Here is a 270,723-nt window from a genome sequence, read left to right as displayed (position 1 = left end):
CAGGTGGAAGGCACAAGCTCCAAATGAGAAGGAAACCCTCCTTCAGCAGCAGCACCTGGGGTAGGAGGTCCTGGCAACTGCAGTCTCACTGCACCTGAAGGGGTGTGGAGCTCAGGGAATTCAGGTGTTAACTAATGATAACAATGAGAATGCCTGGGATTATATAATTGCAATAATGGGGGTGATTCTTTCTTTTCAGTGAACAGGAGCTGTTGGATGAGAGAGAGATGGTTTCTAGCCTGGCATCCTTCTTCAGATTTGAAGAATCAGAGAACACAGATTCTTAAGTCTCAAGAGTTCTGCTTTTTTTGGAGGTCAGTCCTTTTCTACATTGCCTAGAGAGAATGCTGAGTCCAAATGCCCAGTGACAAAGCCCTGCAGGTCCCTGCTGGCTCTCTGTCAGTTGGGTGGTGGTGGCTCAGTGGGTTCTATTCAGTCACGTGGGTGGGAGGCAGCAAGGATGGACAGACAGGGCACAGACACATCCAATATCTGTGTCTGTGATAGAAAGATAAAGCTGCCTGGATAAAAATATGCAAGACTGCACAAGATACATAAATTAGACAAATTATTTAAGAGATTGTAATATGCTGGTTAATAGTCTTTCCTTGAGCAAATGTCTTTAGGAGTCCACATTTAGAAATCAGCCTAAAGGAACAAACCCACTTTAATGTGTGTGTTTAATGAGACTTTACCAACTATTACCTAATGAGGTTTGTTTTATTGTAGACACTTAAGGTTAAATTTAATTGTTTTCACATAATTTTGGAATAAAGATAATTTTCTTATAAACTTACTTCTGACACATACTCTACTTGATTTTTCTTCCAAAAGTAAAATTAAAAACCTTCAACTCATTTTAGAGCTGAGGGAAGGTGGAAAAAAAAGAACTTATTTAATATTCAGTGGGTTTTGTTTGTGTACTTTTACACAAGGCTGAAATACAACAAAAGTGGGAGTAGCTTGTTTGCCTCTTACTCAGAGTCACTTAAACCACTTATTACCTGGATGATTTCTTACGTGACCAGAGAATCCATATTTTTCTCTTGGAATCCTATGGTTCCCTGGGTTTTGGGTTGTATGTTACCTAACAAACTAAGTGTTAATTTATTGCAGTAGCTCTGAATAAGATTAATCCGTGTTAGGTCCTGAATGCCTCAAATATATGATTTATTCTACTAAACATATTACTATTTCACTCTGGAGTAACTGTGGAATACATTGATAACCACTGTCATCCCCTCTAGCTCCCACTCCTTGACTGTGATCAGAGGTTGGATTTATGTCACTTCCCTGCAGATACTCACCTAAGCACTTTAGTAAAATTAATTCATCTATATTTGTCTCTGTTTTCTATATTCTCTCAGAAATGGTTGTGTAATAGAAATCCATAATTTAAATGCAGGAGTTCCAAGGCTGTGCTTGTATTTTGATACATTGAGGAATGTGCTGTTAGCTGGTACTTGAACAGTGAGCAGGGGCCTCGTGGAAGTGCTTGGCAGGCACAAGTTAAACCATCTTTTAAATATTGAATGCTGTCGAGCACCATTTATACAAAGTCTGTTAAGATAAATATTTGAAATGAAAATTTTTGATTGTCCCTTTCATTGTGGCAAATAATTTTCATGTAATTATAACCATCAGTGTTTCCCCTGCTTCTTTGCCATCTCAGGGGAAAAAAAAAGGAGTAAATGGATAAGATTTCTCCAAGTATTATTTGTGGATTATTTGGTAATTCATTTCACGATACTGAAATTTCTTTAACCTCCCATGTTGGAGAGTATTTGGCACACTTGCATAAAACACCCCTTCTGACACCTGAATCTTTCCCTCTGCTTAGATAGAGATAAGCCAGTTAAGTGTTCCTTAATTAGGTTCATTCTCAACAGTGGCTTGCTGTTAATAGGAAAGATTAGATGTTTGCCTTATAGAAACCAGCAAGATGCACGTTTAGTGCTCTGTATTTGTAAAAAGATTTAGAAAAATGTTTTAGTCTCAACTTTTCTGACATACTGAAAGCAATACAAATTACATTTATCACAGATTTTACCTGTGGAGTTAGCAGCTTTTTATCTCAACCTTCATATTCACCTAACCTGCATATTAGTCATAATAATATTGAACTATGCTTGTTATTTTACATCACTTGGAACACCACCAAAGGCACGGTGCTGTAAAAGATTAACTTTCCAAACATCTTGGAAAACATAGTCTGTCTTTGTAAATCTCCTTCTGAGGTACTTTATATTCAAATTTTTTCTTACCTGTTTGCAAATATTTCAGACTATCAAATATATGGACTAAACTATTAATTTCTCCTGCTGCAAAAAAATCCCTTTCTTATGTTGCAAATAAATCACTATATATTTATATCCAAGGTGCTGCATTTCTTTTCTAGCAAAAGTTGTTGAGCCTCTCAGAGAACATAAAACTTTCAGTGACTTTGCTGGTTTTACATTTGTAAAGGCTGTTCTTAAACACCTTGCTATAAACAGGAGCTTGCCATCTCAGGCATAAAAATGGACATATGTATTTGAAAGCTTGCAAATAAAGAAACACAGAGCAGGATTATGAAATCTGATCCAGAACATGGGTTCTTATGTACAGGCTCGTGGAAGGAGAGCTGTAACCCCGAGTCCTTGGTTCTCTGAGCAGCACAGAGGGTGGCAGTGAGTCCTGTGTGCACAAAGCCCCAGAGCTCAGCACAGAGGGTGGCAGTGAGTCCTGTGTGCAGGAAGCCCCAGAGCCCACCCAGGGCCTGGGAGAGCTGGGGGGACTCAGAACCTGCAGAGTCCAAGGCAGCACTTGCACTGTGCCTCTGACAGCAACACCAGTACAATGGGTGTGTCTGATATCAACCCCCAGAAGACCCAGCTGTGCTCCTGGGCACAGGCTGGGCACTGTTACCTGGCCCTGGCAGTGTTACCTGGCCCTGGCAGGGTTGTAGCAGGAGCATGGGAGTGTATTTTCCTATCAAGCAAAGCCACAGTTTAGCAGGTTTATCTGAATGTCTGCTATCAAACCTATGGTTTCATGGGATGGTGCCTGTCTCTTCCCAGCACATTCATCTCCTCCTGCTTCACCACTGGTAATTTTACTTTCCATAGCCTCATTCAAACTTGATAACAGTGAAATAACCCATCAAATTAAAGCCATCTGAAAGTATATAATTGGTTCACTGAAACAGCTTCTATTTCCTTCACTATTTCTTATGTTTATTAGTTCTTGTATGTAGTAGGTAATATATTTGTATGGATCCATGTAAACATATAATCTTAATCAGCTGTGCCATCTTTCCATATATATGCCAATACATGTAAAATATAAGAGGCAAAATAGTTTAGGCAATGGACAAAAACCATTATGTTACAGGACAACTGGAAGAAAAATAACAGTTTAATGGCAGCTATTTTTATCCTCTTTATCCTATTTCCCAGTATAATTATTTCTAGAGCAGTGTCCTCCTTTTTGCATGCAGGCTTCTGTGAATATGCTGATTTTTTTTTTCCCCTTTGCTCTAATGTATCCTTTTAATTTGTTTCCTCCAATTTGTATAGCTACCTTTTCTCCATTTCTCACAAAAGCATTCATAGCATTTGAAAATGCTTAAAGCTTATATTCTTTTGTAAGCACATTATTTTCATTTATACATGTCAGCCCTTTCTTCCTGACAGTACTGGTATTTCTAATTGAATCTCACACATGCAAACATTGCAGTTGTAGATAATAAGATACAGATGCTGTTCCTCCCGGTTTTATCAGTGTGTTGGGTCGTAGTGGCCTTAAGTCTCTCCCATAAATTGAGCCTCCTAAAGTGCTTGAGTCCATGGGGAAGGATCCTGGTTCCCTTTGAGATGCCTTGGGATCCACGATGGTCACTGCTGGATCTGCTGTGCATCATTTCTGACCTGGCAGTGCCACTGTTTGCTCTGGGACAGGTGTGGGAGCTGGGCTGGAAACTTCTGCTCAGGAAGTTTTCATCAGAGACTGCAATTCCACTGCCTGCACATTATATTAGTACTGTGCTTATCTTTTGAGTAATTTTCACCCAAAGTTTATGTGAATAGAATTGTCTATCACCAAACTCTAAACTTGTTCCCAGGTAGCATTTGCTTTACCAGTAGTGTTTGAGAAATGCTGCAGCAGTTATTTTAGATGACCTGATGCTGTTGACTTTTGCCACCTTTTGTTGTGTCCAGTCAGTTCCATCCACCTTTATATGCCAGTAAATGTATTGTTGCTCTGCACACTCATCTTTTACATCTTGGAAGCCTTCTGGTTTAGCTTAGCTATGCCAAAATCTGAAATTATCAGTGGCGTCCTTGGGTGCATGTACTACTCTAATTTTAATATTATTAAATATGAACCTACAAACACATATGTTTAAGTTCACATAAATGCAAAAATATTGATTCATGAGAAAGAACCAGCATATATGAATCTTGCCTCATGAGAAAATGACAGCTGACAAGAAAATGAGAGTCTCTTAAAGGTCCAGGTCTTACTAAAATTTGGGTTTGTGTACAACTTTCTATAAAAGTCCACACTTGTTATGAAGGACAAATTACAGCAATAGCCAGATGGAAAATTTCTGCTTAAAAAAACCCCTTCTTTTTCCTATCTTTTTATAAAAGTAAATACTTTGACAGAATTTTTAAGTTTTGTCTCAGTTGCAGAGAACCTCAGGCTTCTTCCCATGAGGAACATCTGGAGGCTTTGGAAGCTTTTTTGAGCCAGGTGCTCAGCAGGCCCACTGTCCCCTGAATAAAGGGGCAGGATCTAAACCTGATCTAAGGCTTCAGTCCTTCCAACAGCAGCTCTGAACAGAGTGGCCACTTGCCATGTCTGATTATCTGGGCTCCCATTCACCACAGAGCAGGAAAACTCTCTTGGAAGCTGCAGAGAATGTCTGTGGTTCTGGATTTTGTTGTCTTTCATAAACTCAGATATCAAAATCCATTGCAAAAAACTCTTTTTCTTTTCTTCGGGGTAGTTATGATCCTGCCTTCCTTGTCCTTCTTTTCTCTTATGTCCTTGCCTTACTGATTTCAGTTATTTAGCTTGCAGATGTCTGTTGATAATCTTCGTTTCTGCAGTGCCTAATACAAGTGGCTCTTGTGGTGCTTCTGCATGACAGCCTTCACTGCCAGGGTAACGTTCATCTAATGAAGCTTTGAAAATTATTAATCAAATACCTCACAGGAATTGCCAGCCTTCCTCGAGGATGGATTTTTTTTAAATCAGTGGCAGATTTACCAGCTAAATTTTAGTCAAAAATTCTTTCCGTGGGAGTATTGTTGAATGTCTGTCAGTTCCAGCAGCCAAAGACTATCAAATAATCCCAGTTATCACTGGCTGACAAGTAGCTTTTGATCAGCAGACAAAAATACTAACATTTCTTCCCTAATAAAATATCTTCGGGCCTTGGTCCTCTTTGTTCTGATTATTTTCTATTATGTCCTAAAAAACTTTAAAAAATACATAATTGCTTTACTTATTCCTTTTGCTAATATGATATTTTTACCTTGTCTTTTGGTATATCTGAGATGAGAAAAGAAGCAACATACTTTCATAGAATCATAAAATAATTCTAGTTAGAAGGAACCTCTGGTGGAAATCTGTTTTAGTCCCCTACTCAAAGGTTGGATTCAGCTTCAACATCACATCAATTTGCTCTAAGCTCAAATCTACCTCAGTTTTGAGTGTTTCCAAGGATGGACTTTTACAGCCTTTTTGGATAGTCTGTTCCAATGTTTGACCAATCTCCCAGTGAAGTTTTATTTTTATTTATCTAGCTCAGATTTCTGTTCTTGCAGTTTTGTATTTGTTCTGTTTTCTTCATGTTTAAAGTAGTGCGTTAATACTGTTTGCCAGAGAGTAAAGAAAGAAATCCAAATATTCTCAATGAGTAACAAAAAACCCCACGTAGAAATGGGAGGAAAGGTGTGATTTGGGTTTAGTCTTCAAGTACCGCATCAAAAGTTCATCCTGACAGAACTCTGTGTGTGGAACTCAGCCTTCCTCCCCCCCGTGCTGTGCCTGGCACACCCGGGCGCTGCCAGTCTGGGGGGTGGCCGCAGTGCCCAAAGCACATCCCTTGGTCAGTGTGGGACACTGTGACCAAGGGGAACAGAGGCTGGGCAATTGCAGAGGAATGGGAGAGCAGGGGGCTGTAGCGATGCCAGAGGAGCAAGGAGCCTTGTTCGGGAGGCAGTGCTCCTCCCGGTGAGTTGCAGAGCAGGCCCATGGAACGTGCTCTGAGGGCCGAGGGACAGACGGTGCCCTCCCAGCCCCTCTGTGCCGGTGTGGCCGCGGTGTAGATGCGGATCCCCGGGACACAGCGCAGGTCTGGGAGCCGGGCAGGGGTTGTGCCGCCTCCCTTTGCCTGGTTTTCCCTTGTTTTCCTGTCTCCATCTGCTGGGAGGAAGGCGGTGGCACTGCCCTGCAGGGCCTGTCCCCAGGGCCGCCCCAGCAGCCGGCAGGACACGGGACACGCTGGTTGTTCTCAGCTCCAGGACCTCGAGCTCACGGACGGCCTCTTCTGAGTTCTTGCAAGTGATTAATTTGTCCGTTTTGTCAGAAAATACAGTCTAGGCACTGAAATTTTATTCTTGAGGGAAACAGGGATTTTAAATTCTAAAAATGCATTAATGGGGCAGAAAGAGACTTGACAATTCAGATGAACTTTTCTTTATTTAAAGAAGACCTCCATTACGTGAGGAGGCTTAGAATTCAGAAGCCTTTGCAACATAGGCAAACTCTCCTGACAAATCTCCCTCTCCTCATTCCTGAAGCAATGGCTATGCAACCAAGAGGGAATTCCTTGGGATAAGTGAGCAAGCTTTGGGTGTTTGCACTGCTTTTATTTTGGAACCAAAAAATATAAGCAGCGGAATTAACAAAATTGTCTTCTGCTTTGAAATGCCCACATGAAAAGCTGAAAGGGTCTAGGCCCAACATCTTTGGAAAGTCAGTGCTGAAGCTGGTGAAGCAAAGTGCTTGAGGAGTGGTGGCACAGGGGCAGCAGTGCTCCATTGTTCCATATAGAGGGGACAGGGACTTCTGGTAAATCCATCTACAGCTTTTCTGCGGGTTTTATAAGAAAACCTATAAACTAAATGTTTTTATAAGCAAATGTATAAACTACTATGAAACATTTCTCAAGAAATGAACCCTTTAATAGAGATTATTTAAGAGAAAGCAAGGAAAAGGGTTTTAAAAAGCTTTTAGAGGTTTTGGCTTTTGCATTTCAGAAAGGGTAATTGGCAAACCAAAATTCCAATAAGAGACTACAATTCTGCCTAATAAATAAGAATTTATGTAGAATCTGATATGTGATTTGATTCTTACTTTCCATTTAGAGGTAATGCACGAGGTGATAAGGTTAATCCTTTTTGTTTACTGTCATACAGAAAGTCTAATCCCAAATTCTTAAGGGGAGGGAGAAAGAAAAGTGGAAATCCAGATAGGTACTTGTAGATTATCTTTAGCTTTTTTTTTTTTATGCCATGTGTATTCAGACTAACAACTTAGCCTGAAAATAAAGAAAACATTTCCATATTGAATCACAATGAAATTAATAATTGGAAAATTAATAATTGTTTAGACCTATTTAAAAAAATTCCTCCTTTTCTCAGTGTTCTCATCTCTAACAGAATGTAGTAGAAGAGCTCATTTGCAAACTTATTAGCACAGTAATACAAATAATTTTCCAGGAAATAAGGTTAGAATTCTCAACTCCATCATCTTATAAAGATTTTGTTCAAGATTTCAATTTGATTCTTCTGATCATTACAAAATCTCCAAATTTGTTGCTTAGAAAAAATAAGGTAAAGCTTCCCCTACTGGTCTGTTTTCTTACTTTCTTAATGCAAAAAGGTTAAGCTACAGCTGTTTGGTGCACATAGTTTTCCTGCCATTATATTTAGGACTTGGAATGTAAAGAAAAAGAAAACTGAAGTTCCAGATTTCCAGAACTACAGTTCTGGTTCTTGTATCCATCACCTGGATTGCTGATGCAGAATTAGTGTGTTAATCACCCCTCACAGCTCAGGGATTCACTCTTGTACGTCCTGCTGGGTAACACACGTGGGTATTTTTTGGCACCGTTTTAGCCTGAAGTGGTGACTGAGTGACCATGTCCAGGCAGAGGCTGTTGGGCAGTTTTGTCCCAGCTTTAGTTCTTGGGCTCTAAAACCAGATCTCTGGCTGGAGACAGAAAGTCCCAGTGGAATTGCTCCCAGGTCAGTGAGAGCACAAGGTGGAGGGGCTGCTGGAAAATCAAGGTTCTGCTGCATCAAATCTGTCTGACAGGAGCACATGCCTGTACTTTGTTCCAATTTACAGTCTCAGTTTATGGCCTGAAAGAGCCTTTGCAGTGGGAAGTAAAGAGGGCAGTGGTGGTTCTGTGGCCCTGGCAGCAGGGAGGGAGGGAGGGATGGAGAAGCCATCCTTGCATGCAGGGAGGGAGGGATGTAAAGCCATCCTTGCTCATGTCCCACCAGCCAGTCACAGCTGCCAGGGCAGAGCCCAGGAGAAAGATGCCCTAAGACATAATCTTCTTTCAAAAAAACCCAAGTCCAATGATAACAAAATAACTTGTTAGTTTTTAAACTGAATCTGAATTAAGAAATCCAGAAGTAAATTGCTCTCAGATATGTGTGTTGTGATAGTGTCACCTCTTCCTTTTTTCTTCTATTTTCCCCCCCGGGGACATCATTTGGTATAACATGATCACAAGAAAGTGATGATGAAATGAATGTAATCAAATCATTGCAAAAGGCATTTTATTTTAAAAGTAGTGAAGCTAAATGAAAAATTCATTTTGTACAGTGAAGGCTCTATAGTAAAATTTGAGAACATTCTGGGTTTGATTTCGAGAGGCTGCAATGGAATATGGCTCCTGGGTTGCAAGACTTTTTAGTCACTTCAAATAATATTTCCAAATAACCCATTGCTTTTTAACATCTCAAAGTTGGTGTGATTTCCAAACAAAAAAACCCAAAAGATCTGTAACCACTGGGCACGTTGTCCAGCAGTGCTGAAGACAAGAGCTGCACCTCCCAAAGAAGGCTCTATTTAGGTGCTTTGACAGTACAGTCAGATGTTTAACAGAATTATTTAAAGGCAATTTAGACAGCAGTATCTACTTCCCACTGAATTTCACTTAGTCACTTCTGTAAATCCCATATGTATCTTCTTCATCTTTAGGCACTTTAAATATCTGGCCCAAAGGCAGTTGAAAATCCTGTTAAAGCTATAGGCAGACTTCTGTTTTCTGCTACTGAAAGAGAGCCACATTTTTAAGGCTAGTCCTCAAATTAGTAGGAATTTCAACCTTGGACACTGTTGTTCAATGGGGATATTAAAATTGTTTGTGACATTTAGTTAGTGTGACCTGTTAGAAACATCTGCGCATATTACTTTTCACTAACATAATTAATTTTGTGAGAAATGTAACCATAACCATAGCACTTTCATCAGCTTTCCTTTTTCTCATTTCTTTTTCTCTCTTTCAGAAATTAAACTATTAAACGTTCCTGGCTGAAGACCAATTCTAATATTTTGTAAAATTAAAAAGTCATAAATCAAAGTTAGTATAGCTATTTCCTTGTCGAAACAGTATTTTTTAAGTAACAAACTCCTGCAGAGTGGAAGACATAAATTAATGCTTTTTTGTTTGTTTGTTTTTGTTTGCTTGTTTTTTATAATATGTATATTAAGCTTTTCTGCTTTTTTAAGCTTCCCCAGTAGTATGGACTAGGGAGGAGTAAAGCCCCCACTGCCATCTTTCTACTCTAAAACAAGTATCTAAACAATCGAGTGGGTTTATTTAACAGATTACTCATAAAACCAAGCCAGTGGGACCCCCTTTCCTGTCCAGTCTGTTCCCCTGATGAGCCAGCACACTGGGGGACAATGGGCAGTGCTTTTCTTTTCTAGTCCCAATGGATGTTACCATGAGTTTTGCTTGATATTATTCAACTGAATGTGTGGAACAGGGTTCCAAATGCATCATGGAACATGTTAAACCTGTGTGCAGTGTATGCCTGGCTTCATCAGAAATACAAACCTTCACTGAGGAAGGGACATGGGGCTGGAGGATGAGATCACTGGGAGTGCTGGGATGGTCTCAGGCCAATGCTACTGCTTCATTTTTTAGGCACCTGTTCTTATAATGAATCAATTCCTATAAACAACAAATTCGTAGCCTTACCGTGAACACTTTAATATTGAGTTTCAGGGTAGAGAGATCTCTTTATTATTAATCTTTAAGGGTGTTTAAGATATAATTTCATATAAAACACAGATCATTATCCATGGCTTGTTGGTACTTGCATTTCAGCAAGGAAATCCTGCTTGCAAGATTATTAATGAAAAGGCAGCACATAAATTTGCAAGCAGGCGAGTATACCCAATATGTACTTGGATTCTTCCCAGTAGGTTTTGGGATAATCTATTCAGAAAAAGAAAGTACTAACAAGTAACTTCAGTGATGTAGCTAAATTAACTGAAAGGTGTAAAGGGTGAACACACAAAGCAACAGCACTGACTAGTTCATAAGTGAGCCAGTAGGGTTTTTTCCTGCATACAAATATACAAACCAGAAGCTGATTATAGAGTCATGACTTGCAAAATGCTTTACTAGAAGAAATAATAATACCTTGATCACTTGCACATAAAAGTTGTAAATGGTTTACCAATTGCAAACTAGGAGTGGAGAGATTCTCTTCTTATTTGTTTGGTTTCTTCCGCTGCTATATTTTTTTTACATGAATTGATTGACCATTTACTGGTTTACCAACTGATTCTGTGGCACTGTGAAACATTCTGGAGATCATTATTAATAAGATGACACTCAACTCTGCAGTAACTTTTTAGCTAATCCAGATCTTGCAGCTCTTGTTTAGCGAATTATGAGAAGACTCTGGATAAGAGAAATAGCTGTAACTTATTGAGACTAAAATAGGCCTTTCTCTCTCCTATGTGCCCTTACAGGGATGCATTTAAACAAAAACCTAGATGGCAAATGGTTAAGACAAATATTCAGGTGGAATACAGCAAGTTGCACATCTTTGTTTAGCAGGTTGCAGCACACTGCAGGTTTAACATCTTCACACTGCAGTGCTCTGGGGTCTCTGGTGCCCAGGGTTTCCTTCTGACATGGGAGATGCAATGGAAGCACTGCAGTGGTTTGCAGGGCAAAAGACTTGTCCTACCCTTTGCAATCTACAGGGCAACTGTACATTGTCCTAAAGGTTCAGAATGAGCTGCTGGACTGTCCCGTCTGGGGGGATCTGACCAGACTCGAGGAGCTCTGCTCTGGTCTGTCAGAGCCTGTCTGCTCATCTGAGTGAGTCATGGCTCAAAAGGACTGTCTGGAACTGCTCAGTTTATTTTGGTGCTCTACAAGAGTGATAAATAAGACTCAGCATTGAAAGAAACTGATTGCAAGGACGGGATTTCTAGGAGAGTTCTATTCTGTGCTCTTAGGACAAAGCTCAGTGTTTCTAATGTACTTATTTTACAGAGTTGAAAAAGAATTTGACTTATCCTGCATCAGAATGTATATATAAGAGTTGACATTTTCATAAGGCTGCTGCTGATTGCATGGAAGCACCACGCTCCATTCTAGCTAATATAATCTATTTTGGTAACAGACATTTGGGTCAATCTGTTCTCATACAAATTCTTAATAAACACATTCTTTCTCCCGCCCCATGCAATCTGAATAGATGGGAAGATGGAAAGCAAATGGGCAGGCTAGAAGCATTGCATCCTTATATTTCCAAGAAATGTTGTTATTGTTTACCACTATATGGTAGGAGGACTATAAAAACAAATCTTACTTTTTATTGTAGTCTATGAAGTTTCAGGGTACAATTTCAAAACTGTATTTTCTGAGTCAAAGAATAAAAGCTGCTATTTCTGCAGACAGATGGCTAAGCATGTAGTTCTCCTGTCTGCATGTGCAAACAAAGATTATTGCAGTCTCATTGCCTGCACCTTGCTTTCAAACTTGGGCCTTCACTTTATTTACAAAGCTGTTTATTAAATAGTGTAGGAAGTTGATTTCACTGTGCCTCTTTTTTCACAAGGGTTGTAGAATATAAATGAATTAGGGTTATGTTCTGAAATCATTTTATCTTACAGCAAGATTTAATAGGAAGTACATGTAATTAAGACTTGATTGCCAACTTCTGATCTACTCTAATGCTCACATATTCGGTTATCTTAGAGAGTCCTAGCATTAAATTTTTCAATAACTGAAAAGTATTATTGCATTTAAAAATATTTAGCAATTACTGCACAGTTGTTACATTTAATAACCTAACCAGTTTGGCTAAAATGATTCAAATCGTTTGAGTCTGTAACACATTTCAAAATGCTCAGGGCAGTCTGTGAGCCTGCAGTCAGTCCTGCAGCACCATGGACAGCTCGTGTCATTCCACACTTCAGAAGAGCCGGTTAAAGGCCTTAGGAGGCCTTGTCTCGGTGAGCAGGGAGATGCACTGAAGGACTGCCCTCCAAACAAGACAGTCCGAGCACAGAGAGAACCCCTGCCAGGGATGGGGCTGCTGGGGCTGTTGGATTGGGGTTTGCTGGGTTTGAGTGTGGGGCTGGTTGGGTGTTTTGGGGAGAAGGCAGCCTTGTAGACAAAGCACCTTTTTACTGATGCAGAAAACATTCCTCTTTTCTGGAGATCAAAGATTTGGGTTCTGATGAATTCACAAGAGAAATCGAGCCTGCTGATCGTAGATTCTGGGGAAAGTGATGTCTGTCCACTCTTTGCACTAAGAAATGTCTCTGACAATCTGATCAGGAGAACTTCACAGTTAGAGAAGCTGTGACAAGATGCCTCTGAGGAAAACATTCCTGTACCAGAGCCCATTATCAATTATAAGTGCTTTATTGTTAATAAAAGCCATTGAAAAAGGTCCCAATGTATGTATGTATGATGCCCAATGCTATTGTCACAGAACCCCTGTGCTCCTACAGCCCAATTTTAAACCTTTAAGTAACAGAAGCTCAGTTTGGCTCTCAGATTCAGTTTGCTATTTTAATTAAAAAAACCTAGGACCTGAAATTCTGGTGTCAGCATGAAGGGGAAAAAACCAAACAAAAATCCCAACATTTTTTCCTGTGTGTACTGATGATGATGATGATGATTCTGCTTTGAATGACAGGCTGGGATGAGAAAAGAGAGGGGAGGGAGAGTTTTTCTAATGAGTAATTTGATGACTCCTCCTTTATTCTGAAGTACTATTGATCTTTTTTTGTCTGGAGGGTTTTTTTTGGCTGACAAGTAAAAGTTCTAGCATAAATCTATTGTAAAAATCAGCGTGTCATACTGCCTCATGATAAGGGCAGTCCACAAAGAAATATAAATTGACTAAAGTGTTTCCAGGGCTGAACCAGAGGAGGTGTCCTCGCTGTGCTAATGAGCTGCAGCTCTCATTTCCCATGGCTGGCCAGGGCAGGGAGGGCTCCCCACGCAGCTCCCAGTCCCCAATCCCTGCAGCCAGAAGTGCTTCATCACCGCCTTTCCATCTGCTTTGCTTTTTGTACAGGTTCTGTCAATACGAATTTAGATTTTTAGCATTTTACAGTCCAGCACCCAAAGCACTGCAAAGGTGGCAGCGCAGCAGCGGTTCTGAGATCTCCCCCGCGGGCAGCCCGTGTCGGCATCTCCGCCGGTTTCCTTGGAAACTGCCGGGGAACGGGAACGGGCTCGGGGCAGCCTGCGCTCGATCGGGACAGCCGGGGCAGGTTCCAGTGCCAGACCCCTCTGCGCTGCACAAAGGAACGAGCACGAACGAGCCACAGCCTAAGGTCCCTTGATTTTTGAGGGAAGCCCCGCGAAGAGGCACATCTGCAGTGCCTTGGAAGTTTGGCTGGAACAAGGAATGGATTGAAAATTTCATCTCTGTAGAAACCATAGTGTTTTGGGGGTTTTCTTTTCTGTTGGTTTTTTTTGGGGGTATTTTTTTCCTCCCTATGGACACTTTTAAGTCTTCATTTCATGTCTGGAGCTATTCCTTGATTTTTGTGGTTTTTTTTTTTTTTTTTTTTTTTTCTGGAGATATCTATTCTAGGACTTGTTTCTGAGAGGAAGGAGCAAAAAAAACCCCACAAAACCCTAAACTAAAAAAAGCCCCCCAAAAATCCAAACCTCATACTGAAAACAGAAGAGATCTATTTAAGAAATTATTTATTCTTATGGAACATAATCTTCCATATTGTCAGAGGAATAGAAGGAATTCACATCCTTTGAGCTGTTTATATTTTTCACCTTTTTTCTGTCTTAAGAGTTTATATCAAAATGACTTAATAGCCTGTCCTGCTGCCACTGATGACTTCAGGAACACTGATGGGCTGCAGAGTGGGGCCTCAATATCCTTCACTGTGCTTTGCCTACGTTTTATTCAACAGTGTAGGAAGACATCTTTTGTTTTCAACCAAAAATCTGTTGGTGACTAAGGCCTCCTTATGTCAAATTGTCTCAGTTACTTTTGAAAAAAGCAAATTATATGGCATAAAGCAAAAATCATTGTCCCAAGAAAATCTTTAGAAAGTCATGGAGATAATGTAGTTCCCCTGTGCATTGGTGTTGCCCATAGAAGTCTCCTCTTGCTTCCTGTTTCAAGGTGGTCAAAAATATTCTGAGCAAAGCTCTGAATAAGAAATATACTCATCAAGGAATTTTCTTTGCAACTTTTTAAATAATTATTTATTGTGTGAAAAATGAATGCAAACTTCCCTCTTATTTCTTACAAGTTTTCTCCCCAGCTGAGCAGTCAGAGGTGAAGCACAGACCCCAGACACTGATACCTGCAGGGCTGCTCCATCCTCACATCCTCACTTGGTTGGAGCCATAGCCCTCTTTAATTCTTTGAAAGCAGGAAACCCCAGGAATTGAAGGGTTGGCCTCCAGAGTAATCAGCTGCCTTTTTCTGCATGGATGGAGTACAACACTAATTGTACTTATGTCTCACAAAAAATTACATTTATTACATATAGGTGATTACCTTCATCAAAAAAATTATAATCTTTTGAAAGAATAAAATCGAGATTTTAGTCCAGACCAATAGTCTCTAAAATCATTTAGCTGGGAATCAAGTGTTCTTCTACACTTTAATTTGTCAGGCTGTTGCAGCAGCTTTGTGTTCTGTTGCCAAGAACTGAAGTTGGGCATCTGGCCTGTGGTTACCTGATTCATCCCTCTTGGCCTTTTTTGTATGGGCACAACATTGCCTCTCCTTTGATCTTCTGGAGTTACTCCAGTTTTCCATGATTTATTAGAAAATGAGCATTAGGAGAGAGGAGATTTCCTCTGCCTCCTCTCCTTTACTACTCTTTGCGGGGTTTTTGTTTGTGGGTTTTGGGGTTTTTTTCTCTTTCTTTTTTTTCCCCAAGGTTTTCTGATTTTTATAATGTTTATCTTTGGTAAGTTTTCCCTTAACATCCTTCCTAATAATTCACTGACAACAGATTATTTTCTCATCTTCCTGAGCAACAACTTATCCTGGGGGGTTTGTTTGTTTGTTTTTCATATAAAGCATTACTGTTTGCACTTTTTAAAATTGTACCTCTAATTACTATGCTATGAATTATATGGTTTGGTATTACATATATGCTATTCTATTTTTTTCTCCTTTCTATGGAGTTTAAACTTTTCATGAAAAAAACCCTCAAAAATTTATTACAAATTAAAAATGACATAATTGATTTAATCTTAGCAGTCCAACTTTCTGAGAGAGGATTCAAAACTTAAACTGAGACAGTGTATTTAGATTATGATATTTCTTATTTCAACATGAAAAATAGAGCTTATTAAAAGTCCTTTGTGCTACTAATCCTAATATCAAACCTGAAAATTAAGACTATGCTTAAATATCTTGAGATTTGCTGGGCTAAAGACACTATCTCTACTTTATCTGATCAATTTTCGATGCCTCATAACTTTTAATTTATATTACTTTCATATTACTTACTATCTCCTTCACTTTTTTTATTAATTCAATCTCCACCTTCACCTGATCACTGAAATGGAGTTGTCTCTTTCTAGTACTGTCATAAATTTGGAACTTCTAATATTCTGCTCTTTAGAAACCCTTGATTCTGCAATCTTCTTAAGCTTTTCTTGCCAGCCAATGGATTCCTTATCTTGAGGGCAGAAGACCCTTCCCAGGCCCTGGAGTACCATTAGAGCTCTCTGTAAGCCCCTCTGAAGCCTGCTTTCAGTTTAGTAGATCTGCATTATACATATTTTTCTGGACAAGAGTATTGTATTTGCAATATAAGAAAAATCGAGCCCTCCAGACTTTCTAGAAGTAGTTTTCTCTCTTTGTTACTCTTTGGTCTAATTACTCCTCCATGCTTCCAGGCAAGCAGTGTTGGCCAGGCTGCTGGCTGGGGAGGTTAGTTGTTGTTGTTTTGTGGTTTTTTATGTCCCTGAAAACACACACACTTGACTGCTAGATTGATGTTCAGAAAATATTTGATTCAACTTGTGCAAGTACTTCTTGAAGATATTATTAAAATCTATTAAAATAAATGCAGAAACTTGCATTTATTTTATTATTATTTGTTATGAGAATGAAAAAAGGATAGCTGCCTTCTCCTGCTTTTCTTTCAAAAGGTATACTCAGACTAGTAACAGTCTACAGTGGCTTAAAATTGATAAAACTACTTGTGCCTTGTAGCGTCATTAGATATTTCAGTTTGAAATTCGTAACTTCCAGTAAGGAGCAGGCATTGTTTTGGAGGATGTAGGAAAGCTCCCCAGGTCAAACTTCCCAAAGGTCTTGCAGCTCTTGTGGCTGCAGTTGGTGTGAGGGGGCTGGGCTGAGCTTTGGGGATGTCTCTGCCTGGCTCAGGCACGGCCAGGCTGGAACCAGGGAGGGAATCCAGCAGCTCCTTCAGCCACTGAGGGAGATTCCTGGAGCCCCTGGAAGAGGCTTCTGCAGATCATTTGTCAGAGCTCGGTCCCTTTCTTCCCTTTTCATCAGGAGACATCAGATAAGAAGGGCAACAATGGTGACTTTTTGCTGGGGTCAACCTAAAGACAAGAAATTCAAAGCCAGTGCTTCCGAATTTGGGGTTTTTGGTCTGCCTGTTGTTTTGGAAATGGTTGTGATTTTGCTGTGTTGAAGAATATAATGTCTTCTCTAAGTTGAACCCAACATTAACCTTGTTTGAAATTTCAGATTGTCACTACTATTGAATCTGTTCATTCTCCTAAGCAGTGGACAGTCTCTGTCAGTAAAAAAAGAAAAAATTAAAGTGCAGAAGCCCAATGGAAGATGGATTTGTTTACTTTTTTTTGTCTTGTGCTTAATAAGAAATTGTTAGCAGATTTAACCTTGGAGGCTGGAGATTAAGCCTGATGTACTGCATTGAATATTCAAAAGCAATTGTCAAATGCACTTTATTTGTGATAGGCTCAGAGCCAAAAGCTAAATGGATGAACTTGGAGGAGATTCTTAACATACAACACTTAGCAGTAAATGTACTTACTGTACTTACCAATATATGGCATCTTTGTACACATCTTTGTTTACATGAAGCGTTGAAATATCATCAAAGAATTTGACAAAAAGGATCTTAATTTAAATTCAAAGGTGTCAGTTGACACAACTGTGCTGCTCATTCTATGAGAGACAGTAGCACAAAGATAATGTGCAGATGAGCCACCACTTCCCTGGGCAGCTCCCTCAGCAATCCCAGGATGCTCCCACCTTGGATTGCTTTTCCAGTGCCTGCAGAAGGCAGGTGATCCAACAGAACAGTTCTGCTTTAAGGGCAGGAGAAGAAACAGATAAAAATAGGTATGCACATGGAAAGTGTTTCACTTTTCCATATGCTAATAGCAAACTACTAGGCCTCCTAATCATCTCTCTCATTAGTGGCTGCATTTTCAAAATGGTCTCAAAAAGATCTTTCAGTGTGAATAGCCAGGGAGAGATCTGCACAGACAAAATTAAACAGAATTTTGAGGAAGAAAAAATTAGACACAAAGGGTTAGTGTTCTCATGGAAGAACTGGAATACAATTCTGAGTGTGCAAACAGCTTGCACATAATACAGCTTTTTTATCTAAAAAAAATCTTTAAATACCAATCTCTTTGAACAGTTTAGTGAGAAATATTTTACATTATTTTCTGCTGTTTTAGGTGACAACATTCTTGAAAAGGTTTGAATGAGAATTTTTGTTACTTTGGAAATTTTGAGTATGAAGAACAGAGCAGTCCTAAGGCCAGGGACCCACTGATGCCAAAGACAGAAGGTAAAACCCAGTGAGTATAGGTAGACACTTACTGAAGGCAGTGTAGTATTCAGCAGATCTATCTATATATGCACAATAAGAGCCTCAGATTGTCTAATTGTGTATTTTTCTGAGGAACAGAAAGCTACTCTTCAAAGATGGAAAAAGTAATTCTCCAGCAACCCCCTATATTGCTGATGCCATCAGTGGTCACTGGATATTTCATTATTACATACTATTTTATAACTAGGGCCTTGTTTGTTTAGAATTTAAGTCAAGATAAATGTGCTGCACCATATGTGAGGCGTTATGAACGTACACTAAGTTCCATTTCTCTGTGATTTGTGACATGGCTGAATTTCTTAACATGGACACGATTCATTTCTAAGAGTTGTGATGTTTTGCAGGAGTCACTATCAAGTTTGAGGTGAAATCCTCCTCAGAGTGCCTTTACCATAACATGCAATGTTTAGCTTTTGCTTTACTTTGCAAAAAGATTTATATTGAGCCTTCTAAGCACTAAAATCTTCTTAACATAGATCACATCTTTTCAGTGTTGTATGTGATAGATTTTGATGGATTCTCTGGAGCACAGTGGAAATCAATCACATCCACCCCACGAATATTCACCACTTCCCTCATTTATCCATCTCATTTGCAGATGGACTTTTCTGCTCATATTTTGAAACAGCCATTTGTAAAAGGGTTCTGTATTAAAAATGAATTGTTTCATGTTGTAAAAGAAATGTTTATTACATCACATAATGTGCAGTCATAGGAGTGTGTCTATTCCAAGCCTGCTTCTTAAATAACAGCAAACATTTGTACACACCCTTTCTTATTTTCCCTTTCTTTCTGCCCTCAATGCCATTTGCCAGTTCACAGAACTGGTTCTAGGAGCACCTTCCAGGACAGTTAGGAAGGAGAATGTGACTGCAAAAGTTGGGATAAAACAAAACAAATAATTCTGGGGTTCATGGCTGGGCAAAGCCAAGCCCCAGGACACTTTAACTTCTCCAAACCCAGGCAGCTCTCAGGATCCAGGGGCTGGGGAGTTGGAAATTCAGGTTCCCCACTTGCTGGGAAAAGGGTTCTGACTCATTTTAGCTCTAGGAAGCAAATAAACAACACACAAGCTGAAAATTGGGTTTCTAAAGCCCACAGTAAAGACCTGCAGAACTTGCAGATGTGTAGCTATTTTAAATAATTTTAAGAAAGCTGAAATAAATCACTGGTTTCCAATCAACTGATACCTCTTCAGTTAGGAAAGAGTTTCTAACAGTAATTGCTAATGTTTCAACTCCTGAATTTCTAATCCTAGTTATCACCTGTAGATGCTAATTTATTACTGTTTTGCCTTCATCCAACCTTACTTCACCTCTGTTCATCTTTATTATTTCTTATAATATTCTTTCCCCCCTTAAAATGTGTTAATGTGCTTTGAATTTTATATAAATCACTTAATTCTTCTTTCCCTATCCTTTATATCCCCATCTCCTCTTTATTAGTGGTTCCTTGTTCTGTGACTATTTAGAAGGCCTTTAAAAGTCTCTTTTTAGGAGCAAAGCTTCCTATCCCATTTGTTGTAAAACTTCATGGCACAGTGTTAAAAAATAACACCATAAATATAAATTTTAGTATATTATTTAAAATCTGTGATTTACCAGCAGGTTATTAATTATTTGAACTCCTTAAGCTTCCTCTAGCCTTACCCCCCCAAAAAAAAACAAAGGAAAAAAAAAAGAAAAGGTGATATATTACAGTTTTCTCTTGAAAATTCACTTTTTTTTTAATCCACATTTAGGCTAACCTCAAAACAGTTTATGGTTTCCCTGAATTTATGTCATGCTTTCTTTACATTTATAATAACTCTTGTCTGTACTGCCTCAACCAAATCAATGCTACTGTTTCATACCCCATAGAGTTTTTTGAGCTTTGTATGTCAGTACTTTGTTGAGGCCATAGTTTGGAAAGATGAAATTTTTCCAGATTTTGAAAGTATATATCTGCTGCCAGAATTTACTTATCACTTTTATAAGGGTGTTTCTCTTTGTTTGTTTGGTTTGGAGGTTTGTTTCTCTTTTTAATGAGCAAACCTATTCTTTAGGAATTGTATGTTTTGAGTGTATCAGAATCAATTTGCCAGGAATCAGCAAGTTGGTTGGTGAGTGCAGTGACACAGAGGAACATATTTAGAAGGCATATGGCAGGGAAAGCAGGGTGTGCTGCACCCTGGGAGAGCTCTTCCTATTTTCCTGCAGCACTTCACTGACTGGAGCACATGCACATGGGGCTCTCTTGAATGTGTATTAATTGAACACGAGACCATTTCCTAATGATAAATTCTATGCTCATTTAGTTTCTTTCTTGTTTACAAAAATAACAGCCTTGAACAGTCAGTATACAGTAATTGCTGGTCTCCACTAAAGGAATTAAATAACATGCCTTTGTTATTCATGATTCAGTTGTTTTGTGCATAACATACAACTTTCAGCTGAAGCAAAGCAAGGGAAAAGCCAGAGGAGATGATACAGGTATATTTTCTGTGTATATACATAAAGAGAGGTGTAATTAGGAGATGGCCCAGCACAGGATCTGTGTATCTGGTCACCCCCAATGCTGGCTGGTGTTCCAGCACATTGACACCTGCACACAGGGGCAAAATGCAGCTTTTGGGGGGCTCTGCAGTGCAGGGCCAAGAGGAAGGAAACCCTTTAGGCTGGGGGGAGCTGCAGATGCCAGGGCTGAGCCTGGCAAGGCCTGCAGGGCTCTCTGGGCTCAGCCTGACTCAGTGCCTGCTGAGCTCGTGCTGCTGGGGCTGAGCTCCCGACACCTGGGCTGAGTATAATCCCACAGGAAGCCCCACCAAGGATACAGGAGAGTTGATGTGTTTTTGAAAGGTACAAATTCAGAGGCAATGCACTCCTTCAGTCTTCTTAATACATCTGCTGCTCAGACTTTTTGATACCTGTATCTTCGGGAATGCCTCAAAAGCTGTTCTACTTCACTGCTCTGAGTTCCTTGTATTCACTGTGTCTGAAGAGCTAAGTAGAAAAGATTGTCTCACTGAAAGGTCTCTGGGGGTACTGACATCCCACATGCATTCTGCTAAGCTTCCAAAGTTTGTTTTGTACTATATTTTGTTCTTATTTTTGGCAGTCATATTGGAATTGTAGCCTCTTAGGCAGCCATGCTTTAGAATTTTACTTGCTGCCATAATTTGAGTTCCATTCAGAAAAAGTGGCTTGAAGGCCTACAAACTTTACACTGAAACCCCTTCAGTACCTGCTCTGTCCATTGCATTTTCACCATTTGATAAAGAGGAGTTTCCAGAGCTCTCCCCTGACTGTCTAACAGCATGGTTTCCAGGCTGCTTCCTATGGATTTTAGTTCTCTGTTCCTTCTACTTCATTGTCTTTCAAACTGCTATAGCCCACTCATTTGAACAGAATCTGGCTCCTGAATTTCACTGTTGCAAACTACTGCTTAGTTTGATCTTACAAAACATGTCAAATTTAATTATATTAAGGGCTTTTTCCTTTACCAGGTCAATCATATTTACAGGAACGATTTCAGAAAATTACTTAAGACAAAGTCAGGAATAGCCTTTTCTCTTGTCTTTCTAATTTCTGTTGTGATGTGACATACAGCTCATTTATACTTGGTTTGATAGTTGTCCTAACAAACTTTGTTTGAGATTGTTCTAATCTCTGCAAAGACCAGCAAACACTCAGCTGTGTGGGTGTTCTCCCCCCTGGGTCACGCTGTCGTGCAGTCTGGGCCTGTCTAGACTCTGACATAGGACCCACAGATAAACTGGCCCCAAAAGACCATCTTATTCTAAGAGTTATCTCTCAGGTGCCCAGGAACAGAACTCCCATGTCCCAGTGCCCATCTAGTGAAGGAAAGAAAGGCAGCAGTGTTGGGGTGGGGAGGGACACGATGCCCTTCTCATGTCACACTGAGCCACAAACTCAGTGTGCTGGGAAAAGGCAACTTCACCTGCTGGGACCTTCCAAACCTTTGCTGCTGGATTGGACACACGAGGGCATTAAGAGAGTCACTGCCATCGAGGTGATGCAGAGAAGGGCTGCAGGTCACATTCATAAACAACCTTGGACTTGAAATTCCAGTGTTTCTTTTCAGGATTCAGGGCACCTGCCCCTCTAACTTCGTATATACCATAAAAACCCACTCCGTGTTCCCAAATGTTTACACAGACCCTGATTTCTGTTTATATATTTGTGTCTTTCGTTATTGGCTGAAAATATTTATCTTGTCATGTTTCAGAAGTGTAAACTTTTCCCTGAACCCTGTGAAGCTCACCTTAAATCTTCTCCTGTTTGCAGATGTTTTTTATTTCTTGTACTAATGCATCTATTTCAGAAGGATTTATTATACTGTTCACCATTTATCTGCTCAGTTACTGGCTGTAGGAATGAGAATTTGAAAATCCTTTTCTTAAAAGAAAGACAGGGTTACTAGTGAGGAGATTCAAAGAATGCCATGTGAGTGCTTTCATTCCATGCAAAAGAGATGTTTGTTGTGGCAAATAAATTTATTATGAGAATGTCTGAAAGTGAGAAAGTAGAAGAAGGAAATGGAAGGTAGTTGTTTGGGCTTTTTTCCTTAAAACCCACTCTGAAGTGTAGAAATGGTGAAAGAACCATGTTGATTGTAGAGGCAGTATAAATTAGATCATCATAAACTTTTACATTGTAATAACCTTAAGGAAAAAAGAGGTCATTCTTGCAGAATTATACGTGGCAGTAATGGACAAATCTCCTGTGCATATGGCATGTTCCCCTGTGGGATATGGGTTCATACAGCAGCATCAGAAAAGTGCTGGTTCAGAAAAGAAAAAAATTGCAAATGAATGAATGAATGACAGCAACATCCATCAGCCTTGTCCTGAAAAGAAAACTCTTACCCATAGCCTCAAAAATAAGTTGTGACAGTGTCAACTGTATTTTTGACTAAGTGTAAGATGTCAGAATAGGGACTAATGCTGGGAAGATGCTGGTCAAACTCAAAGCAGCTCTTCAAAGTGGCTCTGAAGACAATTTTATTGCCTTGTTTAAGATTTCACTGAAATGTCCATGTCTGGAAAAGTGATCAGTAGTAGTTGTTACAGTGACCTTATGCTGGCCTGTGGGGAACAGACATGGTTTGTCCCCAGGCATTAGGGAGAAGGTCACTCAGAACAAATTCAGAATGGCTTCAAACCCTCTCTGAGCTCCCCGACCGCTGCTTGAGGATGGAACGCACCTGTAACAGTCTCTGACCTCCACAGGAAGACACATCCTCTATTTTGAAAGCTGTAGCTTCAAAAAATATAAGAATGTGAGAATGTTTTTATTTCCATCATTAGACAAAAATTCCAAAGTATTTCTTTTTCATCTCCCTGGAAATATGGTAGAGACCAGATTGCTAAGAAGTTATTGAATAATCATGGCTCTTGGGCCTCTTCCAGTTTTCTAACATTTAGTGCTTTGTATGATGGGCCTTGGAGTTGCTGTTCCTGAGCTGAATGTGGATTTTGCCATTAATTTCAGCAGGACCTGGGTGCTCAGCCAGGATGTGCTTCACCCACCTCACCTGGGAACCTGGCACAGCAATACTGCACAAACTGACTGCTTTGCACCAGTGAGTCTCTTCCAGGTCATAGTTGGATGAAAGATCCACAGCAACACTGAAGTATTTGAGAGAGGTCCTTGGATGCAATGGTAAATACTGACAGTATTACGAGTTTGTGTCCTGTATATAGTTTCTTGAGAGGGATTATTCCACAGCTAGTTTTGTTGTTGGTTTGAGTGGTTTTCCTCTTTCTGTGGAGGGTGATGCAGCTCTTTGAAAACATTCTCAACTCAGCAAAACTGCTCCATTCAGACTTGGTAATTGCTGCTGAACAGAAACATCTGTCAGTGAGATTTCTACCTTCTAGCACTGTAAACAGAGGCAAATCACGTGTAAAACAAGGATCAATTCCACTAAACATTTGGCCTGCAGACCAAAGGATCAGTCAGGGGCAAAATGTGCTACAAAACATGTATTTCTTCTTACTGCAGCACTGGGGAACATCTCCTCCTCGCCAGGACTAGCTGAGGTTTTAGGACAGCAAGTAAAGAACAGGATTATTGACACGAGCACTTTTGGGATGGGCATGAAAGAAGGTGAAAGACAATGAAGAGCACTGTGTTTTCTCTGGGCTGGAAGAAGGCTTGAAGTAAAAGAGTTTCATCTTGTAGTCTAGAACACCAACAAAAGGACAATTGGAATCTGTTTTACAGTGAGATACAGACATGTGTGCTCCAGCTCTTACTGAAAACCTCTGCCTGGAGAGCAGTTTGAGTATTGCTTATATCCACTGATAGTACTTCTTAGATTCTTTCTATTGAATTGCCCCCCTGTTGTCCCCTCACTTGTTCAAGGTGGTGGTAATGAGGAGGAAGAGTTCTCTGAAGAAGTGAAGTCCTTCCAGCTAAAGAAAAATCCAGCTCAAACTAGGTAGATTTCCATTTTCATCTTAAAACTTGCAGGCAGTTATACCAGTCCCAGGACTGATGTTTGAAGCTACATGGCTTTAGAATGAAAATATTGTTTTTATCAAAAGCTTCTAACCTAACAGTTTTAGAACCCTCAGATATTTTTTACAGCACTATTTTGGAATGTATTACCCAGTATAAAAAATTTAGGAAACTAACTCTCTGTCCAAGAGAGCTTAGAAAGGAAGATCAAATCCTGCAATCAGCTGATGCAGACAAATGCCACTCCATTAATTTAATAACAGGTTTCTGCAGTCTCTTTCAGGGCTGAATCTTACACAAACAGCATGGAGGAGATTTAGACACAGAGTGACATAATCTTGGTGGACATTTTTTGCTGTCTTTTAAGTGTTTTAGTATCCTTACCCTATGCAATCCCTCACTGTGCCCTGCCTTCCTATCAAAGGGTGTGTACACTGCAGGTATTTCCAGCTATCTAAGTGCCCACGTAGCTAAAACTGAGGAATTAAAAAATTGCTGTCTATATAGCTCTTAAACTAATTTATTCTACCACTTTGAAGGAAACAGGGCTTTTTGTGGAGCTTTCATGATGTGCTAAGAGGACTGTAGATCTCAATCCAGGTGCCAGGCGTTTTGTGTTTCCCCACTGAGCTACTGACAATTGGCTGCAATCAAAGCATTGGGAATGCCTCACACAACCTTGTACTTTTTTTTTTAACCTGTAATTCAACTTCACATTAAAAGACTTTCTTCAATATACATCTAAGATCTGCTGATCTCAAACTACACAAAAGATTTCTGTTCAAAGATATAGCAGGTCTTTGACTCCTAAAGCACAGCCTTGGTCATGAACTGGGAAGTTGTCCCGTGCAGTGCCTGTAACCCTGGGGAGCTGCACACAGTGACAGAAACAGGAGCTCCAGCAAATCAAATCCTATGTAATTATGCAAACCAGTAAGTGATTATTAATTTCCCCTCCCATTTGCTCTTCTCTTACAATTAAGTGAAGCTCATGCTTGTACCAAGTGGTACTTGATTCCTAAGCAACTTATCAGACTCAGTTTCTGCCCAATATTAATAATTTCATAGTTTTTTAAGGGCCAAGAGCAGTATAACTGGCAGGTTATCCCCTATTGCTTTTGTCAATAAATTTGCCAATTTGGATTCTCTCAGATACACGGGAGCTGAAGTTGATGTCAACCTGTAAATCCCAGAAGATTGTCACTATGCAAAAGTGAATTCCACTGCCCATGAAAAGCAGCATCAAGGCACACCTGCATGAATAATTTTTCTGTGTATGTGATGTAACAGGGATCTTTATGCTGACAGACTGATTGCTAATGGGATGCTGTGTGATGCATGGATTGGGACACTCTAGATCTGAAGACCTAAAATGACAAGTGAAACAAGATAAGGTATATTGAAACCTTGTTCAGAAAATTTCTACAAGGGTTGACTATATTTTGTTTTCTTTTACGTGAATTTATGACTTTACAGGAGTTGGAAATTGAAATCATGTATCAAAATATTTTATTATTAACATTCTTCTGTAAATTAGAGAATTATGTCTTATTTGATACCTGGAATCAACTTTCACCTGAGTGTTTCTGTACTACTGCATCTCATCCAAATGCTCAAAAGCTCTGGAAACATCACTTCCATAGAACTGTATTCATACCAGCCTGTTCAGGTGCAGTGAAAAGAATCTTTTTTTACGTGGGATTTTGCACTTGTTAGTCACATTACTTGTGATACAGGGCTACTGTTCTTGGGCTGCCATCAATCAGCATCTCTTCTGTCTCTACTGACTGGAGTGATTGGATCACTTGAGAATCTATCTTGAAATTCTTACTCTACCTGAAAGCTTATTTTTGCATAATCTATACATTTACAGAAAGCCATTTGAAAATCCTCTGGAATTCTTAGTACGTGGCCTGGGATATTACTTGTGACAGGAAAATACTGCCACAGTCAAGGGCTGACGAGTGAAGTACGATGTTCCTTTCCAGCCCATTTCTTTCTCAGGGTCACACGCTGCCCAGCAAGGGCAAGTATAGAGGATTTCAGCTCGGGGGCTGGTTTTTTGCACTCCTCAATCTTGAAAGCTAAGAATCGAAATAATCTACAATTGCTGTTTAAAATATGACCATCTTTGCTGGCTTCTCTGTGAGATTACAGTACTTGTAGTCTAATTGAGATATTTTTAGAGCTACAAGTACCATATCCAGCTGGGAACCAGGTTATTTGCCCATTGTAAGACACCCAAAGTCTCAGCAATCCTTAAACACGTCACATGAAAGGCTCTGCACCTTGCCAATACTGGTGTTCACACCAGTTACTTCCTCTAGTTTTCAATCAAACACACAGACACAAGTGAGAAAAAGAGGGGAATGATTTCTTTGACAAGTTGCTTAAAATAAATGAGAGATTTTGAAGGCGATAAGAAATTTTAAATGGCAGAGACAGACCAGAACCCTGTGGTCAGAGAAAGAGTAGTAATGTCAAAGTGCATAGCAAAGTATGAGAACCTTTGCAGAAGGCAAAGTATTGTATGACTTTGTATTCTGTCAGTACATAACGATGTTGTGTCACAGGCTGGTCTGGGCACACAGAGCCTGCAATGGTGCTAATAGACCCCTTTAGACAGGGGTGCATTTACAGCTATACTGAGTTATGCAGATCATCCCAAACATGATTCAGTTTAAAGTGCCTTTACACTTCCCAAACCCAAGGATATACTTTAATTTTCCACAACAATACACAGTAACATCCACATGTATTGAATTCATTGGAGATATGTTCAGTTCCTTTTTTCTGGAAGATCCAGACTGAGAGTAGGTTTCACTACACATGGCACAGTGGTGCTCTGGGCCCAGAACAAGTGTTCCCTGCATATACCAGAGCAAAGAACAAATGCCAGATATTTTGGCATAGCTTGCATTCTTTTTGTGTACTATTCTAACATTCAGTGAAAATGTGTTACTTTTCTGCCCGAGTTTGAGTTGATATGTAAATCAAAACTTCCTGTCAGTGTAGCACTGAATATTACCAGCCTTCAGCAGCAGGTTCATGTTGGTATCTCGTTCATAATCAGGCGTGGTGAATGACACATTTCTGTGCTGTAACGGCAATTAATAGCAGAGGCTCGGAAACGGCTCAGAAATCAGAAGTGTCAACTGTAGTCCCAAGTTAGCATTTGCAGGTGAATTTCACAGGGCAGGATTAGTGTTTTATCTTGAGACCTCCTGCTCTTATCGTATGATTGCAGGAGAAAAAAAGTGCCTATTATAGATCTAAAGTAAAATGATTCATTGCACAGCGTATCCACCATCTTCCTTTCAGGGCTAAATTTCCAGAGGTTTGGCAGTGAGGCAGCCTGGCCGTGTGAGAACAGACACCTCCGCTGGTGAGCAGGAGCGGCCCTGGAGCACCGGCCGCGGAGCAGAGCTGGAACACGAGGTGGGGCTGGGGGGGCTGCTGTTCTAAAAATCCTTAAACGTTTCTTTAACGTGTTTGGGGTTTTTTCTTGTCAATACACGAATGGGACACATTTATCACACATACACGCTTGGCAATTTCAGCTGGGAAAGTGTATTTTCTCACTTTGTGTAATTCCAATTGTGACAAACAGGAGAAGGCGGTAAAAATACGCCTGAGGAATTGCCCCCAGCCCCCCAGAAGATGGGTTTGGATGCTCGGTGCTGTAAGAAAAGCCCAAGCAGGCGCTCCCTGGAGCTCGAAGGCACAGCGGGGCGGGGCGAGCGCTGCCGGGGCACAGGGGCAGCTCCGGGGCAGAGGGGGCTGAGGGTGCTGAGGGGCTCCCCCGCTGCCGAGCGCTCCAGCCGCGGCTCCGCCGGGCCGTGTTCAATGGCTGCCAGCTCCGCGGGCTGCCGGCTGCGCCAGGCTCTGCCTGTTCGCTCCTTTAGCGGCTCCGCCGTCTCTCGGGGGCAGCGCTCCCCCCTCTCCGCCCCCCAGGTGAGGCTTCACCCCCCGCCTCCCTCAGCCCTTCCGCGGGAGCCGCCGCCCCGCCCGCCCGCGCAGCCCCCCGGCCCTGGGCCCCCCGGCGCTCCCTCAGCCGGGCCGGGTGCGCGGGGTGCGGGCCGGGGCCGGGCCGGGGCCGGGCCGGGCACCCCCGCGCTCAGGGGCGGCCCCGCCGCTGTCCGGGGGTGCGGGAGGGGCAGGGCAGGGCAGGGAGCTCCGGAGCGCCTCAGCCCCGCGCCGGCACCGAGCCCTGCCGGGCTCCCCAGCCCACCTCGCCCGCTGTGCAACACCCTCACCCTTGTCCCTCCCCCACCACCCGCCGTTTTCTCTTGTTTCTCTCCTTCCTTTTTTTTTTTTTTTTTTTTTTTTTTTTTTTTTTCCCCGCTCCTCCACCCTCCTGCAGCGAGTTAAATGTTTCTTTTGTTAATTGCCGCCCCGAGTGTTCCCAATCCCTTGCCCGCGCACCCGGGCCGGCCGCAGCCGGTGCCCGCCCAGCTGGGCTCGGTGGAGCAGCACCGACCGCGGGGCCGGGGCTGTGTGCGTGAGGAGGAGGAGGTGGTGTGAAGAGCGACGAGCACAAAGCACATTTGAGAAGAATAATTTAGCTCCTCTGTTAGTTGTTTTTCGAGAGTCTGGTTTTTCCCTTCTCCTTTCAATCTTTTTTTGTGCTCAGGATTTAAATGTCACTCAAAGCATCCCCAGATCAGCTTCTCGCTCGTCGCCTGTTTCTTCCGAGGCATTAACTGGATCACACGCTGCATTTGAAGAGCTTGGGTGTTTTACCCGCTAAGGTAAGTGGGCTTATGCACCTACACTGGGTCTGGATGGTCACTGAAAGCCTTGCAGGGTGGTGTTTTTCTTCCCCTCGGCTCCCCTCCCTCCCCCAGCTCCGTGGCCAGGTCTCGCTCTCCCTGAAGAACTTGCATCCCCGGGTTAAATATCGGTCGGGATGTGGCAAAGGCGCCGGGGGAGCGGGGCCGGGGGGCTCCGCGCCCGCCCCTCGGGCACCACCAATGACCCCCTCGGTCCCCAGCGCCTCCGCTCCTGGAATAGCGCCTGGCATCGCAGGAACGGAAGAAACAGCCTAATCCTCTCTTACAAGAAACTATTCGTCATCATTTTTTTTCTCCGTGAGAAATACTGTAGGCGCCCATCTCCCCTCCTCCCCCCTGCCCGCCCCCGTTGCCAGCACCGGCTCCTTCACCCGCACCTCTCCTCGCTTCAGGAGGTTCTTTCCAGGGACCAAAAAGTTAAGCTGCCCCCTCTCTCCGCACCTGCCCCCATACGTACGCTGTGCATTCCCCTTTTTAACCTATTCTCCCTCTGCCTAAGCCGAATCCGTCCAGCCCCCACCTCCCCTGAACTAGGTTGCAAAGCCGCCGTACCCTGCAACTCCCTGAAACTTCTCTTCTTGCTGTGATTTATATTCTATACTAACAAAAAGGACAACAAAAATATACTGGATCCTCCTGTGGATGAGTTTTGTTTGGTTGTGTTTTTTTTTTAAATAATGCATTTCCTTCTTCCCCTTTAATTTTTTTTTTCTCTGGCAAGGAAATTTGCTCCATCTCCAGCAGCAACCACTGCTCCTTTTGATGTTGTGGTACGCCGTGCGCATGCGCTTCACATTAGAATTACTGCACTGGCCAGAATAAGTTGGATCTCTTCTTCTCTTCACTGAAACCCTAAATCATATCAAAAGCTAAAGGGATGCTGAGAGTCCGGAGAAAGGGTTACTTTGGGATTTGGTCATTCCCTTTAATAATAGCCGCGGTGTGTGCACAGAGGTAAGCGATGAAGGTATCTCTTTTCCTTTACTTTGAATTGCAGTGCATGCTGCTGCTGAGAGGAATGTACAGCTGGGGGCTGAGAAATCAGGAATAATATGGTATTGTTCTTTTTTTTTTTCTTTAGTGTCAATGACCCTAGTAATATGTCACTGGTAAAAGAGACCGTGGATAGACTGCTGAAGGGCTATGATATTCGCTTGAGGCCAGATTTTGGAGGTAATTTGACTGCTTTTGAATAAGAGAGGTTGCATATCCGGGCTGTGTACCTTTGGTGTGGGGGGGTTCAAACGTGTTGTGGGTGCTGTTGCTTTGGGGGGGGGTTGCCATTTTCTCAAGCTGATCCAAAGTTAAGCCCATTGTTAATTTTCTTAGCACAGGATGCTCTTAATGCGATCACTTAAATCGCTTGCATATTCGTAATCGGTCCCTCATTTTTTGTGTGTGCTGATACTTTATTAACCCGTAATTAAACCCTCGTTTAACTGGTTTTATCGAGATGCAAATCTCTCTTAAGTTTACCCAACCTTTGTTCCTTTCAGCATAATATGCCTGTGATCACAGGTACTGTTTTTGAGTACAAGATGTGCTGTTAACTGACACAAAAATGCCTTTTAACCCCTTGCGTGCTCCTGCTTCGAACTAGTTTGTTTATTTCGGACGTGTTCGCTGGGGGTGGTCCCTTGTCCCCCCCATCCCTCCCTCGGGGCTCGGTGGCTGGGGGCGTCGGGCGGGCGGCGGCCGGGGAGGGAGCGGAGCGGGGCCCCGGTGCCAGCACGTGTGTGCCGGTTACATAAAGCACGGCCGGGCTGTGGGGGCGCGGGGGTGAGCCCGGTGAGCCGGGCACGGCTCGGTCCCGCGGGGGTGAGCCCGGTGAGCCGGGCACGGCTCGGTCCCGCGGGGGTGAGCCCGGTGAGCCGGGCACGGCTCGGTCCCGCGGGGGTGAGCCCGGTGAGCCCGGGCACGGCTCGGTCCCGCGGGACCAGCGGCTCGCCGGGGGGGGCGGGAAGGAGTGGGGAGCACTTCTTGCCTTCCTCCTGAGTTTCTGGTTATGCTTAAACGACGTCTCACGTGTACGCTGCCTTCGCCAGCGAACTCTGGTAAGAACGAGTTAAGTTCATAGAGATCACATTGCGGACCATCTTGTCGGTTTGCAGGTCCCCCAGTGGCTGTGGGCATGAACATAGACATTGCCAGTATAGATATGGTCTCGGAAGTCAATATGGTGAGTATTTGGGGTGGGGGTGGGCGGAGCGGTGCCCGCGGGCCCCGCGCGGCCTCGTGCCCCGCGTGCCGCCGGTCCCGGGGGTCGGGGGTGGAGGGTGCGGGGCGGGGGGAGAAGCGGGGTCCGCGGCAGCGATGGATGCCGGTGTATCCCGGTGGATCGGGAGCGATGGATGCCGGTGGATCGGGAGCGGTGTATCCCGGCGTATCCCGCTGTATCCCGGTGGATCGGGAGCGGTGGATGCCGGTGGATCGGGAGCGGTGGTTCCCGCTATATCCCAGTGGATCGGGAGCGGTGTATCCCGGCGTATCCCGCTGTATCCCGGTGGATCGGGAGCGGTGGTTCCCGCTGTATTCCGGCGTATCCCGCTGTATCCCAGTGGATCTGGAGCGGTGTATCCCGCTGTATCCCGGTGGATCGGGAGCGGTGTATCCCGCTGTATCCCAGTGGATCGGGAGCGGTGAATCCCGGTGTGTCCCGCTGTATCCCGCTGTATCCCGGTGGATCCCGAGGCCGCTCCTGCGGCAGCTCCGGGCCCGCTCGGGGCGCGCCGCCTTCCCGCGAGCAATGGCGCCCCCTGCCGGCCGCGCGCGCTCACCGCACCCCCGGGGCCGAGACAGCGCCTGAAGCGGCTGGGGCTGAACCGGGGCCTGGGGCCGAACCCGGGCCTGGGGCCGAACCGGGGCCTGGGGCCGAACCGGGGCCTGGGGCTGAACCCGGGCCTGGGGCTGAACCGGGGCCTGGGGCTGAACCGGGGCCTGGGGCTGAACCGGGGCCTGGGGCTGAACCCGGGCCTGGGGCTGAACCGGGGCCTGGGGCTGAACCCGGGCCTGGGGCTGAACCGGGGCCTGGGGCTGAACCCGGGCCTGGGGCTGAACCGGGGCCTGGGGCTGAACCCGGGCCTGGGGCTGAACCGGGGCCTGGGGCTTTAGCCCAAGTCTGGGCTTTACCCTGGCTCTGTGCCCATCAGGGTTCAATTTTGCTTGTGTTGTATTAAAAAAAAAAAAAAAAAAAGGGTGCTTTTTTTTGTCCTAACAGTGCCCTGCCTATTAAAAACAAAAAAAGAGGCTTTGACTGTCATTATTTTGGATGGTGATGACTGAGTTGATGATTTTACAGGTTTCATTTTCCCAGGATGTTTGTTTTTCTTATCTAAATACTTGCAACTGACTTGTTCGAATACTGAACTTGTTCAGAACATAATAACTTGACACTTTCTATGTTTCACTTTCATCTCTTGGGACACTCATGAGGTGCGGAAAAAATTGGAGAAATCTCAGATTCATACTTCAGGAGAAGCTGTTCTTGGCTTAGATGAAACTTTTCTAACATTGACTGTTCTTATTTGGAAATGTTTGGGGTCAAGTTTTGAAGTTTTTATCTTAATTTGCATTTTACTTGGTTAAGGATACATAATTTGGCCTAATACTCCTAGGGAACATATTAAAGAAGGCCAAAATAAAGACACTGAAACAAGGTAGCAGCAAGTGACCCAAAATAAATGCTTTTGTGAAATGTTAGTGAATGTAAGTTTGTTCGAAGCAAAATTTCCACTACGTTTTAAGAGATTTCAAGGAAACATCTTTCTAAATAAAAATGTGATTTTAGGCTTATTGCTGTAGTTGTAAGCCTGCATTTGAAAATAATATTTGGAAACTTATCAGTTACTTTAATATCATTCTACTCCTGAAATATTTAATTTCTCAGTGTCGTGTTTGGGTTCTCAGCCATGTTGCACTGAAGGAATTGGCAAACATTTGTTCCCAAGCTGGATGCCTTGTGTGATGTGCAGGAGTTTTTTCATACCGTAAAATACAGCCCTCAGCCTGATTTGAGGATGACATTACAGGTGGTTTTACTGTACAGGAGACAGGGAGGTGCTGGTGACAGAGCTCCAGGGTGCTTTTCTTCAACATACCAGGAAAACTGAGTAACTTTACCTCATGCAACTTGTGAGCTGTTTCTAAGTGGCTAAAAGGAGCTTCCAGACTTTGTATCACTAAACTTGTAATCTAGTATTCTACCTTTGGGAGCTTTAAGTGCAGAGGAAGAAAATTGCATTGTATTTTAAACCACTGCTTTTCATTGAAAGAACTGTGGGTAGGAGAGAGAGGGATGTACAGAGTTATATCTTAGACAGCCATGAGCTGTGAGGGAATGATAAGGGTTTCCTTGATGGAATTGTGATCACTGTTTTATCCTCACATCCCTTTAGAACTGGAAGGTTCTCTTGAAAAGATTGTAAAGGTACTTGGGAGCCTTTTCTTTGTTTCTTTAAATGATTTCTAGAGATTCGGTCTCCTATCAGAATACTGTGATCTGACACAGACTAACTATATAATGGAGTATTATTTTTAGTATTCTGTAGTCAGTTTATTGTGTTTCTATAAAGAAATATTTGACCTTTCTGAGAAAAGTGTTTTCAGGCCACCTACAGAACTCGGGGGGTGGGTGTGGGGAAGTGTATAGACAATTTTGTCCTACTAATTTGCCTAAAACATTTAAGCCCTGAGCTTATTTTACTCTAAGAAGCCACCTATTTCTTAAAACCAGGCAATCATGTTACATATTTTTTTTCACTTGCAGTGTCAGAAGATATTCCAGATCAAGATTATAGTCTTAATCTACTTAATTGTAAAATGTAATGTGTAACACTTGATTTTATGATGGTCTGTATAACATAACAAGTACTAACATGCCCTGAGAGACCTGGCCTGACTGAGGGGAGAGGCACACAAGCAAGCAATAAAATACTTACATACATATATAAGGCCTTGGCTTTTTACTTGCAAAGTCACCAGAATTTGGAGTAGAAACCAGGAGGAGTACTGTGGAATGCTGGCTCATGCAAAGCCTTCTGAGGTAATGAGAGACACAGAAAGAATCTTTTTGATTTATGAACCTCTTTTTTCTGAGCATGGACTTGCTGTAACTTTGTTTGTGGCCATGGCAAACACTACTGACTTTACACAAAGGCAGATCATTGCCTAGAGTCATGTACTAACATTGATGGGGCCAAACTTCTGCCTGGGAGGAAGGCTGAATAATCACAGTTATTTAGCTTGAGCTAATTTCTGCTAATTTTAATGTTAACTTTAGAATTACATTTCTTGTTCAGTCTTGATATATTCCATTTTCCGTGTACATTTGTGCCACTTTGCAGGCTGAAGTCTTGTCTCCAGTGTCATGACATAAATCCTCAAGTTTTCACTTTGTTGAACAGGAGAATTTAGAGTTGCTGTTATAGAAAGGCAATGTGTCTTAAGGATGTTCAAGAATATTATTGTTGACTTTGAATTCTTAAAGAGGTGATAAGTACTTGGCATCATAAAAACCTCAGTGAATCAGGCTTTACAGGTGCCTTACAAAGGTTTCTTGTGTGCAACTGTAAACTGGTTACTTTTACAGTCAGGAACTTGGACTAGCTTATATCTTAGTTTACAGAAATGGTTTCTAAGCACTGGTACTTGTGAACATAATTGGTTCCAGCTCTGGGGAATGCACTGAATGCACATGAGAAAAGGGAGAACTTCAGGACTGTGTGATTGTCAACAAGTATCTAATTGGACTAATTTCTTAGTATTTTGCAAAGAAAATCTAAATCAGGTAATGGTTTTGTGCAGTACAGTGATGATTATGGCTAATTCCCCTCGTGTCTCTGGACCAGGCAATATTGTTGAGTGTATCCTTTATCCTGGTTATACTACAGACTTTCTGAAGGTTTTCTTATTCAGGTAACAGTGGAGAGCAAAGGTGGAGAGGTGTGAAGGCTACTAAAGTGGTCCTCCTGAGCTAATGAATTTGGTGTTATGTAAGATTAGCTGTATTGCAGTGAGCCTAATGCAATGTTCTCAAGGTAGTTTCCAAGTGTTTCTTACTGTACTTCCATTTTCTTCTGAGCTTTCTTTTCCTTAATCCTAAACATCCATTGTCAGAATATTATTTTCAAATAATAATAGCCTTTTTTCTTTTTTTTTTCTTTTTTTAGTAAGCAGTGGTTGCTGGGATGTCACATTTCACTCTTTCATCTCAGTTAATTTTTGGAGTAGACCCCTTGACAATATACAGCAATGAAGACTGTTCTCCATTCTAATTTTCTTCCCTTTATCCCCTATCCCAACAGTTCCCTTGTAAACTGTTTTAAAAAAATTGGTGCAGGTTCATTAAGCAGCACAGAAATAAGTTTTCTTCTCTAGACACCCCTGAAGATTCCGCATAACGTGTTGTGCATTTGATGTATCTAGATAAGACATGAGGATTTCTATGGATAATGTTGGTCATGTGGTGGTTTTCAATGTCTTGGCTTATTCCCTATTAAATAGGTCAACATTTCCTTTTTTCTTTTTTTTTTTTCCTTAGTCTGTAGCTATTCTGGGATTCTAGTACAGGATGTCTTGGAAAGACAGAGAAATACTCTGTGGCTATAGATTTTACACAGGAAATATATGGTTTTTTGTGGCAATGGGTTGTATATTTAGCTAAATATAACTATTCATACCGTCGTTGGGGTCTGCAGAGGGGAATCTGAAGTGTTTATTCCAAGTATTTGCTTATTGGCTTTGGCAGCTGGCTGGGTGTGTGTGGAGTCAGACACCATGGCTGGTTTGTCTAGTGGAGCCATTAGGGTTGATTGAGTGCACAATCCCTCATCAAGTGGGAGTTGGAGACACTTTGAGTTGCTCTTGATAATGGAGACCCACTACTGGGTTTCTTAAAATCTCTTATGTTATCTTGAGGTATTTTTAGTAGGGGACACTAACAAAGCTCAAGATTTAGATTATGAAATAGGTTTAGATTATGAAAACATCAGGAGCTGTGTGGCTGCCTCTCAAGTGGCACCAGTTATCTTTATGTGTGAAAATGGAAGAGATGGCTTGTGATATAAACAGAAAGAGGGGTAAGTAGTAAGGAAATAGTGTGAAGCTGTTCCAAACCAGAAACCTCCAGGGAAAAGTCCTGATAGAGAGAAGTGAAGACATTTGTAAAACAGGAAAGTGTCCTGTATACACTGGTGCAGAAAGAGGTGAGGAAAATGGTTTCTGTCAGCAGCATCTTCTTGGGTTGATCCATTTTAATTATGTGTGTCACTGCACATGATCTACAGAGAGAATAAGGGGAGAACAGGACTGAAAATGCATCGAAAATGAAGTATTAGAACTATTGAGAAGGTGCTGCTTCCCTAATCCTAAATACTTCCTGCTGCTAGAGACTGTTGGGTTCACTCTTTTCCCTGTGTCAGAAATGCATATGCTGCTTCACACAAATCTGCATTTCTCAGCACAGTTTGAATTTGACTCTTGCCAGATTATGGTGCTTGTACACTACTGACTCATCCTGAAGTGTCTGCAGAGACTTCTGTGAGTGCAGAGCAGGTGATGTGTGTCTTAGAAGTGAGAACTTGTTTTTAGTGAAAGCCCCATTTCACCTTTTCCTTCAGTTGCTGTCTGGGATAACATCACAAGACCTTTATTTTTGAACCGGAGTAAATTCCATTAGTATGGTTTTCCATTTCTTGTTACTACATGTCTCTAATTCAGGCATTTTCCTTTCTTAGCCTAAAGGTATGTAAAAATAAATAAGAACTCCTATGTTCAAGTAAAATATTTATTTTTGAGGACAAAAGTGAGTCTTCCCATTGCTGCTCTACATGTGGATTGAAGTTTTCATGCTGGTTCTGCCAGAACATGTGTAGCCAAAGTAGGCAATGATTTATCTGGAACACATGTATGCAGGAATATAGTGAGTTTGTAACTACTTTCATAAGCTAGTTCAGAAGTAATAAATTATTATGTATATTTATAGATATTATGTGTATCTATGTTATACATATCTAAAAGAATGACATAATTCTTGTTGTTTCTTTTTAAGGTCAATATAATGGTTTGTTAATTGGAGTGCACTTTCAGTGTGCTACAGTGTTGCAAGACTGATCAGTAGGAAATCTTGTTTGGTTGGTGGTGGTGATTTTTCAAAGTGATCACTTGATTGGCAGAGCAGGGGATGGTTGGTAGTAATTTAAAGAGGTTGCTTTGGAGCTGATTTGTACAACTGAATAATTTGTGCCTTTTTTTTTTTTAAGAAGGCCTTGTTCTATAAATATTGACATATTTTGGCTCCTGCCACAGAAGAAAAGATAATTTTATCATTATAGGCAGTGTCTTGGTGTTAATGACTGGGAATGAACATGGAAGTGTGATTTGTTAGCTCCTGCTATAGGCTGCTTTATTTCATAACTTCCCTATTCAGAACCACATAAAATCTTTATAGATGAGCCATGTTAGAATAAAAGATTCTTATTTTGTGGTCTACAAGCTTGTTACAAATTTAAGGTGTTCCAATGGTTGTATTTGTGCTCTTTAGTGACTGAAGTCTGCCAGTGCATCATGACTAAATCCTTATTATTCCTCCCTCCCTTTTTTATCCTCATACATCAGGCAGCTCTCTGCAAGGTTTATAGTAGAACCTTTGGTATTCAATCATGTTGAAGTACAGTGTTGTATAGTAATAATTCTTTTTTTTTTCTAGAATAATCCAGATTCCTGGTAGGCTTTTAGTGGTTTATGCTGTAGGTCTGTGCTAGTGCTCCTATGAATTAGGTAAGCACGACTCAGTCCCTTCATTTCAAAGGCAGGTGATCATCCATGAGGTAATTTTTGTAATGCCTCTTTTAAGCCATGGAAGAAAGCATCTTATTCCTCTTTAGAGTTTACTTTGGAAGTAGTCAAATCTCTGGAGTTATTGGCTCCTATGAGTGGATGCAATCTGTAATTCAGAAATACATGACACGTGCATAATTACATATCAATTGTAGGCACTGACAGACGTTGTCAATTGTGGGTGGACAAAAGGAAAGCCAGGACAGAACCAGCCTTTGTAGTTGATTGGACTGACTGTAACTTGCTTCTCCAGGGATTCCCCCCTGCTCCCGTTCCCTGGCAGCGGTGCCATGTACAGTGGAGGGCTGGCAGCTGGCACAGCACCAGCCTGGGAGGCACTGACATGTTTACATAGGCTTGGTGTCTGAAGGCCAGGCTGTGAAGTAGCAGAAACCTGACTTCATAGGTTTTCCCTACAAAAATCTTTGGGTGCATATTGTCTGACTAATTATTTTCAACTTAGTTAACCAGTTAGACCCTCCCAGTTAGATCCAGGAGTTAGATCATCCCAGACTTGGCATCCCACCAACTGCACATGACATTTTTGTATGAGTTTTGCAAATAAGGGTGTAATTACTTCCCAGTCAAAACTAAAATTTCTGTTCTAATTCAGAAGACATTTGACATTGAGGAGCACATATGCAACAGAATATAGAATTTTTAGATTGTATTTATACATGATAATGTAGGTTATCACAGGCCAGATAAAGTATTTAGTGTGAGCTCTTCCTTGTCCCCAGACTTAAAGAATAAGGGAACTGCTATTTCTGTCTGTCTTGAGCTTCTCTTTGCATAGCTTCATCAAAGCTAAAGCCTATTAATTTTTATTCTGTAAATACTGACAGAAGGATTAATTTGTTAGTTTTCAAGTAATAAGGATTTAACTATGTGGGGAAAAAAGCAATCCTTCTGAGACATGTTTTTGCATTTCAAGTGTGTGCTGTTGTAGTAGATGTGGCACTTCCGAGTACTTCCGCTGATTTTCCTGGAGATAAACCACTGATTCTTTGGGATTGTGCCAAAAGACAAACTCAGCTTTATAAATTTTGAACAAACAGAAGAAGAAATTTACAGGGAATTTGGCCTTGGACAGGAGCAGTATATTGAATTACCCTAATGAATGCATTATTCAAAAAATCCAGCTATTTGACATGGAAAGTCCTTGTTCCAGTTCCTGCTCCCTGGACTATGTCTTCTTTCTTTTCTTCTTTAATCAATAGGGATTTCTATTAACCAAGCAAGTCAGTGACAGGGGTTAACCCCCCGAATTTTCCTTTGCAGTGGAGTGCCCTGCTGCTCTGCAGTGTCTCCATGCCTGGGGATGAGATTTGCATCCTTTGCTGCAGAGCAGCCCTGGGGGAACCTCTGCTCTGTGTGGAGTGTCAGCCTGGGGGGTTGTGGGTGGGAGTTTGGATTGCAGAGGAACAGGGGCCTTGCATGTCAGGAATGAACCTCTGAAAGGCTGCCCACACATCCTTCCCCTCCTCTGTCTCTGGGAATGTTTGGAATGACACAGCCTTGCCTGGCTGTGATGTCAGGCATGGCCTGAGCACAGCAGCTCTACCTGCCTCTGCATGAGGTTTAACTATTGTCTGAAGGGGCTTAAGTAGGAACAAAATGCCTGCTCACCTGGAACAGGTCCTTCCTGGAGAGATGTGCAGGAAGGGTCTTGGTGAATTGGGAGACTCAAACTGGTGGAAACTTGTGAATGTAATCTTTTCCAGAGATTAGTTATAACAGTTTCCTTGCAAAGTTGTTTTAGATCGACACAGGGCAAAAGGCCCTAATGTGCAAAATACTCTAATTTTTGTTTTTAGATATAACCCTTGGAGAAAAATTGGTAGAAGGTGTAGAGTTAGGTAAAGGTCATAATAGACGCATTTGAGATGAGAAGAAGGTCCTCCAGAAATGGTTGTGGGTCTTCATGTATGTTTGGGATGTCTGAGAACTGTGACTCATGTGATTTAGATTTTTGGAAGTGTTTCTCATTCAACTTCTTGCATTGTGTGTGACTGTGAAGTAGCTAGAAGTTCCTATTGCTTTCAAGGAACTGGAGGCATCTGTTTCTCAGTGAGAACTACCTATTAAAATATGACAATTAAGTGTCTGGATAAGAAACCGAAGTCTTTTTAAAAACTATTCACTGCTATGGATGCAGAGGCCTTTGGAAAATCTGATCCTAATTTCTATTGTAGATTAATTTTTTTTCATGGAAGTTTGAATTGTTTTTTAATACTTGGAACAGAGATTCTTTCTGCTTGACTGAGTAAAATTAATGCTTAGACTTTTTTATTCTCCATATAGACCTTTAAAAAGGTATATTTAAAAAAATATTAATTCCTTCTGTCCGTAAAGGTGAATGAGTTGTCATTTGCATAAGAGTTATTACCCAATAATCCAGAAGTCTTTATGGTCCATTGTATAATCCCTATTTGTTTCTTTGATAAGTGTATTTTTGAGTTAATAGACCCTGCACCTCCAAAGGACTTGTAGTACCCTGTGGATTTTTGTCTCTCAGGGGCTGCTGGTCCAGCAGACTGTGCTGCTCCCTCAGGGCTCTCAGAGTCACTGGGTTAATCCATGTTTGACAGGATGTGCACCGAAGGAGCCCTAACATTTAAGTGAAAAAAGAGTAGTTTGAAGATCCAGTAGAATGTTTATAAACTAAATAATTTAGGATTGTTACTATTTCATTTTTCCTTATTATGAAATGATTTATTTTTTTAGATAACATACAGGGAAGAAGGAAATAGGATTAAACAATTATGCATGTCATTTACAAATGAAAAGAAGCGTTTTGCAACTAATTCCATCATTGTTTCTCTAATCATGTAAGTCCAGAAACGACCAAAGAAGCCTTTTAATCAGCCTGAAATCTTCCTAAAATTGCTGTGCCTGTTCAGTCTGTGTCACTGTCCTGTGGCTGTGTTTCACTGACCTTTGGCCGTGGGAGATGCTTTAGGAAGTCCCTCCATGGCAGAATTACCAATGTCATGTTCACCTCTTGCTGTTTGTGCTGCCTTGGAGCAAATGCTTCACAACCTCAGGAGACAGGGAAATGAGGTACAATTACTGTCTTTTTTTCAGTTTTGAAAGAAGCCTTTCCAAAGGTGTGGGAAGGTTTACTGAGTTAAGCTGAGACCTTTCATATCAAGTTTCAGCTAAAAATATATTGTTATAGCTGATATGTAAGTCCCTACAAATAGATTTGTAATGGAAATGCCAGGAGACCCCTAACTATAATCATTCTTTTTCGTGTAAATGCCTGCAAATGAATATGATTTTCATTAATCTACTATTATGTGACACAAGTGACCACTTACAGAGAAAGCCATAATAATTCTGGTTAACTGGCTGCATTCAGAAATGCAGTTCAAAGTACCCACCTCTGTGCACAGGCTCTGCAGAATGCTTCTGTGAGCTCAGGTCCCACGTGAGCCTTGTTGTCAAGTCTTAAAATGTGTAAATGTGATGCTGATTTTTCCACTGAGGCTATTTCTGCAGTTTTCACAAGATTTGTGGGGTACTTAACTGCCTTGGAATGCAGTGCAGGATGGCTCCTGGGAGCAGGACAGGGCAGTAGCCTCCGGAATTGTTGCTGTGCAATAGGTGCTCTTTTGAAGGGAGTGGATGTTCCTGGTGGTTTTAAGTGGGCAGAAAGTCATAAGACCTTGCTGGCAGTTTTGATTTAGGGATATTTAAAAACCAATTAGTCCAATCATATGAAAGTATACATTTTACTCTCAGTCTTGGACTTGTGGCATAACCTCAGCAAATGCATTGCTGAGGCAGCACTGAGAGGTTCATGTGGTTCCTAGCAGGGCCAGACTTTGCCTGATGTTAAATGGAATAAAGCACTTTGCATCAAAATCTTTCTGACATCTTTTTCTTTCAGTTAAATGAAAAAAAATGAACTCTTTTTTTGATCATAAAATCATCCTGGGCAAGGTAGATTGTAATGCATAGTCTTAAGTGTAGAATTAAATTCTGATTAACTTTTTAAATGCATTGATTTTTTGAAAACAAAAAGATGTATGAACTTTTGTCATGGCATTTTAGGGACAGTTGTCTATGCCCCAGTTATACACTGGCTGAATGGCAGTTTTGTTTAATTATGAAGGCAGCAATTATTTAGTGAAGATTAGGAATAAGAGATTTCAATCAAAACTGCTGCTCTTTGATATGTAAAGGTTTTGATTTAATCCTTTTTATGGGGAAATAATTGTTTTTGTTAAGGAAGTATTTTGTATTTTATATAACTTAAATTACCTCTTGAGTTAAACTTTTTGAAAACAAAGAATGTGAATATGTGTTTTCTCAATAAGTAATTCATATAAGCTGAAATGCATTAATGGACTTCTTTGTATTGACTATCAGCTGAAGTGCAAACCTTTCCTGGGCACAGCTGATCTGTTTGCCCACTGTTTGCTCTTGTCCTTGCAGTTTGTCATTGGTTATTTGTGCCAGTTTGGCCTGGCCCTGCAGTGCCTGTGTCATCCCCTGGGGTGTGACAGACCCCTTTCCTGCAGCTCCCTGGGTGTGACAGACCCCTTTCCTGCAGCTCCCCTCATGTGTGACAGACCCCTTTCCTGCAGCTCCCTGGGGTGTGACAGACCCCTTTCCTGCAGCTCCCTGGGTGTGACAGACCCCGTTCCTGCAGCTCCCTGGGTGTGACAGACCCCTTTCCTGCAGCTCCCTGGGTGTGACAGACCCCTTTCCTGCAGCTCCCCTCATGTGTGACAGACCCTGTTCCTGCAGCTCCCTGGGGTGTGACAGACCCCTTTCCTGCAGCTCCCTGGGTGTGACAGACCCCTTTCCTGCAGCTCCCCTCATGTGTGACAGACCCTGTTCCTGCAGCTCCCTGGGGTGTGACAGACCCCTTTCCTGCAGCTCCCTGGGTGTGACAGACCCCTTTCCTGCAGCTCCCTGGGGTGTGACAGACCCTGTTCCTGCAGCTCCCTGGGTGTGACAGACCCCTTTCCTGCAGCTCCCTGGGTGTGACAGACCCCTTTCCTGCAGCTCCCCTCATGTGTGACAGACCCCTTTCCTGCAGCTCCCTGGGGTGTGACAGACCCCTTTCCTGCAGCTCCCTGGGTGTGACAGACCCCGTTCCTGCAGCTCCCTGGGGTGTGACAGACCCCTTTCCTGCAGCTCCCTGGGTGTGACAGACCCCTTTCCTGCAGCTCCCCTCATGTGTGACAGACCCCTTTCCTGCAGCTCCCTGGGGTGTGACAGACCCCTTTCCTGCAGCTCCCTGGGTGTGACAGACCCTGTTCCTGCAGCTCCCTGGGGTGTGACAGACCCCTTTCCTGCAGCTCCCCTCATGTGTGACAGACCCCTTTCCTGCAGCTCCCTGGGGTGTGACAGACCCCTTTCCTGCAGCTCCCTGGGTGTGACAGACCCCTTTCCTGCAGCTCCCTGGGTGTGACAGACCCCTTTCCTGCAGCTCCCTGGGTGTGACAGACCCCTTTCCTGCAGCTCCCTGGGTCTCATTTCATTCTGGCTGACTCAGTGCCGTGGTTGGGCATCGATGGCTCAGCAGGGGTGAGCACCTTTGCAGCCAAAGCCAGGGAAGGGGAGTCTGTGGGGTGGCCCTGGCCCGTGGCACTGGCACAGCAGGAAGGACACCCCGAGTGTCCCGAGAGACAAACAGAGTCCTGGGTGCTCTGTCCTCACCTTCCTGTGGAGGACACACCCAGGAGACAGGAGCACGTGTTGGAAGTTGGGGTTGTGGGTGTTTTGCTGCTCTGTGCCCTTGTGACCACCCTGGCTTTGCTCTGCAAACCTGAGTAGAAGATGGAGGTGGTTGTGGGGGGGCTTCTCCCTTGTAGCCAGTGGTGCTGCCATAAGCAGGATTATGTCTGGAATTGGAAGTAGCAAATAGACAACCATCAAGACAGAAAATCTGTTTTCCAGCAAATATTCAGAGTGATAAAGAACCTTAGGAGAAAAAGCTAAAATGTGATATATAGGCAGAATTGTTTCTATGCAGCATATTTTTTCTAAATTTCCCTTGAGGGATCCGCTGTTCTCTGAACATCCAAGAAGTTCCTTGTGCTTCTGATCAGCTTCCCACACGTTCTCACCCACTCTGCTTTGCTGTGTCATCTTAATGTCATTTTTAAATACTAACAAAAGCATTTTGTTTATAATGCAGAAAGAAAAATCTTGAGAAGGGAGAGAATGCCTTTTGTATGTTATTTTAGCACATCAAAGCTGACTCATGAGTAGCAAATATGAAGTAATTAATGTATTTAAAATTCACAATTCTTGAGTTGCGAATTTAAGAAGTGCTTTGGTTATAGTAATCAGACTCTGTACACTTTTGAATATATGATTGGTATCTTGGGCTTCCAAGACTACTTTATATGTTTTGCACAAATGGCTACATTATCAATGAGACTCCAATTTCATTGTTGCAAGCCTATAAGATAACAAATGTGGTTTGTTACTGACTTTAAAAGATTTTCCTTCAGCATCTGAGTTACAAGAATTAAATATAACAAATATTTTCCTTCTAAAGTTATTGATTGTTAATTGACAGTTGGAATTTGCATAGATCTTTATTCATGAAGGTAAGAACAGTTGCCATATTGCTTCTGTCTCAAATAAAGTCTTCACCAGCAGAAAAGAATTGCTACATTGGGCTGTTTGCCCTCATGTTTTCTAAATATAACTCAACAGCAGTCTGGTTCCTGAAGCCATCTGCATTAATGTGGCTGGAGAAAATAAAATATCCTATTAGTCACTTAATTTTTTAAGTGAGCATAACTTGGCAAAAAATGAAAGTAATTTCATAAGGAAATATTCTTCTAAGCAAAGGCAGAGTTATCAACGTGCTACAGCAAAGGGGTTTTTGTAACAGTAGTGGTCGTGTCTGTCTCCTGTTTGTAGCACCCAACTGTGGAAGCACTTCCAAAATGTATTTTTAAGACCTGGTTTTGAGAGAGTAGTAATTATTCACTTCCTCTGTTTTCAGCCTAAAGCACTGGCTGATAGGAAAAGGGTAATGTTCTGTCTAAAGGTGACCCAGTGTAGCAGAAGGGAGGAGGTTTAAAGTGAGCAGGTGGAACTCAGGTAAGCCAGTTGTTCCACCATATCAGCACTATCAGTTTTCCATAATTACTGCTTTCATGAAAATAGTCTTTTAACTGGACACAGGCAAAATAAATTAACCAGTATTTCAGCTTGTAATGATAAATCATAATCAAACTTTTCTCATTGTTCAGACCTGCAGAGGTATTCACAGAAGGGCAAGCATTTGAAAGGAGCATTATTTTGGTTACCATCACTAAGATTTTACAGATATGCTATTCAGGATTCCTCTCCTCTACTGAAAAGGTTCTGCTGTTGTCTGGTTTTGCAAACCCAAACTGTGGGCTGCAGTTCTCCCAGGAATTTGTCTGCCTGACAGTGACACAAAGAATCCTCAGTATGATCTTTGCCTGGTGTTCCACGATTGTTGTTATTACTGTGCATTCCTTTAGTTCTGTGTGATGGTTTTTTCTGTTTGATTTTCTGGTCCATCTTACCTATACTGTTTCTTTTCTGAATTAAGGTTTGGCAATAGCAGGAGGTGCCTTCACATGATTCATTGTTAAACACCGGGAGGAAGTTTTGGTTTTGTTTTGCCTTGGGTGTTTTTAAAATTTTTGTGGGGTTTTGTCTGGGTTGTTTAGGTTGTTTGTTTTGGTTTGGGGTTTTTTTTGTTACTGGTTGTTGGTTTGGTATTTTTTTAACCCAAATATTTTTCTGTAGGTTATGATAGTGTTTATAATGGTAGGAAACATTATCTTATGAACGTGTGTGTTCTTTATAGTCAAGAATGCTGCAGTAGAGGCAGTTTGACTTACAAAATCCCTTCCTCTTTAGGCATCTGCTGGCACTTTGCAGCTTTCTCTCGGGGCTGTTCAGTCTTGCTGCACCCTTTTTTCATTTAAACTTATTTTCATTGAGATATCAATTTGACAGCTATAACAGTCTTCAGATAGAATATAAGACCTTTAGCTTTGTGTGTTATCCATAAACTTTGACTTGATTGCAGTGGCTGCATTTAAAGCCATCACTGACTGGTGCCATGCAAAAAGAGATGGTTGAGCCAGAACTTCTGTATATATGAAAGTAGTCACTCTAAAACATGGTGGAGTGGCAGCTCCAGGTAAATGCTGCCTTTTGCATTTATGACCCTTCTAATGCACACATTTCTATCTCCTCAGTGGAGATAAAGTTTCGCTGCATTTTTATCAACCAGATACTGTTTATGCAATCACTTTTCCTCTTGCATCTTCATAAACTTTCTGTTAGAAGGATGCCAGTGCATGGCCTAGAGAAGAAAATATGGCTAGAATACAGCATGCAATCCTCTGGGCTGGCAAAATAATCTGTGGTTTTAGTGCCTTGTCTGTTGGAGCATCTGGCCACTGTTATGGGGTTCCTCTCAGTTCTGCAAAAAAGCCCTCCTTGGGTTCTAGAAGCTGAACCCAAGTTCCCTTTAGCCATGTTCCTGCTTTCCATCCTGTGGAGTTTCAATGGCAAATTAAATGGGTGGTCTAGTTAGCATGAAATGTCTAATGATGATCTCCTGTCCTGTCTCCAGGCTGGCTGTAGCACAGGGGGAATCAGTAGTGTAACCCATGTTTAGTTAACTCAGAGTGGCAGGGACTGCAGTGAGAGGCTGCTGAGCGTTCCCTGGCAGTGCTCCCAGGAGAAGGGATGGACTCAGTCCCACCAGTACAGAACTGGTTGGTACCAGTTTCTCCAGGTACTGCTAGCCCAGGTTTCTGACACCTTGTTTTAACTTTTCCCTTATGCTTTCCACACCTCTATTGCTGAATGGAAACAGTGGGGGGAAAAAGTAAGATAAGAGCATTATGAAAGACTGTGAAAAACACTTTGGTGTTCCTGTGACTGCCCAGTGCTTTGAGAATGTTAATGGAGTTCCCATTCATGCTGCCTGTACGAAAGCAAATCCAGCATCAGGGAATGTGAGACCATCTGCAGTGCAAGCCAAGTATGTAGGTCAGCAAATGATAGTTATTGCTTCAAAATGGTACAAGTGAAGGATAGTGGCTGAGCCTTAGTTCTGCAGGATTATCTTAATGTTGTACTTTTTTTGTTGTTCAGTGATTTCATTTCTCTTTCAAGTTGCCGGAAGAACATAATTTTCAGCTTCAGCACCTTCCCACATGCCATTATCCTATGGCCAAGGTAACTTTATTGATCTTATTATTAATGTGGATCAGAAAGTATGATCACAACCAACTTTGTCTCTGGAGAGACATTTGCAATAAAGGATAATGTGCCTTTGATGTCTGAGAGCTATTTCTCAAAGAGAGTTTGTATTTACATTTCCATAAAGCTCCAAGTACATTTAAATCCTGTAACATAGACTTTTCCTTTAGTGCAGTCTGGGGTTGATCTCATGTGAGTAGAGGGCAAGTGAGAGGGGCCTGGAAGGCACATGTGTGTCTGCTGGGAGCCCTTTATTATGTGTGGGAGTGTATCAGGTTGTGTGAGAAATGGGGAAGGGAATGAGGAATTCAGGCCAGCGTTAATGGACATGTGAAAGTACTTGGACCAATAGAATATTTTTTGATATCAATATTATGCAGTTGCACAGTTTAGGCAAATGCTGAGTTAATTTTAGCAGATTGTCTTAAGTTGATGTACTTTTAAAAATTGAAATGAATGTGTGTAAAATGAATGTAGTTACCTGCAGTAGAGCATCCAGAAAAGTTCTTGCACTCCAAACCTCTTCTGGCATTTTGAAGTTGTCAGATAATTCCAGATTTGTACTCCTGATGATCTTGTCATTTTTACTGGGAACAGACTTGGTTTTGTCAATCTGTGCTTTTTTTCCTTGTGGCAAACACTGGGCTTCCTGGGCTTTCCAGGAATTCCTTTGTATCTCTCAGGTCTGAACTGCAGACTGAGAGCAGTGAGCAAAGGCAAACGTAGGATGTCAAAATGCTTCACCTGCAAACTCCTCTTTGGGGCACACAATCCAAACCAGGGTTTGCAATGCAATTAAAAATCACTGTCACTTCAGAGAACCTTAATTATATGAAAGAGTGGTTCGAGAAAGCTTCAGTATCTCAGTAAGTGCTTTTGGATTTAAAGTTTTCAAAGATAAATATCTGTCTAATTGAAGTGACTCACATAAGAACAGCAGACTGGTGGTGATGGACAGTTCCTCCAACCACAGCTGCCTGCCCTGATCCCCTTCTCAGCATCTCTGGCACTGGTTCAGTTCATAAACAGTCCTCATGGGAGAAGGGATTGCTTTTATTTCCACTTCATTTTCATAATATCTCGATGGAAATGTTTTCTGTTGGAATAAGAATGAAAACATTGGAGTCCAAAAACTATGAAATACTAATTTTAGAGCAGCAGCCGTTATCTTTTATGTCAATCAATGTTTTTTATCTGATGTTTAGTAGTCAGAAAAGCACTTTGTTTCTTAATTCTGCTTTTACTTTTTATGACAGCAAGTCAAGTGAACCAAGAGCTAAGGAAGTGAATGAAGTTGAATAAAATAAACTAAAATTAGTGCCATCGTTTTCTTACTATAAGCAATGTATAACTGATTCTTGATGTGATGAGAGTAAGGAGAGAGATGGCAGTTCTGTTTGCAATCTCTAGATGTTAATAATTGGGCTTAGTGACCACATCAACTGTGTTACCCTTCTGTCCTCATATCTGATTTTATCTGGACAGTTTGGAGATCAGGATTTTTTTTTGGGGTTGAATGTGGAGCTCTTCCCTGATTGGGAAATTTCACCTTTTCATCTCTGGCCATATGTTTTATTTATAAATTGGGAAATATATGGGAGGAATGAAGTCTTACTTGGTAGAGTAAGAAGAATGTGTCATTTGGGTGTACTCTACAGCAAGGCTCTTGTTCTTCATTTTATCTTTCCTGGATATTCCTTGTTTCTTACTCCTGATTTATTACCTTTGCCTAGAGAGGCTGTTAAGGATTTTCTGCTGGGAAATGAGACTTGTGATTTCATGAGCACATGTGTTTTCACATCTGCAGTGTTCTTGGGGCAGGTGAGTTCTGACACTGCTGTCTGCAGAGCTTGGGGGCTGGGGTTCCTTCTTTTGAAGTGTGTTATTCTCTTGTCTACCTGCCATGCTCTGAACCTGGTTGAATAAGCTGCATGTTGAGACAAAAGACAAAAGATTGATTTTAAAATGTGAAATATCTCTACTTTCTGCTGAGGGGAACAGTCATTTCTGGAGTGCTCTGTTGTGCACTTAATTGCACGTGTTCCTGTCAGCGAGTTTGCATCGAGGACGTTGGTTTAAAAAGTGATTTGAGTGGAGAACTGGAACCTGGTTTATAAGGTACAGATGGATGCTTAACTGAGGATCCGACAGGTGGCATCTGAGGGGTCAGCCAGAGCTGGTGACTGGTGGGTGCAGAAAGGCAGCTGTGAGGGAAAAGTGCAGAATTTGTGGGGTTTGGGGTCAAAGTCTGTGTGAAGATGCAGTTGCATGGTGTAACATTCAACTGAGATTTTTGAGGCATAGACCATTCTTTTGTTACGTGTTTGGCCAGTTCCAGCTCTGTTGGGGCTTTAATTTGGTGGGAGAGCTTTATGGGTGCTGAGCACAGGCAAGAAGGTTTGGGCAGTTACTGCTGTCAGACTGAGAACCTGAGGCAAGTGCACTTTGGGGAAAGGCATGACTGGATAACTATGGATAAAGCAGGTAATTAGAGGCAGATTTATTTTCACAGCTATTATGTATCCCAATTTAACCTGTAATATTGAGGTATTTAAATTGACACTGAAACATTTAGGTGCAGTCATTAGTAAAAGCAGCAGGGATGCAAAGAGGCATTACATTACTAGAAGGTTGGGGGTAATGAGTGCAAGTCACCTTGCTGTAAAATTCCCTGTATGGAAATGAGTGGACCTGTGCAGCGAGCCCCTTCAGCAGGTGTGAAACAAAAGAGAGCTTTAACAGGAAAAAAGAAGGTATTTAATAGAGTCTTCTGGTAAAGGGATGAAAAATTATTATGGAGGAAGAGAATAGTAATAGCAATTTTTCCAGAGTGCCTGAAGTAGAGGAACAAAACAACTATGTCACAGTAATTTTTTGGGTAGTTTATTTGCTTTTTTTTTCCCCCTGCTTTTTTTCCTACCTTTTTTCTACCTTTTTTGTTTTTTTCCTTGGGATGTGTGGAAGTAATTATTTTTGCCAAGCCTGAAGCTGAGTAGTTTAGCAGTGTTAGCTCTGGTCTGTCCCTGTTTGTTGAGAAAGGGATGCATTTGGGCAACTAATTACATTCTTCTCACTGTAATATTTTTTCTTCTCTTATGTCAAATCTTTAGGCAGCCAAAGTTGCTGCTTGTCTGGAGGAACATTTAGATTACAAAATTGAGAGGAATCAGAATGCTTCTTCCATGCTTTCAGGGGTATTAGAATGCATTGAATAGCAGTAGTTACAAATACCAAGCCTCAGATAAAAGTAAACCAATTTTTCACCTCAGTAGCAATACAGATGTTTTTCTTTCCCTCCCTTCTGCATCACCTTCTCTTCCTTACTCATTGAACAAGGTGAGAATCTCATAATTGCTTCTACCTGCATCCCTGAGAATGTTCTAGAAAATAACTGCAGTTGGGAAAACCCATTCCATTCAGGGTTTTGTTTGCTGTTTTTTAAAGCAGAGTAGCTTATGTAATAAATGCCATGAGATGGCTTATGGGAGGTCTTGCTTATAGGGCAGGAAAAGATTCAGGAAGACAAATGTCTTGTCAAGCCAAAGCAGCACCCATTGGCCACACAAGAATGGCCAAGACAGGGATTTTGGACCTCAAGAGCTGCTTGAGCACTGTTTTGGAAGGGTTTGGTTTTCAGTTTTGGGGTGTGTTTTGTTTTTCAGTGGTTCATATGGTGGGCACTTTGACTCATTCCTGAGTTGCAGTTACGTTAACAAGGATAAAAATGAGGTGACTGGCGAGTCTTTCAGCTTCCAGGCTTTGTGTGAGCATCTGGTTTTGGAAGGAACAAGAGCCTGTAATTCAGAGATTTGCATCTTCCCGCAAGGCTGCCATTAGAAGGAGACAGTAACTGAAGGACTGGATTTTTTGACTGCTGTTTTTCTGTAAATACTTGGAGAGCCCACTTGTCTCAGAATTTGGTTTGGTTTTTACTTTGCTCTAGAGATAATTGTCTTTGAAAACAGCGTTTAAAGATGTTACAGAAATAACTCACGTTTTATGAATTACTGGGAATACAACAGAGCACTTCTCTACTCACCTGCACAGATTCTCAGTGGCCAAATTATCATGTATAGGCTGTACATTAATTTCACACCTAATTTGAAGCAGAAGGAATCTGAACAGTTTTATGCACTCTGAAAAACACATCTGTATCATGAGGGAATGATGAGAACAAAGGAGGCAAGTGTCTGGGATTTAAGAGCAATTTTAGCTGAGGGAAGACATTTGGACTGGTGCTACTGCAACATCTCTCTGTTAAGGGTCTATTCTGGTTCATTATCCTGCTCAGTTTTACACTTGTAAATTCACTGGCATTGAGTTTAAGATTAAATGAACCAAATGTGGTCACGATGTGTTTTCATATGTCCTTTTCTGACTTTTTTCCCTTTGGTATGTAGTAATGCACAGGTTTATACACTTGGAGTTTTTGATAATCCCTCATTAATATATATTACCATGTTTTAAAATTAAACACTTGACATTGTCTGTACACCTTTCTTGCCTACTACACACTGCTAATGTGCTGAGATTTCTTTCTGTAGGATACCAGCAATATCACTTCAACATTTCTGCAACAATGACAGGTTTTAAGTTGTTCTTTGTGTAAGTGCTTTGGACCTTCTAAGAGGTGGAAAAATGCAAAAAAGGTGTTGTGTTCCATTTTTAGGAAAATGAGCTGGTTCTGTTCTCATCAATGCTCTGTTCTCATCAATAGAGATGTGAGTAAGAAAATAATTGTGGTAAGCTTTGCCTTAATTGTAGTCATGCAAGTAGTAACATTCTTATGGGTCTCTGAACAAAAGGATTTTCTTTTGCTCTCTCATATTATTCATTTATTTCATGTTAGCAAAGGTTTCTGCCTGGTTTGGTGTTACATGCACAAGGAATTGTTTTTAAAAAAGGCCTGAAAGGGAAAGTTGTATTTTATGGATTGATTATGACCTGAGCCATCTGAGATGGTTTGGTGAGAACCCCAGGAGGGTGCTCTGTGCACTTCTTTAGCATCTATTAAGCTCTGCCACTGTAATGCAGTATTTATCTGAAGATAATCAGGTCAGCTTTTTATGAGGCAGGCAAAAACTACCAGGAAAAATTGTACATAACGTTCTGGAAACAGAAAAGGTATCTAGACAATGGGTTTGCAATTAAAAAGAGATGTTACCAGCTGTTTTATAGATTGGTGGCTGGGGCTTTAATGTGAGCTAATTAACTTTACCTTGCATAAGGTAAATTATGCCTTCACTCTTTGGGTGCTACTACTGGAAGGCCCTTTAGGGAAACACAGACAGACCTGTAGGGTCCATTTTTAAGTCTGTCTGGTGCTGTTTGCTTTGGCTGCCACTTTACCTTAAGGGAGTGTAAGGAGGGAAATACCAAAGCTTTATCGAAACGTGCAAAGCCCAAACATGCAGCACGTGAAATTTGAGTTTATCTGCAGAGCATTAGTGGGTCATAGTGTCTGCTGAGATAAATTTTAAGTATCTAAGATTTCTGGTCAAATTCTAGTAAATCTGGGCATGTCCAGGTCTTCTCATAATATCCTTGGACCCTTCCCCCAGCAGGAAGGTATAGCTGAACTTACAGAATGTCTTGTCTGCTTTGTTCCTGAGTACAAAAGAAGTTTGTAGAAGGCAGAGGAACTTAACTGAGGTTTAATGCCCAGATCACTAGACCTGGAAGGGAGACTGCATAAAGAGAGAGGAGGATAAAAATGCCCTGGGCCTGGCCTGCTCTCCCAGATTAAAAATTAAAGAAAAATTAGAAATGACCAAGGCCGTATGTTTTGGAGGTCCTTGAGAGGACCATTTTAAGCCTTTATGTCATGTTGGCTTTACATTTATTTCCTGGTCTGAACTGGGTGGGTGCAGATGACATTTGATGATTTTACTTGATAGATCCAGTGCTTTCACTTATTGTGTAAGCTCCCTGGGAAATTACTCATAATTCAGCAATAAATTGAAGGAAAAAATAATGCAATAAATAGAGTTTTGTAAGATAAAATAGAGCTTGAAGTTTCCGAAAAGAACAATGTAAGCTATCCAGTAGCATCTAATTTTAAACATTATGGCAGTTAATTGGAGGTAGTTGGATGACAATTGTACTAAACGAAACAAATTATTGGAAGCAAGTGTATAAAAATCAACACTTCCATGAAGTTTTTCATGTATAACTCCCCTATCAGTTGCTGAAATGAACATGATTATCATTAGCAAAGTCATTTCTCCTCCCAGTGATTGTCTGTATATGTGTTTTGCTGTAAATATGCATGTGTTTCAAGCTCCCAAGTTTCAAGATATTTTTAGTTGGTAAATGTGAAACAGATCTTTTGTTATGCCTTTGTTCTCGAGTGCCTGGTGTCTGAGTTACAGGCGAGTTTAATGTTTTACTCTGTTCAGCTGGACCACAGGGGAATCCTCGCTTTAATTAGTGAATTGCTTTTCAGTTATGTTTTTCCATAAACTAATCATGGGTGAGTTTGCATTGCACTGCAGTGCTTACCCTCTCTGTCAAGTTTGTGTTGGGAAACCAGCTCTCCAGCTGTGAAGGAAGAAAACCAGCCAGTTGGCAGTACCTCCTGAAATCTGGAGCTGCTTATCCAGCACTGAAGTACCAGGCTATGAGCTGGTGCACAGACAGTTCAGTGTTCAGCTCAGAGCTCCTGATCTGTGGGACCCTGACAAGCCTGTTGGCCACATCTGCACTGCCAGCTGCAGGTCACTGGGGGAGGCACAGGAGATGCTGCTGCCCCCTGACTTGTGTGGTAGCACTGAGGAACCATCCAGAAGCACTGGGCAGACCTTCAGCAGCACCCGTTTGTGCAGCGAGAGCCAGGAGAGCACTGCTGTCACTGGGACCTCGTCCCAGGTGCCTCTGGACTCCCTGGGGGGTTCCATTTCCAGATGAAGAGTCTTTTGCACTGTCATCAAACCCTTCTTTCTTCAGCAGCATTACCAGCAGTCCCTGTTTGCCCCCGTTTCTCTGTGGGTTTGGGTGGCTGTGGCTGAGCTGCCCTTGGGCTGCAGTGCTTCTGTCACTGCTGGTTTGTGGGCTCAGGAAGGTCTGTGGGCAGGCACCAAGGCACCGACCAGCCCTGCCACCACAGTTCTCTCTTCTTTTACACCAGACTGCCCCACAGGCCATCCCAAAATTACCATCTGCCTAAGGAAAGTGGAGAACATTTCTGTAGATGCAGGCAGTTCCTGGACATGTGGAGTGACCCTCAAATCATCTGCTTTGCCCTTAGACGAGGGAGAATTTACAAGGTTTTTTCAAGGAGTTGCTTGTTCCTCTCGGTGTAGAAATGTGAAACCAAATGTGTTTAAAGTGGTGATAAAGTCATGCTTCTGAGGCTGAACAAATCCGAATTATTACTGCTTTGAGGCCCCTCCTGTGTAGGAGTGATGCAAAAGCAGTCTCCTTTCTTTGGCTACTGGAAATCTTTGAAATATGATGCCCACGTGCCCTCCATGCCCTCTTTCTTCTTGGCATACAGCATATCTCATCCTGAAGGTTGGTAGGACACCAACCCTTCGTGCTGCTGGGGTAAAACACAGCTAGTGAATGGTTGCAAAGGCCAGTAGAACATGTACCCCTCCTTTAAGGGAAATACTGCTCCATTTCTGCCAAGCTGTACTGTAGAGTAGGGCAAGTCTTACTTTCTCTATTTACCAAATGGCCATAAAAATATGTATCTAATATTATTTAAGACTTGGCTGAGGTTTCTGTGCTGGGATTAAAGGTTGCAAATGCTGCAGGGTTCTGTAGGGAGTCAGTTCAAACACCACAAGCTCAGGGCAGCACGTTGGAGTGACTGTTGCTCTGTTGCAATAGCAGGTATCAGATCAAATGATTGAACCAGCAGACCCTATTCAGTATAATAGAAATGTCATTTGTAGTAGAATTTTGTCTTTGGATTTATGTCCCTTGCTTTGCAAATAAATGGCTTAGCTGTGCCTTGGCATTTAATAGCAGCAGGGGACCATTATCCTCTAACAATGCACTATTTCACTGACATTATCTCTTCAGTAACACAGTATTGCAGAAGGAAACTGTCTAGGTGTGTTTCCTCCTATACAGAAAGCAAAATGTAAATATAGAATTTATGGTGGTTCCTGCAGCTCATTTCAGTTAATCTGCTTTTTCCCTTCACTGAGACAGGTTTGGGAGCAGGGACAGTTTTGGTGTTTCATAGACAGGAAACATTTCAGACCTGCTTGTGGTATGAACAAATGAAGAAGGGAACATTTTGGTTTTATTTTTATGATGCTTTTAGAGAGGTGGTGGTGAGGGGAACCTTGGAGCTTTAATTAGAAAACCACACAACTAATCTGGGTTTTTAGAAGATGGATTGTGGTATGTGGTTGTCTGGGTTTGTTGGCACTTTTTTGTTTGGTAGCGTGTTGGGGTTTTTTGGACTTCAGACTTGGTAAGAGCCAGGATTTGGCAGAAATGTCATTCCTCACTGCAGCAGGTCCTGAATTATGCCACGTGTTATATGATACCAACATGCCACTTTCTGCAGACGTTTACTTACCTGTTTATTTCTGTCTTTCACCGAACTCCCAAGTAATCAGTGTAAAATCATCTACTAAAAAAAAAGTCTGAGAATAAACTGCTCAGCCTGTTCCATGGCTGAAACTGTGTTTGTACCTGGAGATCCCTGTAGCGTGACCTGTGTTCTCAACCCCCAGTTTGGGTTGATCTGTTCCTGTACCTGCCTGCAATTGCAAATCTGTTTACTTTGTGGAACAAACCTGGTTCATGTCCTGTTCCTGCCACGTTCTGCCCAATGTGGGGTGTCCTGAGGCAGCTGCAGGACTTCTCTTGGAGTAAGACAGCAGTGCAGGCCATGAGGCAGGTCAGCAGTGGGCACTGAATCCATGGGGAAGGGCTGACTCTGTCCCTTGGAGGCACCAGTGAGTGCTGGCTGAGCTGGGTCTGTGTTGGAGCTGCTTGTTCATGTGTACCAATGGCACCTGTTGCTTTTAGGGCTGGTGTGTGGTTCTGCTTCATCAGACTCCTAACAGGATGGGATTTTTTAGGGTTTTTAAATGCAATTTTGAAACTTGCTCTTTAAGTTGCTTCAGATTATTGCTAGATCTCAGGACTGCTGTGCTCAGATTGACCAGGTGGACATGAAGGAACCATATCAGTGTTTCAAAAAATTACATGAAGATGGAAAAAAAATTATCTAATAAGAAATCAAAAGTAAAAAAGGTCACCTCTTTTTGTCAAGCATTTTATGTGAAGCATTGGTGTGAAGCTGTCAGTTATTTCAGTGCTCAGTTTTTATCTATCAGTGAATGTATTACCAGTACTGGGGGATTTAAGTAGGTATATTTTTCTAGACTTAACACTGTTTGGTGTAAAAAGATGCCAAAAATTTGTTAGTCTTTAAAGAAACAAGAGAACTCTCTTCTGTTACTGTTTCTAAATGTGACATTTTGAGTGTCATCTGCCACAGTTCTACATCACCGTAGGACCAAGGGGTGCTGAAGTTCAATCCTTAGGATAACCAATCTCATACCAAAGTATAATCTAACAGGGATTATCCTTTAGTGACAGTATAAAGTGCCCTTAAAATGACAAATTAATGAAATTATTGTGATCTGTGACATTTCTGATAGTGCCCTCAATTCTTGAGGTAGAAATTTAAGACACAAGTCACCGAAGTTCAGGAGACGTGAGCAAGTTTTACCCTTTTTCTTCCTTCTTAGTTTATTTCCTTTTCTTTTTTTGATTAGGGATCACAATTTGGATAATTGACTGCTGATTGTGTGATGGCACATTGTCCTAAGCAGAACATTTTTCCATAAACATTTGTTTCATAAGTAATTTTAACTAATGTCAAATACTTATGAATCATCCTCTTATCACTTACAAAAAAGAACTTTTAGTCTTCCATCTGCTTCTCCTTAATTTTCAGCTTTATTACACATGCAATTACAATTTTCCTCTTCTAAATAATTCACTACACAGTTCATTTCCCACAGAAGGTAAATGAATAAAAATTTGTTTTCTTTAGCATTGGCCTGTCTGTTTTCTGTGCCTGGCTGGCAGCCAGGAATATTAGATTTCAACATTCAGTTTTTAAAAGTGTGACTTGTGGTGTTAGTAATAGATAAATATGTATGGGGATCGTGTAAATTATCCAGTGGTTGCAATCTGAATCCCCTTTTAACCCCTTTTTTTTCCTGTTCAATTCTGAGCAGAATGGCCAATTGTACTGAACTGAGGGGAATGCTGAACGTTGCTGTTGGGCTACAAATAAGCACTCCCTGATGAGGGAGGAGTTATGTCCTGATCTTAAAATCACTGCTGATGGACAATCTACAGAATATAGAAAGCTCCTGTAAGACTGCATAACAGATTCAGAATTCATTCTGAGTAACACCAGCTCATTGAGTTGGCAGTTGATGAATTGTCATGTTCCAAAGCCATGAAAATCCATTTATTGGGTGCTAAAGTGTCATGATGTCCCTAAGAAAGATAGTTAGTAATTTAGTATTTCTGCCTGGTTTATTGGAACTTCGTTTGGGTAGGAGAAGGAGGTTAAATCCTAATTAAATCAGTGTGATGTGATCATAGAAGTTGAGGTCTGTGGTATGGTGTTATATGTTTCTGATTAAGTCATGCCTGGAGTTTTTTACATTGAAGCCTCATGATACAGCAGAGTGCAGAGAGAAATGTTTTTCTTGTTAAGAAAAGATATATCAAGAAGTTTATGGCAGTGGTTTTTTTTCTTTTTATTACCCTCGTGTTTCTTTGACTCATATTAAAGGAATCACACTCATGTAAGGATTTACAACAAACCTCTACTAGGGAATAAAAAAGATATTTACTGTTTAATTAACTGTTTAATAGTTATTTTTCTTACAAAGTATGACAACAATAAAAATAAAAAGTGAGTGAATAAGTTACTAGAAATGGAATAGGGTACATAAAGGATTTTTTTGCACCCAGATCTAGAGAAAGATGGGTCTAAATAAAATCTAGGAATCAAACAGAATCTTAAGAAGAATCTGTGTGTAAATGGCTCACGTGTATCTCCAGTTGAAGGAAGCTCAGAATTGTCACTGCCTGGATTCATAGTCCATAGAAATAATTGTTTTTCAAAGCCGGATACTGAAGAATAGCCATGATTTCACTGGGGGCAGGATTAGCAGGCTCAGGTGAAGGTTTGTGCCCAGAATCTCTGGGCCTTCATGAAAATGCAAAAATGATCTTGGGTTGGTTGGTTGGTTTGTTTTTAAGGCCTTCTCAGTATTGATTTGGTCAAGTGCTCTTTTGTAAAGCCCTGAAGGACATGCTCAGTTTTAAGCAGTTAATATTTTCCTCAGGAGAGGTCTGTCAGGAAGCACTGACTGTGGATTTGCTTTCTGTTTGTGCAAACTTTGCTGTAATTAATTTTCGATATTTTCTCCCATTTAATTCTCACAGGCTCTGAGCACATCTCCAGTTGTAAATATTCCTTGCTGAATAGCTCAGCCAAGCAGACAGGGATGTTTCAGAAGTTCCTAAATCAGCGTGAGAGCGCAGGCTCTGTGAGTGTGACCCGTTAATTGGGAGCTGCTGCAGTGAATCATGTTGTGCTGCAGGGCACTTGAGGTCTGGCTCCACTTTTTGAATGCTGAGATGAGGAGATAATTTAAGAGGAGGTACTTAATTGTAATATTTGGTGACATTAATAGCAAGTTGTCTGATACAAGAGATGAAATAATTAATTTAGGGCATTCTTGTCTCAGTGTTCACAGAAAAGCCCAGGTTGGAAAGGACCTTAAAAGATCACATGTACTTGCTTATGTCCCCTGTTCTTCTCCCTCCATCCTCACTGAGGAAAAAAACCCTCCAAATGTTGCCCCAGTTTTCCAGACAAGAGCACAAGTTGCAGTGTGAGTCTGTGTGCCTGGGTCAGCAGGCAGGGTTTGCATTCCCAGTGCTGCTGCAGCACCCCCAGACATCCAGCACGTTCTGTAGGACAGAGCAGAGCTCTGCTACAGCTAAGGGAGAAATGTCATGGCAAGTAACAAAGCAAAAAGCAAACAGTAAAGAATTTGCATTAGCATTATAAATCAGAACTTCCAATTGTATGCAAGTGGTAAGGGACAATAAAGAAGCTCCTTTGAGTAGAATCAGGGAAGACATTTTCGGGAGGAGTGTGTGAGTGATGGTTCTGAAATGCTGTTAGGAAGGTTTTTGGTCAGCATGTTAGTGGATTAGCTTAGATACTTGGATAGTAATGCCATGAGAAAATATCTATGTCTGTTTTTAACAGCAAGATCTCCTAAATAGGATTTTCAAAATCCTCTGCATGTTTATTATTCTAAATTGGTCTTTGAAAACAAGGTATATTCTCATAATGATTTTTATATTTTAAGTCAAAACAAAAACCATTTTCTAAAACAGTAGCCATCATGGGGATGTGAGACACATCTGTGTATCCTGTCTGTACTTAAATAGGTTTCTAGACATTTGGAAAGAAGGACTATTGTTATGAGGAAATAATATCAGTACTTTTCACTGGCATAATGTCCTTTTTAAGATCCTCAAACTTTAACTAATGAACTGCATCTGTTATTTATAACTGTTATCCTGGAAAGCACCATAGACGAGAGAGAACTGTGGGTAGAATCCCCATATACCAGTCTCATTTGCCAGTCAAACTTTGAGATAAATTTATACCTGAAGTTTAAATATTTTCACTGTGACTTTCAGGGAAAGATGATGATCAGAATTCAAGAATAGTGTTTAAAAGCAAAGCCCTGGAGGGACAAATCTGTGGTGTGTAATGCTGAGGGTTTGGGGCTTGCTTTCTTGCTCATGTAACGGGTGGGAGGAAAATGAGGAAGAGAGTGAGATCACTGATACTTTGGTGATAAGTGCATTACTTAAGATTTCACTTTTTCAAATTGGACAAAATCATTCCTACAAGGAAGACTTTAGAGAACTTCTACTTCATTTGGTCATGGTGGAGAATCATGACAAAGATGAGTTTCTTTAAAAAAAGATGCTAAATTTTAACTAGTGTGTAGCAACGTAAGAATATATTCTAAAGCACTTTTGTGACTCTTGAGAGAGGAACTGTGCTGTTATTTTTAAAGAATAGATGTGTCATCAATCAGCCCAGTGAGCTGATCCGTGAGTGCGTTTCATGCATGGATTAACCAGCTCCTGGCCAGGAGGTTTCCCATGGCTGGGCTGTGCTGGCCAGCTGTCAGGGAGTGTGCTCAGGCAGAAACACTGCAGCAACTCAGGAGCTCCTGGACATTCTGCTTGTCTAACACCTGCTAAAGCCATGCACTTATTGCTGTGGCTTTGCACTTATTTGCTATGGTCTAATAATGTGAGAGAAAAACCAAACCCCTGCAGCTAATGTCTTTTTGAACCTGTTATTACTAAAATATTTAACAAAATCTGCCCGGTGAAGGTACAAAATGAGTTCAGAAATCCAGTGTTACAAGTTCCTCCAGACCAGTGAAGCTGCCAGGACATGGGTCATTATTTTCAGGACAATCTCAGTGGAGTCATCACAGAGCATTTTGATTATTTGTGTCTTTGTGTGTGTGCTTGAATGGTTCAGAATGGAGATGGTTACTAATGTGTGTGCATTCAAACATACATGTATGTGACTGATGGAGCTGTGGAACTGCCTGAGGACTGGATAAGTGGGTGGAATTCAGGCTGAGGGATGGGGCTGGATTTGTCCAGTGCAGTGGCAGTTCAGCTGGGGGAGAGCAGTGAACGTCCCTGCAAGCAGCAGTGCCAAGAACTGTGAGTCCTTCCAGTCCGGTTTTAGGTTTTGAAAAAGGACAGGACACAAACACAAGTTAAAGAAGGAACTGGTTTTATTGTAGAAATACAAACATTTTGCTGAAAAAATGCACCTTTTTTTTAAATTTTGGGGAAAAAACACAATCAAGAAAAGAGGCAATTTGATATGGTTTTAATTGCAAAGTATCTTATGGACAAGTCTGTGATGATTTTATAAAACTTGCTGTGTGGGGGCTGATTCTCGGTGCTGTCCAGCCCAAACTTGAACTTCTTAAGAATTAGTTTCAAATCACCAATTTTCATTTATGTCCAGCATTGCAGCAGTAGGACTGCAAATACGTTTGACATCTCTGACTACAACAGGGAAAGGGAAGTAACAGCTCTTCCATAAACTTAGGGCTTGAAACCCCTTTGCCAAGTCATCTTATGAATGAAAACATGTTTTGTGTAAGTTTTGAAAAATGTTTGACAGTTCTGTCTCCTGCAACTTTAGTGTTGGGTTTCTGATCCATGGACTGGTTTGTTTTCCACATCTTGATCAAATTTCTGAAAGAGTTCTTAATCTCTAAGAATTGAGAGGGATAAAGTGGGAATGTATTCTTGAGACTTCTTTCTAACAGAGCATATTGACTTGGTTAATTTTGGTTGTTTCCAAAAATATAAAGATATGAGAATAATAATGCAGTTCCACATGTCAAAAAAAGCAGCAGATGCCTTGCATTCTGTTACCTGTGCAAGGGCACTGCTGCTCTTTTAAACTCCTAATCTTCCATCGGGCGTGAGGAAAAAGCAACACCCTGTTCTCATTACTCCTGAAGGTTAATGATGTGTGGGATGGCTCTAAAAATCACACAGTGGTGATTTTATATCAAACTGGAATTAAGTTGCAGTCAGTGCTAGATCAGGGTGACTATCCTGATTTTTCCTTTCTTAAGCATAGGGAGCTTCTTTCTAAATGCAAGTAGCAATTGCATTGCTAATAAAGTGTTGCTCTAAAGCATAGAGAAAGAAAGGGAAATCCTCACTATTCAAGGTCTTCAAGAGCAGGATGGATAAAGGCCTGAGCAACTTGGTCTGACCTCACAGTTCTCTTGCTTTGAGTGTGAGGTTGGACCAGAGATCTTCTAAGGCCTTTTCTAGCCTGAGTTTTTCTGGGGAAATATTGAGACAACATTGTCCCTGCAAATCTCTCCCATATTAACCTCCTATTGATTTCTAGTAGATGAAATATGCGGGTTCAGTGTGGAGGAGGAGAGATACTTTGTTGTTGAGGATATTGCATCTCTTCTTTGCTATCAAGTTTTCTGTATCTGTCAAGGAAAATACACCTTTGTAATAGAGGCACTTGTAATGGAAGTCCTCCCTGTGAGATATTCCACTAGACTTTGACTTAGCTGAACTATGAACAGTTTAAAGTATAAGTAATGCAGGTGCAATAACTATGAAACATGCAATATTTTTCCACCTGATTTTTTTTTTTTTGAAATTTTTTTTCCTGGAACATAATAATATTAATTTTTCTTTCATCTGAGTACATCACTTATTCTCTTGTAAGTGTCTCAACTAAGTATTCAAGTGTCTCAGCTAAGTATTACACTTACACTTGTAAGTGTCTCAACTAAGTAACTTCAACTCTTTGCTGAAGTGTTTGGTTGTCATGCAAATCAGACATTTTTACCATTTTCCACAGGCTTGTCATCACTATGAAAGAAATGATATGTATTTATTTTGAATTGTCCTTTACTTCAGTGCTGACAGTTCTCCACAGTGCCTGACATTTTTGAGAGGAAACAGCCTGTCCCATCCTGGGTTACAGACCATTTAAAATGCAGGGCCAGGCCTGTGTGCCACGACACTGTGGCTTTCTGTCCCCTCACACTCTGCACTGCTCGAGCTTTGTGAACTCTGGCCATGAGGTTCCAGTATTCAAGAGATCATTGGCTGGGAAGGCAGGTAAATGCAGGGGTTCTGTCTGTCCCCACAGGATGTGTGTGTGACCAGTCTGAGCTCAGCTGCAGCCTGGGGGATCACCCCCTGAGCTGGGGACGTGTCTGGGGAGATTTGTGCTCTCCAGAGTACATGGCTGCTCCCAAGGCATCAGCTTGTTACTAACGCTGGATTAATGAACCATTTTAGAGCTGCTTGGAGCTGGCAGGGCAGAGATGAAGTGTTGTGGAATCTGTGGTGACTGTTTAACAGGGGGAGCTGCTGCTGGTGCTTCCCAAGGCGCTGGAGAATGGCCTGGGAAACAACTGGCACAGAGCCTGGCCTGGAGCCCCTTCTCTTTGTGATCACATTGTCTGCACTGGGGGAAAACAAGGAGGGGGTTTGGGCTTTCCACCTACCTTGGTTTCTTTTTTTCTTTTTTTTATTTCTATTTAAAAAAGGAAAAGGAAAAAACCCATAAACAAACAAACAGCAAAAATGCCAAGAAAGCCAGCCCAGAAATGCAGTGTGGTTGGTCGTGATGTGTGAGCAAATGCTTACACAGGGACAAAGGGAAAGGACTCCAAGCTCCTTCAGAAGAAAACTCCTTTACTTTATTCTTATCCTGGAATTCCCACCTCCCTCCCCTCGCCGTTGAAGGTGTTGGACATGCAGGATTCTGGGAGCTCTTTCTGGTTTTTTGCTTTTGAGTCTCTTCTGCAAAATAATACCTTAGGCCACTGTCTGCTCTCCTCAGACTTTTCAGTTGAATCTCCAGTTCTGCATAATCACTGGTTTATTTCCCCTCTGTTTATGATTTTTTTTGTTCTTTAGTGTTTTCAGTAAGTTTTACTCTTTTGCAATGCTATTATATAATACGGGAAGCCTAGTAATAAAAGCAATATAAATATGATTTCTGTTGTAGGTGTTTACTTTTCTGAAGATCTGTAGAATTGTACAGTTGCATAGGAAATGATCTTTGAACTCTGGGAAATGGCTTGAGATACATGAGTAAAGAAGTCTTTGAAATTCAAGTATAAATAAGTGGGTTTGATACTTCTTGTGGCTTGAAATATTTTATTCTACTTCAAAGACATGACTAAAGGATAATAGCACGTAATTTTGTCTAAGGCAGAAAACTAATGTTTCCAAAACTTCTTTCAAGTGAGTATAGCTGCATTTATTCATCTTACTCTGCATTTCTGTGGTCACCTGAGACTCCTGCAGTGCTGTATCGAGGGCCTGATCCTTTCGGAAGAGAACGAGCTGAGATCCCAAGGGATGTGACTCTGGGGCAGTAGCAGGGAGGTAACAGGTTGCAGTGCAGGGTCCCTTCAATCAGTGTGCCCCTTATTGCCAAGGGACAGCACATCAGAGAGGGCTGAGGGACAGGGCAGGGACTGGGGGGACGATGAGCAGTTGGGGGCTGCTAAAAGTGCCGTGGCTCAGTGTGGGTGACTTGGCAGAAGGAAAATCGAGTGTCAGTGTCCTGTAAACCAGCTGAGGTTCCAGGAAACATCAGCTGGAAGTGCTTTATTTCCCTTCAGCGCAAGGAATGTGTTGAAGCCGTGGCATTGTCTGAATCAGTGCACAACCAGTGAATGTTGGCTGCTGGCAGGAGTGCTGAGGAGACACGAATTCACCATCCTGTCTCTGGGATCGGGCAGTTCCTTCCTGCAGCCCTCACAGAACCAGCAGTGGGAAGGTTTCTGCTGCAGTCCAGCTCTGCTGGCAGTCCTTTGGCTTTGGTGCCCAGGTCTCTGGGTTGGTCTGAGAGCTGAGGTGGGACATACACAGCCCAGCTTTGCTCTGCTGTTCAGCTGGCAAATGAGAATTGCTGGTGCCTGATTGTGGTGTAGTTGCAGCAGAATAAATGGTAACTGCTTGTTGGGATCTTTTCTTTTTGGGAAGATGATAGACTTTGGAAGATACAATTCCCATCAAGAAAACCCCCCTTGTAAGTTTTAGGGGACAGAGTTAACTACAAGTGTTCCATGGATTTGAAGCCAGTCTGGGAACAGGGACTTGACAGACTGAGGGAGTTCAGCTTGAACTCTGTGTAAGGTTCCTGATGTACATTTTTTGAAAGGGCACATGACAATTTATTTTGACACTTCTTTGGTATCACCAATTCTTTGAAGAGTTCTTTCTGCTTCTATGTGAGTCACCTTGTGGTGTGTCCAGTGTTAACAGAGTGGAGCTTTTACATTCTTGAGGGGACTGAGAATTAGGAATTGAATCTGTTGTAGTGTTTGGTTTTAAACAAAATGAGGATTGAAAGGATTGTGAATCAGCACTCAGGGAAAGACACTGCTTTTGAAATAAATACTCTGAAGGTCCTTTAGCTTGAAGTGCTTTGTTTTGTATTGTTTTATAGACCACTGACAGTGAAACACCCCGTGTGCTTTCCTTGTAGGAATGGCACATGTCACTGATAACTGCATTTGAGGCTGGGCAGGAAGAGAATTAACATTTGCTCCTTTCTTCTCAAGTATATACTAGCTTTTATAGTATTAAAATACATTTTGCAGTGTAGATGTATGCTCTTAATATTTTACGAAATGGCACTTCTAAATATGTCAGCAACAAACAGCTTCTTAAATGTACATATTAAATAAATGCAGTGTTCAGGCAAAACCTTCAGCTTTGAGCGTCTTCAGAAGGAAATTATTCCACTTTAAAATTGCTGTACTTGGAAATGTAGTAAAATACTTTTACAAGTTGGGAATAACCAGGAGACTTAAACCAAATCACAGATGAGTTCTCCATTCATTACTGATGAACAAAGATAAATAGCTTCTTCAACTCCATGCTGTTATATATTGTATTTATAAAATACAAAATGTATATTATATACTTTGTATATTATATATTCCTCCTGCTTATTTTTTAGGCCCAAGCTGATTGTTGTTTGTTTTGTTGTTTTTTTTGCTTAAGAAAACTTCTTTGAGAGCATCAGTGCAATGTGAGTCTGAATAAGAATGCCAGTGTTCAGATTTGATGCTTTTCTGCACAGTATCTTCCCTTAGGTCATTGAAATCGATGGTCATTCACTGATGCCTTGGCTATCTGCAACAATTCTGTTTATCTAAATTTAAGTTTAAACATCTCAGCTTGTTTGCATTTCCAGCAGCTAAAAGTGTTTGCAGGCAACCACCACACAGTTAACATTCAGGATAGAACTTACTCCTAAATATGGTGATACTAATGAAACTGTTGGATACTTTTTTATTCATATGGGAAATTATGCATTAGATTAACTTGGTCTCATATTTGCTGCCCTTCTGTTTGTTGTGTGAAGTAAAGAAGATGAAAACTGGGGAGATGAATTTTACCTGTTGAGGAGAGATCTTTTCTTGGATCAGGATAGAATAGGAGTAATGATCCATTTTCTGCTGCCTAAAATTTGCTCTAGACAGAATAAAAAAATTTTATTAAATTTAAATCTAGGTGAACAATGGAGTAATAATGAATGAGATAAAATTGATATTATTTGTGTTTTTACAGAAAATATAGTGTTTGCTGATTTAAATTCTAGGTTTGCTTTCAGCTTTGTCAATATTAATACAATTGTGACAGCATTTCAAGCCTCATGTGGTCAGGGCAGCTGAGGGACCTCTTTATTTCTGTGGGTACAATGTGTCTCTGCTGTACTGGAAACAGGCTGTACCTTTGCAGTTCATGTGTGCAATGGTGTACACAGACACATCATCAGGAGGTTTGGGGTTGTATTCCTTTCAGCTCATTAAAATCATCCTTTACTTCTATTTCTCTGCTGCTTTTGTGGTTGTGAGGGTTTTATAAAAATTTAGTTAAGGTGTTCTGTTTTGACCATCAGAAACTCCAGTCACATCTGAAAACTAGGGCCAACAGATGACAGATAATTTTTAGTTGGAACACCAGCTCTTTCTGGAACACAGTGTGTTTGATTTTGAACTCCAGCCTGGTGACTTGGCTTTCCTTTGAGCTATGCCAGTGCTCCAGATTTACACTTTTATGTAATTCCTTTCTATGCACTGAGCCATGCATGTTTAGTTTGCTTCCTCCTCTTCTCTTCCTTTTGCTGAGGTGTAAAGAGGGAAGCATGTTCTATATATATGCTATATATTAATACATGTGGGTTATTCCTTAGCATAGGAATAAAGTACAGCATTCCAAGCATAATGGGGGAACAATTGCTACAGCTCATCTACTTTATGTCGTGACATATTAGCATAATAAAGACTAATATGTTTTCTTAGTGCCAGTATATTTCTGAAGCTTTTCTGATGTCTGGATATGAATCAAATCCTGCAGAACAGTGATGAAGCAGAACAGCAAAACCCTTCAGATGTAGGTGGAATGTTCTTGCAAGCAGAATCTCATCCTGATCCTGGGGAGATGGGAAGGGGAAGGGATTTCAGATTGTTAAAACTGACCAGATTATAGCATAGTTACCAGGTGAATGTATTTGGTAGTACAACAGTTGGGAAGTGTTATTTGGTGTTTAGCTCCTGGTGACAGCCCAGCTTTGTCCCCGTCTGTGCCCCTGGCAGGAGGAGCAGGGGCTGTGCCAGGGGGTACAGGCTCCATCAGCACATGGAGGGGACTGCCCTTCAACCATCGCAGGCAGGAGGACTGGAGGGGCAGCATTGCCACCCAGGCCTTGTGTTGGTAAGGAAAAAAATGCCATCCCAGCAGAACATGGATTTCTCCCTGCTGCAGTGAAAACTGAAGAGGCATTTTGAAGGCTGTGTACGTGGGCTCTTCTGGGGAAAGATGCTTCAAAAACTAGGAGTGTTTCCACCGCTGAAATGCACATTTCTATAAAACCCCCAGTTTATACTGATCCATCTGAGTGCACACTGTTGTGCAGAACAGGGGGGTCAGTTAGTTTCCAGGTGCTGTGTCACTGCTCAGAGAGCTCTGCTGGAACACCAGAGTTCTCCCAGGCCTCCCTCGTGCACGTGTTCAAGGGTGGACTGTGTGCATTTTAAAGTGAATAATTACAGCAATCTCATTTATGCATTAAAAGTTAAATTAGTAAAGAAAGGAAAAATAGTTCTCTGGGTACTCAGACATTGGTATGAAAGTTATTTCTGATTTTGATATTCTTTTTCAAGAAGTTAAGGAGGATGAATCCCACCTCATTTCAGTAGTAGAAGAAAGTCAGTATGTCTGTCCAAGGCAGGGACACCTTCCACTACCCCAGGCTGCTCCAAGCCCCATCCAACCTGGCCTTGGACACTTCCAGGAGAGGGGCAGCCACAGCTTCTCTGAGCAACCTGTGCCAGGGCCTCACAGCCAGGAATTCCTTCTCAATATTCCATCCATCCCTGCCCTCTGGCAGTGGGAAGCCATTCCCTGTGTCCTGTCCCTCCATCCCTTGTCCCCAGTCTCTCCAGCTCTCCTGGAGCCCCTTTAGGCCCTGGAAGGGGCTCTCAGCTCTCCCTGGACCCCTCTCTTCTCCCCCCAGCTGTCCCCAGAGCAGAGGGGCTCCAGCCCTCTCTCTGATCATCCTCATGGCCTCCTCTGGACTCGCTCCAGCAGCTCCACAGCCTGATGTGGGGGATCCCAGCTCTGGATGCAGAACTCCAGGTGGGGTCTCAAGAGGACGGAGCAGAGAGGAAGAATTCCCCCCTGGATTTGCTGGCCACACTTTGGTGTGGGACACAGTTGGCTTTCTGGGCTGTGAGCGCACTTTGCTGGGTCATGGTGAGCTTCTCATCCTCCAACATCCCCAAGTCTTTTCCTCAGGGCTGCTCTTGATATGCTTTGTGCATTATTTGTGGAGTTTTTTTAATATAGGCTAATATATAATGAATATTCTGCCTCTGTATAAGAGTTTCTACAAAGATTACAAGCTTTGTAAGTATATTGATCTTTAAAACACCAAAAGGTCAAAGCAGCTGGGACACAGTGTCCAGCAGTGGCCTGCAGCAACACCATGCCAGTCTTATGATACTGTGAGTATTCACCAACACACTAATTGTGCTCTCAGAATTCTTCAGCCAAGTAAGCAGAGTTACTTCATCTGTAAAATTGAGTGGAAGACTGAGAGTCTTTAGCACAGGAACCTCAGAGGCTTCCCTTGGTTTCAGTGCCCAGGGGAAAGTTAACAGACTTTGAAGAGCTTTTAATTTAGAGAAGTGTTTGGGTGGTAACTGCAGCTTCAGGGACAGAAGGCCTGCTCAAAGCTCCTGAATAGAGACCTTGAGGTGAAATTTGGATCTGTGAATGTTCCTGTTTCCTAGAACTCCCAGGCTTGTAAAGTGCTGCAGAGATTTGCAGACTGTTAAATTCTACATTTTTTTCCATTTTATTTTTAAATATTGAAGTGAGACTTCCAAGTCATTCATAAAACGTGAATGCCTCATCATCTGTGTTCTCCTTGCTGTTATTAAGTATGTACAAGATGGTCAGTATTGTAAAAATAAATAAATCTACTTATGGAAATTGTGAGCAGAAGTGTTTGCCTTTAAGAACAGTTCCAGTGAGTACATGTGTGTTTGCACTGTCAGGTTTGCATATGTGTGCCATGTGTTTCAATGCCATTTTTGTTTGTTTTTGTAATCCCAGGACTATACCTTGACAATGTACTTTCAGCAAGCGTGGAGGGATAAGAGGCTGTCCTACAATGTGATCCCTCTGAACCTGACTCTGGACAACAGAGTAGCTGACCAGCTGTGGGTGCCAGACACCTATTTCCTCAATGACAAGAAGTCCTTTGTCCATGGGGTCACTGTGAAGAACAGAATGATTCGTTTGCATCCAGATGGAACCGTCCTTTATGGACTCAGGTCAGTGTGAACCATTTCTAACTCTTCTGGCTCTTAATTTAAAACCATGATTAAAAGCCTAAAAATAAACCCCATTCCTTGCCTTTCTTAATGCTATTCTTTTTATTGCTGTATTCTGTATAACCGATGATATTCCAGAAAAAAAATTAAATTAAGTATTCTAAGGACAGATAAATTTTTCTTTTTTTTTTTTTCCCAGTACAATTATGGAGATAAAATGCCATTTTTAGTACAGTTCAGACACTTGTATTAAGAACAGATAAGACTGTAAATATCATTTGAAATACTAATTCAGGATTAAAAGCCTGTTTTGGAATTGCTTCCTCAAAGGAATTGAAATAGAAAATACAAAATGAGGATTAGAGGAAAAAATGGAAAATGTATATGCTAGATGAATTGGTAGTTTAACTGATATATTTTATAAGTATTTTTGTTTAAATACTGTATTGGTTTGTATGAACCAGCTTTCTGATTTTCCCTAAGAGGTGTGACTTGAAATGCTCTTCTTGTTGTGTGTGCCTGTTTGGAGACTGGGGACTGGAGAAAGCAGCAAGAGCTTCACTCTTGAGGAGGTCTGAAAACAGGCAGATGTCTGGTTAGCAGTGTTTGTAGGAAAAACAATTACCCAGAAAGTGATTTAAAAATCTTGCTGCCAGAGGGACTGAGAACCTGGCTGGGGAGGTGACAAAACAGGGGGCAGGCACTGTTTGGGTTAACAGTGGCAAATGCAGAGCTGCTGCTTGGATTTGCCATTTGTGTCGTGTCCTGGTGTGGTTCCTGTGGGAGCAGGAGGCTTTGGCACTATGGCTTGGAGCAGGTCTGGAGTTGGTTGTTGTTCAGTGGAGCCTTGAAGCAGAGTTGTAGTTTAAAGTGAAATGTAAACCACCTTCGTACCACACATCTGTGTTACTGCAGTGAGAGAAGAATAACAGTGGATTCAGCCTAACTTTCAATTTAAGACTCTGAAATCATAATCTTTATTTTTCAGAATAAATTAGAAATAGATGAAATATTTCCTCCTTTTCATTAAACATAAATAGCAAATCAGTTTTAATATCTTTTATGAGATGTGATAAAGTGAAATGGTGTCTATTTTTTAGTTAAAGCTGTTTAATGTAATTAGAGGAAACATTATTACTGCTTGGATCCTTTATTACCCAGGGTTATTTTCTTCAATACTTTCAATCACAATATGGTATCCAAAATGGTTTTATAGTAATTCCACGTGTTTGGTTGGTTTGGGTTTTTTTCTGTTGTAGAACTTTTGCACAGCCCAAAGTTAAAGATCTTTAGACAATTTTTTTTTCCGATCAGGAAATAATTTTCTAGTCCTCTGGTATATCTAGCAATGTCATGTTTGGGATTAGTCCTGTAAGACTGCTGGGTACATCTCAAGTGTTGTCTTTGCCCTGAGAGGGATGGGAGCTCTGCCATTGTTGCTTTGCTGTGCTGAAATGAGCTGTGCTCTGAGGGCAGTGGCAGGACGAGCCTCCCCTGGGCCCCCTGCCCAGCCCCAGGGTCAGGGACTGCACTGGCTCCAGCCCTCCTGGAACTGCAGAGCAAGGGGGAACGACCCCTCTTGTTTCTTGGACAGTCAGAGTGTTGTGGTGCAGACTGTGGCACATGGACAGACACCTCAGAGATGAGGACATGGCAAGGAAACCCCTTCTTTTGTGTCCTAATCATTAATGATCCCTGGATGATCCACGGTCACCCTTTTGTGATGGAATGTAGAGGATCCCTTCTCTTCCTCCTCCTCCTCAGCTGAGTAGGTGAGAGAGGCTTTCTGGCTGAAATATCTTTGAAACCCTGGGCTGGATGGGGCAGGATGGTGTGAGGGATCATATTCTGCCTTTGCCTTCACTGGACCATGTAGCAATCAGTGATCTGAGTCTAATAGTAAGGTTTCAGTTTTATAGCATTAAATAGCTTTTTCTATCTATTTCATCTAAATCCAATTGAGAGTTAATGTCATTTCAAGTGTCCACAGTACTGATATATTTAATGCCTGCTTAGTAATAATTTCCACATATCTTAAAAATGCCTGCTTAATTGTGTTTTCCACATATCAGCTAGAGAATCCCAGACATTATTATTGTTCTGAAAATCACTGCTACTCTTGCTTTGTTATTTACCTCTGCTTACACTTGCAGTCACATATTCTTACTTTGAGATGTGTTCTACTAAAGTGAGCTTCCTTTAAGTATCAGCCTTAGATTTTTTTCCCTCCCTGTGCCTCTGTTGATAACCAAGTGTGTCCATATAGCACATGCACACACACACACATGTGTGTTACTGTGAATTTGGCTGCATTTACCCTGATTGCTGTGACCAAATGCATTGAACTGCAGGGGATCTTATTAATAGAAATGTAACCAGCCCATTCTTTTATGTCCCTATAGTTTAATCTCTATTTCATACACAAGCAGTGATCCCTGAACATTGTTCTTTTTGGTTTTGTGAGCCCATACATGGTATTCATGTCACATCTGATCAGATGTGACATTGTGAAGGTGAATTCCAGGAAGGACCAGGAGGCACTTTGGGAAGCACCTGGATTGTGCTGTCACTGAAAGAGGGGAGGGAAGAGAGCAGTGGCTGATAATGGCTGTGGACATCTCTGTGGTTGGCATGTTGTCCTCACAGCTGCCCTGGGCATGCTGCAGGCACTGGGGAAAGGCAGAGCTGAATTCTTGGCCATTTTTTTACAGAGAACATGACAGACTGGCTACTTTTAGGTTAAGAAGGATTTTTGTTTCTGAGGGATATCTGCCAGCTATCTGTGCTTTGGGAAAATGTTTTCTTTCATGTTATTTTCATATTCCATCTGGCAAGAAAATTCTTTGCTGCCAAGATCAGGACATTCAATAGATGATATACTTAAACCACCTAAATGGTAGAAAATTGTAAACATATAGTCTTAAATGAAGAGTCATTACAGGGAAAATTGCTATGTTGGTAGTTAAGATGACTTGCAAGAGGATATTAGTGATCTGACAACATATATAAAACAGTAAATTTAGAGATTTGAATGTAGGATAACATTTTACAGTAGGGTGAGCAAAGCTTGAATAAGATATGCAGTCAGAACTCAAGAAAAAGCGTGGTTTTAATTAAATGTCTGTATGTTAAAATATCTGGTTTATATAATACACTGAGCAGAGATAGGTGCTACAGTAGAGAAGTTTTGTTATTTTTAAAATTTATTTATATATATATATGTAAAAAATTTCCTCTGACTTTTGCCATCAAATCTGTTCTAAAATGCAGATGGAAAGTTCAACTCTCTTCTGCTTTATTCTGTATAATTCTGGGGAAGAATCTCTTTTCTGATTTCTGCATCCTCTGAAAGTACTGGAAGTTTCCTGAGTTTTTTCCAGGGATGGAATACAAGGTTTGAGAAGGGTGACGAGCAAGAGCCTCCTGTCTGCCAGTTCAGAATGCTGGGTTTCAGTCTGGCTGGAGAAGTGGCTGCAGCCAGAGCTGTTCAGGTGGCTCTACCTCTCCCCCACTGGTCCTGTCCCTCCCCAGAGCCCTGTGCTGGGGATGAGCTGACACTGCCAGGGGCACTGGGTGCTGCTGTATCTCTTCAGTGGGATGGGTTTATGCTTTTTGTAACTGCTGTTTGTGGCTGTTTTTCACTGAAAAATAGAATAGGGCCGCCTCCTGGGTGGGGGTGACCACGTTCCCATCCTTTCAGCCAGCAGGAAAACCAAAGGAAGTGGAACAGAGCAGTTCTGTCAGAAAGGAAGGATTTGTCCCATTTGAAAGCCCAACAGTTTTACTTGCCAAGATCCATTTAATACATTGCCAGCTCTAAGTTTCCAAGCCAGCCAGCAACAATTCCTACTTGACTGATGGAACACAGTAATCTCCCATAAATGAGAGAATTATGTGTATGATGGGCTTGCTTTGTCTTCTCTCTGTTTCCTGCTACCAGCATTGAGTCACATGGATCCAAAATAGTCCTGGATGCTTGGATTTTGTGTTGTCTCATCTGTGCCTTCTGCTGTCTGCTCACTCAGTTTCAGCTGCTTAGAAATTTTCACTGTTGCAAGTAAAATAGATTCGCCCACACTTTGTTCTATTAAAATAGCCTTGGGCATTTTTGTTGTATTAATAGACTCGTCGAGCAGTTTAACTTCTCATATTCAGCTTATTAGCTACAAAATCTGATGGACAGTTTGAAAAGGAATTGCCTTTCCAGATGTCTTTAGTTCTCAGACCCTGCTCTTGGACAGGTGAATTGCTCACACCATCTAGCCTTCAGTAAATCATCTGATCTTTATTTTTGCTACTTTTTGCTTTTTTATCTTATTTTCTTTTTTTTTTCTTTTCCTCCTGATAAGTCTTATTTTTTAATTAAATTCCTCAGGATAATTTGGAGGTAAACTTCCATTGCCCAGTTTGAAATCCTTTGTGCTGGCTGGAACCCTGGCAGTGTTCAAAGCCAGGCTGGAGCAGCCTGGTCTGGTGGGAGGTGTCCCTGCCCACGGCGGGGGGATTTGGGAGCAGATGATTTTTAAGGTCCATTCCAATGCCTAAACATTCTGTGATTCTGTGAATTAAAGTTATGTCTTTGGACTGCCTATAATATTTGAGATATCCATGTTATTACAAAATTTCCTCTGCAAGAAAGCAAGAGGTCTCTCCTACCTTTTTGCTACAAAATTATATTTCCAGAAGCTGGACAGAAGTTGTTTAAAGGCTTTTAATGCTATTCATGCCAAGCAAAAAATTTTCTCAAGATCTTTCTAAGTGGGGATTTCAGAAAGGATACAAAGGACCTGGCCTTCTTTTCTGAGGGGAGGGTATAACTTTGGGTGCTCTGTTCTTGACCCTGCTCCTGTCAGGGGGGTGGGTGTTCAGCTCATGGATGTTTCTCTTGGCTTTGCAGCCTCCACTCCAGCTGGGGCTTGTGTAGGCTCAGGGGAGAAAAGGCAATAAACCCTCCAGTGAGGTGCCCTGTAGCACAGAAAGCAGAGGTAGCATCTCAAAGTAGTGTTGTCATTTGTTAAAATAAATAAATAAATATTATGCATATTTTTATGAGGGTGGAGAAAGTGTCAGCAGCTTTCTGTTGCCCCAGTTAAATATACAATTTTTTTTAATGTTGGATATCACTTCTTGCCTCTCCTTTTACCTCCTGTGAACATATAAAACTGAATTTCTTAAATGACAATAAGGCACATACAGGCATTGCAAAGAGGAAGTAAAAAGTAATTTGTTTAAGACTTGTTTGAACATGAGAATCTCAGCCTGTGAACAAGTGTTTCTGTTGTGTTAACTGAGTAATTTTTGTATGCCAGTGCTCACATTTACAGATGCAATTACTGACTTTGCCAACACTTGCCCAAGGTAATTCACAGTCAGACATGCTGTTGTTTCCTTTGGCACAAGAAATGAGGTGAACTGGGTTTCTGTGTCCAGGTTTTCAAGGTTGTTAGCATACATACATGTGTAAGAACCCTTAAATCTTGTGTGCACACGGTCAAAGCAGGAACTTTTTCAAAACTTGTAGAAATAAATGCCAGTTTAGTAAAACTTAATTTCAAATAGAAGTCATGTAACTGTTGTGAACACTTGAAAAAAATGGAATACAGTACAATTCTGTAGGATTTTGAGTACAAAGCATCATCTGCCTTAACAAGAAAGCATTACCAGCCCAGTGTCATCCTTTGGAAATGCTGGGGCAGGACGAGTGGGAGCAGCTCTTGTCCTGTGAGTCAGCACAGATCCAGGCTCGGGAGAGGAACTGGGAGCCCCAGTGGTGCTGAAATGAATCAGGTGTTGTTTTAAACAAAGCAGGGGGCAGCTCCAGCCCAAGGGGTGGGCCAGAGTCTGCTTTTCTGTCTTGTGCAGATAGTTGTGTTGAAGGTCCCAAGGAATAAAGCACAGAATTCAAACTGTTCTTTCTAACAGTGAATAAACTGAAGACCTGGACATGAAACAAGTCCTGCAGCTTCTCTGCTCGGTTCTTGCATTTGTTAAATTGCAAAGCTAAAACGTGCCTTCTCACAGGGGTGTTGTGAAGATTAATTAATTAGTTTGTAAGTGCTTTGATCCCATAAAACACTCCATAAGTGCCAGGCATTATTATGAAGAATTATAAAATGCCAGCCCAACGTGCACCTTGGGAAGGCTGGTTTGGAGATACAAATGTGCTGCATCCTCCACAGGATCACATTGTTCACTCCTCCCACCCAGCAGCCCATTCACAAAACGAGCCAATTTTAGGAAAGATGCAATTTTTGGAATAAAAAGGAGATCACCGGCTGTCATAAATATCTTTTTCAATTAAGGGCTTATAGATGAAATATGCATTTTGCTGTAGGATTTGGAATGGCATCATTTCGCCATCCATCCTCAGCAGCAGGGAGGGTGTTTGTAGTTTGAATATCTCCACTATCTGGAAGAAAACAATGTCTTTCTATTTCAGTTCCTTTAACAGATTTTAAGTATGGGATAAGTATTCAGAAAGGTCTTTTGCTTTTATTTTTTATGAAGTGGCTGTAAAATCATTAGTTTGTGAATAATTAATTCAATTAAGCGTAATAAGAAAAAAGCTTTAAGTCACAGGAATCTTTTCCATTAAAAGCCCTATTATCCAAGATTATTACATTACATTGAAGTGAAAAAAAATCTGAGTTTTATTGCCTAACAGGCAGACTGTGGCATTTGCTCTATATTAGCAAGAAAAACTCTATCAGCTGTAGAACCATGTAATAGTTTAATTTCTCTGAGGGCACTGCATATTCCAAAAACAAATAGAGGTCATCAAACATTTAATCTTAAATTAAAATTTAATAATTTATATAATTTAGAATTACAGCAATCTGTCATTTTCCTGCTGTAATGTTTTTAATCATATCACATTTGAGCTGGTAGTTGGTGATGCTGAGAATGGAAATTTTCACATTGAAAAGTCTCAGGATGCTCTGCCCAAGGCTTAGCTGATGGGATGGATGCTAAATGTATGTATACACACATGAGCTTAAATACATGCTGTATATTTGATATATAACTACAGCATATTTGTGTATGTATACATTCTACTTGCCCGTATTTTTATGGCTAAAACTGGTAAAATCTGAGATGGAGGCCATAAGTAGGGGCAGGGGGCCTTGCATGTGTAAGAAAACTTAAGTTATGACACTGTCTTTATGAGTAAAAATACCTCTTGTGAGTCACACAACACAATTTCTGATTGTTCTTGTGATTGTACAGAGGAAGCTTTTCTTTGACATATTTAATGTAAGACATTGTAGAATACTGTTTATTAAATGAAGGGGTCTTTTTTTGTCCTTACCAAGTGTTATATCTGAAGGTGCAAGTATTTGGGCTTATTTTTCATTCCAGTTAAATACCTTATTTTGGTGACACCCCCCCCCAAAACATTTCCTTTATGTTTTAATGCACCTTCTGGGAAGAGAACAGCTGATTTGTTCTCCCACTGTTTTATCATACTTGTTATTGAACTTTACAAAATAGTAAAATGGTTTCTGAGAAATAAGAATTGCCAAAACTCCTGAAGTCTAGAGGGGTTTTATATATATTTGTTTTCCTCATCTCCTTGGATCTATTTTCTGTTTTTTAATTCTCTGAAAATTGGAAGTTTCTCATGGTCCTCAATGTGCAAATCAACTGAGGAGAGCTTTCCTGGAACAGTGTTCAGTCCTGCTTAGGAGAAAAGAAGCTAGAATAAGATATAAGAAACTCTGCAGCTTTGTGGTTCCAGGTGTTCTCCAGGCTCTGGGAATGTGTGTGAGTCACCACAGGAGAGCACTTTGAGCTTTGTAAGAAGTGAGTTTTAGAATAATAGCCATGTACCTTAAGAAGGCAGTGTAGCTGATACTGCACAGGAACACAGTTCAGAATGCTTCTGCTTGTGTGGGAAAGTGAGAAAACATGAATTTACTGTGATCATAAAGCTTGCTACAATCTGCCTCATAGATATTTTTACCAAAATATTCCAAATTTCAGGCAATGAAAACTGTGTGGAAATCCCCTGAGCTGCAGGGTGTTTGTATGTGGTCAGCTGAGGAGGGAAATTATTTTTAGCCCTTGCTGATAAGCTCTGTCCTTTCAGGGAGATATCATCACCTGTATTTTCATCTTATCAGTCCTCTCTAGAAGATGCTCCTGTCTGCTCCATTTGGTTCTCTTTGTACCAAGCAGAGATGGCCATCAGAGCACGAGATGGAAAACAAGACAGAGGCAAGGAGGCAAATACTGAATATTCATCCCCCCCTTCTGTTTTTAATTATGCACATTAAGAGCTTATTTCACAGTTCTGTCCCAGACTACCTTTTATTCTTGGCAAGCAGCTGAGAGTCCAGCTCTGTGCATCCTTCAGCCTTGGGCTGGGGCTGTTCTGCACGGGGGGCTCAAAGCACACCCAATATTCCATTGTGGTTATCCTGAGTGCCTTTGGATGTTCTCTCACAGTGTCAGTGCTGCTGCAGAAATGGCAAGTAGGACAGAGAGGAGATGACTTTTGTTGCTGTTGGATTTTTAAAGAGGTGATAGAGTAGCCATAAGAAAGAGATGCCATGAGTGATTTTCCTACAACTTTGCTATGCCTTCCAGAAATACCTTTGAGAGCTGCAATATTTATCTGCAAAAGAATTGTGTAAGGACACTGCTGTGTGTTAAAGGAACATCCACCCCTTTTCCCAAACAAATGGAATAGTTTATTGCCTTTTGAAGGAAGAGATACTGAAGATACAGTCAAGATTAATTACTTTTTCATAGCCTTTTGTCTTCAGCTTCTGAGGCAAGGTGGTTTTATGTCATAGAGAAGACACAGTATAATTTCAGGAAAATTATTTGTACATTACTAAAACTGTAGGATGTGGATAAAACGTTGAAGGCTGGTGTTCAGAAAGGTGTTCCTAATTTGCAGTTATATATCTTTTATAATACAAATACAAAATACTCAGCCTCGTTTTGAAGGGTCCTGAGGTAATTTCCAGATACATATAATGCAGGATTCAGAGTTAAGATGTTTTTAAAGTGTTTCTTTAGCTTAAAAAAAATCAGAAAAACAACTGAAAAGTCTGAGGAGGCAAGTTCCAGTTGAGATGAAAATCCAGTTCTTTGAAAGTATGAAGATCTTTGTACCCAAGGATTGGGAGGAACCCTTTCCCTGCCCAGGTGGTTCTGTAGGAGCCCCCTGATGCTGCAGGTGGGGTCCCACTGCAGTGAATCAGCAGCACCTGCAGTTCCCATCTCAGTCAGGCCTCCTTCCATCTCTTTTCTGCTCCTGCTTTGGTACAGACTCAAACTTACCTCGTGGCACCCTTTCTTTTCTTATACTGAACACTTCACATTATTTCCAAAACCATCTGAAGTGTGATGTGTGAGGATGTCTCAGAGTCCAGTCCTGTGCTGGTATGGTTGGTGTTCTGATGGCTTTTTCTTTTTTGTTGTTTTATTTTGTTTTGGGGGTTTTTTTCTGTGTTAATTTTTTTTTCCATAAGTACTGCAGGTATTTTTCATGTATTGAAGGATTGCCTCCTATTCCAGCTGTCTTATCTGGTCACAGCTTGTCTGCTTCACCTCCTTTAATTTTCTTTAAGGTTAATCTTTCCATTTTATTTCAATACAGTCTATATCTGTGATTTATAGGATTGCTGGGAAAATAAGCTGTGTCCTGGTTCTGGAAGCAGTGGTAAGATTGAACAAAGCACTGACATTGTGAGCAGTGGGGACTCTGCCCCACAGAACTGAGGACAAGTAAAAGGGCACGGAGAGTAATATTGTTTAATGTCAAGAATGAAGGTAAATATTAAGTGTTACCTCTACTATTCATTATAGATATTACAGAACCTTATTATGGATATTAGATCAATAGAATAGGCAGTTAGGAAATACATGACTAATAGATGCAGTACCTGAGCTGTATAGCTTCAGAGAGGCAAGATAATTATGACTGAATCTTATGAAAGGAAGAAAATATTGATAAAGCAGATTTTTCACATAGATAACTTTTTTTTTAAGTTGTTTGTCACTGCAATAGGTAGTAAAAAAGGCTGTTGTTTGGATCTGTATATTGGTTTTTGTCTTATGTTAGGTATGCTACTTGTGGCCAAGCTGATAATCCCAGAGGGTTTGCTGGGAATAGCTCTGAATACCACTCCTGTAATCCTGGATGTGGCAATGTGGCAAATTTAGTATTGTGCCCATGGCACAGTCCAAAGGGTATTTCTAGAAATAAAGTATTCTTATACTTTGAGACTTTTAGAATTCCATTTTGGTTGAGAGAAATGGAATTGGTTGTGAGGGTTCGTTCATGTTCATTAGTTTTGACAGGGATGAGCAAGTGAAAAATTTTATTCCTTGCAGTTATTTGTTGTTCAACAGCTCCTACCAGCCCTGGAAAATAAAATGTTCTGAGTGCTTTTTAAAAGAGCCTGATAGTTCTGGCCTAGTGTGACGAATAATCTATTGTCTTCCATTCTGAAAGTGGGATATCAGTTAAGAGTACAGGGTTTCAGCTCTGCATCAGAGGATTTATCTACTAAAAAAGCTTTAGTGAGGACATTCTATACCCAGCAACATGGGAGAGTTTCCACTTGGGTAAGCAAGTCCCTCTCAGTGTTGGCACACAGGGTCAATGGTAGCAAAAACATTCCCCTTCCCTGTTGGAGCATAACTCTGTATTATTTTCAATATTAAGTAGTAATGAAAATACCCTCCCCCCGCTTCCTAACTGCTCCTTCCAGTGCAGGGTTCTCATCCCAACCCAGTGGGCCCATTTTTAGAGCATTGTTTTGGAGCCACTGTGACAGCTTCAGGAACTGGGGAATTTTACTTGGTTTGTCTGATGAAGATTAGGATCTTGGCTAATGACTACACAGTCATAAGTGATGATGCTTTTCCTCCTACTCCCTTGTTGCTTAGAGCATATATTAATGGTGCAGATGGCAGTGGCTGAGCTGTGTGATAGTTGGCTTTCCATCTCCTCCTCTCGTGACATTTACACCATGCAGAGAGGGTGTCTTGCCATCTCCTGAGTTATGGAGATTTGTGATTCATCACCTGCCTTTTAAATCCAACACTGTGATTGCATCTTGTTGCTGAGGCAGAGCTTGGACGGGCACTTTCTGCTTTTAAACACACCTGTGCCAAGCTTTGCCTGAAACCTTCAGGGAGATCCCAGCCAGGAGCACTGAGTGTTCATTCCTGCTGACAACATGTGGAACCTGCAGGGCCTGTTTTGTGTGTGGAACTGTGAGTCCTCCTTTATGCCTTCAGAAGATTCAGTGTTCAGTCTGTGACCTGACCAGAACTTCAGCCAAGATTCACAGGTACTGAGGGGTCACTGAAACCATTCACAGGTGCTGAGGGGTCACTGAAACCATTCACAGGTGCTGAGGGGTCACTGAAACCATTCACAGGTACTAAAGGGTCACTGAAACCATTCACAGGTGCTGAGGGGTCACTGAAACCATTCACAGGTACTGAGGGGTCACTGAAACCATTCAGAGGTGCTGAGGGGTCACTGAAACCATTCACAGGTACTGAGGGGTCACTGAAACCATTCACAGGTACTGAGGGGTCACTGAAACCATTCACAGGTACTGAGGGGTCACTGAAACCATTCTTTCCAGTCATTAGAACCCGAGTGTAATTTGTATGTGACATGTGGAAAGTAAATACTTCTACTGCTTTCTTTGCTGTTTTGCCTTTCTTTCCTACTCATACATTTCTCCATTCTTATGGCCTGCAAGAAACAGAGGGATAATTTAGGCACAACTAATAGAGACAATTCCTTAAAATTTCGTTTCTTCTGTTATTTTGTCTGTCATGGCCAACCTACTCCCCAGATGTTCTATTACTGCTTCTTTCACACAATAATATTGATAATTCTGTGTTCAAACATTTTTGGGGTTTGTTCTTTAGGGAAGTCACAGAGTTTTTGTATTTTACTCATAATTTAAGGGCTTATTTACTTTTAAGTATCACTGCTGGGTTTCTGATCATTTGTTGCAAATACTGGGGCAATTTGGTTTGGTCTATTGAGCTGTTGCTTGTTTAGGAAAGAACCTGTGTTGCAGGTACAGTCAAAGGAAGTTCATTGTTATTTTTGCAAACTGAGAGGATGGTTCTTTTCCTGTCAATGAGTTCTGCCCCTGGTGTCTCCTTATCAATGACATATATGTGTTCCTGGCCATACAGGGATGAAAATCTCTCTGTTTGAAGCTGCTTGCAAGGGGAGGGGGCGAGAGGGTAATGAGCCTTTGGGTTCCAGAGGGGTGATGCTGAGAGAGGGAGAGACTTTGAGGGCTGTTCTGGCACATGTCAAGGTCCATGAGATATAAACAGGGAGAAGTGTGAATGGAGAAGTGACCTAAAAAGATGTGGAAAGGACCTGAAGGGAACTTGGATTTCCTCTGTCCAGAGTTGGGCTGCCCCAGAACGTGGTTCTCGTTACCTAACACAGAAAATACAAAGGCTTTGCAGGATGTGGAGTTTGCCCTCTGAGTAAGGTGCTGGTATTCTGAATTTAGGAGTGTCTCTGCTATTCCAAGAGAGAAGTTATTAATACCTTTTTGAAGTTCTGTTTGAATCAGTTGATTAGAAGGTGACTGAGGAAATGGAAAGCTGCACCACAACCCTCCTTGCATGCTTTCAGTATCCAAAATTTGAGATTCTGACTGTTGAAAATGCTGGCAAGTACAGCCATTTTGAGTGAGCTGGTTATTACCTCATGTTTGTGTCTCTGGGAGATGTGGGTTACAGTAAAAGCAGACTCCACTTAACTCCAAAGAACGGCTTCTGTGGTACAGTGCTGACACTCATATGATTTGTCAGCTTGGAGGGGCATTGGGGAAAAACATTTAACCTTAACAAGAGGGTTATTAAACTGCTGACATTGTTTGCTAAATTTCTGGTCTACGGTTAGAAATGAGATTTGCCACCTATAAGAGAGATTTTGCAGAGGCACTGGCTCTAGCTTTAGGTTAAATCAACATATGTAACACATGACAGTAGTGATGAATTCTGGTCAGTGCTTGAAATATCTGAAAGTAAATTTTTATCTGAAATACTGAAATGTTGTGACAATTAAAATACCCAAACAAACAAAAACCCCCCAAACAGATGGATATTTCTCCTTATGCAGCATTTAACCAGATACTTGAGAACACATATTGTGAGATGAGAATGCTGGACTGGCTCACTCAGAATTATCTTACCCATTCAAGACATGACAGAGATCATTTTCATTAATTGTTCCATATTTCTCTCCTGGGAACCCTGCTTGCCCATGGCAGTGTGGCTGTCTGGTGCCAGTGTCCTCTCCTCCTGACCTCCTGGTGCAGGCAGTGCTCCCCTGCAGTGCCCAGCCCTGCTCAGGCTTTTCTCCCCAGCAGTGATCTTTAAGAAGCTCTTCCAGCATATTTCCCACAAGTGCTGGGGCTCAGGGAGGGAGCGAGGGTGATGTTACTGTGGGGTTGTTATCCCTGTACACTGAACACAGTCAGTGTGTTGTGCCAGCTGGTTCATGGGCACTGTGCTCAGCTCTCTCCTCTGGGTGGATGTGCCCACCGTGCTGCCATTCCAGGGCTTTGCTGAAGGGCTCTGGCTGGATGGCCATTGCTCCATGCCTGGCTCAGGGTGGATGGGGATGTGCAGGAGAGGACACAGAGCCTCAAAGCCCTGCTGTGCCAGTGCTGCTGTGCCAGTGCTGCTGTGCCAGTGCTGCTCCAACCGGCGGGTTCGTGCCAGGGTTTGTTTGCAGTCACCTCAGAGCTCCTGTGCATTTAATCAGGGAAATGCTTCCAGTGCCCTGCATTTGATTTAGTGAGTTTCAGCATGTGTTGTCTGATTGCTAATGTATGAAAGACTTTTAGGTAAAGCATAGGAGTAATTTTAGAGATTGGTTGGAAAAAAAGAAAGGAAAAATACGCACTTTTTACAGCAAAATGATCACATTAAAAATTCCCTGAATTGAGGGAATGGGTCCAGGACAGGTCTGACATATCTGAGAGAAGCATTTAACTTCTCATCAGATGTACCTTTGCTGTGTTGGGTAGGATTGACAGTTTTCAACTGACTCTTCACCTGCCTCAAATGTGAACTACTCTTGTTTCTTGGAGAAGAGAAGGTTCATGGAAAGCCAATGTAACATGGAAAGCAGTGGGGGACACATTTTCTAAATTAAATTGTAAAAATACACAGTACAAAAAATCCTTCCTGTGTAGCTTATGTATTGATTGAACTTGCAGTGCAGTGTGAAGTGTTACAGAATGCCAGGAGTGATACCCCCTGTCTGCATCAGTCTGGAAAGCAGAGACCTGATTAAACTCTGATTAGAATCAGTTGAACTCGGGTTCTCTTTGATACTCAGGTCGTACACTGTTTGCTAATGGTGTTGTGTAGAGAGTCAGCTCAGGCTCTTTGGCAGGTCAGATCCAGTATCTTCCCAATCTAATGGCTTTATTGATCCCCCATGCAAACAGCTGACTGCACAAAGCCATGGATCGTGCTGGCACTGGAATGGAGAAGGGACCTGGGTAAGGTTACTGAAGCTTGGCTTAAGGGAATACAGATTCTATTTATTAAAAAGCATATTTTGCAGCAAAATATGGTAATTAGGATGAGGTTCCTTTTTTTTTTTTTTTAATTCAGTGTATGCATTAAAGTTCTGGCCACTGAGATCCAGTTAACTGAGAAGTTTCAAAGGTTTTATTTCATGAACAGGAAGGGACTGACTGGATATCCCAAAGCAGCCCCTGTGCAGCTTTTCTGTTTAGATTTCCACCGTTCAGAGGGTTACAGCTCTGATCAAGCCTTCAGTGCCTCTTGCTAGTATGGTGCAGCTGGTATGCCAGAAATCTTTGGGCTGGTTTTCCTGTTTCTGTTTGGAACAAAGTTATGAACATTCTGAAATGAAGGTGAGGAAGAGAAAGGTTGTAACTGAACATCTGAACTTGGGCACAGAAAGAGATTTCCCTTTGGAAATGGCTTTCAAGAAGAAAGCTGGAGTTCACTTGGATGCCTGGTAATTTTAGTCATTAGGTTTGACTCATTGTTGTGCTTCTCTCACTCATCCAGTGAACTCTGAGCTAAAGTCAAAGTGATCTGAAATGTTCTGGTTGATCTGAAATGATCTGATTTGGAAACGTTCAAGGAGAACATGGCTTCCCATTTTCAAAATAATATTGCTGCTGCTTTAATAATATATTAAAGCAATAAGTCTATTTGGTGTCTAAAATAGGTCAGATAAGAAATGGGAGGTATAAACCCAACAAAATGAGAAGAGCACTGAGGCCAGGTGTGACACCTGGCATGTGATGGGAGGCAGTTCCAAGTAATTTATTTTTTCATTGTGAAAATAAAAAGGAATTCTACTGGCTCAGGTATCATATCAGTAGAACTATTTGTCAGGGGAAAGAAAAGAGGGAGTATGATCAGAAATCATCTTATTTACTCAGTGTAGGATTTGATGTCTAATCACATTTATTACTTTTTTGTAGTCACATAATGGTAACTTTTTGCAATAAAAACTAAAACCTAAAACCACTTGAGATGTTAGATTTGTTGTTAACAGTTTTATTATTCATTGCATTGGTTACAGGAATTAATAGATCAAATAATATAAAGAAATTAGAGAAAAGCATTGGTAAAAAATTAGATTCTTAGGAATGAAACTGTATAGATCAGTGCTAAGTATTCATTGGGGTATCATGACAATAATATTGTGGGCAGAGTTTGTTCTCTGTTAAATCTAAAAATTGACTTGGGTGATGCAGCAGTGAAGTACAGTTGAGGAATGATCAATAATAAAGATTTGTGTAAAATCAAAGCTAACAGCCTAGGTGATATGTAATACTTCTCAGTCACTGAAACCCAATTCTCACTGGCCTGTCTGGCCAGGACTGAGAATGGGATTTGGCCACAGAAAACAAAGGAAAACAGAGCTGCAGGGCTGAGCCCTCCAAGTCAGAACCAGCTTGTTTCGAGGACAGATGATTAAGGAACAAATATCATTTATGTTGTTATGTAAATATGAGTGTGTGAACATATTTGTGAGGTATATGAACTCCAGATGCTTTGGATCTCTCGGATCATCTGTGGTATTTGTTTGTATTCTCTCCTTATTGACAGTTGGTATTACAGTGATATTTGAAAGGATGTCAGTAGGGCAAAATTACACATTTGGATACGTCTCTTGCTGTGCCCGAAATATCGGAGTGAAGCTGAAATATTTATTTGCAAAGCAAGAGATATTGATCCTCTGACAATAGTCAGTGACACGGATATTTGGGTTATTTTAGGGACTGATCACAGCAGATTTAATCAGCTTGTTCAGCAGTAGTACCAAAGGGGGCACTTTCTCTTTTTGCTTGTGGCTCAGTATTGAGCCTGCAGGATGCAGGAGGGAAGAGGGGACAGCAGAGATTTGAGCTACATCACTCTCTTTCTGAAGTGCTCAGGGACTGCCTGTGCTTCCAGCTCTTACTGGACATTTTTAAAAAATAAAATTATTTTCTACAGTTGTTTTACAGTGACTCTTCTCTCAGGTAGAGAATGAAGGAGGTACCAGAGGTCAGAAGCAGCATTTTGCCAGAGCACTATGAGGCCCTAAAGAGCACATTCCAGGGCAGAGGGAGCTGTGCTGCTGTGGGGGAGCTCAGGATTTGCCTCCACGTGACACAGGAAATCTGGGGCTCTTATTTTGGGGGATTGCTCAGCCTGTTTTCTCAGTCTGAATATCTGGTGAAGGGCAGTTTGGTTTTAGACCTATTCAGGGAATAGGGAAAGGGAGAGCATCCTCTTTGACACGAGGAAAACCAGAACAAACCCTCCTGTCAGTTGGTCCCAGATTTGCTCCTGGTGAGGTGCCCAGTGCAGTGCCCTCTGGAAGGGTCAGAGATGGGCACTGGGCACAGCCAAAGGCAGGAGCTCCAGGGCACCAGTGGCAGCACACGGGGATGGAGCTGCTCATCTCCTGGAGGAGGATGTTCCCCTCACTCATCCTCCTCATGGGGAGGAAACCCCCGGGGTGTTTGTACCACCCACCTTGACATCTGCTGGAACCATTACTGAGGCATTTTGAGGAAGGTCAGGTTGTCTATGGACAGAAAGTAGAAGAAGAAATTAAGAGAAGCTGAGTAAATACTTCGTTCCCAGCCTGGTGAAGTTCTGTTAGAGAGAGTGAAAAGAGGTTACATGTTTGTGAGCTTTTTTTTCTTTTGCTAGATTACAAAGGTTTTTAGTAGATGGTCTAATGGGGAAAAAAGGCATAGAGAGTAAGTGGTCTAATTGAAATCCTGCACAGGGGCAGCCCAGCTCTCCTTGCCTGCCAGGCTGTGCAGATAAGTGTCGAATAAGAATTGAATTATTAAGTAATAACCTGTGTCTGTTATTGTACTGTGCTTTGCACAGGTTGCCTTCATGCTGTCTCCCTGTTTGATTGCTTTTAAAGTGTGACTCTTGCTTTAGGACAGGGAGAGTTCATTTTACTTTTGTCCCAGAGTTTTGGAAGGATTAGAATTTTATGGGTTACTGCTTTGCTGTAAAGGTTCTTGAAAGAAATGTAATAATTTCAGGTCTGTGCTAGAGGGTCTTTTACTGACTTTTTCCACCTTTTTGGATCTGAGAGTGATTCTGCTTACGAAGAATCCACTTAAATTTATTATTTCTATTGACATTTTCCTCTGGGAAATGAGCTGTCTGACTCACAAAAGCCAGAGAGGAAAGGGAGCTTTGGGCTCTAATCTTACTACTTCTGTAAGAATTACTAAATAAGCTGCAATCATAAAACTGAATGTGCCTTTTTTACTGAAGATTGTTTTGACTTCCACATTAATTTTTAACTCAAGCAGAACTTCCTTTCTCCAGAGCAGTGAGAATACTTTGCACTCCGTTTCCCAGAATAGGCAGGTCACTGGTGACGTTCTGGGGGGCATTTTCTGAGAGGGCAGGACTTGGCAGAAATCAAGTGCACCGAAAGTGCAGGTGAAGCACATCCTGGAGCAGGGACTGCAGTCTCTGTGGGAGCTCATCCTGCAGAGCTGGGGCTCCCCAGGGACCGAGGGAGGTGCAGGAGCTCAGGCTGTGTCAGCACTGACACTGGGGTCGAGCACTGCAGGGTTTGGGGGGTCACTGCCCTCAGACCTGACGGAACATCAGACAGCCCTGGGGGCAAAGGAGCCTGTTCTGCAGAGCCAGGGGGGCACTGGGGGCTGGGGCTGCTGGAGCTGGCACTCTGTTAAGGCTGTAAAAGTTCATCCTGTTTTACCTGGGATGATTTGCACTTCTGGGTTTCTGTGTGTGCAGAGGCAGTACCACCTGCACAGTCTGTGCACTGAAGCACTGTGTATTCTTTGGAGAAGAGATTCCTTTTTTCCCCTGGCTTTTCAGTTAATTAATTAAGCATTGTATCTTTATGGTCCTGGAATAAAAACTGTTCATGTAGGGTATGTTTACAGTCCAGGTGCTCATTAGAACTCAGCACTGGTTATTTTTGGCACTGAGAATTGATTAAAAAGCCACCAAATTTATGTGTCTCCTTAGAAAGTTCTAGCTCTCTTCAATAGTTAGAGAGAGTCTGTATTTAATGTGATGTAATATCAGAACAACTGAATTAAAGATATTTTCTAAATATGATTTATTTTATGCAACATAATCTGGGTGGTAACATTATAAAATTTTAAGAGAAAGAAGGGGAAATAATTCACTTTTTACTTCAATGCTGATATTATCTAAGTAAAGTAGACATGCAGTTTTCACAACTAGAATAAGAAATGTGTTTTGCAAAATATTTGAAAATAAAACTTTTGCGTTTCCAGTGATGGTTAATAAAGCAAAAGGACTGTGAACTCTGTGTAAGTGGAGATGTACTAGGTCTTCATACCAAGGATGCTTGTTTCATACTACTCATCGTGCTCATATGGTTTCATTTTCTGTAAGTCCTGCAGTGTTTTAGCATTCTGCCTTTTATTTATTTCTGTAGAAAGGGAGAAGTGAAGTGAATGCTGAAAGACAAGGATACATTTCGCAGCAATAAAATATTAAAACTGTGAAGTGCTCCTCTGAGCTCTTCTGCCATGTTATGTGGGTGTTATTTTCCAGAGGAGAACATATTACTTCAGAGAAAGGTTTTGAATAAATTCAGTCTAAAGCAGAGTTTATTGTAGCAGAAGGTTTTACTGCAGAGTGATGTGTGCTTTTTGCAGGGGTTTAAATTATGAACATGATGTTATGACTGAGTTTTAGACACAGGGATAGGATAGTAGGAAATGCTATCTCACTTAAAGAAAGGTACTTATATGGCAGTACAGCAGGAAATTGGGCACATTGCATGGAAATGTGCAGAAAATTGTGGTTCTTTTGAGTCAGAATTCTTTTCCCAGGAAATAATAGCCAAATTCTCCATTTTTCCATGACTCTTCCCTGCGGGGATGCACATGGCCAAACAGGCTGTCCAGCAGCAGGGAAATGCAGAGCTTCTTCCCCAGGAAGATCAGAGGCACGTGGGGTTTAGTTTCCTCTTAAAAATCTGCTGTGCTGCTTTTCCCAGCAGTACCAGCACAGCTCACTGAGGCTGCAGTTCCTGGGGACTCACTGGGGTTTAGCAGCTACTGGCTTTTCCTGTCTTGTGTTACAACTGGCAAATGCTTTAGTATCACATCCTTCACATTCTTACCTTGTGCTCTGGCTGTACCTTTTGGCTTTAACAAATGCACTGAGTGCTTGCAGAGAGCACCTGGCTGGTCAAGGATTGCACAGCACAGAGACAAGGGGAGATATCTGCCTGTCATTACATAATGAGCTCCTAATGGAGTCAGGAAAATGAGCTCCTGGCACTTGGGTTGGAATACTCCAGAAATGTTGGGAAGTGGTGGTAGGAGAGAGCATGTTACAGGTTCTGGGTAGCATGTGCATATCATTTCATCTCAAACAGAGACATCAGCCTCAATAAAACTGTTCTTCTTTTCCTGTAAAGCTACTTTGAGAAACTCTCTATGCTGTTTACAGTTGAAAGATTATAGTAGTCAATAGCTGAATGTTTAGACTTGATGTTGAACTTGTAGAAATGTCACTATTTTTTATCATTTGTTATAGCTAACTCTCAAACTATGATCACACAAGGGAAGCTTTTCTGTGAATAAGCAGGAGGAGGAAAAGTTCTGGGAACTCTCTAATTAGCAAGAAATCTATTTTAATTTAAAAGTAGATTTGTTGGTATGTCTAACAACCTTGACATGTGTCTAAATGCAGTATTGCCCGGGAGAGAGACTTATCACACTGAAGTTTTGTTCCCAGAATTTCCCTGTGTTTGCAGCTGGTTCTGCTGCTGTCACAGATGGTTTCCAGCTGTCTGCAGAAGGACTTTTTCCAAGAAGCAGAGGTGAACAGTGGGTTGAGCTGCAGTACATGATTTCAGTGAATAATGCAGAGAGTTCTGACTCCCAGTCAGTGTGAGCAGAGGATTCTTATAAAGCCTTGATAAGGAGATCCAGTCTGTGGTTATCTTGGGAGCTCTTTGGGTTGCTCCTGGTGTTGCTTGTGGGGGGTCTCTGCCCTCAGGTACCCAAAGCTGAGGCAGAACCTCAGGCTGCTTTCAACAGGATGTACCTACAAATATTTAAAGAAAGAATCAGTCTGTTTATTTTCCTGGGCTTCAGTTCAGTCTCTGACTCCACAGGCCCCCGATCTGTCAGGGCTGCAGCAAAAGGGGTGTTGGAAGGTTCTCACAGTCCCTCAGAAGAGCCCTCTGAAGTTGTCACCTTCTTGCTCAGCATTTCTGCAGTGTCTGTAATCCTGGAATTACAGGGCAGGGCTGCTGCCTTCCAGGGCACAGAGAAGTTTCTGTTCTGCTTATTCTCCACAGCTGCAGAGCCTCTGCAGCTCCAAGAGGGAGTTGGATCCTGTCCATCTCCACGTGTCATTGGCATTGCTCTCCTGTCCTCCAGTGCTGTTTTTTCTTCACTAGTGATGTCAGAACTGTTTAAGTTGCTATTTTGAATTTCAAATCCCACTTGAACTTGTCAGAAAATCAAAATGTGTAGGATTTTGAAAAACTGTCCCTCCATAGCACTAAAAAATAAGAACTACTAACACTTCTGGGATGGTATTATAATATGGGTATTAATTTCTGCATCACTCTTTAAGTTTGGAAGTGTTTTTTAAAAAAAGTTCTTTATGGCCTTCACATTGGGCCTGTGAAAGGAGCAGTGCCAATTTCCAGTTCTTATTTGAATTGTAGAACCTCCCCGAAGGTTTGGAGATGAGCAGATTTTCAGCTTTCTCAGAAATAATAGTTTATAAGAATTATTTTGAGTTATTGACAGCAAACTTTCCTTGCAAGTCAGTTGTGGTGCAGGTTTCTTTGCCTGTTTGGACACACGAAGTTTTCTTTAGGTCTCCATAATCCTTCATTTAGTCAGTTTAGTGGTGCTTCAGGGTTTGCTTTTTGTGTGCTTTGTAATCAGTCTCCATTCAAAATACAGAGCACGGAAGAGGAAGATGAAGACTCGTTTTCACTGTAGGAATCATAAATATCACAAATATCATAACTGTCTCTTCCTCTAACAGCAGATGGAGATGAGTGTGAGGCAGTGCTGGTGTTTGTTCTCTGGGTGCTGTTCTGTTCATCCCCAGTGCCTGCAGTGCCTCCACTCACAGCGTTGGTTTTTAAAAGCTTTCACTTTTTCAGTGTTTCTTCTCAAGGTTACATTATGCAAAGTACAATATTATATTTTTTACACTAGTCCAGGCTGTATAACAAGTATTTTCAGTCCTTTTATGAAAATTGAAGTATCTCTGCTCTGGGGAAGAGGCTTTAGGCCTGTTTCCAGTGCTCCCAACTGCTGTAATGAACTGTCTGAAAAGGTTTGGGTCAGGTGTCCTGCCTTTAAAAGTCTTCTGAGCTGGCAATTCTTGCATGCTCTTGCTTTAGTAATTTGATTTATTTATTCACCATGAATTGCAAACCACTACGAATTATCAAAAGGTAGTTTTGTTGTTTAAGTAATTATAAAGATGAAAGAGAACTTCTTCTACTTTACCATAACTGTGAGAAGGGTAAAAATATGAGAGATGTACTAGGAGAGGAAATGACAGACATTTTATTTCAATGGATTTGTATTATGGATAAGAATGAACAAGCAAGTTGAATTAAATATATCATTTTGGCTTGATTCAAACTCTGCTTTACCAACCATTTCCATTACCATGCCCCTTTTTTCTCTGCTTTCTGGTGAGGTGAGGCACTGTCTCTTGTAATGATTTCATCATGTTCCCTGCAGAGGTTTTATCCTCCCTGTCTGCAGCCCTCAGCCTCGTTTGTGGCATTTGCTGCCCCAAAACACTTCAGCAGCTGTGTGAGAGCTGGGGGTGCTCTGCTCCCATCAGTCACACAGGCACTGTGCTGGGGGTGGCCAGGACAGGGCCTTGGCTCTGGGGGGAAGCCCCACATCTGGTGCACTCTGGTGGGAAATGTTTAGTGCAGAGACAGCTGTTAGAAGAGTTAGCAGTGAACCAGGTTGGTACTGACCACGATTCTTGTGTGTGTTTAAGTGTTGGGTGTAAATCTGGGCTCCTGCCTTTTCCTCTGTGAACTACTGAAATTCTTCTGAAGTTCCTGACTGTAACATAGACATAGATATAGAAATACTGAGGAAAACAAAATAACAAACCTCCCCCCAAACCCCCATAATCAAACAAAAAACATGAGCTGTAATTTTTTTCTGGTCTCCCTGCGCCTTTCTTGAAGTTTTCCCAAAAATAATCAGTCTTACACTGATACTGGAACTGGGCAATTCCTTAGATTTTCCTCTAAATTTAAAAATAAGGAACCAAGTATGAACTGCCAGAGGTTGTCTTTACATACAGTATATGCTGCTGTTTGCTCCATTTGCTGTCAACAAACATGTATTCCTCTGCAGGCTGCTTTTGGTAAAAGCTGGGAGGCTTTCGCTGAGTGGAGCCAAAGTTCTTTTTCCCTTGCTTTTGTCCAGCCCAGGAAGCTTTCTTTTGAAGCATGTGTGGTGACCCACACCAGTTGAAAACATTGTATTTTCCAAAGCAGTTCTGTGAGTGTCCCTACACTGAATGAAGAAAGAACTCAGTGCCAAAAGGTTCCCTTCTCTTGGAGAGCCTAGTATCTGGGAATGGTCAAAATGTAACATGAAGAGATCTTGTCCAGATTGACAAGAGGCAGGACAGTGTTTGTAGGAATAACTTGCCCCTGCTTTTGTTCTCTTTTATTTGAAGGAATATACAGGGATTTTTTTTCCTGGAGATGACAGTAAAGCATTGTTGGATAGGACAGTAAGGGTACTAATGAAGATTTTTAAGTGCCTCACAAAAACAACTGCTGAAGTAAATTTGGAGTCAATTTTAGCAGGCAGCTGTAGTTTTCTGCCTCTAATGAACATTTCTTAGGTATTTAAGGAGAAAGTATGACGTCCATCAAATGAGAGAGTTCTCTGAAGTTGTTTTGTGAGAACAAAGAATGTACAAGAAGTTTTTTAATCAGTTATTGAATATTCTAAATACTTACTGTGAAAGACCAGTAACCCTCATGAGGGGACAGGATTTTGAGAAGGCAGCTGAGTCCCTCAGTCTCTCAGTCCACCTCACAAAGTCATGTAGACCTGACAAAGACACAGCTGCTGATCCTGTCACTTCTTGGGGTGTTTGCTATGGACACTTCATCCACTCCAGCTTGGGTCCCATTTTGGGGGTGTGTGCCCTCCTCATTTGGGAATTTCTGGTTGGAGCTGATTCATTTGGTCAGCCTTCAGCTCCGAGCCAGCCTGTAAACTGGGCTGTGCAGTGCTCTCCTTTCTGTCCTGCTCTGGCCAGGCTGTGCTGGGCTCCCAGCAGAGCCTCGTGCCAGGGCCAGCTCTGTGCCCAGCCTGGCCCCCCTGGGACAGCCCTGCTTCCAGGTGAGCAGCAGTGGGGTGTTCCAGCAGAGCCAGGCATGAGGGCAGTTGTGGAGAAACACGGTTTGTGCTGTCAGTGAGGGGGATCAAGGGCAGCTTGGAGCAGGACACGTTAACAGGCCCTTGTGTTCCCCCCCAGAATCACCACGACAGCTGCCTGCATGATGGACCTGCGCAGATACCCCCTGGATGAGCAGAACTGCACGCTGGAGATTGAGAGCTGTAAGTACTTCTGCAAATCCTCCTTAGTCGGGGCCGCTGCTTCGAGCCTTTATTTCTGTCGGGTTGGGGTTCTGAGCTTTTGTTGGGGGTTTTTAACATGCTACTAACCCAGTTGTCTTCCTGTCTGATGACATTTAGATCCTTGTAAACACATGAGAAAAAAATAGCTTTCCAGATGGATTAGTAATTTGTGGCACCAGGATTAGCAAAAGTTATTCTGTGTTTTGATGGACAATTTACAGCTTTAAAAGTCTCATTCAAGTGCCTTGTTGGAGTTCATGTGAGGAGCACAAGGATTATTATCAGTTCTTTATCCTCCTTTACTGCTGAACTGTGTGGCAGCTTGTTTCCATTTATAAATGAAGGCAGGAGGTTACAACTGTCCTTGAAATAGGTGGTTTGTGTTTTTTTTTCCCTAACCACTGTGCTGTAGTTAAACTTTGAACACATGTAAGGCAGTTTGTTTATATACACTGGCTTAATGGCTGGCATTTTATTGAGCTTTCTGTGTAGATAAAATTTGTGAATTAAAACCTCTCTTTTCTCCAAAAATCCTTTAGGGAAATCTGTCAGAGCAAACCCAATTCATGATCCCTTTTATAAAGACAGTATTGCAAGTGTGTTTCTTGACACTCTAAGATCATTATCAGCACTCTGAAGATTAATGTCACACTCTAAGATACAGTAGGCAAGTATGTGTATTTTTAAAGTAAATTCTGTGTTATGAACTATTACGTGGGTTTTCTGTGTGCACTGAAGTACAAAATAATAATAATTTGTGCTGCAGTGGGTAAGAACTTGGTACAGCTGAACTTCTTTCTCCTGTTCCAGAGCATGTCTTGTTCATCATCAGTGTTTGGATGTCCTAATGTGGGTTCTGTGACAATTCAGCACTGAGGGTGGGAAGGGACTTAGATTGTTTAGCAAACAGTGGTGAATTCTGGCTCTGTAGCCACACTGTCCATTTTGGCAATGTGAGCTTTTAGTGTGGCTTCTTGGGACAGATCCTTTGTTCTTTATTTGTCCCCAGTAATTTCATCTCAAGTATGTTGAGAAGAGGTATAATTTCAGTGGCATAATGCACAGTGGCAGTGAACAGGAACTCCTTGACTCCTCTTCAGTGTGCAGATAGGATGATTCAGTAAGAGCTGAAATAATCCCAGTGGTAGGTGACTCTGCTGGGTAGTTGAAGAGAGGAGGGAAATTCAGCCCATCAATGCACAGGACCAGGGTGGGTTGTGTACAAGTGAACCAGTGCTGGGAAGGTTTTGGGAACACACACACAGCCCCAGCTGGGGGCTTTGGTCAGGCTTTCAGGCTGGAAATCAAGTCACATCCAGAATGTATCACCCTGCAGGCAGGCAAGAGGGAAGTGTTTGCTGATTTTCATTCTGTCTCAGTACATCCCTGCAGCAGCACGTCCTGGGAGCTCTCAGAGCACAAACAAGGTGATGCACTGTTTGCAAATGAGGAGAGAATTCCACAGGAGCTCTGCAACACACTCAGCCTTTGAAGCAACCTGGAGTTAAATTTAAAAGGGAATCCAATATAGGAATATCTAAGCTCTGCTTACCAGCCCCGGACCATTCGGGCAATATAGACTGAAGTGCCTTTTCTTTCCTTTTTTATCATTCTGCAGTTGAATATGGAGAATATATGGAATCATAAAGATACAGAAACAAAACACGTGGTTTTAAAACTTCTAATGCATTTTGTCTTTTATAGCCAGTCTGAACTAGAGTACATTTGTTCTTATTATGGATGACCCTGCCTTTTATCAAGAGATTATTGGAAACAAAAAGGACCCAGTTCAAAGAGTCCATATTCAGAAAGAACCAAATTCATTTGCTAAGGTTTGAGGAAAAAATGACATGTCCAGGAAGGTTTTCTGATGCTGCAGAAAGATGTCTTCCAAAAGAAAAAGAATATATTTGTAACAAAAACTCTAATAATCTTATATCCAAGAAATCATGTGAACGTGTTGAAGGCTGATGGTTTGGCACTTTACAGGCCTGTTTTGAAAAGGTATGGATTTTACAAGGTAAATTCACTTTTTATTTAGGATCTGTGTTATAACATCTCATACTTGAGGCAAATGTTTTTCTGTAGGTCTGGTATCCTTTTGAATACTTTGTAACTGGTGACTTCTTTAAGAAAAAGAAATATTTGTAAGTGCTGTTTGAAGAGACATCTGAAATATTGTTACATATCTTAGGTCTGTGTAGTGTGTGATGGGAGACTGTAGTTTATTTTTATTATGTTCCTTGCAGTGCACATATGGTTTGGTTCTTCTTTTAAAAATATTTTTTTAGGCCACTGTAAGTGGTGGAGGTGGCACTGAGAGCTCACAATGCCTTCTTCTCCATGGTACCGTGTTCCTTAAGCACTCTATTACCTTTCTCAAAATGAAATAATTTCTTCAACATGCTCCAGCTCTTATGAAATGGTAATATTGATCAGGTGCTGGAATCACTTGACCTCAGGTCTTTTGCTTCAGAAGACAATGTAAACCATGATTATCTTGTAGTGATCACACACCTGTGAAGAGAATTCAAATATGTTCCTACAGTCACTTTATTTCCTAAGATAGGAAATGCTTTTTTAAGATGCTTTTTCCCCCCAGCATCTGTCTCACTGTTTTAAAGGAAATAAATTAGTTTTCCTTTTGAGAATTCAAAACATAGTTGATTCACATTTTACCCACTGATCAGATTATAGTCTGTTCCTGATGTCTTTTGGGTATAAAGAAGCAAAAAGTACTCAGTTGAGAAACCCATGAAGATGTAGCTGATGGCCAAACCCCCTTTATGTTATGGCTCTTCCCCAAGGAAATAGTGTCAAAATGTTGAGCCTTTTATCTTAAAAATTAGTTTATTAACTATTTACCCATAATTTTAAAGCCCAAGACAAGCATCTGTCTGGAAACATTAGCTTTTAGAATTTAAAAAGTAAGCACTCCTATATATGGCTTCAGATGCTCTTTTACTCATCAGGATGTTTCAGCAAGGAGAAATAGATTTCTTGGGTAACTGTAATTGTCCTTTGTTATCAAATTAGAGTACATACATTAAGGAATGACTTTTTTATGATGAGTGTGCCAAACCTGTAGGAACAGGAAGGCAGTTGTTTGAGTCTGTTGTCAGTCTGCTGTGATTTGCACTTGGCCACTGAAAACAGCAGCTCCAGCAGTTCTGCTAATGCTGAATTCATTCAGGAGGAAGGACAAGAAAATGAACTTTTGGGTTGTATAAAACTGTGGATTCAGCTGAGTTTGACCAGCAGTTGGGGCCTGTTCCCAAACCAGCAGTGCCCAGACTGGGCTCAGGGCAGAGCCTCTGGCAGATCCCTCCCAGCAGGGCCTGGGGAGGGGTCACAGTGCCCAGGGGGCTCCTGCTCTGAAGGGAGCTCAGTTGGCAGACTTGCAGGGTGCTCTGGACTTGGCTCACTGTCCCTGACACTGCTCCATTTGGTCCAAGTTTCCAGAATGAGAACTGGAGCTTCATCTCTGAAACGTGAGCTGAACCCTCCTCAGGGGCCTCTGTTCCACAGAGGAATCTTTGTTCTCCATCGGGGTGGGGTTTTTTGTTTGAGTGATTTAGTTTTGTTTTTCCCAAACTGCAAGTTTTCTTTTTCCTACTGGTGCTCAAATACAACATACTGCATTTTCAATCACTGAACAGGAAAACAGTTTCATTGGTTTTGTTTCAGCAAGTAGAAGCCAGAGGGAATCATGAAATAATCTTTTGTTTTGATTATGACATTAGATTTGGGTTAAAGAAGGGTTGGCTTTTCAAGTAGACAAGCTTGGAAAACATTTTACTTTGGTGGAATAACACAGTAGAAATTGAATTAGTGGGAGCATTGGCAAAGTTAAAAATTATAATCTTTTCATTGCTTTGATCAATATATTGTGCATTTCTAATGATGAGAGCTTTGTGAAACACGTTAATTTGATTCAGTTGCTCAGTGATATTTGGTACTGGCAGTTCACACTGATCAAATTCCACCTGTATTTAGAAAATAAAAGCTACTTTCTGTTATTGGATACTGTCCCATTTTGCTATGTCTAAATGTCGATTTCAGAGTTAGTGTTGCTTATGACATAGTAAATAATTTTTAAAGAGTTCAGCCTTAGTGTTATCAAACTGCTGGTAGTGCTGGGGAATTATCCCCTGGCTAATTCTTGTATCAGTCTAACACCACTATAATTGATGTGAGAAAGTGCCATTGCAAATTGGCTGGGACATGGCATTGGTGGGCCAGTCTACACAAGAAAACTGTTCTAGTTTTAGAAATATTCCTGATACATATGCCACTCAAAATATTCAGTATGGATCTGACACACTGTCCAAAATTATTTGGATGGAAATCCAAGAGATCTTTTATGTATGAAAAATTGTCACTCTTAGATAAACTTTCTCATGATGTACATTTGTTCTGAGTAAAAATGAAACACCAGTAATACTGTTACTACCCCTAAGTAGCCTCCAAAAAATGCTTTGTGGATGAACAAAGGAAGGGGATGTCTAAGTGGTTGAGAGAAATCATAAAGATTATAGTCTTTATCATTTATGTTGTATTTATAAAAGAGTTGGGGGTTGGTTTTGCCCCTTTTTTTCTTATATAATAATTTAGGTCTGTTGTTTTCAGTGTTGCTTTTTATGTGGGGAAAGAGAAGTCACTCAGTAGATGAATGTGTGCTTACATTTCAAGGTATATTCAGGAATGATTCAGGATGGAAGAGACCTCAGGAGGTCTGTAATCAGCTCAGAACGTGGCCAGCTCTGGGGTCACACCAAGTCACTCAGAGCTTCGGCCACTCTGGTCTAGAAAACCTCCAAGGATGGAGGGTGTGAAACCTCTGGAGGCTCCAGTGCCTGACCCTCCTGAGGGTGAAGAAGTGGAATTGCACTTGTGGAAAGGGCCACGTTGTGTGTGTGGTTTCTGCTGTCCTGACCTGCTGCCTCTGCCCCAGAAGAAGTATGTGCTGGTACTAATCTGAAACAGTCTGAGTGCTGTGCAGCCTGGGTTGTAAAATGGAAGCTGTGAGTCATGGAACCGAGTGACAGTATCCTGAGAATGCTGTGAATAAATCACTACATTGTGCAAGCAGTGCTGTTTGACAGAGGCAGTTTGGGAGTTAAACTCTCTGGTTTTCCTTGCAGGTGTGATCTCGTGTGGTGTGCTCTGTTCCATCTCTCCTCGTTCATACACAGGTCCTGTTCCCACCACACCCACTGAAGTGTCTCTGAATACTTTGTCATTCTCAGTCACTTATTAAGGTCTAAAAAGTCTCAAAATAAGGGTTCTTTCCCCCTGGATAATGATTTCAGAATTTTCATTGTGATGTTTGGCTCAGTAACATGTTTCTTGTTATACACATTTTAAAGGCAATTCCTTCTATTCTGTGACTGCACAACATACAAGTTGTCTTTCTTGTGTATGGAACACAGATATGAATATCATGTTTACAGGAATATATTGGAAATACATTTGTTTAGGCAACAGCTTTGGAACTTGTGCTGTGTCATATTCCTGCTCTCCAGCTGCAGAGCAACCACTGCTTGCATTTGCCATTGTTCAGGTTGTGTCATCCTGGGACTGATGTGTTCTGCAGCCAGAGTTCCATTTGTTCCCTGAGCCCAGGCAATAATCTCACATGGAGACAGGGGAACAGAACACAGCAAACAAGGAGCTGATGGCAGGCAGTGCTCAGCTCTGTGTCTGGAACAAGCCTTTCCACTCTGACACTGTGTTGGTGCTGTGCTCCAGGGGACTGGGCAGCATTGAAATAACACCTTGGAACAGTGGTGGTCTGGGATGGAACCACTGCTGGGATGGAATCAAGTACTGAATGAATCCAGGCACTTCACTGATGTGTCACAGATGACTATTTGAGTGTGGGTTCTGCATAACCTCACACAACAATTTCCTGGTAAAATCCCCACTTTCAGCTGGTTTTCCTGAACAGTTAATTGACAGTGAATGAGAAGTGAGTATTTGTTCAACAGCAGACACAGCTCTAGTCAAGGCAAACACCTCTTGTGGGCTGCTGTGAGAACCAGTTTCATAGAAGCAAAGCAGGCAGCTGAATGTCCTGAGGGAGCTCAGCTGTGACCTCAGAGCACTGCAAGGGAGCAGGAGTTTGTTGGTGCCCAGAGCCTGCAGCACTCGGGCTCCTCAGCACGTGCTTCTGGAGGGCTGGTGTTACAAGGACCAAGATGTGGCACTGGCAGCCTGAGCCATCCTGAAGTGCTGGTAAGGAACAGTTTTGCTTGTGAATTATGTTTTATTCCTTTGGGGGGGGGGGGTTTGTCTGGACCTTTGTAACCTGTTCCTAACACACAATCTATCACTGTTTTGGGGAGATTCTTCTTTTTCTTTTTACTGTGGTCCCTCTCTATCTTCTTTTCTTGGCAGAGCAAAAATGAGTGATGTAAACAGTGACATTGGTGACTCTGTTGTGTCAGAATTACTGTGCCAGGGATGGGATCCATGGCAAGGACCTTTTCATTCTCCACATGCAGTTACCAGGAATGTGCTGGGGAGCATCAAAGTGCTGCAAGTGCACTGTGTTTATGCTGTAAGTCACTTTTGTTGCTGTAGCAGGTGGTGGTGGCACTGTACACGTGTAGTAACTAGAGGATTATTTTCCTTTCAGGTTTCAACAACAACTTTCTGCAAGTCTTGAAGGATCAACAGTGTTAGAGGTAAATGCACGATATTTTTCTCTGGTAACACCAACATCAGAGTCTGTTCTCTTGCTCTCCAAGAAGAATTATCTTTTCACTATCTCTATTTTTATTCATTTATGGTAAGATGGTGTTAAAGCAGCGGGTTTAACATTTTTCCATGATGGCAGAAAAACTTCTATCTCACTATGTCCAAAATATGCATTTTACTCTGTAGTGTGCTGTGTACATCAGAGCCTTCTCAGTTTTTCCCTTTTCCCATTCTTATTTTCCCCTTCCTTATTTTCCCTTTCCTTATTTTCCCCTTCTTTATTTTCCCCCTTTTCCCTCTATTTCCCTCTTTTCACCCCTTTTTCCTTTTTTTTTTCCTCTTTCAATGACTCCTCATGTACTGGTGATACTACTGTCGAATTTATTATATAGCTGTGGGAAACTTGCTTTCATTGTAAAATTACAAGGTGTCTGCTAAATATGGTAGCATTCTTAAAAAAATAAAATGGTGCTATTAACTGTTGTATCTGTGTGTTTCATTATGAGTGTAAAGGAATTCTGAACACAGCAAAACATGGGAAATTTTAGAATTCTGAGAGAAGATGACTGGGAGATCAAAATGCCTGTCAGTGTTTCAATTTTTCTATTTTTACATACAAAATTATATATTTAAAAATATCATACTTTAAAAAAAGCCCTTTATTTTGAATGGGGATCTTGAAAGTGATGCAAATGTAAGTAGCATTTGTACTGTGCGTGTTTCTGTCGATTTGTGCTGCTGAGTGAGGCATGAACAGACTTCCAGTCACGTTTTTTTGAAGATAAGTCTTTTTGTAACTGAACAGTGAGCTCCTATTTGCACATATTTACATATGTACTAGCTCTTACTTGGCCTTGAAACTGTACTCAGGGAGACTTTGTTCTGTGGCTGGATGCCAACTTGCTTTTGATTTTAAGGAATTTAATAAAAGATATTTGATAAATGAGGTCGATATACCTGTTACAAATGGTATGGCTGTAGTTTTGCAGAACATCAAATTGTAAAAGCAGTGATGTAATTATCATTTAAGGATGGTTTTCGTAGTGTTAATGGCCATATGTGAACAGGCATCTTCACATGTTTTCCTGCTTTCTTAAATTGGTTTGCTTTTACAGGGAGCTCTCCAGGCTGATTAAAACTTGAGCTTGGGTCTTCTGAACAACTCCTGTCTAGTGTGGTGTTGGTGGTCAGATAGAATCAACCATGGTCTTGCTTTTGCTCATTCCTCACTGGATAAACTCACTGGTTTAACAGATAGAATAGTAATGAAGATGATGCAGAAAAGTAGGCAGTTAAACACAGTAAAATGTTCCTTAGCTGATTTTTTAAACAAGTGCTTTCTTGTATTGCTGTACCTGTGAATACTACTCCATAAAGCAATGCTGTATTCTAAGCAGCTTTTCTGGTTTTTCTGCTTCATGAGGAGTGCAGCCCTTTTTTTTCTGGGTATGAAATGTGCAGTTGGAAAATGAGCTTTTCTGCCAGGGCTGGGGCACTTGTGTGCCCTGCTGGAGCATCAGCCAGCACCTGCCCTGAGCCAGGCTCCTCTGGCCACTCCTGTACCTTTGGTTCTTGGCACAGGGAAGTGTTCTTGTGAATGATCCTGTGGTGTTACCGTGGCTCTGGAGATGAGGAGGGTGTCAGGTTCCACAGGAACAAAGCCATTTTGTGGTTTCACTTGCTGTTACTGGAGAAATCCTGCGGTTTGGAATGCAGCATGTTTTCCTTAAACACAGGGATTTAGACAGCCTAGAGCAGCTGCTTGTTCTGTGTGCTTTTGTTTTTGAATTTGTTTTGTTTCTAAATCCTTTTTTCCTTCAGGGATTTGGATGATTGTGGCAAGTATTTTAGCCAGAAGGTAGAACAAAGCTCACTAGGGATGCTCCAGCTGGGACTGAAAATATGCCATCGTTGGTTCCACATGTTCATGAGCCAACACATGAGGCCACTTGACCAGCCAAAAATGAACTCAGTCTGTTAAGAAGGAGGTAATACCTTGTATCGAAGGCCTGTCATTCTGTTGTTACAAATATATCTCCAAATTTCCAAATTTGCTTGTGAATATTGGCTATGCCGAGAGCGTGTGACCTTCGAAGGAGTAAGCTCAGCTCTCAGCTCGAGCACTGTCATCCCTAGCGAGCTGTTCAGAATAGATTACAAACTGCTTCCAAAGGAAGGATGAATGTAAGCCCTAAATAATTATGAGAATGATGACTAGGCAAGCCTTTTAGTTAGATCGTTCCTTATCTAAATTGTTTTTCCAATCACGATAAAAATATCAAAGTGTGCTGTAAAAATATCTGAGCAAAATATCAGAATCAGTTGCACAGAGGAAGATAATTAGCAGATAGTGTACATCTGTTCTTACAAACTCAAAGAAGGGCAGATGAGCTGATGTGGAGCTCTGTGTGCTTTAACCTGGACTATTTTGAGCCCCTTGGTTGTCTCAGGATCTGTCCCTGCACTGCAGCTGTCTGCAGCAGGATGGATCTGTTGGGAAGTTGCTGTTATTTCCTACAGTGCACGTGGAACTTCACGGTTCTGACTTGGCCTGTCGGGGGACAGCTGAAGTCAGTGTGGTGTCCTGGTTGATGCAGCTGAGAGAGGTGCAGAGTCCTCATCTCCCCTGAAAATCTGAGCAAATAAACATAGAGGGAGAGCTGTCACAGGCTACAGAAGTTCGTATCAGACGGGATGTTCTCACCTGAAGACGTCCTTGTTGCGTGGGACACACACTCAGAGGGGGTGTCCCCTCTTTGGGGCTCAGGGTTGCTGCTCTCCCAGTGCCTGGGATGGCTGAGGTGTGGTGATCCAGAGCCTTTGCTGGCTGGATTTGTGTTCCAGAGCCTTGGATGGGAATGGGAAGGTGCCATCAGTGTGAGGGCTGTTCCCACAGAGCTGCTGTCACCCCTGTGGCAGGGGGACTCAATGACCCTTCCTGCCCACAGGGACACTTGGGCACTCCCTGATGGCTGCTCTGGATGGCAGAGGTGTGTGACTGCTCTGCTCCAGTGACCATCTGGACAGGGGGTGTGGGGCTTTGTGTTGTCCTCATGGGAATCCTTCTTCTGTCACTGAGCACTCTCCCCAGTTTGGCACCAGTGCCTCGATGTTCACAGCAGGAAATCCCTCCTGACTGACAGTTCTAAATCCCTCAACACAGCCCAGTTCAACAATACAGCATTAAAACTGAGGGAAGAAATGCAAAAATAAATACTGATTTTTAAAACTGGTTTTATTATATTTCAATTTGTTTTTCAGAATAAATGTAACAATTTAGTTGAACATTTTTAAATATAATTGAAGTTCTCTTTATTTGCAACAGTTTTTGATGAGGAAATTATTGGGTGTTATTTACTGAGTGTCTGCAGCTGAGTTACATCTTGTTGCATTTTAAGTTGCTCAAGCTGGTGCAAAAAGACCTTGGGGATGAGTATGATCAGATAGATATCCCAGAACTTTCTGTTTTGTAAGAACAGATACGCTGGTTTATGGAAGCATGATTGTGCTTCCATAAATCTTGCTAATGGTTGAATATTTCATGTAGGGGACAGGGTTATTTATTCCACATCCATTTTTAACCTGTCTGTATGGTCTGTATGACTTCTCTGAAAATTGATGATAGTAAAGAATGAAAAAAAAAGTTCTGTAACTTCGAGGGTATTTTAGAAGAGAACAGAACAGGTGGAGTATTAGGGTTGATGCCTTAGACAATATTCCCTTTTCTGAACAGGAGGAAAGGCTCCCATCTTCCTAAAATGTAACCCACAGTTCACATTATGTATGGTTGATGTTGATGATGTGAGCTTTCAGGTTTTTAGAGTGAAATATAAGAAGGTAATTTATATATAAAATAAAATATTTAGAAGTGGAGGGGTTTTTCAACCTGGATTGAAAATACAGTTGTTATCCATCCACTGTAAACCCAGTTCTCTACTTTCATGTTCCCATGTTATTCCCAGACATGCTGATTCCTCACATTCCTCGTGGTCTGTGCTAACTCCAGACCTGTCAGATGTCCTGTGAAGTGCATCCATACATTTGACCAAACCAGAAACTTGAGTGTTTTCCTAAAAGGGTGTCAGCCCACAGAAAAATGGCAAGTTTACTTTATGGTCATGAAAGCAGTTCTGGGCTGTTTGGATTTTTGACTGTCACTGCCTTTTTCTACCTTGTTTTCTGTCACCCTTTTCCTTTGTAAGAGTAAATACACATACAAGTGCTTCGCTCTGTGCACTGTTCAGTGGAGTAACATGTGCCTTGCTCAGAAAAGATATTTCTGGGTGTGGTGGTTTGGGCTAGGCCTTCCTTGGTGACCAGTTTGTAACCAAGGAAGGGCCCAGATGTACCCAGTATTCCCTACGATTTTTACCTAAGCCAGGCTATAAGAAGAAAGGAGGAGAGGCCTTCGCTCTCTTTCCTTCAGCGGTTGGAGGTGCAGGTTCCCTGCTGTTGGGTCTGTCCTGTTGGGGAGCGAGGCCTGGTTGGGCCTTGTCGGCCTTGGGAGGCGGAGGTTGCCGGCGATCGTTCCAGAGTGACTCTCGGTTGTCCCAGGAGAGCAGTGAGATATTCTTTGCTAACTATTTTAGTTGCTAGATATTGGGCTACTAATCCGGATATATATATATATTCTGTTTTGGTTTTGTTCCTTTTCCCTTCCCCCTTCCCTTTCCCTTGTGAAATTGTATATATATTTCAATTGTATATAACTGTAACATAAGTGTAAATATATTTATATATATATTGCTTTAGCTCTCTCTCATTTTGGTTTTTCTTGGTTGTTTTTCTCCCTCTTCTCCCTGAGGTTTGGGGACACACACACACACATTTCTTGTGGTAAGGTTTGGAGACTTGGCAGGGAGCCAGCTTCAAACCATATCACTGGGTTTTTCCTGGCTGCCTTTAGTGGTCTGTCCTGCTCAGTGGTGCAGATGGTAGGAGTTAAACAGTGTGAGTGTCTGCCCTGCCCCATCCTGGGCAGTGCCATCTCTCTCACTGCTCATGGTCCCATCTGAACCTATTGTTTGCTTTCTAAGTTCTTGTGTTGGAGTTGTCAATAAGGGATTGCTCTCCTTATTATTGTAAACCTTCTTTAATAAGCCTGCCCTGGAGTGTTTGCAGGGCTGGCAGCACAGTGGGACCTCACACCCTCTGCTGCCAAGGGAGGAGCCCTGGGGGCTGCTGCCAGCTCAGAGCCACTGCCAGGGGCACAGTCTGCAGAGAAAAACCACCTCTGGGCACTCACAGCAGGGGTTGGAATGGTTGTGGTTTTAAATGAGCAACAGAATTATTTGCCCAGTAAGTATTTTTAAACCTCTAGTCTGCAGAGCTGGTCAGCTGTGTGCATCTCCCCTCTGCCAAGGCAAATATCTCCTCTTTGTAGGACTGTTTTTCCATTTGGAACCTAACACTCCTGTTCCTGAGTGGATCCCATGTGGTGGAGCCTGGACCATTTCTGAACAGCAGAGCTAGTTGCTGGAGGCAGTAGATGTCCTACATTTTGACATTAATAAGGTTCCTTATGTTGTATTGAATGACATTCTTATAAAGAAGGTGAGGAAACGCAGATTAGAGAAAACCACATTTGGAAAATAATATGAACATGTTTATTGAGTGTATGGGAAGGAAAGAGCTTTTATCAAGTCCATCCTCAGTGTTTTCATTTCTTGATCTGAAAATTCTGAAACTTTCAAAACATTTGTATATCTTGAAAGGATAGAGTCAGATTTTAGCAGTTTCATCTCATTGGAGAGGTGGTCTGAAAAAATGAAATTCCAAATTTTACACCTAAAATGGCATCTCAGAACTGAGAAATAATGAGGTAAATGGCAACTCAGGGTGGGAGTGTGGGAATCCAAACAAAATAAAAACCCCAGCCTTGGGGAGATATCATGGATTAGGATGTGACACTGATTCCCTGGCAGCAGTGATGGTGCTAACATCAGGGTCTGTCCTCTGTCCTGCTCCTGAGTTAGGAGCTCTCCTGGCTGGGATTGATCGTAGCAGGTTCTGCTGGGACAGGGAAGGGCAGTGGTGGCAGATTTGAAGAGTCAGGGAGCTTCATTAACATGTTCTATTGGAACAGATTGAGATAAAAGTAACAGAACACGTGGAAGCAAAGTCCCACATGTATAAAATAAAGTATTATTCAGCTTAGTACTTTTAAAACAATATGCAGTATCAGTGCAAAATATTTTTCTTGCTAAAACACAGAAATCAAAGAGCAGCCCTTGCTGTGTTGGAGCATATGCTCGTGCTTGGCAAAAGTAGTGGCAGAAAGGATGTCAACCAACAGTGCTTAGAGTATTAAAGTTTTAACAAAATGTCAGAGAAAACTGGAAACTGGTTAATCCACAGAAATCTGTCATAAAGATTGCATTGTAAGGTGGTTTCAGCATGAATTCTAGTGACATATGGGAGCTTAAAATATAATCTAATGATATATCTCTATTGGTGAGATGTTTATGTAACGTGATTGCAACAGAGATGCCTTTTCTTGTTAATTTATTAAGATAATGAAAGTTGCCATGTTTATAGAACAATGAAAAGAATAAGTTTTACTCACAAAATTCTTAGTGTTGGAACCAAAGCTTTCCTTTTTTTTTCCAGTACATTTATGAAAAGAGAAATGGTGCCTCTAGTTTGAAGTTCTTGTGCAGCAGTGTTAGATAGTGCTGAGGACTGGCAGCCTGGGCTCTGGAAATCTCTGTTCTGCTGTTGCTCTGGCCATCAGCACGTGTACCCAGGCAAGGGACTGACAGAAATGCAACATAAACATGGCACTGACTTGCCCAAGTGCAAGAAAAAACTTCATTTGGAGAAGGCTCTGATAGAAATAATTTCATATGGAATAATCAAGTGAAACTATTTTCCAGTGGAACTGGAATTGAAAAAGCTCCCTCTATAATGCTGAAGAAAAATCCTGAATAATTTCAGTGTGCTGCAGTTTATAAACCAGGGCTTCAATTTCTGTGCTGTTGGTTTTATAGAAATGCTGTTATGTGGAAAAAAATTCGGGGTGTGTCCTTCCAAAGGTATCCTTCCAAGGGATCCTTCCTTGCCTCAAGCAAGAGGGTGTTAGTTCAGGCTGGTCCTGATATCCCAAAGGAAGCCAGGATGAAGAATGGTGGGATGTGGTTCCACTTTTCTGTCCAGAGCTGACTCAGCAGGGCAGGGGCTGTCACGCTGCTGCATTCAGAGCCCACAGATCACAGCAAGGCTTTCCAGGATTGTTCAGATGAACATGTGGGAATGAAACTGAAATCCAGTTTTAGGTTCCTCACGCCCCGTGGTTTCTCATGATCTGTAGTTTCAAATCTGGGAGTCATCTTTCTGAACCTAAGAGTTTTCAAGAACAAATGTCAACCTTTGGCAAGACAGCAGACAGCAGAGTTTGTTCCAATGTGGGCATGGCAGGGCTCTCCCCTGCCAGAGCACTTGGGAAATGTGGGATCTGTGCCCAGAGAGGGCACACCCTCTAGATGCTGAGAGAAATAATAAACCAGCCTCAGAGTAACATTAGTCTGATGAGTTAGTGCTTAGCTCACCTAAGGATAGTGATCTCAGAGTCAGGCATCTACTAAAGAAACTCTTGGCTCTGCCTGTATTGCTGGGGAAAGTTGTATATCCCCTGAAATCAGGTCATCACACCTCTCATATGAGGAGATGGATCCTCTTCTGGAGGCTGATCATTTTTCCAGTTTCTGCAGGTGGAGTTCAGGTATCTGATCTGAGTCACAAGGTTAGGATTGTGAAGTTAGGGATGCTAAATCTCTCTCTAGCCCAAATTGCACTGATAATATCCCCAGAATTCACAGCATGTTAATTTTGTCCTTTTGCAGTATCAACATTTAACGTATATTCTGTCTTGTTTATTCTGCTGGTGAAACGGGAAATTTCCTCAAATCCTCCTATTCTGTGTCTATAGAATGTGCATTTTATATCCCAGCAGTAAATCTATAATCTGGACAATTGATCATGGGTCTTAATGCTGCCCATGAATACCTGTCTTTATATAAATATATTTGAATCCTAAGAGGCTTTAATCATGGTAGTTCATTCAAAATGAGAATGGTTTCAGGTTAGACATAATCATGATTTGAAGGACTGTGTGTCTTCATTCATCTTCTTTTATCACAGGAAAAAAACCCTCTTATATGTTATAAGTATTTATATCTCTAGATTCTCTCTGAGAAAATGTCTTAATTCCAAAGTAATCTTTGGAATGATCAGTCATCTGGGTTAGAGGAGCTAATACCACAGCATCGGGAGCCAGGCTTAGAGTCTGACATTGGGTGCACTTTCCCCTTGATTTTTCTGTTTTATTTTTCATTTCCAGGCTGTCTGAGCACAGCCCATCACCCAGCACTGTTTCTTTGGTGTGAGCAGAGCCTGTGCAGCTCATTCCTCTGTGGTTCAGGGCCTGAAAGCCAAGCAGGTGACACCATCCACACTCCTGGGCTGGTATTGCTTTGGCTCCATTTGAGTTTTGCAGGGAAAAGTGGTGACTAAATGCTGATTGATATGTGAGTACAGTTGTTAGGAGGAAACAGAGCAGGAAAAGTCAGATATCCCAGGTGTGTAACCCACCTCCTAGTGGCACACACTGGCACCAGCCCTGGAGACTGCCTGGGGAAAGTGTCCATTCGGTGGCTTCTGCTCTAGGGGGTAGGAGAAGGTGCATTTCTTTTTATGATTCAGATCACTAATGGTTGTTAGTAGGATGACAAAACCTTGTATCTCCTAAAGGAAGCTCATTTCTGAGAGCTGTGTCTCAGGAAGGGTGAGCAGCTGAGGTGGGAAACCAGACTGGGAAATGGGTTTCTGATCCTACATGTACTGCTGATTCGGTCACCTCTGACCTGTGGTGACATTAGCTGGGCTATAGTTTCTTTTTATACTATATTAATGTTTCTCTGGCTAACAAACCCAGGGGATGAGCTGAAGCTGTTGTACCTAGACCAGTTTGTTGTTGGTAGTACAGAGTATTAGGAGAAGCTGCTCACAGTAAGAACGTGAAATGCAGGGTAGGTCCCGGCAGAGAAGGTGCTACTGTGGAGACACTGCTTGGGTCGACTGTGTTTGCAGGTTACCAGCAATAACTGCTATCAGCATTATGCTCTTTACATCTAATTACCTCTTTATTTAAAGCTGGTTTTGCAAAGCTGTTTCTCTTCCCCATGTTTTAGGATTGAGGCATCTCGTGACTCCCCCAGAGAAGGGAGTGCACAGCTTGGCCCCATCAGTGCAAACTGTGTACCAGGATAAGGCTGGAGACTGTTACCCATTCATTCCCCAATTATTATTTTTTGCCTTTCTTACAGATTCCAAGCAGAAACTGATAGCATTAGGCAGTATATGAGAGTACACTAATCTGATTTGTCTCTCCCTGAAGATTACCAGCTCTGTGCCGTCTGGCCTGCTTGCACACAATTAACAGATTATATTATAGTTTGGCTCCATTCACTTTAAAATTATTTTTTTATCCTTACAGTATTCACATATAACATTAGTTAAAAAAAGGAATCCAGTATTATTTATCTATTTTTTTTTTCAAGGGACGTAAATTATTTCAGGTAATCAAGAGATTTTCAGTATCAACAAGATTCGAAAAATAGAGCAGGTATCTTGAAATCCAGGGGATTAAATGCACTTCACCTGATTGCATTTATGTAACATATGCATGAATTCCTGATTTGGTCCCCTTTCTCTATTTCTTTGACTTTATACTTTTTTTTTTCTCTTACAAAACAGAGAAATAGCTGGAATTTAGCTAGTTAAGTGTATAATCTTCAGAAACACTCCAGACAGTTCTCTTTTATCTGAAACCTTCAATTGGTGCATGTTATTTTTTAATGTATAGGAAGTTGGCATTGACTAAAACTTTGAATATTGAGGGCATTAGCACATAAGAATGTGAGTGCAGCGGGGAAAAAAGTTCTTGCTTTTGTGTCACTGCCAATCTTCAACAAGGACATGGAATTTTTTGTCTTTTCTTATGAGGCCGTAGAGTATCAAGTATGAGAAAAAATGTTTGTTGCAGGAAACAGACTCTTCTTTGAAGAACTTTAAAAGAGCCACAAAAAAACCCCCACCAGAGCTGAGAATAAGCCCTGTGCACATGTTATTTATAGCAGCAGAGCTCAAGGAGACGTGAAGATATGGAATATTTCAGTGAGAAACCCTCAGGTCAGAGTTTTTCAGCAAACCTTGAGCAGCAAGGTCACGCTGCTTTGGGTGCTGCAGTTTTCTCATCTTTGCAACCAGCCAGGGCTCTCAGCTGGTTTGTAGGATGGGTTTGAGGGTGCTGGGTTTTTTCCTTCTCCTGTAATGTAAATCCAGAGAGCACAGGTGAGAGGTCAGAACAGTGCAGGACTGAAGATACAGAGAGCTGTGATCCTGGGGGAGGCTTTCTGTTCCACCCAGGGGTACAGATGGAAATGAGGAGGTTGTGCTGTTACAGACTATACAGAGTCAAACCTAAAATCGATGGGGACTGTGTGGAACATGTTTGCTTGACATACTGACACTTCAGGCTGATTTCAGAAAGGGGCTAAATTTGATATAAGTGCCTTCACTGTGGGAGAGCCACAGATGAGAAGTCTCCAAGGTAAAGCCTCAAGTGACAGAGTCCTGATCAGCACAGTTACATCCTGGGTCAGTCCAGCCTCTTATTGATTCCATCTGATGGATTGGAGAAGCGTATGATGAATAAAGGCAAAGTCATGTGTTCAGGCATATTCATTGCAGTTTTTGATTTCCTTACAGCTGCTCTGCCCCATTTCAGTGATAAGCCTCTTCTTATTAAGACAATTCATTATTAGGAGGAAGAAGGAACAATATTATGTGAAAAAATAACGTGTTAAAGTGGCTTCTCAGCATTGCATATTGCTCAGAGCTGTCTAAATGCCAATAAGGTGGGACTTCTCCAGTCACCAGTAACAGCTGATCCAGCTTGGTGGTGGTTATTCCTAGACAGAAAAGAAACAGTTGGAATTAGTACTCTTTTCTTTGAACTGAATTTGTGATTTTTTTCAAGCACATCAGTAGATGGGGGAAGAGGTGTGAGGTTGGGGGACTTGATTTCTCAGTGATTGCAAATTCTTCTGTATGTTCTTATAGTTCACTATATTCTTAAGTAAATGAGAGGAATTTGTAAATACTCAATGGGAAAAACTGTATATATAAGTTGAAATCCTTTAAATTGGTCAATGTTAAAGATATGTAGCATATACATGTCTACATATCTGTGTATAAACTAACATAAGGTAGCATTTTGTTTCTTCTGAAACATCAGCTGCCTGTTTAAAGTATTAGGTGGATGATGTGTGTGCTAATGCAGAAATCTTAGGTTTAGTTATTCAAGTTAATGAACAGAAAATCAATGGAAGAGGTGGAATGCCTCTCTTCAAAGGCTCAATTGTAAAGTAGAGCCTTGTATCTAAATCAAGTCAAGAGTGATCTCTGCATGTAAGTGACTCCAAATGTTTTGTGTTCCCACAGAAACACTAATTTGCTGTTTAAACTATTGAGCAGCCAAAGTGAACTGCTGACAGATTGTTTGATTGTTTTGCTGTTGTTGCTACGTGCAGTTAAAAGCATAAAAAGTTCACTGTCAGGTGTATCAACACCAACCATCTTCAACAAAGACAGAGAGCATGTAAGGAATACACAACTTATTTTAATAAGAAAGATGAACTAGATGAGAGAGAATTTTCCAGGAATTTTCATTTCATATTCATTGAACTTACTTAGATGAAAGGCAAGTTAAGGGTAAGTGTATTCCTTTCCCCTCGAAGTTACTTTTCACTTTAAAAGCCTGTCTGTGCCTCTGGTTCTGCCTGTGTGTGTACCCTTGTGGCCCAGGTGGCTGCAGAGGGGGAGCACAGAGCAGAGGAGAGCAGCAGTGACAGCAGAACATCCCTCATACCTTCTCCTGGGGACACGAGGCAGCAAGGGAAGGTGGAGGTTCAAGCCTATTCTGCAGTTCTTTGTTTGATGTGTCTTTTGTCAGACAGATTTGGTCTCAGAACTGCACCTTGCAAAGAGGGCAGCTGCAGGAGACCAGTGGGAAGTCCGTGCAGAGAGGAGCTGCTGTGGCTCAGGAGTGCCAGTGCCAGTCCCTGTGCCCATCACAGCCTGGCAGTGCTTCCCTCCTCTGCCTTCAGGGCTGGGGCTTTAGGGGGAAGATGCCCCTCATGTGACTGCTGAGAAGGGCCAAGGTTTCAGCTGGGATCATTGGCCTGAGGGTTTTGCTTTACACACACCCCACAGAGCTTTGCAGATCCCATCTCAGACAGCACCTGCTTTTCAGGAGTTCCTCAGCAACCGAGCTTTTAGAACTGAAACTCACTTTAAGGTATCTCAAGTGGTGAGTTGGTCTCTTAAACCTGTTGATTTCCTATAGGGCAGATATTTTAAAGCAGAACTGTTGTGTGCAGAATTAGACTACCTGTTTTTAGAGCTGCAGGTTGCAATTGATGGTAGGTGCACACACAGGAACCGAGGCACTGCTTTAATCAACAGCCCACAGCCACTCCAGAGTGGATAATTAATGGCACTGGCTGCCTGAGAGCTGAGTGAGGGTAACCAAATGCTCGAGGTGAGAAGTGGGTTGGAAGAAAATCCACAGTGCACAAACAAACAGCAATCACACAGCACACATCACACCCTGGAGACTTTCTTGCTGGTATAAAAGCAACTTTACAAAACCAAATGTGTTTACAAAATAAACTGGATTTGTTAGAGCTGTATATATTTAATAAAGCCACTGCAGAAAATATAGTAATTTCTGTTGCTTTGATGGTTTGGTGAGATGGATTTATAAAACATTCTTATTTTCATTCAAAATTACCAGTGATTGTTTCTATTCCATCCGCCCTTAGGTTGTGGCACTTGATTTGGAGAACCAGTAATATATAGACTTAATTCACAATTTCTCAAATCACAAGGTTTTATTTTCCTGTCAATAAAAGTAATTGAAAGAAATACAGAGCATACACCTACATTTTGTGATGAAAAGTTATATTTTCAATATTGAACTAAAATTGTTACGTGAGAACTACAGTAATGGTGTTCTATGTTTCTCTTAGTCAAAGGGCAGCCTCAAGGCAAAAATGGACAGTTTTGGAACACTCTTTGCTTTTCCACTTAGAAAGACATTGCCAGAATTTCTAAGTGAGGTTTTAAAAATTATTTTCTCTCTCATTATTTATGTAATTGTCAAAGCTCAGAGCTTTAATCTTGATGCTTTATTTGTCCTGCACTGCAGCTACGTGTGGATTTACTGACAGTGGGTTCATTAGTGCTGGGTTTCTGGTATGTATTCCTTTCCTTTCATCACTAATAGGGGAGGATTTTAACTCGTAAGTATAATGCTGATGGATATAATGAATGGCTTAATCAGGGGCCTCATCTCTCATCAGGGAGGTAGCCCAGTGACTTGCTGTTAATGCTAATGAAGCTGCTGGGGAATTTAGAGAGAAAACATTAACTGCAGTCATTAAAGATAACAGAATTGAATTTGGATTTTAATTCACAACGTTAGTGAATGTAACAACTTGCCAGATGTAGAAAATGCTTTTATTAGGCTTTGAAAGTTATCACTTGTAGAGTTGTGAATGAAGGATGTGTTTCCATGGATGTTTTGCATGGATATCAAAGCAATTTCCAACTTTCTCCTAAGCAAGTGAAAAATACCAGAGGAACATAACAGAAAATGGTGACGAATCAGTTCATAACTTGTTTTAACTCATTTTTAAGACTTCTGCCGTTGGGAGCACTGAAAAAGTTAGCAATCTGTATTTCAGGAGGTGTTCTAATACCTGCAAATCGATGTTTCATTGTTACTTTGGGCATGCAAAAGATAAATAGTGGGATTTAAGAAAACCTCAGATTGAGTCAACTTTAACAGTACAATAGAACTGAGTCTTCTTGGTTCTGCCTTTGGGGCTGGGAAGGTGCTCTTGCCATCCCCTCCAATGGGGCATTCCAGCTGTATCCCAGTGAGAGAGCCCCTTTCCTTCCCTGCTCATCCTCCCTGCCTGTGTGACCTCTGACAGAGGCAGTGACCCCAGGAGGGCTCCCAGCCCCCCCTGGCCATTGCCATGGGCTGGGGCACAACCTCGGTGTCCCTGGGCCACTCCCAGCTCTGACAGGAGGCACTGCAGCTCCTCACCAGCGGGTAAAAGGTGTTCAGAAGTGGGATTTAACTGTGTGCAGAAAGATGAAAATCCACATATTTCAGTGTTCCAGCAGTATTGCTTGGATTGGATTAGGATTTTGGGATGAGTCAGAGATTTCTGTGGCAGCACTGGGAGCTGAGCAAGCAGTGGAAACAGGGATCCAGGGACAGAGGAACTGCCTGGCAAACAGAACGTAAATTATGACCCAAATGTTTGTTACTACATATTCCTTGTCACTTTGCACTTCAGAACAGGTGTTAGCCACAGTCTCCTGGCAAAATTGTATCTTTGCTAATTAAATTCTACCCGGCTAAATTCCCCCTGTAATTTTAATTGGATTTTGCATTCCTCACTGTATGCCATAAACTGGTGGGTGAGGCTGTTTTGTGCTATTAAATTGGCTGCACTTAATTGATAGGTGACATACTCCTTATCCCCTAATACAGGGTCTTATGATTTGTGAAGTGATTTAAAATTTATTAATGCTGGTCACTACAATCCATGAAATCCTTATCAGACAAAACTCATTCTTCATTTAGTCTTCTAAATGAAGTTCAGTTTTTTGGCTAAAAACTACGTTAGGAGAATTGTCTCTAAGGAATGTACAGGTAGAATTGTAAATTGTTTCCTTCTTCAAAAAACCCAACACCCAACTTCTTCCATGCTGGGAACTGATTTAAAAAGAGAGTACTAAAGGCAGACTGTTACCAGAACTGAGCTGGAACATTGCTCTCTGTTCTCATGAGACTATATTCTGGAAGTATGCTACCAGAAATTGGTGTTGCCTGTGCTTAAGACCATTCACAAGTTAGCAGTTCATAGGACACTAGAATTAATTTGCACATGCCTTAAATCTGTGCTTTCAGTGGAGAGTCTGTAGACAATCAACACCATCTGAGCATCAGGCCTTGTGCTGGTACCTTTGGTCAGAACAAAATGCTTCCTGTGGTTTCTGAGTTAAAATGATTCTGAAATATTGACATATGGTAACTGCAGAACACAGATGATGTAAGTGCAACTTCTGATATGTCTGCTCCCTGGAAAGATTATTCTCAGTAAATTCAGGGAAAACTCTTGTTCAAAGAACGTCTCATTGCTGAACATGCAGTTCTGATAGAAATCCTGGGAATGTTGCCATTATCATGTGCAACAAATAGGAAGGTTTGGTGATTTCCTGGTTTTCCTTTTTCCTGATATTCATTGTTATTCATGTGAGATCTTTCTTTAGATACCTGATATTCAAGTTATGTAGAGCTGTACTTTCAGCTTGTTGCTTCTGCACAGAATCAGTGTGTTCCCTGCAGAGAACAGCTCTGTGATTCATGAAGCCCACAGACACACAGGAGAACACTTCCCAGAGGAGGGACAAGGCAGGAAGTGGGAATTTAAATGCAGATAATGACACGTGTGATGCAAATAAGCCTCAGGTTGTAAGGGTAGGCTCAGAATGGCAGTGTGCAAGGCAAAGGAACACAGGCACAGGTATGGAATGTTGTAGGCTTAGGTGAAAATAGTCAAATTGCTTGATTATACATTTTTTTGTAGTTTGGAAGAGAGTTTGAGTCATAACTCCTTCAAGAATGATTCTGTGCAGTCGTGTCAGGAAAATGCAGTGATTCTGAATACTAATGATAACCTTTTCCATTGCTGCATTGTGTATCTGCACTGTGTGTTGTACATCAGTGTATTATTCATGTGTTTTTCTCTTCAGGTTTTTTTTGAAGAAGGGTATTAATTTCAAAGGCACGAGAGAGGTGCAGTCCACATGGGGCTCTCAGCATAAAGTTGTAGGGCTTTAACTTTCGTATTTGAGGCTGATTCCCTTTTATGTATGTGAAAATACTGTACTGGCTTCTTTTTAATGAACATTTACATGCAGATATCCTGCTTTTCCAGCCCAAGAGGCAACCTTATGTAATACATATTTGCATATTGACACAGTTACCATACTAGAGCTGGGGGAAAACAGAATAAAAGTCAACAGTGTGTTAAAATCTGCTTGAGGGGAAAAGTTCCTTTAAGGGTTGGCATTATCTTGTCTCAGCCACATCTCCTTCATGAGACAGGCACAGCCTGGAGCAGTGCCTGGAGCTGCTGCTCCAGAGAAGGGAAGGGTCCAAAAGTTACAGACCATTTCATTGACTTAAAAACTTCTGAAATGTGAAATGTGGTGATGAGACCTTCCTGGTTTGGTACCTGGGAATATCAGTGTCAATCAGAGGGGAATACAGGAACCAGAGTGGAACAGGGTATTTATTACCTGTAGACCAGGATCTAATGTGGAACAGGGTATTACCTACAGAACAGGATCTAATTGGCTTTGTGGTGCATAAAAGGTGAAACTTTAAACTGGACTAGGGCAAGTGAACTCTTCTAGTGGAACCATGTGGCAGGAGGTTGTTTCTGGCAGAGATTCCACAGAAGTAGCTGCTTCTCAGCGTGTTGGGGGCTCTCAGGGCTGCAGTCCTCTGTGCCAGTTAAAGCAGAAAGCTGCAGGACAGTTCTCTCTCCTCCTTTGGCCTTGTCCCATCTCCTGCTGCCCTGTGCACACCCATCCACAGCATTAAAGTCCTTACCCACCAAAGAACTTCTTTGTATTCCATTGCTAAAAGCTGGAGGGTTGGGTGCCAAAAGAATTTCTTCTCCCCTCTTTCAGCATCCCAGGAAAGGAGTTGGGATCCTGCCAACAAACCTGAACTGTCTTTTCTGGTAGAGGTGTCACAACAGAGTTTCCTGCAGGAAAGTCCTCTGAGCCCTGAGGCAAAAGCTCCCACTAAAATAGTGTGAGGAGGCAGCAGTGTGGTTTGTGATACCAGCCAGGCTGTGTGAAGGACATCTGGGAATGTTAGAGGACTATTGCAATTTTTAGGAAATAATGATGTAGTTCTAACAATATCAGAGTCTATAATTAACATTCCTATAAACTTCAGTCACATGATACTGTATAAATAGTTCTCCCCAGCAAAGGTGCATGTAATTATCCTTGAAAAACTTGCAGAAGACAGAGGACTTCTGCAGATAGGAAACTCTATTAAGAAAAAAGTTCCCAAATCTATCCTCACCTGTGGATGACTTTAGAAAGAATATTCATTATAGGTTACTCGTTATGAAATGAAGATTAATTTTTGCAGGTTCAGGTAAGTGTCCAACCACAGCCTTTATTTTGTAAGAGTAAAATCCTGGGGGTTTTAATGTTCTACTGATGTCTTGCTCTGGCAGTACCAGGTTTTAGCATGTTGCTGTTGGACAGTCAATGAGAGCAAGGCTCCTATTCTTCCATAACCAGATTTTTACCTAAAAGTAAGTGTTTTAGATATTATGATGTCCTGAATACTGCAGGTAAAAATGGAATAATATTCCAGAACTTTGCCTCATACCGTGTTGCAAACTAACATATCCTAATGAATAAATATTTTTCTAAATTGAGCATGTGGCACAGGCACAGACAGAAGGGCTTTCTTCTACAAATTACATTTTTCTCCTTGTGGCCTTGGATTTTTAATACAGCTGTGGAATAATTAAGCAGAGTGGAGTATTAATGCAATTTTATAAATAATGTTAAGGTTGCCAGATGTTGTTCATTTTTCCTCTCTTTTTTGTAATGTACATCGACATTCAAAATGTAGGCTGATAGTGGGTTGTAACTTGGAACATTTGGTCTTACATACCTAAGGTATTAAAAATTGAGCTTATGGAGATGATGTTTTGCTGATTCATTTGTTTGGATATACCCCTCACTTCTATTTCCAGTTTTGAAAAGACCAACTCTTAAATCAGATAAAAGAGCAAAAATCCAACATATATAGTCTTTCCATGAAGTCTTCTCTGAAGTAAGTAAATTGTGGGATTTATTTGCCTGTTAGTAAACAATATTCAATGTCTGAGCTCCTTCAGAATTTCCAGAGCATGTATAATTGTTTTGGACACCAGTTTTCCTCTGCAGAAATTAGTTAATGTAGTCGGATGAGATCAAAGTGTAGGAATCAGCTCAAAGCAGGAGGATGAGTGCAGGCCATGATGCAATCCATGGTAGGGTGCAAATGGGAGTATTTGTTTTCCCCACATGATCCTTGTCCTTAATGGAGGGTGGGAGGAGAAAGCAATTTGTCATTTACACCCCCTCAGTGTGGATGTACGTTTTGCTATAAAAGTTCTGTCTACTCAAGAGTAGAAGGCAGTTGCTAATAATTATTTTCAAACATCAGAATCAACCTTCAGTTTTACACAAGAAGTTGGGGGTTAAGGCATTGCCATTAACCTTCAAAAATATCTTTTCAGACTACAGTTGAAAAATTCAGTGTATATATGCATCAAAGTACAAAAAAATTGTTCCCTCTGCACCCAAGTTGGACCTTTAATATTGTGCCAAAAGAACACAGTACTTTCTGTTTGAATCATCACTTCCACAAATGCCTCATTTAAAAACACAGGAGAGATTTCATGTTTGATTCTTGGGCTGCTGAGACCACCCCTGCAGATTTATAGATTTTCTAAAGCGGTCCAGTTAATATATGAGAGGCATCACTCATTTCCTGAATTGTGCAGTGGGAAATGTTCAGCCCTGTATCTCGTGTGCCCTCCTCTATCATCCTTTCCCAACTGGAGAGTTTGGGTGTGGTAGAAGGTTCCAGCAGGCCTTGAGAAGTCTCTTGGCCTTCTGAGTTGGTCCTTCCCTGTGGTACCCCAGTTCAGCTTCCTGGCAGAAGTGCTTACTTTCTTATTAAGGTTAAATCTGAACTGGGGTAAACAACCTTTGTGTTGCTGTAACCAATTTTTGATGCCAAAGCGTGATATTGAAGATTTTTATCCTTTTTATTTAACTTTCACTTGCTTTCATTGACTTCAGCGTGGAAGAAAACAGATGTAGTAAAGAAAAATGATGTAGTAAAATTTTAAGTCTTGAGACTTAGTAAATAATTTATATTTTCACTTTGTTGATTTCTGTGGGGAAAAAAAGGCCATTGCCTGCTTACACCTGATTGCACTTGTCTTTTCAAAATGGTTGTTTTCACTTGAGTTCTGTTCATTTTGTGATTTAAATAGATCACTCAAGAATTGATGTATTTGTTTTTGTCATATTTACATCAGCCACAGTTCCCATTTAAATAGAAGTTGTTATTCCTGCCTGGATGTTGCTTTCCTCAGCAAGGACTGGTGTTGCCCTCATGGTTCTATATCACAGTTTCCTGTGTGTCTCTGAACATCTACTCTTAGGAGAAGTGAGAATAAATTTCTTGGTCCTTCTTATAGCTGATAAGAACACTGAGCTTTAAGAAAACAGTTCTTCTTCTAGGGCTTCTTAATATTCAGTTTCCCAGTATTCTGCCCTAGTCTAATTTAATTGCAAATGAAACTAAGCATCCCCCTGTCCTTTCTGTATAGGAAAGATTTGCCATGTTTGACTTAGTTACTTGTGTGATCAGGAACTCCTTTTTTTGTGTGATAAGTTTAATAGGGAAATAATAAACTTTTCTGCAGAACTGTGATGGATACTAACCTGATTTTCAAAATTTGCAGATTAAGGGTTTTTTCCTTCATAATTTTAGTAGTAGTGGAAGTGAGAAATAAGTCTGTTTAACTCTATATTGGCAACAGTTGCCCCCCTATGTTTTCTTCACATATTTGCTCAATGTCACCCATGTTACACTGAAATAACCTTCCAAGGTGATCCAGACTGAAAGATCCAGACTCAGTGTGCAAGACTGACATGATGATGTCACCCCCTCCTCCTCAGATGTCCTGTGCTGAGTGGAGTGGGTCAGGGAATACAAACTGGGGCAGAAGTAGGGGGTGGGATGTTTTAGGTGCTGTATAAAATCTGCACTATTGTTTGTGCCTACAGGAACCAGATCTGTCCTTTCAATAGTGATGGAAATCCCTGGACTTCGGCCATTTGAATAAATAAAACTGAGCCAGATGTGGTTCACTGTCTTGTGTCCTGGATGTACTTAATCCATAAACACAGCCCTTGGTCTGCAGGAGACACCAGGGACAGGAGAGTGATGGAGATCAGGAGAAGATGAAGAGCATTCCTGGATGGCCATGGGAAGGAAAAGATCTGCCCTGCAGCCTGCCCAGGCAGAGCTGCTGTAGAGCCCTGCAGAGGCAGCCCTGGCAGTGCTGGGCAGGGTTTGCTGGAGTCTCAGGAACAACTGAGTTCTGATGAGGTGGCACCAGCTTTGTGCCAGCGGGGCCTCGTTACCCTCCTGCCACCAGGCACCCCAGACTCTGCTGTGTGAGGAGCTCTTGGGCCTGCAGGATCTCCAGAGTGTTGAATCCAGTCACTTTTGAAATCATTCCTGCTGGTGGGAGTAACTGAGCTTGTGGAAACAGAAAGGTTGCAAGAAATCACCGAGTTCTGGGAGCTAAAAGGTTTTTGAATATCATTGCATGGGTACAGTTCTCCCCATCTGTTTCTGGTCTCTCTTTCTTTTCCTAGAACAATTGTAACAGAAGCATTTTATTTATGGAAGCATTTAGCAGGAGGTTCCCTGAAGTATGAATGATTTCATTGAAATCACTAGGACAAAAGGCAGGTGTTCCATGGGTTGCACCAGGACACCTATTCTGAGTTAGCAGCTCACTGGGAGTGAGAATCAGCTTGCAGTGCCTACATGAAAATCATAGTTGGTTCTGCTAACACCATGAAAATCTACTCTTGAATCCTGGAATCAGTTTTGGCCTTTCACTTGGCCATCAAAATCCCTTTTCTGTTTTGTTTTTCATGGCTGCATGCAGTAATTACAGTCACAGTTCCATCTCTTCCTTCTCCCCACCCCACTCTCTCCAATAAGGAACCATTTGTACAACTTGAAGGTGATTGTTTTTTGAGAATGTTGCCAATATAATCTAAAAATCCATTGAATTTCACTGCAGTCAGAAAGTTGTGCATCCTCTTTTGTATCCAAATCCTCAGAGCCTTAGGGGAAAAAGCCTTTGAAGTGAAATGTAAAAAGAATGTTAATGGTTTATGCAGAAAGACAGAATTTGGAGGGGATGAGAAAGGAGAGAGAGAAACAAGTATGATGTGCTTTTTGCAATTGCACTGATGGCAAATGTGGCACATAAATTCTGTCTTTCCTGATCACCTTTGTATCACCCCACTGGTTTCAGTGTCTTGGGTTGTCTCCAGGTGCTGCCACAGTGTTGGTGCTGTGGAGCACTTGGATTCCTACCCAGTGTGCACATGGAGATGTGTAGGTGTGAAATCTTGCCCAGCTGTACAAACCAAAGCCTTGTGAGACAGTGAATCCTCCTGATAAATGCTGAGTTTTTCAGAAAAGTCTGCTTCTTTCCTTCCATGGTGGGATGTTTCTGATAACTGCCTTGTGTCTAAATGTTTTCATGCTCAGCTAGTCCAGCTTTCATTTTACCTTGTATGTATTTAAAGAATTTCTGATTTTTTACTTCTCTTAAATAGACTGGTAAAAATTGACATTTCTGTAGTTTCTGTGAGAAAGGGGTTTTATTTTCTGTTCTGCTAGTTGTTGGTTCTGCTCTGCAGTGCTTCATCATCTGTCATTCCTGGAGGGAGAGGGCATGATCAACTCCCTGTCCCTGTTAATGGGAATGGGGAATGCTTTGCTTTCCTGGTAATGTTGGTGCCATATCACCAGGACAGGGTATTGATTTGCTTGACTGCTGGTGTGTGATGCATGACAGAAAGAGAAATGGAACTTTGTGAACGTGGAGTAAGTGGTGCTGCTGCTGATACAGAACTGATTGAGGGAACAGCAATCAATCAGATTCTCTCTGCTGGTACCAGTGCTACCTTCAATTTAATATATAGGAAACCAACAGTTGTTTCACAGTTTAAATCAAAGAGTGTCCTGTGCTTACTCAGATTCTTGGAGAATTTTTGGGTTTAGTATGCTTTCCTTTGTACCTTACCAACATGTGATCTGATAATTTAGAAATATTGAGCTGACATTGACTAAATCTTTTTTTTTTTTCAAAGAGCCACAGGTTATTTTTTCTAGATTGCTTATTACTATTTTAAATTGGTTGGTCTTTAAATAATTTTAACTTGTAAATAAATTTGGTTTTAGTCTCAAATATCTGCAGAAGGAGTTTATCATAACCACAGGTATTTGGACTTCAATATCTGTAAAACATCCACTAGAGACATGAACAGGCCCATTCTCTCTTCTGGCAGATGTTTTGCAGGTATTAGACTTATATCCAGTTATCTTTGGGTACTTTAGCAGTACACAATAGCATTCATGTGTAGATGACTGTAATGTTCTTTTCTCTCCTTCTCCACCTTATGAAATGAATGGGATAATTGATCCTTTTTGGAAAGAGAAAGAAGTGTTTTAGTGAAAGCTTAAAGAGACTTCCTGAAATTCCTGGATTGATCCCTGCTCCCAAGTCCTGTCACTCAGGGTGGTCTCAGCTCAGCCTTTGCCCCGTGGAAGCCCCTGAGCAGCAGGAATTCTGCACAGGAATTCTGCACAGGAATTCTGCACAGCTGCTCCCAAAGCCCCCAGAGCTGCAGTTTGGAATCTTTGGCTGGAGTTTCAAGGGAGTTCATTTCTGCTCAGGAGGTGGTTGGGGATATGTGCTTGGTATTCAGGCTGTGGGAGTGCAGGGAGGAGCTGAGCCACGTCTGCCTGGGAGAGGTTGGTGCTGCAGCCCTTGGCAGTCCTGGAGTCTCCCTGGGAACCCTGGGATGATCAGACCAAGGCCAGACCTTCCCAGGCAGTTGGACAAAATAGTTCTACGAGCAGATGTTCTAAATAATACAGTAAAATAAAGAGCCATTTGGGCTTTTTATAAACATATTTTTTCTTACATAGAAAAATGGCTTTTTCCTTTCTGAAATTTATTTTAGCATTTGTTTTTTCAGAAACAAAAATAAAAGACTGATTTATTAGTTGGGAAGTCTATCAGTTAGATTACCTCAAAAATAAATAAATTACCTTTATTAATCCCACCAAGTTCAGTAAATGGTATTAGAATTTGGAACTTGCTGTTGGAGGGCAGGATAGATTTCAGGTAGAATATCAGCAAAACTTGGCCATATCACAAAGAGTGAACCCTTACAACAGGGTAATATTATTCTCCCTAAACTCTCTAAGGATCTTCTTTTATACTTTTCATAACATTCAGTGCAGTAAGTTGCTTTTACAACTCAAGATCAACCAATTTAATCATTCTCCTTTATTTTCGATTTTATTTTTCTCTCTGAGAGCCCAGAGCGAGACTTGACAAATATAAAGTATTGATTGACAAGGAACCAGGAGTGAGCTGTCTGCCTGTTCTCTGAAGGTAGACCTGGGAGCAGGCAGGTGAGAGGTGCCCCGACAAGCTGAGGGATGTCAGGTCTGCAGACTCTGCACGTCCCTCCCACCACAACACCTGGAGAAATGAGCCCAGAACTGACTGCACTGAGTGCAGCGTTTGTGCTTCACAGTCAGGGCACAAACGTTCTCCCCTCAGCCATCCTGTGAAGTGGGGCTGTGCTGCCACGAGCACAGTCATTAGTGAGCTCCATCTCTGTGCCAGGGATCTGCCTGGAAAAGGGCCTTTTACAGCAAATGAAGGAGCTCTTGCAGTGCTTAAAATCCAGTATCCTGCAGGAACTGCCTGTCTACAGCCAGTGCCCCAGTACTGACAGGAATTCCCCTTCCAACTGCTGCTCCCCTGGGAGAAGGGGCACAGGAGGGGAAATATTCCCATTACAGAAGGTGAGGAGAACCTTCTTTCCCTGCAGATTTGGGAACGTGACAGAAGCTTTTGTTATGGACAGGTTCAGTGTGTTTGCTGGGATGCAGCTTTTCCAGGAGTGCCCTGAGAACCAGGGGGGCCAGGCAGGAGGAGACCCCACCCCTGCAGCCCAGGGAGGGGGGGGGGGGAGTTGCCAGGGTGGGACCTGAACAGAGTCACAACTTGGCAGAAATCTTCACCACGAGAAGCAGCTGGCCTAAAAAAGTTAAATTAAAGATTAGAATTTCTTGTCAAAGATTTTCAAGCTGTGTTTCATAGCTCAAGTCTGTTAGTTCAGAAACTACAGTAATCTCAGTGACAAGTACAAGTATTCCTCTTTTCTTTAAACGTTCAATATTTTCTCAGTATTTCAGGTCATTTTCAAGGAAACAGACTTTTTAAGTGTGGTGCTCTTTTATTGTGTGCCTTTTACTGTCTTTGTATTGGAGGGAAATAGAATGATGTGCAGAAACAGTTTTATAGATTCTGTGCATAGTGCATTATTCCTTGAAACTAAGTGGTATTTGAGCACTCTAAAATGGGGGATTATTTTGGTTGGTGGTTTCTTGTGGGTGTTTTCTATCAGTGATGGGTGTTGCTGCATCTGCTCCAGTTGCTTCTTCCAAGGCCTCTTCCAAGCCTCCCTGAACGTGGCTGTCTTTTATTGCATTCAGGCCATTTTAGAAAAAGGATTATGCTGTTTTTACCAGTAAAAACTAAATGGGTTTGAACTGGAGTTCGTCCTCTTCATTCACAGTCTGGTTACAAACACAGAGCACACAGAGCCAGCTGTATGTTGAATTATCACCTGTGTTACTCTCACTGTCCTCTCTCCTGTACTGACCATGGTCCACCAGGCAGAAAAGCACCTCTTCCAGGGCACCAGGAGGAAATGATTCTGCTGCCAGTGCCCAGGGACAGAAATTGCAGCAAACTCTTGCTGTTTTAGCCAGCCTTGAGATCAGAAGTTACTTTAATCTGAATGTACAGTTGCTATCTAGAGATGGGATGTGTGTAGTCTTAATTTGGTTTTAAAGGTTTGTTTTACTGATATATTCATGTAATAGATCTTTAAAAAAAATACAAACCCAACAAATATTATAATACACTAAGATTACCTTTTGAAATTATATATACAATGACCTGTGTCTGTATGTTTTTTACATATTGTGTTATAAATGGTTTAATTTTTGAAATATATTTGAAGTTATGCTTTGAGTGAATTGTCTGGACTGTTCTCTGTGGTTGTCAGAAGAGCTGTGGATGTTAATTGTCTGCTCCTGTTTCTGTAGATGGCTACACCACAGATGACATTGAGTTTTACTGGCGTGGGGGTGATAATGCTGTCACAGGAGTGACCAAGATCGAGCTGCCCCAGTTCTCCATTGTAGACTACAAGCTTATCACCAAGAATGTTGTTTTCTCTACAGGTTTGTGGAGGGGAAGCTAAAAGGGGAATTGGCTGGGAAGACTTTTATAGAAATGGGTTAATTCACAATGTGCAGTTCAGGATCCAAGCAATAATTTTAGAAACAGGAGTAAATGAGAGCAGCAGCTGTGAATTTTGGAAGGGGAAGGTTTTTACAGCTCTCTGGTGTCCATTCCCCTCTGCAGAGGGACAGTCATCTGTCATGTTGAGGCTCATCAGATGAGCTGTATTTTCTGTTTTCCTGTGACATCTGATTCAGCCACTTACACACCTCAGTGTATCAGTGTGGCCATAAACCCAACCAGTCACAACCCAGCCTGCAGGAAATTAGGAAGCTTTTCCTCCCTGTTTCTGGATGTTCCTTTTACCAAGCTGTGGATGTATTGGATAATTATTTTGTCATCAGTGTAAAACCTCTAAAGTCCTTGTTCCACAGGATTTTCAGTTTAGCCTATTCTAGCAAAGTGTATGAGTTTTTGAAGGCTGAAAAGATGCTGTCTGAGGAGAAGGAGAAAATCTAATTGGACCTTAAATTGTTCAAGAGAGGCAAGAGTTGGGTTGGGCTGTTACTTTGTGATGTTCTCTACCCACTTGGGAAACCTGTAAGTGTGTTTGAAAAATTATCATCAAAACTCAGATATGGGTAGAAATCATCTTTGAAGGGACTGTAGAAAGATGGTGCATCCCAAATTCTTCCAAACCAAGCAGAAATGGGACTTGAATAATGATTTCTAGGCATCCATTTCAACAAATGTTTCATCCAGTAAATTACTTGTGATATCCAGAGACAAAAGACAGGTGTTGAATTTCTGGGAGAGAATGAGGGTTCCCCTGCAGTGGGCACACCCCAGCCTGCCAGGAACCAGGCATTTCTGTGCTCTCCTGCTCTGACATGTGTTTTGGCTGTTGATTGTTGGACATTGTGATACCAGCAGAGATGCACCCAGAGCATCCTTGTACCCTTAGAATAAAAGATACTTTAATCCTAGTTCTTGCTAGAAATTCTGCAGCTGATTATCCTGGATCTTTCAGCTCTGAGTGTACTCTATGTTGCATGAAATAATAAAACCAGAATGACAGGAAGATGATTTCAGGCTTTATACAAGTAAATTACGGCCATGCCAAATATTCTCTTTTAGGTGCCTACCCAAGGCTGTCTCTCAGCTTTAAACTTAAGAGAAACATTGGCTACTTCATTCTGCAGACCTACATGCCTTCTATTCTGATCACTATCCTCTCCTGGGTGTCCTTCTGGATTAATTATGATGCTTCAGCTGCAAGAGTTGCTTTAGGTAGGCCTGTTTACACCTCTCCTGCAGTGTGCATTAGCTGAGTGTTTTCTGGCTTAGTGGATAGTGCATGAGCTGAAAAAAAATTCTGTTAGATATTTTATGTCTGGCTTGTTAAACTTTGTATTGTTTGAATCAGCATTTAAATCATCACCATTTAAATAAAAATGAAAGGGATTTAGTGTCTGAATGAGCTAACTGTGTAATCATTGTAACCAGAATTAGCCTGTTTCCACATTTTCTGTTCTTTTATTGCTTGTTTGTATCCAAAGAGACTGCACCTAGTTTGCTTTTGCCCATGGCAGGCCAGAACACACATTCAGCTCTGTGTTACGGATTATAAATTGCTTTTCCTTTCAGGTATGAATTAAATAAGGTTTTGCTGGGCTTCTGTAGCTCACTTGTCCTTGAGGGATGAAGCTGCACCTCAAATACTGTGTCCAGTTCTGGGCCCCTCAGAATTGACTTCAGGAAGGACATTGAGGGGCTGGAGCAGGTCCAGAGGAGGGAACAGAGCTGGGCTAAAGGTTGGACTCAACGACCTTAAAGGTCTTTTCCAGCCTAAATGATTCTATGATTCTATGGGGTTTTTTTCCTTACTGTTACCTTACATTCCAAATTTGTTCCCCTAATTAATCTCTGGACCACTCTCTTATCTCATCACTACTCCCATGTTTATACTGAGCCCCTCATCAGAGGATCCAAGCATGTTGCAAAAATAAATATCTGTATCTGTTGCCAAATAGATACAGGTAAATCAGGGAAACCAGACTGATTCCTGCCAGTACAGATCTTGTATAGCTAAAACAAGTAAACCCCCATAAAACATACTATTGAGAATCTGACATTTTAACCTTAGAGAATAGTCTGAGCTTTACCAGCCTTTCTGTGTGGCATTTTCCCTTAAGAGTTTGAGACTGCAGATATCCTGAAAATGCCTGAGTAAAGCAAGATAACAGTAACTGCAGCCTGGTAATTTATAGCTGAGACTCGTTCCAGAAGGTTGCTGGAACCCTGTTGCAGAGGCCACCAGATTTGTCAGGCCCAACTGGCCCTTAGTGAAGCCGTTTTGAATTGTTCAGCCTGGAGCAGGGAAGGTTCCAGGGAGATCTTAGAGCACCTTCCAGTGCCTCAGGGGGCTGCAAGAGAGCTGGAGAGGGACTTTTTCCAAGGGCCTGGAGTGACAGGACAAGGGAGAATGGCTTTAAACTGACAGAGGGCAGGGTTAGATCAGATCTTAGGAAGAAATTCTTCTTCCCTGTGAGGGTGGTGAGACACTGGAACACATTGCCTGGAGTTCTGGCTGCCCCATCCCTGGAACTGTTCAAGCCAGGGTGGATGGAGTTAGGAGCAACCTGATCTAGTGGAAGGCTCCCTGCCCATGGCAGGGGGGTTGGAACGAGATGGTTTTTAAGGTCCCTTCCAACCCAAACCTTTCGAGGATTCTGTGAATAAGGACAGAGTTTGGAGATGTCTTTTTTCCACCAGGGAAAAAAAAAAGTAATATTTTTCAACTCTAGCGTTTGACTATTGTGAACTATGCTAGGAAATTAAAATCATTTCACTCACTAGACTTGTCACTTCTTCTCTCCAGGAATCACAACCGTGCTCACAATGACAACCATTAACACCCATCTCCGAGAGACTCTTCCCAAAATTCCCTATGTGAAAGCCATCGACATGTACCTCATGGGCTGTTTTGTGTTTGTGTTCATGGCCCTGCTGGAGTATGCCCTGGTGAACTACATCTTCTTTGGCAGAGGCCCCCAGAGGCAGAAGAAGGCGGCGGAAAAAGCCGCCAGCGCCAACAACGAGAAGCTGCGGATGGACGTCAACAAGGTAACTGAGCTGGGAGGCCTGGGAGCATCTCCAGCAGGGCAGGGGCCACTGCTCAGGCAGCTTAAAGTGTCCTTTCTGGAGAAACCCAGTGCAGTTGTGGGACCTTGGCCTGGCTCTGCAGAGCTGTGGGTTCAGCCACCTCGCAGTGACCTCTGGCCTGGAAGGCTCAGGGACTTGTTTCTGAAGCTTTCCTGGGAGGTGGTTTCTTAGTCAGGATGGAGAGTTAAATACCTATAATCTGTTTCCAAAGGAAAAAAATCCAAAATGATGGCTGTAGCTGATATTTTAGTAAGAGCTGTATGGAACGTTGGAACTAAAACCTAAATTTAACCTGCTTTCATAAATCTTTCAGAGGAGCTGGATAAGAAATATTTGCTGCAGAAGTGTTTAAAGCTTGACAAGTTTGCTTTTTTTCAACATATAATGCCCAGGATACTATTGACTAAATGAGGAACTGCTCAGAAATAAAGCATCAACGTGCTGTGTACTTAATTTTGAATCTAAAAATGGTCCCTCAGGGGGGAGAATTGAGGCAGAAAAGACATTTGCCAAGATACACACTTTGGGAAAAAAATCCATTATGCTTAATGAAAATTGGGCACTTATCATAAAGCATTTGTAATTTGTCACTCTGACCATTTTGGATGAGTTTCACACAGTGGCAAATCTGGGCTGAATGCAAAAATGTACTCAGTGTGAAATGTAGAACCTTTCACACACATGCAAAATTGGAAAGTTAAATAAAGTTAAATCTTTGAGGGGGGTTTTGTTAGATTGGGGGTTTTTTTGGTTTTTTGTTTTGTTGGGGGTTTTTTGTCAAGGGAAGCTTTTTGAATTTGTGATTCAGCATGATACTCCAAGGAGAAAAAAATCAAAGAATTAAAAACCAAAACCAAATTAGAAAAAAACCAAGGGATTATTTGTGAGTTGGAAACATAAGTTTCATACAGCTTTGGAATGGAATTTCTCATGTTTGTTCAGAACTTCTACACTTCTACACACATCGTGTGCCTGCAGACAGAACATCTTGTTCTGTTTGCTGCAGTAACAAAAACCCATCACGTCGATAGAACAAAACAGTTTTGTAGGTTATAGTTTGTAGCCTTTTAAGATGGAGAGTTATGTTGCCATGGCTCAGATCTCACCCATTCATTAGGGGTTTTTTTAATTTTTTATTCGAAAGAAACATGTTTTAACGAATGGAGGTAAATGGATAATGATGAGATTAATTTTGATGTTATGTTAACATAGATCATCTTTTACCTCCGTAAAGTTTGCCTTTTTCTTTCTATTGGTGATTTTTCAGCAATGAAAAAACAAAACTGTGAGGTTTTATTTAATTTGTCAAGTTGTATTGTTTTTTTTATTCAATTTCCCTTTAATTTCAGTTAAACAATCAGTGCTGTGAACTACCCTGTAAGTAATTTCGTAAGACTAGATCTGCATTTAGCTGAAGTCTTTCCTCCAGTGTCAGTGCAAAGTGAAGGTCCATGGGTGTCAGAGTGCCACCACTTGCTGGGTGTATTTTTGTACACGCTTTCACTTGTGTATTTTTGGTTTTCTTATTTATACAATAGATGTTTCTGCTGTAATAGCCCCAGCCTAGTGGCAAATGGCTGACCATGAAGTAGAATATGAAAGCACTAACCAGTGTGGGAACCCAGTGCAGTGAGCAGAGCAATTAATTTCAATAACTGTTGTGGGAATTTGCCTACAGGATTGACACAAAGTACTCTGGGAACAACTTTCTTTAGATTTTCTTTGTACTGAGCCTTTTACTTCATATCCTAGGCCAGCCTGGTTCACAGGGTCTGGCAGTTCTGCCCTGGTACCCAGATCCCCTCTGACCTGAGAATCAGGTTTGCAGCCCTTTGAGCAGTGACAGGAGAGAGGAGAGGCCACATCCTGCTGCTCTGGGAGAGGAGAGGAGCCAACAGCTGCTCTTGTGTCTGACCAACAGCAAGAAATCAGATTCATATCTAATGGACCTGAATATTTTATCTGTTAAGGGGAGCAAAATATTATATAATTATTTTCATGTATAAGAATTAGAAATGGGCCTGAACTGCTGAATTTAGTTCAGATGCAGTTGTCCATAAAAGCCAAAGTCTTTTAGAAAGGGAACCAAATGAACACTCCACCTGTAATTAGGATCCAATAGTGAAGGACTAATTTTGCAAGATATAAGTGTTCTTTTGTGGTTCCACTTGAATAACTATATGCAATATTTCTGCTTGAAGGCCTAGTGTGCCATAAAGGAGGGTGGGTGTACTCTGAGTGTATATTCTAAGCCATTGTTATCCCCTTTTTATTCCCTGGACTTCTGTGTTTTAAGTAAGAATGTTGATGGTCATCAGCAACCTTTTCATCCTTTGTAGGCATATTTCATGCTATCTTTTCTTTAGGCTCAGGGCACTAATCTAATATATTGTCTGTGCTTCCTCAAGATGATTAACAGGTATGTGAAATACAGGGCCAAATTCCAGCCTCTGGCTTCCCAGTATCCTTCAGCTGACTGTCCTCCCGTGGGTGACTGCACTTCCCAGAAGTGGCATTGTGTTTGTCATGTGTAAATACCTCTGGAATGTGGTTTGAGTTGGATGCAGTTGCAGTAACCACTGAATCCTACATGTTTCCAGCCTGGCTCAGAGCACAGGGAGTGCTGCAAGTGCACAGGGATGTACCTGCAGTACCTGGTAACATAAGTTACAGATAAAACTACCTCTGACTTTGCAATCATGCTGCTCTTATTGTGAGCAGTAATAAAGCAACTTTCCTGTGGAAAAGAGGGGAAAAATGTCAGTGTGTTATGCAACAATTCATAAAACTGTTTATACAGATTTATTCAGTCATTTTTTTTAAGAAATGTGAAGTGACATTGCTAACCTCTGCATGTTTAGATAAGGTTTCTTTTCTGGACACAAATACTTTTTTTAAATATACTGAATGTATTTTTAAAACAATGAGTAATTCTTTACTCAGTGGTCTTTGTATTAGGTGAGGTGTTCAGGCAGGAGGCAGTGACAGGGCATTGCTGCTGCACAGTGCAAGTCACAAACGTGGGAAGTTGTCAGACTAATGACATTTTCCTATCCAAAATTTGGATACCAAGTAAAGAACATGGAACTTCAACATGATAATTAGATTAAACAGCATATTAATAGATTTGAATACAATAAAATTGTACTTGAAAAATTAATGTAGGGCTTAGGGAGCTAAGAATGTTTAAACAAATACAGGTATCTTTGCAGTTCATTGCCCTACTGGCCGACTGCTGTTATATCTGGATTAGCACAGAGTTGCTGAAGGACTTGAGATGGCAAGGAAATAGCAAACAGAGCTTAACCCGTCCTTAGCTGCTCTTCACTTGGTATCTTTCTTCTCCTTCAAGTTGTCTCAGCTGCTGAATTTTTTTTCCCTGCAGCTTTTTGACCAAGGAGAAGAGTCTGACCAATTTAGCTGGAAAAGTCGAATAGTTCTCCTCACATCTCTCATTTTTAGGGGACTGCCCTGCATTATCAGAGCTTTGAGGCAAAAAGGGCCATGCAGTGACCTGTTTCAAAGGGATCACAGCAGTTATTTCAGTGTGAGCTGAGGGTGGGCAGTGCCTGCCCATTGTACAGCAGGGAAGGGGCTCCCAGGGCATCCTCCTTGCCCAGGTGCCTGGTCAGAGTCACTGCTGGTGCAGGACACGGGCACTCTGTGTCCTGGGCCAGCCCTGCCCTGCATTCCAGCACTCCTGGCATGGCCCCTCAGCTCAGGGCCTGCCGTGCCTGTCCTGTGACATGGCCCAGCACAGCTGCCAGACTTCTCTGGGCCACTGTGCTGGGGAATAACTGCAAGAGCCTGGGTGGATTTTCCACTGTCACATCCATAGATGTCTCTTTTGGCAGAGAGGGCTGGAACTGGGTGAAGGAGTGTGTTATCCTGAGCCAGAGTGGGTGCACTGCTGTGTAGCTGTGGCCCTTTGCAGGCAGACATGTGGTGCTTTCAGTGCCCTGCAGACAGCCAGGGTCACCCTCCCCAGCTGTCACCCTGGTGTGAAGGTGCATTAGCAGGGCTGCACATAATGGGCCTTGCTCCAAAGCAGTGCTCCAGAACAGTTAGGCCTGGATAATGCCTTTATTTCCCCTCTGATTCACTGCTGGCTTGTCTCTGGTCTTTGCAGTTCACAGCAATATTTGTTCATTTCAATCTGAAGGAATCATATAATGCATCTCCAGGGAGGAGAAACTGTTGCAAAGGTACCTAAAACCAGTCAGTACCTGTTACATAGAACTGCACCTCATACCCTATGGAGTGGAGGTACTTGTAGTGTAAAACATGAATAAGCATAGAAGGCATGTTTGCAATAAGCTGTAAAAGCTTTTGGTAAGAAGAGGATTTTTAAACTGGCTATATGCACAGACTCCCTTAATAAACTGAACAGGATATTAAAACTCTAAGGCAACAGGAAGCTCTTAAAGTTTCAGTCTGAAATCTCAAATCCCCACTGCTCTATATTGCTGGAGCTAATGCTGCCTCTGCCCAGCTGTCAGTGAAAACATTCATCCTCTTTCCCTCTCCTCCAAGCAGAGTTCTCCTTTTGTTTGCAGTGCAGGTAAAGCTGCACGAGGACTGGTTCTTGATCCAGGGTCAGAAGGTGTTCCTTACAGGGAAGTATGTTGAAGGACATGGATAAAGTAGGCATGGATTTAAAAAGTTAGGTCTTTCTCCTCAGTTTGCCTTCCTGCAGTACCAAGGAGCAGTTGCCCATGGAGCAGCCAGCAGTGCACAGGGCTGGAGCAGCCTCTCAGTGCTTTTAAGAACCCAGAGGCTGGGCTGGAGTGAGATGGAGGAAGTTGCAGATTTAGCTCCCAGCACTTTGCAGCAGCAGCAGAGTCAGGAGGTGATTTGTTTCCATACTCTGTAGTGGAATTCCACAATTCCACATGACATCTGAATAAAGGTCAGGTCAGCTGTGGGAGGGTTTTTTCTGCAGCCATGCTCCTGTGAATGCCACGTTTCATCAGTGTAGGACCAGTGTGTGCACACTCTGTTTGTTAAAGCACATTATCCCTTTTGCTTTTGTGCTGCATCTGCAGCCTGAGATGTGCCTGTGACCCTGCACTGAACACACTCCTGGCTCAGGAAGGAATCCTGTAGTGCAGTTCAGGTCATTATATCAAACTGTGAAGAAATAAGACACAGAAAAGACAAATGATGTCCAGTGAAGTAGCTGCAGGCCAGAAGGTGTGTCTGGCTGGGGAGTTTGGGGAATTGATTTCCTGAAACACATCAGCTCCAAAGAGTTTGTCAAAGTTTAATTGAATGGCCATGCCTATATATGAATATATCTTTTTTACTCCTTAGAAACTAGTTTTAACAATACCTCTGTAATGATAAAAAGTTATAATAAAACATGGAAATCTAAAGCTTTTTTTTATTCTTATGTCTCTATTCCTCCTTTTAGGAATATGAGAAACTTCAGTTTAACTTTCTTCCCCGTGCAAAAACTTGTTGAGACTTCTCCCTAAACTTCTTGCATGTTAAAGCCATGTGCAAAAACCACTTCTTGCCTGTCCTTGCTCATGTCCTCCAAACAAACCCAACTTTCTGGTAGTATAGGTGTCAGAAACTTAACACTTGTGAGCTGGCCTGAAGGATGCAGCAGTGAAGGTCACACAGCCTAAACCAATATGATTATTTTCATGTAATATTTTGTTTGGACCATTTTCTGTCCCTGTATTCTGTAAGTTTTCAAAGGTTCCTGCAGGTGACTGGCAAGGAAGGGCTCCAGAAATCCAGGGGTTTAGCACATGTTTTACTTGATGAAATTCTGAGGTTGTTTCCTTTCAAGCTACTGCAGTTTTGGGTGGGAGAAGCACCTTCACATAAGTTTCACTGGTAGCATGGAAGGTTTTTTGTTTATTGAAGTGAATGATAATAAAGCTGGAGGAGAAGGTCAAAAACCCAGTTGCACGTAGGGATTGATGAAGAGAGAGAACTGGTGTGGGGGATGATTCCTCAGCTTTTGTGTCATTCCTTTTTGTAGCAGGAGGCAGATGCAATATATAATCATTTTCAATTAAAAAGAAGCCCGTGTGTGGTCATATCAACTCATCAATAGCTTTCACATTCCAAGTAGATCACCCTTCCTGAAATGCACCTGATGAAAGTTGGGTAACATTGAACATAATCCTGTTTTACACAAACACCTGCCATATTTACATGTTGGTAACTGTTCTTTTCTCTTGTTTCCATAGAATCATGTGTGTGAAGAACAAACTGCACACTATTGCCAAAAATTCAAGTCATTTTTCTCTAATTTTAAATGTGTTCTGAAATTCTCTGACTGTCCATCAGTTTATATTTTGCAGGTGTATCTATATGTATATATATTGCTATAGAACTGTAATATGTTTAACTGATGAAACTCAAATTTGGTTGAAGTTTAAAGGCACAAAAGGCCACCACAATGTCATGGAGAAAACTATAATATGATTTTTATTTTCTCTAGAATTAATGCATACACAAAACCAAGTATAATAGAAAGTTTGCAGTGGTACATAACATTGATATATATTTTGCATACACAGAAATTTACTAAGAAACAAATTTGAAATGACTAACCACGTCTTGGCATCAAAGTTCCTTCAGTCTTGTCACTCATTTTGAAATGAGTGACAAAATGTTAGACTCTCCAGAAAAGCAGACTATCAGTGTACAAGTCAATCATACAGGAATGTTCTAATTCAGTCAACAAATTCAGACTGGTTTTTTTCATAATTTGAAAGCAGAAGATTTTCCATTTTAATATTGTCAGGACTGGTCCTCTGAGCCTTGCAGTGTCTGTAGTTGTGCAGCTGGCTCTGTTTCAGGCTTCTAAATCAGCACTGAACATGACCATAGAACTACTTTTCTGGATCTTTTTTAATTTGGAAATTTGTTGTAAAACATTAGAAATTCATCTTTCTTTTTTCTATAACAGAAACTTCTCAGTGATTTTCCACAGAAAAATCTGAGGACTTCTGATTCATTTTTTTGTTGAATTAGTTGCAGTTTCTCTCCAGAGTTTTATCCTTGGACCTCATGATGCCTCTGGCCATGTTTTATTTTGGGCTGGGCCCAAGAATTATGTCTTCCCCAAAATCACAAGCCTGAATCTGTTGACAAGTGAGTGTGTCGTGGTCAGGTGGATGGAACACTGGTAGACTGTCATCCAGGCCACCCACTCTCACATCAGGGATGTGCTGCAGAGTTCTTGCACATTATATTTGACTTCAAACAAGAAAAATAACATCTTCAGTGTCTTACAGAAGCTGTTTTAGAGGAGCAACTGATAAACCTTATTTTTACTGTCATAACATCAATATGAAGGTTATTCAGATTTGAAAACTTTCCAGTTAGTTCTTAACTAATATTTAAGCCCACCATTGTGATATGTTCTTGCAGGCTGAAAAAGAAGAAAATGGTCTTCTCCATATGTGTATGTGCATTGTTCCTGAGTTTGGATTGAGAGCAAATGTCTCAGGAAATCAGTTGAAAACATGACTGACCTCAGTATTTGTTTGTCCTGTTAAATTAATGGCTCTACTTCAGCAAAGCTGCAGACTCATGTCCTGACTCAGGCACTGTTGGCTGGTTCTGGGCAGTGTGTTGGTGCCAGGCTGGAGATGACATGTCATGGAGGCCTCACTTGCAGAGTTCATTCCTTCCCTTTCCCAGAGATCAGTTTGGGTTGAACGGCCTCGGCCCCAAGGGAAGGGGAGGAAGGTGTTTTTCTCCAGAATCACAGCACTCCCTGTTTCTCCTCCTTGGTTGGCTGAGGTGATTTATCCCCCTGCTCAGCCCCCCAGGGCTGTTTCTGTGGTATTTGGGAAGGAGCTGATGCCCCCAGCTGGGACAGGACACCAGTGTCCCATTGATTGCCCCCTGCTCTCCTGTTGGGGCCGTGTTCCCAACAACAGTCCTCACCTCACCTGGTTCTCTGCTTAGGTTTGGTTTAGAATGTTGGATTCTGGGCAGCACTTTGGACAAGCCCATATTTTGTGGGTTTTATTCAAATGCCACCAAACCAAAGATGCTTCAGCCTCTGTCATTTTATGTGGGAATAGTTGTTCAGTGTCTCCAGTATGGAATCCTATGCTTAAGCCCTGGATGCTGAAGGAAGTGTGTTTTCAACCATTTCTCTGTAATCCCATAATACTTGCAGCTGAGTTATTGATGTGTTACTGAAGACCATGATCAAAGTTACATGTATCAGAAGGTAAAACTGGATGTCTAGAAATTGATTTACAAGTATCTAGAGCAATGTTAAAACTCCATGTTCAGATCTTGCATTTTTTTCTCACTTTTGTTTTTAACTCTTGCAGGTTTCTTAGGAGTTTTTTTTGCTTAGATTTCTAGGCTTTAAAAAGTTCAAGAACCTAAACGAAAATCTTATTTAATTTTCAGAGTTTTTCTGAATTTTCTAACCTGACACCAAGCAAAGTAACCTGAAATTATGAGTCATCCCAATTTTACTGCCCTCTAACCACATGCTGTACAGCCTGACCCAAATCTCAGGGGTATAACACGACCTGAGCCAGTGCATTCTAGCCTAGTTTCATAAACAGTAACTCCAATGCTGGCAGGAAATTCAGTTTTGTACAGGCAGTGGAAATGCTGTGTTTGTTCTACTGCTAAAGCCATTGTTGAATATGACAATATTTTGAAATATTGGGTGTTTGTGTGCTATAAATTTCTGTAGCTTTATCTAGCAGACTGGCTTATCTTGTTAAAAATGTCTGTATAGCTTTAGGCAGGTGCCATTTGGAAATAATTAATTCTTTTTTCTCCCAGAGTGAACCTGAGAGCAGCTCATGCAGAGCTAATGTACCTCCCCCCCAGAGGTCAGGGGTTCCCAGGCAGTCACTCAGACCTTGCTGGGGAGGGGGAACATCCCTGTGACACGAGAAGTGCTTCAGACTTCACTGCAGACTCCACCTGATCCTGCCAGAGGTGCTGACAGGAGCCAGGAATGGGATGTTACTGATTTTCCAAGCAAAGCTCAGATGTCCAGAGGTGGGACACTGTGCTATAGATAACACCAAGGTCTTTATCTAGAACAAATTAAATTAGATGTGTAGGCATGTCATGTAGGTCTTCACTGGGAAAGGGAGCTTTATTTCTGTCTTCAGTTCTTCAGAATGTCTGTTCACAGGACCCAAATGCCACATCTCAGGTGTTAATCTTTGGGATAGACTGGGTACTTCCATTTTAAACTTCATGGTTTAGCTCTCCAGATTTGTCTTTGGCTAATGGCAGCCCTACTTAACAAAAGGGTATTTCTTTTCAATTTACAACTGTTTTGTTTCAGAAGGTTTTTCCATGGGAAATTTCATCCCTGCTGCCTGTTGTGTCCACAGCTTCTGAGCCATTCTGCCACGAAAGGAGCCATCAGTGCCTGCTGTAATTGAAGGTTGTAGGTGAAAATGGACAGTATGTGAGAAAGCAGGAATGTCAGTATTATATCCTTTCAGTTCATCAGTGTTACAAGCTGTGTTTGGTAGAACAGTAGAGCATAATCACCAATGTGCTGCTTTACTGAAAGTCAGTTGTTCCAGAGATCTGGTCATCCTTGGAGGATTCCTGATGTATGTGTGTGGGAGTTGTAATTTTGTTGTATTTTACATTTGCTAATGTATAAGTGAGAGGAATTCCTCGAGAAAGCCATCATTTTGGAGTTTCTAGCTATCAGGGAGAATATATAATGGTAACATTTCTGCACTTTTCTCTGTATTCCCTTTGTTTGAGACCACCAAAAAGGTCGTGGCCTCTTCCAGGGCTCCAGAGTCAGCTTTTCTTCCACTTGACCTGGACCTATACATGAGTATCATTTGCTCCATATATTTTGTCATCTGGTTTTAAGATTGATTTATCCAAACCTCACCCTCTCACTTGGTTGCTGAGCTCTGGTCATTTCTACTCCACTTCTGCTTTCACCTTTTATTTCCATGGTACTTGCTGCTGCTTTTTCATCTTCATCCTCCCTTCCTTTCTCGTCCCTGGGAATTTCTCCATTCAGTTTGAACCCTGCTGTTCACCATAAAGAGTCTGTGTTCTATGGCTGAACAATCCTTCAACACCAAGAGACCTTTTTAACCTTCTTCCACCTCCTTTTGAAATCACTTTTGCACTTACTTTTCCCCCAGAATAATTTTAATAATTGTTTTCATATCATCATACCTTCCTTGGTCAAGTGACCAGTTGGAAAAATTACATTTACATCACAATGTTATGTTACCTTGAGGAGCAGAGCAAGGCAGTAATAGCACCTCTGAAGCCAAAATATACCTGAATATACCTAATTGTTGGCTTAGAGGTCCCTATATATTTTAATTAGTTGTCCTATTATTACCCTAGAGTGCTTTAATTTTAAATGAAAGATAATAGCTGCCTTATCTCTAAGGAAACTGGTCTTGATTTTATTAACTTACAGGACAGAAGAATAATTGGCACATATCATTGTCCAGAAATGTATTCAACAAAGGTATCTTTCATTGTTTTCTAATGTTTTTATCCTCAGACACTTAAAATTCAGGTCTTGGCCGTTTCTGGTCATTAAAGATCCCATGGCACTTTTTTATGGCGTGGTCATCTCAGCCCCAGATCTGGATTTCCGTGACTGTTCTGCTTGCCCAGCATTCCCACCACCCCTCACCCACCCATAGTTCCAATTGGCTACAGCATTCTCCATTCCTCAGTAAAATCTGGTTGTTGTTCTGCACTGTCAGTCACCACATTTCACCTCTGGGTGATGGTGCTTCACTGGGAACTCAAGTGGTTCCTCTCTGTGATGCTCCTAAAGCGCTTTGGGATCCTTTGAACGGGGGCTGCTGTTGGCAAGAGCTGGGATTCCCTGGCATTGTGGCCCAGGGGCACTAGTTCCAGGAGCATGTTTTATTTAGGGTTGGGCGAACCTACTTGGTGGAAATTTCATTCCCAGCTTTCTCTGGGCTGACAGGGAGCCTTCTGTCCAAGGTTGGAGAGTTGGGTTAATTTATTCTGAGTTCTTTGTTGTTTGTTTCTTTCTTTCTTCATTTGTACTTCTGGATTGGAACTTTGGGAGTTCCTTTACATTGGGAATTCAAAGTACCATGAAAAAATGCAGTTGCTCTTATGGTCAGTTCACTGTTTCAGGTGCAGGAGGGTCAACTTAATGCTCAAGAAGCACCTGAACTTTGTGGTGTTTGCCTGGTTATTGTAACACTTGAAGGTTCGCCCATCACTAATATTTACTGTATTTTTCATTATTTCTTCTGAAAAATTCTTGGAATATTGAAAAATGCTGTCCTTCAGCTCTGATATCAGTGTGATACATGGCAGGAGAAGACACTTTGCCCCAGAAGATAGTTTAGAACATTGCTAAATGTTTTTTTCTGCCCAGCATCACTAATCTTACTAACTGCTTCAGGATTAGCAGATATCTGCAGCAGTTTGCTGTATTAAGAAAACAAGTTAACTGAAGGAATGCTCTGTCACTAAAACGTGTCTGTATCTAACTCTAGTAACTAAAATAACTTCCTTGCATGTGTTGCACAGAATGTATGCAAGTATGTAAAGAGAACTCAAATTTCTAATATCATTGCAGATCAAAAGGATAAAATGCTTAAAGTAGATTCACCCTAAGAAGATTTAAGATGTGAACACATTTGTTGGCACTAAAATCTTTCCAGAAATAGTATTTTAGAATGCACAACACTGAGGTGAAAATAAGCAGGCTCTGGGCTAAGGGGTAAAATCACCATGTTAGTGGATGTTGTGTCAAACTTGCCCTGATGTCACTGGAACTGAAACTTAAGGTCCCATGAAACTATGGAAAATGTAGTTTCCAAATGACTTTGCACCCCTCTTGTAAAATACTTACCTCTTTTGGTTTTAGACATTCTTGGGATCAGTGAATGCCAAGTGCCTGTAATTAATGGCTTCTATTTTTAGGATCCTGAAAGTCTTATGATTGGTCTGAGATCTTGTAATAAAAAGGACAGCCTATTTTGTCTTACACCCAAAAATCACATAAGAATTTCTAAATAACTGCACTCATTATAAGAAAATGTTTGAAAGCTCCTTTCAGAGTTTCATAGATCTGTTTGACACCATTTCCACATGGATGCTTTTGTTTGTTTTAGTGGCAGAATACTGTTTTTACCTTAGTTTTGTCTGATGCAGGTGAGAACCAGTTTGATGGCCTTCCTGGCTAGAACACACTGTTTCCTCACCATGCTCAGTATTGTGCTTAAATTAATTTTTCTCAAGTTTCAGCTCAACTTTCCCATTTTTCCAGTGCTTTTGAAAAAAAAAATGGATTTCCCTAACACACTAGAAACTTCAAAGATTTCATCTGGCTTTGATGGAAAGCAAACAAAAATGGAAGATTTTGGCTGTTTCACATTAAGTCACTACATCTAATTTAAAACTCAAATATACTGAAACTAGAGGGGTGCAAACTCACACAGATTGGGTGGGAAAAAAAGTGAGAGAGAGGGAAATGTGGCATCTCAGCAATGGCAGTTTTTGTGCATCACTGGAACAGATGTAATCACTCAAATGACAGTGTTTCAGTAGGTCCAAAGTACTCCTGTGAGCACCTTCCCAGAGCAGAACCTGTGCAGGGGGTGCTGCTGAAAGCAATTGTTGTCACCCCAGTTCTCTCCCAGTGCCATGGGAAGTATTCCAGGGAGGATTAATGATGGCAAATACAGTGTGTTGGGTAGTGCAGGAGGTACTTGCTGCTGAGGGCTGAATTCTAAACATTACAGGTGGAAGAATTCCATATTATTGTTCAGAAATCCCCAGAAGTGGCAGTTTGTGCACTTTGAGCAATAACCATGGAATATATTCTGTACACAGGAATGTGTGCATGAGTCATGTGGCTGAGCTATTCTTAAAGGAGCTCTGGGACAAGGTTGTCTCTTATTTGGCCTGGAGTATATCTGCACTACCATCACTAAGGCAGTGTAATTAATTAGCTTCTCATTAGCTGTTATTTCTTTTTAAAGTATTTTTAGTTAATTATACTCTTTAATCACACAATTCAAAATGTATATTTAGAGGGAAGGCTGAGGAGAATTAGAACTTCCTAAATTTGACTTCATATTTGTTTTCTATAAATGGATTATTTTTAATTTCTCCTGCCATACTTCAGATCTACTCCAGATCGCCTAAGAGTAGAATTTAGTTCCTTATCTTTGAAATCCTCCTGATTGTCTAAGGGGTTTCTTTACAACATTGCATTAATATTTTTTTCACTGAGCTGCCTTTAAAAAAATGCATAGTAGCTAAATCTACCCATTGAAACAATTGTTCAGTGTACATTTGATGTGATTACATTCTGCATCTCTTTTTCCTTGCTTGAAATTGGAGATCTCTGCTGCCCCAGCACGGAGGTCTCCACAGCATGCATTGTATTTATGCAACTCATTAGCACTGGGGAATAGAATTTCCACGTAGGTATAGTTAGCTGGTGCCTTTTCCCAGGTAAACACCAGTGCTGGTTGGAATATTGGGACAGAAAACGTGCATTCACTTGTGCAGTGCCCTGTGCCTTGTTTAGAGACAGAGAGACCTTGGGAGTACTTGAAATTTCTGTCAGAGCAGAAGCTTTCATTTGAAGGAAGAAAGACTGAAACAAAGCAGACTCTTTTCCATTTGATTTCCCTTCAAAACCCCTGGAAATGTCAATATTTTCCCCAGATACCCTTCCCAGAATCCCACCTTCAGGAGCTGAGCGTGGACTTCATTTCCAGCCTGTGCTTGCTGAACGTGGGTCTGGGGCAATGCCCTTTGTTGCCCTGCCCTGGCCCTGTTGCTGTTCCCAAGAGATGACAGTGAGGGCCTGAGGTCCCTCAGAGAGGCTGCCCCCCCAGGGAGCAGGGTTAGGCCTCCCCTCCCAGCATGGCTCGGTCGGCAGCCGCGGGGTCCCTCTGCCCCGCTCACCCCGCTCTCCGTGTTTTGCAGATGGACCCCCACGAGAACATCTTGTTGAGCACCCTGGAGATCAAGAACGAGATGGCAGCCTCGGAGGCCGTGATGGGGCTGGGAGACCCCCGCAGCACCATGCTGGCCTACGACACCTCCAGCATCCAGTACCGCAAGGCCGGGCTGCCCCGGCACAGCTTCGGCCGCAACGCCCTCGAGAGACACGTGGCCCAGAAGAAGAGCCGGCTACGGAGAAGGGCCTCGCAGCTCAAAATCACCATCCCGGACTTGACTGACGTCAACGCCATCGATCGGTGGTCCCGCATCTTCTTCCCCGTGGTTTTTTCCTTCTTCAATATTGTCTATTGGCTTTACTATGTGAACTAAGAGACAAAGCCACGCAGGAAGCAAGAACTGGATTTCTCTTCAAACCGGTTGTACAGCCAAAAGTGGGACTTAGAAAAATTCTATTCAGGACAAAAAGTTACTTTAAAACACCTTAGTTGCTGGCCCACTCTATGGTCTGTTTTTATAATGTTTTGGTTGTCTCTGCTAAACCATATATATGTTAAGTTGCAGTATGGACATATCCCCCTATCAAAATATAAGTGCATTTTCAGTGTGAAGGCAAATTGGATTTTGAAAATAGTTTCTGTCTCATTGTCCTTCACTCCCTTTTTATTTTTTTGGTCCTTTTTTTTGATGGTCATTTGATTTTAGTGCTACAAATGATAGAGCAGCATTTGAGAAACAAGTTTGAATTTCAACAGCAGTACATGCCATTCCCAGGGAAACTGCATATCTGAGGCATGCACCTACACTGCAAAGGGTGTACTGAGTTGTTGTCATGCTTAGGAAACATACACTTTACTTTTCTAATGTGTAAACTTGAAAACAAATAGTGCCTATCATCTTTCCAAGATGATGATGGTCAGAGGTTTCCCAACCATATTCAGGTATTTCCTTTTATTTACTGAAAGAATTAAACCTTTGACTGATAATTTTAGGGTTGGGTGTTTGCACAGAAGCTGAAGCGAGAAGCACTAGATTTGTTTGTCTTTAAAGGGAGAACAAATGCTCACAGCCACAGTGACCACAGCTGGGATCAGTTGAGGAATGTAGCAACGGGGTAAAAATGCCTCAGTGATGAAGGGGTAGGTATTCTGCTGGGCTGGGTTGGGGAAAGGGAATCTGTCCAAAGTGCCAAAATTGGTTGCCCAAATAGTAATTCTGCAGATGGCTGAAGGAAAGCAGGGATGCCCTGCCTTCCTGTAGGGCAGGGAGAGCTGGAGAGCAATCACAGAGTCCAGGGGCAAGGAGAGGAAAGAGAAGTGTGTGTGTGTGTACATATATATATCTGTACACATATATATCTGTACACATATATATCTGTACACATAAATATCTGTACACATACATATCTGTACACATAAATATCTGTACACATAAATATCTGTACACTGTGCAAAGGAGTGTTGTCAGTTGTACCTCAGTCTCAAACAGTCGTGTGATTTCTTCCAGGTTTGCCTCTTTCCAGCATTATTCCTGCTGCTCTTGGATAAAGGTGGTGTAGTTCTTCCAGCAGTAAAGATCCCAGCAGATGAATTTCCATACAGGGTATTTTCTCAGTCTGGATTAGGCAATACCATTTCACTTTTGGTTTTCCTTAATGCACTGTTTTAAGGGAAAGAAATTGGTAGCAATGACTTTAAGAGTTCAATTCACTCTTGAGTGTTTCCTGTTTAGGGTGATTTCTATTGAAAAACTGGCAAATTTCAGTTTTTCTTTAGGAACCCTTTTGAAATAAAAGGTTGGGTTTTCTTTCATGCCATAGAGCTTTACTTTTACAGACAAAATAGAATAAACAAAAAATAATGTAGACAAAAATAATTTTGTCATTTATTCCACTGTGGGACGTTTTCTGTAATGAAAAAAGCAATCACAAGAACTGTAGAAAAAGTATAAATTCTTGATGGCTTTTACTAAATCAGATCCCCCAATATTGTTCAACACACAGTGTTTCAAGAAGCAAAAGCCACATCTTTTGCATCCATACTACCTCTTATCTGTGTACAAATCTTTGAAAGACACTAGATAGTAAAGGGTTTTTTCAGGAGAGAAATATATCTTGAGAATATTTTTCATAAAATATTTTCTTTTATTTTTTTGTTCTTTAAAAGAATAATTTTCTTACAAGTTTCTGTGGATTTTTTTCCCTGATTGTCAGTGAATGACAGCGATAGGAGGAGAATAGTTCTGGGAACTAAGAGGCCAATTTTCTGACTTTGTTTTGAGCATCTCATGTGCTTATTTCTGCTTCCCATGGGAGGGGCTGGTTTCTGAGCCTGAGCTGGGATTTGCCATCCCCCCTCCATGGCAGGAGGTTGTGTGGACGTTCAGGTGCTGCCTCCAGGTTCAGATCTGCACTAGGGACAGACTTTCACTCTCCAGGTCAGAGGGTCCCAGTTTGTTCCCACGCTCAGTCTCTGCTGCATTTCATGCTCCACGCAATAACCTTTGTAGATGCACTTGGGATTTCTCCTGGGAGCTGGGAATCACTCTGGAATCTTTTCCCAGTTCTAAGAAATGGAACCACAGCAAAATTCAGTATTTCTCTTGGAGGTCTGCTCTTTGAAAACGGTCCTAATTACCCTAAATAAAAGCAGTGTCATAGTATCCTTCTGCAAAGGCTTTTCTTTGGCTACCGAAATCGCTGCTGCCTCCTGTGTTCCTGCCCAAAGCAGAGTGGGACTGCAGGGACCTCCCACCTGCCTGGGTTGGGACCAGCAAACCCAAGAGCTTACAGGGAATTGCTGACTCTGCACTGGTTCCCTGCTGCAGCTGTTCCCAAACCCGCAGAGATGGACCCTGGACCTGCACATTCTCTCACTGAAGCTCCAGAACAAGCCATAACACTCTCTGATGATGCTGCTCAGAGAGGGAAAGAAAATGTTTGGTTTCTGCTCAGGTGTCTCTAGGAAAGAGAAATTATCTGGGGGGAAGGAGCACTTTTGCTTTTCCTATGTCCTTCTGGCTATTAATGTGATGTATAAAAGTAGAGAAAGAGAAGGATTCTATCATTTTGTACCAAGGCTTAACACTGTGATCTAAAGGGATGGGGGTGAGGAAGGCTGGTGAGGCACTGCCAGGGAGAAGGAACTCGAGCCCAAGGTGAGCCCTCACTGCTCTGCTGAGGTGCTCGAGTGAAAGGGAGGAATTCTGCCAACATACATGAGATATGGGGTTTGCTATGTGTGCTCCCTCCAGGTAAACTAGAATAAATTCACTTTTAAGTTAGAATTGACCGAAAATTAATGTTCTAGATCTTTTTAATCGTGTCAATTGTTGATAGTTTCAATAAACAAAATATCAAAGTGAATAATTTAGATAAAACTTGTAATATAATTATAGTTGCACATTTTATTGTTCTATTAGACATAATAGCCAGCAATTAAGGTGTTTTTCATCTTTGTGAAATTCATGGATGAATTATGACTATAACATGGCACAGTTTTAATGAAATATTTGAGATCAATCTGTAAATATATTCTGTACATGACTGCTAGTAAGTGATACACATTTTCGAACTGACAATTCATGCAACATGTTTCTGTGTTTGCATAAGGAATGTTACGTTTCTATCCTATCGCAGTTCAAAGACTGGGAAGAAAGACTCAAGCAATGACATCGTGACCATTTCTTTTCTCATTCCCAGGGGAGGAAAACAGTGTTAGATCACAGCATGGCACAGAGTTCTTCAGAGAGTTCTGACATCCTGACAAAAAGGACGTAAAATCTGTAAGGTACAAAAGCACAATGCATAGAAGAGATGAGTGGTGGTCTCACACCTGGGGAAAAGATCCTATTTATTTCAGAAAAATATGCATTAAAATGAAACCTCAATTAATTTTCACTATAATTATTAGACTGTGTTCCAATTCTGTAACACAGTAGTAACCACAAGTGAAGGGATGTGAAACATTCTCCGGCTGTATGTGCATATGGACACAGCCCTGCCTGTGTGTATGGACATATGTGTGTATACCCAGGGCAGTGTGGATATGCACACCCTTTCATCTCTTGGTGTGTTAAAGGAATAAGCCAATACTAGTTTTGTTTCTACCATCAACCGGTGTATGAATATATTTTTGACAAGAAGAGATTAATGTATTTCAGCAAACCAAACAACTTCCTCTACAGGGTAACTGGGCATTCCTGGGTGAGCAGCTCAAGGCTGGGTCTGTCTGGAGTGTTGGTGACAGTCCTGTACCTCCTGCAGCTGGAACCACACCAGTCCTACATTGCTTGCCTATTTCTTCTCTCTTTTTATAACAGCATTGTCCACTAGTAAGTTTTCAAAACCAACCAATTCCTTAGGGAACCAACAAAAAAAAGGCAAAAATAGTAACTATTTCTAGAAAATAATCTAGGGTGGGCTGGCCAGGGTACAATACTATATCAGTAGTGATCATAACATTTTGCTCTGTGTACATAGAACATCCAGTGTGAGCAACCATGACTTAAGCTGAACGTGTGTAAATATTATCAGATTTCTTAAACATTTTTAACTTCTAATTTGTACTTTATGGTAAGGCAAAAAGCTAATTCTACTTATGGTTTAGGTTAATGTGTCCTAAAATTATGTAAATAATTAAATAAGCTGTAAATGAGCAGGCCATAGATACAGTATTTGTTTAGTGACTTTTTTTTACTGAGTACAAGAATTGCAGTGCTCTAGCAGAGTAATTTAAACACCCTTTTGCATAAACAGATTTGGACTCCAGATATCAAATAGTACAGAAGGTGCTGTGGTGTAGAGTGGCCGTGGTGGCAACGTTCCTGCTGGCACAAGTGACTCTTGTGTGTGGTTCCCATGTTCAGGCACCCCGACAGCTTGGGCTCAGAGCTGGAGCAGCAGGAACAAAGGGCCTGGCTTTCACTTGCCATGGGGCACTTTGGTGTTGCTGCAGGGATGGAGAGGTGAACATCAGGGTAAGTGAGAACTGAGCTGGGGATTTCCTTGCAGAAGCTGCATATTGCTCTGTCTGTCTCTGAAATCTCTCTCTCTTATGGTATCTAATAGTAGACTTCTATTTTTCTTTAAAAAAAAAAAAAAAAGGTTTGACTGTCGTTAGATAGCATAGTCCCCCAAAGCCAAAGAACCTTCACTCCAGAAATTCTTTAAAAGGGAAATCTAATAAGTCACTGCTTAACACCAAAGGTAAAGCTTAATAAAATGCACTAGGAACTTTGTCTAAATTTTTAAGAAGCAAAGGAATGTTGATGATCAAAAAGACTGCCCTATTCTACTTTGTAAAAATAGTAATAATTTAAATATCCATTATATAAAATTGAAATAGATCATCTCTACAAGAATATGCAACACTAACATTTCATAAGTATAAAATTATTTTCTTTGTAAGTGCTTTGACAAAAAATGAAACTTAAATGATGAAAAATCTCACCTCTACTTTCATACTAAGGGTTGTATTTTTTTAATGTTTTTCAGACATGAGGTCATCTATTCCAATTTGATAGCATTTTGTATGTTTTCACTGTTGCTGTCGTTTGGCAGATCCTCACCAGGCTGTATTGTTCATGGTCTGTCCTGTTACTTTCAGTTGAAGACAAAAAGAACATTTGAAACATGATTAATTCTGACAAACTGCTTATGATTTGACTTCTATCACGTTTTTATTTGCATGGGTGTTTAAATGGTTCTGTTAGTACTGTCTTTGCACAGTTCTGATTTATCTTTTTTTACTTAGTACTATTTATTTCATAATGTAGTAATCATCAGCCTTACTAATGACCTTGTAGCCTTTCTTATATGCACATAATGCACATTTTCCAATGGCTAGAAAATGCAAAATACTAGTGGATATCATTGCATCAGATCTTCATGTCTTTCTCAAAAGGACTGCTAACCTCTGGGATATATGAGGTAGTAAAATGATGATTGTAAATGAGTAGCACATAAGAGATATTTTCTTGAATTTAAAATTATTGCAGCCAGTTTCAGCATGTAAATATATAATAATGTTGGCTAGTGTGTAATTCTTGAATTAAAAAATATAAATAAAGAAAATCTAAACTCTGTATATGTGGTTGTGTTTGTTGGGCAGGACCTTTCCCAGAGCTGCAGGAGCTGAGGGGCCTCACCCGAGGTGAGTGTGGTGAGTTCGGGGCAGGAGGGTCGGGCAGGGGGGCTCGGAGCCCCTCAGGGCAGGGATCCCACGGGAACGGGCAGCTCAACACGGAGCTCCTGGGCCTGGAGCAGGGCAGTGCCTGGGAACACAATCCCGGGGGATCTGGGGCTGCTCCCTCAGCGCTGGGAGCAGGGGGAGCGGCTGGAAATGTGCTCGGTGAGGCCTGGTCAGAGTGAGCTCCTGTGAGCCCGTCACTGCAGGTCTGGTGTCCTCCTCCCAGAAATGTGGGGGTCTGTTCCTGCTGGGAGGGTATTTCCTGTGCAGGACTAGCAATCAGAATGGGTAAAATTTCAGAAGTGGAAAAGGATGTACAGTGATTGAACGGACTTTATGATGCAGACTTTATAGTTATTATGTACACACACGCTGTATGTTCCCCAGAAGTTGTATCCTCCGGGCATGTCCCGGCCTGTTCCCCTCCCCGCTCCCTGTTTCTCTGCCGATTGGCTGGAGGAGCTGCAGGAGGAGACAGCCTCCATTCGCCCCTTCTCTCCCCGTTCCTCCCTCTTTCCCTGTGCCTCTATCCTGATTTGCTCCCCCGCTTGTCTGTCTCATGCTCCACCCTATGTTCTGGGCCTTTCCCCTCCCGAGCTGATAAAAGATCGCATACACATGAGGATAAAGCATTCCGTCTGCATCCCGGACTCGTGAGGTGCCACGGTCCCATCCTCCCCTTCCGGACCGCGGCAATTTCCTGCTACAGAAAAAGTATTAACATCTGACTATGTGGACTTCAGATATGGAAGTCCCAAGTTCCATTCCTTCCTCTTCTTACTTACCATCAAACAGGAGAGATCCTGGATGAGCAAATGTTTGCTCCTTTGGGCCTGGTGGATTGAGCAGATTTTCCTGTTGGAGTGGTTCTGTTGCATAAAACCCCATTCCAGGTGAGCAGACCAGGGGACAGAGCAGCTGAGGGTGGTCATGAGAGGGGTCTGCACTGCTGGGCTCCTTCTGCTCAGAGCTGTGTGCCAGCACTCACAGGGGTCAGAAACTGGGGTCTTCCTGTGCTCCCCAAAGGGAAAATGTTCACTAACACAGGTCTGTTCTTGCTTCTTTCTATCCTCGTGGACCTTGGGCCCTAAACAGACTTCAGACTTACACCTGTTTGCTGTGCTGAGAGGGCAGTGCATGTCCCCCAGTTCTTGTTCTCTGCCATCCCAGCTCTGATGAAAGGGAACCCCTGGCTGTGTTTCCCGACCCCAGGGATCGTTCCTTGGGTGATACAGCTGCAGTTATTGGCAGCTTTAGCTGTTCATACCCACAGCTGATGCTTTGGTTGATCCAACCAGGGGAGCAGATGGAGACCAGCAAAGGGAACAAATGGCCATCAGACCAAAGGCTGCCAAGGGCTAAAACTGCCAAATCCTGGCTTTGGTTTGGGAATGCAGACAGCAGTTGGTGATTCCTTCTGAAGTTCTCCCCCTGGCTGCTCTCTGTAGCAGCCCCCCAAGAGCTCTGCTCTCCTGGGGGATCTGTTCTGTCCCACTTGGCCGGGATGAAGATCCAGTTCTGCAGAGAGAGAGCAGAGCTGAGTCCCACAGCTGTGCTGAGTGAGGAGTGCTGGGTGCAGGAGACATGGAACATGAGATGTAAAATATTCCAGACTGTTAAAGAAAGCTCTGGTCTAACTTCCTACCTTCCCTCTTTAAAATACCACATCTTCTTCTGAAGCTTCTGAACAGGAGATCCAGGTTCTGAAAAAAGACTCAAATGTCAGCACAGTTGCTTTGTCACAACTCTGTGATTTACTGTTGGCCCTTATTTTGAGAGATTATTACGAGCTAGGCAGCAAATATTTCAACTTTAAGACTGTTTATGATTTTAGACTCTAAAAATATTTATATTAATTTCCAGAATAATTTCCAAAACAAAATTGTCTATCTGCCATTTCATCTGTCTGTATCTATAAATGCATTTAATGTTATCACATCCTAACAGGTGTCATATCAAATTCACTGGCACAAAAATAAGACTAGTATTATAGAGTATTTGAATAATTTATTTCCTTTATTCTGAGCTTTAACACGTCATGACTTGTGTAACGTGACCTCTCCTTCATTCAATTTACTTGATTGCAAATTAGAAACCTTAATAGCAACTTCTTATTGGGAAATTGTACTGTTGAATAAATCTTTATAATCTAAAATTAACAAAACATGACAAAAATTATCTAACATCTCAGTTCTTAACTAATAAAAGGAAAATCAGCATGTTAAAGAATGAAATTATGCATCTGTCAAATATTGAACAGCTGTGAATCAGTGAAATAATGGGCCCTGGCATGGAGCACATTGTAACTGCTGCATATTAAGGGAGTGTAACATTACAACTACATAGCAAGTATGCTCAGTAACCCACATGCTTTGGTTATCAAAATTAATGACCAGCATGACATTATTAATTTGTAAGGCTTGTTATTCTTGAGGGATAGTTGGAGTGACTGATTTATTATGGTGTTCAGATGAGTCCAGGCGAGTGAGAAATTTAAAACAAAAAGCTGGTTCTGTGGAGAAATGGGGGTTGGGTATTGAGGTGATGAGAATTGCTTCTGCAGAAGGAGACACGTTTGCCTTGGCTGAGACTGGCCCAGGCAGGTTTCTGGGGGGAGAAGGAGTGTTTGCTTCAATGTCAGGGCAAAACTTTTGAATACATCTTATTCTTGGAACAAAAATATTTTCCCCCTTTGTGACAGGTTGTCAGAGCTGACAGAGTGCATTGATCTGGGCACTGGGGTGGCCCAGGGCAGCTTCCAGCTGAGAGCACTGCTCTGAACCTGCTCTGCTCTGGAAAGGAGGCAGCCAAGGGAACAGAGGCTGCTTGGGCTCCCTTACAAATGCTTTAAAAACTGAATCCTGCAGACTGTGCACTTTCCAGCTGCGGTGCTCCTCAGTTCCCCAGTGGTCCTTGAGTGGAGATCCCTGTGTGTCCCTGGAATGTGTGCTCACAGGGGCTCACAGGTCTCAGCTGGGTTGGTACATCTGTACTCTGCTGCTTTCTAAGCCATGTGAAACTGGACTGTGACCTTTGAGTTCTCCTTGTTAAACATTTCCAAAGATCTTTTCTGAAGAGTCTGACTGATCATGTCAGACTTTAATCTGCAGCCCTTTGTTGAAATCTTCTGGCACTGATGCTGATGAAGGTATGTGGAGAGACATCCCAGCCAAGCCCAGGGGGGCAATGTCCTGCAGGTGACAGGGAATGGAGTCCTGTCAGATGCTCTGTGACAGCAGCACAAAGGGCAAGATGTGCAGGGGTAAACCCACAGCACAAAAGCTGGTTTGGTCATGGTGGGATGGGTGCAGACCCTTTGGTGAGGATCAGGTCTCCACTTCCATGTCATGCAAGGAAATTGTTTCCTCAGGTGGGAAGACGTTGGCAAGAGAAGGAATGTGGATAATAAACAGATCGAAACCTCCATGTCAGGGCAGCAAGATTTATCTGCAAGATTTGCAGACAAATTGAATTGGTTTTGATGTGCTTCAGTATTTTAGGTTATGAAAGATTGAGGCTTTTTTATTGTTGTTGTTAGTCATCATTCAAAAGATATCTGAGGGAGAGATATGTGTCAAACAGACAGAAAAAAATCACTGGAAAGAAAAAGGGGAAAAAAGAAAAAGAACCCCAGTGAGGGGAAATCCAGCTAATTCCCTCCCATCCTCCCAAGCAGCAAAGAAGTGCAAACTGCATTGCCTAATTTATTTTCTTCTTTTTTCTCCCACTCACAACATACTTTAAAATTAGAAGGGTTTAAGACTGTAGGAAGGACAAATTTTTTCTTCCTCCTCCCTCACTGTTAATTTTAGCATTTTCTTTCTTACACAAGTTTGGAAATATAACAGGAAGACCTTGGCTAATTCCAGTGAATAATACAAGCCTTAATTGGTTTTGGAAGGGTCTCTAGATCTCTCTAAGAAAGATTAAGTGTTATTTATTTGCCTTTATTCCTACCCAAAGCAATGTGATTATTGAACAGGTTTGACATTCAAACTAATTAAGGATGAGAGAAAGAGAGGGGAACAAACCCTTTATATGAGATCCAGACAAAAATATACAAAAGGAAGAAACAAAAAAATGGAAGGGACAGGCAGATGAAAAGCAAGGGTTGTTTTCTCCCTCATGCTGTAAGATTTCAAAGTAAACACCAGTGCTCCTCTGGCATGTCCTTTAACTGCAGCCCAGCCATCCATCAGCTGGTTCCCTGTTTCAGGTTTCTTACAGGAAAGCAGTAGGAGGTAGCAGCAGCAGCTCCTGGGGCCAATGGAATGAAGTCCAACATCCAAATCCATACATTTTCTCCAGGTGTAACAACACAATCCAGGCCTTCAAAAGCAGTGGGTTAACCCAAACTTTCAGTAACTGTGAGGTGTGTAGATCCCTGAATGGACATGCTGGCCATGCCCTTGTGTTGGCAAAGGGCACCTTTAACCTGCTCCCTTCTCCTCCGTGCAGGTCACTGGGTCTGGATGGAGCAAAGAGACCCCTCAGTGTCCCTGCAGGGGCTGCAGGAAGCAGTGAAGGACCAGGGATGTCACAAATAAAGATGCCTTTGCAGGCAGCTGGGGCTGATGAAGGTGCAGCCCAGCTGAGGGAGGCAGAGCCGGGGCCCTGCAGGTACCACTGGGTTCTGTTGTAAAGCTCTGCCAGCACAGACAGCACTGGGCACTCGCTGGGCACTGGCAGGAGAGGGTTGGTCGTTATTACTCTGCTCAAGAAGTGTGTTGTGCTCCTTTCTGCTTGCTTGCTTTTAGGTTCTGACTCTGAAACACCAAGAGATCTTCTGCTTTGGCTTTTTTTTTCCTCACCCAACAGACGAACCTCCCCGTTGTTCCTGTGTGATCTCAGGTGAGTTGGATTTTCAACACAACGTTCCTACAGGACAAACAGACCGACATTCCTTGTTTCATTGGACTCAGCTCCTTTTCTGCCTGCTACAGTTTATTATGATTAGTCCACTATAAATTACATGGTGTCTCCAGGGACCTGTTCTGTACTTGAAATATCACAAGACTGCTGTCATGCATAATGCTGCAGAGAGCTGCTAAATTTATATCCACTAAAAATGTGCTTTACGTTGCAGAGTGACCCACTTTAACTTTGATGCATAAATGGGTGGCTTTTCCTTTTCTTTTAAGTATTATCTGTTATCTTCTGTTTGGCCACAGATTTAACTTACTCAGAAAAGGCCCCTGGAAAATCTGCTGTTTGTGCTTGGTGTATTGTGTGATTATCATTATTTTATAAAACTTGGACATACTTCCAAATTCCCCTGGAGACAAAGCATGCAAAGGGCAGTTTTGTCTGCCAGCCCATGTAAATTCTATCAGGCTGCATAAGCAGACAGCAGTGGCAGATTGGCTCCTGGAGCTCGTGGGTTCTTCTGCTCCTGAGCAGTTTGCACAGCAAGTGGACAGCAAGGACTGTGAAGCACAAGTTGCCCTAACATACAGATAATGGCAGTTTACTTGTGTAGTTTCCAAATGTGCCATTGGAGTTTTAAAAGCTTTTTGCCGTTTCTTTATAAGAATCCTTCAAATATCAGCCTGGTTTTGACAAAATTAAAAAAAAAAAAAAGGGCATAAAAATCTGATTCCCTGTTAAAATTTCTCCTTCTAAGAAGGCAGAAAGGGAGCAGACAGACTTAAAATGCCTTCAAGATACTATATACTATAAATCATTATCTACAAGAAGTACATCCACAGGAATTCTGCCATAAAGCTTTAGTGTACAATAAGAAAAATATATGGTAAGACCATTATGCTATTAATTGATATGGCTTCTTGACAGGGTTAAATAGCCCATAATATATTCCACTGAGTGGACATTTCTAAGTGAATGTGGGGAAGAAGAGAGGCAAGAAAAATTGAAAGGATTTCTGGTTTGATTTTTCTCTAAATCACCATAAAATGATCAAAAATAGTCAGAGGATCTCAAATGTCTCAATGTCTTGGTTTAAAGGACCAGACTCAGAATGGTTCTCCTGAACTTTGTCCAACACTGTGTCCTGTCCCCTGATTTTCTAAGTAGGCTTCAGTCAGTCATGTCTGTAACCAGCAGTGCACAGAAAGAGTTTAATTCAGTTGAATTAAAACCACATTTTTCAAAATGTAAGTTTAATGAAGGTTTGTTCATCTGAAGGCCTGAAGGGCTACTAAAATACATCCTAAACCACAGTCTATAACAAATGCTTTCCTTACTTAGGCAATTTGCTAAACTTGTCTTTTTGTGTTTGCATAAAACCCCTGTTCCTGCAGTGGTGTTGGCAACTTTCTTTGACTTCAGTGTTGAGTGAGAGATGTACCCAAAGGAGAGCCAAAGAAATGCACAATATACACATCACCATTGCAAATGAGCTTAGGGAAAATGTCAAGGGGCTGGGGCAAAAAGTTTTGAGGATGTAAAATTTGAACCTTGTAGGCTGGGTGAAGCCTGGGAGCCAGTAACCTTCTCTGGACCTCAGGAAAGTTCATGCATAACCTGAAGGTTCATAAATAATGAAAGAAGTTTTTGTAAAGCTGGTTTTAGTGAAGAACCAGAGTGTTCATAGGTTAGCTTTTGAATGGTAAAGTTGAATGTAGACTGTAATTACTGCTCTGGGAAGACAACTGGAAATCCAGTACTAGTTTTCTTCCTTGTTTGGGCTACTCCTGCACAGGAAAATAGTTCATCACTTTAATTAAGATCCTTGTCCTATTTAAAAAAATGAAGTGATCTCTTCATAGACTATTGCTCCCAAGTCAAATTGTTCATTTTGCCTCATTTTTCTTTTCCATTTCATTGGTAACAAAATAGAAAATTCAGTGTAACTGTAACTTTGAGTGCAACATGAGCAACATCAAGTCCCTTGTTCATACAGGTACTTCCCACAATTATGGGTATGTTTTGTATTTACAGTGTCACATTACTGTGGTGTAATGAGAGGAGTAACTAAAAGAAAAAACTTTTATTTTTGACCAGACTGTCTCTTTACTCACTTTGGTGGAAATGTGAAATGGATATAAACTCAATGTTAAGAAAATGAAGTATCTGGAACAATTAATATTATTCAAAGAAATAAGCTAGATTTAAGGAAAAAATCTGCTTGAGTTCAAGCATTTAGTTCCATTACATGACACTGGAGCCTATTTGTCTGCAAAAGTGTGAATCAGATTCCTAAGCCCTGTGCATGTCCTGGGATTTAGGTTTGGAATTCCAAGCCAGCTGTTTTCCTACAAGCAACACCTTGGCATGTGATTTGCCAGTGTTTTAGCAGAGGCTGAATGCAAGAATCAATTGGACTTGTTTTGTCAGGAGCTGCTGCCTGAGCCTCTCAGGGCCCCTGGTGGTCAATAATGTCATACAGCTGTCACCTTTTAAGGATAGTAAAGGAAACCCTGTACTCTTGCCAATTTTCGTCCTAAACCCTGTGATTTTAGGATGGAAGGAAAAGGTTCATTTGTATAATAGTGGCCTGTTGTCTCATTTGTGGCTTGCTTAGGACTGTCATGCACGTGTCAATAAATGTGTTGGTAAATGATGTTATCCAAGAACAGAACAGAGTTGTGCTGTCTGGTCACCATAGATACAGACAAGGTGGAGTGAGATGATGGAGCTGGTGTGGGTGGGGAAGAACAGGGAGAAAGAGAGGAAGGGAGTCACTGGCTTAGCTCTGTTCTCAGAGTCCTAAAAACCAATTGGTACAATTGGGGTCTTCATTTGCTGTGGGCTCCCCTAACCCAGGATCTGAGGTGGAGTCTCCAGGAGGGGCTTTAGTACCCAAACCACCATTATTCATTCCATGTTAAAAGAACTCCTTCCTCAGATGAATGGCAAACATACTTTAAAAAATGGACAGAAAATGTGATGTACCTGCAAATGAATTCTTGAAAGGCAAGAATAATGATCTCAATTGAGTCCCATGGACTGTAGACTTAACTGAATCCTCTGAGAAATTGAATATACACACCCTGGCTTTGAAAAAGCAGGATGGTTTTCCTTGAATCAAGCCAGCAATATGCAAGAAGCAGGAATATTTATCCATTTAAAGGCAGAGTGACAGAGAGAGCCTCTGATCTTATGAGATAATGAAAGACTATTTTTTAAAATCAAGCTTCTATTTTTCCCAAAGTTTTCTTTGTCTGAAGCATTTCTAGGACGTCATCCCACCCTGACTAGGTGGGGTCCTCTTGAAGGGAGATGTTACTTGGTGTGCTGGGAGAAATCAAAATGTAGTCCAAGTGAGAGTGACAGTTTCTCATTTAGCTGGTGTTTGGAGACAGAAAGTTAAATGTCAATGTATAGAGACTTCAAAGACACTGGCTTGATTTGGTTCATCTTATATGAATTTTTGCAGTCTGGAGAACATTTTTTCATGCAAGTAGGAGAATGAAAGATATTAGGAACTACACACAGAAGGTATGATGAAATACCTCTCTAAACATAGATTTTTGAATCACTGCAAGTTGACAGATGCAATCACTTCAGTGCAGTCAGCACAGGGCACCACGATGACAAGGATATATATCTGTTGTCTCTCCATTTCATAACCCACAGACTGGGCTGTAATAGTGTTTCTCACCCAGCCACCCTGGGGGACAATGGCTCAGCAGAACCTGGAGCCCTGGTGTTTAAGTAGCCCACAAATATTTAAGTGAGTTAGGAAATGATGGAGTGAAATACTAAAGTCTCCTGGCACTGTGTTGTTTTCCATGGTGCTTCCTGAAAAAGGCCACGTGCAAGGGGAAGCCTGACATCCTCTGGCACCAGAGGCTGCTTTTCACGTGTTTGATATTGGCCTCAGTTCTTTTTGGGTGTGGAGAAATGTTTTTTCAATGGTGAAATATTCAACAAACTCTAGACACAGAAGCAAGTTTTATGCTTAGGAAAGCCTATGCCATGTTTAATTGATATATTTATAAATTATTGTATTAATAATATATAACTATTCTACAAGATGCAAATTTATAGGTGAGATCACAGTGATAGACTTTTACACATAAACTTGATATACTGCAGCATTTTTCTTTCATCCAAGCCAGGGAAGGAGTGTCACTGCAGTGTTTAAATTCAAACTACAGTAGTGCTGACAGAAGAGGAATGGAGACTCTATTACATGTGCATTTCTGGAATATATAACCCTTGAAAACTTCTTAAAAAAATACAGCAGAAAACCAGAGTCATCCCCATTCCCTTTTGTCTTTTTTTCCCATTTGTTTTTGGCTTTTGTTTTTGTTGGGTTGTTTTGCTTTGGTTTTCTTTACAGAACTCCCTGCTTTTCATCAAAGAATAGCTTGGAAACAATAATTATGCACCAGGAGACTGACAAGTTCACGTTCACATCTAGAGCTTTCATGGCCTCAGTACTGAAATAACGTTGATCCCAGTGGCTACTTGGGGCTTTTGGCTGGAGGGACTGGGCTGTGCAGGGAGGGGCAGGAGCTCTGCCAGGACCCTTGGGGTGCTGGCTCAGCCATGGGGACACTTGCATTCCCACGGTCCTTTGTCATTCTCCAAATGCTGAAGAAGTATTTCAGCTGCCTGAGAACAGCAGCACAACACTCCATCAGTCCAACTGCTCTGGGCATTCTCATTTATTTTTATAAATTAAGACATTATACTTGATGAGAAACTACTTCTGACCAAAAGAGATCCTGCCCTTTCCATTGCTGCTGCCCAGACCTGTCACATCCTTCCCTCATCCCTTTTCCAGGATTCAGGAATTCATTCCTGCTCTCTCCCCCAGCCCCACTTTACCCTGCAGGTATCCAGCCTGCTGGATTCCCAGAGAAACAACCAGAAGCTCTGTGTGCCATTCTCACATTTCCTCCTTTGTCCCTGTGTTTGATGCAGGGAGCAGCACCAGGAGAGGGATGAGGTGGTTACTGCAGCTTGGCACCAGTGTTTCCATTGACTCCAGCAGTTCCTGAGTTCCTGGAAGAGCTGTGTTTTACGTACATCCTCTGCCATTTGGAGTGTGGGAGGAAGGCAGGCTTGAACTAAAGGTGTTAAAATGACGCTATTCGTGGTTTTTGCTGATGCTCCTCCTGTGAGAACAAAATAACTTCAGATAGTTAATTTTTTGTCTGAAAAAAGTAAAAAAAGAAGGTATTACTGTCCTTGAAAAGGCAGGAGTGTCTGTGTGTCTATGTACAGACACAAGTCCATATATTTAAACAGACACACAGTTGATTACAGTGAGAGTCAGTTGATTTAAAGCATTTCTGTAGTATCCTTATTTCTTTATTTTTCATGCTTTCTTAGAGGCACTCTGTCCTAAGCCAGTTAATACAAATGAGGCAGGGGAGAGGTCCTGCTGCCCCCTATTTGCCACCCCAACCACTTCCAGCTGTGGAAGAAGAGACCTCCAGTGCCCATTTGTGCACTGCCCAGGCTGTGGAGTCTGCTCTGCCCTGTAAGAGCAGTGCACAGGACACTCAGGGGACATTAATTCTCGGTGCTTCCTCTTCTCTCTTTCTCCCTCTTACTTAATTTGGGCTATTGGAATGATACAGTAATGGTTCTGATGGAAGACCCAGAAAAAGCAAAACTGAAAAAAACAATGACTGGTGCTACAACTAGAATATTTCTTCCATTTGTTTGATATAAAAATTAGATTTCCTTTATGTTGCCCATGAACAAAACCTGTGCTGAACTGCCTGCATGGCCCTGTTAGAGAGAAATTGGAGGATCAGGTAAGCAGAAGAGATTTTGGTATGAAAAGGTGAATAACCCAAGTTTTGCATTCTGTGCAAAGAGCTGGAGTCAGTCCCTGTGGGCAGAGCTCCCTTGTTTGGGAGGAGCACAAACACGGGCTCTGCTTCAGCAGCAGCATCCCCTGCTGGCACCTGCACCCCCTGCCCAGGGCACCCTCTGAGCAGCCTCTGGAAGGGCTTGGGGCTTGGAATAGCTTTTTGGGAATTATGGTTAAAATACTAATGAGTGGTTTGTAACAGATATTTGCGGAAGCTGAATTGTGAAGTGTGGTGTGGATTCAGCAACAAATGTCCTGATAAAGTGGAACAGAGAAAGTCCCAGTGGCAGCCAACTCCCCGTACCAGGCTCAGTGCCAGCTCTCCAGAGCCACACAGGCACCTCTCTCCAGCCTCACACTTAGGATTCAAGACACACTTACTGACATATTTCAACAATTTCTCCTCCAAACAATGTTAAAAACAACTTCCAGATATATTTTCGATTACGTTATTTTTCATTTAGACATATTGGAAACAACAGCAATAACAAATCTTTTGCTCACTCTCTCCTTTTTTCTTTAGGTTGGCTTTGTTGTTATTGGTTTTTTGTTTCCCTTGCTCTCTCCTCACACCACACTGCAGGTTTGTGTGTCTGAGAGCTGCTGAGAAATTGATATTGAGACGTGCTGAGAATGCATTGGAGTTACCAAGGAAGTGGTTTCCCAAGCAACAGTAACCACATGAATTTTGACAGAATTTCTTCCTCTGTGGCTGTATCATGTTTGCAGCTTTGCAGGAGACTGAGTGTGGGTTGCATAAGTGATGTTCTCATTGTCAGCCTTGCTGTTTGAAGCAGATCTAGTCGGATTTCTGTGTTCGTTCAAGCAGGAGTTAACTTCAGCTGGAGCTGGATGTTTGGGTGTGTGTTGGGGGCTGGTTTGTTTCTTTTTTTTAATTTTCCTGCCAGCAGACAGAGTGTGGATGTGCCAGAGAGTCCTGCAGCACGTGGGCAGATGCTGGAGGCAGCACTGAGCTGTTCCAGCAGTGCTGATGTTCTCAGGGCTGATGTTCTCAGTGTTGATGTTCTCTGCTCTGATGTTCTCTGCTCTGATGTTCTCAGGGTGATGTTCTCTGCTCTGATGTTCTCAGTGTTGATGTTCTCTGCTCTGATGTTCTCAGTGCTGATGTTCTCTGCAGGAGTCCCAAGTCCTTTGTGGGGGCAAACAAAATGACTTGTGGGCCTCAGTCAAAGAAGGCAGAATTTATAGGTCTTTTATTTTCAAAAAGAAATTACAATAACACAATAAATGTGGCTCTCTGAAGACAAATTTACTTAATGCTCCTGGAAGGAAGTAGAAAAGAACAGGCTAAACATCTTAACAAGAAGTGCAATTTAGTATCTTTTGTTACCAGAAAATATTAATAAATTCTGTCTGCTTCCATGTCCTGATGTGGGAGGACACTGCAAAGGCCGTGTTAACAAGGGCTCAGTCCTGTATGACAGAGAAACAGAGCACTCATTTTTCAATTCAGCTTTAGGGACTAAGAAAATCTAAATTTATTTCAATAATTTGTCTTCAATTCAACAACGTCTCTTAGTATTCACTTCACATGCTTGGTGAAATCTAAAAAAATAAAAAGGGATGGTATTTACATGAGCAGAATCTCAAAGGAAGGTGTGTATTTGAAGCAGGAGTTACATTACTGTGATACTTGTTTGCATTCATGTTGTGGTAATTTCCTCAAATATTTTCCAAAAAATTGGGTTTCTGCTTTGTCTGGGATAAAAAGATTGGGTTTAACTGTCTGAAAAGACTATCTTTTTTGACTCTCTCATCTCTGGGTTGCAGATCTCTATGGATGGTGAAACATTTGAGGTACAGAAGCTTTTAAAGTGTATGAAGAAACGATTAAGTACATTATGAAAGCATTGAGGCCAAAGGATCTGAGCCAGCTCTTTGCATACCCAGCTCTAATGGACCTACTATTTACCCAGAATTGTAAGTGTCCAAGCAGAGGCACTGGAATGAATGAGCAAGAAGATTATTAGACTTTATTGGCTCTGGGTCTGTATCAGCCCTGCCAGGTACAGGATGGCTCAGAAAAACCCGTATTCTCTTCCATCATTAATTTTTTTCCTACCTTCCTGAACTATTTCATACAAAGAACTGCCTTTTTAACCTGTCTCTCAACCCCTCCTCAAGTTGCAGAACTAACATTCCTCTCAGGTGAGGATGGTGTTGTTCCCAGGGAAAGCTGAGCCAGCCTCTCCCTTCTCCAGGAACACGCAGGGCACAGACCTGAGCAGGTCCTACATTCAGTTCTGACCTGTGACAGTATAGAAGACATCATTTCAGAGTTAGTGGATAAAATATTTGAGATCTAATATTGTTTACTTAAAAAGCTGGGCTTCACTCCCAGCGTGGGATGTTGGGATAACCCCCTGGGGACTGGATGGCAAAGGACACACCAGTGCCAAGGCTTGAGCCCGTTCCTGCCATGGGAGGGATTGAAAAGCTCTTCATCCCAGAAAGAGGAGGAGCTGCTCCTCCTCCTCAGCTCCTGCAATGGCAGTGGCATTCTCAGTGCCTGAGGTGAGAGCTGTTGGAAACTCTGATGTCTGGAGAACGAGAGGAACTTAAAGAAAAGGGACTGGAAAGCTCCAGCTTTGCAGCCAGAAAAGTTTCTTATGAGCTGAACATAAAAGGCTTGTAATTGTGTTTAGGATATTTGCTTCCAGATGTGAATATACACCTATGCATAATAAGGTTTTGTGAAAGGCCAAATGTGAAGGTTAATTTAAAATTTAAAATCCAGAGAGCTTTTAAAACTGGCACTCAATAATTATTTACATAGCCTGTTTAATCTGGGAGCCATCTATCAGTGCACCTTCTCCTCTCCCCTTGACTGGTCCTTTGTACATCACTCATTTACCTCTTTGTATCACCTGTTCTTCCTGTTGTAATCCATCAGTAGACAAGTTGCCTCTTTATTCATCATTTGCACTCCTTTAACTCCACAAATTATGGTTTACATTCCCTCCTCCTCTTTGTCCCTTTCTCCCTCCCTGGAACATTCATGCTACAAATACACTTTAGGCTTTTCTTCCCAGTCCCTTTTCCTTCACTTCACCAACTTGAACTTTATTTGATATTTTTCCTTCTTTCCCTCCTACTTAAAACCATTTGGGGGTTTATGGGAATGAAAAAGCATTTGGATCACAGGGTTGAGACTGCTCCCCCCAAATGCCTGATGTTGAACTAGTATTTTTATGAACTATATAAAGCAGTGCCAAAACCTGCTGATTTGAGGGCATTATGGGAACAGGTGGTCCAGGCATAAGCAGCAGTGGGAAGCCTTTAACTGGGTATTAAAAAATGGACATTGGCTGGAGGACAAAACCCGAGCAGAAAGGCACAATTCATTTTTACCCCCCTTCTTTTTCAAAGTCTTCCCTTCCCCTTAAAGATTGGCACCTTTTGTATGTGATATGTTACAAGAATATTGATTTAGTACTGTTTTGCTTAGAATAGGGAAACTGCTGTCTCCTGGAAGCAGTAAATGTAAACATAAATACAGATTCAAATGTGGTGCTAAAATGCCACACGTTCAAGTGACCCCCTGCAGTGAAAGACTGACAGATTTGATTTGAAGTAATTCATGTTTTCTTTTTTGCTTTAGTTATCTAATGCAACTTTACTTATATAATTAGCCCATAGTTTAATCTGCTTGATTTCCTTCCAGAAGATTCTTTTATTAAAAAAGAAGGGGATTAAAAAACAAACAAACAAAAAAGTAAAGAAGAAAAGCCCCAGCAACAAATAAACCCTCAAATCTGGTAATTTTTTTCAGGGTTCTCTGTTACCTGACAGAGGGAGGAATGGGCCTTACCCATCCTTACCCAGTGCAGGATTCTGGTCTTCCAAAGGGCTGGGCAAGTCTTTTGGGAAGGACACCATTCTGACAGTTTCATAAGATGCAAATACTTTTTGTTTGCTGATTTTCCCCTCGTTTTCCGTAAGCCAGGAAGCTGGAGAGGATTTTGAGTCTGTGCAGATCCTTCACTCAGCCCTGCAGGGAACAGTGTCCTTGACTCCCATGGAGAACAGCCCAGGTCTGAAAAAAACTGGTTTGTCAGTTGTGGAGGTGCTTAAGAGGTATTGGAAAAGAAGAACTTCTACTGCTCTGTGAAAATGGGAGGGAAAATCCTTTATATGTTTCCCATAAATTACAGAAATTCCAAGAGCAGGATTTCACAGTTCTGTTGCATTAACAGGACACCAGGAATTAGGGGGTGGGGGAAGTTGGTGCTGCTGGAGGCAGAATTTGGAAGAAAACGTTGCTGCTCAGCCTTGCTCCTCCTGCATCATCCTATGAACTGTCTTGGAAAAAAGTCCAAAAATGTGCATGAGATTGACCAAAAGCATGTGTGGTCACATCAATGCAATTTTCTTACCCAGTACTTTGTGTTACTTGATTTTCAGGAGCAGTATAAAGCCTTCATTACCAATTGTTGGTTAGCTGGGAACTGCATGTTTTCAAGTGGAGAATGCACAGGTATATTAGTAATAAATTCACACATGTAGGTTTGGAAAGACTCAAATCTCACTCTTTGTTTCCTGCTGTGCTTAATTATTATCCCCATTCTGTAGGTCTTGTCCATCTTCAAAAATCATCTCTTTCTATGTGTACCAGGGCAGCTGCATCTCATTTATTACAACACTCCATTCCTGCTTCTGATCTTCAGCTCTAAAGCACTTGGAGATTCTTTGTGTAAAACACATAAGATAAAACTAAAGAAATGAAGCTAAATTCAGCTGAGTCTATCTGACTGGTCTAACAGCTTTTACACCTGACAAGAGAAGTTAAGACAGCAAGTTAAAGTGATATATTAGACAGGAAGACACTGTCCCAGCCACTGTTTTACCTTTTGTCCAAAGCCTTCAAGGGAGAACAGATCATTGACAAGAATTTCCTGGATTGGCTTTGATTTGTTGCTGATGATATTGCTGCTACTAAAACCTCAGAAAGAGCTTTTGGCATTTGTCATAATGTTCACCTGGAGGCTCAGGAGGGTCTGTAAAGCACGAAGATCTCACTGGAACAGACAATAAAAAAAATTACTCCAGTGAAGATGAAGAAGTTAGAAGGTATTGTAGAGAAAAATGACACTTTATTTAAATCTAAAGGAAGAAAATGGATTTAGAGAGGTGGAAATATAGGAGCAGGTTTTTTTACAGGGATTAACAGTTACCCTATTTATGATTGTACATTGAATTGAGGGATTTATTTTACACTGAGCTATTGTATTACACCAATAACAAAGCATTGGTGCAAAGAAGAGCAATTATCCTGGTAGATAATATATAAATCCTGGTAGATAATATATAAACATACCTTATTTTCTGAAGTTGAGTAGCCTTATGTTTAAATACAGCATGGAACTTGTCCTGTATATGCAGACTGAGCTGAACAGAGCACGACAAAGTGAATTTGGGGATTCTGAATGTTCCCTTGGGGGACCCCATAACTGTACATGATCAAAAACATCCAAAGCCTTTTCAGATCACAAACAGGATCTTTTGTCTGCAGGAATGGAGCTGCTGTGCAAGGCCTGAAGTGCAGAGGGTGGGAGCAGGAGCATCCTGTGACAGCCCCAGGAACCCCCACCCCTCCTGCCCTGCCATCACCCCCTGCACACTCAGGGGGTGACTCCTGGGCAGTTCTGGCTGTAAAAGAGAAGTTTCTGTCAGCCCTGCTGGCTGGGACAGGACCAGGGAGGAGCTGCACGGGTGTGTCCAGGAAGGTAATTTTTGTTTCTGTCATTGACTCACTGCTTTTTGTTTTCCCACAGAGAGCTCTCTCTGACTTAGTTCTAGAATTCTGGATAGCAGAAAACCCAAGAGCATGAGCTATTTGTAATAAATAGGTGTATCACACACAGTTCCTAAAGAAAAATCAGCAAAGGCCACATCTTCAGATGTGTGACAGTGGGGTCTCACATCCTGCAGGCAGATTACACCAATTTACACTCACTGATGTCTTATCTGCTCTTCTTTTTATTTGTATCATAGGACAGAGTGACTTCATTATGATTTGGGTGTTTTTATAAAGAGTTTTTTAAGGCACAGGGTTTGAGTTCAAATGTTAACATAAGACTTAAATGATTATTGACATTTAATTTATATTTGACAACAGGAGTTAATACAAATTATGTTACCACATGACAGCCCATCCCTTTAGATTTGTGTATGACTTGGCATGAAATTCCATTTTTGTAACTGCTTTGATATATTAACTTCAAAATCATGTGAAACCTTTGGCATAGGCAGCTGTACTCTTTTATTTTTTTTAAGTTTATACTTCTTAATGAGATTATTTTTTGTGGTTTATGAAATGTTTTGTCATAAAGTGGTCATTTAATTCTTGTATTTTAATTGTGACAGACCATTATTGCTGCTGATTTATTATCTATTATCCTCTTACAAGCAAATTTAATCACAGGAGCTCTATTTCCCTCTAATCTTTATTAGTATAGTGGAGAGAAAACTCTGCCACATTTAGTATTTAGCAGATAACTGAGTATTCTCAAGAAAGACCACAATGCCTGAAAATCAACAAAACAAAATTAAGTTTTTGTTTAAGTGGAGAGTAAGTTGCAAATAGCTGAATGGCTAAAGAATAAAGTCTAGAAAAAGAATGTAAACCTCATATATCGACATCAGACAGCAGTTTGAAAATCTGGAGCTGTGCTTACCTTGTAAAGATAAATGTAGAAATGTACCTGAAAAACATTATCTCTGCTGTTATGTCTGGGCAATCTCACCTCACTAATATTTCAGCCAGGGTAGCTTGTTTCTCTTCATAACCATTTAGGGATTTTCATAATTTTGGTAAACTTGGAAAGAAAAAAACACATAGCTGTTTATTTTCTTCAGGAAGTATCAATTTACTTTGCCAAAATTAAAGTGGGGATGTCCCCTCCTCTCCTCCCATGTGCTTCAACTTTCTATCATGCTGAATTCTCTGTAGAAAATTGTTCAGAGAGGTATAGAACTTGCTCAGAGCTGTATAGAACTTGCTCAAAGATGTACAGAACTTGCTCAGAGATATTTAGAACTTGTTCAGAGCTGTACAGAACTCATTCAGAGCTGTACAGAACTTGCTCAGAGCTGTACAGAACTCGTTCAGAGCTGTACAGAACTCATTCAGAGCTGTACAGAACTCGTTCAGAGCTGTACAGAACTCATTCAGAGCTGTACAGAACTTGCTCAGAGCTGTACAGAACTCATTCAGAGCTGTACAGAACTCGTTCAGAGCTGTACAGAACTCATTCAGAGCTGTACAGAACTCATTCAGAGCTGTACAGAACTCATTCAGAGCTGTACAGAACTCGTTCAGAGCTGTACAGAACTCGTTCAGAGCTGTACAGAACTCATTCAGAGCTGTACAGAACTCATTCAGAGCTGTATAGAACTCATTCAGAGCTGTACAGAACTGTGCCCCCCTGTCCCTGGTGTCCCATCTGCTGCTCACTCAGCTCAGGGTGGGTGCTGTCAGATGTCACATCAGACCTTGATTGCTTGGGTCTGATCTTGGCCAGTGTGAATTTGGAATTCGTGGTCAGAGGAAGACAAACAGTAAAACATAGGTTACACTTGTAGAAGTTTTGTGTATTTGAAAGAGACAGTTGCAGAAACCTCTTTTTTCAGGATGAGCATTAAAATAAACAGTGTCAGCAGAGAGCAAATTGATTCTGAACACTGAATCAGAGACATGAGCAAATGCTGAACCCTAAATTGAATTGAGAATCTGAGTTTCATTTAATAACCAGACATTTGAATTACTTATTAAGAGTTCTGCAGGTAGCTGTGCAGACTGAATTTTATGCCTTCAAAATAAACAGTAGACAAAAGGAAATGTAATACAAGCACTGTGTTTTCAAGATAACATGCAAACAGAATAATTAGAAATGCAAACACGGTGCTAGTTTCTAGAAGAGCTTTATCTTATGAAACAAGTAATATAATTATGGTGAAAAAGCTTGCAACTGAAACAAAAGTACAATGAAAGATTTTTTTTTTCCTAGAAGTGAGTTGTGCTGATACATTTCTTCATTAAGAAAAACAGTTTTATAAAAACTGGAACATTCTACTGGAGTCCACCTTTTTTTTCTTTTTGCAAAGATCCCTTTTCCTGTTCTGAAGGTAATTTCTGTTCAGCCAAGACACTGATTCTGAGCAAAACAAAGAATGTTCTTCTCACAGCCTTTTTAGCTCCCATGAACAAGGCTAAATGCATGTGTAATTTTTCCTTTCTCCAGATCTGCCCTCAAGGTCTCTGCCACTCACCTGTGCAGATGCAATTCCACCTCCACACCCCGGGCATCCCTGGGGCTGCACTTCCCTGGCCCAGCCAGCCCTGCACAGGTTCCTGCAGCTTTGGGAATTCTTTCCTCTGGGGACCTGTGTTACTTAAGAAGGAAGGGAATCCCCTTTAAAATTCACATCTTTGATTTTAAAAATCAACCTTTGATTTTATTTGGAAATCAACAGTATTTTTCCTGTGTGTAGGGATGTCAGAAAGGCATTTAGATTAATCAGTTTACTGCATGTTTGAGTCCCTGGAGGGATTGCCATCCCCTGATGGACACAGAGCTGCTCGTGGTTTCAGAGCCTCAGGAGTTAAATTGGGCCTCTGCCCCTTCACCAGAACCCCTTGATATTGTTTGAGTGCTTTTACACTTTGCCTTTTGGGAACAGACAAACACAGTCCCTGACACTGTTTCCTTCAGTACCAAACTGCTTCTGCCCACAGCAAGTGATGCTGAACCATGGAAGCCAAAACACAAACAGGCCATGGTTTGCTATGTCCAGAACTTGTTTTAATTTCCTGTAGTTTCATCTTTGTGGTTGCCTTTATAGACCTCCATATATTAAGGCTGTGATTCTGATTCCTCCCCTTGCCCTCCCCCAAGAAAAGTATGGATTGGGCCAGGATATTTTGAAACTTTAGCTATATAAAATAGTTACTTCAAAGACAGTCTGTGCATGTTTGCATGTTTAGTTTATTAAGCAAAACTTAATTTCATTCTGCTATGAATGACAAAATTAATTCTCAGTCTTCTCTTCCCTTATATATCCAAAGAACATGTGATAGCAGTGTATGATGCTGAGCCCAGTCTCAGCTCCCACTCTCCACAGAAGTTTAGGAGCTTCTATCACAGGCAGTAGCTGATAGAATACAATATTTGATAATATTGAATCCCCTGTTGCAATAAACATCTCATTTGAAGCAGTAATAGCAGACTATTATTCTAACCAACCTTAATCTTCCTTAGCTGTAACAAATCATTTAGAATTACTCAGGGTAAAGTATATAGGTGAGATGTTAATAGAGAACCCGTTAGCCCAAACTGCTGTTTTAATCAAGAATTTGAAATGCAGACTAGAGCAGAATTTGATACCATAATAACACCTTTCAGACTGAAGGCATTCTAAAGCAGTGTCAGTAATGAGCTGGATGTGGGGGTGCTCTGACTGTGTGGGGAATACAAATATCAATGGCCACACTTTGTTCCACAGGAGTTTTCTTACCCAGAGATCAGAGCACGGAAATGTCTTTGACTGGAACAGAGAAAATACTGAATAGGCTGCACACCTGCCCAAAAATCCTTGGAAAAGAGTGCCAGTGTTTTTACCTCAGCACAAAGAGGAATTCAAGAGCTCAGTTGGGTTCCTGCATTTTCAGTGCTCATTTCCAGGTTCTGTGTCCCTCAAGCCTCCAAACCAGCACCCACATCCACCCTCCCTGCAACACTCCTGTAGAACCAGCAGAGCTACAGCTAAACCCAACAGCATCAAACAGGGGAAAATCAAAGAGAGAATAAGGGAAGGGTGGTGAATTTTAATGGTCTTTGGTCTCAGTGAATGCTTCACTCCTCAGCCAGAAGCATAAAAGGTTTCCAGGGTCTCACCACATCCAAGTGAAGGGATTGCAGACAAAAATGGCCAGAAAGGGTATAAAAATACTTTTTAAGAAAAGGAGAAAGAAAGAATTGTGTTCTTCACACATGGTAAAGATTTACATCCCAGATGATATTTGGGAATAGGAGAGAGAAACAACAAATTTTTCCTCATTTAATATCCACTGCATTGGAATGCTTTGTATGTTAACACCTTGTAGCAACACTTTGCCCACCAAGTCTCTATACTGTTGATTGATGTATTGATACAAAACATCCTCATAGTTGAGCTAAATGTCTGTAAAATAGAGGGCAATATCTTCATATACTGTAAAATCTGCATTGGCTTCACTAGGAAAAAATAATTAAAGTAACTGAAGAGAAAAAAGTCTCAAATACAACGTGGAAAGCTAAAGAAAATGTGATTTTATTCTCTTTGAAAAGCTGAACTCAGTTTCAAAAGGCAATTTTAATTAAAAAAAAATTCAGAAAATCTGGCATTATTTGAATAATAGAGACAGGGTTATGAAAATGTTTTAAAGTTGTTACTCCTAAGGAAGTAGAAATAAAATTTTTGGCCAATAGAGCAAAGATAAGATCAAAGATTTCATTCTTACTTTCTGAGAAATGCCAGTAACTTAACCATGGATTTGAGCATAGCAGCTCTAGGGATAATATAGGATAAACCAGTCTGACTTCCAAACAGAAGCATGTGGGGACAGCTACAGAAGTATAACTTCTTCTGTACCAGATGCTGAAAAACTGGTTTCTTGCTTTGACAAATACTTCTCTCATCAGTTCAAGCAAAATTCTGGAGCAGTTGTTCTTTAGTGTATTGGAAGAGCAGATCCATAATTGCTTTGTTTTCCTCAGCCTCTTATTTATTAAATGTTCACTTTCAATTCCTTCCTGAGTTTGCAGGGAGAGTGTCATGATTTTCTGACTGATGTGGAGGAGATGTTCACTGTCACTGGGGAAACTGTCACTGACAGACACAGAAATTCAAATACCGGTTTCTTCTGTGACACTTTTATCAGGTGAGTGAAACATTTGACTTCTGATAGAGTTTCTCTGTATGTTTGGCTTTAATGACTCACAGTCTTTGTTCATAACCTACTGAAAGGCATTTTGCTGCATTTTGTTCCTTTTAAATGTCTCTTGTTTCTGGTAGCCAGCTCACTTGAGGAAGTGCCAAAGCACTGTGGTGCCTTCCCATGTCAGTGCTCTGCAGTGACATCCCTCTGCAGCTGAGCAGGGGGAAAAATAACCTTCTACATCTCAAACTTTGAAAGAAGAAGGCACCCCAGGGGAGTTATTTGACAGTCTGCAGATTTTTGTAACAGGGAAACCAATGGAAGCTTCAAGTCTGTTTAGAGAGAATTTCTTCCTTGCATCTCAGAACCTTTTGCAGGGCAGAGAGCAGCAAAGCCCAGAGCAGCCTCAGCTGGGGCACAGGGACACCTCGGGGTGAAGAGATGGAAAATCAATATTGGATTCAGTTTGCTGTGTTAATTCCCACTTGGTTAACAGCACTTTGGATGGACTAGAACCCCTTTGTCCATTAGCTACATGAACATTAGAGATGCCACACTAAAATCTTGGAAGATCTGAAATGCTTTCAGTGGCGCAGGAGCGAAAAAGAGTTATATTCTCTAAGAAAAACCCAGAGCTACTAACAATCATATTTCCCCCTTTTCATTTTATATCTTCATTTAATTTGTGGGGCATTGTTTTCTGAGTGTTTTTGAAGTTACTTACCTTTCCTTATATTGTTCTGATGATTACCCTTCTAATGACTTCATAGATATTTTGTCTCGTTTAAACCTGGGCTGCAGTGATTTGCACCATGCTTTGAGCTGGCAGTCTGACTTCAAATTCATCCCATAAGCATACAGTTTTTAAAATATATAGTTTTTTTTCAATCAATTCTGCATGTTCTTACTAATAATTCTTCCCAATGTGCATGTATGAGTGTATTTCTGTGTTGAGGGAGAGAGGATTGATAAGCAGTGATTCATCTCCAAGAACAGCATTTTGGAGCTCACAGAATATATCAGAAGCTGCCATGCTAGATTTGAAATCATTTCCCCAGAACTTCCCTGTTATATAAGCAGTTCTTAAACATGCAGTGCATTACTGCCTGCCTTATTTGCATTTGTCATGTTCCAGGGCTATTCCCTTATCAACATAATACCCTCTGTGGTTGTACTGCTTACAATAAATTACTTCTGCTTTTCCTTTTGTTCTCAAGGTTATCCTAATCTCCCAAGAACACTTAAGGACAGTAAGGCTGTGAAGAAGCAGAGAACTGAAGTTCCATTACGACCCAGTAAGTTGAGCATTTTGCCATTTGGTACCTGCAGTGGAGAGCACAGAAATGCTGGGGGGATGTTGCACCATCCTGAAGAACCCCCGGCTCTCGTTGCCCTCTCCACTTGCACTGGGAACAAACCAAGGCACTGGTGACATGCAAAATCTAAATCCCTTCCAGGCAATCACGTGGCTAGTGTTCCAGAATAATTCTTTTATTTATAAAGTGTTGGGGTGGGGGGAGAGAGAGAGGTGGGTGTGCAGTTTATCTGGTCAGACTGTGAACGTGTGCAGGTGCCTGTCCTTCAGCTGGCAAAGGGATTGGGCATGACCAGCATTTAGTTGTCCTACACTGTGTCTCTAACTAAGAATTTCTGAGTGCAAAACTTAAATTCCCAGCCCAGATAACAGAGAAATGTAGCTCAAGCCAGCTACAGAGTATTCAACCTTTTGCCATAGTCTATGCAGAGGCAATAAATTCAATCCCACTTGAAAATGTCTTGTTTGCATAGATATAAATAATTTTAAACCCAAAAAACCTTTATAATTGGTAAAGTATGGAACAGAATTAAACTAACATTACTTACATGATGCCTAAAGGACAGATTAAATGTATTTATTCTTAAGAATACAGGAAATCACATGAGGAATTTACAGGAGACAATACTTACGCAATATTTTATATTATCTTTATTTAAATTTCTCTAAATATATCAAACTTTTGACATATTCCTACATATGCTGTAGTTTTCAATATCATATTTGGTCATGACATCTCTGTGAGAATATTCTGAATGTCACTGATGTTAAAATGTCATTATTTCACTTTTTGTACCAAGTATATCCATCATCACTTTACTCCCATTGTTTCATTTCTTTGGCTCTCAGACTAGTGAGCATTAATTTCAAACAGATTCATACCATTTTTGACACTTACTGGATTACACTGCTGGCATAGCTGACTTGTTTAGTCCTTATCTCAAAACTGAAATAATATTAAGGGCTGCTTTAAAACTGTTGTCACTGATGTAACCAGTGTTTTTAAGGTACTTTATAACCAAAAGGATTTTTTTCTTGTACACATGGCATTACAAAATAACTGTCACCCACTCTCCTGAGAAGGAGCCCAAGATGTGGTTTGTTCTTCTGCTTCACACTTTAATCCAGTGTTGCTTAACAATCTACACTGAGAAACCAATCTACATCTTGAAGAAAATATGATTACTTCCTTTGCCTTAAAGGCTAACTAAATATTTAGACAATTTTAATTGATAGAAGGTTGGACAATGTAGTAGCAATTTGGAGTTGGGAGTAAAAGCAAAATTAGTTGCTCTGGCACAAGCCCTTGGCTTGTTATTAAGGAAGATGATTACTATAATTAGTGGCAGAGAAGATGTACAATTCTCTTTATAAAATGGTTGTGGATGATCTCCAAAAAGTTATTATGCTGTCTGTCTGGCCAGAAAAATATCCAAGGGGGACACACCTGTGTTCAGCTGGGAACAGTTGTAAGGCTGCTGTTCCATGGCAGGCACTGCAGGGTCAGGGCTGTCCCTGCTCTGCACAATGGGCTCCTTTGAGCAGAGGGGAAAAGGAGAGACATGGATAACTCTTCCTCAAGGATCCCTTTTCCTTTGGTTGTCTTCCTTCCTGGTTTGGATTTCATTTGTCCTTTCATTCTGTGGGTCAGCCAGGAATCCACCTTCCCCAGTGCCTGCTGCTGTTCCTGGGTCAGGGAGAAGGACTCGACCTTTCTTCTCCCCCAACAAGCAGTGCCTGGATTCTCATATGGACAATGCCACAGCCTCCAGAGGAAGCTGGAAGCACCTCTGGCTTTGCCCCTGATCATTTTTCTTAGGGGATGGTTCCATAGGTTTCAACACCACTTTAAAGACAGAGAGAAAATGGAGCCTGGGCCACTGCTCCAATGGGAGAGTTTTGGTCTAAAAGCAAGGGGAATGAAACTCTCACTCTTTTCCTGGTCATTTTGAGAAAGAAACCAGTTTCTGGGTTTGTTTTTGTTTGGTTGGTTAGTTTGGGGTTTGTTTGTTTGTTTGTTTTGGTGGGGAGAGCTTTGCTTGGTTGGTTGGTTGATTTGTTAAGAGGAAATGAGTTTGCAGTATGCTTTGAAACCTGCAGGACCTGCAGGAGGGTGGGCAGAGAAATGCTTAGGTTGGTCACCTGCAGTGAGGGACGTGACACATAACTCTTTCAGGAATTCATCCTTTGTCATAATTTAGAGAAGCTGAGATTTTTTATCTGAATAACTTTTTATTGAACTCCCCCTTCAGTTTATGTGCTACCTACAGTCCGTGTAATCCAGTGTTGTGTCTCTGCATCTGGGAGTTTAAACTCCATGTAATTTATGTATTAGACATTAAATCCCTCTTCAAGCTGGTATATCTGTTTTGGGGTGATTAAAGCATTTTGTATGTGCTGTATTTATTTGCTCAGTCAAAGCAGACAACTGCGAGGAGAGCTGCTCTGGTGTTTCAGTCAGTGTTAACCATGGTGTGTGTTCTGCTGCTGGGCTGGACAGTAGTGCTCCTCTTATCCTGGAGCTTCCATCTCTAACTTCAGCCATTGCTCATGGCACAGAGATTTTTGTTCTCGCTCAGAGTGCTGCCACCTATGGTGTGGAAAGAATGAGGAAAACTTGTAACAGTAATGCTACATAAATAGTCCTTTCAGACTAGGGAGAGAAATACAGGGAATCCAAATGAAGATTAAAGAGAATTTGTAGAGAAAGAGCTGCCTGATTTGGAATGAAGTCAGGAACCCTGTGGCTGATGAGCTCATCCTCAAAAAAACCCCACCATAAGGCAAATTATGAACTCAGCCCCAAAAGTACAGGCCATCAAAAGTAAATAATTAATTCCATATATTTCATAAAATAGATATAAAAATATTATTCAACAGTAGGTGACATAGTGACAAACGATGATAGGATAACATTTAAATCTAAAATAAATTTTGTGAGAAATTATGCTGTCCTTCTAAGATGAGGAGAAAACTGTTTCAGTAGATGACAGCAGAGTCCTTCTGCTTTTTATCTCTTTAATCAATTTAAAAGGCCAACAGATATTTTATAATGGTGCCTTTCTTTCCCAAAGCAGGCATCTGATAAGGCCTTATGCTTGATGCTCCATTTCCCAAGCTAAAATCCCCTGCCTTGACATTGTTCAAGGTGAGCTTAAATAGGGCAGGACACACGCTGTTCTTACAGCTGTATTTGTTCAGGTGCACAATTCCAACTGCACAGGGCTGCCCATTCCCAGTGCTGACTGCCAGGAGCCAGGGAAAGGGAAAAGGGGAGGGAGGAGAATTTTATTTAAAGGTCCTGCTATTGTTAGAGCAGTTACAGTATCCAAAAGCATTATAATTAATAGCATCAAACATACAATTTTCTCTTCCTTGCTGTAGAAGAAAACAGATGATCTCACTGGCTGTTCCTGGCTCCATGGGGTCACTGTCAGTGGGACAGACACGGGCTGGGTGGCCCGGGCAGTGGGTTCATCCAGGGGGTGGTTGGTCACTGTGGTGCCCCCAGGGCTCGGTGCTGAGGCCAGAACTGTTCAACACCTTTCTGGGGGAGGACCTAAGAGCAGCCACAGGCACTTTGCAGAGGACACCAGGCTGGGCAGGAGTGTTGTCTGCTGAGGGCAGGAGGCTCTGCAGAGGGGCTGGGCAGGCTGGATCTGTGGGGTGACACCATGGTGTGAGGGTCAGCAGGGCCGAGTGCCGGGTCCTGCACTGGGGTCAGGACAACCCCTGCAGTGCCTGGGGCTGGAAAGCTCCTGCAGGGAAAGCCCCTGGGAGTGCTGGGCTGAACCTGAGCCAGCTCTGTGCCCACATGGCCAACAGGGCCAATGGCATCTGTCACACCACTGCACCAGCAGGACCAGGGCAGGGATTTTCCCCTGAACTCTGGGGACCTTCTCACTCTCTCCAACTACCTGGAAGGAGCTTGTAGCGATGGGGGGTGGGTCTCTTCTCATGAGTAACAAGTGATAGCACAAGAAAATAAGAGGAAATGGCCTTATTCTGCCAGAGGAGGTTTTCTAATGGGATAATAAGGGTTCTTCCCCCAGAGGGTGGTTGGGCACTGCCCAGGCTCCCCAGGGCAGTGGGCACAGCCCCAAGGCTGCCAGAGCTCCAGGAGGGTTTGGATGGTCCTCTGGGGCACAGGGGGTGACTCTTGGGGATGGTCCTGTGCAAGGCCAAGACTTGATGATCTTGTGGGTCCTTTACAACTCAAGATATTCTATGATTCTGGGATATTAAGAAAAATTTCTACCCCAAAATACTTGTCAAGCTCTGGCAGAGGATACCCAGGGAAGCTGTTGGCTCCCATCCCTGGAGGTGTTCGGATGTGTGGATGTGGTGCTGAGGGACACGGTTCAGTGTGGAGCTGCCAGTGCTGGGTTAGAGGTTGGGCTTGACCTTTGCCAAGCTGAAAGACTCTGCAGCTGTGTGGTGGTGCTGATGTTCACACTTGGCTGTGTTTGAGAAACAGAGGAGGGGCCCTCCTCTTTCTTTACAGAGAACTGCAGCCTCTACCTTTTCTCTTTTTTTCCTCCCTAATTTCTCATAGTGTCTTTATTAAAGAAAATAAATGTAAATGAGGTGCCTCTAGCAGTATAATTAAAACTTTCTGGCTTGATTAAAGTATGCAGACTGTCAACTGCTACACCCTAAGAGATTCTGCCACTGACATTTTAGAATATTCAATGCATTCAGGGGAAAATATCCCACAGGGGGGTTATTTTCTTCTAAGTAAGCATAATTCATGGCAGAATTTAAAGAAGAAAACCATGAAGTGGACTAAAGTAAACAAGACACTTCGAAGTATGAGTGAATCTTACTAATGTTCTACTGAAAATTGATGCTGTATTCCCAAGGCAAGGCATTATCCATTTATATATAAATAATGAGCTGTTACATAAAAATGTCTGTGCTACAGACAGCACTGATATCTGGGCATCTGCCTGGCTTACTAATGAGGCCAAGAGATGGGAGTGAGTCATGTTGCCAAGGAATGTTCTTGCACACATTGGTGAGAGAGGTTTCAGGATCTGGGTGTTCATTCCAGAGAGGGACACTGGGAGCAGGTGTGTGAAACCTCAGCTAAGAGCTGGGGAGGCCTTGGTCTTGCACAAAATGGTTGTGGGTTTTAATACAAATTATCCTTTCAACAGAGAGTGAAATGAACTCCCTAAACAGGTCAAGGGAGAGTAAAAATTGTTCATTTATAAAAGCTTGCAGAAGCTGAAAATTGTTCACATAGAATGGCAAGAGAACACGATCCTGTTTCTCAGTTCTCTGGAACAGTCCTCCTCTCTTTTTCATCTTTCTTAATTTTTTTCTTTTTTTTTTTTTCCTTTTTTTCTTTCTCTTCTTTTCTGTTTTCACTTTTTGTAAGTGACCCTGGAATGGGTCCAATTTTCTCTGGAAAGAAAGTACACTTTGATTTATTTTAGTTAGTTGTTTTCACTGTACACACATTGAAGCTTGAAATGTGCCGTTGGGGATTTCATAAGAAACAAAGTGTTACTCTATAACATTTTGCTTTTCTTGCATTTCTTCATTCAGCTCAGGTCTGCAGCTTGTTTAGGACTAAGATCCATAGAGCATGACTCTAACTCAGGTGAAGGTGTGACCCTGCCCTAAGGGAGTAAATTCTGGATCATGCTTCCTCTTCCCTCTGGAACTCTCCAGGTAGGTGTGTCTGCTCCGTGTAAGCCACTCCAGCATTTCTGTACAAGTGCTTTGGGATGTTCTACCTGGGACTGAGCTGATACACCAAGATAAGATGGGGTTTAAATCTTCTAACTCCTCCATAAACAATTCCATTCCTGCTGTCAGCCAATCCCTTTGTTATAGTTTTGCACAGCCCATTCTGCAGCTGGATCTCCTGGATGCTGCTTTAGCATTTTTCTCTGTTAGGCAACGCTTGCCCCTGGATGTCTGAGTAAAGGAGGCTTTAAAGGCTTGTCAGGCAAATCTAAAAGAAAAAATTGTTTGCCCTGAGCCACTCTGCAATTACAGGAAAAATCCTTCCTGCTGATGGAGCCTTTCAGTGCAGTGGGTGTGTTGTGGCTGTGCCATGCAGTGGGCACAGAGTCACCTTTCCCTTGTTGGGTGGGACACTCAGAGCAGTTCCCAGGTGCCCCAAGCCCTTCCTTCAGCAGGTGGTGCCTGTTCAGCTGCCTTTGGGCCTCATTTCATCTCCAAATGGCTCGTTTTCCAGCGTGAATCATACCAAGCAGAAATAGCCCTTTGCAGTGCTTAATCTTTCTCTCACTAGTTTTATTTAAAGATATCTCTGGTGATTCAAATTTAACTGTGGTTCAACTCAAATTTTCTCCATGTGGGTTTCCCTGAGTTATGTAATTTCTCACAGGCCGAAGAACCTCAGTTATTAACATCTTTTACTTGAAGTAAATTTTTTAATTAAGTGGGAAAGATAAAAAAACTGGAGGAGATTTAGTGCTGTTTATTTTATATTCTTTGAGAGCCACAGGATTATGTGCTGGCTTGTAAATGGGCTGTGAGTTTATTTTCCCCCAAGAAGAAAAATGTCCCTGGAATACTGCAAAGAAAATGAGTCTCAAGACTCAGTTCTAGATTTAGAATTTTCATTAATTGTTGGCTTCTGTGAGAATCAGTGTTTTTTAATCATTGCTCATCATGAATTCTCTCTAACTTACGTTTCTGCTTTGAAGACATGACTTTTTTGAGCTTTTGGAGACAAAATGATCTTGGGAAAACTGAACTGTTATCTTTGCCCTGTTCTAGGATGAGGATGATATTAAAAACTGCTGCTAATACCATCTGTAACTAAACAAAGCACTGTAACAAATGAAAGAAGGAACAAGTAAGCTTCAGATTTTAATAGACATCAGAAATATGTTCAGGCTTTAAACACCTTTGTGTAATCTGTGGAGTTTGTTATGGATGGAACTCTAAATGTAAACTACCCCTCTGTAGAGGAAGGATAAAAGAAAGTTGACAGTATTTGAACTTGAAAGAATTTAGCAGATAGTATCTGTTACACATTTCAGGTTATCCATTCCAGTTTGCTATTTCATTCACTACAATCTTACAAGAGAAAAAAGTATTGAAAGCGCAAGATGTAGATCAAAAGATGCAAATATTCACCAAAAATAGCAAATTTTATAGAGAAAAACTGAAACCATTTTTTCTTTCTCAGTCACAGAAGTGATCGAATTAACAAAAAAGAGTCAACTCCTTTAAAATAGTTTTGTGACTGAATATATAAACACTTTCTGTATTTGATAAGTTGTTCAGTAGCAGAATTGATACGTTTGAATTAATAGAAGACAATGTCTGAAGAATTCCCTGAGTTGTCCAGAAGGGATTGTCAGGTGATTGTAAACTGCTGCACACCCCTTTCTGAAGAATAAAGTGAAGCATAAGTTTGTTACCTTCAGTTCATGGTTTTTACAAAATTCTGTGAAGGAGCTCAGTTAGGAAATTTTTTTTGCCACCTTTATCTCCCTCCTTGGTTGCTTTTTTCCTGAGGTGAAATGTCTGGTTCCTCTGCTGTTCTGCAGACATTTGAAGGCAGCATTGTCCCTGAGAGGTGGGATCCCAGGATCCTCCCATTCATTGAATCCCTGTTCCCTGTGCCTTCTCACTTGTTTTGGACGAGGGCTGGTATGACCATATGGTGCATCTGATGGTGGAACTGAGTCAATTTATTACTATTGTTTTGATCCAGATTCCTTCCCAAGCACAGGAGTTTCCAGCTCCTTTACTGTTCAGCTGTGTGGTCTCTTGTACAGCTCCTTGTCAGCCTGATCTTTGCACTTTTATTTGTCTACATAACTTTGTAGTTTGGGTGACTGGAAGTTATAAACATTCATTCTGTTTAGCCTCAAAAATTCAAAGTTTTCTTTGCCTGAACAGTTACTGGACCCCATTCCATGAAAGATTGCCTGAGGAACATTCCACTTTAGCATCCAGTGGGTCCAGCAAGGTGCTGAACATGTTCTGTGGGAATGGGATTAACAGCAGCTTTCCCAGCCTCCCTGAGGAAGTGCACAGACCTCTGATGTAGTAAGACCTGTAAAACAAATTGGAAGTAACTCTTATTTTGTACCCATTGGTAAATTACATGACATTTCTACCAAAAAAGCCTCCCAAGCTGCCATACCAGCTGGAAATGCTTCAGTTTAGTATAACAAGTACAACCGTGAAGAGCTTTTATAGATATGACTAATTCAGTGTAGCTTCATTCTAAATTAATGCATTGGGACAGCCAATAGTAAAGCTATTAAAAGAATGAAATGATGGTGGAATTGTCAAAATTTCTCCCTTGGCTTGCATTTAGGAAGCCACTTTTAGCTACATGGGTCTCAAGTCAGCAGCAGAGACAGTCACACTACATTCAGTGTTGCAGGAGGTTTTTGGGGCAAGGACTTGAGGAAAACTGTTACCCACTGAACAGCACTGTGTGCCTGCACATGGAACTTCCTTTAGTTAACTTTCCTGCAGTTAAATCAACTTTAGTTAATTTTCCTTTAGTTAAGACAAAAGGGATAACACTGAAATTAGACAAAAAGGCCCCCTGGCAGGCAAAGCCTGTCCAAACAGATGGGCTTCCAACACACTTGAAGGTCACCAGATTCAGAATGTGCTGGGGGTGTGAGTAATCATGAGTTTGGGATCTGTCTCTGCTGCAGCTACAGGATCTAACCCAGACATGTCTCAGCAGTTCAAAGATAAGGCCCTTAAAGCAGCTGTCCTAGCAAAGTGAAAAAGCAACTAGATCCTCTTAATAAAAGAGAAAAGAAATCTTGCTGGCCCTAATTGGAAGGAAGTTGTAAACATTCCAGTATAAAGGATGCAATGCAGGGTGCAGAAAAATAGTATAGTGAGAGCCAAAGATTAATAAAGTGAACTGTGAGACTGCACAGAAATTGTTATTTCTGTTTGAGGTGTATCCTTCCAAATAATAAATGACAAAATACACCTGCACAACTGATTCATAATCCAGGTGAGCACAGATCTCCCCAGTGAACACTGAAATTAAGGAATATGGTGTCCTGGCAAGTCAGAAGTGACAGAATGCAGGTCCTGCTGTTGTGCTGCCTTGGTTACTCAGGGTTAGTGATGACTACATTACACCCCATATGACTTCCCCAAAAATAGACTGAATTAGTGTAAGGAATAATTTAATTCCTTGACTTGTTTCTGAAGAGTTTTCTTCTCCCTCGAGTGCAGGGTGTGCCTGTGTGTGATCCTGGACACTCAGGTGCTGAGTAGCAGCTGAAGTGCTGGCACCTGAAAATGCATCCAAGGCTGTGTGTTTGGGGTTTTTTCACTCTGCTGTCCTCCCAATTTATGTGCACATAACTTGGACCTGAGGCTAAATCTGCTACTGCTCACAAAGCCATGTGTTATAACCTAATTTCTTAGAGCTCTCAAATATTGAGAAGACTGTACTGCTGGTGCTTATGGTGTTTGACAAGTTAGGAAAAGTAAGGTATAAGCAAAAGTTCATTATAAGGTGTTGCCATTGACTTCCTATCAGTGCTTTCCACTGTCTGGAGGTAGTTTCTGTAGAGCACAAATGTGGTGAGCTGGGACAGAGCCTTGGAGAGCTGTGGTGTGACAGTGAAAAGGGAATTTACTGCCAGCAAATGCCACCCATGACCTGACCTCAGGCTAGTTCAGTGACCACGGCAAAAGAAAGGATCCACTTGGGCAGAGGGAATATTTCTGCAGCTGTGAGATAGTTAGAGCTCTCCTCATGGAGAAGTGTTATTGCATCCAGTGAAAATACTGAACATGGTACTGAACAAAAAGTGAGATTGTTAATCTTCTTTTTCATCCTCCCTAATGGCTTGAAAATCTTTCAAATATTCCCAACATTCAGTGAAAGATAAGAACACGTGGTGCTACCTGCATTCCTGGTTAACATGAAATGAAAATTACACTTGAAGTGCAGCTCATAAGCAAGACCTGCCAGGATTATTCCTATTCTTCCTCAGGAGCTGATAAAATTGTCCTTTTTAGATTTTTTTTCACTGCACTGTTGTCTCTTTTACTTTCATAAGTTTTATTATCTTGCTGTATGTTGTTAAATCTAAGTAGGAATATTAAGTACAGAACTTTTCCCATCAGTAAATGGTTTCTTTCCTATAAAATGTGTTCATAGCCTGAATTTAACATAGCTGCATCTTTCCAAGGTATTCAGGAAGCTTTTATGTCCTTATAACTAATCCAACATTCCATCAGGACTAAATATTTTAGATATTTTTAGGAGTTTGATTTTGAAAGTGTAAGAACAGAGATGAAATCCTCACCTCATTAAATTCCATGGAAGCAGGATTTAATTCTGCTGTTTCAACCCTATTGAACCCTGTTTCTTTCCCATTCATATATTAATCAAGTTACTATCATGAAATCAGACCTACATAAAGAAAGGGCCTTATGACCAGCCAATATTATAACATAATATTGAATTCCTACTCTTTAGTTTCACCAAAACCTCATTTTCCATCAGATGATCTGGAGTGAAAATGGGTCAGTTGGCATAATAAAGATATAATAAGGCACTGTTAAAGGTGCCTGAAAATTTCAGTTCTGAACAGAGCTGTAGGCTTCTTCTTCCACTTTCATAACATAAATCATTTATGTTATCCAGGTGTGATGAATACTAAATGATCTATGGAGGAAATCATATTAACAGACTTCTTTTATTATTAGAATGACTGCAGAGAATTAGGGTCAGTCACCTGAGTGAAAGATATGTAAGGCCAAATAATAAAATATGGGGATTGGATAGCACATCATTTCAATCAGGTTTGAAAGGAATAAACATACAGAAGCTAGAAAGGGAGCACTTGGACTAATGGAGCCTTGAATTTCCTGCTCCTTGAGGGCTCATTTCTTCCTTCTGCTGGACACAGAAAGCTGCAAACATCGTGTCTCCCTGTGAAAATCCATCTGTACATTGAGGGATGTGCCTGCCTGCCTTTGGACCTTCAGCATTCACCTGGAATTGTGGAAGGATGGCAGAGCAGAGTGGCCTCAGATCTAGTGACAGAAATCCTTTTGTCCCCAGTGATTTCCTGAGCCAGAACCCAGCCAGTGTGTGTGACTGGATGGCTCCAGAGCAGGTGCCTGTCCAAGGAAAGGTGGTGGCCCTGTCTGAGCTGTGCTACAGGAAAGGGAACATTCAAATTCCTAGAGAAGGATGAAACACAGTTTTCAGAACATGTTTAATCCTCTGACTCTATTCTGATGTGTATTATATAAATATTGGATAATATAGCATTGAAATAAAAGGGTTATTTGGTACTGTAAGGGCAAACTTTAAAATCTCCTCTGATCCTTGTCTCTGAAAATGCTGGTCTTATAAAAGCAGTTAACAACAACTATAACCTGCTTTATAACTGCTTAAAAACATACATCACGAAAAGTTTACCAGGTTTAATTACTGTTATTCAATACTAAATATACCTACAGTATACTTAATTTCATATTTTTGTTTGATTTCAGTCTCTGGTTTGTGCCCTTTTTTTTAACAGTTTCTCTATCTTATCTCTGCCTAAATAATTTTATTTTGTTTTTTAATTTGTTTTCCCACAGCCTGAAGAAAACTCCAAATAAAATAGGAAAATATTATTAGAATTGTCACATCGAATCAAAGTTTCCATTCCCCAAAAGCATTTTTTAAGGTGAACTTAATTTTTGTTTCTCTTACTGGGCTCATTTTGTCCAGATAACAGAGGAGAAAAGGTTGTTGTCTCCTTTTCCAGTTCAAAGTAATAATGGCTCACAAGAAGCCCAAAGCAAAGTGCCAGAGTATTCTCCACTGGCTCGACCTATTCTGGGGGGGATCAGGAGTGACAAATCCCACCCCAGCAGTGACACTGAACAAACAAGGCTTTGCCCAACTCCCTGGGTGCCAGGGCAGAACAAGGTGTTTATTGCTGAGAATTAGAGAGGAGCTGGAAAACATTTGGGGGTTTTTTGCAGGAATAATAGTTCCTACTAAATCAAGTTCTTAATGTGTTTTCTTAAAAGGCTTGACTTGTCTTCTGACCGGGGAGGGCTGAGGGCCTGAGCTGAGCAGGGCTGAGGGGCCTGGAGGACACAGCAAAGCAGTCACTGTTCATATTTATCCATTCCCAATGAGCACCAACATCAAAACAGCTGGACTTTGCTTTCTGCTCCCAAATGTTCCTGAGCTTTTCAGAACGACTGGGTGGAGACTGCAAAGCTCTGCAGTCCCAGGGGGCACCTGGGGAAGGTGCTGCCCCACACGCCCAGCACCCCCACAGCCCTGGTTGCTGCCCCACATTCCAGCACCCCCACAGCCCTGGTTGCTGCCCCACACACCCAGCACCCCCACAGCCCTGGTTGCTGCCCCACATTCCAGCACCCCCACAGCCCTGGTTGCTGCCCCACATTCCAGCACCCCCACAGCCCTGGTTGCTGCCCCACATTCCAGCACCCTCACAGCCCTGGTTGCTGCCCCACACGCCCAGCACCCTCACAGCCCTGGCATCGTGATCTCCTGCCAGAACCCACTACCCAGGTCAGTCAGAGGGTTAGTTCTGCTTTGCTTGACATGAGGCAGAGCTGTCCTTTAGTTCAGGAGTTGTCCTTTAAAACCCAAGCAGGTTATTTGGGGGATGCTTTCCTGGCCTGTGTGGGCCATCTGTCTCAGCACTTACGAGGCCTGCTGTGTGCCCTGTCCAGCCAGAGGCCTTTTGGGTTTTTTAATCTTATCCCATGTTGACAGGAAGAACAGCTTATTTTCTTATTTTCAGGCACTGTACACGTGCTGTGTACATGAAGTTTTATGCTGCACTTCTTCTCCCTAAAATAAACAAATTCAGTTCCTTCAAACCAGACTTATATCTTATGTTTGCAGGTTGTTTATTGTTCTTGTGTTCCTTGGATTTTTCTCCAGTCATTCCACCTATTGCTTAAGTTAGACCCAGTCTGCAGCTGAGATCTTACAAGCACCACATGCAGGGAATTGATTACTCTGGTTTTCCTACATCCCACAACATTTGCTTTTCTGTCAGAAGTGCAATATTCCTGACTTTCCTTTAGTTGTGATCAAACACCTGTTTTGAAGAAGTTGCCTATTGACAGAGAACTTACATTTACTGAATTGCTTTCAATAATCTTATAATAACTTCTTATAATCTTGCCTTCTGATATGTTTTTCAGACTTTAAAGAGTGGTGTTGTTTGGAAACTTTATAAATATATGCATTCATCCTTCAGGTTCTCATCACACCTTCATGGGCTGAGGAAACCAGCTCTGGCTCGAAGTCACCCCACCTTTGCAAGTAAGTCCAATTTTGCAAATGCTTGAGTGCAACAGAATTAAAATCATTAATGGAATTTAATAACAATCCTTGGATGATTAGGTATCTGTGGGAGAAGATTCATAAGGGCTGATGATAGAATGACAATAACAGCTTTTTGATGAATGATACATTCCTTTACATACTTGGTGAGTTCACCACTGACGTGTTTGTAAGAGTCAGAGCAGACAGACCCAAAGCAGCAGAGCATTAGTGGTACTGCAGCAATAACAAGATTGACTGAACAGGTTTGTGCATCATCCCAGGCACTATTCAAGTCCTGCTCCCAGAGGGAGAGCACCCAGGGCTGCAGCAGCTCAGTCAGGGCCTGATCATCTCCAGCACCTTTATCCTGAGGAGCAAACCCTGGGACAGTGACAGTTTTCCTGCCACATGTTAAGTTTACAGGAGCTCTTTCATCAGTGAACCATAATATCAGTATGTTAATCTATTAACATGGAATCTGCTTGCTAACAAAAATGTTTAACTTTCTCTTATTTTTCAAATTAATTAAAAAAATTCTAAAAACCCTTCTTAATTGATTGTGAATGAACTAATCCTTGCTTTTGTTTAGTTAATGGGTGACATAAAAAGAAAATCTTATTAACACATTCATCTTTGTAATACAATTTATGTAATTTTCCATGGAAAAATTGGCAAATGCCAAAGACTTCAGAAGTTTTATTTGATGTAAAGGCATCAGTCACAAGGCCTGAAAAAGAGTTATGGCTACCAGTGCCATAAATCAATACAAAATGGAGAGATGATAAATGGCTTCCTGGCTTGACTGAAGTACAAGTAAAATCAGATGGACAATGTGTCACCTAATGTCTGATCTCCCCAGACCGAAACTCTTCTTGTTCTGGGTAACCCAGAATAGACTTTTAATTCAAATGGTGCTGCTCACAGGCTGCAGGCAATCAAACACTGGAGCACAACTGCAGTGGGTACCTGCAGGTCACTGTGCAGGGCAGCTGGAAGGGAGCTGAAGGCAGCAAAATGAAAATATTAGAGTGGAGGAAACAGCAAACACAGAATATGATGAATTGTACGAGTCAGCTGCAGCAATAAAGCAAAGGAGGTCATAGTGAAAACTAAGATTACAGCTACCAGCACTGAATAATGCAGCACTAAAGAGATGAAACTTCTCAGCTCCAGAATGCAGGAGGTGGGATTCAGGGGGAAAAAAAGTAAGAGAAAACCTTGATAGCTCAGCTCAATCAACTTAACAATAATGGCAAAAATCTCTCAAAGGAAAAGCTGATCCACTAGGACAGGCATGGTCTTCATATTCTTTAATTAGCATTTAATTACATACCCAGAAGCATTTCTAGAGTATCAGAAAAGTAAAAGTCTGCTTTAAAGTGAATGTGTGATTGTCACCAGCAGAGATTGCTGTTTCATGAACTGTTAATCTCAGTTCAACGTTGGGGCTAATTTGGGGAGCAGACTCGATTAGCTGACAGTTCACAACTGTAACACTCAGGGAAATCCTGAGATGCTTTTCTGAGCTCCCTGACTTTCTGCAGTGGGCTCAAGACAGGGTCTATCTCTGTCCATCTGTCTGTGTCTCTCCCCTTCCCTTCCTCCCTCTCACAAAAGCAGGCAGAGATTTTATTTGCAGGCCAAGTCCTTTAGAGAATGTGATTGATAATGATTCTGTGAATTCTGAGTTATGACTCATAACATGTCTTTTTTGCCTTAAAACTCAAGTATGGGTACTGTTAGCTGTTTAAAAATATCAGCTTTCCAAAAAATAAATACAAATGAAAAATAATTAAGGTTATAGACATGCCAGTTGCTAATAAACCTTAGAAAATGTGACCCATAGGTCTGTGACTCAGGTTTAAAAGACAATTACAAACAAAGGAACTGCAGTCTTTAATAAATACTCAGAAATCCTTAGGGTGTGACTCATGGTTATTCAGTGTGAACATTGGTGCTACTGCTATGCCAATGCATTAGTATTTATTTTATTTTAGTTCCCAGAAACTAATCATGGAGCAGGGCACTTCATGCTGGGCACTCTCAAGCCCATGGCCGAGGAGATGAGGTCTGGTGAAGTCCCTGATGCTGTGGCCCAGCCTGGCAGTGTCCTCACCACCAGGAGCCATGAAATTCTGTTCTTCTCTCTTCATTACATTGAAACATGGTCTGAAACGCTCAGACCGTGGGTCACATTTTCCTCTCTGATACTGAAAAGTAGAATACATCCCTTTGAACCATTCCAAGCAAAGACAGTGCAAAAATAAATCTGAAAGCCTTTTGTTCCTGCCCTGAATTTGTTTGTAGTCACAGATGGCCAAACCTGCCCATCAGCAAGACAGGACAATGTGCCTGGAGCTGGCAAAGTGTGTTCTGTGTGTTCCTGGAATGTGGGCACACTGGGCATGGATGGGGCAGGCTGAGGAGGATCCCCAGCACGGAGCAGACTGTGCTGAGCTGTGAGTCAGGGAAGGATGAGCTCAAGGTCAGCTCTCATTAGGAATGTTGGCAATGGAACTGCTGGTTCTTTCTGCTGCTTCCTGACAGGCAGTTTTTTCCCTGGGGAAGAGAACATGGAACTGCATAAAGCATTTACTCTGACATAATTTGTTAACATATTCCTGCCTCTTTAACAAACAAACTGTCCTGATAGTTTTGTAAATATTGCATTGCAGGCACAAACCCAGATTTTCAGGGTTGGCTGTGTATCTCTAATCTCTGTCCCTGCAGGGCGTCGTGCTAATGATGATTTGTTGTTTGGAGTTTAATTAAGAAAAAAGTTAAGCTTTACTTACTTGTGTTCTTACAATTAAATGCAAATAGGTTTAAAAGAACCTGCTTAGGTATGCAAAGCTGAATAATACTGACAATCCAATAAAAACAATATGTATAAAAAGGCAGCTTAACTCCAAAACAAGGCAGAGGCGACAAGCTGCACAACAGGCTGGTTTGTGTTGATTTGCAGGGAGTGAAGTGGTGGTTAATAAGTAACTTTAAATCTCATTCAAAATAATAGATGCTAAATAGTTTTCTGTCTTAATCAACTCTCCTCCTGGCCATATGAACAGATAACTGTTTCTGTAGCCACAGGTCTTTTTTTTTTTTTACATTTTCACCGATTCTGGTGGGTTTGAACATTTTCTTTAGTTCATTTTTTCTTAAGCAATTCTGGGGTTGTTTTTCACTGCTTGTTGGACCTGCTTATACATCCAGACCATCATATTTGACCTGATCCTGGGCAAGTGCAGTCTGAATACACATTCTGCCTTTGTATCTGTCCTGAGTCACGATACCAGCATATTATCCTACACACAAATGCATATACATGCAAATTTCTCATTATGAAAGTAATGAGAACTAGATGAAAATAAAGCACAGTTTTAATATTCATTAAATTAATCATATGAAAGCCTTGCATTAGCAATTCAATCACATGGAGAAGTGTTATCTTAAGAAGTTCTTTAGGGACACATCAGGGTTTCCAGCCCAGTTTTGTGTCCGTTCTCAGCAGTGCTGGGATTGGCTGTCAGTGATGGCACTTCACTGCTACCAAAGCTTTGGAAGGTTTTCTGAGTATCAAGAGACCATTTTGGTGCAGAGGAATCAAATACAATTTGCTGTCGTGAGTGAGTCTGTCTGAATGTTTTCTCTGAATGTGAAAGGGAAAATGTGTCTGATCCACCAGGAGAGTAATTTTGTTCATTTCCTGTCTGAAATGATCAGACCACAACATCAGAGTGTTTTATCTGTTTAACTATAAATGAGCCAGAGCATCAATAAGAATAAAAGAAATGCTGCAGGTACATTTTGCTTGGTGTGATTTGTGATGAATAATTATGACCATTTCGCTCGTGCAGCTGTTTCACTAAGAAAAACTCCATTTGCCTCCCTACAGCTTGGAGACAGGATGCTGCCAGCCTTGGGGAGGCCCAGGGATTTCTGACAGGTGACAAACTTGTCACTGACCACTGAACCAAGAGCAGGCTGGAGAATGTGCAGCCTGGATGGCAGGAGATGACTTACTGAGGAGAGCTGAGCCTGGGAAATAACTCTGGATTGAGTCACCCTGATTTAATTCAGTTTAAAATTAATAGAAAAAGAAACCAAATGGGTTACTAATTACCTTTTTTTAATTATTTCAAAAGGGCAAGCTTTGAGAAATTAAGGGAGCTTGTCAGAGAATTCAGCTATGCTGAATTCTTGGGTGTCAATGAGGCTTGATGGTTTTGAGGTTGCTGTGGTTAATCAAAAATGCAGACCTTCCCAGAGTTGTCTTTATAAACTTTTGAATTCCTTGCAGGAAATGCTTTTAAACCTACTGGGTGAATGACTGTTCAAGCCAAGAATGTTACAGAGAGCCTGTAGGAAGTGGAGAGATGGATTGATCAGCAAACAAATCTGAATCAGGAGTCAGAGAGCTTATGGAGAAAGGTAAGAACTGGCCAAAAAAAAGTACTCTGGCAAAATGAAAACAATTAAATCTGGTAAAATAAAAGCAAATAATGAAAGATTCATGCAGTAAAATTAAAGATAATCCCTAGCTCCAATGGAAAATACCTTGCTTGTTTTTTCAATGCAGTGTTGAACTGGAAGAGAAGACAGGTCATGTCATGATACAAATAGTCACAAAAGCCCTGAAAAGTTGCTATACTGGGGCAAAAATTAAGGTTAATTTTTAAAGACTAAAAGACTTAATGGATGACATGGGCTGTGGTGGGAATTTCTAATAGATGTGCTGCTTTAGAGATTGATTTCTAGTTTCCTTTCATGTTGTGATCCGTGGCACAGATCTGCACAGTGGCCATCTAAACATTCCAACAGGGATTTATTCCTCATCCTATCTTGAACTGTTTAATTCCCCTGCAATCTAGTGATCACAGGTTTTCAGTGTGATATTCCTCAGGGTTCTTGCAGCTTGTCCTCTCATTTCTGGGGACCTTTTTCAAGGGCATTACAGCTACTTCAGGCAGGGAAAGACCAGTCAGACTCCAAGGTGTTCTTGTTTGTGTGCTCCAGTCAAGAGTTCCAACATCTACCTGTTTATTACTTTGATTCTTGGTGCTCATGGATTACATTTAACCTTCTCTCATAACTCTCTGTGTGGATGGCACAGAATGTTCTAAATTTAGTATCATTTTACAATGTTCTTAAACACTTAGGTTTTTATATGTTGTGTATAGAAAACCTCCCCTTCTTTTCTTCTGCCATGGAGTAGGAATTGGTCTGTGAAATGTACTGGTTGCAGTACTGTGGTAACTTCTGGAAATGTTTCCTGACCAGGGGCAGGTCAGGGTGAAAATGCTGCTCCTGGCTGGGCACACTTGGCTGCTCTTGGCTTTGTGCACTTCCACTGAGAGCTCCTGTCCTCCCTGATCCCATGTGGAGCCACAGAAAAGATGCCTGCTCTGACATATCAGAAAAGAGAATGCTCTAGACATGGGGTTATGGTTAACGAGATAAACTGTTGTTAAATTAAGGCAGAATTGAAATCTTTGTAATAATTCCAAGGCTATGTTATGTAGGAAGTGTTCTGGATTTGTTGGTGCTTTTCTTAGCTGCAGGAGAGATTTGTGTAGGCATCTGGGGATTTGTTTGCTCCTGTAGTAGAGCTGGTGAACGGAGCATTCCTGTCCATTTCTTCAGGATAATCCTGAAGGGCTCCTAAAATGGGAATTCCAGTTAATCAGGTTGGGTTTGGGACACAGAAGGCCAGAAAGAGTGTTTTTGTGTCTTGTGTGTCAGGAAAGGTGGGAGCAGGAAATTCAGCAGTATGGATGTATCTCTGCTCTGAAGCCAGTAAAGGAAATATGTTAAATAATATAATGCCCTCCAAAAGCACAAAAGCAGTAGGCAGATCTTCAAGGAGCTTCTTGCTTCCTCTGAGTGATCCTGAAAGCTTCCGGAAGCTCAGTGGGATTCATCACATCCTTCTCCTGCCAAAGCAAAAGATTCACGTCAGTTTATGTAATAATATGATAATATTGTGCCCATTAAAAATAGATTGTTACCAAAAACATCTCTTAGAAAACAGTCTGTACAGCCTGAGTTCTTTTCATGACATTATTGAAGAATTTTTGCAAACTCAGATTTTATTTTTAAAGCAGTTGGGATTGTTCCACAGCACAAGTGAACTAACCTTATAAGTCAAAATAAAAAGTCATCCTGGAATTGGTATTTTATAATTGAAAACTTTTCCAGAAAAAATATTTTTAATTTGAGCTTTTTTGATATAGAGATGAAATTTCTTGGTCAATTAACCATCACTGATGAACAGACAAGGAATTCCTTGAGCAAATTCATGCATAACACGTTGGTGTTTAATTCATTGCAGCCCCAAGGCACATCAGAGAGGGGATGGAGCCATCTGGAAAAGGGGTGAGGGGGGAGCTATCTCCTGAGGGAATTCCATCCTGCCCAGGATAAGTGGCTGGTGGATAAGAGGCTTGTCAGCCCCGTGTAATCCCACCATTCAGCACCTTTGGGCACTGCTGCTTTCTGAGGGCCTGAGCATTGAAAGGGAACTCAGCTCCACCTCCTGCCGTGGCAGCAGTGCAGGAGCAGGACCAGCTTCTGTCCTTCTGGCCCTGGGGGCAGAACTGAAGATCTGGGAGGCCAAACAACACCAGTCCTGTTCCTTTCCTTGCCCTCTTTAACCACCACTCCTCTCACAGACAAATGGGACATGAAGTCCAGGGCAGTGGAAGGTCCTCCCTCCCTGCCTGGACTGACTTCACCTTCTGACCCAACTCAAAGTTGTTTTACAATTCAAAGTTGAGTGCCCAGACACAAAACTGAATTTAAGTGCCAAAACCACCTCAGAGTTCAGTGAGAATGGAAGGGCACAGTAGCTATGAAATAATTGGTCTGATCAGGCCAAGGTCAAAAGGTACATTTGGAAATAAACTCTGCCTATTTTTTGTATTTCAAATTAAAATAAAATGATGGATTAGAGAAATTGAAACTCAGTAGTACTTTTGGTACCTCTTGCACAAACTGGCTAACTGGAATTCAGTTCTTAAATCCAAAATGAAGCAGCCAGAGCCTCAGAAGACAGTGATTAAGACATTAAAAGGAAATGTTCCACCATTAATATTCTGAAGTGTGCTCAATCTCACATGTCTTACTGCAGCATCTGCTTCCAAAATGAGTAATGCTGCAAAAGAAAGGGGAATAAGAAGAAAAAAAAGCTAAAGCAATTTTTTTATAAATACTGAAGCTTAAAGAAAGAGTCATCTTGAGGAATTTGAGAGGTTAAATCAAATATTAATCCTTAAAAGCAAGCAAGACATCCTAAGATGGGCTGAGTAGTAAGAATAATGGTTATAACTCGGGGTGAAGGATGGGTGAAGACTTCTATGGTAAAGGTGATCAGAAGCCAGCAGCCATCCTGCTTTGCAAAGATGCTTTTCTTTGTTGACTTCAACCAGTTATTGCTGGGCTGGCGTCAGTGTTAATGCTGAGAACTCAAATCTCCATCTATTCAGTAGCAGAGCAATCTGCCCTTTGTGCTTTCACAGGCTCAGTTGCATTTCAGAGTGTATATGACATTGCAGGGGGATGTTTTGCATTTAATGTATTTTAGATTGTGTTTTCACCTTTTTTACTTCTCTTAAAAACCGCCTCAACATCTTTTTAGTCAGATCTCTGTGACTTTTCTATCCCCTGCCTCTATCACATCAGGTTGCCATGGCAATGATATGAAAATGTTCAGAATCACAAGACATTCATGAATCATTCGAGCCAGGTTTCTGAAATTTAAGTTAAAAGAACTAACTTAGAGGTGACCCTGGTGCCTGTGTCTCACCTGAGCTCAGTTCCCAGGCCTGAGGATGGTGTCTGTGTACAGGAGTGTGCACACCCTGGTGTCTGTGTACAGGTGTGTGCACACTCTGGGTGTGTTGGGGCAGGAGAGGAGCTCAGGCACTAATTATTCCTCAGGGCTTTTCTTCCCTTCTCCCTCAGCAGCCCCACCATTAAAGAGCACGAGGTTTAATCCCACATGTCTTCAGTCAGAACTCGGTTTCTGTCCAGAGGCCAAGCCCCAGAGGTCCCTGGTCTCCTGTGTTTCCCTGTCCCTGGGCAGTGCCAGCAGTGCTGGGTGAGCCCCTGCAGTCCCCAGGAAGGGTGGAGGTTCAGCCATTCCCACAGACATTGTCCTGACTGCTGGGACTGGTTTTCCCAATGTCTTACCTGAGTCTGCCCGGAATTTATTGCAATTATTTCTTGTTCTGTTTCTACCAAGACCTACCAGAGGTGCTCCTTAGCCCTCCCCAGCACTCTGTTATGAAGCCTCTCACAGTATTTTCCCAGTATCTGTTCAAGTCCCTGGGCAAGAAATTCAGCACATTTAGGACCCATTTCTAGATCTGGTATCATTCTCCCTCTTCTCTTCTGGGTGTTCCAGCTGACACTCAGTGCCTGCAGTCAGATCTAAAGCATCAGCTGGGGGGTTTTCAGTACCACTACAAGAGCAGAAAACCTCTTACAGAACAGTTTCTATATCATAATACAGTGGCTGATTTTACTCATTATCATGACATGTGCTCAACCAAGGCTCCATAATAGTCCTTAGAACACCTTTTGCTGAATTGTTGCCCACACTGGCTTTAGTGTACCTTAAAATTCTTCCTAGGTAGAGCAAATCTATCTTGTACTTTTGAATAGCATCTTTTTTTTTTCGGACCAAATGTCCCATTTGTCAAGATCAGTATGAGTTCTGAGCACATCTTCCTAAGTTCTCACAATCTCTACTAGTCTGCAAATTTAATAAACCTAATCTTTATTTTGTATTCCAGGATAATATGAAATTATGGACTAAGACAATACACTTGTGTAAACTCATTCCCATGCTTCCTTCTGCTTTGATAATTCTTCTTATCTGTTCTTTTTTAAAATTAAATGGAGAAAACCTCAAAATTATGGAGAACTGCCTCCAGTGCCTATGAATCTTGTATCTCAGTATGTCTGCTTGCCTTAAGTTATACTGAAAATGGGATATAATATGCCTGCATTGCTCTGAAATATCTAAAGTAACTGAGGCAAATATCAAGTACCAGAACTGCTTCAGGTGAGGTGGTGAGGAGCTCCAAGGGGGACAGTGTGGATAACCAGGCAGCTTTTCCTGGCACCTGCCCTCCCTGATTGGGCTGTTCTGAACTGGGCAGGGAAGTGCAGCTATTCAGGCTATCAAGAAAATAAGGAGCTTTTGAAAAATTTGCTTTGTGACTGTAAGTCCTACAGTGTCTGTAAAGTCAAATTCAATAAATTGCAACACAGACAAGTTGAGTCCAGGAAAAAATGTGACACTTTGGCCACATTCTCTGTCTCAGGTGTCCTGCTACAGCTGTTAACTGGTTTGGTGACCGAGTCAGCTTTTCCTCCTCTTGCCCTGAGTTTATAAAAATCCTTTCCCCACACCCTGGAATGTGCATTCCCTTTCAGTGCAGGATCACATTGCAAAGTTAATTCTGTCTTAACAGAAGGGGAAATGTGAGTTATTGCCGCTGAGATCAGGAGTCCCCAAAGTTCTGTGTAAGGCTGTGGTACCCACAGGAGCCAGCTCAGGTCTGCAGGTGCCTGCACAGCTCCATCAGAGAGTTCTGGAAACCAGCAGTGAGAACAAACACGACTGACTCATGAATTGCTGCATTTTTCCCAAGCCAAGGTCAAACCCAGCACTTTAAACACACACAGAACCTCAACTGAAGTATTTTATCGGGGCAGGCCCAAGAAAAGAGGCAAAAGCACAGGATGTGGAGACTGTCCCTGGCAGCAGCTCCCAGGCTGGGCAGTGCCAGTCTCATCAGCTCTCCTGACAGTGGAGACAACAGCCACCACTGCCGTAATATTACAGAACATTATCTCCTTGAAGGGATAGAAGCATAACCCTGATATATTTGGGCAAGTATTGAGCTAAAATTGTCCAGAGCAGCTGGAGATGCCTTCAATTCCAGTGATTGGGAGGCTGTAAATGCATTGCTATTTTGTCTCCTCAGTGCAAATGGGTTGTTTTTCAGTTCCCCAGAGCTGCTGGAGCTGATGTTTTTAAAATTAGGACAATTTTTTGTTATCATCTTTAAAAACAGGTTCAGATCCCACCTGGATGAAAACTTAGGCTGGGGTCCCAAGTTCTTGGAATGCTGGAACCCAAGATGTTTAATGTTACTTTTCTTCCTTGGGCCATTTTGGTGGATAAAGAGATGTTGTGTTATACTTCAGTGTTCCTGCACATCACCTACAGCTGACCTGGATTTGCAGGCTATTTGATTTGTTTCTTGACTTAAAAATTACTCTTGATTCTGTAATCTCATGTGTCCTTAGACCCCATTGAACACCTTTGTACATTCTGACACAGTGAGGGACAGACACAGTTACATCATTTCCCATTTTGCTTGTGCCACGTGGCTTCAATCATTTGTTCAGAGACCCCTGAATTCAGATAACATAGAACTGAGACTGGGCCACTAGGTGTTTTCCATAAAATTTGGATTTTGCTAATCTGCTCTATATGGAGACACTTCCATTGATTTTCATTATTTCTGCACAATATTGATAAGAGTAATTAACTGAAGAAGGTGCTGCCCCCAGTTCTGACTCTCTCCTGTTTGAATGCAGAGATGTAACTAATAGAAGAAGCTTTTAAGTTTACTATCTAGTCATTATATTACTAATAAACCAATTATTTACTAATAGACTCATTGATAAACATACCACTATTATTAACTTCCAGTTCTATCGCTCTTCACACCATTATTAATCACAAAAAAAATGTTACAGTTACAGTTCTAATAGTATTACTTTATATAGATATGCTCTACTTTCTCTTTTTTTTAATTTATATGTATTAGATTTAAATCCACTTAAATCCATGTTAGCTTTGCATTCAGAAATAGCAGATACAGTCCTCCTGTCCATGTCAGGTACCCTCTGCAGGACACCATTCACCGGCTGTGTGCCCTCATGTCTGTGAGCATATGGGTAAAGAATGAAAAAAAGGAGTATTTTGGACTCATAGAATAGGGGACTATATCTACTTATGTAATGAATATTTCTGTCAAAGCCTGTTGAAGTAGTTTTCTTTCCTGCACCAATTTCTGTGATTTTCATTCTTCATCAAACTCTCCCAGTGTTTGTTTGCCTCCTTCCTTTGGCTGAAGCTCTGAACTTGTCTGTGGATCTTTCCCAGCTTCACTATTCCCACAGTCATTTGGGATGTACTTCTTAGATTCTTCAGATGTTTTAGTAAATTTTTAATATTTCAACAGACTTTTAAAAAAAATGAAAAATTTAGCTTTCAGAAATCTGTAACACTCACTACTCTTTCCCTGCATCTTCAGATTTCATTATTTTCCATATTCCAATCCTCTCCTGGTTCAAAACAGATCCTTCCTTCTCATCAAATCTTTGAGGCTTTGGCAGAAGTTTGCAGAACTCTGCAAGAATCCTTTCCATATGTTTTGCCTTTTCCTTTTCCCTCATGGATGTTGTGTTCAGCTCTGAACTGGTGCAGGATCCACCTCTGCAGCCAGGAAATGTGTCCTGGTATTAATGTACAGTAACATACAGGATGCTGCTAAAATTGGGCACAAGGAATGAAGGCATAGGAGGTGTTAATTTTTAAAAAGTATTAAAATTTGACTCTTCTGATCATTCAGAAGAAAAGAGCCAAGGAACAGCATTGCAGTTTTATCTAGAGAGCTGTAACAAAGTTAGCTGAGCATGCAACAGTTAGAAATATAGAAACTGTGGGGAGTTGGAAGTGTACACTTTCCATTTCTTTTTATCATGATAAAACATAAATGTTTCAAATGAGCTGCTTGGTTTAAATTTTCACTAAAAGCCTGTGGTAAGCCTCTTGCTTCTTTACAATTAAGTTGCTTTTAGGAACGTACAATGGAGAAAACAGTTTTTCTAATTTGTAAGTACCTCTTCCTAATCATTTGCGTGTTAAAGAGAAAATAGTTTTTTCAGCCTGAATTTCACCTAATTTTCAGAGACAAGTTACCCAGCAGACTGTGTGCATATTTCCAGTATTGAGAAGCAGGATGCTAAAAATGACAGGCAATCAATGTTGCCTGGAACCTTTTCACTGGGGGAGGATCTAACTTTGTGCAGAATGTGCTGAGTGCCAAGCCACAGAAATTTGGCTTCAGAACAAAGGTTGCTTTAAAAAGAAAGCCCTACCATAAATATATGTCTTTCTGTTTGTATTTGTAAGATTTAACAATATAGACAGTGATCTGCTTTTGTTTCAGCCAAGAAAGAGGAACAAAAGTCAGAATAGTAATATTGCTCAAAAGTTTTGCTGGTTGCATTGTAAAGCATTGATTCCCTGACAAGGCTTTAAGGGTCTGATCCAAGCACATTGAAGTGAGTAAAGAAGATACTTTAATGTTCATATGCAATTCAAAAATCACAGGATCAATTCACAATAAGAATGAAAGATTCTTTTGGATGTTTCAAGCAACCTCTCCCTGTCCCCATGCCCCCCTTTCTCTCTGTGCTTTAAACTCTCTGCTCTTTTTGCCTTTTTTTTTCCCCTCTCTTTTTTTTTTTTTTAATGCAATCTGATGATTCATAGTGGGGACTAAGAATACATTTTATTCCTTTTTGAAATGACAGCACGGGATTCTGAAACCTGGCCTTGCTGAGAATGGTGCACTTGAGCAGAATTTAAAAGCTCCTGCAGATCTTTGCAGGATGCAGCGTGAAGGCTTTTTTGATGCTTTGGTTTTTTTGAATCCCACAGCCTCAAATGGTCTCATTTTGTTATGGTCAGATATGATTAAATTCACTTATTGTTATGGAAGATTAGGATAAAGCACAAATGCAAATGAACTGCTGTCTGTCTATATTTCTGAACTCAGGTGGGGATAGAAATGTTAAGTAAAACTGCCTTTCTTTTTTGTTTGTTGGTTTTTACCTTTCTGAGCTTAATGAGGAGCTGTTTTGTGGAGCTACACTTCCTGCCACCACACCATTGCAATGTCCACTTTTTGTAGTCAGTATTTTAAAGTGAGAGCCCTGGGCTTCCTGGGATACTGGAGCACTAATTCATCATACTGTGTGCATTGACTGGAAAATAAGATCCTAAGGAGCTCTAGAAAGTGAAGGGTCTTGGGTTCAGGCATCTGTGCTGCTGTTTCCCTGGTCACCACATTCCTGGTGAGCTTGTCCAGTCACCTTTCTTCAGACTTGGGGTATAATGGCACAACCTTTGGGTTCCTGAAGATGCTGTGGCCTATTGGGCTGTGTGTCCCACTTTCCCCTCCCTGCTCTGTCCCAGCAGCTCTGTTGTGTGGCACCCAGAATTAAAAACCCCGTGATTAATGGGATTGTTGGGATGCACTGAGTGCTTGGCAGGAAGGGAGAGTTCAAGAGGAGACAATCAGATTTTCATAAACAATTTTTTCCCCTCAGATTAGGGTTATTTTTATTCCACTGCTTCTGCTGAAGGGTAAATAATGAAATGAGCAGCTTGTGCTGTTGCAGGGAGATTCTCTGTGTTGCCTTTGTGTGTCTTTAGTCCTCTTTCAAATGCCACTATGTCTGAATGTCACAGGCAGGATCCTCTTATGAAATGCCACTTCAGCAATTATCATCTGCAGAGAAGGAAGTGCAGAGAAGATGAGAACTGCAAATCAGTTTGGCTTTGTGTTCTAATTAAGATTTTGATCAAACATCCATCTATCTTTCCTGATCCCTGCTGCTAAATAGAGAGGTGGAGAAAGCCTTGATGTGAATATGGGGAAAGGAGCTTCCCCTGTAGGTTATAGGAAGGAACAGGCCTTGTGCTGGAGGAGAACTGTGCCCCCTGAAATGCAGGGCTGCTGTCTTTTGATTTAAATTCTTTCTCTTTTCTTACAATATAAACTCATGTTTTGAAAATGGCATCATACGTAAGATCATACAAAGGAAATTTTAAGGTGAAGGAGAGGAGGCTATGATTTTTTTTTCTAAATTAAACTAGAGATGTTGCAAATGCTTGTCTTAGTGGAAGAAAGAGAATAAAATTAGAGAAGATTAAATTCAATATGGCAGTTACAGAATGTGTGCTCAATCAGCTTAGCTGTGAAGGAAGAGGTTCATGGCCTGTACACCCATTAAAAAGAGTGGGAATCATAATGAAGCCACTGAACATCCTTTGCAATGCAAAAGGCACTGTTTGGTTGTACAACCACATGTTTGCCCTTTGTAGGCTCTGAGCTAATTTTGCCCATGACTGTACAGAGTGAAAACCAGCTGCTCTGTTCTAGAAGGCACAAGAACAGGTGATGTTGGAAGGGAATGCACATTTTGTTGTGTTGGGTCACTGAGAGTTACAGCTGTGGCCAGAACACCCTGGCCTGTTGGTTTAGAGAGTTGTTACTGTCCTGGACTGGAGACTGATGTCATCAAACTCCAAACCCTCCAAACTGAAGCTTTGAGACTTCCTTTGGAGCTGAAAGGAGTCAACAAGAACCTCAGAGTGGTGTCCTTGTAAGTGAAGAGCTGAGCCTGTGTCTGTGGAATGTGCAGGGATGGAGGAGGGAGAGAGTTCTCTGTGCCAGGCCATTCTGTAGGAAGGGCAAAGCAGAGCCCCCAGGTGTGGTACCAAGGCACAGCTTCCAAGGGCTGTTCAGGCTGCAGCAGGCCAAGGGTGCTCAGGGGGTTTGACTCCTGGGATTTTTGAACTCAGCCATTTCTGAAGATCAGGGCTCATATCAGTGGTGTTGTTTAAGTCCTTTTTACAGCAATGCAGAAAAAAAGTGGACAAGTTTAGCTCTTGTTTACCCAGAGATGAAAGCAGGAGCTCTATTGATGTTGGCAGTGCCATAAATTGATTAGAAAAGGATGCTCCATTTGTCAATTCTTGGAGAGGCAGAGGGCAGATCTGTCTTAGTCACAGGCTGGGTGGCTCATGTGACTAAAAGCACAGCACATTAGAATTCACCCTCGTAGAGATTTTCTGTTTCCTGGACTGGTTTTACTGCTGAGCTGTATTTAGGATGCATTTTACTGGGTATTCATGAGTATCTGTTAATGTGCATGAGGGGGTTACCCAAGTACTACATTTGAATTAGTTAGGAAATTGTTATCTATCATTTTGAAAACTCTGAACAAACAACAGAATTATAAAAACTACTTAAAACTTATTCATATGTCAAATCCAATGAATGCTAGAGGTTAAACAATAATAAAAGGGTTGTTTACATGATTTATGAGGTAGGCTATTAATCTGCAAATAAAAGTGTTTCCTCTGGGAGGATTTATTGTCTATTGTGTTGTGCAATAAATCGGAGTGATATTAATCTAAAAAGATTTGAAGTTAATACAGGCTCGTTGCTTGTTGGAGAGTATTTATAGCAAATAACATGCCATTTATTAAAAACTTTAAATAATGCTTTTGTACTGTGAAATTCAAATTATATCTAATGTTTAAACCACATTACTATCAATTAATATCAGTAATTTAGACTTCAAAAACCATGGGAGCAAATGTCACTAAGTAATAATAGCAATGACCATCTTTGCAAAGATATTTCATTCCACCTTATATGCAGATTACAGCACCCTGTGATGATCTGCTGTTCTCTGCCTCCTGAAGGGGAGATGTGCTTTCAATAGGAGATAATTCAAGCATTTCCTTGAAGTGGTCATTTTTCAGCATCAGTCAGTGGGACTTGGCTGAGTTTTTCTAAGCAAGATAATGGTTTAAATTTAATGATGTGCTGAAGAGTCTCTGGAATTATATATCTAATTCCTGTTGGAGTACTGAGTATTCTCACATAATAACTGACTGGGCTTTTACATTCTGTGTGAGCAGCCAGTGGCTCCTGTATATATCAAATACACAAAGACAATGCTTTTAGAACTCTGCCAATGCCCTCATTTGGACTGTGTGGCTGATTTGGTAAGGGATTAATTGAAAATTGAAACAGACATAAAAAGAATTCCTGTTTTAAAACATTGGTCTTGACAGAGTCAAAAACATGAAATGTCAGTTTGGCTCCTTGAATTGCATCAAATAATATCCTTACTTAGAAAAGGAATTGCACTGCATTAAACTAGAGATAGAGCATTTTATCCTTGCAACAAGTTTCTACCCATGGCATATCTACAAATATGGCAGAACTTCATGAATAATAAGCAAGATTTGCTTTAAATTTCAGGGTACTGGGTACACAAAGCAATTATTTCATCCCTTCATTGCAGTATAAGCTGCAGTGATAGCAAACTCACCTTAACACCATATGAATATGAAATATGTTCCAGCCCTATTCTAGTTGAAAAGTTGAAAAGTTTTGTACAGGAACTCCGTGTAGTTTGGGGGTTTTTTATACATTAAGTGAATAATTTTCCTGGAACTGAAAATGAATGGACTGACAAAAGTTCCTGATAACATTTCAGGCCCTGGATGAAGTGTGTTCTGTCCTGACTCCCTGCAAAGCCTGGCTGGAGTCTCTGTTGTGCTGGTTTAGGCTCTTGGCTCATGTCCCAGAGAGTCCAGTGTGTGTCCCACTTGGTGCCATTAATGGTGTGGTCAGTGTGAAACTGCAGTGTGATTCCTCAGGGGACACCTGCACTATCAGCCTGGCTCTTTGCTTTCTCCTACTGTTACCTACTGTTATAGAGCCTAATTTGCCCCTGGGTGTCCTCCTGACCCCCAAATCTGTCCATGGGGGCCAGGACACAGTTGCCCACAAGGCTCCAGGGTTGTCCCAGCAGTGCTGAACACGCTGCTCGTGGCACTTGGGCTCCCACTGCCCAGAGTTCTCCTGCCCTAAAGAGCCACCCTAAACAAATATCTTTACAGGCTACAGTGTGGAACCCTCAAAGTTTAGCCAATTGAACCAAATAAAAGACTACAAAAATAATTCTGTTTAGCTGGGCCCCAGGGATGCCCTGGGATGTGTACAGCCACAGCCAAGGCTTTGGACACTGATGGCTCTGGGCAAGGGGAGCAGCACAGGATCCAAACTGGGGGGGCCTGGCACAGTGGGCTGGATAAACCAGAGCCCTTCAAACTTACAACTGGATCCCCTTGTCTCAAATCTTCCTGTTGGAAAGAGAGCAATGAACTCTCTGCTGCAGTCACACAGTGGTGACAGCACGAGCAAACTGTTCAACAACCTGAAGCTGCCACTCGACTCAATTCCAGAGGACTGAGAGAGAATCAGGAGTTATTTGGTCAGGGGAGAAGAGACTCGAGACGTGCTTTTGAAGTACTCAGGGATTAAGCAAAGAAGACACTGACAGTTTTGATATCTGATGGAGAAAGTGTTCCAAAGGAGAGCAGTTAGAGTATCAGAGACAGATGGACAGAAAATGTCAGTAAGTGAGGAGCATTAGGGGAAAATGCAGTTGTTAGGAGGCTGGAGACAGATGACAACTGCTGAATTTTGAACAATCCATGAAGAGGAAAAGCCTGAAGACTGTACAAGGGTTAATGACATGGTTATAAAACCTGAAATGATGCTGTAGAAATCCTATTGCCAGAGCCTCTAAAACTGACCAGTATATTTCCATGAGAACGGTGTTTGAAATGCACAGGAGGGCTGAAAAAAAAATTGGATTTCTTGCTAGTTGTAGAGTAGTATATGAGAAATATCAGCTGATAATTACAGTGTGTGCCAAGTATAAGCAATGCTATAGTAGTGAAATGAAATCAGTTAAAGTCAGTGGGACTGTGTTGGGTCAGATTTAGGCTCCAAAATTCCAGCTGCATTCCAAATCTCATCTTGGAATATTCTAGAAACCTAAGAAAAGCCAGCTTTATTGGACTGTAACTTACATCAAAGATCCTTATGTGGAAATTTCTAAATGATTCAAAAAGTAAATGTAATGCTTTTTAAGTTATAAAAGAATCCAAGATGTGATTCTAGTCACATAAGTCTGCAGAGTATGAGACTGGAATAAATTAGGTTGAATGAAAGGGAAATAGAAAGAATGGTCCAGATTGATTGATATCCCAGAGATTTGCCTTGTTCCCAGCAGCCATTCCCACCAGGCTGAGCCTGCAAGGCTGCTGTGAGTGATGTCTGTTCCTGCTCCTGCACCGGGCAGAGCACACAGCCCATCCTACCTGAGGCTGCTTTTCCAGTGCTGTTACCCAGGCTGATGTAAGGCAGCCACAGTGCCACACAATTACACATGTTTCTCCAGCAGATTTGGGGTGAAATCCAGCTAGCATGGAAATTACTGTGGCAGTCTCAGCTTTAGGTACAGAAAAACCAGACTGGAAGCATGACCGATAGTGTGGCAGGATGAGCAACTTCTCCTTTGGGCTCCTGATGTATTTTATACTCATTAGCCAATATTCACATTCTTTAGCACTTGCCAGGTTCAGAGTTAGGATGTGTAGGAATACTGCCTTTAAACTCTTGGTCTAAAATCCAGGTAGTTCCTCTAGAGTTGGGAGTTCATCCACAGCAAGGTCTGGTGTTCCCCCTTCTCTCTCTCTCTCTGTGCCACCGATTTTATACATTGCTCCTCAGGAACCCAGAGTTTTCCTTGCCCAGTTTCTGTCTCCCACTTCAATGCTGACATTAGAGGCTGAGATAGCTGGTGTCACCATAGCTAAGGTGAGCTGGGTGACCAGACTGGTTCATTTTGGTTCTGAATGTGCAGAGCTTCCCTTGCACTCCTCAGGTGCTGCAGCTCAGTGTCCCATGGAGAGAAAACGCCTGGCTGGAGTTTGGGAACTCCAAACTTTGGTGTCTGGAAGCACAGTGCTGTCAGTGAGCACTGAGTGGGTTGTTGGAAGGCCCAGTGTTCCTGTCACTGCTCCACTGAGTGTGGAACACAAAGGACATTTTCCCTGCTCTGCTGCAGTCTGAGGGCACAGCGGGCACCCCGGGCAGCAGCAGGGCCTGCAGGGCCCTCAGGAGCCACAATTCTGCTCCGTTTTCAGAGCCCTGATCTGCAGAGTGGTTCTGCAAAACTTTCAGGATAATTCTGTTAGATATTAGATCCTCCATCCACTTTCTACTTCCTCTGTAGTAACACTTCTGAAAGAGATCTCTGTGCTTGTTCAGCAGGTGGAGATGGTCACTCCTTTCTTTCAAAACTGCAGGAAAGCAGACACGTGAACAGGTACTTCTTGTGCACTGAGGCCATGATGCCTTTCCTCTCAGCTACATTTACTCAAGGAGGCTCAGAAAAAATTTTATCAGTGTACTTCTGTTCTGAAAACTTTCCTTTAATGATTTTTTGACATTTCCTATGGAGTTATCTGAAGAAATGTTACAGGATGTCTAAAAGCCAGCTGCCAGTTTCTTGTTATCAGACAACTTCTACTTTTTAGCAAATTCTTCGCTTCAGGGCCTCATTCTTTTCAAGTTTAAGAAGCAGCGGATTTCTTATTTCCCTCTTAATGTGACCTGAAGTAAATAGCAGATAGAAGTGTAACTGAGGATTTTGCTCTTTTAGATTTAATAGATACATGTCAAGATCTGGTTGGATATTGGATTTCAATTCCAGAATTTCCTTCATGCTTAAATTACAGAAAGACTTCCTTCAAAATAACCTTATTGAAACAGTTGCTTACAAAATATTTAAGTTGAAGGAAAGCTCTGCCATAATCCTCTGTTAAAAGCTGATGAATTTATTGTGTTTTTATGAAACACTTGGGGTCTGTCTAAAAACAGTGCACAGCAGTTTGGTGAGAGAACCTGCAGCCTCCCCATGTCTTCAGGAATGAAGTCCCCACAATGTAAAGAGTTCCCCATATATGAGATATAAGACCTTCTTCCTCCTTTGTATTCTTTCTAGTGCTTCTAATGAAATCTTTGGCATAGGATTTCTGCACAGACAGGAGTTGGAAAGATTTCCATCTCTATTTCATTTAAAGCTGATGGGATATTTGCATAAAATAACGAATTACATTCTCTTCTTTGGAGACTCTGGTATAAAACTGGCCATAGCACAGGATGGGAAGAGCTGACTCACTGCTCTAATTATAAATCTAAGGCCTAATTAACCCTCCATGCAAAATAAAAAGAATAGACAGAAGCCTTTGGACAAAGATTTAAGGCCCACCAGAATATCAAGTATAACATGTATTCTGGAGGCTGTTTTTGAATGTGCCATGGATGGAGCTGTGCTGTGTTTGCAAATGGTACATGAACACTGGTTTGGGAAACAGGCATTCAGAGCTGCAATGGGGCAAACACTGTCCCCACTAAATGCAGTACTGCAAGGAGCTCTAAATTTGTACCAGAACCCTTTCCTGCAGCATTGCTTCAGATAAAAATTGGGATATTCATTATTTGAAATTCAAATGGATTCATCCTATTTTTATTTTACTGGGGGACAAACCTCACAGAATATCTGATTATCTGATTCCTGCCAGCTGTTTTTTCTAAGTTGAATAAAACTGCCTTGTATAACAGACAACATGTTTGGGGACTGGGCAATGAAATCCCATTTCACTGGAGCAGAATCGGCTTCACGAGTCCAAACTGCACTGAAATTTTCCATCTGTCAAAATAAAGCAAATAGACCTGATTCTGAATGGCTGAATAGAAGGCAGTTTGTGGCATATTTTTATTTGTATCTCTTCCAGTAGATCCTTAATTTAAGATTTCATTGTGTCTTTAAAATAAGGTTATGAATAAATTAATAATGGGTTGAACAGTTCCCTCAGTGGTCTTCTCTCCAAGTTTTCATTTCCAGAGATTAAGACTGAGCAAACACCAAAGATGGAATTTACAGCCACTGCCTCTGTCCTCAATTACTTTGGTGGATGTTCTGCATGATTCCTCCTGATAATTTGTTACAGGACTGCCAGACACTGGAGACTTTGCCAGTAACCAACTCATGTGAGGACAGCTCAGAAAAAATCCAAATAGGCTCCCATTCACATTGTTAGTGCTTACTTCTTGGGAGTTAACTTTAAGAGTCAGATATTGAGAGGAAAGGATCAAATATTAACTTGCTATTCTGAATCAATACAAAGCTTTTGTAGTGTTGTAGGTTCTGTTTTAAGTATGTTAATGCCTACAAAGAGCCAGCTTCTGCTGCAATGATTTGCCTGAAATCTGTGATTCTGCTTTCCCTGGATAACGAGTTTAAATGAAATATTGAAGTTTTTAGTAGTAACTGTGCAGAGGTAGAATGAGGTAAATTTTGGGTTGCTGATTTCTTTTAAAAAATCTTCCTATTAAAAAAACATATTTCCACAAGAAGTGTCAAAATCAGATGACTTTTACAGAGACTGGTTATTGAAATGAATCTGGACTTACAAATGTTCCTGAGGAACACCTGGGACCTTGCCCAGGGCTGTGGCCATTCTCCTGGCAGGGGTGGCAGAGGAGGCTCCTCAGCTGTGGTTGGGACTTCAACAGTCTCATTCTGGAACTCCCTGGTTACTTCAGCTTCAGTATTAAACTGCTGTGCTGCTCAATGTCTCTGAAAGTCAAGCTAATGATAAAAATAAATAATTTTAATACAGGCATAATTATTATTAATAACATTATTACTTAAGAACTAACTCATCTGTAGCTTCAACATACCATTAAACCCTGCTGAGTTAATTAAGTTATTATTCTTAATGTTGGAAAAATTCGTGCTTAGTTTCTGTTGGATCTTCTATTATAGATTATGGCTTAAAAATGGTGTTTGAGGAATGGAAAAAATACATAATTTCTGATATGAAATATCAATGCATTAATAAAGCCATTATTAATACATTTATGTAGATTGAAAGGTATGACTGAAGTAGTGTCTATTTAAAATGGAAAACCCAATTAGAACAGATGCCCATACTCATTTTATTAAATTTATTTTTTATATGATACTTGATGTTTATAAGTTTTAGATTAATGGCATATAGACTGACCAAGCAAAAAACCTTCCCTTCTGAAATTATTGTAATTTAAACAGATGTTCTTACCTTCCAAACTGAAAATTTCACTGATAATGTGACAAATTGTCATCTTAGCTGGACAATAGCTTTAGATCTGATTCATCACCCTCTGCATTTGGGGTAAATTCTCATCTGCTAAACTGGTGTTCCTGATGGGTTTGGCAGTCCTGCTGATTGACACCTCCAGAATTTGGTATTTAATAAAGGCTGCCCAGGAACTGCCCGTCTGCAGAGCTGGGCACAGCCCAGGTCGGTGCTGGGCTGCCAGGGAGTCCAACCTTTGGGACAGTGGATGGTCCTGTCCCAGGTGTCCCTGCACAGCCCAGCCCTGGAGCCAGCACTGAGTCCCCAGGAGGTTCACAGGGACTGCAGGAGTCTGCATCCCTTGGACAGTTCTGATCAGACCCAGGGACTGCAGGAGTCTGCATTCCTTGGACAGTTCTGATCAGAACCAGAACCTGCAGGAGTCTGCATCCCTTGGACAGTTCTGATCAGACCCAGGGACTGCAGGAGTCTGCATCCCTTGGACAGTTCTGATCAGACCCAGGGACTGCAGGAGTCTGCATTCCTTGGACAGTTCTGATCAGACCCAGGGACTGCAGGAGTCTGCATTCCTTGGACAGTTCTGATCAGACCCAGGGACTGCAGGAGTCTGCATTCCTTGGACAGTTCTGATCAGAACCAGAACCTGCAGGAGTCTGCATCCCTTGGACAGTTCTGATCAGAACCAGAACCTGCAGGAGTCTGCATTCCTTGGACAGTTCTGATCAGAACCAGAACCTGCAGGAGTCTGCATTCCTTGGACAGTTCTGATCAGAACCAGAACCTGCAGGAGTCTGAATTCCTTGGACAGTTCTGATCAGAACCAGAACCTGCAGGAGTCTGAATTCCTTGGACAGTTCTGATCAGAACCAGAACCTGCAGGAGTCTGACTTCCTTGGACAGTTCTCACCAGCCCTGGGTTCCAGCCCCTGGAGGATCCCCAGGTCAGGGCAGCAGGCTCTGTGCAGGGCTGATACTGGGGGGCCTTCCCAGGGTAAGGTGGAAATCCAACATTACTGTTCCTGATCCTTGGAGCCCTGGGGCTAGGAGCACCTGCACAGATACTCCATCAGATTCTGGGTCTATCCAACACAAAAAACTGGTACTCCAGGTACTTGTAGGTACTTGTAGTACCTGTAGGTGCAGGTACTCATAATACTGTAGGTCCTTGTAGGTACATACAGGTACTGGCTTCAACTGCATCAACTGGTTTTGAAATCTTGGTGCTCATGAAAAGCCACTGATTTATTTTTTATTGTGCTCTCAGCATCTTCTCAGCACATTTGCTTAATGAACTAAGAGCTCATTCTTAAATTACAATGAGGCTTAGAAAAAGGTCAAGAGTATTTGGGAGTGAGAACTCAGGAAATCTGTGATGTGGAATCTGGGGTAGATGAGGGGTCTGAGATCCAGTGGCAGAATCCAGTCTGGAGGAGGTTGTTTTGCAGGCACAGTGACTGATGAGATGTGGGTCAGAGCATGTCAAAACAGTGCCTGCCCTGCCTTCTGCTGCTTTAATTCCTGTTCTGTCATCAAGGGTGGGGACAAGAATGTCTCAGGTTCTTGCAGTCTCAGGTGATTTACTGAGGACAGTAAATCTCTCAGGACCTTTTGAGGTTGTTGTCAACAGCTAAAATATCAATATCTTTCTTAAGAAAGAACTTAATAACAAACGTGGCTCTTACGTGAACACTGGGGTTTTCACTGCAGGAAACTCATCCTTGTAAAAATTGATATTTTTCTCCCACAAGCAAATGCTGAAAATGTTATTTGGTGTCTTTTATTTAAAACACACAAAAGAAGTGGAAGTTCCTCAAAAAAGAAAAAGTTAGACCAGATTTTCCAGACAACTCTGCATTTTGTTTTCAGCATCTCAGCATCCCAGCTAAGTTTCCATGCAGATATCAAACATGGAACATTAATTGAGATCCAGCATCTCCCAGCTGGGCAGCTTGTAGGAGCAGCTTTACAACTCTACCCACAGCATGTTCACTTCCAGGGAAAATTTGCTTCCAGTGTTCCATGCCAAGCATTCTGGGGAGTGTGAGCCACAGAACTTCCAAAAGATGGGCTGCCTTGAGCCGAGGAGCTGCCTGGCTCAGGGCACAGTGCAGTGGAGAGGTGAAGAGTACACTGCTCTTAGTTACTTATTTGGCTGTAAATAAGGCAGAATTTTTCACTGATCTCAGGCTGAGTTTTGCCAGACTGTGCAAGTCTTCATAAAGAAAAAAACAAAATGAATTCTGATTGCTTGAATAGGCAAAAAGTATGTAGAAATTATTCTGGGCTCTTTCTTTTCTTTGATATTCTTGATGATTAAAAAGGTTGAGGCCAAATAATATTCACAGTTCAAGGGAGTTTTGTAACTTGATATTTTTTGGGCATATACACAATTGACTGGCTGCTGATGATGAGGAAGAAGTGAAAACATGTATCTTTATTTATCATGAAAGAAAGATGTACTTTAACCTTTCACTGTCATATCTGAAGGGGTCATTCAGAAGGTTGTTGGGCAGGATATAGAGAACACCTGGGAAGGACAGGACTCAAATGCAAGTCTTTCCTTGACCTTTTGGTTCATTCAGAAAACGGAAAAAACATTCTTTTTTTCCTACCTTGTGAGTCACTTATTTTATAAAAAAAAAAAAAAAAAAAAGGATATTTACTGTTGGAATAACCATGGCTATCCCAGTTTGAAAGTCTTTTGCATCGAGTTTCACACACCTGCATTGTAACAGAGGAAATCAGAAAGGGAGAATTCAAACAGGTGGCTCCAATGAACCATTAATGCCACCTGAGTAAGAAGTGGGAGGGTGGTGGGCTCCTTAAAAAGCAAGCAAACCAAGTGAGAAACTTCCACTGAGTTTAGAATGTTCAGGAGGAACAGAGGAGGAAACCAAAAAAAAAAGTGAAGGTTGTTTTTTTTTTGCATTAAAGAGAAAAAATTATGTCAGTAAGGAACTGCAAGAAATATTAATATCACAGGGTGGAAGAATTGATTAACAAGAGCTGTGTGTGGTCTGATGTTTGTCTTCCTGGAAGATGCTTCACCTGCTGGACAGGTAAGGCTGCTCTATAACAGTTTTTTGAGAAGTTGTGGTGGGGGCTGTTCAGAAGGACTTTGCTGGTTTCTGTCTGGGAGCAGAGCTCAGAGTTCAGAGCAGCTCCACTACCCCGAGCTGTGGGTTGGTGTCAGCTGTGAAAGTGGAGCTGAAGTTGTTGGAATGGTTGTGTTCTAGGGAGGATCTCTTGATTTTTGGATAGGAAAATAATTTAGAGTTACCTGAGGTGTTTGGCCCAAGCTGGGAGTGGTGGAGGTTGAGTGGTTGTGGGTTCCTGAGTCTGTGCACTTGCAACTCTTACCTGCATTTTAAATGTACAACAAACTGAGCATTTTGCTCACTGTGTTCAGAAAAAAAAAACATGAAAAGATGGGACTGTGATTATAATTCAGTTGTACTGTTTATGAACTGCAGAGCCCAAAATTTACCTATCAGAAGTTCTCAACAAATGTAATAACACTGTATCTGTACCAGCAGTGGCTGTGCTGACTTGTCCTGCTTTTCATTTTTTTTTTACATTTATGTGGTTTTTTGTGACACATGCAGAGCATAAATATTTTCTTTGATGGATATTTGATCTATAGGAACTAGGCTTGGTTTGGTTTGTAGACTCTTTGATGGTTTTTTTGGCTTTGTATGAACTTAGAGTCCAGAGTAGTAGTCCAGAAATGCTGTTGTTGTCTTATATTTGGAGAATATAACTCTTTCCTCACTTGTAGCTTATTAGCTTAAAGACTGCTTATTATTTGCAAACTTTTAAAGTACAATTTGTATTATGAATGTGCTTAAGTGGGAGCTATAGTACAGACATGTGCAGATAGTAGTCCCTTTGGACTGTTTTATTTTCTCAGGATATTTAAGAAACAAACAAAAATGAAAAACAAACCCAAATATTTGTTTGCATTATTTCAGTGAACCAGAAGAAAGCTGAATATTAGAGGTCAAAATTGGCTTCCCTGAACCAAATGTTAAGAATTAACCTTTAAAACTCTTCCCTGTACCCCATCCCTGGGCTGTGGGAGACCCCTGCATGCTGGATTTAGCTTTAGGTAAATCACTGATCCAGCAGTTTTCTTGCTGGTTTCTGATGTGAGTTTGTTTGCATGTTAAAATGATAAATGTTTTACCTTAAAAGATATTTTCATTGGATCACATGTATTCATGCCAATGAAATCAATTCTTTGGAGGCCACTGGTGTTTTTCTTCCAAACAAGAAAATGCTTTCATGGGTGTCTGAATAGCAGTTGAAATAAAATGAAACATGTTTGGCTGATTCTACACCCCTTTATTCACCATGACAACCAGTCCATTTCTATTCTATTGCAGCAGACCTTTTCTAACCTCTATTCATCATAGCATTGTTCAAAGTGAGTTTATATTTATATATATATATATATCTACACACAGAGGTGTTTTATAATAGCACTTAGTGCCAAAGCAGAGCCCTGTGGGATCCAGAGCTGTGAACCCAGACCAGGACACGTTTCCAGAAGTTTTATGGGATGGGTGTCTGCTGGAATGGGGGGTTACTGAGACTCAGGGCAGGGGAGGGGGACTCATCAGCTGGTCTGTGGAGGTCTGCAAATGAGATTCTCATTCAAAACCTGTGCTGAGGTTTGGCATTTAAATAACTTACACCTGTGCTGAAGTTTGGCATTTGAAATACTTCCAGTGTCTCCTGTGGGTGTGGAGAAAAGCGAGTTCTGGAAAGGGGAGTAAAAGACAGTGGGATTGTCTTGGGTTACAGTGGCACCTCTGAAAAAACTCAAGGTAGAAACCAGAACTAGTCATTCTACTGAATGAATTATCTGCCTTTTCCTTGGTTGGCTGGTAAAGGTTAATCAGTAAATTCTGACAAGATACATTGAGAGTAAATATGGAGACTTCTCAAAGCCAGTTAAACTGTATCTCATAAGAAATCCTAAATATCTGCAATGTTGATGTAATTTCAAAAATAGTGTTGTCAGGTGATTTTATGTGCTTTGAAGACAGTAGGATGATTTTTCTGAGACTCAGTTAATATTTTTTCTTCCTTTTCTTAAATGAATTTCCTGCTAATTAAATGAATGTGATGGTTAGCTGGCAGTCATTTTTTTTCTTGCCAGATAAAAAGATATAACACTTCTTTCAAATAATGGACAGAACAATTGCTACAGCAAAACAAATTAATTCCAACCCTCCCTTTGTGGGCTGGTGCTGAGCACAGGGTATCTCTCCCACATGGGACATCAGCCCAGCTTGGCTGCCTGGCTGGAAGGGTGGGAGCTGAGGTTATTAACTATGATCTCAGGGCAGCAGTAAATGACTGGGTGTGCTGGGGAAACCTCCTGCCTGGAAAGTCCCAACCCTGAGGGTGCTCCTGTCCAGGCACCTGAACCAGCACAATTGGGAACAGGATCCCTTTCTGGGGGAGCTGTTTGGACTGTGGCCAAAGTTGTTGTGATTTCAGTGTTTGTCCCCAGGCCAGTCCCTTATGGGATGTGATTTTTGGTGCACTGCATTTGAACAGTCTTGCAGTTTCTTGATATTTAGTTCCTTTTGCTTCTCTTGGGAAGTAACATATTTTCCTATCAGTGAGCTTTGCTCTATAAATAACCTGCCTTTTCTTTGACATCATCTAATGCTGCTGCTTCTGGTTCTGCATTGGGCACCACACTAAGTAATCCATTCCCACTTGGAAGTTAATAGCCTAAAGATATGTTATGCCTGATATATTATTCATTCTTAGTCATCACTTACCCAAACAAGTAGCTTGTGGTGGTTTTCTATTTTTATTTTTTAACCTTCCTTTAATCCTCTCAAAAAAAAGTTGTTCTTTATTTTCCAGCTTATTTCATTTTCTCTTTCCTTCAAGCTCCCTCTAGTTTCTCCATGTCTTTCTTATTGTACACTGCCAAAAGTAATTGAAATGTCTTCCAGAGTTATTTAAGAGAGTGCTCTTTGATTTGTGAGAGGCAGTTGGAAATAATCTTTTTGCTTGTTTTGAGCCATATTACATGGCAAACAGATGCTAAATTTGCTGTCTGCCACTATTGTAGACTTTCATCTTGCAATATATCTGCTTTTACTGAATATAAACACTGAAAATTATTTCCCTTTCAGGGTTATTAACTTACATTTTTCCATAGTGACTCTTATTTATGTATTTCTTTGTAGAGGTCTCATTGGAGCTCTATTCTAAGGTATAAAACCAGATTTATTTTTTTTTAATGATCAATATATGAGGGAAAAAATTAAAAAGTCTGAGTCCTTAGGCAAATTCATAAAAGATAAATTCACCTGTGGCTATGGAATCATGGTCTGAATGCATTTCCACCTCAGGACTTGCTGCCCAATCAATACACACAGAGAATGTACCAGAGATGAATCACTCCTTTATTGCCTTGTTATTTATGCTCTTTATCAGATATTATTGACTCAGGTGAAACCAAGGTCTCACTCTTTTCTGCTGTTAAGTTCCTTGCAATATAAATATAAATTCATCTGGCTACATTATGGTGATACAATGGTATTAATCCCTAAATATGGAAAGGGGTTAGGAGTGGGAGAGCTGAGCTATTGTTACATTTTGTTGAAAAAGTGAGAGAAGATGATTACTAGTGGTTATTGTCACACAATCTGTGAGATTTTAAAGGTGTCTAAGCACCAGAATTTATTAAGTCTGGTGTCCATATTGGCCAATAGGTAGAACTAATAGGCAGGGAGATGAGCACAAAAGGAGAGTTGGCAAAACCTGAACAGTGGAGTGGTGACTCAAAGGAAGCCCAGTGACATTCTGGGAGCTGTTAGTGAGGAAGGGGACATGGAAGATCCAGCTCACCCAGTCTGTTTGGAGTCCTAAAATATGTCCTACCAAGTTCTTCCCAGCAGAATCTCTTGCTAAACTGCCACAAGCCCAGAAGGGTCAAGTGATCAAAGGCCTGGCTGTGGCAGGAGAGAGCAGCCCTGTAGAGCTGCTGTGAGTGCCCACTCTGTGTGTGCCCACCCCAAACCAACCCTCTGCTCCATCTCCACTCTGCTGTGCTCCATCCCTTGGTTGCAGGTGCCAGGTGGGTGCCCTTAGCTGGCATTGACTGGTATTTATCACACAGTGCTCTGAAGGAAAACAGCCACTGAAGGTTGGCAGTGGCTCCTGCTTTAAACTGGGGCTGTGTTGTAAAACACCAGCTCAGAGGTGTCAGGAGGGCAGTAAAATGAAATGGAAAATAGGAGGTTCAAGGGGAGTAAATTAGACTTGGAAAATGCCAATACAGCAGATAAACTGCCATTGGGACTTTAAACTCTGAGACAATTGTGCATAAGCAAGTAATTTGTTCTCTACTAAAACTTTTCATTTTAACATCTTAATGGAATTGTTGTAAATGTGCAGAGTGGGAATCAAGGTAGAACTATTTGTACTTTGTTGATAAAATATGCTCCTGTATAAAAACAGTGCAAGCTGTCAAGTGGCAAATGCTGCCATTTGTCTCCTTAGCACCTGGCTAATGATCCATGGCAGGAATATCAGAGCTGAGTGATAACTGTACAGGGATGGAATCAGGTGTCAGGGCACACATTTTACACCAAGGGCTCCAGTGATGTGCTTTAGCAACTTTCCTGGTGAAGAGAAACACTGAAAGGGCTTTCCTGTCCAAATAAATTAGTCTGGGTGACAGAAACAATTTACAAAGCTCTAAATGTGTTGTTTGGCCTATTATTTACGAGATCTAACTGTGAAATATTCAACATAAATAACATGCTGAAAGGTATCGTTAGGATTGAGTCTGATTTAAACCTGCCCATAAAGCACAGGACTGCAGGATTGATGGAGTGGGTTTTCCTCCACACTGGTCTGCCAGGCTATAGGAGATAACCAGATAAGACTCATCATAATGTCAGGATGCCTCTGATACCAGTTCTCTGAAATCAGAGTTGTGTCGAGGTGTACTACTGAATGAACCAAATTAAAAAGCATTAGATTTTTAATTCTCTTTGACCTGATCACAGATCTGCCATGGTACAACAGGACACATCTGTTGGATCTCTGCCTGTGTTTGGTTGGAGTTCTGGCAATTGTCTCTTCCAAATCTTGCCCCCCTCTTTCACCAGCTCAGGTATGAGGAAGAACTCCCCTGTGCTGTTTAGTTAATCAGGGGCAACAAACCCCGCTCAGGGAAAATCCCAAGGCAGTTGTGACTGTTCCAGGAGAGTGAGCAGCTTCCTTGTAACTGAGGTGTTTGGTGATAATCAAGGAAGGACAAATCTGAGCAGACATAATGTCTGAGAATTGCACATTATTAGGAAAATAATAATTTTCCTAATTTTCCTAATTATTATGTTTTTATATTACAAATCTTAGGAGGATTGCAGCAATAAGAACATGATAAAAAGAATGTCTAGTAATATTATGTTTTAAATAGATTCCACTAATGCTTTGGGATTATGTGATCTGATACTTTCTGGAATGGGGAAAAGCAAAATGGAGTAAATTGATACAGAATTGCTACAACAGAGGTCATCGCTTTTTAGTCTTTAAAGAATTTGGGAATTAGTGAAGGAAAAGATCTTTTGACACAGAATAGTCTATTTGAATTGAATTTATGAAAGTTTTACATTTGATTTACTTTTAATTCTCACTTCTGTTTTCTCATTTGGCTTAGTCAGCTTCATTATTCCATTTTTGTAGGTTTGAGGGAGGTTTCCTTTTCCATGTGGTTTGTTTGTTTGTTTTATTATTAGTTAGTGTATATGGAAATACCAAGAGTTACAAATGATAAATCCCTTTCTTCCTGCCCATGGGAAGGGGCATATCCAGGCAAATCTCAGGCACTGAATTGTATGAGGTTTGGGATGGGAGAGGGTGGTGTCAGGGGTGGGCAGACTCTGCAGTTTCCTGATTTGGAATTTTTGGTTGACTTTCTAAGCACAGACTGGGGGTTGCATGTACAGAACCCTTTTCTTATTCAAGGTTGAACCTTAAATAAAAATTCCTGAAACAGTTGGAATTCTGCGCTAATTCCTGACACGTAGTTAAAATGTCAGTGTCAAACTGAAAAGTTATTAATGATATAATAATTATAGTTAAACTTCCTGCTTCCTTGCCTGGAGTTCAGTGTTTTGCTGTTCTTAATCCTTGCTGTTAACCAGGAGAGCAAGGCTCAGGAATTGTGCTGCTCTCTTGGGATGCCATTGGGGTATTTATTACCCATGAGGACCGTGAGCCTGTGCTGGGACAGCCTTTAAAGGGTTCTGTGCATGGACATTCTTGTTAAGCAAATGGTTTTTTTGAAAAAGAAAAAACCCAAACAAAACAGCTCAGCCAAACCTAAAAGTCAAGTCCCACCCTGGCTCCTGTCTGGTTTTTTCTGGAACTCTGATACACGAGCAGTCTTTGCCAGCAGGTTGGGAGCAGCCTTGGCAGAGAGGATGCTGTGCCCCTGCCCAGGGCAGCTGTGCCCATGCAGGTCCCCTCTGAGTGCTGTGCCCATGCAGGTCCCCTCTGAGTGCTGTGCCCATGCAGCTCCCCTCTGGGTGCTGTGCCCAGCTGCAGCTCCCCTCTGGGTGCTGTGCCCATGCAGCTCCCCTCTGGGTGCTGTGCCCATGCAGCTCCCCTCTGGGTGCTGTGCCCAGCTGCAGCTCCCCTCTGGGTGCTGTGCCCAGCTGCAGCTCCCCTCTGGGTGCTGTGCCCAGCTGCAGGTCCCCTCTGGGTGCTGTGCCCAGCTGCAGGTCCCCTCTGGGTGCTGTGCCCAGCTGCAGGTCCCCTCTGGGTGCTGTGCCCAGCTGCAGGTCCCCTCTGGGTGCTGTGCCCAGCTGCAGCTCCCCTCTGGGTGCTGTGCCCATGCAGCTCCCCTCTGGGTGCTGTGCCCAGCTGCAGCTCCAGGACACTGTTTGGGTGTGCTGGGCCCTTTCCCAGGGATTACCTGTTCTCCTGAGATAACAGGGATGGAGGAACAGAGGCCAGCCCAGGGCATCAGTCATGTGCTAATGAGCAGACAAGGCTATCAGGGAGGGATAGCACACAACTGGTTGGGTTAAACACAATATTAATCTACTCCTGGTGAAAGGAGAGAGTGCTCCTGACCCTGGGAAATGCATTGTGCAAGGTCATTTTTTCACACAACTGTTCTTGTTTTGTACGTCTTAAAACCAATTTTGCTCTTGAAAGTTATGGTGTCCCAGAGTTATTATTAATAACCTTTGTCTTCCACGCATCTTGGTTGAGCTCCTGCAGTCCCAGTGTCTAATCTGTTATTGTGGGGACCAGAGATACCACTGTCAAGTTAGTTCCTAAGTCAATAGCTTGGTTGAGAAACACCCCCTTCCAGTAGTGAGGACAGGTGAAGCCCCTTTGACCAGCTTCATTTGGACTACAGCTATTTTGGGCATTCACTCTCTCCTAGACAGCATAAAGGAGATCCAGATCTTGTAGGCTGATGTTCAGAAACTGTTGGCAGTGAACTCCCTCAGCTCCCCTGGCTCAGTGACTCCTGCTTTCCTCCAAGGTGAGACACAACCCTGTCCTCACTGACCATCAGTTAGATCATCTTTTATCTGGGATAAGTGTTTATCCCCTTGACTGAAGGGATGCAAGGACTTAAGATCTAGAAACATCTCCCCAGCTCTGTGTGCAGGACTGACTCCAAAGTGCAGGCTCTGAGTCCCAACCAACCATTATTATCCTTCATAAACTGACAGAGTTTCTCTTGCAAACATATCCCATTGTCACAACTTGAAAACTGAAAAACCTTAGAGTTCAATTACTGCTGAAAGATAAGTTATTTTTATAACTAAACTGATGGCTAATAGTTTTTTTCTTTATTATAAGTAGTTTTAAAAACAAATAGAATTTTCAAAATAAAATGTTTCAAAACTGCCATATTAAACTAAGTTCAGCTCTAATTTTTCCCTCTTCTTTTGGCTTATAGTGTAGTTATGCTTTTAACTACCTGGCAATAATCTTGTTATTCACATTCTTACTCTTTCACTTTGTCTCTCCAGTTAATCCAATGAGCAGAAAAATCCATTATTCTTCATTTCAAGTATTATCACTACAGGAGACCACCTAAACCAGAGAACTTGAAATACTTCTATAGCCTTAATCTGTGAAAGAATTATACTCCCTGGCTGTCCAAATCTGTTCATATTTCCCATATGTGGCAAAAGGGATGCTGTGCCTCTGCCTTAACGATTATGTTCACAGCTAAGAAGTTAATGAAGATGTATTTGGGTACTAATGTGTCATAAAACTGGGTTTGTGGGTGGGTGTGTTCAAAACTATTTAGAGAGGAGTTTAAAAGTTGCAAAAAGTGTAAGAATTAACAGCAGTGACTGAAATGTGGAATTTGTAGGGAGTCAAAACTCTTTCACAAGCTGATTCAATTCGGGTTTGAAACATCATGAACAAAAAAAACCCCTTTCATTGAATGTTCTTTTTAGTGAAAGACTTGTGGTACTTTGCAAGTAAAACTTGGTGGCCAAGAGGTGGTGGCAAGAACTGATTTGCCTCCAGGCAGCTTCAGTAGGGCCTGTAATAAGGAGCAATGTTGAGACTATTGTGAGTAGTCAAAGCCATTCCTTTCACACTCCTGTGTTCAACTGTTGCCTTGTTCCATGGAAATAGTAACTGAAGATACTCCTGTGGTGCAGTTGAGATTAATCACCACTCTCAGAAGTTTTGTAGCTCTCTTGACAAAGGTAATGTTGCATGCAGAACAGCAGATTTCTGTTGCAGTGTGTCTGTAAGGGACACATCATGCAGAAAACGGGCAAGATCATTATTCAGCTCTAGTTGGCAACAGTCAATCCCTAGCTGGAACACTGAGGTTTTATTTTTCATCCAAAGTCTTAAAAAGCAATTAGGTTCACAATAAAACAACAAAAATTAAAGGTGGAAGGAAGACTCTCTGAAGTAAATCTTCTAGAACTGGACATCTTCCATTCTAGATGGAAGTATCAAGGTGATATGGAGATATTTTTTTTGAGGGGAGTGCTTGGGGTTTTTTAAGGAAACATTGGCTCTTAGAGGCTTTTCCTTTTGAAAGGTAATTAAAAACATTTAGATCTGTCAGTGAGGGCAGAACAAAAAAATCTCATGTCGTGTGGGGTTTGCAGTCCCAAGCAAAGTTTTTATTGCCTTATTTCCCTTGGTTTCTGCAATAGGTTTGTATGTAGTGCATTCCAGCAGGTTCTGTTGCAAGGAAAGGGGAATGATTTTTCCAGTAGAATCAGATGAATTCTACCACTCTTGCTTTACTCTACCTGTTTTTCATCATTAGTACCTGCATGATTCTACCTCTCTTGAAATTCTCACCTCCAAAAGCAATAAAGCAACAATTTCTTGGACTCATGGAGGAATTTGAGTTCCATCTGTTCTAAGAATGATGGAAGTCACTGATATTGCAGGCCCAGCATGGTTTGATGTCACTGGGTAGCTTTAGAAAAGGGGAGGGGGCAGTGGGGTGGTGAAGTGAACCAGCAGGATGCAGATTTTGCTCATGAATAATCACAGGAAGCTCTCTGGGTGTTGATCACCTGTCTGAAATAAAAACCACAACTGCATTAGAGAAAATTCCTGAAATACTGAATTTGAGCACTTGTTTCAAGAGTCATCCTGCCCTTAGATACCAGGCTCAAAAAACCAAAAGTAACTTTGCACTTGGGTTCCTCTGAAGAAAAAGACTGAACTCTGAAAGATGAGAGAAGGGGGAGAGAAGTGCCAGTTGTGTCCATCCTTTGCATGTTGGATTTCTGAACTAATCTTTGAAGCAACATTTGCTTTTATTCTTTCTGACTTAAGCTAATGGGATGAAAAGAGCTTCAGAATATACCATTTATTTTCCAATTTCACATAGTCACCAATGTTTTATGAGGCAGCTGTGACATTCAATGCTCCAGTAAATACTTTCTTGTCTTTTAATTCTACCTTAAAGCAGATCCTTAGTTTGGTGTCACTCACCACTACATGCAGTTTGATGATTAGCTTTTAGTTGGTTAATAAAGGACTATGCAGAATGGAAGTCTTCATCTGAACTGAAGCACTTCCCCTTTTCAGCCTGCCTGAAGGGGAGTTCTGGGCATGTATTCCTTGTCACCAGATCTAATTGTTATCTGGAAAAGTGGATCCAAAACAGTGCCTGGAGACAATCACCTGGAGCAGGTGTGGGTGGGGTTTTTCCTGGTATTCCAGTGAGTGGATCCCAGTTGAGTGGCCACATATCCCACCCCCCTCCTGCTCTGGGTGGCAAAGAGTTTCTGCTCAGTTTGTCTTCTTAGAAACTCAGATCCTTCTCTTCTGTAGGTTTTAGGTGAGACCTGAAACTGTTTCCCAAGAAAAACCATTATTCCTTTTATTCAGAAGGAACATTCCCAGCAGTGACCCAATGAGACTGAAGACAGTGCAACTAAATATTACTGGAGTAGGAGCAATGGCCTTGGAAGGAAAGCAAGGGATTGCTTTAATTTCCCTTGAGAACCAAATTTCTCAGTTGAAAATAACTGACTTTCAGATAATATGTTCCATCTGAGAATGCTGTCTGAGGTGAAATCTCTCCAGCACTCTCTTGAGTGCTGCCACGGCAGTGATGTTCTGTGTTCTAGACCATTTCATTTAAAGAAGTGCCAAAATACTCTCTACCCTGAACACAGATATGAGCCAAAAATACTTTGTTTTGTTACCAGTTAGAAAATACCACATAACAGTTCCCTGTTATTGCTGAAATATTAAATGACAGCTTAAAAAAATAGAACTCGGGGCATGCCAGCCAGTTCTCCAGGACTGTTTTTCCTTGATAAGCAAACAGGATTTGACTGCAAGTTTCTGAATGCCTAATCCTCCCTATTATGCATTGTAGTCTCCATGTTTGTTAGGGATAAAAAAGGGGAAATGCATCCTGGCTGTATTTGGAATACAAATTGCTGTGCATAATTAGTACAGCTCAGTAATGCTGATTATCTTAAATAGCTGCCATGGAACAGAGTGTGGGCTCAGCTACATCACTGCTGCCAGTTCTGGGGGGGTTTCCTGTGCTCTTCCAGGTGATGTGGGTGCCTGTAACTTATTCCAACGGGGGACCCTTGTCAGCAGGTCCTTGGTGAAACTCCATTCTGTGCACAAAAGAGGTGTTTGAGTGGGGAGGAAGGAGAAGCTGGTGCTGCTGCTGATTTTATCCCTTACAGCATATGCTGAGCCCTCTGTGAGCTGGAGAGTCACAGTGATTGATTTGCTTTTGCACATCTTGAGCCAAATCAAACCAGGGCAGTTATGCATTGACAACACATTAGACAGGGGAAGTCTGTATTTTTATTGTCTAAATTTCAAGCAAAGCAAATAAATCTGCTGCTGGTTTCATGCTAATAAAAAATTATCTGTGCTGTGGGATGCCTGCATTTTGAATTTTTGTGGGGTTTTTGTTTTCAAGTTGTCCAGCTAAGGCTTTTGGTAATTCCTGCCCATAAAAGTAACTTTTTTTGTAAGTTTTGAAATGATAAAGCAGCAGCTATTTTATGGTAACTGGTTTGAAATGTTAGTTTATAATGCTGTAGTACAGTGCACTCTAATTTTGTTTATAGCATTTGATTATCGTGTCATTTACACCCAGGGTAGCAGGAATTGGCTGGATATCAAGCAATAAATTTTAATAGGCTCACCATCTGCATCATTTGGTGTGGCATTCAGTGATTTCTGTCCTGATGTGGCAAACAAGTTCTCATTCTTCAGGCACTGCTGCTCTTCAGCTGTGCATGACTGAGCTGCCTGCACGTTCTCAGTCCCTGGGGTCTGACCTGCACATTGGAACAACCTCTGAGAGCCAGACAGGGCAGGGACACCAACCCTGCCCAGTCAACTCTGCACCTGCTGCTTCCAAACGGGCTCAGGAGCTGCTGGTGGAAAAGCAAGTGTGTCAGAGCTTATTGCTGAGCCACTCGTTAGTGGGGCTGAGGAGTGGGGGGGTGATAAAGTGTGTGTTGTGATCAACAAACCGAGTGGCTCTCGGGTTCAGTGCAGCTGTCAGACTGTCTGCACGCCTCAGCTGCAGGAACAACCAGTTTGGGAGGGTTGGATAAAGGGCTCCTCCTGGAGTGGGGCTGGAATACCCAGTGTCCTGGGGGGGAAAATCAACCACTGAACAGCCTGAGCTGTAAATCTGTGTTTATCCACACTGAAGCAACTCGTTCCTTTCAGATAACCCCCCTCTGCAAAGACAAAAAGTGTATGTTCACAAGTCACACAGTTATCTACAGTGTCTCTCTTTGTTCTTAAACAGATACTTGCAAATTCCAACTGAGATGCAGGGAGAGGGTAAGTTTTTGATCTTGTAGCTCTGAAGGGAGTCAAGTGCAAAGAGTTTCCCATGATTAATGCTGATGAATAATTTCATGATAATAGAGAATAATAATGATACCATAACTCACTCTCCTCACAAAGGTTTCTGAGTGGCACAGATGTGAGTGGCAGCATCAAAGGCATCTGCCACAAGTTGGTATTATTCACCAGCATCAGTGTGATTTGTTCCAAGCAGGCACACAAGGAGATGAGATCCACTTCTTATTTCAGTTAGATGAGAAATAAACCTTCACTTAAACTTTTTTTCATACACAAGCTGATATCAGTATTTCAGCAATCCCATGGAATAAACAGAGCAATATAAAAATTAAGTGACCATTGCAAGAGTGTTGTAACTTACACTTCAGTGGATTCTCTTCTGTATCTGTGCTTTGTGACAAATGTGTGTCTCTCCTTAGAGTGACAGACTCTGCAGAAATAAAACTGCTCAGAGCTCTCTCTGGCAGAATAAGCAATAACACCTATTTGTCAGTCAGCTGCTGCACACTGTGATTAAGAGAAAATGATCAATTCTCATAAGGATGTTGATTATTCCTCAACTGTAGCTCAAATGCCTAGTTGCTGATTATATTCTAAGGTGCTAAAATGCTTTTTTTTCCCAGGATCTCTGTATTTAGAGATAGTGGCCCTTTCCTTCCTGCACCCCTCCTCCCCCCAGGCACTGTTTTTTACCAACCAGCAATTGCTGTGGTTCTGGACAGGCTCCAGTGGGAGCTCTCCAGCACTGAGGGGCAATTCTGACCAGCAGAACCTGGCCCTGTCCTGCTTTGCTTCATTACTGTCTTTGCATTGTGATGCACCTACAAGGGCAGGAAAATGGAATTGTGTAATGTGAGAGAGCAGTGTGAAATAGTGATCCAAGGGGCATGGAAACAGGCACTCAGGAAAGGTAAAAGAGCAGTGAAATAGTACCTGGCACATGGTAATGCTTTCAGGAGGGTTGTAAAGGGTCTTGCCCAAAGCAAACAGTGTTTGGTGAAACCTCAGTTTATAGTCCTGTGGTCAAAGGGAGCTTTGGGGGCTTTCCATTCATTGCCCTGCTCAGTTCAATAATCCCCAATCCCTGAAGACTTAAAGGAGAGAGATTCTGATGCACAGAGAGCCCCCTCCAGACTGAGCAGCCTGTGCCAGGCACTGTTTCACTGGGCTTGAGGGAGCACTGCTGCAAGTGCTGAAACCACTGGCTTTGAAATGCTCCTTAAAAATCAGCTCTTGCTGTGTGTTTCCAGTAAATGATTAGGACTTTGGGAGAAGTTTCTCCTGCTTTTATTGTAGCAGCTCTGCACCATCCCAGGATGGCCTGGCTGTAGCACCAACTGTGGCACTAAAGAAAGAAGCTTTTATGGGCTCAGGCCTTTCATTGGGGAGGTTTCTGGTTTGAGAGATCAGAGCCACCATTTCATTTTAGTTTTGTTGGGAATATCGCAGATCTTGTGCCAGTGTCCCCATGGCATCCTTAAACATGTCATGGAAACCCTCAGCAATGCTCTCACACACAACAACAGAGCAAAATTAAATTAGAGCATCTTTTCATGTTGGTTTCCAAGTATGCATTTCCCTTAGGAAGTTGTGTGTGGCTGAATGGTGCTTAATTCACAAAAATATTTATCTGGGCAACAGCTGGAGCATTATAGTCAGACTTCTGTGAGGTGACTGAAATAAGGGTAAGACATGAACACTGAAATAGCATAACTTCATCAGTCATAAACAATACAGATGGGCAGTGGAGGTTTGGGAAACAGAGAAAAGTCAGTGGTTGGGGGTGGGTGGATAAAACACTGCTCTCTTTTTGTGGGCCACAGCACAGTAACTGAACACTTTGCCACAATCTATTTAAAATCTCAGACAAGACATAGTGGATAAAACCAGGAATGATGGAGAGTGAACTGCACTTAAGGAAATCTGGCTGATTTCCACGTCATTTTCTCCAGCTGTAAAGTTATAGTTTAAAAACCAAACCAAAAAGAAGTATAGCAGACTGTCTGATTTAATAAATTGCAATCAATTGCAAAGCCTAATTATCTCCTTAGGAGGTTGGAGAGAGAGTAATGGATGGAGCTGCTTTTCCCTCAGCAGGAGGGGAGCTCACCAGAGCAGCTTCGAATAAACAAACCCTCACTCTCAGCCAGGGAAGGACCAAAGTCTGAAATAACAAGTGTGTGTCTGATTCTCTTGTTGGAATTAGGAAAAGCCACGAGTGGGATGTTTGTGTGTAGATAATTGAAACAGTGGTTTAGGGAGAAGTGTCTTCAGAATTCTCTCCAAATCCTAGTGGAGATTATATTTCTGTACAATATCTGAGGGGAAAAAAGTGAAGTGTTAGGGAGTCTTGTTCGGTTTGACGTGTGCAGTACATGGGTTATAGTTCCCAGTGGTACAGATGGAACTGCTGAAGGACTCTGAGCTCGTAGTCCAAGAGAAAATGTCATCTAAGGTCAGTCATTGTTTGCTTACTCTATAGGGAAAAAAAACCCTCTGCATTTGTCTCTCTGTTAAACACAACTGGCTCTACCAAGGCTTTTACTTTCTCCTCTCAGCAGAGCAAAATGGGAATTTCTGAGCTTTAGAATAAACCCCCACCTTAGCTTTTCCTGTGTGGTTTAAATTTCCTTGTTTTGTTCTGCTTTTTTCGGTAGCTTAGGAGTGGATGTGGGCAGTTCTCTTGTGACTCTGACTCTCATTTGCAGACAGACAAAGCAGGAGGTCTCAGAGTTCCTTACAGCAATTGCTAAGGGCTGCTCTTCAAGGGGATGTGTCTCCTTGGGCTTCTATGTGGCAAAGAGTTCAGTAATACAACATTCTTTCACTTCAGGTAATAATCTCCTTGCTTCACAATTCGAAGGCATACACCCTGAATTTTTTTAGATTTTTTTTCAACTCCCTTGAAAAATTCCACAAGAGTCCCTGGTGGTTTTGTAATTACTTTACAGCAGGAAGAATATTTATGGCCCTTTAGATCTGCAGAGATAGGTATGGACTAAAACTACATTTCAAACAGAAGAAATTAAGCTTTTTATCCTCACTGGGGTTCTAAAGCCTGTGCAAATAAGACCCCCTTGCCCTGCATCCAGCACTAGCAAAAGATGCTGAAGTGCCATTATATGAGGCAAAACATGCTGCTAAAAAACCAAGACAACAATAAACCAATGCAGGTTTCAAGGAAAGTCTTATTTCAAGGGAGTAAAGATGTTAATCACTATTTACCCTGAGCAGATGGAGCACATAAATCTGTTGGTGTTTCCCAGACACAAACAGAAGTTAAAAAAACCTAAAAACCCCAGGGTCACACACAGAAAGCAAATAATGACAAGAGTTCAAGGTTTTCCTTACGATTTCCTGAGGACTGTGTTGACACCTCTGACAGGGAATTGCCTCTCAGTGTCCTGCCATTGGAAAAGTTTGTGCTTTTTGGGACCCGCTCCTCCTGGAGCATTTTCCACTGGCTCAGAGACCAACCATTGAAACCTGCAGCCATTCCTGGGGGTGTGCCCTGTGTCACTTTGGGAATGCCCAAGTGCACTTTTTGGGTAATAAGAAAAAAAAAAGCCTTTGTAAGGATCTGTTAACAGATTAGGTTTTTTCCTGCTACCACTTGCAGTGTTATCTTGTCAGAACAGCTTTATCCTCTTTTTGATAAGCTTCCCATTGAGGACACACAAAGGATTCTGGAAATCTCTGTATATTGCTTACCTTGCTGCTTTCCCTGCCCCATTCTCTATCTCTTCCCAGAGGCTCCCTTTAAACCTTCTCCCTTATCCCTACTCACACTTTTTAATCCCAAACCTTGAAAGGCAAAATATTCCAGCTAAAGAATTGCTGGCTCTGTGCCCAGTTGTCACCTGGTTGTGTTCTCACAGCTCTGTCCTGCCACAAGGTCACTCTTCTCCCAACTCCTGCCATAGGGAGAGGGAAGGAGACAATGATTGGGAAGGATTCCTGCAAATCCTGCTCCATAAATTTGGCCAAGTGCTGAAGGGAAGAGTGAGAGTTGGATTTTATTGCTTCTTCTTCGTAGAGACAACAGTAGGTTTGAGCTCTGACTTTTTTCTTTTACATAGCTTTGCATTTAGTTTAGGCCAAACCCACATTTTCAGAGTTTGCCAGGCTTTGCTTCTCCCCAGGGAAGAGAAGGAAGTTCCCCCCTTAGATGCACTCTTGTCTCCTAAGCTGGGCAGTCCCAGAGTGCCCGTGGGACTCAGCTGAGCTCTGCCCTCAGGGCTGGCTCTCTGCATCCTGGGGGGTCTCTCATGCCCAATGTGAACAGGAAGTCACAAATTTATTTCACTTTGAATGTCTCACATGGTATTTTCTTTTTTTTCTTCTCTCTCAACTTAAATATGAAAAACTTGTTTGGAAAGAAAAAGTTAAGTAGAAAAAGCAGCAGAACAACGATGTTTCTGTCAAAGCTGTGATCTGATGGGTCTGGGGCTGTGGAACTGTCTCCTGGCAAACACACACTCAGTGCACCCCAGGGAAAACTCAGGACATGTTTGAACACCAACATTTTCAGGTTATCAATACAGGGCATCTAAGCTGCAAACAGATGCCTCTGTGCACTTACCATGTGTTCTGAATGTGCTAAAATGAGCTCTCTGTTACTCACTTACACACTTCATTTTGTAGTTAATTTCTGCAGAATATCTGTTTGTTTTGCCAGTACTTCTAATGGTAGCTTTGTAGTTTTTAGAGGATATAAATTGTGAGAGGAGCTATGGGGTTGGATCAGTTGCTTTTTATTTTGCCAGAATTTGGAGACCTATTTACAGACATCTAAGTAGACATTGGGAATTCCTGGAAAGAAAATTAACAATTCATAGCTTTCCCAGGTACTTGTCCTACAGTGAGAAGTAAAAACAGAAGCAAAGGGCATATGCATTGATTTTGATTTCAAATAAATTTGGATATAGGTTCATGTAAGAACTACATTCAAGATATTTCTACCCCAAATGAAATACCAATTAACTAGATGTTAATGAGAAGAGACATGTGAAAGCAGGGAGAGATGCATTTGATGAAGATATAAAATAAAAATATTAAGAGAGAAGAAAATAACCATTTTAATGAAATCTTGGAAACGAGAGAGAAGTGGGTGCTAAGGAATTGGTATAAATTTTATCAGAAAAATTAAGTGGAAATCATTATTTCCTCAATTCCACAATAAGAAAGAAAACAGAATTTAGCAGACATTACAACTAATAATGGACTTTAAAATAGATAGATGGTTGTAAAGAAAGGGCCCCAATGAGAGGCAGTGGCTTTTCCCAGGCACTGATGTAACTGAGGTTGGTGTTCCAAGTACAGGAGGGGATGGTTTGAAAGGAGATGGGTTGGGACAGGTTCACCCTGAGCACAGGGAAAACAGCCTGTGTGGGCTTGCAGGGAATGAACTGAGTGAGGATGTTTGGGGTGAGCTCGGTGAGCTGTCCCTGGGTCTGTGTTGTGATGGATCTGACCATGATCCTGCCAGCCCAGGCAGGAGCAAAGCCTGCTCATGCCTTGCAATGCTGGGGAGCCAAAGCTGGGAACAGCCCCAGTGACAACAGGATCGGGTGGCACTCGGAGAAACCAGGACAGGGGGTATTAAATGATCATTTCAGACACTGAAGAGGTCATTAAAAAGCAATAGAGACGCTCAGCAGAACTTGGATTTCTGCCTCTTCCCCTCTCTCCACGCTCTGAAATGACAGAGGCTTTTAAGGCCAGAAATGCTGATGCACAGACGCTTTCAATGATACTTTTATAATGAGGTTTGAAGAAATAGATCTTCCCCACCCTTAGTAATATGAACTGCACCTACCCACCCCTCAGAACTGTGATTAACTCTGCACCACCCCAAACACCTTCCTTGTTCCACCTGCCCACATGCACTGCAGAGCAGAGGGGGGCATTTGGCTTCTAAATAATACAGAAAAAGCATAAAGAAAGATAGTGGCATAAAGTGTCATAACCTGTTGAAAAGATTGACTCTGAGCTGAGAACACAGACAGCTCCTGTGCCATCTGCTGTACCTGGAGATATCTGGCAAAGGGCTGCAGCAGTGTCAGGTGGAGAAGCTACAGGAGACATTCTAAGGTCATGGATGGGATAAAAACAGAAAGAAAGGATGCTGTGTCCCTGTCAGGTGCCAGAAATGGTTTCCTGACCAATACCAGTTTGATGGGGAGAAATAAAGAAACTCCCAGAGTGCTAAAAGGAAATACAAATAGTTCTGAATAAGCACAGAGGGAATAAAAAGGAAAAGTGAACTTGAGGCTCTGCTGTGGTCCAGGGCCAGCACCAGCTGTGTGTGTGTGAGGAGTGAGGAGCTGACTCCTGAAATACAGACTGATGGTTCTAAACACCTTCCAGGAGGCATTTGTAGGAATTTAAAGGTCTATGAATCTCAGGGGACTTGGACTTGGCATCTACTCATCAATGCCAGCCATAGCCCTGGAAGAGATTTGTCATCCTACCAATTAATTTAGCCCCCAGACTGCCAGTTAAATCTTTTGTTGTTGAGTGGCCATTCTTAAAAATGTAACTATTCCCTTTCTTTTAGTCTTTTGCTACTTGGAGCAAATTTTGTGTTTATTTAGAAAGTTCTCTATCAAACCCTGCCTTGCTTTACTTGTGTGCTTGGCTTTGGGATCTCACTTGCACAAACTCTAAGGCCAGATCCTGCTTAAGAGTAAAGGATAAGGTCATCACTGTATGCCTGATGTTTTAAGGTACTGGATTATATACCATGCTATCAAAAGGAAAAAATAGCTTTATTTTTATAGTAAGTTCATCAAATATTAAAATCAACTATTTAAATTCAGTTGTAGTAACAAAAGAAGGTGAATTCTGGAACACAAAGTAGGGAGGGGGGAAGTATTGTAAAGCAGACCTAGAAAATAGAAAAGATGGCAAGGGGAAGAGATTCATTTAGTTGAGTATTTTTCTGGCTAATAATTACATTTGAAAGGCCAAAGAACATGCACTCCTTATGGTGTCCATGATTGGAGAGGATATGAAAGTGCTTGGAATTTGACTTGATGAGTAATTTCTAAATGCAAATGTGTGGTGGTGGAAGCCTCAGATGAGAGCAGGGTCAGCTGGGCTGCACTAACTTCCCCCACTGTGGAGCACAGTCAAATTAGTTCCCATCAGTTGTGAACCCGGGTCACAGCTCATTTTACTGACAGAAATCCCTGTGGAAAGGACCCAGGTGTCAGCAACAGAAAGGGAGTAAGAAAGCTGTTTGATTGAGTTATGGCAGAATTCAGGGAACTGGGCTTGTTGCTGCTGCCATGGGTGTTAAGAAAACACCCCAGAAGATTTAAAAGATGATTCTGCAAAGCCCATTCAGTTTTCCTGGGCTGGCAGTTAATTTTTTGCATCACTAGGAAATTTAAAAGCTGTATCTGCCATTGCAGTAAAGACAAATAGCACAGAGAGGCTGAGCTCCTGCCAGGAGGGAAATAATGGACAGTGCTCTGAAGGACTTTTTAACTGGCCTTTGTTTGGAAGGCAATCACTACCTAACCAGGATTTTATGAAAATACCTCCTGAGGAGGCATTAGGACTGTAGAGCTGTAGCACTCTGTATTTATCAACATCCTTTTGTTATTTTAAAAGATAACCCCAGGATGCCACTGTCCTCCCTCTCCCATGTGATGGTTGAGGAGTTCAGTGCAGGAGCAGCAGATAATCAGCACAGGAACTTCCTAAAGCACTGCTGAATAAAGCTGGACAAATGTTGCTTTAGTAATCGAGTGGACTTTTTAGGTTTACTACATTTTTTTTTTCATTATACCACAGAAACTTTCAAAATATTTTCTCTGAATCTGATCCCTTTCTTAAATCCATCAGTTTGTGATTTGTGCATTGCACTTTGTAGGCTTAGAACCTCTGGAAAATACACTGTTCTGTTCTAATCCTGAGCACTGAATTACTTAAGTTGCTAAATTAATAATAAAGGGTTTAAAGTTTGTTTCTGTAAAATACACATTACCTGATTATTGTTCTACCTGAAATGAGTTGACTGTTTCATACAGATATGGGCATGAATGTGGAAATATTCAGTTATATTTGTTTATATAAGGTTATATTTATATATTATATTTTTTATACATACAGTTTATGGAAATATACAGTCAGATACTTTTATGGGCAGTAAAATCTGGTGGGACTGTTTCTGATGGAGCAAAATATCTGTAGGACCTAAAAACTAATTTTGCACCTCTGCAAAATATTTGTAGCTCAGGAAGGAGGTGAGAATTCCCATCACTTCTAGTTGTTCACATTCCTATTTGTTTAGATCACATCTGTGCTCCCCTCTGTTCTCTGCAATAAAATGTGTATTTTTTTTTAATATAAATCTAAAATTACTGTGTGGTATCACCTGAACTGGCTCTGATCATACTTAGGCACTGATTTCACACAGTGGAAGTGTGTTTTCTGAACTCTCTGGTGACAGAGGGGAAGGGAACACAGGCAGGGAGTTCTTGCACACTGGGGGGATTAAATGAGATTCAGCTGGAAGCCCAACCTGCAATAATCAGAAAGGAACCCCTGAACTGTTCACTTGTAGCTGCTCTATGTGCTTGCATACTTGGAGACTGAAGGCAGCTGCTCCAATTTGCTTTTTGCTTTATCATTTTCCTCTATACCCAACTCTTTTACCACATGCAGAAAAAGGAAATCCCTGAAGTGCTTTTCCTAAAAGAAGGCCAGTCAGAACAGATCACAATTGTAGTGCAAATAGTGTTTATTTAATTTGATTTTCATGTACCCTTCATTGTCTACTGTCTTTTCCATTCTCATTTCCATCTGGAAGGCTGGGAAGGCAGCTGGCTTCCCAGCAGACACCAACTCCCCAATTAGGGAGCTGGCATGCAGCTCTGCTGCCCTGTTTGGGAGCCTGTCTGCCTTGCTGGCCCTCGTGGCACACTTGCCCACTCAATCCATTGGCACTGGGAGCCTGGCCCTGGGTCAGGAGTGGGAAGGGTTCCACTGGCTCTGGAACAGCAAGGACATTGTGTGTGAGCAGGCCATAGAAAACAGGGATTACAGGGATTTAAAGGCACTTTGCTGGGTTATCAGTGCTCTTCCCTTGCCCCTGAGGGAAATGTGTTGGGTGTTCCTTGGGGTGTCTCATCAGGGTGGCACAAGGATGTTCTGCTTGTGCTGCTGCCTGTAAATCAGAAACATGCTCCTCTTCCCCACAAACCTTCCTGGGGGGTGTTTCATGGGCCTGTCACCTCTGAGCAGCTCTCATCTCTGAGGCTATTTTTAATCCTTCAGTTCTTCAGTTCACTTTGTCTCCTCTTCTCTTCTGTTTTAGGTTCACATAACTCAGAAATACTGTGGGCTTCAGGTATTGCCAAAGATTTTTCTGATGTTCAAAGCCCCTTCAAAGCTTTCCTGCATTTTCTTTGCTTTTCTGAGAACCAGCAGAGCATGATCCTTAGCTGCTTGTCCTGATGTTGGCTTGCCTACAGATTAGAGAATTATAGAGTCACTGTTCTAATTTAGGGGAGCTGGATGATTGGAAATCTAGATGAGGGAAAACAGAAGGCAAGCAATAAGCAATAAACTTATATAACATAGACACACCTGGAGTGTGAGTGTATTATATAACACAGTTTCTCTCAGGCCAAAAAATTTCACAGAAATTACTCAAAGAGAGATTATTTTAGAACTGATAATTGTGGTTCTTGCTGAAATTCCTGGGTCAGCAGTTTTATTTCTCTTTTCTAGTAGCCTTTCCTTTTCCCCTTCCACTTAACTGTAGCATTGCAGAGCTGCCCAGCACTCTGGCAAAGACACCACAATCAGTTTTTTGGGACCTGTCTTACAGGCTTACAGCCACATCCATCCCCCCAAAATACTGCACATAACTTGGGATCTCCAAGCTGCCACCAGCCATGATTTGTTATCAAACCAACTGAGATTCCACCAGTGCCCCAACAAGAGGATGCTCCACATTCCCTCACAGAGTGAGCATTTCCTGAGCCCTGGTAATGAATCAGGATGGACCCTTCCAGGTTAGTGTTAAGAAAATTTAAGCTTTTTGGTTTTACCATATTTTTCACTGAGTTTTGTTTGGTTTTTTCAGAAGGTCTAGAGATAAAAGGTTCAGAAGGCAAAATTCAATTACATTTAGGAGCCTCATGCTTTTGTCTCTTAGTAAATCCAAACCCAAGTATAGATTTCACTTTTCCACCTTCACTTTCTGGATTCATACAACAGTTATCTAAAGAGAACACAACATTTTGTACACATCAGTTACTGACACAGGTTATTTTTATCTTTTGCTTTCTCCAGCAAACAAGCCTCGTTATCTTCCTTGTACAGAGAGCAGCTCCAGGCAGGGGAAAGGGCCACCCTGGAAAATTCAGCAGGTGCATTTCAGAGCTGCCCTAAAACCAGAGAGCACCTGAACTGTGCCTTTACTCACTCACCCCCATCCTTCAGCCTCTCCACTTCCCCACAACAGCAACATCTGGGGTGTTTGTGTTCTAGGGAAGGGGCAATGGGAAAAGGGGAGATAATAGGCTGGTTCTAGAACCAAATTCTAATTAATCTGAACACAAAGATTGTTATGTCACCAAGCCCAGCTCCAACTTAGGCAGCACATGGGGGTTTTCTGTTAGAGCACAGATCCTCCTGTGAGCTGTTTAGTTTTCAGAACATCCCACGTGGTTCTTAGTTTTTGATTCTGCAGACATAATCTGCATCTTAAGAAAACAAATATTTCATTTAGTCATAGTGAATAAATCCAGAATCAATTTCTGTGGTTATTGCATCTCTTCTGGAAAGTGTAATGAAATCTAATAGATCAAGAAAAACTTACTCCAGTTATCATACCCTTGATGACAATTTTTACCAGCTCCTTTCTCTGCCCTTCCTGGAGCAGAGGTCACCAGCCACAGGCCAGTGTGTTTTAATAGTCTTGGCCAGGAGCTGCTTTTCTTCCCCTTCATGCTTGAGGAAGGGCTGGAGGTGCTTTGCCACCTCCTCAGGGCAGATCCTCTGTGTGTGGGGTTGGAATCCCAGCCTGGGGAAGGTTCTGGCTCTGCTGCATCCTCAGCCTGTGATATTGTCCCTGCCCAGCAAAGAGCACTCCAGGTGTTGCTTGACTTCAGGTTTTGCTCCAGGATTTTCTCACTGTCCTGTTGCTGTTTGAAGGCCGTGGCCGAGTTCCAGGCACTAATTACATTCTGTTGGGCTCATTTTCCTGCTGTTCCCCTGCAGATGTTGTCTGTCACTCCTCGCAGGAGTGCAGAGTGGAACTGCTCTGGAACTTCCAGAATTCCCACTGAACAGTTCTGGGGCACCAAACCCACCCCTGAACTGGGACTGTGCCTGTTTGACAAACTGAGACACAGAGGAGCTTGAAAAACATTATTCACACTGCATGACAATGCCAGTGGATTAACTGGCACAAAAGTCTTTTTCTGATCCAGCACCAGTATTATACATCAGAATTCACTTCAGTGATCACAGATATGAGATCTTAAAAATAGGACTTCTCCAATAGTTATTAGTACCTGCTGTTCACAGAGCCTTTGAAAAAAACCTGATACAACCAAGAGAGTTAGTGGAAGTGTTACAGAATCCTGTAAAAAAAAAATTAACTATATTAAAGTGGGTTGGAAATTATTTTCCTGTTGTAATGATCATGTCTTGAAAATTAAGAAAGGTAGGAAATCTTCTAAGATTCTTTTTTCCCACTACACATAGTTTGCTTCCATCTCTTAAAGGTGTTCTTTAGTAATATCTTGCCAATGTTTAGTTCTAGTACAGGAGAAAAGTGCCCAGTACATGAACTGTGATGCTCTTTTGCTGTACCTTCTGCCAGAGCCAATATCTCAGAAGGAAATGGAGCCTTTAAAGGCTTTACAGAACCAGCCTTGTGGTTCTTACTTATGTAAGTACTTGGGCAGACATTGTGGTATAACTGCTGAGCCTCCCAAGGCATGGCTGTTCTGCTGAGATGATATTGCATTACATTGTGTCATGGAATGTTTCTAAATAATAAAAGCAATATCATTTTCTGGCCTCCCCTTGGCTCTGGGGCTGCTCTGTGGGGTATTCATTAGCATGTGAGAGCAGAGCCTGGCTGCTGGCTCAGGCTCCTCTGCTCCACTGATTTAAACCAGATTGGATAGATCTGCAATTCAATGAAGAACTTGCATAAAATTAAATCCCTCTACCTTATTATTTTTCTCCTGCATCTCAAAGCCCTTGTGAGAAATGCTTTAATTAAAGGAGCATCACCACGGCTTTAGTTTCAGTCACATTGGTTCAAACTTCAGAATTGACATGATGCTCTTCCCTGCTCTGTGGAGAGAAAGAAATAAAGTGTTGAGAAGGGAGACAAGGAGAAAACATTCTCTCCCTGTGTCAGAAATCAGATCTCGTAACAAGTTTTCCTTTGTACTTTTGCTCCTGAACATCCACTCCCACCCAGCCCAGTCCCTGTTATTGGGAACAGCTGCTCTGGGGGGGTGGGATGAGGGGGATGTTTGCCCCTGTTGGGTCAGGACCTCTCACACACCTTTCTCTGCCATTTACACTGGAACTGCAGTGGTGCCCATTTTTGTTCTCTGTATCCTGAGAAAAATTCCTGGTTTGTGTGACTGCTCCAATTTAACTTTTGTTAAACAGATTTACCCCTCCCTGAATCAGCACAGAACTCCTGCATCCCACAGTTCCCTCTCTGTGACAGAGCACAGCTGAGTTCTGCCCTGCAATGGCATCAGTGTTCTGACTGATCCTACAGAACCCACCAAAGCCAGAAGTTGGACTAAAATCAGCTGTTCAACCTTTAACTCGTGCCAGGATGGAGAGGGGATGCTCTGAAGTCAGGAGACCTTCAGAGCAGAGAGATCAGAGGGTTAAGGAGGGTCTCTCAGACTCAGCCCTTGGGCCCGTGCTGAGCCCTGGTGCAGTGTCTGTCCAACACTTTGGGCTGTCTGGGCCTGTCTGGCCAGGGCTGGGACAGAAAGGTTCACTTTCTATTTTACGTCTTAGGGCTGGTCACATAAATACCCAGATTAAACAGGGTACTATTCAAACAGATTTATTTATTGAGTGATTCGTTCTGGGAGGTTCCTGACTTGAACAAGGGCCACAGTAAAACCTTCTCTTGCTCTAGATTTACACCATAGAGTTTGTTGTGCACGTGGTGTGAGGCTGTATCACATCTGTGTTGTTTCCAGCTCTCCCTGTTGGACCATTTTCCAACATTATCTTCCATCAGACTGGTAATGAGAGCACTGGGCATCCCACTGGGAGCTGGGGAGGAGCTGCAGTTTAACAGGTTAATATTTGCACAACAGATTTGCAGAGTATATCTTGGAGGGGCTGGCAGAGGGGATGGTCTTCAAATTTTCTGTCACTGCTCAGCTTCAGGTGCCTTCATTAAGGAACATTTAAAGATAAGATACCTTCTAATTATGCTCAAGGAAGAGTAGAATGTGAAAAGAAAAAGGAGAGAAAACCCACACCCAAACAAAAAGCCAACTAAAACCTGCTTTTCTATTTTCGTTCTAATTATTCATTATATCCTCGTGGAATTTTTAACCATAAAATTTCCTTCTGTCATGGCATCTTTGGGCTTTCATTTCTATTTTAACAATTTCCCCTGTAAAAATTGTGTGTTTGTAGCTGAGTTTTGGGGCAAATATCACAGTATTTCCCATATGATGGAACAGGCAGTTTCCTTTCTCAGCAGAGTTGCTGTGAAACTTTATCAGTTACTGTTTGTAGATAACTCTGAAGTTGTAAAGCAGAAGCTGGTAGGGAACAGCAAGGAACTGTCATTTTTGACACTTCAGGAAATAGGAAATAAATCCTGGAAATGCTATTCTCTGCTTATCATGCCATGGACAATTTGTGGGGATTTGTTTCTTGAATGCTCCTTGAGCAAGTAAAATAAATGTATTCATTGAGGATGCAGTAAATGACAACAGTTCTGAGTAATTATCTTGAAATCTTTCTCAAATGCCACAGCTTTCAAAAAGATATCATACAGCATTTCCTCCAGACAAAGAGCCTCAGTAATTATTTCCCCAGGTTTGTTAAATGGTTCAGCAGCCTGACTCTGGCAGAATAAAGGAAATGCAATAGAAATATCATCATATATTTGTGCTGCAGGTTTGGCCATGGCTCTGCATTTCTAGAAGAGTTAATGCCCATTAAACTCATCCATCCTGATGTGTACACAAACAGCTGTGGCTCTTGTTTAATTCTGAATAATTTTTTCTATTTATCTATTTATTTAATGTATTTAATTTATCTATTAGCTTGTTTATCTGTATAAAAAAAATCTATTTGCCATAGTAGTGTGAAAATACTGCCAAGAAGCAGGCAGAGAGAAGGTTCTGCTGGGGTTCCATGGATCCTCAAAGTGCTTGGCTGTTCCAGACCAGTGGGTGTGACAGCCATGCTCTGCTTTAAAGGTATAGTCAGCAACTGGCTTTTTACAGAAGGTGTGGCAGCTGAAACTGTGCAATATTCTGGCTCTGCCCCAAAGGCTTTTCTTTCCTGTGCCCAGAGCAAAGAGCCCCGTGTGCAGTGTGCACACTGGATTGCACAGTGTGCCCATCTGATGCCCTGCCCTGACTGATCCTGACACACAACCCTGGTCCCACCCACATCCCCCTGACCCCCCGAGCTGGGTCAGAGCCGTGGAGCACGGGGGGGGCTCTGAGAGCACAGCTCAGAACTCGGATTAGCAAAGGAAAAGCATTTTCTCTGCCTTTTCAAAATCAGCCTGGATAGTCTACAGTAAGGATGACTTCACAACTCCCCAACTTAAAATGGTGAAAACTTCAGAGTTTTTATAGAAACCCACTAATTTGGAGGTATTTCTATGACAGGAGGCTTCAGGATAGGCTGTCAGGTTTCAAAATCTGCCATTCTTCCCATGTGTTCCAGACTTTCCCCATCTCCAGAGCCAAATCTCCTTCAGAGCTCTCTCTTCCCTTTCCCTCAAGGAAGCTAATAATAGAATCCAATGTCTCCAGGATATTTTGGAAGGATGGGGTAGGGTCTTCCCTTTTTTCTGTTTTTCCCAGACTAACTCTGCCTTCTTCAAGAGGTGTTTGGACAGTGCTCTCAGGCACATGGTGGGATTCTTGGGGCTGCCTTGTGCAGGGCCAGGAGTTGGAATTGATGACCCTTGTGGGCCCTTCCAATTCAGGATATTCTACAATTCTTACTTAGAAAATAAATGTGAGGGAAATGCTTTTGTTCAGCTTATCACACCCTAAAATATCTGTTACTTTTAAATACAATATTTTTTATATAGCTCTCTCTAATTTTAGAGAGCAGAAGCTTGTTTGGTTATTACAACATTAACTGGCTCCTGTTGTTAACAGTTCAATTCCTCAAGGCTCTGAGCAGACATTACAAGGTCAGGTGAGGAGACCAACAATCCCCAAGGGATTTGCTTCCACCCACCATCTTTGCACTGACAACTCCAGTGTAATTTATAAAAAAAGAGAAGAAATGAAGCCCTTCTGTGTGCCCATGTCAACTCTGGGACAGCACAGCCAGGCCTTTGGTGGGGCTTTAAGGAGCCACTGAGTTCATCACCTCCCTTTTCATCTCACTGCTCTGGCCAAGAACCCAGAGAGAAGAGACAGGAAAGAATCATCTGAGCTTGGCTGCAAGGGAATGGGGAATTCCAGGAGCTGACTTGTTGATAGTCACACACAAGGACTTGAGTCCCTTTGGCAGCTCTAAAGCATCTTTACTTGGCAGGAGTGGGGATGACAGAGGTTACAGATATCAAACTTCTCAACTCCTCCTTCCTTCCCCCGAGACAGGACAGACACTTTATAAACAAGGGGGACTTTGCAGAGTGTCCTGAGCTTCCCCTTCAGCCCAGGTGTGACTTCTGAGCCTCCCAGGGGAAAAAGGATCTCTTACCTCTGACCAGCTAAGAAAGCCCTCTCCAGTCCCTCTTCATTCCACATTCTGATAGAGTCAATAAGGCAGGGAATAATTTGGGATTCTGAACCCAGTTTCCCTGCCCTTGCTAATTGTGGATCCAGTTTCCCCTTCCAACAGGATCTTTTCTTCCCAAGTGAATGTTCCAAGGAGGTAAGACATGACCTCTGCTACTGGCTTCTCTCTGTCCCAGTACTGAACTGGGAAAGTTCCAGGGGGATGGGACTGTGGAATTCTTGGATTATTCTGTGTCTAGAAAAGGGCTTCTTTTCTTTTGTGAGTGCTGTTTCCTCCAGTTGGATCCAGAGGGTTGAATATGGAGCTTTACTTTGCATTTTGCAAAATGTTCCAGGCTTCCTTTCACTGAGACTCAGTCAGTGCAGCTGCTTAATTAACTGTTTCCAAAATCCAAGAAACTATAAATCTTTATCCCAGCAGGAACTGCATTAATATTCTCAGTGATGAAAGGCAAACAAGATAGTGTGTCACAGCAGGATGTCTCTTTCTATAGGGACAGATATTCCATCTTGTTATTAATGGTAATGTTTTGTGGAACTAGTATAAACAGATTTGTTTAGGAAAGGGAAATGATGCTTTTGTTATTTTTTGGAAGTAAATGTTACATATTACTTAAAATAGAAGATTTTTACAGGTCAAAGTAGGTGATGGCATCCCTCATCCAAGCAAGTTATCATCTCACAACATGAAGATTTGACTTGGTTCACAAAGATAGTTCTTTAATGTCAAAATTTAAAATAGGCTGCAGTAGCATATATATTGTTTGGGGTTTTTTAAATTAAAATGTGACTAACACTTCCTCCCAGGCATGTAAGGGTTTGAACTGGTGGCATAAAATACAAGGTCTTGAGGAAGACCTTAGTCATTACTTCAAAGCCCAAATGAGGTTCCTCAATAAATTGATATTGTGAATCTTTTTAACAGTGTCTGAAACCTGTAGTTGTTTGTAGGTAAAGCAGCAAATTCTTTTCTATTATTATTATTATTAAATTCATAGGACCCTGTGCTCAATCAGTTCCCAGTCTTAATCAATCTGGAACAATTCTACTGTTTAAAAAAATGAAATAATATAAAAATCCCCTCACAAGCTTCTTGGTTTTGGGCAACCCTGGAAATGATGGAAATTCCCCTTTGCCCCTTTAGTGCCCAAAGATTGACCAGCTTGAAGTGCATTTTGCTCTCAGAGTAGCCCAGGAAGGTGAAGAACAAGGCTCTCAGCTCATGGAGACAAAGCTGAGGCTCCTGCAGTGATGAGTTCTGCACCTCTCCTCGTGGTGGCCCCAAAGCAGAGCCTGTGCCAGGTCACTCCAGCCCTGGTTGAGCCACCAGGGATCTCAAGCTCTGAAAGTTATGGCAGGAGGGTTTCCTAAGCTCTTTAGGAAAATGCAGAGTATATCTACCTCTTTAACCTGTCCTCTGTGTGACCCCTCATTTCTGCTGTGCTTGGGGTTATCTCCAAGGTGTCTTTGCTCACCTGGTCATTAAATAATGTCCAGCTGATTAACACTTAGAACTGATTTGGGAAAAGCCTTCCGTAGATTTCTCCATAAAGTATTAGATGGGAAGTGCTTTATTTTGGTTTGGTCTGGCTTTCTCTTTTTTTTATTATTATTTTTAGTGGGGGGGTGTTCATAAATCCCAATTTGATGACCAGAGTTCACTCCTATGGGTTCCAGGACATATCCAGCTTTCAGCTTACTTGTATTAACTCTGCCCTTTTGAATCCAACTGAAATTCAATAAATGGATTTAGAAGTAAAAATCCCTACCTTAAAACCAGCTTAAGGCTGAGGAATGAAGATCCCAGTTCTGCTGGTTACCCCTGACACCCTCACTTGCCTTTAGCATTTCAGCTATTTCAGATGAAAATCTTACCAGGTGAGAGGCAGAGAGGGTTTCCTCACTGTTTGGAGATTAGAAGCTTAATTTTCAAATAGCAGATACACAAGTTGTAACTCATAGACTGGTTAAGAAATCACTCCCTGTAGAGGGGCTCCAAATGCCCTGGAGCAATGCTGATAACAAAACCCATTTCCTGTGGCAGTGATTTCCACTGACCACATCTCACCTTGGTTCTTTCCACAGGCTGTAGGAGCTAAGCAGCTTTTCAATAAATTCAAATTAACTATAGGCAAACAAAAATATAATTTAGTGTTTTCTTCATTCATGTGTCACAGATGCTCTTACACAACAGGCCACATTAATGATTTTTCCAGTATTATGTTAGAGAAGTAATAAAAAATAATAATAGGAATTTGTTGGGGCCAAGGCATTGGGCTGAGAGTAGCAGGAAACAACCACAGTTGGTTTTTTGTTTCCCTGTTGCAGAAAGAAGTTGCTTTTCTGGCAAAAAAATGAGTTTATGCACAAAGCTATAGGACTGAGAAGCACCATGAGAAGAGGGAAGAATGATAATAGAGGCTCATGCATTTTAGCTTGTAAGTGCCATTACCTAACATTTAAGATACTGTGGGTTTTTCCAGTGCATGTTCAATGCTGAAAAGAGAATAAACATTGCTGTAGTATTCCTAGGTAAATTTTCTGCTTCAGAACTGATCTAAGAAATACTCATTAGTTGTTAATATTCAGCTGAATAAGCAAATGTCCCTGAGCAGTGTATTGCACATACACAGAAATAACTGGCTGTATTTGAAGGAGCTTTTGGTGTAACATGTATTTCACAAGAATTGCAATTGAGAAATTCTACTTTAGAACTTAAAAAGGAAAAGCTCTGAGACCTCAATATTTACAAAGCAGTGAAGGGGTTTTCAGGTTCCAGGATATTCAGAACTAGACTTTCAGAACTTTAAATTAGAGGGTATGTAGGTGATCAGCACCTTTTGTTGGTGAAAAAGAGGACAAGATTTCTGAGCACTACCAGGGAACCTGAATAAGAGTTTCCTGGAATGAGTGGATGATTAAGAGTATTTTGTGCAGGTTTCAGTGTCCCTGTCTGTGTGCTGCTCATGAGGGAAAAGAAAGGATTCTCCAGAAAAAGAAAGGATTCTCCAGAAATTCTTATCCTGTTGCAATCTGCCTGGCTGAGGCCAGGAAGACAAGATATGAGAGATGTTTTCAGTGGATACAAAACCCAGGTGATTAAAACTCATTTAAGAAAAAACACATAAAGGAATTTGCAGGACAGGAAAGCAAAACATGACTGTAGTTGGACAGTAGAAAAACATGATTAGGGGACCTTCTACCCCAAATCCAAACTGCTGTGGCCCCAGGGTGCAAAGGCCAGCCTTGTATGAGAGTTCTGCTCCCTCAGACTCGCTCGGGGGTTGTGAGGGGTTTGTTTTCTGCTCTTTGGCACTGTCAGACTGTGCCTGTTCTCTGCCATTTGCATAAACTCTCCATTGACTATTCTGTTCAGCTTCAGAGAAATTGCTCTCAATTCCTGTCAATTTTTACAGAATATCACATTATGATGTTTCTTAAGCTCTTTGGATAAAACTGTGGTAGGAATACAATTATCTATAAAATGTAGGTTGGGCCTCTAAACTACATAATGTCCTGCTAAATCCCTTAAAACCAAGGCATTCCCTGAAGGCTCCCTGGAATGATGTCTGACTTGAGGCTGTGTGAACAGTAACAGGATGTGGCCTAGCAGTTTTAGGGGAATAAACTTCTCCAGGCTTGTTCCACATGGGAGTTTTGTGCTCTTATACTTGGCTGTAATTGATTTTTTTTTGAAGACTTTGAGGGAAAAAAATGAAGAAGCAAAGGAAATCAAAACACCACCAAAATACCTGTTATAAAAATAACTTATCTCCATGTAGTTGATATGGGGATGAAGTTCTCTGCTCTGCATTTAAGCAGTAGCAGTGTTCTCTAATGCCTGCTTCAGTCAGATTGAAATACTCCCATTTATTTCATTGGACCCAGTAGGTACATTCAGTTCTGGTGCACTTCCCCTGAAAGGAACCCTTGGGATTTATTTGGACAAAATAATTTGACCTTAAGGTGACTTGTAGAGAACAGCATTTTATCTTCACTATCTGCCCTAAAAAGGGAGGTTGAGTTTTAAATGACACTTTCAGATCAGTCCCTTTTCTCACCCTCTTATTCTCCAGCTGATAAATTGATTGATAGTCACTGGTTTTAATCTACATGACACTTAATGAGGCTTCATTAAAGAAATTACATGTTATTTAAATATAGAAAGTGTCTTTCTGTATTTCTTTAGGGCAGATTTAGTGTTTATCTGAAGGGTTGGTTCAGGGATGGATGGTTTCTCCTTCTGAGTTCCTTTGTTGCCTCCACTTGTGTCAGTGTTTTTGCTGAGGTGTTATTTGTTTGATTTTAGGCACTTATGAAAACAGGAAAACAAGTAAGTGACTGAGAAGTCTTGACAGACAGTCAGATGTGTCCTAATGATTTTCTGAACTTTCCTTGGCAATAGAACTCCTGTAGATCTCAGAGCTTCAACAGTAAATGTGGGGGCCTAAAAGCAAAAATTAGAGCTCTTCTTTGCCCTTTTTAACAACTGGTGATTAGCAGGAAAATTTACTGGGGTGATCTGAGAGTCCATGTTTTCAAGCCATGAAGATTTTCCTCACATTTGACAAGTCTCCAGAGAGGTCACGACTGTAAGAGCAGACAAGAACCTGGGCTGCTGGACTCCTGCCAGAACTGTGCTTTACCTGAACCAGTCATTTGTTCTCTCTTCAGCCTCCTCCAAAATGAGTTTAGCTTTTGTTAACACTGCAGAGAATGTCAGAGGGATTTTGTAAGGTCTATGTGAGCTCTTTGTGCAAAGACACTCCCAGCACAGGACAAAGGAATTCTGTCTGAATGCTGGAAACTGCCTTCTGTCCAGAGTGCAGCACAATGTGATTCTTTGATTGATCTATATTGATGCAGGTTTTTTGGTGGAACAGAGATAGTTGAGTGGAAATGCCTTTAGAAAGATGGAAGCTATATTTGCTGCCACCAGTTACACTGAGGGGAAAACCAGTAACAAAAGCAAACCCAGAAGTCAGGGGAATTTAATTTTATTCTGATTGGTTTGTGACACCCATTTTTGTTTTGGAGTTGGATTTTATGTTTTATTTTAGGAGTTCTTTTGGGTTTTTTTTTGTTGGGTGTTTGGTGTTTTCTATTTTGTTTTTTTTCATAAAAACAAATGTGAAGTAGCACTCTGCTTCCTTCAACTGCTGTTTTAAAAGTATTGGATGGAAATTCATCTGCCCTCTGCTCCTTCAGGCACAAATTCTGTTTTGTCAAACCAGACATTTGCAGAATATCTTGGAGAATTGTTTCTTAGGCCAAGTTCCTCTCTGTGCTCTGGTGTGTTTGCAGAATGGAAAGATGATGTTTCACTCTGACAGCATTGGCAGGTCTGTTAGAGGGATGATGGATTCTCCCCAGCCATCAGTGGGAATTGATGTAAATCACCTCCTTGAAGGAGGCAGGGCAGTAATTTCAACAGAAGTGCAAAGTTAAATGAAACCCAACCATTACCCTTTATTTATGCAATGATTTAAATTGGTTTATTGGCAAAAGGCTGCTTTTGTAGTTCTCACAGTTGCTGTTATAACAAAACCATATGCTTGCTTTGGTGCATATCAAAGCTCATTAAAATGAAAAGAAAAATTAAGCAGGAATCTGTAATATCCCTTTAGAGACTTCCCAAATTGCAGGAAGATTCAGAGCTGAGCTTTAGCCAGGATAACTCGATAGGATATTTTCAGAGTTTTTAAGCTCATAAATGACACTGATAGCTGGGTTCAACCTGAAGTGGATCCCAAAGTAAAGTCTCTTTAATCAAGCCCTGGTCTGAAAGGTCAGATCCTTGCCTTCCATTCCTACTTTCCTTCCTCTGTGATGGGGCTGTTGCTTTTGAGGTTAAGTTTTATTCTGACAGATCCCTGGTAGTTCTGTAGAGCTCCAGTGCAGCTTGTTAATACACTGAATTCCATGGCTGTGGTATTTACAGCAGTGCCCCGGTTTGGGTCTGATCTGGAGCCCTGAATGATTCATAAATATGGTCTATTTTCATGTATGTGCTGGTGTCAGGGAAGCCCAAGGATATATAGACCACAATTCTAAGATTCTGCACTGAGCTAAATTTGGAGATTGTGCTTAAAGTTCTCTGAGTTTACACCAAAACAGGTTTTATTGCAAGAATATTGTCATTCTTTATGTGTATGTAAGATATGAAGCTACAAGAGTTTAGACTTCTGAGATGGGATTAACATTTTAATAATTTGGTCCTTGATTTCCATTTTCTTTTTAGAGGCTGTAGTTCAGTGTGTTTGTCCTAAATTGCTTCCTGTGTTATTTTTAATCTGCCACTGATAGTGGATTTTTTAATTTAAAAATCTGCCAACTTTCAGCTAGAATCAAGAATAGATATCCCTTTAAGGTTTGGGCAATGTGCAGAGCAGGTCATTACATTTAACACTTTTTAAGTTCTCTTTGGTTATGCTTTGGGGGGTTATACTTTGTGTGTATTAACAAGCAATTTAAAGGTTCATAATTCCTAAGTAAACCTGGGAATTCATAAAACTGATTTGTTCAGGTTTGTCTGCTGAGGATAATCCAAAGGAACCCTCTGCTCCCAGCTCCTCTTCCCCACCCCAGTGACCATCAGTGGGGGTTTCTTGTGGTGCTGCTGCTTTGAGCTGTGGGTGTTTAATTTGAGCGGCAGTGCCAAGGGAGCTGGGGGTGTTCAGAGGGCTGGGGGAGCTCTGGTTGTTCCCATCCCCTGATGTGTTGGTGCTGTTGGTTTTCCCTGTCCTGGCTGGTGCTTGGCAGGGAGCAGAGAGAGCTCCCCTGTGTCCTCTCCAAGAGCCTCGAGCTGTCCCAGAGCTCACCCTGCAGAGCAGCTCCTCTGCCCATGGCTCTCCTGGAAGGAGAGAGGAGCTTTGGGGCAGAGCTCATAACCTGGGTGAGCATCACCTGGGGAAATATTTTCATCCTCCCAAAATGGGGCAGGAAATATTGAGAAATTTAGAAATAAAGATGGGAACACACAGAGGCTCAGTTGAAACGTTCTCAGTTATTTCTGCTGTGTGGTCAGAGTAGATTGGGAGTTACATTGCAAAGTGTTGTCTGAAACAGAAAATGAGCATTTAAATTAGATCTGTAATGTAATGGGCCATCTGTAGTTTTGACTCAGTAGCTGCACTGTGCTCAGAAATCCATCACAACTGATTTTACCTCACTGCCTGTTTCTATCGGAAAATTTCTCAGAAGTTTTAAAATTCAGGAAATACCCAAGCTACCTCCAGTAGCTGGAATCCTTCCATATGCTGGTAACTTTATAACAATAAATATATAAATAACTATTTACTTGATCACCTGTGACTGTCTTGCACTTGTTTTAAAATCTGCTGTTTAAATATCATCATCTTGCTTCACAGACCTCAAAATCCTGGTTTTCAGGGACAGATAAATTGTTCTGTTCAGGTTAAGGTGTAGGAGGTTTACAAGTGCAATAGAAAATCTACAGTTATTTGAAACTATAAAATTATATATTTTATATCATGGAGCTTCTGGCTGCAAAGGGAGAGCTCTGCCCAGGGAAAGTCCATGAGGACCCAGTGAGAGCCTCATTCCTCCTCTCTGTAATTTTTAATGTGATGTCTGATTTGGCAGACAGTTTAATGAGGATTCTGATAATTAATTCAAACTTAACTGTTGAAAATGAACAATTGGTAATTAAGTGAATGTGATGTGATGACTAATTAGTTGGTGTAACACATAGCCAAAATGCAGTTAATTTTTTTAAACAAATATTTGCATTATTTGAGTAAATGTTCTGTAATGCAAACCACACTACTTTGTTCTATTTTGTTTTAATTGCAATCTCAGTTTATTCAAAAATGACTTGCAGTGTTCCTAAGAAGGCAATCTTCAAGGTCAGACTTAATCAAAAGGTAAATTAAGTCTATCACTGTGTTTGGCTACAGAGATAAAAAGAGTCAACTTTTTTCCTCTCAGTTACTATATAGTTATTCCCAAAATTATAGTTTATTCACCATCCACAGCATGGAGTTGCAAGTCATTAAGAGAATTCAGTCTTGCCTTGAAGTGAACCACCATGGATTTATTTAAAAGTTTAATCATGTTCCACCTCTTATTCCAGTTTCCATAATTGTATCTGATACAGGCCAAAGCTGCATTAATGAAGGAATGATTAACACTGCTCTTGTCAGCAGCAGGGTTGGATGGTCTCTGTGCACAGAGAGGGGGTTGTTGGGACCCTTGTGCTCAGTGTGAGCAGCACTTGGTTAGAAATGCCCCCTGAGCAGGGGGTGACTGTGCTGGGCAGCGGGCACAGGGGTGAGAGGAGCTGCTGCCAGGGCAGAGCTGAGCCTGCAGGGACCCAGAGCCCTCCCCTCCTTCAGCTCCCAGGAGTTCTGAATATGCTGCTCTGCTGAGCAAGGCCCACAATGGCAGTGAGGTTGATTTAATTTATTTTTTTCCATGAATTTCTCATTCATTTTCCTCCACTGAAACAACTATGAGGTTCTAGGGAGGAAAATCAAACTGCCAGTGGTAGGTTAAATTTTGCCTTCAGTGAAATCAAATTCCCTTTGTTTCAGTGTAAAAACATTTAGGGATATGCTAAGCTCTCTTGTAATAACCACTCAGTGTTTTGCTAAAAGAAAAGAACTGGAAACTGTTTTCCCAGGGACTCCAAACACAGACTGAATGAAATCTCAGCTTTCTGTATGAAAGCCCTTCAGAGAATTCGTCATCTTTTTTTTTTCCTCTGTCTTTCCCAAATATTTCTAGAACTCAGATTAACCAGCCAAGCATGGCACAAATTTCCCGTGTGTGTTAGTGCCCATCAGAATGGCCCAGGACATCAGGAATGCTCCTTTCTGGCAACTGGAGAACCTGGGGCACATCCAAAAGGGAAACCCCAGGTCATAGTGGGGTTGGGTTCCTCCCAGCAGAGAGGAACCTTTCCAGGGGAATACAGGATAGGATCAGGGATCCAGACAGGAGGGACCCCGGGTGACAGTGGGGACACAGCTCCCAGCAGTGTCTTCATCCCAGTGCTCAGGGAAAAACTGGGTCTGCTGACAGAGCAGTTGTGGTTAACAGTGGAAGTGGAGAGGTTTTCAGCTGTGTCTCTAGAAGGAAAAGAAATAATTCAGAAGTGAAAGGGATAAATGCTGGAGAAAAATGCTTTAATTAACAGACTTGGTTGTTATGTTGTTTCATGGGGTGTGAACTATCCATTTCATTGTTCTCTATTTTTATTGCTGTTATTGCTCAGGAATGCACCACATTGTGCTCTCTGTCTTGTTACTTGATTAGACTAGAAAAAAAAAGGTTTAGTGGAGCTAATTGTTCTAATTAAAAGGATGATTCTATTAAAAACTGGCCCTCCTTATGAAAAGATAGCAACTTTTTCAGAAAGCTAATTCTAACTCGTATGCAGAATAGATCCCTCAAATGCAGCTCATTGTACAGGCACAGATGGCAAAGATCTTGGAGAAGGGAGAGTTGTGTGTGTGGCTTGTGTTAAAGGTGAACCAGTTGTATGAATATTTGCAGGCTGTTGTCCAAAAAGCTGCTCTGGACTTTGCTGGGAGTTCTCTTCCATGAAGAAACTGGCAGCTGCTTTTTGCCACCAAAAGCTCTGTATTTTAAAACTCCAAAATACATATTGCCCCTTTGCTTGTTCAAGCCAGGCTGAAAGAAACTTCTGATTTGAGTGTAGATCAGCTTTTCATTTGTGTGTTCCCTGGAGTATTCCAGAGCACTCTGGAGACTGTGCCTCTGGCTCTGACTCAGCAGGTCTGGCTGGTGTCTTTTCTCCTCAGGGTGTCCCTGATCCCTCAGAGCTTTTGGAATCTGGGGCTGAATCCCAGCTCTGCCAGTGCTTCTGGGCACTGTCCCTTTCAAAAGGGAGAAGGGCTCCAATAAATTCCACTTTCTCCAGGCATTTCTGGTTTAACTAACAGGTCTTGAACACTGTTTAAGGAAGAATCCCATTTCTTACACATATTTCTATAGATGAAGTAAATCAGCCTCTGAGAATGTCAATTAATCAAAAATTGGCTTTTAAAAAAGGGGCAAAGAATCAATGCTAATGGTTAAAAAGCTGTGTAATAGTAAAATCCTTTTTGCCTTTTTCTTCTTGCTCTACCGAAGGGAAAAATAGTAAATGAAGTTTAAATGCTCGTCAGCTATGACATGCACATCGAGCCTGTGCTGTGAAATGCAGTTGGTTTCCAGCCATCTAGAGGGGAGGGGAAAAAAGGGTTTAGCTGTCTCAGTCAATTCCTGTCTTTTTTCATTTGTGGAATTTTGTCATCTCCCTCTGGTGGCAAATGTCTGAAATATCCATCACACGAGTGCTGCGGGCAGGGGGGGAGGAGGAGGAGGAGGAGGAGGAGGAGGGAACCTTTCAGGCTGCTCAAGGTGCGGCTCAAACCGCGGATTCCAGAGCCAGCCCTGCACGGGGAAACAGCCCCGCTCGCTGGAGCTCGGTTTGAGGGGAGAGAGGGGAATGTAGGCTGGCCTGGGAGCTGGGATTTGCGGTGTCCTGCTTGAAACAACGCCAGGAAAAGGGGGCAAGATCAGAGTCTCTTGCAACAAGGGCTGAAGGGAGGGCATCCCAAACTGTCCCGTGGCACAAACCAGCAGCATGCAAGTCCAACAGTCCCTGTCAAAATCAGATATTAAATATGAATTCTCAGAGAGGAAAATAAAGGACACCAAAGGGTAATTTTTAGCATTCTACCTTTTTTTTTATTGGTAAAGGTACATCATGGTGCAGTCTGATTTGTGCAGCCTGTTAGACCAAGGAATGCATTGGTGGACCAGGGCCTGTTTTGTGCTTTTCAAGACAGTGATGAGAAACAGAAACCAGTGTTTCCTACCCAGTGGGGTTTGTGCCTGAGCAGTATTGACATTGTCTTTTAATAAAGGTCTTTTTTTGAAACCTCCGATCCTTTGCAATCAGAAATAACTGCACAGCTTTGCCTTCCCTGTCTGTTCACTCACTGCCCCTTTTCAGGTGTGCTGATAACAGTATTTCCACCACTCATCCATTACAACTGTCCAGCAAACTGGGAAGGGAACCTTAAAAACTTCCAGCTGAATTAAGGAGTAAGTGATAGATCTACACACTGACTGTCCTGGATAATTTAACAACTTCGGTATTCTGGCTCCCAAAATCATAACTTAAAACACTTGAGTAATCCTCTCAACATGGCTGTATCTTTTTTTTTTTCCCCTGGTCCTATGAATATGTAGCTGAATGTATCCACATTAATGCTTCCTTTAGTCATCAGTCCTTTGTGTCTTTACAGTTAATCTCTGTGTGTGTAGAATGTAAGTAGGTGTTCTATATAAATAAACTCCCAAATGGGAACCAGATGCTGAACTTTCTAGCTGACTAAACAGAACCACTGAAAGGTGATATAATATGCTTGACATCTGTGAGTCAGCAGCAAGATGTGCTCCCAATACTCCTGCAAACAGTGACAGTTTCTGGACATAAAGAACTCAGTGTGCTCTCATTAGCGCTGCTGGAAATTGCTCCCAAGGGTTGTGGCTCTCACTCAGTTCAGATCACTTATGTAATTTCAGATATGAACTCTTCCAGGGGAACTGCAATGTTCACTCAGTTTTGCACTGCTTGGTGAACTTTCCATTTCAAGGTTTCCCAGGGTTGGGGATGGAGCCAATGCATTAAGTTCAGCAATCCCAAGGAACTCCTGAAATGTTCATATTTCCTAATGCTCCTCCCAAGATGCCCCTGCCCTGCCTAATGATCTGAGCCAAAACCAGAGACAGTCTGTGGGGTCAGTCCTTGCTTCACCCTGACCCTCACCTCCATTAATCTTCTGTTTATCCTGTTGAAGAGGGAGGTGCTGCCTGGGCAATGAGGTGGCTTCAGTCGAGTTGGGCGATGATTCCTGACTCTCTGTGGGATTTCAGTGTGCTTCCTGATGGGAATGTGCCTCAGTGACCAGAGGGGCTGGAGGTGCAGGGAGTGCCTGTGAGTGCTGGTGCTGTGCTTACCTTCCTGAGCTTCTCCCAGCCCTCCTCACCTGGGCTCTTTGTTTTCTCTGCACGTGGGTTTGACAGGGAGTTCATCCATCCTGAGCTCAGTCCTGCATTGGAGGGGAACTTGCAGCACAGTCCTGTTCTGTGCTCACTGTCCCCAGCTCTGAGCTGTGCAGGCAGGGCTGTGCTGGCCCTGCTCCTGCTCACAGGGGTGAGGGTGCTGAACACACAGAGCTCTTTTCCTGCCAGCCAACTGCTGAGATTGAACTGTTGTGCACAGATATGGTGCAGCCAAAGAACACGGGCACGACCAATCTGCAGGGAGCTGCTTTTGGGATGGGCTCAGTTTCTGCTTAGGAGTTTTTGCCTTCCATGTAAGTTCAAACAGCTTAATCCAGCAGCTACTCGTTATAACACCTTCACAGCAAACATCCAGAGGTTATTTTTCTGTTTTTCTAACCAAAGCCATTGGTCTGTGTAATTCATATCGTGGCTTTGCATTTCCTCCCCTGATTCCAGCCCAGCACACGGGGCTTCACTAATCCCTTCACGGGGATTCAGAAAATGTCCTCTCTTTTTCCTTGTTGCAGGTTCCCAGGACACGTATTTGGCTTCACTTTGGGGCTTGGATTGACCCAAAAGATCAAAGCAAAAGCCATGTAATTCACCACAGTCATTTTGACTTGTAGCCAATGTTTTATAGGTTGAGAATTTCCACGGATGCAGAAGGGATAGAGCTTCCCAAATCTCATTGACATTCCGAGGGGTTTGGACACACTTTAAGCTTCTTTCCCAATCCTGTGCTGAGGTGGCCCAGCTCTGCCTTCCTTTCTGAGTAAATATGGATTTCTTAGTTTATTTTTTTTATGGATGAATTCTCTATATCTAAAACTTGCACCTCCCTGGAAGACATTAATCTCTTGTCTTGCTGACTCTGAGTGGAGGTGACAGCCCAGTTGACAGTGGAGATGACAATGCATGATCACAAATGACTCCTTGTGTCAACAAAAGTTACCAAGTAGGTGATTTTCAGACAACTCCTGCTCCTTCCCAAAATAAAGGTGAAAAGATGGGCATTGAAAACATGACCAGAAAATCTCAGGTTTCTGAAAATGTTAGCAGCCTTTTTTTCATTATGCAGTAGGCACCCAGCTAATTAGTGCCCTGCACCAAAGACAGAAGTTTCTGCCTTCATATGAAACTTTATCTTGAAGAATATGCTGCAACTTTTTGCAAAAGATTATGGAATTGTCAGCACTCTCAACTGAAAAGTAAAAAGAAAAATAGTTTAAAGTTAGCAACTTATAAATATTTAACTGTTGGTGTTATTAGTACCAACTCTTTTTCCGCCATCTTAGGAATAGAAGAGGAATGACTGTTTATGATAATTAGCAATGTTGATTAGTTAATTGGTAGTTACTAACTTCCCAGACTCTTCAGTGTGTCCTTGACATTGTGGATCCTGATGCTGAGCAGCAACCTACAGTAACAGGAGTCAAACCTTGCACTTTAAAAACTCCTTTTAGTCTGTGTAACTCCAGAAAATGTCTGTTTTCAGAGGAAGAGTTTCATTTTGAACAGGGGCAGGCAGGGTTATGGTTTCACTGGTAGCCAAGTATGAACAGAAAGAAACAAAATGCACACGTCAGGAATAGTAAAACAGCTTGAACTTGTCAGAAGCATTTTGTTTTTAATTTTAACTAAAGGAGCTTCAGAAATGCTTTTAAAATCTTAAATATAGATATGGTTAAGGCTGGAAATTGCAGTTGCCCCTTCTGTAACCTTTGGTATTCTCCCCAATATTCTTTTCTGTCAAATGTACTCAATTTTACTAGCTCATTATTTTTGCTGTACTAATACATTTTCCTTATCTTCTAATTAACCACTGCTCCTGGCATGCTTAGGATGGTACCCTCACATCTGCTCTGGCTTCTCAGCCTTATTTCAGTGCAGGGTTTCTGCTGCAGTGACACAGGTGATGCCTTGACCTCAGTCAAGCTCTGCTGCTGCCTTCACAAGTCTACCTGGTTCCAGTTGAGCTGAGGCAGAAATCCAAAAGGACAGCTGCTAGCAAACCTTCCTAATTAAATTTGAGAGGGCCTTGGGCAGGTAAATAGCACCAAAATTTCTGAAATCCCTTCAAACTTTTCAAAACTTGCACTGGAACCATTCCTTAAGATCTCAGTTCTGCACAAAGTGCAAGAGCCCTTTCTGGCTTTTCCTTTTCAGACATCTCAGGTGTCTTCTCCTGCCAACTGCTCACTTCCAGTTCTCCTGGCACCTCTGCCATGTCCAGGTCATCTCTTGAGATATCACTCAACAGCAACAAGGGCAATGTAACAACAGCAAAATATTTTTAGTCAGTGTCAAAATATTTGGCCTTCATTTTTTTTAACCAGTGCTGATAATGTTGTTGTTTAGTTTTGTATCTCTGCCTGATATTTTATACTTTTCTGTAGCCCTCTGGTCTTTTCTAAAGCTGTTTTGTGAACAGATTTGGTTGATTGTTTTTTTAATGTTGTCTGTTGTGCAGGTTTTTGTTCTGTGTGAATCTGTGTGAAATACTGAAGTTGATGCTACCAAAGAACTATTGCTAAACTGGATGACAGGGTGTACAGTGAGAAAGCAGCAGTGACTCATGTCCTGGGTGTCTTCCTACATGACTCATGGGTTGTATGTGAAATCAAGGCTGTTCTTGTTTTTGCAGCTTTCAATTTTTATTGTTTTAGAGGCTCTTTAGCCTGAAAGGCTGCAGACAGAGGCTTGCAGCTTTCCCACAAATAGACTGTTTGGGCAGAAGTGCCTTGAGCCTGGAATGAGTTCCCACTAATGAGGAGGGTCCCAAATGGAGTTTGGGGGCTGTTGTGGTCTGTGGTCACTGCTGAGGCCACGTTGTCACAGCAGATGTCCAGGTGTCCCAGCCTTCCCCATGCAGGGATACTGCAGCTCAGAAGATATGGAAAGTTGTTGGCAAAGCAGTCTGCAGATAGTTTACTACTAGAAAGCTCAAAGTATTAGATAAAGAAAATAATAATGAAAATTATACTCTTGGGCATCTTTCATTGCACAGTGCTGGGGATGCTGCAGCACTTCAGACATACAGGCCTTGCAGAAAGATGAAAATGGACTTTTAGTGTAATTTATATCACCAGTTAACTATAGAAATAAAACCTCAATGTGCTTTTAATATTGTATTGCTCAGTACTCATTAAGTGTTAGGATCATTAACAACACTTTATACACTGTGTTTAGTAATTGCACAAATGCCCTGCTGATATTCTCATCTCCCAGCCCCATCCCTGAGTTAACACCAAAGGATATGTGCAACTTTCCACTCATTTCTAGAAATGGTGCTCATGAGGGGTTATTAATTCTTCCAATTCTGGCTGTGAAGCAAATGTAGCTTGAGGCTCAATGTACTGACAATTCTGCCCCTCTCTAAAGGTAGCCCAGCTCTCAGGGTTACAGTGCCTGGAACCAGTCTGCCAAGTTTAATGAGAGTTTCAAGAGTGAGAACAGAAGTGGAAGCCCTTGGAAGAGGTCATTAATAAGAAATAGGTTTAAAAAGGAAAGTAAAACATCTTGTTATTCTCTGGTCCGATGTTTTTGTGCAGCTGTGCTGAGCACTGTGAGCCTGGTAGAACTGGATGATTTATTTCCACGTCACAGAAAACTTTGTCAGGGGTGGAGGATGTTTAAAGTTTCACTGTGCTGCGTTCCTCAGATCTCCTTTTCTCCCCCTCCACCCCTCTACAGTCTGTGTGGCTTCAACCCTTCTCCTGCATCCCATGGAATATTTCTTGCCCCCAGGAGACCTCAGCTGTGCCAGCCTCCTGCTGCCTGACTGGGGCCTGTGCTGGGCAGGGGACAGAACTCCTGCAGGCAGCTTTCCTGGCTTCTCTCAGGGAGCTCAGGACAATAAAAGAGAGTTGGCCAGCACATCTTAATGTCAGTGTTTGCACAAATGTATTTGTTTGAAGCAAATGGCTTCTCAGGAGTCATTTGAGGAGCCTGAACACACTGTCCTACACTGCAGGCTGCTGATGGAGAAGCTCATTTCCTTCCAATGTCCTGTCCTGGTTTGAGATGTGCAGGGGGTGAGGGACTGCCAGGACTCTTCAGCTTAGAAATTCCAGATGTCCTTATGTTCCTAAAGCAGATCTTTTGGGGTTGTTCACACCTTTAGAAATGGAAGGAGATACATCTTCCTCAGGATTTTTATTCTCTTCCCAGCAGGCTGCAGGCAGGCAGAGGATGCTTTCAGCAGTGACCTTTTATCACACCAGAGATAATGGTATGATGTTTTTTAATTCACTCTTGTGATGCTTTAGGCAAATGTGATGGGTGGAGAGGCAAGAAATCTATTCAGTAATGTCATCCCCTGTAAAAAAGATTATAGGGAAATGCTTTATTCTCATTGCTCACAATGGTGGCTCACTGGTTTTCAGAATCCCAACAATATGTCAAATGCTTTCAGGAGAGCTGTAAGAACAGCTCTTTCCTGGAATAATTTACAGCCATGGCAGGCTGTCATCTGCTGGTGTGCATGTGCATTTTCCATTTTTTATCACCCTGTTTCACAGAGAGGAAAAAAAGAAAAGCATCAGGCCATTCTCTGTTGTCAAATGAAGAGAAAATAAACGGGAGAGGAGGACTGCAACATGAGCAGGGAGTTGTTGTTTATTTGATTTGTTGAGGGGAAAGTTCAGATAATTACCTCGAATGTTGCAAAGCTTTGCCTGTCAGCCTTGATACATAATGAGAATTTGTTGGGAGACATCCAGAGGGAAAATTGCTTTGAATTCTTGCATGGCATTTTACAGTGTGCTGTTTGTGTTGGAGGGGGTGAGCAGTGGCTCAGTGTGTGCCCAGGTGTGGAGCTGGACCCAAACCCTGCACTGCCTGGGCAGGGAGATGGTTCCTGTGCCCGACTCTGCCCCTGTCAGTGCTGAGGGGCACCACCCAATCCTTCAGAATCACTCTGGGAACAAACATCTTCCTTCTACACACCCTGACTGATCCTTCTGCCAGCTTTTCATATTGCAGCTCAGTCTTCCTGTTGCAGATTTTAGGGGAAAAACAGCTCAGCCCTCTCAAATAATCTAACCTTGTCCATTTGTTTCCCTGGGCTGGGTTTTCCTTTCCCTGTCCCAGCCTCAGGGCTCTGTCAAACTTTTGCAGGGGTTTGCTACAAACCAGAGCAAACAGCTGCATTTCTTTCTGAGGATTGGCAGTATATTAACACTGAGTTTTAAAAAGAAGTTGGAGGACTTCAGTTTGACTCTTAATTGAAGCCTTACTGATCGTTTGTCAGGATTCATTTTGCTGAAAACATAAACTGGTTCTTACTGGGTGCATTTCAGGAATCTCTAATCTTTCCTTCTAATTTCTGTATTGATTTGAATTAATTGTCATTCCAGGATTGCAAGCTCCTTCCCATGACCATCTAGTGACTTTTGCCAATGCTCCACCACACTTGTTTTGAATTTTAACAATTCAGGAGATGGGGAGTTTCAAGTAATTGCTGTCTAGAGAGGAAATTGCTTTTCACTGGTTAAAAGTTCTTGAATGTGCTGTTCTTTCTAACCTTTGAAAATCTGGGTTTGCTGGTGGTGTTTTGGTTTTTAAGCTTACATTTGCCATGTAAGTAACTTGACATGTCACAAGTAAGTGACTTGACAAAGTCACATTTTGACCTGAGCAATATTCTGAAGGGTCTGAGAGTCCTGATTAGAGCCAAGAAGTGACCTTACAGATTGCCTGATTTTCTGGGTGACTCTCCACACATGCTTTTTCTGTCCTGCCACAGAATCCAGTGTTTAGTTACCAGGTGAGGGGGGATGGCAAAGTTCTCTTGCCCTGCCTTGCAGGACACCCTTACCACGTGTGCTCTGTGCCTTCAGACCTCCCAGGCAGAGGAGAATTGAGTGTTCTGTGCAGACAGGACTTGCCCCAACAAGGTCCTTGTTTCCCAGAGCCTGCACCATAAAGGATGGAACCCTGGCATGGGATGATCACGTGCACAGCCAACTCTCCTGGAGACAGGGTTTGTTCCACCAGGAGATGAACTGGGAATTTTGGTTCAGGAGTAAATGGGGTGTGGCTGAAGAGTGGATGGAGCCATCCAGCTGCTGCTCTGGTTGTGCCTCCACTGCTGGTGGGAAAATGGGAGAAGCATTTCTGTGACACATTAAATATCCAAAAACTAATAGCAAAATGTTGCAAGTTCCTTTGACCACTAGTGATTAGTTTAAAAAAAAAAAAAAGTCGCTTACTCACAAGAGCACTTTTAGAGAGCCCATAATTAGGGCCTTAATCTTATTTTATTGTTTTATTTCTTTTTCCCTGAGTCAGATTCTGGGGTTTGTTATGGGGACTAAAGAGTCAAGTTCTGTTTGTTCAAGTAAAAGCCCAGGCTAAGGAAACCCCCATATTTCTTTCTCAATTAAGTAGATGAACAAAAGAGGGAGGGCAGGAGAAATGGAGAAAAGTTGGTTCTAACACAGAAGTGTCACACAAGTGTAGGGTGGGAGGTGGCTCGGGGCAGACTGGGGTGGGTGACACTGAATTCCTGCCCAGGCACATTTAGCACTGCTGTCCTAAGGAGTTACACTTCACCAAAATTCACAATTTCAGCACATCACCTTTGAATGTTTCTCGAAATGCTGTTCATCCTGTAGCTCCAGGAGCAGCAGAAATAGAGCTTAGAAGTAGGAGGAATTTTTGTCTCTCTTCCATTTCTGGGGTTTGCACAATCTCTTATTCACAGAATTAAAAGGGCCAAAGGGGTTCTGTTTGTGGGGAAAGAATCCTGAATATCTTGGCTTAATGTTCAAACCCTTTGAATTCAGTGAGGAGCTATTCTTCCCAGCAAGTCAGAGAAATCTCCTGGGTGACTCAGATAATCTAGGTAAATTGCAAAATTAGTGTAATTTAAGAGTTTAATTCCTAAGAGGATCCCAGAGCAGCTGTTGTATGCACAATTAAGGTGGGTACAGGTTATCTGCCTGGTATGTCTGCTGCCATTTACTGAATTTCAGGGATGTTTTCATGCAGCCTTTTAATTAAGTTAATGTAAAACTCTGTTTTTAGGACCAGTGATAAGATGATTTATGTACCAGCATTTCCCAGTGTTTGCTCTTGAGACAGAAGACTGATGGTTTAAAATGACTGAAAGTGTTTCTTCCATTTCCATGTGACAGTTCATTATCAGATTAGCCACAGAAACATCCTCACTCACATACAAAGCAGAGGCATCAGCAAACATGTGAAATGTGCATTTAATCCCATTCATTGATGTACACAATAATCCATAAAGGTGATTTATTATTGCCACTTGCTTTATCTTGCATGATCAAACTATAATCAATAAGAGCTATTATTCTTTCAGGGTAGAGATTTATAGACCTTGGTCATGGAGTAATAGCCAATATGCACATAAAGAGCAGTTTGAAAAGCCTTTACTTTTACATTCCAGTGTCCTTGAGACACAGCCCCTGAGCTGACTTCCATATCACAAACAAACTGGATTATAATCATTTTAAATCAAGGAAATCAGAGGGAAAAATGGGTTTGTTAACCCAACAATTGATTTGTTTTTCCACCTAGATCATTCTGGAAACGTGGCTACTCAGCACTTTTAAAGCTCTGTGAGCAAAACAGGACTTTCAGCCCTTCTCCCCCGGGGATGTTTCATCCCGTGGTGGTTTTGCTCTTGCTCTGTAACGTGTCAGGATCAACAGGGGCTGCAGAGACCCTGCCCAGAGCCAGCTGCTGGCACAGCTCTGCACACTGAGGGCATTTTTGTGGCATGATCTGGACAACACCAACCTGCAATTTGCCATCATGGATAAGTTGTTCCAGTTCCTGTGACTTTATAATTTGCCTCCCCTCAGTTTAATAAATAATAGTGAAAACGTTAAACTTAGTTCAAGGTTGCCTTATTTGACAATCACAGACATAATGAAAAGTTCCATTTTTCTTGGGGCTGTTTCAGCCTGTCTGCAGGCTCAGGTCAATACTGTCACACCCATTTGCCCTGTGTTTAATTGTTAGCTGGTTTTATTACCTTAGAGGAATCTCCTGTCTGGATTCCCAGCTGATCCCTAACTCTTCATATGTACAGTTGACAGCAAACTGCAACAATAACAGCTAAAAAATGATTTTCACCCTCTCAACTTCAGCCACAAAGATATTAGCTGTGGTTTAGCTTTGGATTAAAGGCTTGGGACCTGTGTGAGGGAGGTGGACAAATCTCTGAGTTCTCAGAGGAAAAAATATGCATGAGCCACTTGGGAGAAGAACAATTTCTATGTTCTTAAATATATTCTTAGCCCAGCTTTGTGCATTTTAATAAAACAAGGTAAATTAGGGTTCCTACAATGTGACTGAAGTTTCTGCTTTTCTTACCCAGTGTTTGACAGGAATGATGATGTTTTGACATGTTCTGTTGAAGGTTCATTTTGACTCCCCAGGTGGGAGGTGAGCACACAGTGGGAGAACAGTTCTGGTGTTTTCCTTCCTCTCAGACACGCTGGAGAAGACAGTTGGCAAACTGCTGTTATGTTAATCCTTCCACTGCAGACAGTAAATCAAGTTTAGAGTGGTGTCTGTAGGGCAGCAAATGAATTGTATCCTGTCTCTGGTAAAGGCATTGCATTGGCAGAGTATGTGAGGTCAAGGCCATTAAAAAGTCCTCGTTCTTGTGGACTCTTATTTATACATTATTTACTCGTATTAGGTACTTGGATCTATTTAAAGCTGTTGTTTGGCTCATCATTATAACCCAAAGGTGGAGATTTCCCATTGAAATGTTAAATATTAACCATTTTTAGTTACAAAATTTGAGGTTTTCTGCAGATGAGAGGCTTGTCCTGTAGCTGTGTCTAACCCTCCTCAGTGTTCAAGTCATGAAATTATGCAGCCATGATTCACAGATGATTCTGGTTTATTAGCAAATGAACTGTTATATTAAGTTACTAATTAGGCAAATCATATATTTTGTTTTCTTTTCAGAATGTTATAATTACCCATAATACATCACCTGAATGTTTCATCTTATTTCAACTGACAGCCCTTTTTTCCTTTTGGCATACAGGGACTAATTTAAATTCTACTTTTATTTGTATTTGTAAATATTTCTTCTTATGTTGCTTTTTGTTGCCTCATCAGAATTTGGCTACTAAGTCTTTTATTTTTCCTGCCAGAGCTCAAGAAGCCTTTGGACAATGCTCTGAGGCACATGGTGGGATTTTGGGGCTGTGCTGTGCAGGGCCAGGAACTGGACTGATGATCCTTGTGTGTCCCTTCCAACCCAGGCTATTCTGTGATTTCACTGATTCTGTGTAATTTGAGCTGGTGTGTGTGTGTTCCACTCCAGGGGACACACTGAACTGAGTTTAACACACACAGGGAAAAGAAAGCTTTGAGGTCCTTCCCCCCCTCCCACTTCCACCTCCCCTGAGAACTGCTGGGATTGCTCAGGTTCTCTGGAAACCCATCGTGGCAGTTCTGCCTTCCCTGGTGGATGTGAGGTGAAACACCACTGGAGTGAAGGATGACTTCTAAGATACCATTCCTGAATTTCAGTATCTGAAGAGATAAATTTGCCCCTTCCAGGATTAGGACCCAGGGAACTCCTGGTGTGATTGTAGCTCCTCCTCAGAGTGGCTTAATCTTGAGGCAACAAAGCTGCCAGGCTGGTGATCCCCCAAGAACTGCAGCCTTTGTCTGCAGCCACTGACAGCATGTTAAAGCCTCACTGTTCTGTCACTGCTTCTCATCTGCAGAGAGAAACATCTGATTTTCAAAGGGTTTGCTAAAATTCCACCATAATAACTCAGCCAATCTGGCTCGGGAGCAGGTCGACAGCTATTCAGTTAAACAACAGAGGATAGCTGTAAAGATTTTTATTCTGTGGTAATTTCTAGGTGAAAAAAATATTAAATAATGTACTGCTATGTGTTGGATTGGAGGATAAGCTGAGAATCTGTAGCAATTGCTTCCCACCAGATGGGCTATAAGTAGGTTGGAGTGCTGGCAGCTGATGTTTAGGATGTAATCTGAAGAAAACAGGAAAGTAGAAGCAAGGGGCAAACTGTAAAGCAGAGTGAGAATAGAACTAATAGAGCAGTGAAAATAGGAATCTTGTTTTCCTGCAATATAACAACTGCAATTCCTAAATCACTTTCCTGTAGGAGAGGATGCTTTTCCCACAGCTGATGAGTGAGATACAAAGGGAAATATTTTCACTGGAGAGCCAGAGCTTTCCCACCACAAAGGGCATCCTGGTTTGAAGTGTGATAGATGCTCACATATGGCCCAGTGGTGTTGCAAAAGGCAGCCAGAGTCCATGTCTGGAGCAACAGCTGTGTTAAACAAACAGCTTTCTGCAGGGGTAATCCAAATTTCCCATTATTAGTGTATCACATCCCAGGGACATGATGTGTGTGTCTTGGGGGCCTGGCTGTCTGCTGGGCAGCTCTGGGCCTGTCTTGGTTTATGTTAATTTGTTTGACACTATGTGTTAGAACAGATCCTGTCATCTACTGTCCTAAATCCTTTGGAGCCTGGTAGAAAAGGGAATGTTTGTCACTGTGTTTCCTGAACACAACTCATTTCTTCACATCAGCCAGGGAGCAAAGGGAGACAAGTTTTCTCTCTCAGCATCTGTGTGTTGTTGCTGGCACCTGGCAGTCCTGTGCCCATTGCTGGTGCCAAGGTGCAGACCCTGTTCATTTGGGCAGAGCTGGCCCTGGGGAGCTCCAGGGCTGCCCCTTCTCCCAGAGCCTGCTCAGCTCAGTGCTGGGGCTGGTGATTGCTGCCTGCCAGATATCTCCTGTTTGAACACATGTTCATCCCTCACTAATGTCTCTCCTGGGGTTAAAGATGTGACTGATTCATTCCAGGGCTGGATGGTCACAACTGGGGGTCTCATCAGTCCTCAGCTGTTGTTTCCTGCAGCTTTACCATGTCCAGAGGACTGGGCACCATTTGTTCCAGTGGCTGCTGCTCTCCTCAGGTGTAAATGCTCATGAGCAGTGCTTTCAGCAGTATTTCTCTATTTTACGTATTTCTCTACGTCCAAACCAGTTATTTAAAATTAAGTTATTTTTTGGAGTATTTTCTGTTTCTGTTCCATTTCCCCAGGAATGTGGGTTTCTCTGTTCCTCAGACAGACAGCAGTCTGGCATGGCACACATGGCACACCTACACAGGATTAGCAGTTCCTTTTAGGGATTTCTGACTGTCAAAGCAGGTGAATCCAGCCCAGCTCCTTCGATCCTGCCTCCTCACTAAATCAGCTGCTCCTCGTTATTTCTAGACAAGTGTTGCACCCACTGCAGAGGGAGTTTTGCAAGCACTCCATGTTTCAAGAATCTGGAGGATTTGTAATACCTGTGGGGCTTAGTTTGTTCATAAAAATAGGTATGAAACACAAAAGACTCAGAGTTTAAAAGCTCCAAACTCACATGCACAGGGTGGAAGAACCTTCACAGGTAATCCCCCATATTCTGGGCAGTTTTTCCCCAGCCAAGGGTGAAGTTTGGGTGGGCTGATCCCTCCCCCCTGTGCTTCCCAGAGCAGTCCTGCCCTGCACCTTGTCCTGCTGTGCCTGTTTTTGGGGAGCCTGGGGTGACACAGGTGCTGCTGCCCTCCCAAAATTTGCAGCCATGGTTGTACTGAGTTCAGCAGGTCAGGAGAGACTGGGGAATGATGAATGCCTTGGTGCTGCTTCGTGTCATTATGCTTTGATCAGAGGTAAATTAATTTGTGTTTTAGGCCTAACCTTCAAGTTGAAGGCTCTGCTGTTGCTGTTGAATGATGTGTCACCTGATTTTTTGTGGCACTGGTTTCTAATGTCTGATATAAATAAATTCAGCAGACCAGGCCTGTGTTACATCTTGCTTTCTTCTTAAATTGTTTGCACCTCACCTTACAGCATGGAGAAAGTGTTTTGTCTTCTGCTGCCAAGCAAATGTCATGTAATAACTGAGCATGGTAAAAAGTCAATCAAACATGACTGCAGTTCTAGGGAGTAAATAGATGTAACTCTGTAAGGGTGAATGTAGAGCTGAGAGAGAAAGGGGGTGCAGAGGGGACAGGCTTGTACTCCCTGGAGCTTGTGCAGGATCTCTCTTGTTATATAATGGTTGTTTTCCATAAAGAGAGATTAAATTTATGGATTAAGATGGTGGATTCTTTACTAAATCTTACTAGTTCCACTAGTTATAAAATGAAATTAATTACTGGTACTAAAATAAACATGATCTGTTCAAAGCATCACATGAAGAAAATAAATATATATTCTTTCCATTCAAAATACAGCTTTTCAGAAAACCTGAAATTGTAGTTATTGGTATAGTCCACTTAATATCTAATTTCTTGTAGCCATTAAACCAGAACAGAAAGCCTCCTTTCCCCTCAAATTACCAGCTTGATGAAGGCATTACATTTTGTAATTCATTGAAAAATTCTGCAGGCTCCACATCTCGTAGCTTATGAAAGAAGTAAATGAGCTCATTTTCTGTTGGAGATGCATGAAAGAATATGGTGGATCTAAAAAAAAATTGGCTTTGTGAAGGAGTGCACAGGAGAACAGTCTATAACAAAGCAGGTTTGATTTCTGTCAGTACTCCAAAAGTTGTAGGATTCAGGAAAATTCCTATCTCTATTTCTATAGTAAAGTTAACAACCTACCTATTTCTACTCTGATTTCTTTGCAAAAATGATCTGCTTTATGATGCATAACACAGTGGGGATTTTCTATTAGATAGGGCCTTTAAGCAGGGTTTTTGGTAATGATCTGTATGCTCATGGGTTACTGAAGGAAAGTAAGGGTAAAGTAAAAACTGGAATTAAGAGCTCTATAGGAAGTTGTAAAATGAACCTTACACTGAAACTTCCTCAGAGATTTTGGAACAGGGACTCTGAAAGGCCTCAGAGAAGTTTGTGACATTTTCTTTTGGCAGAGATGTTTCTAAAGGCTTTGCACATCTGGAAAGCCAGCACATCCCATCCAGCTGATAACCCCCAGCAGAGCCCTGGCAGGGCTGGGACCCTTCCCTGGGGTCAGTGCTGGGAGGGGCAGTGGCTGTTTGACAGCCCCCCCTTCCCTGTCCTGGTTTGCCACAGGGATGCACATCCACTGCTTGCTGTTTGCTGCAACAGGAGGTGTGGTTTCAGTTTTTATTTTTGACCCTATTACAACAAAGGGGATGTTGTACCCTGGGCTGGACACCTGTGCTGAGTCCTTCACCTCAGCCATGGGTTGGACATCTGCACATTGGTCCTTCATCTTCACAAAGGCACTTATTTATCCTGATGGAGGTGGCATTTAGATGAGAATGCAGATAGAGGACCTCCTCCACCCTTTCCTCTGAGGTTCTGTCTCTCATTCCATCAGCCTTGTTCCCCATCTGTCCATTTAGAGCAGCTAAGATGTGCTTTCCAGTGGCACTCTGGGTTTGACTCACTTTTTGCTTTAGTATAAAAGTTGCAACAAACCTGTTAATGGCACAGAGACCTCTTATTGATTTGTATTTTCTCTCCTGTCAACTCCTGAATGCAAAGAGAAGGGCATTAATTCCTTGGATCTGAGGGGATTCAGCACGCAAATTTCCTGGAGGAAAAGAGAAGTTTTATGCACTAGTTAAATTAAGGACACCTTCACTTGGAAGGTCTTTGCCTGGTTTTCAGTTGTCCTTGGTCAGATTTTTTTCCTTGGTCAAAGGTTTTCTTTGGTCAGATTATATTGCCTGATATATCCTCCTTGTACCCAGTTCCCATTTTCCTTCCCCCTGAAGCACCCTGACACGACTGCAGCCCAGAGGCCACAATGGAGCCCAGGAGGAATTGCTCTTGTACTTGCAGATCAGCTCCGTTTCTGTTCTTTCCTTCTGCCTTTCACTCTCTCAGATGTATTTATGTTGTTTTTCCAAGGATGCTCCAAGGGTTTCACCCAGGGAGAAGGAGCTCAGATGTCTCCCAGTGCAGGAGGTGCTGGGAACACTCCCACAGATGCCGGTGCAGTGGCTGTGTTAGATCAGTGTTCCATGGCCATTGACTTCCATGCAAAACAGCAGCAAATATGTGCTTCCTTTCTTGTAGTGCCATTAAGATGCCCAGAGAGAGAAGGCAGTTAAGTGGTTGGTAGTTTGGGGAACAATTTTCAGCATCTTTACATGTGCACTCAGTGTTGGCAGAGAAGCGGCTGCTCTCTGAGACACGGGGAGGATGTTCGGCTGAACAAGAGTTGGCAGATGTTCTGGTTACAAATCATGGGAGAGTCCTTACAGAGCCCTGAAATAGTCATGAAGGTTGGCTGGATGCAGGGTTCTTAAACTCTGCCTGCTCCTGTTGCAGTGCTGTGCTGGGAGCGGGAGGCACAGACCAAGGGCAGTGGCTGTCCCTGAGGGCAGAACTCTCAACTTGAACTCTTCTCTGCACAACAAATCCTGAGCATGTCATGCCCTTGTTCCATGCAGAGGGCTTACATTAATCTTAGAGTGCCTTTTTTGGTTGGTTGGTTGGTTTGTGGGTTTTTTAAAGAGAAGTCTTGCTCCCTGATCCACTTGGGAGGCATCTTGGTTTGCTGCTGTGCTCAGTGCTGGACTGGAACAGCAGATGTTGAACTCTGACATCCGTGCAAGAGGGAAGGTGAGGGATACACTAAATCTGAAATCTGTGGAGTTCCTCCACGGGTAATTTGATGACACTCAGAGCAGAATCTCTCTCAGCATGTTAGAAAGAAATAGAGAATGAACCATCCATGTCTTCCCTTAACCTTGTAGGAAGGAGCCAGAGGGACCACAGAGGCAACATTGCAGGAACAGAGTGGCTCCTGCTCAGCCAAATTTTCTTGCTGCTTCTTTTGAAGCCATGGCAATAGCCTCCACAGTGCCCTGTATGCAGCTTAATTTATGGGTTTGGACAAAAGTCTTTGCAAAAGTTCTGCTTCACAGACTTCTGCTTAAACTGAAAGCTGCAGCCAGCCAAGGGAGGACAGGAGAGTGGATACAGAGGATAAAGACAGCTGAAAAAAATGGCAACAAGCAATTGCTTGTCAGAAAAGCTCTTCTAAATTGGAGAGAGGTATTAAGCAGGGCTCCCAAAGGGTAGTCCTTGAACACAGACAGTGTCTAATGTATATACATGACTGACGGGGAGACTGAACTAGTTAGTTGCTTATTAAACTAAATTTGGAGCAGCAGAGGCTGTGGAACAAACAATAAAGGAGACTCGAAAGGATTGCAGACTGAAGTATGAGCCCTGGTGTATTAAATGAGCTTTAATACAGACAGATGTACACCACAATACAGCAAACAGTAAAAGTGCTCAAAACAGGAAAAAAATTCATTTAAACTGTAGGAGAATAAAGCTCAAGGGCTGGAACTTCTACAACCTGAGTAGAAAGATGCAAAGAGCAAGCAGAAAGCATGTCTTTACATCTGTCATTTCCCACTGCATTAATTGAGTCACTTAAGTAGCACCAAATTTTTGCCATATTTACCTTATTGCTTGGCACACAGAAGACTATTCCCAGTGCTTTTTCTGACACTATTTCAAAGTATTAGAGAATTGATTTGTGAGTCAATTCTAACGACAGATTTTTCAAAACAGTAAGACAAATTGGGCCAATTCTGTGGTAAAAACTATCTCATAATCCATTTATCCATCTATAGGAACAGTTACATGGAAAAAAAGAAGTGACATTTTCGACTATCAGAACCAAAGTAAAAGAAAAATACTATTTTTTTTTCCCAGGTACATGTATTTTTCAGCAAAGTTAATGCTGTGTCTGTGCTCTCTGGTATTGTGCTGATGCACATCCACATGCTCTGGGGAAACCAGATGTGCTGTTGGTGATGAGAGTCCCCTTTTTTCTTGTTTTACCCTCACACACTCTATCCCACTTCTCCTGGCAATGGATAGAACATAAATGTGTTCCCAAAGTGCCCACCCAGCTGTCCCATGTGCCCAGGAAGGTGCATTCCCTGTGCAGCCCCCCGAGCAGCAGCACTGCTGGATGCAGAGCAGACCCAGTCTGGGCTGGCCAGACCCCAGTGCCACACTGGGCTGGGTGAACTCCCAGGGGCTGGGCCAGCCTTTCCCAGCTCCCTCCCTGCACCAGCAGCGTTCAGATCCTCAGGGGCACCAGCAAACCCCAGGAGTGGGGCAGTGCCCCTCCTCTGAGCTCTTCCTCCTCTCCTCTGGTGAAGAGAGAACCCGGCAAACATGAGCATCCCGTGCCTGGATGTGACAGCACCCTGCAATCTTTGCTTGCTGACATGAAAGAATTTGCAAATCCAAGGTCCTTGTCCCCTTCCTTCCAGCTGACTGTGAGTTCCAGGCCTCACTTTGCAGTATTTCATTTTTACCACCCCCAGGAGTGTTGTACAGTCCTGTACAGGACAATCCTGCCCAGAGCTGGAGCTCTGCAGGGCTGCTGCCCAGGGGAGGCTCCAAAGAAATCAGTGCAGTGAGGCAAAGCCTTTTATAGACGTTGGTAGTGTTGTATTTTATTGTCTTGGCCGTCACCTTAAGCAGCTTTTCTGGCTCTGGCTGATGTGGGTTAATCATGGTTACTGGGGCACAAGGCAGGGTTGGGGATAAATTAATGCAGTCAGCTTGGAGGAGGCAAAAAATCAATGGCAACTCCAGATCATTTTATTTTTGGTTTGGAAATGGACTGGCAAGAGGTTTTGGTAATGATTTAAATTGCATCTTGGAAATGCTTTTAATTATGATTAAGATGACTGCTAAATTTAACAAGATACAATTAAATCCCAGTTTATTAAGTTTGAATCTGTGGCTGATGAGCGGTTACGCATGAGGTACCTTTTTAATGTTCCCTAATCCCAAATAAATGGTTTGGATAATCAATTGGTATTTAACGTATTAATAACTTTTATCTCCAAACGCAAAGACAAACACACAGTTCTGAGCTGTGCCTTGTACCTGCCCCATCTCCTGCAGACTGAGCCCTTGCACTGGGCCATTAAAGCAACTGTGCAGCAGCTGCAGAGCAAAGTTCACAAACTCCCTGCAGTGGGTTTTTGGGGTTGGGTTTGGGTTGGTTGGTTCAGTTTGGTTCAGTGTGGCTTGTTTGAAAGGCTGCTGAGTGACTTGGCCATGCCTGTGTTGCAAAGAGAGCAAAGGTGACTTTGCTCTCTGTCCCTCCTTGGGCTCTGTGCTCTGGTACCTCCACTGCTGCCACTTGGCACCATGTTTTCCAATATTTGTCATCAAAACTGCTGTCATTGGGAATGCCTGGGGTGCCCTTGGGAAAGCCAGCTTGAATTTAGTAGCCAGAAGATTTACCAAACGTCTGGTCTGTTTTCTACATTCTTGGAATGTATTTTTTCTTTTAATGGAATGTTTTGAATGCTCTTGCTTGGAGCACACCAGCTAATGTTTTCAATAATTAGTGTTTAACACACCGTTTCTTCACAAGCTGTTTTTTGCTGTGTTACTTTTGTGGTGGTTCAGAGCTCTTTGGAAATGTACTCTCTCTGTGCCCAGGGTGTTCAGGGAGCATTTGCTGTGATAAGGCACTGATATCTTAAATTCTGAATACTGGTGCAATTTAATTTTTCGGTATGTTTTAAAGAGCAACACCTTACTCCTTATTCCCAGTGCCCACAGAGCTCATGTGTTTGAGCTGGGTGGGAGATGCAGCTGAACAAAGCAGGACATGGTGCCTGGTGCCCATACACACCAAGGACAGCAAAGTACAGATGTAAAGATGGGCAGCTGCAGATCTGTATTTGCAGAGCAACAGCTCTCACAAAGCAGCCCCAAGAAAGGCTGTCACCTGCACAGAAACACCTGCACACTTGGCTCTCCAGTGTCTCCTCAGCTCTCCTACCACTCCCACAGTCCCTCTCACTGAACCCTCTCAGTAATCAAGAGAAAAAACCACTTGAGTTTTTCTCCCAGGAATCTGTTAAATGGTGAGACCTTGAGCTGAAAGGGCCTCATCAAACTGCCCTGGTACTTAAATGCCCTTTAGGAATTGTGACCTACCAGGTGCCCTGAATGCATACACTGCAGGTATCCATTTTTGGATGCACTGCAGAGCAGGAGGAGCCTCCAGAGCCCTCTCCAAGGTCTGTGCAATCATGGTCAGAGTGTCTCTGCCCTGTGACTCAAGGCATCTGCACAGGATTTTTTCCTTCTTACTTTTTTGACTTCTTGTTATTAAAGTCTCCTAGAAACTTGTTTTAATCTGTCAAGTAGAACTAAGATGTGAGAGTATTCAAGCATCCAGATTTAATCCTCTCAGTAATAAAATAGCAAAAACAAGAACCCATATGAAAAGAGAAATAATAAATATGTGATATGATTTTGACCACCAAAATGATCATATTGCATTCTTGACTCATTCTGCTGAGGGGTTTCACTTCAGTTTACAAGTGCCTGAAATCTTACTTAGTTTTTTCTCTGGCTCCCTCAGTTGATCCAACAAAAGGTACATAACTCCCTACAAACAAACATGGCCCGTTTACATTCTTAAGTTCTTAAAGGTACACGAGCACTGGAACTAGAGTTTTATTGTCAGTACTAGATCTTCCAGGGCAGTGCATGTCATGGGGGGTGTAGCCTTAATCAGTGGGGTATCAGAATTTGTTGTTTGGTTTATGTGGGAGTTTTAGTGGTTTTTGTTTTTAAGACCTTTCCTTCACTAAAAAAAAATAAATAAAACCCCAACAATGACAAAAAAAACCCCTAAGATTTATGTCTTGACTTTGAATTGAAAGGACAGCTTAGACATTTGGTCCTTACTCTGTTACTTGGGCTTTTTTCCACTGAACTGCTCTTTAAATCAGTGGTGTATAATGTTATTGATGGCAGCTTTGGAGAGAAGCTTGACTTGGACTTTTTGGCGTGTCATGTTATGAAAAATCCCAGCTGAGTGCTTGTGTCAGGAACTGAGGGACTCCACTCCCCCAGCTGCCCCCCAAACCCCTGGGCTGTGCCCCAGCAGTGAGTGCAGTGCTGCTCCCCCTGAGCTGCACTCACAGGAGACAGGAGAAGCCTTGGAGGCCAAGCTCAAGCTCTGGTTTAAGCAGGAAGGCCACAGAGTTGTTTGTAATGCAATCTATATTTGGACAAAGCTTTTGCTGTTCCTTGGGCAGACTGCCCAGAGCAGAGAGATCTGTCCAAAAGAACAGCAGGTGGTATTTGGGGTATTGCCTTTCTCTTTTCCTATTGATCTTCTGAGCACAATATGTCATTCTCAGGAACATAAAGCCAAAACTCTCCTGGACTCACATCCTCCCTTTGAGGCTTTGGAAGCTCTTCAGTAATTGGTGTTGTCAGTCTGCAGATTTCAAATCTGCAAAACGTTTGATCCTTTCTTTTAAGCCACACAAATAACTAAAAATTAATATTTTGGGTAGACCTTCAGCTCACACAAGAGTACTCTGCAGTCTTCATTGTAGGGAGATGACTGAAGCTAATTCAGGCTTTGAGACTTCCTGGATTTCACTTCAGGGAATCCTGAAGGTGGGAGGATTATTGTAACTCTTGAAGGAGTCGTGGAACACATTAGAAAGACTTGTATGTTGTTCAGATGCATGTTTCAGGTATTGTGACATGTACACAATCTTTAAATGTGGAGGAAGCAGCTTTCTTGCAGGGTGTAGGGTTTTAAT

General features: G+C 41.8%; 1 protein-coding gene and 1 long non-coding RNA gene across 6 annotated transcripts; both read left to right on the top strand.

Moving 5' to 3' along the window:
- Positions 1–28,109: 28,109 nt before the first annotated feature.
- Positions 28,110–144,372, top strand: GABRB2 (gamma-aminobutyric acid type A receptor subunit beta2). 5 transcript variants are annotated; one of them, XM_064672303.1, is made up of 12 exons: positions 28,110–28,232; positions 29,428–29,545; positions 30,309–30,541; positions 30,669–30,760; positions 31,699–31,766; positions 69,911–70,131; positions 94,177–94,259; positions 126,166–126,303; positions 127,442–127,594; positions 129,186–129,430; positions 139,893–139,943; positions 143,411–144,372. In XM_064672303.1, exons 3-12 carry the CDS (start codon positions 30,465–30,467, stop codon positions 143,756–143,758), a joined length of 1,476 nt encoding a protein of 491 aa, XP_064528373.1. In that variant the 5' UTR covers positions 28,110–28,232; positions 29,428–29,545; positions 30,309–30,464; the 3' UTR covers positions 143,759–144,372. The 5 variants fall into 5 exon arrangements, with proteins under 5 accessions (XP_064528373.1, XP_064528374.1, XP_064528372.1 ...); XM_064672304.1 differs by lacking the exon at positions 28,110–28,232 and adding an exon at positions 28,618–28,748; XM_064672302.1 differs by lacking the exon at positions 28,110–28,232 and having other exon boundaries at positions 29,213–29,545.
- A 5,593-nt stretch (positions 144,373–149,965) lies between these two features.
- On the top strand, positions 149,966–243,055 carry LOC135422793 (uncharacterized). The gene is made up of 12 exons (XR_010434593.1): positions 149,966–150,467; positions 154,332–154,425; positions 162,101–162,250; positions 164,735–164,807; positions 165,843–166,056; positions 171,136–171,251; positions 172,466–172,543; positions 178,122–178,242; positions 184,147–184,235; positions 185,799–185,863; positions 190,167–190,297; positions 241,412–243,055. It is a non-coding gene; the product is annotated as an uncharacterized LOC135422793 (long non-coding RNA).
- The last annotated feature ends 27,668 nt before the right edge of the window (positions 243,056–270,723 follow it).

This window comes from Pseudopipra pipra, chromosome 15 (genome assembly GCF_036250125.1).
Source record: "Pseudopipra pipra isolate bDixPip1 chromosome 15, bDixPip1.hap1, whole genome shotgun sequence".
NCBI lineage: Eukaryota > Metazoa > Chordata > Aves > Passeriformes > Pipridae > Pseudopipra > Pseudopipra pipra.
The sequence above is the reverse complement of the archived record's forward strand: the minus strand, read 5'-3'. Positions and strand labels throughout refer to the sequence as shown.

Excerpts from the sequence above, each read along its gene's own strand:
- GABRB2 (XM_064672303.1), top strand. The coding sequence starts at position 30,465 with ATGCTGAGAGTCCGGAGAAAGGGTTACTTTGGGATTTGGTCATTCCCT. Across the intron at positions 31,767-69,910 it reads TGGTCTCGGAAGTCAATATG|GACTATACCTTGACAATGTA; the intron begins GTGAGTATTTGG and ends TTGTAATCCCAG. Across the intron at positions 139,944-143,410 it reads CAGAAATGTATTCAACAAAG|ATGGACCCCCACGAGAACAT; the intron begins GTATCTTTCATT and ends CGTGTTTTGCAG.